The sequence below is a fragment of the Hippopotamus amphibius genome, chromosome 14, assembly GCF_030028045.1.
Source record: "Hippopotamus amphibius kiboko isolate mHipAmp2 chromosome 14, mHipAmp2.hap2, whole genome shotgun sequence".
Lineage (NCBI taxonomy): Eukaryota > Metazoa > Chordata > Mammalia > Artiodactyla > Hippopotamidae > Hippopotamus > Hippopotamus amphibius.
Window position 1 is genome coordinate 70,833,290 of NC_080199.1, and position 274,036 is coordinate 71,107,325.

At 41.0% G+C, this 274,036-nt stretch overlaps 1 protein-coding gene across 6 annotated transcripts; it reads left to right on the forward strand.

The window, feature by feature from the left end:
- Nucleotides 1-10,541: 10,541 nt before the first annotated feature.
- Nucleotides 10,542-235,868, forward strand: STARD13 (StAR related lipid transfer domain containing 13). 6 transcript variants are annotated; one of them, XM_057707140.1, is made up of 15 exons: nt 10,723-10,851; nt 11,935-12,030; nt 165,957-166,028; nt 169,123-169,204; nt 198,477-198,540; nt 209,356-210,755; nt 211,836-212,009; nt 213,147-213,306; nt 221,625-221,823; nt 226,404-226,614; nt 227,222-227,336; nt 228,210-228,431; nt 229,307-229,524; nt 232,455-232,631; nt 233,368-235,868. In XM_057707140.1, exons 5-15 carry the CDS (start codon nt 198,508-198,510, stop codon nt 233,483-233,485), a joined length of 3,027 nt encoding a protein of 1,008 aa, XP_057563123.1. In that variant the 5' UTR covers nt 10,723-10,851; nt 11,935-12,030; nt 165,957-166,028; nt 169,123-169,204; nt 198,477-198,507; the 3' UTR covers nt 233,486-235,868. The 6 variants fall into 6 exon arrangements, with proteins under 6 accessions (XP_057563122.1, XP_057563123.1, XP_057563121.1 ...); XM_057707139.1 differs by lacking the exon at nt 11,935-12,030 and having other exon boundaries at nt 10,542-10,851; XM_057707138.1 differs by lacking the exons at nt 10,723-10,851; nt 11,935-12,030 and adding an exon at nt 63,622-63,886.
- The last annotated feature ends 38,168 nt before the right edge of the window (nt 235,869-274,036 follow it).

The following is a 274,036-nucleotide window of genomic DNA, read 5'->3' on the forward strand; positions in this document are numbered from 1 at the left end:
TAGGTCTAACATTCATTTTTTAATAGAAAAAATGATAAAAATTTGTCATTTGGACTATGATATAGTGCATCTCTGACCTAATGAAAATTCTGCATTTCCCTTTTTCTTGATATATTTATCTGCACAGTGACAGAAGGGTGATGAGTGTTCATGCTATTAATGCTGTCATTAATCATTTAGCTATATATTTATTTTAATGTATTTTTAAAGCAAACTTGGACTACTAGATACCTCTACAGTATTCTTTTATGGGACATGGATAACTCCTGTCATAACTGCTGAAGATCCCTTATAACAAAAAAAGTTTAGCTTGTATCTAAAAGGTTTGCTTTCATAGTAGTTCATCTTTGAACCCCCAGCAATAAGCTCCTTTCACTAAATGTTGATACCGTATCTGGCCTATCAAATGAAATCAGTGCTTAATGCTTATGAAAGGCATAGAACAGTGCAAATGTGCTGTTTTATAAGGCATTAATCCAGAGAGCCAATAATATGTACAGTGAATTTTATCTTGACAGGTAAATCAACGCATTGCTGAGTGAAATAGCCAGACAATACTATCCTTGTTGTTGAACTGCAGGTGTTTAAAAAGCTAAGCGAACTAAGGAAACACCTAACAGCGTCATGTGGCAGGAATGAATGGTGGTGAAGAAAGGGAAGCTCGGTTAGCTGGTTAGGCAGGTGCTTAGGAAATTTAAAGGAGAAAATAGAAATCTAAAATCAAAAGCAGGTGCCTGGTTAGGTTTTTATGGCCTTACAGAAATAATAAGAGAACTAAGGTTAGAAATGCAAACATTAAAATAGTTATTTCCAAGAAATCTTGTTTTGGAAGAATGAAATATAAGTTTTGAAAATAACCCTGCTCTGAGATTTCATTGTGCCCAGATTAATTATAGGGAAATCCTGTAAATCTGAGAACAAACATATTTATCAGCCTCAGAAGTACTTATTAAATCTCTCCAGTATCTGTGGCAGGGTTCTATCCTTTATCCTGTTTTTCTTAAGATTACTATGGTATAATCTTGGGAAATACTATTTGCAAGCATTTTAAACAATCATAGCCAAGGAACGTATACATATAGAGTACATTTGCTTACTAAACAAGTTTACACTATTCTGGGTCTATGGTGCTGTGGGGGAAAATGTCATAGAACCCAATGATGGAAGCCTCCAACAAATAGTATTAAGAAAACACTTGCTTAAAATAAAAAAACCGATGGATGAATTTTATGGTATGTGATTACTATCTTAATGAAGATGTTATTTAAGAGCATGAAGGTGACTAAAAGAAAATAAAGCTACTAAAGAAAAATAACAGAAAGGATTTACGAGCAGGAATAATTAATGTCTCAAGTGAAAATTATTATGTTTAATAGTTATACCAAGAAAAGTATAATAAGTAGAGAGTAGATAGAGCAAAAGGTTTTCGTGGTCAGACACCTGACCTGCAGTGAATTATAGTTCATAAGTGAGGGTTCCAGAGAACATAATTTATTCTTAAGATATTGAAAGCTGAGGGATAGCATTTTGCACTGATACTTAGTTCTTCTGTGATTCATCTCTACAAAACCCCTTTGATGAAATACATGACATTTCATCTGCAAGAAAATCTTGCGGTTACTTTGGGTTGTCACCATGTAAGGGTCAGGTTGGGGGGAGTCCCCAGCCTTGCGACTCTGCCTTAACTTCCCTGGCAGGGCTTCTGTCTCCAGCCCCAGCTCCTGTCGTCCAGCATACAGAGCTGTTCTTTTTTATTATTATTATTTATTTATTTATTGGCTGCATTGGGTCTTTGTTGCTGTGCATGGGCTTTCTCTAGTTGCGGCGAACAGGGGCTACTCTTCATTGTGGCGTGTGGGCTTCTCATTGTGGTGGCTTCTCTTGTTGCAGAGCACAGCCTCCAGGCGCACGGGCTTCAGTAGTTGTGGCACACAGGCTCAATAGTTGTGACTCACAGGCTTTAGAGTGCAGCTTCAATAGTTATGGTGCAGGGGCTTAGTTGCTCCGTGGCATGTGGGATCTTCCTGGAGCAGGGATTGAACCCATGTCCCCTGCATGGGCAGGTGGATTCCTAACCACTGCACCACCTACGAAGTCCCCGGAGCCGTTCTAATGCACAGTTTCACCCAGTCACAGTGGAAGAAGTGCTGGACCCAGGGCACCAACCGTGTATGGTTGACATGGGTAATAAGCATAGTTTTATATTGCTGTGTCCCTTGCCCAGCTTGAAGGCTCTGAACGGTCCTTTCCAGCACCTCCGCTTCCTGATTCCTGTTACTCTCTAGATTTCTCTAATAGAATCTCTTAAGGATATGGACTTTCATTTGCTCCCACATCCCAGTTCCTCTTCTATTCCTTTCAGTCTCCCACTTCTCACTCTCCAAGGAATCGGGGCCCTTTCCTACTTGAGGCTCATTTGAGCCTAAATCAGTTTGTTTTGTGATCACCTCACTCTAACATGGAAGTTGACCCACTGGTTCTTACTCTAGAGTTTACCTCTTGCAGTTGCTTCTCTCCAGATGACATTCCAGCAGCTTCTCTTCCTGCCCCACCACTTTGGTATGTTGTTTTGGAGCCCCTTTTGTTTCTTCTGATTTCACTTAACTTCTGTCCTTCTGCTGTTATCCACACCCTATAGTTATTCTCCTTTCTTTTTCTTAAGCATTATCCTATTCTCCTTAAAAACCACACAAACTTTATCCACCAAAGTTATATTTTTCCCCAAGATGGGACATTATTTTTTGTTTTTTAATACTACATTCCTATCCGGAGAGTCACATGTTTATCTTGCATATTAAATTCACAGAACACTCCTATATGTTAAGGATAACCCAGTTCATTTCTATTTATGATACTAATGACTGCGTTTAAATTTTAGCACAGAAAACTTAGACTCCAACCCTAGTTTGGGTGGAGGAAGGGCATTAAATTATGACAAGATTAGTTTTCTCAAGTGTGAAATGCAGATTTGGGGGGGAAAAGCCCAAGTAATTAATCAGCTTGATTAAATGTTCTAAAAAAGCTGATAAAAACCACCCATAATGTACTACTATTATTAACTTTCCTGTCGTTCTTGGTTCTTTTAACAGTTGTGACTTGCTTGGCACCTATGTGTTTGTGTGCGTATTAATCAATTTCTGTCTTTTTAATGGATTGATGCTAAATATTTCAACATTTGGGTGGATAACACATGGGCACACCGAGCTTCCCTAGCACACTTTATAACCTCAATTTCCAATTTGTATTCATTCAAGAAATATATATTGAGCACTTACCATGATGGACACTACATTCCACTGGGGATACAGATATTAAAACTTACTTCCTACCCTCAAGGGGCTCACAATCCAATGAGGGCATGAAACTATTACTCCATGGAGTTTAGGTATGTCTATAAAGAGGAAGAGCCAGTGGGTCCAGGCAGGAGGAAGTAGTGCAAAGGCCCTGAGGCCAAAGAGTGTGTGCATTCAAGGAGCTGCCAGTTTCCCTATTTTCTCTGTGAAACACCAGGCAAGTGTTTATGTGAAGGTGAGAAGGAAGAAAGTGTGCATGGCTTATGAGGGGTACCTGGAAGAGGCAAATTCATAGATACAGAAAGTAGAATAGAGGTCACCAAGGGCTGGAGGCAGGAGGCAAAGAAAAGTTATTGTTTATGAGCACAGTGTTTTTATTGGGGATGAAGAAAAAGTATTATACAGATAGTCGTGATACTTTTACAACACTGTGAATGTATTTAATGTCACTGAATTGTAAACTTACAAAGAGTTAAATGATAAACATTATATTATGTATATTTTGCCACAGTAAAACAAAAAAAATTTGTTAAGTGTGCCTGGGCCTTGAGGAGAGTGGTGACATTCTGAGACAGCCACTGCAGAGAACAGGAACAAGACCCAGCTAGAGACACGGTGAAAATTTTGCTGATGACTCTCACACCATCAGCATCCTGTCACCTGTTGGGCAGTCCTGGGATTTCATTGACAGCCTGTGGTGGCCTGGATTTAAGAGTAGATATAGGGGTTTTGCTAGACAGGCGTGAAATAACTAGGAACTGAAATAGCTCTGTGTGTGTGTAATGAGAATGTGGTTGAAAGCTGGCTTATGGCGCTAAACCCAAGACTTGGAAGGGAGTGAAGCAAAGGAGAGGGGCTGATTAAGTAAAGGAAAAACAAAAGCAAAGATTATGAGACCAGATGAGGAATACTGGAAGGACACAAGAAGGTTCTAGAAGCTGCGATAAAGGTTCCAGAATTTGGAAGCACAGCAGTGTGGATGGTGTGACTCAGTCCAGGGTGTATCCATGGGGGTAGGTGGGTGAAGCTGGAGACAAAAGTCCCTGCAGTTGTGAGTTGAAGGAACTAAGCTCTCCAGAAGAGAGTGGATAGCATCAGGTACATTTAGAATTTTCAGTTGTGGCGTGAGCTTTCTTGCAAATGATGTATTATTTATTCACTCAGCACTTGCATTCATTGAGGGCCTACTTTGTACCAGATACTGTTCTAAGCGCTGGGAAAAAACAAAAACAAAAAGACAATTCTCTTCTCTCCTGGAATTTCCAATTACAGTGAAGAAGCAAGTTGGGCAATAAACAAAACCAAAATATCCCATGGGCATGTGCTATGACGGTCCTGAGAAGCGTACGTGAAAAATATAGAAAAGAATTACAGTATTTGTAAAGTCAGTGAGATATTATAATATTATGCCTGAAGATTCTAGGCATTTACTAGTCTACATCAGGAAAATACTAAACATAGCCAAAGATATTGATTGGCAACATAGAAATTACAGCTAACACTAAATTTTGCATCCACAAAAGCATGGAGACCAATGATATTTTAGTTAACAGAACAAAACCCCCAAAGTCATGAAAACTGTTAGCTTGGCAGGACTTCCCCTGGTGGCACAGTAGTTAAGAATCTGCCTGCCAATGCAGGGGACATGGGTTCAATCCCTGGTCCTGGGAGATCCCACATGCTGTGGAGCAACTAAGCCCATGTGCCACAACTACTGAGCCCGCATGCTACAATTACAGAAGCCTGCTAACCTAGAGCCCATGCTTCACAACAAGAGAAGCCACCACAAAGAGAAACCTGTGCACCACAACTAAGAGTAGCCCCCCACTTGCCTCAAGTAGAGAAAATAGCCCGTGTGCAGCAACGAAGATCCAAAGCAGCCAAAAATAAATTTTTTTTAAAAAAGTAAATACAAACAGATAAAATTAATTAAAAGAAAAAAAAAAGAAGTTTGGCATATTTAGAGCATGGCAATGGGGCACTAAGATACACGCAGTGGAACAAGCACAGATTGGTGACTGTGAGCTCAGGAGCCAGTGTGAAAAGCCAGCTTCTCCAGAACTTTCGGCAACATTTTTTATGAGGAGATAAATAATATGAGGTTTCATTTCAGAATCTCCAACAAGAAAACCCTGAAATGTAGCCTGAAGGGAGCATGGGAGGGAGGGTTGCTACATCACATCTCTCTTGGGGAGAGAACCTGCAGGAAAAGAGTCCCAGTGAGCTCTTCACCCTCCTGTCGTGCAGCGAAGGGCGGTGGGTCACAGCAAGGAAGGCAATTTCCTACAGTAAAGCCGAAAAACATGAAAGAATGGACAGTGACCATAGGCTCCTGGCAAAGGACGGCTGGCTTGGGACAGTTAGAAATTGGATTTTTTTCTAAAGCAAAGTCTTCTTACAGCAAAACACTCAACAGTGGACAGTAGAATGTGCTTCTCCATTCTTAGGCATAAGGGGTGATGGTATGGATGAGTGAACATGGGAAGAGGAGTAGAAGAGTTAAAGAACTGAAGAGAATTCAGAGGCACTGGCTTCATATGTATAGGTGGATGGGTGGTAGGGCCTGCTTATTACTTGTGGTTGGGGTGACAGCGGTGACAGGTCTTAATCATATAGTGTTGAGAGAAGGAGAAAGAAAAAAACATTTTTTTTTTCCATTTGCCAAAGTTGTTGACAGTATTTTTTGTAATTTCAGAAATCTGGAATGAAATGTCCAAAATTATGAAAGTTTGAAAATAAATTCTGGTATGTCTATCCAACAGAATTCTATATATTCATTAAAAATTATATTTCAAAAGACAACCATAAATTGGGAAAATGCTCACAATCTTACACTAAATGAGAAAAATTTCAAAATTTGGTATAAAAGTTATTCTAAGTTTGTTTTATTTTTAATATGTAAAGAAAACTGAAAAGGAAAATTTTCAACTGTTATCAGATCTTTCTTCCTGGTAATATTACAGGTGATTTTAATGTTTCTATTTATACTTTTCCATGTTTAAAAAGATATAACCATCAATATGTATTACTTAAAATTAATAAACTTTATGTAAATAGAGAGATAATGATGCCGCAAGCGTAATTAAGGTTTACATTTATACTAAGGAGCAGACTCGAGCAATAACCAGCCATCCAAAACTATAACGGAATATTCATTTAGTCAGTAAATGAGCCTTTATGTGCTGCTCACTGAAAAAGACACAAGGGATTCAGAAACAAAAGTACCAGTCCTGCTGGAGAAAGAGAAACTCAGGCCTAGCGAAGAGGATGAGAGGAAAGCAGACAGGTGCCCACAGTGCTCTGTGATAAGTTCTCCTCCAGAGATGGGCCCAAGGTGCTTGTAGGAACACAGGAGAGGAGGAACAGTCCAGCCACTGGGATTCGTGGAAGCCTGCCAGGAGGAGGTGATATCTGAGTTGCATCCTGAAGGATGAGTGAAGAAAAAAATCAGAAGAAAGCTGTTCAAGTAGAAGGAATGTATAAAGACAGAATTGAGTGAGAGCAGTAGCTTTCTAATGTGAAGCTCATTACGCTAAAATTCAGGGGAGGAAAGAAGAAAACCTGAACTAAACCAGTTGCTATGGGGATGGAGAGACAGAGAAAGGTTGAAGCAATATAAGAAATTTTGGAGTTCAGAATGTTTTCTAGATTCTCTCTTGGACACGAGATGGGTGGGTGGTAGCATCACTTGGCTAACATAGGTTTAGAGGGAAATATTTTAGAAATACCCATTAGCAAAGTAAATGATATGTAGCATCAGAGGAAAATCACTCATTTATTCTGCAAGTTTTTACTAAGCACGACTGTCAGGGGCTGATTTAGGTCCTGAGGACACGCTGGTGAATCAGACAGACGAGGCCTCGGTCTAACATTGCCCAAGTTTTGCCTTGGAGACAGACCACAAACAAACAAACAAGCAAATGTCCAGAAGTGATTAAGTGCTATAAAGAAAATTAAGCTGCATGCCATGAGAGGGAGTAAGGGGTTACTTGGATTAAGTGTCAGGGGCTCAGGACCGATTTGGGATAGGAGAGCAATGCCATAGTGATAATAATTGAACAGCCATATGGTGGCATTGACTGCATCTTTTCTTTGTGATTATTCCATTTAATCCACAATACAATCCCATAGGTAGGTGGTGCTGAGGGGCCAAAACTTGCCCAGAGTCCAACTCAATGCTGCCTGCAGCCATAATCTCAAAAAAATATGTACTTTCTGTCTGTATCAGGTTGGGCCTTGAGTGGTGAGGGCTGTACCCATGGGAAGGAATATAATCACCCAGGGACACTGAAGCATGAGGAAGAAGTGGGGGGTGGGGCCAAGAACTGAAACCCCAGGAATGGCGACATGGAGCCGGGGGAAGGGAAGCTCCAGCTTAGCCGCGCGGGGCACTGCACGAGATGGACGAGGCCGCAGGGGACATTGTAGCCTGGCAGCTACAAGGCAAGCAGTGTCTCATCATCCACACACCCTAGAAGGAACAAAAACTACTGGAAACATCCATTAGATGTAGCAACCAGTTGCTGGTGACCTTGCCAAGAGTGGTTTCAGTGAGCTGGTGAGGGAGCCTAGATTGCAGTGTTGACAAGAGAATACTTCTTTTCTAAGAGATACAGGGTAGAGGCAGTGTGCTTTGTTATGGTTGTTGTTGTTTTGGTTTGGGTTCCGTTTAAAGCGGTGTAAGACTAGAAGGTTGAGCCCATGGAAAGGGAGGGGTGGAGGGTGGAGGAGATAGAGGAAATAACTGACATAGCCAAGTCCTTGCAGGGACAAGAAAGGATGGTGAGCAGAGCATGCAGGTCAAGGGCCAGATCTTGGGTGGGAAGAGAGAGACCGCTTTCCTGTTTTGGGAGGGAAGGAAGCAAGAAGGTAATAGGGATAAGGAGCTGCCTGACTTCTTTTCCGTGAAGTAGGTGGTATTGTCATGTGCTCAAGGGGAAGACCCCAAGGGGGAGGGTCATCCTTAAGGTTCAGCTTTGAAATCGGGCTCCTAGAAAATGGGAGTGGGCGCTAAGGACCTGTATAAATGTCTCCAAGTAGCCCCGCTGAGTTGAGAGCCCTTGCATTTGTGGCCGTGGCATCTGCACAGCTGTAAGATTTCCTCCAGCAGGGCCAGCAGCTGGGCAGGCAGGGAGCTGGGCTGTGCTGTGTGACACCTGTTCTGGGGAGATCACTCCAGTCTTTCATCTGGCTTCTTTTGGACAGTCCTGAATTCATGGACCCTTCAACAGCCAGAGCTAAACAAATTTGCAAAGCTAGAATTTATCTTCAAATTAGTCATTTAAAGAAAACCCTTAATCCATGACATCTGAATATAAAATATGTATTAAAATAGAAAGTAGTAGGCATCCAGGATCTTTAGAGCTAAATGATCAGTGAAATAGCTGGAATGTTCCTTGTACTGTTCTATTCCCGTGCATATAGTGTTACAACTACTGCCTCCGTTTGATTCAATTAGAGATCCTTTTTTGAAAGTTAAATACACAGCTTCCCTGGGAATGTAATTGTAGAACGTTTTGTCATTATACTGTACAGCAGTCACTTTAAGATAACACAAATCTTGCTTCTTGCAGAGCATTTCCTTACCACTACATGCATACAAAACAGAGGATGTAATCAAAAGGGTATTTGACATGGGTCCAGAAAGCAATCTGGGTTAGTCTATGACTGGCTGCCATAGTTTCGAGTCCATTTCTGATCCATGACTTATTGCTTCATAACCGACAATTTCAAAGGTTTACCAGTATGGCTCCCAAAAGCTCAACCATTACTTTCTAGCTCCTTCTGAAGTGTTTCACTAGTGAACATTTTTGAATATTTAAAATAAGAGAATAAGATAATAAAGTTGGTTTTTCCATCATTTCTCCCCCCACTTTCCACCAACAATATGAACTAGTGGAGGGAATATTTACTAAAACTGTGGAATTCTAGAGGGAATATTTCCGGTAGCTGTTAATTTCCACTCCTTAAGTCAATAGCAATTTATATAATCGAGAAGATTGGATAATTTTCTTTAATTTTCAAACTTCACATGGAGTGCCCAAAATTGAAAAAAAAAAAAAAAAACTGGAAAAGAAAAACAGCTGACTAAACTCTAGTTCTTATTTAGCAGTCTGGTACAAAGGCAATTAAAAAGAAATGATATTCAAGCAATTTTACTGTTTAAATAATTCAGAAATTCTCTTTTGAAATAGTTCAGTTTCTTGAACCAAACTCAAGATGTATGACATTAATCACATCTCATATCGTTGAGGTACATCAAATGTTGTCGTCATCACTTTCTCTAAAGGTTCTCCAAGCTCCTTAGAAGCAAAACCTTGAGAATAGCAGGACACCCTGAGGCCTGAGCTAGTATTGTCCTCATCTTTTAAGTGAGGCTTTGGAGCCCAGGGAAATGACTTGTACACCACCTCCTCAGGTATTTCTTAAAGAACCAGTATATGCCACCCGCCCCCAGCCTTACCTGCAGGAACCAAATTTAATTTCTAATTATAAGCCTACTTCATGTCATTGGTTAAAATACCTTAAAATTCTTTTCACATTTCACTTCCTCATAATACCTACTTCTCTAACTGCATACAGATTTTAATGCTTTACCAGAATATGTAAATCTATTTTATGTAGGTTCCTCGCGGTATGGCCCTAACATTTGCAAGTTGTTTCCCTCATACTCAATGGCTATGCAATGAATAAATCATTTTTAATTTGATTGTAGATTGCAGCCAGATAACCATTTCATTGATAAAGCCATGGAAAGATTGATATAATACAAGTGCACCAGTATCTAACTCCAAAAGAAGGTCAGCCAAACTGAGGAGCCGATTTCAAGTGACTTGAATTCAGGAGGATGATGAGTTATTTCGGCCCTAGCTGTGGCATAGTTTAACATTTTTGTAATGGTTGTGATGGTGGCGCTTTCTAAGTGAAAAATGCAAAGTATCAAGAAATGGGAGGAATATGGTACAGCCCCCGGTCTCTGAGTGAAAATGAAAAGGGGGGTGGAAACTCCGTAGTCGTGATTGGGGGGCCCATCGGAACCAGGCTGTCAGAACCAGGCGCAGGAGGGAGGGAGGGAGGGAAAGCTCCCTGGGGGGAGGAGTGGGGCGCTAGGCAGTCCGGGAGGGACGGGGCAGGGAAGGACGGGCGGGGAGGGGAGCGGAGGAGCGCCGGGCTGCGGGGAGGGAGGGGAGGGAAAGTGGGAAAGGAGTGGAGGAGTTGACGGAGCGCAGAGGCTACCCGTGCGCGGCGCGCGCAGTGGCTGTGCATCCCGGCCCCCGCGCGGGACGGCGGAGGACCCATGTCGCGCCCCCGGCCGGCCCGGGCACCCCAGCGCGAGCCCCGCGCCTGGCGTCTCGAGGCGCCGGGAGTCTGAGCTGCGGGCCACGCGGGAGTGGCGGCGGCCAGCCCGCTGGTCGTTATGAGGACGGACCTAAAATGACCGGCAAGCGGAAACCTTTCCAGACGCAGCTCAGGCGGTCAATCAGCGAGCAGCTGCGGGACTCCACGGCCAGAGCCTGGGATCGGCTGTGGAAGAACGTCCGCGAGAGACGGCTGGCAGGTCGGTGCCCCCGAGACTCGGGACCGCGGGCGCCGTCGCCCGCCCCGGCCCACCGCCCCGCCACCGCTTCGGGCTCCCGGCACGGCTTTCCAGAGCCCGGGGCTGGGCGGAGGAGGCTGCTCGCACCACCCTTGCTGGGCCGGGCCGGGCCGGGCCTGAGCGCCCGCGCTCCCCGCTTTCGGCGCGAGGGGACCTGGTGGGTGTGGGCTCCGCCCCGCGCGCGCTGACAGCCGGCGGGGCGCTGCGCGCGGGGCGGGGAGCAGGCGCGGGGGCTACCTGGGGAGTCTTCCTCTGAGTGGCCGCTTTGCCCGGGCTGGCCCCGGTTCCTCCACCATCCACCCCACCCCAGCCCGGTGAATGAATGAGTGCCCAGCCCAGGTGGCCCACCAGGAGAGCGGTCCCTCTCCCAACTTCGCCTTTTCCACGAGGGACACATCCACTGCCTCTGTGGGAGGGGGAGTCAAGACAAGGCTAGGGAGCATACCCAAAGCTCTGGGAGACAGATGTTTATGGCGTAGAGGGGGAGGGTTTGGGGAACGACAGATGGACAGTGGTTGGTGCTGGTAGATAGCTGCCCTCAACCGCTGCCCAGCTGTGGAGCCGACGTCCTCACTTTGGGGCTGCAAAAGAGGGGCCTCCCTTTTGGAATCCATTGCTCATGAATCAGGGGAAGAGAAGAGGTGATTATTCTGAGCCAGGAGGTCTTTAAGAATCCTTGCTTAGGTTAGAAGGCCAATCCCCTCCTTAGCACCTCCCCCAGCCGCCTGGCTGTGGTCTTTCTTCTGTGCATGCTCCTTGGACCTACCTCCTAGTAGGGCCACGGATGCAGTAAGTGGTCTGAGCCTTCTCAGAGCCCATGCTGGCAGCATTAGATCTGGGTAGTCACCACATCATACCTACCGCAATAAGGGAAGGTGGCCCTGCCCCACAGCACAGTACCCAGGCAGTATAGAATTTAGGACTGCGCTCCCCAAGTGTCAGCTGCTGGAAGATGTTTCCAGAATTGGGGGACATGTGGATGGAAGGGCCCCTGAGCTGACCATGAGTCAAGTCTCTGGATCTTCTTGCCTCCTGTCTCTCCAGCCGTATCTCCTGAGTTGGCCAGTGACCACAGGGGTGAAAGAGAGGTCTAGAGAAGAAGAAGGTATGAAGCCTGGACAGAGGGCAGGGATGCCAAGGGTGAGATGGAAGATTTAACCTTCTCTGGGCTCCTCCCCCTTTTTCTTATTAAAGAACTGTAAAGGTCCTTTGCAAGAAGTTCTGTCCTCACATCCATGCAGCCACATCTCTTCATCAGTCTGACAACATTCTGGAGCAGATACCCCGAGGCTGTATCTCCTTGAGCTAGGTCTTTATCAACCTAACTGGTCAAAGTAGAAGTAGGGATTATAGATGATTCCAACACACAATATTGTCAGCGTAAAATGTTTATCCCATGTTTTCTCTCCATTACAGTGGCCCCATTTAGTAAGCATCCAAGAAATAAACAGACTTTGCAGTCTGGACCCAGAAATAAGTTGTGGTAACTCAGTAGTTTTGACTGTTGATTTTTAAAGACCTGTATGTGCATTGCAGACCTCAGTTAATAGCAATTAATAACTTTCCTTGTTATCATGCTAAATTGTATAATCTACATGATGGACTGTGTTAGAGAAATTTTTGTGGTCTAGTAAACTTTTGTTGCTTCATAACTTCAGAATGCTTACTGCAAATGCCTCTTTCATAGCTTCTGTTATTAAGTGTGTTAAGTTTGTTAAATCAATGGATCCTTAGGAAACAAGAAGTCTTTCCAGGAGGGCTGCCAAGGCTGTGCTGGGTTTTTATAGAAGCTGAGGCCAAAGATGACTGCAGCCCTGTCTTTTTCAAAAGGAGATCTGGGAAGGAAGAGAGTGTAACGTAAAGGCTTAAAACCGTTAAGATTTTCCAGGGAAGTCATTTATTCATACGAATTTTAGACTTTGCAGTTTATTTAGGGAGGTGGAGAGAAAAAGTTTCGATTCTGGGAAATAAGTGATAGGTGGAGATTTTTAAGATTATGAATATATAGAAATTAAGGCTAAAAGTGGCCTTCAGAATGGTTTGTATAAGAGTTCCCTCAGAGTAGTATAATTATTTTTTAAAATAGTGGTATGAGGTTTTAAAATGTTTAATCCGAATATTAATGTCTGCTTACCCGTAATCTGCTTACCACTCTGCTAACAGTGGATGCCAGCAGGTTATTCAACTGGGACCAAACAATCTTCTGTGAAGCAGACTTCAACCTCTGCTTCTCTAAGCAAGCTGGGATGCTTGCCACAAAACCAAGCCAACTCCATGAGGGAGCTTGTAGATGCAAATTGATTTTCTTGGGTTTTCTTGCGAAGGTAGCTAAAATATGGAACTCTGGCCATGAGACACTGAAATACTTAAGTTATTAATGTTGGCATCAGTTCTAGGTGAAAGCGTTCTTCATTTGTAAAAGTCTTATTTCTATGGTTTGGCTCACAATATTATAATAAGCAACTATGTGAATGTACCCCAGAGATAATCAACCCCCGCCCCCGCCAGAGATGATGTGTGACTATTGGCCTTTCTTTTTTCCTTCAGTTTTTTTTTTTTTTTCTATCAGATAAAAGTTTTGTGCTGGGACTTCTTTAATTTCCCTAAAATTTTCTTCTTATTACACTTAATCAATAGAATAATATTCAAAGTGCTTTATAACAAACTTGTGTTTGTTGTCTAGAGCATTCCGAAGGTATTTGATGTGTCCTTTTGCTTTTTAACCTTCTGAGGCAGGAAACCCTTATTCTAACTCACTCTTTTTTTTTTTTTTAAGATTTGTTTTATTATTTATTTACTATTATTTATTTTATTTTTGGCTCTGTTGGGTCTTTGTTGCTGCACACAGGCTTTCTCTAGTTGTGGCGAGTGGGGGCTACTCTTCATTGCAGTGCGCCAGCTTCTTACTGTGGTGGCTTCTCTTGTTGCAGAGCACGAGCTCTAGGCGCACGGGCTTTAGTAGTTGCAATTCATGGACTCAGTAGTTGTGACTCTCGGGCTCTAGGGCACAGGCTCATTAGTTGTGGCGCACAGGCTCAATTTCTCCGCGGCAGGTGAGATCTTTCCTGCCCAGGGATCGAACCCATGTCCCCTGCATTGGCAGGTGGCTTCTTAACCACTGTGCCACCAAAAAGCCCCTCTAACTCACTCTTAACTTCTCTTCATGAAAGCCCATCTTGTCAATGCGACAAAAAGACCAGAAGAAGTAGAACTGTTTAAACATAGTGAAGCCTGTGGATTTCTGTGCTGTGGGACCGTATTTAGGAAGGAGGGGATTATCCTAACTGGAAAAATGTTTCTTAATGCACATGAAAGCAACACAAATAATGAACCCAATAGAAGGATAAGATGTGAATGATGTTCAAATATGTCTATTTCATTACAAAATTATAAAAGGGAGTTATTGGTAAAGAAGAACTGATACTGGGAGCTCTTCTTGGGCTTTCCAATTCGGTAGTAGCTGCCAGATTTTCATTCAGATTGTGGTGTTTTTGCCAATGTGTACTTCTTAATTACTTAAGACTCTAATCCTCATAAGGGTCAACAAGAGTTTTTCTCACCTGTCATCTCAATATTGATTATTGTAATAATGGTGGTAATTGTTGTTTATTCCCAAGATGACAAAGTTAGTTAGTGTTCAAAGAAGTATTCTAATTCAGGTTGTCAGAAGTCGAAGGTCATCTGTGCGGATTTTGTGTTATACCACACTTCCTCCTCCATGGGTATTATGGAGACACATGGATCTCAAGTCCTTTCTCTAAGGCTCTCTGTCATTTGCAATTAGTTTTAAAAAGAATAACAAAATTAATTGGAAAAATTGCTCTTTCCTCCTGCAGTGACAAGGATAACCCTATGTACCAAGAACAGCTTGTCCCCTAGTCATGCTATTGGGTTGGGTAGTGTATGGGCTTACAGAGAGTTGAAACAAACAAACAGCCATAAGTCTGCCTTGTTGGGGCTCCTGTGTGGTGTGCCCTACCGATTACCATCGCTGCAAGAAGCCAAGGGCTGCAAGAAAGAGATGTGGTCATAAAGCCTAAATGCAGGTTCTTCAAGGTGGGTGAGGGACAGGTTCTTTTGGCCTCTTCAGTTCCCTAATCAGCCACCACTGGTGACAATTCTTAATTTTATAGCATCATTAATTCTCTAGGCAGAAGCATACCCTTTAGTTTTTGGTCTTTGTAAGCAGCTTGAACTGCTTCTCAAAAGTTAAGGTCTGAAAAAATCCAAATGAGTTTTCTAAAGCTTTCTGCTCCTTTATTTTAAAACCCTACTCTACTTTAATGGAAATGTAATCCATGTGTTTGATTCCTTTATACTCACATAACAATATTTAGGTAGCCCGTGAACGAATTGATGTCCAAGTCTTTTGATCTCTTTCATGGTCTTATTTTAAATCATTTCTCTTAGACACAGGAAGTTATATTGCTGCCAAAAATACACTAACCTAAAACACTCAAAAGTTTGAGTTTTGTTAGAAATGCTAATTCCACCAAATTTCAGTGAGTTCTTGTCATGTTAAAACAGGTTTATTTATCCTCAAAGTCAACAGTAGCATCCTGTGGTGTGATGTAAACATGAGACTGGGACTTTAATGCAGAGTGGGATCAAGAATAGAACATGGGCCATAAAAAATTTCCTTATTAAAATCTAAATGTGTTCCATGATAGCAAAAAGTACAGGATGATACTAGCTGATCCTTTTCATTTGTTTTATATCAGTGTCCTTCCTTTTTATTATCACTTTGCTGCAAAGAACAGGCCATCCTAGTGTCATCTTTTTAAACATCTCTTGAAAAGGGAATACATTTAGATGTGATTTATATTAACAATAACAAAAAAGAAAATCTGTCAGGTAAATATACAATGAAAATCAGAGAAAGAGAGCGCATTACCTATAGGGTTCCTCTCAGCTTTAGCTACCTCGGGGTCACCTGGAGCCTTTCAGAAATACAAATGCCCTTACTGCCTCCCAGACACTCAGATTCGGTTCACATGGGGCCTAGGGATCAATATTTTTTAAAGCTTCGCAGATGGTTCCAATGTACAGTCTGGGTTCAGAATCACTGACTTGTGTTAACTACCATATGATAACTTGCAGAAGTCTGTGTCTAGTACGAGATCATAGTCTAAGTCCCTAAGAAAAGTTTTGTTTAAGTAAGGTTAGAAGGAGCTTGTTATTTTACAGGGATAGAAACAAACAAACAAAATATGAGTGTGCCTGAAGCATAATGATGTAAGGTGGTACAAGTAGGGGGTAAGAGAGCATGTCAGAGGTGTGGGTAGAATCAGGTTATAAGATCAGATTGGGCCTAGTTGTCAGGGCAAGAAGTTTGAATTTTGTTCTGCATGTGATAAGAAGCAAAGGATTTTAAACAGAGGAGGGATAGGACCTGAATCAGTTACTACTGGAGTGGGCCAGGTAAGGGAGAAAGGGTGACACAGACTAGGGTGATAGTAACGAAAATGGAGAGAATGGAACAGATTTGGAATATGTCTTGGAAGTAAAGACAACAATGCTGACATTTTTTGTAGGAGGTGAGGAAGAGAGATCAAGGGCTCCTACATTTGTAGAGCCATGGGGTGAGATGGGGACAAGTGGCATATTTGCATCTTGCAGTTGCAAAAGGAACTTTTTTTGCATAAGCCAGATGAAGAGCGAGGTCTCCTTTGGCCAAATTAGGCCAAAGATGCCTATTAGACATCCAAAGTAAAAGTCAAAGAGTTGAATGTGCAAGTAAAGTTTTGGGAGAAACGTCAAAGCCAGAGATGGAAATCTGAGAGCTATTGATTGATGTATGACTACTATAGAGTAAAGCCTTAGGACTGGATGGGGTTACTTAGGAAGAGAATAAGAGGAGAGGCCAAGGACCAAGTCCTAGGGCATCCTTTATTAAGAGCACAATATTTGGACATGAACTGTATGTCCATATACATGTGCTAAATTTCTGGGGAATAAGAAAAATAGCAGCACCGTTCCTAAACTCAGAATTCTTGTAGCTGAATAATAATAGTGATATATCAAATAATCTCTTGTGGCAGATTTACTCAGTCCCAGAATTGTTGATGAATAAAAAACAATCATAAAAATATATTGCACTAATAAAATATACATTTTAAATTTATAAATGATATTGCAAAGTAAAAAATTTTAAATAGCATTTAAAGGAAAGACTTCTTACATTGCCCCATGAAAATTAAAATACAGTTAATTAGATAAAAATAGTCTCAGCAGGAATACTTCTATGGTTCCCATGACTTGTTGGCCCCACATCTAATGGGGTAAGAACTTTATTGGAAAGGTGACTTCTCCAGTGTCATGATATCTGGGAATAGGCTTAATCAAAGTCTAGCTTGTAAGGAAGTTTCTGTACTGTATTGAATTTTCCAATGTTACCCTTTACAGTTATAGTCTGTCCATAATTAAGTTGATTGAAGGGAAATTTCTCAGAGAAAAATAGGTAACAACATCTAAAGCTTTTGTATTTGTAAGGAGGATAACTTAAACATGGCCTAACCCATCTGCAATATGCTACCTAACCTTTAGAAGTAACACATTTTCTTCTAGAATTGGAGCAGAGAAAGGACCATGTTCATTATTTGTGTGTGGTTGCTCTGAATAGGAGACAGGAGCCCTGCGGGTTGGCTGAAATTCCTTAAGAAGACCATTTGATAGAATTTTTGATTAGTCACCAACCTGATCATTTAGATGTGGAGCACATCTAATGAAATTAATGTGGGTTTTTTGGGTTTTTTTTTTACTTTTTCAATCCTCTGTTGAATGAAACATGAAGAAAATTTTGCTTAAAGACCTTGTAGTTTTCTGGGGTTCATCCAAAAGTATATTTCTGTTCTACCCTTTTGCAAGCTTAGGGATATTGCAAAATGAAAACAAACGTGGTTTGAGAAGTGTTGCAATGTTCCTGGGCTTTTTTTCAGAATCCTTGAGTGTTTAGTCCTAAAGCAGTCAAGTTGAAGGACAAACATTTTTGTCATGTTTGTAGTTAGTCAATAAGTATTTATTGAGCCATGAAATAGCATCCTTGTCAAAGCATGTTGGGACTGTAGTGCAGGATATTCAGGACTGTGGTTTTATCCTGGCAAAGCACACAAATTTTATTATGCTGCTTGAATCACTTAACTCATCTATTTAACTAGAAATAGAACAGGCTTCCAGAAAGTGCTAAAGGATAGTATAGCATGCACCATGACTACACAATATTCTGTTTGCAAATCTGCTATGTCAAGCTCTCTTATGTCCTCAGGCAAAATATTTCCTTAGTAATATTTTTATCTAAAATAAAAATTTCAGAACCTTATGGTTCTGTTATTTTGTGTAGTAGGGTGTATTTTAATCTATAATTCATTGTGGCATACTGTGTTTGTTTGAATACTTCTTTCTCCTTCCTATATATGAAATTAAATGAACCCTAGAGATAATCATTGTTCAGTCTCATGAAAATTGATACAGTTTGCTAGCAATGACTTTCATTGGAAAGTCTTATAAGCATCTTATCCTCTCTCCATCTGGATAAAGTGGAAACGTGTCCAGGCTTCTTAAAGGATCTTTGAAAGTGTTTTCCATTGAAATTTAATATTTACCATTACAATAATGTCCTAAAAGTACAAATATCTGAATATCTGGAAGGTGTGACAGTATAAGTTAAACTAACCTCCTGCTGCATGAGAATGTATGGGATGTCACAGTATTTCAAAGATGGCTTCCTTTCTTTGCCTGACGCTGTTGCATTCATTGCAGAACTCTTGAAAAAAATGATGGATCACACCTTTCCCAGCCAAGAGGAGTTGTCCCCATGGCCTTGGAAATAAATCACATCTTTATTTTAGTCCCAAGAAAAGACTTCATAAGCAGTAGAGATAAAAGAGGAGCAATTGTTAGAATGAGAGTAAATGGAAAAAAAAAAAAAAAGCTTTTAGATATTTCAACCATTGTCTTATAGGCTGTTTTATTTTATTTTTGGAAAGAAAGAAGAGAGGCTTTATGGTATTTGCTTTCTAGTTCTCAAATCTAAATCAAAGCAACAATGACAAATGAAAATTTACCCTTAACCCTTTAGCACTCTGGTGGTGCTAAAGGGTTAAGGGTATCAGAGATATCATCACTTGTATAACATCACAGCTGTGGAATGGTAATTAACATCTGTGAAATTAGCATCAGTTCAGCCATAATGTGGATGGAAATATTTGGCACAGCTATGGCTACAGTGCTGGGAGCATAGATCTCCAAGTGTCTTAAATGTACGTTGTTTTACTTTTGTCCCATACAATGTAGTGGAGGGCGGGGTTAGTGGTGTTTGGGCATGGTGGAAGATTACTGGCATGCATTATGACCTAGTGGTTAAAAGCAGCTACTGGAGCAATACTACATGGGTTTGTATCCTACCTCCACCTCTTACACAGTGGGTCCTTGGGCAAGATAAATAATCTTGATGTTGCTAAATTTTCCTATCTTTAAAAAGGTGGAAAAGCATAGTACTTATCTCATAGGGTTGTCATGAGGGTTAAATGAGTTAATATTTTCAAAGCATTTAGCATAGTGTCTGACCCCTAATTAACAATGAATAAGTTTATTTTTTTAAAAATACATATATATAAATTTAGATATAGATATATATGTAGATATAGATATAGATATTTTCTGATAAAGGAGATGCTTTTTGCTCTAGCCTTAAACCACCCACTTGCTTCATGCCTGAATTCACCTGCCTTGGTCCCATGTCTTATGGACTCATTCTAGATCCCATGTTCAGGGATTTCCAAGAGCTAAGACATTAGCCTCACTCTCTTTGCTTTTAATCAAATTAGAAAAAAAAATCAAATAGTACATATGTTGCTAGCATGATTGCAGCATCTCATGCAAATTCATTAGTGTTACAGCATGAATCATTCATTATACTATTATACTAACATTTTTCTGAAAAATCATCAATTATGGTTTGTTTATCAAAATTACTATCAGCTTTAGAGCTATGCAACCAAGAATTCATTCCCTTATCCTTGGCCTAAATGGAATTTGATGGAGAACTAATTAAAATGAGAGAAGTTGGACTAGATAATCTCTAAGACCCTATTTAACTTTAAGATCAATGAGTCTATAAAACTAGACTGTGTGTCTAAAGGAAACTTAATGCCCTAAGACTTTTAGTTCCTTTTCTGTCTGGATTTCATCAGATATTTTGGCAGACAAAGAAGGGGCAGAAGCCCAGAAGTATACCCCAGGATGCCTGCCAGTGTCATTCCCCATGCTGCTTTGATTACCTAACCTCCATCAACAGCAGAAACTTAACTGGTACTTTCTGTTATTGGAACTACATCTGCCAGAATTAGAGAAGCAACAAGGAGGGGGGAAAGCGAGGAGTCTGCAGATACCAGTAGAATCTCAACAGTCCCTGCACCACATGCAGGCAAGGCCCCATGCTCAGAGGGGCCCCACACTTGGTTTAAAGCTCTACTGTTACAATCTTGAAATTGTTAATAATTGTTGGAGAGCCCACATTTTCATTTTATACTGGGCCTGGTGAATGATGTAGCTAATCCTGCATTATGGTGAGTTTACTCTCATTGGTGATTTGATGTTATTTAAGTAAGATAAAAGTGACTTGTAAAATCACAGGATATTAGATCTGGAAGGAACCTGCAAGCTTTCTCTTCAGCATCTACAATCTATAATCCATATGCCCTGTGCCCTTTGCTCTTGGGGAAGGTGATCCCCCAAGAAGGAAAGCGTGTTCATTTTCTTTTATTATTTTTTGATTCTGACAGCATCATTATGAAATAAGCAATAACATTACCCCTGGTGTTTACAGAGTTATCATGATTATATTTTAGTTATTACATATATTGAAGCAAGTATTTTAATTAGTTTTTTTTAAAGTATTGCATTGCTTAGGTATAATAGGAGATTGAGACAGATTATACACTCTTGGTATGCTAGATTTTCAGATCCAAGGCTTGTTTTTGAAAACTTCCTAATTTGTTTCTTAATTAAAAATTTATCTACAATATCCGTAATAGATTATTCATTAAACCACTGCTATTGAAACCATTAAGGCTATTTCCTGTGTAGATTTCACCTAGGACTACTTACTAAGAAAAGGAAATTAGAAGAGGTAGTTATAAAACCAGTGATTTATCACCAAGGATTTCCAGCACATATCTGCGAACATTTTATTTTGTCATGGTGTCCATCTGTCTCTGTGGAGAACACTAAAGCCGACCGAGTCTACTCTCATAAAGGTTAAATCCTCCTTTGCTATCAGAAGCTAGACATAGAACTCCCCATTTAATGCTGTGAAAAAAAGAAAACATTTTCCTTTGTTTGAAAGTTAAGTTCATTATTTAATGCAAAGTATTTGGGCAACTGAATAAAAAGAAGACTGTGTGCATTTTCATTTTCTCTTAAGCTACTTCAAACAACAATATGTTTGCATAGTTCTGAATGGTAGAGTAGGCAGATTCAGCTACCCTGAATCGGACCCTATTGTGTGCCAGGCATTGTGCCAAAGCTTCATGTGTTTTCTCATTTGATGCCCAGGCTTCTGGGAAAGCACTACCATGGTCCTTGTTAGCACACAGAGCAGCTTGCTGTGATTTAGAAAAAGGCTTCCATGGGGGGCCGTGAATTAGAAATCTATTAGAAAATGGTGCCTCCTCCGAGAAAATGCAGCCCCATGGGCATGTGGCTAGGTGAGTGTACCCCAGGCTGGATTTAAACCTCCATGGGCCCCCTCAGCTGCTTGCTCTGTGTAGGGCGCAGCCTACACAATGGTACAGCGTGGCCCTGGGTACTGGTCCTGTCCGCACTTTATGCATGAGGAAATCCAAGGCTTGGAGACATTAAGTAACTACTACTCATTGTTATGCAGATTTACGAGAGTGACACATTTCGAATGATCTACAGGTCGTTCCTGGATCTGTGAGATCCTGGTAACTCCAGGATCCACACCCTAATCACAGTCTAGCGTTCACGGAGGGGTAACCGTTCCTGGGTGCCATAGCGACAATATGGAACCATTTCCAAAGCCCTGCCCCAGTGTTGCCTCGAGGTTACCACAGGGTATAACAGGTGGGAGTTGCCTGTGGCATTCTGGCATCCCAGGGTGGCGATGGTGATTAACGATGATCCTGAATATTTGTGTAACACTTTACAGTGAAGCTTTTTTCCACTAAGGTTTGTAACAGCGGCTTAAAATCAATAGATCCTCACCAAAGTCCTTTAAGGTAGGTAGGTGCTATGACCTCTACTACACCATGAGACAAATGAGGATAAGAAAAATGGTGTGACTGTGCAAGGTCCCATGGCCAGAGAGGGCCAGGGGGATACTTGAATCCAGGCTCTTACCCCAGGGCTGCCCTTCTGCTCACTTCCCTGCTGCCCCGTGTGAGCTGTGCTCTGTAAGCTCTGTCAGTTGCTGTTAACTAAACCCAGTGGCTCCCAAACCTAACTGAGCATCAGAAACACCAGCGAAGGTTTTTAAAATAGCTTTTTAAAATACAAGGGTCAAAATCATCCCTAGCGGGCAGTGTATATGAGTGTGTTTGTGTGGGAGAGGGTGTAGGATGCACTTTTTTAACAAGGCTCTTAGGTGAGTTTTGTTGTTGTTGTGTGTTTACAGCCTGCTTGGCACTGTCTTTCCACCCGTGACTGGACATCGTTCTAAATGTTCATGGTTATTTCGGATTCCATGCCTTGAGCCATGCAAATGTCTTCCAGTCCTAATCCTCTTATCTCCCTTCTGCCTACCTAGATCCTACCCATTTTCAAAGACTGGCTCAAGGCCTTCCCACCTGGTCATGATAACTCCCTTCCATAGCTGAGTGCCCGTTGGAGGGTGGGAGGACGGAGAAGGTCTACTGTGTGTCAGGCCCCAGTTCATTGCTTCTCCCTGTCATCCTGTGAACCATCAGCAACACGCTGAGGTCTCGATTATCTGTCCCATTTTAAAGACGGGGTAAGTGAAGGAATTGGCGGAGTCCAGCATAGCTAGTAAAGTGTAGAATTTCATTCAGCTTTAAGTTCTTGCCTTTCCATTCATTCTGCTGATTATTTCAGTCTGGTTCTTGTCTCACCAACAAGAGTTCTTTTGTGCTATAATAAAGTTTTGTCTGACATTAGGGAAAATCTTTTACCTCTTACTATAAATCCATGTGGTAAAATAACCTAGTTGTTGAAGAAATAAAAGAATGAATGCCTTTTCTTACTTCTTTTGTGAATCAGTTCCTAACAAGCTTCAAAAAGGCGGACTGATTTTAATAGAGGTGATACTTATTTATTCAAACTCTTTAATATTGCAAGGAATTTCCAGTCAACATTCTTTTCTTTCTTTTAGCTCAGAAAAAACCATGAAATGTTAGAAAACATGGAAACCTTGTAGATTATCTTGTCCAAGCCATTCATTTCACAAGAGCTGATTGAACCTCAGAGAGATTCAATTAACCTGTCCCAGGTCACACATCTCAGTAGCCATAAACTTGAGATAAGACTCGAACTCCAAGTCACACCAAGTGACTTTGGGGGTTGCAGGTTAATTCATATGTGACCACACTTTCATAAGCAAAATGCCCATTTCTGAAGTTAGCCTAGAGTGCAGACATCCTGAGGGGAATAATGGTGCCTTACTTACCTTCAAGAGCAAAGTCTTTCCCATGAGATATGTTTTGTGTTTCTTGGCAGCATGACTCACTGCCTCAGTAACCGAAGGACATTAAAGGAATCTGATTGCTCCCTCCTAAGTGCTGAGTTCACCTCTGATGGCCTCAAACCCTGCCTGCCCTACTGTGATTCCACCCCTAGGTGTTTGCCATACCTGTCAGCTTTGTGGGTTTAAGCAATGTAACCATTCCCTGTCTTCCAGCCTCCTTCTAAGGTGCAATTGGGAATTTTAATTTTACAGCTAAAGGAAACTAACAGTGCTGTTATTATTACCTGTTAGGTTGGGGAAAATGAGGAAAGCATGGTTGAAATTTAAATATGAATTTTTCATTTATTTAAGATGGAAATGTTCCCTTTTGGCCATTAATAAAAATCATAGCGCTAGAGAAAATGGGTTTTGGGGGAAAATCCCCCCAAATCCTATGGCTTTTTCTTTTTTTCTACAGAGACTCCAAGTTTTCATTTACTCAACTTACTCAACACATATTTATTAAGTATCTGCTATGGCAAATACTGTCCCAGCTACTGGGGACTCAGTGGTGAACAAAACAGACAAAATCAGTACCCTCACTGGGCTTCCATTTAAGTGGGGGAGACAGATAACAATAAAGGCATAAGATATGTCATAAATAGCATATTAGGAAGAAAAAGAAACAGTGTGAAGGAGCTGGAGAATGAAAGGGAGTGCTGGTTTGGATCCAGCGGTCAGAGAAGGTCTCTCTGGGGAGGTGGCATTGGAGCAGAGACATGCAGAGATCTGTGGGGAAGAGTGTTTAGGCAGAAGGAATAGAATGTGGGTCAGTCGTGAAGCAGGAGCATGTGATGTGTTTGGGGAAAGGCCAGGAGGGTGTGAGGCTTGAAGTCCAGTGATTGAGTAGAAGAGTGGTAGCAAGGGGTTGACAGATAGTCAGGGCCTCCGTAGGCTCATGGCCTGAGAAGCAGTCCTGATATAATCTTGGGTACAATTTTCTGTGAACAGTTACCTGGATTATGATGTAAAAGTTGGAAAAAAAAAGACAGTGAAGGTCAACAGTGGAAACAGACTTCTTCTGGCTGCACCGCAAGGCTTGTGGGATCTTAGTTCCCCAGCCAGGGAGTGAACCCCAGCCCACAGCAGTGAAAGCACTGAGTCTTAACCACTGGAATGCCAGGGAATTCCCCAGGAAGACTTTTTAGAGGCCTCCCTGAAATATTAGATTTAGTTCACATCTCAGTTATACAACCAATACTTGGTTACTAGTCACATAAGGGCCCATTGCTTAATTAAGAGGAAGGAAAGAATAACCTCTGGCTCTCAGTTTTTTTATGCAAATGTGTAGGAATTAGCTAGATTCATTCATTTATTCATTCAAAACATTTATTTAATAAATGTCATATTCCAGATACTCTGCTATGCTAGGCACTGAGAATAAAATCATAAAAACAAACAAACAAAAAAAAACAAACACTAAGTCTTAGCCCCCAAGGACTTATGGACAAGTGCAGTGGTATTGATCAGGGAATGGAGTGATGAACTTGGTCTGGCTTCGCAGAGGAGATGACCCCTGAGTTGGGCCTTAAAGGAGGGAAATTATACTCTAAGGAGGGGGAGGAGCAAGCATGAGCAAAGAAACAGAGGCACGAAGTATCCTGAGTAATTATTCAATATTGCTGGAACCTTGTGTCAGGAAGGACAGCCAGCGAAGGAAAGACTGGAGAGATGGGCAGAGGCCAGATGACAAGCTTGTGCATCTCATGCATGACTTCCAGAGCTATATCAGATAGCCTGTAAATTATTTTCTTTCCTTTTTTTAAAAAATAAATTTGTTTATTTTTTATTGGCTGAGTTGGGTCTTTGTTGCTGCGCGCGGGCTTTCTCTAGTTGTGGCCAGCTGGGGCTACTCTTCATTATGGTGTGCAGGCTTCTTACTGCAGTGGCGTCTCTTGTTGCAGAGCATGGGCTCTAGGTGCTCGGGCTTCAGTAGTTGCAGCACACGGGCTCAGTAGTTGCAGCACACAGGCTCAGTAGTTGTGGCTCACGGGCTCTAGAGCACAGGCTCAGTAGTTGTGGCATATGAGCTTAGTTGCTCCACAGCATGTGGGATCTTCCTGGAACAGGGATTGAACCCATGTCCCCTGCAGTGGCAGGAGGATTCTTAACCACTGTACCACCAGGGAAGTCCCTGTAAATTATTTTCTAATTCTAGGACTTTATGATTACGCGAATCCATTTACCTTTCTCCATCAGCATTTGGTATAAGCACCATAAACCCTCATTTATTTTTATGTCCATCTTTTCCAAGTTACCTTGCTCTACAACTTTAAAGAGTTAGAGCCTCTTTTCTTACATGGGTGTTGCAAAGAACCTGAGGTCTTCCTTGGCTTTTAAAGATGACTTCTGTTAAATTAACAGAACCTACAGGAGCTCCTATGAATTCCCAATTGCCAGCCTCACATCTTGGGGCTTCTTCATTCCAAGTCTTGGTGCAGTTGCTTGGATTTGCAAGTTTAAAGTTAAAATGAGTGCCTGAAGTACACGTGGTATATTACAGAGACTTGAGAGTGTATAATTTCCACAATGAAACTAATGTGAGTTCTTGACCTATTTTTCACAGGGTTTGGGGGCAATAGTTACTTTAAAAAGACTCTCTTGAAAATAGATCTGAAATGGATCTTGAAGGCTGTGTTTACTCATTCATAATCATTTATTGATGACCTATGTTGTGCAAAATTGCAATACCAGGTACTGGGGACACAAAAATGAATAAGATAAAATCTTTTCTTTCAAGGAACTTCCAACTATTAGTGAGTCTTATAGGAAATCTTATAATTCTCCGACTTTGGTGTGCATATATCTATATAATGGTTAGTTCGATGGTGTAAAGGGTTTTATAAAATTTCATGAAAAATTGTTGAGTTCTTTGATTATACACAAACTCAGCCTCTCATGGAGAGCTGCATTTATTTATCTAACATACTGACTAGAGGCAAGGGGGTGGGGGGAAAGCCAGAAGAAAAGTACTAATTCATGGTACACAACTTGGGAATCTCCATTGAACAGCTGCATTGGAACACTCACTCTTTTTGTTCACATGGAGTTGTTCTCTGGGATCCTCAGATATCCGTGGTTACCCAGGGGCTCCTCAAATGTCACTAGGGCAATGACAAAGTAACACACATGAAGCAGCCCTTCTGTGCCATTCTTTATGAAAAGCATTGAATTAAATTATTGCATAACAAATTATCTGTATGAAAGACAGTGAACTGTTGGAGAACCCAACTGAAAACAATGGTGACTTTAATTCCTACCTCCACTGATAACTTACTGGCACCCTTAGAAATCTTATTGTGATCCGAGTTCCCTATTTGGAATGTGGGAAATATTAATAATATCCTCAGGACCTCAAGGCAATTGTGAGCTCAATTTAGGGAGATGGTTGAGACGGTTAGAGAAAACTCCCATCTATCTCTTAATCCCATTCATCTTATCCTTTCTTGGTCAACCTTTCAAAATGATTAAGAAATTCCCACTCTGGTTGAAACCGTTGCTCCCTGATAGGGAGTTCCTAGCAAAACAGGCAACAGCTACGTTGATTGAGTCCTTACCATGTGCCAGAGATTGTGCTAATAAGCATTTCACATGCATTTTTTATTTCATCCTAATGACCTACAGGGTCAGTGTTATTAACATCCTCATTTTATAATGAAGACACTTAAACTCTAAAATACATGTGATTCTTGGCCTGGGTTCACAAAGCTAAGGAGTATTCTAAAACAAAGTGGGGCTTCCTAGGTGGCGCAGTGGTTAAGAATCCACCTGCCAATGCAGGGGACATGGGTTCGATCCCTGCTCCAGGAAGATCCCACATGCCACGGAGCAACTAAGCCCATGCGCCACAACTATTGAGCCTGCGCTTTAGAGCCCGTGAGCCACAACTATTGAGCCCATGTGCTGCAACTACTGAAGCCCACGCGCCTAGAGCCCATGCTCCACAACAAGAGAAGCCACGGCAATGAGGAGCCCGTGCACCACAACGAAGAGTAGCCCCCACTCACCGCAACTAAAGAAAGCCTGAGCACAGCAACAAAAGACCCAACACAGCCAATTAAATAAATAAATAAATAAATAAATAAAACAAAGGTTAAAACTAGTGATCTATCTCAGGAGCCCTCAAACTTCTATACATATTGGCTTAAAGAGAACTGTATGTCACATCACATTGTCTCTCAGCGCTATACTTGGCTTTTGCTTAATCTTAAAGCCACAGGTAGAAATCTTTATAGTAGGAAAAACAACTTCTACAGACTAAGTATATTAATTCAAGAAAGCCTGTGGAGAGATAGTATGTGAAAAATAAACAACATGTGATGCTTTAGGCATGATTAAACTAAAATAAGATATTTTGAAAAATATACTGAAATAAATACATCCAAATGATGTTGTCATTAGCGGCCTACCCCTTTATCCTAACAATGCTGAAAGCTCTTCCTGGGAATTGCCACTTATGAACCACACAAAAATATAAGCCTCACTGTTTTTTTGGTCTGATTTTGATTTTGGATCCCCAAAGAAAATTAATCAACTTCTTTTCACTAGATTTGACCATGAAAGACTGTAACAATTTTTAGGGCTTCCCTGGTGGTACAGTGGTTAAGAACCCGCCTGCCAATGCAGGGGACACAGGTTCGATCACTATTCCGGGAAGATCCCACATGCCACAGAGCAACTAACCCCATACGCCACAACTACGAGCCTGTGCTATAGAGCCCGTGAGCCCCAACTACTGAGCCCACGTGCTGCAACTACTGAAGCCCACAGGCTACAGCCCGTGCTCTGCAACAAGAGAAGCCATTGCAATGAGAAGCCCGCGCATCACAACGAAGAATAGCCCCAGCTCTCCGCAACTAGAGAAAGCCCAAGTGCAGCAATGAAGGCCCAACACAGCCAATAAATAAATAAATAAATAAATAAATAAGCAAGTTCATTCTCAAAATGCCAAAAATTGGCACTAACAATATGCATTTGAAAGGACAGATTTCCCCCTCTTTTAAAATCTTATTTATTTATTTATAGTTATAAAACTAACACGTTGATTATAGAACTAACATGTTGATTATAAAGATTATAAAGATAACATGTCGATTATACAAAGCAAAAATAATCTCTACGTTCTTCTAAAGTATACTCAAAAGAGCACTTTTTGAGTATATTTTTGAGCACTTTTGAGTATAAAGTATATTTTCTAAGAGCACTTTGAAAATATTTTAAGCCAGCCACCCAGAATTTTTTAAAATAAATGTGAACTCCTAAGAGAATTCCTTTAATGGAGACAGCAGATACATGGCTATTATAGGTATTTTTAAATGATAACGTTGCTTTATAGTCACATATCTTATGTGGTATTCTAAGATGTAAACACTTGGTGGAAAAATATGCAATTATTTCTTAGTTGCATCATTTTGTTCAAGGAAATTATAATAGCTACAACTTTTTGAGTGCTAACAAAGTACCAGGCACACAAGTTATTGTATTTAATATTTAGCACAAGCCTAGCAATTTAGTATTATACTCATTTTTCATGTGATACAACTAAAGTGATAAAGGCTTAGGAATTAAGCAGAGTCTCATGGTTCAGGCTGTTTTCCTTAAGTCTCCTATGCTCAACCAGGAAGTATTCATGGTGAAAGAGAAGCACCATTATTTCTGCTTAGATGGAGAATAAACATACAAATTAAATTATAAACATCACCACTTGAATGTTAATGGGCTCCTAGAACTGAGGTAGGACACATTCCTTTTTTTTCCTTAATAAATTTATTTATTTATTTATTTATTTATTTATTTTTGGCTGCGTTGGATCTTCGTTGCTGCGTGCGGGCTTTCTCTAGTTGCAGCCAGCAGGGGCTACACTTCATTGTAGTGCACAGGCTTCTCATTGCAGTGGCTTCTTTTGTGGAGCATGGGCTCTAGGCACGCAGGCTTCAGGAGTTGTGGCACATGGGCTCAGTAGTTGTGGCTTGAGGGCTCTAGAGTGCAGGCTCAGTAGTTATGGCTCACTGGCTTAGTTGCTCTGCGCCATGTGGGATCTTCCTGGACTAGGGCTCAAACCCATGTCTCCTGCATTGGCAGGTGGATTCTTAACCACTGCACCACCAGGGAAGTCCTGACACATTCTTCTTTTTAAAATTTTTTTTTATTTTATTGAAGTATATTCAATTTACAAAGTTGTGTTAGTTTCAGGTGTATAATAAAGTAATTCAGTTATACATATGTGTGTGTGTGTGTCTATGTATGTGTGTGTGTGTATATATATATATATATTCTTTTTCGGATTCTTTTCCCATATAGGTTATTACAAAATACTGAGTATTGTTTCCTGTGCTGTACAGTAGGTCCTTGCTGGTCAGCTCTTTTATGTACAGTAGTGTGTGTACGTTAATCCCAAACTCCTAATTCATCCTTCCCTTCTGTTTGGTAACCATAAGTTTGTTTTCTATGTCTGTGGGTCTATTTCTGCTTTGTACATACTTTCTTAAATTACTAAATAATATAACCTATATGAAAGCATTTAGACAAAGTCATTTAATTAATTCACAAGTTTTAGTACAGAAGAATCACCTGACTTTTTCGATATACATAATCTGGGATCCAGTGGTGAGAAAGTCAGGTTGAGCAGATGAAGATCCAAGAACCTGCATTTTTAAGATGCTTTCCAGAGAATTGTGAAGCTGTAGGTCTGTGGGACACACTTTGAAAACACCATTTTATCACATAGCATATGTTCTAAATATGGTTTCCTCTCCTTTCCCTACATGCCTGAAGACAGGAAGAAAACCAAAGACAATACTTTAATAAAACAAGAGCTCAGTTCATAGGGTACTGTGTATGGTTTACATTACTTGATTGAAATACACCAAAATGAAATTTCATTTCAACTTTAACCTCTTACCTTGATGGCCTCTGTAAAACTTTAGTGTACAAAAGTGCTGCTCAAGTGAAGAAAGTTCCCACGGAAGCGCTGGTTTGATAAATCTCTTCAGGACTCCTCCAGTATAAGGAGCAGCTAGAGTAATGCCAGGTGGGGATGCAGGGGATTTCCTGTTTATTCTTTTTACCTACTAAAATGAGTTTATACATCCTGTGATTTTTACAGTTGTTCTGAAAGGAAGCTCTTATATTTAACTCCATTGAAATGTAGTGCTTATGTTTTTGGAGGAGGGGAAGACGGGGATAAATCTTTGCACTTCTCATGAGTTAATGAATTATGTATTCTTCCAGCTTTACTTTTCTGCTGTCAATAACAGAGATGATGTTAGACTTCATAGGACTGATGATGAATGTCTAAAGTTCGTGAGTTATGTGTCAGACAATTCAGGAGGCAGTGTATGCATTTTTTGGCTCTTTTCCCCCTTCTCTTCCTGTCCTTCTGGCCTGTAAAGTTTGGATAGCTTAATCCAGATCAAAACAGGATGAGCAAGAGAAGGGGATTAAAATTAATATTCTTTAAAGCATCTCACATAAAAAGGTTTTGTGAAGAAAGAGATTCAAGGTCATATCAAGATTTTATATTAATTTTGAATTTTCTTTATTCATTTTTCTTTCTTCTCTATGTATAGCATAATCAGACACCTCAAATATTCAATAGCATAGCATAATTTGAATAAAGAAAATTCAAAATTAACATAACATCTTAATATACTAATTATTAAGATCTGTTGCTTGATGTTAGAGTGTCTGGGAAAGGTCTTCATCTTATTCTCTTCGGGAGCTACTGAGGCCTGATATGTCAGCCTCTTTAGGGTTGGATGAAGGCTAGAGATAAGTTGAACCTTTACAATTCAGCATCATTAGCAAGTACTGCTGGTTGCCGTGAAGGCACAGCTGTGCCCATGATGTTTTCAGAGAGATTGACAAGTAGCCTGTGTTACTCAAGCAAACTAATGGCAGAGTTTTTGGATTATAGGTTCAGAATCCTTTCAGTTTACTTACTAAAAAGAGAAAGAAAATATATATGATATATACTTTTGATATATAAGGAAGAAAAAAATTAGTGGCAGTGAAACAGACCCAGCCAGGGTCAGTAGGAATGACATTTACTGCAGAACCTAGAAAAGTCGCTCCCCCTTTTCAGAAGAGAAGGTTTTAGGGATAAACTTGACATTGATATAGGAGATCAATGATATATGATCATCAATCTGCAAGTACTACCCTCAGTGTACTCAAAAGACACATAGAACCTTAATCTTTTTAAATGATGGAAATGGAGGTTTTTAGTGTATTGTTTTTTTTTTTAATTTAGATAATCCAAATATCTTAATCCCTTGAAAACATACACATTTGAAAAATCACATATAATATCTCTTCATTAACACCGACTGAAAAATAGAAGGCAGTCAGGTCAGTAGGGGATAGGAAAGTGATGAAACACCACATACCCCTCCCTAAAGAATTTACATGAGCATTTTCAAGATGTTTTTGTGAACAAATTGTGGAGGATTTTTTCTTTTTTTTTAAATAGGAAACACAGTCTTGATGAATACCTTGACTTTGAAGCTTGAACTTGAATTCTCTATTCAACGTCAACTTTTGGGTTTGTGTTTGATATAGCTGGGTCATAAAGACACACATTGACAAAATCTATTTAGAACTTTTAATTCTGGATAAAATAAATCCAGCGTCTAAGTTAGGTATCAGCCCTCACCCTTGCATAAGGAGCTTTTGTTATGCAGGAATGCCCCAGCTGGGGAAATGCCAGTTAATAGATTCAGACAGATGGATTTTGATGAGAGTCTGCACTGTTCACACCCCTTTAGCAAATGTTTTCGAATATTCTCAAGTAACACCCTTAACTAGAAAACAAATATAGATTTGCTTACTTTAGAGTCAATAGTAGTTATTATCATTAGTAGCATATAAAAATATCTGTTCTGTTTTTGCATATTAAAGTGCTAAATTCATATGTCACATTATATCTCTAGACCTTTGGCTGCCTTGTACATACAGAGAAAACACACGTTGAATTTAGAACAGGCTTTGGCAGAAAATTATTTCAGCTGTTGTGAAATATTGCACTTAAAAAAAAAATTTCCCTCCCCACCAAAGTCCAAATGACCGTCAGCTGTGGAAATAGCCTTATGCAATTCCCAAGAGGAGTGCGAGAAGATCCGTCCTAACTTTTTTCTCAGTGGAGACTGTGAAACCAGACCAAAAGGGAATAACATTAGAATAGAAATCAGACGGGTCCAAGGAGCAAGGGAAGGGGGTGTCTCTTACCAGAGCCATTTTGTGGGTCTTCGTGGTCTTTCTTGAGCACAAAGTACATCTCTGGCCACATTTTTTGCCAAAGCCCATTGTTCGCTTGCGCTAAGTTAATTTTGAAGGCCAGAGTATCAAGTTGAAAGTATAGGGAAATGGAAAAGCAGGAGATCTGAGATAGTGCTTTGAGGTGAAAGTATGAGTATTAATATACTGAGTGCTCTTTCGGCGGGGGGCGAGGCACTTTGCTGGGTGTTGTGGGTACAGCTGAAAAACAAGAATCTTCTAAAATGCCGTCTAGGAATAGATTGACTTTATGCAACAAATAGCCCATTTAATTATTTAATGACAATTGTGGAAATTGCTATGTAGAAGGAATGGCACTATAGGAGTGTAGCAAGGGGACTGATAGTATCTGGAGGGTTGGAGAATTCTTCCTTGAGGAATAGCATTTGAGCTAAGTTCTAGAGTGTAGTGTAAATTCCTTAGCAGAAAGGTTTTTTAAAAAGCATTTAAGGCAGTGGAAACAGCATATGCGAAGGTTTAGAATCAGGATAGCCCTTGGGTCAGAACAGGGACTGGGAGGCAACTGGTATGGATGGAGCAGAGAATCAGTAGGGGATAAAGCTGGTGGGCATTGTTAGCACAGCATTACAGGTTCCTGGGAAACCCACTTCACATTTTATTCTGTGTATGCACCATGGTGGCTTCGATTGATGCTACTCATTTTCTGGCTGAAAGAAAAAATATTGGGACTTCAGATTTATTCTCTTAACCTGTTACAGTTCTTACCTGTCTCTATCCCCATTTGTGTTTCTTAAAAAACGCAAAAAAAGTATTTGTTTTTTGTGTCTCATAAGAAAATCATACCACTGCTTGTTTGTAATGGCATGGCAAGCTTAATTTAATATCTACGGTGGCCTTGTATATCTCTCAAAAACTGGAATATCAGTTCACATTAGTAGAAATGTGAACTATCTTACATTTTCATGGCATGTATTGATTTAGCGTTTAAATATGGCAGTCTCTTCTTTCTAGCTTCTGGAAGGCCTTGGTTTAGGAAGAGCAGAATAAATCAACTCTTGTGTACCAAAATAGAAGGCTTTCCAGATCCTATTTCTGAATAGCTGAACAATGTTTCTGCTGCTTTTACATCACATCTGCATGTGCAACAGCTGTTAGGTCATTCCTAAAACTCTAGCATTTGTTCATATTTTAAAATGCTCTACATTTTTATGAGTAGATGTAAGTGTTCGAGTTTTATTTGAAGAACACACACCTTTCCAAGTTGGAAAATATAATTTCTGGTTAATTTGTTAGAAAATGAAAACATGAGATACATTTTCTAATGCACTTCCGGTGGTTTAACTTCTCAGCCAACTGTGCGGAGAACAGCATAAACGACAGACGCTGGGCTCCTTCCACCTGCCAGACAAGATTTTACTGATTACACTGTTTTGAAGACCCGTGTGACTAAGACTTGGGGCTGCTGATTTGCATATCGTGTACATTATAGAGAGACATGAGCCATTCTTGTTGGTGACATCAGATTTGAAAAGTTATATAAGTGAGGATATTAGATACACTGATGGGTAGTGATGTGCAACTAGTAAATGAAGTCAGTTTCGAAATAAGGTAGAATACTTGTGAGGCAGTTGCACACATGCTAACCGCAACACTGTGACTAATGAGTGGTGAACTGATGGGATCTGCTGAGCACCTACTTTATTGAGAACATTCTTTTGCTCACAGGTCATAGCAGAATAAAAAAGAGAGATAGAGAGAGAACAGACTCTCTTCTTTGTAAATAAATAAAAATTTAACCTGATGCACAAAACATCTTTGATGATACTTTAAAAAAATCACAAAAATTACCAAAGATTACAAATGAATGCTCTACCAACTGTTTATAAATATTGAAAGAATAAAGGAGAAAGCAAATTCCAATCAGCAAAGATCGTTTGTAGAAGGCCTCTGGAAAGAGATGAATTTGGCTTGGGTGCAGAGGGAGATAAGTGCTCGTGATGAGGTCCAGGGAGGAGAGGAGCCCTGGCTCTGTGTCTGCTGCTACCATCTCCCAGTTGTGTGGTTGGAGGCAAGACACTTCACCACTCAAACTCAGTTTTATTACCTATAAAATAGGGTTGATCATCATTTTGTTGTGTGATATTAAATAAGATGATATATGTAAGAGAATGGTGATGGCACAGGGTACGTGCTTAAAGTGTCGGCTTTCATTATTTATTATCATTATTCATGAATAGAAATCATAGAAATCAGGGTTGTTTGGTGCACAGAATGCTGTATACAAAAGCACAGAGGAAGGAACAAGCCAACCTAGAAATAATTCAATCAGTTTTAAACAATACAAATGTTATTGCCAGCAGATTAAATATATTTTTTAATTAATTTATATATTTATTAATTATTTTTTGAGGGGTACACCAAGTTCAATCATCTGTTTTTATACACATATCCCCGTATTCCCTCCCTCTCTCAACTCCCCCCCACCCTCCCCGTCCCAGTCCTCTAAGGCATGATCCATCCTCGAGTTGAACTCCTTTTGTTATACAGCAACTTCCCACTGGCTATCTATTTTACAGTTGGTAGTGTATATATATATATATATATATATATATATATGTCTATGCTACTCTCTCACTTTGTCTCAGCTTCCCCTTCACCCCCCGCCCCCCCAAACCTCGAGTTCTCCAGTCCAGTCTCTGCATCTGCGTCCTTGTTCTTGTCTTGTCACTGAGTTCATCAGTACCATTTTTAGATTCTTTATATATGAGTTAGCATACAATATTTGTCTTTCTTTTTCTGACTTACTTCACTCTGTGTGACAGACTCTAGGTCTATCCACCTCATGACATATAGCTCCATCTCATTCCTTTTTATAGCTGAGTAATATTCCATTGTATATATATGCTACATCTTCTTTATCCATTCATTTGTTGATGGGCATTTAGGTTGCTTCCATGTCCTGGCTATTGTAAATAGTGCTGCAATAAACATTATGGTACATGTTTCTTTTGGGATTATGGTTTTCTTTGGGTATATGCCCAGAAGTGGGATTACTGGATCATATGGTAGTTCTATTTGTAGTTTTTTAAGGAACCTCCAAACTGTTTTCCATAGTGGCTGTACCAACTTACATTCCCACCAACAGTGCAGGAGAGTTCCCTTTTCTCCACACCCTCTCCAACATTTGTTGTTTCCAGATTTTGTGATGATGGCCATTCTGACTGGTGTGAGGTGATACCTCATTGTGGCTTTGACTTGCATTTCTCTGATGATTAGTGATGTTGAGCATCTTTTAATGCATTTGTTGGCCATCGCCAGCAGATTAACTATTATTTTAAACACACAATATCTAATGATCCCCACAAAATTGATTGTGTAACTTGTAAATGTCCTGAAACATCTAGAGATTATTCCACACATCCAGAATTAGAAATATGACTAGTCCATGATGGACCTTTAACAATGTGTTTCTAACAGAAGAATGCGTGTGTGTTCACTCACCTAAACGATGGAGGGTGTGACAGCTTTGACTAAAAGTTTGCTAGTCCAGTTTTCCATTTAGAATAGTATACATAGAAAGTCAATCTTTTGATCATTTAAATAAAAAATCTGTGGTAGAAATACAATCTGGAGAAGCATACATAAAGTATGTAATATGAGTATATTTTGGGAATTTCCAGGTTCTGAAAAAGTCATGTGAGGAGAGCTGGGAGGAGGACCTGACACATTAGGGTCACATTCAGAGGAATGCCATTTTCTCACGCTAATTCGCTAATCCCTACACAGACTGCCCCGTCCCAACGCAGGTGGCACCCTGGAATCCTAGTGTGCAGCTTCTGTGAGGGAAAAGAAGAGAGCCCTAGAGTAGGAGATCCTGGCCCGAGTCACTCAACAGAGCCCACTCTATTTTCTTATTTAAAATAAGTACCTCTAGTCTTTGTGAAAAGACTAAATTTGGGGGGGAAAATCACTAACTGCATGGCTTGCTACAACCTACATATTCAACAATTGCTCTTAGAAAGTTAGCCAAGGGACTTCGCTGGTGACCCAGTGGTTAAGACTCTGCGTTCGATCCCTGGTTGGGAACTAAGATCCTGCATGCCCTGTGGTGCAGCCAGAAGTTAAAAAAAAAAAAAAAAGTAGCCAAAAGCTGTCATCACCTTGTTTTGTTTTAAACATATATTAGTCAGCTCCATGATTACTGCTTTCTAAAATATAGGCTCATTTAGTATATACAGTAGTAGGCACTACTGTTACCCAGTTTTGCAGAGGAGGAAACTGAGGTGGAGTGAGGTGAAATAACTTGTCGAAGGTCAGGCAGTTAGCAAGTCTCCGGGCAGGGCTTTCAGCTTGGACATCCGGTTCCTCCAAAGATGTGCTCTCACTGCCCAGGCCCTAGGGCCTCATCTATACTGGAAGTATAATATGGAGCAGGAAAGTATGCATCTTGTGGTTTTGTACAAATTCCAAGTTTTTGTATAGACTTATAAACAGTGAGCTGTGGAACCGAAGGGGACTTTAGAGATCGTCTGCACGTCCAACTCCTTATTTTACAAGTTCTCACTAAAGACCAGAGAAGTTAGGTGATTGACTCACCATCAGAGTGATCTTGGTGGCAGAAATGACCCGGGTCTCCTGATTCCACGCTCTTTCCGTTATTCTGCCTTTTTGTCTTCACAGGAGATAATTTGATTATTGCTAAAAATCACATTCTTTGAAGAAAATTTTAATTGAGATATAATTCACACAAAATTCACCCTTATAAAATATATATTTAAATGGTCTTTAGTGTATTCACAAAGTTGTACAACCACCACCACTAATTCTGGAACGTGTGCATCACCCCAAAGTGCCTTTTTGCAGTCACACCAATTTCTGCCTTCTCCCAGCCCTTTGGCAACAGTTAAGCTACCTTCTGTCTCTATGAGTTTGCTTATTCTGGATATTTCATATAAATAGAATCATACAATAGGTGCCTTTGTGTCTGGCTTCTTTTACTTAACATATTTTTAAAGTTCGTCCACGCTGTAGCAGGAATTAGTGTTTTATTCCTTTTTATGACTGAATAATATTGCACGGATATACCACCTTTTGTGTACCTGTTCATCAGTTGATGGACATTTGGGTTGTCTCCACTTTTCGGCTGCTATGAATAATGCTTCTGTGAGCATTCATGTACATATTTTTGTGTGAACATATGTTTTCAGTTTTCTTGGATATACATCTGTGAGCAGAAAAGAAGAGGGCAAGGAATGAGCCCTGAGGCACTGTAGCCTCAGAGGTCAGCAAGGGAAGAACTCTATGATGAACTGAGGTGACACTAACCAGGAGATATCTCATAAGCCAAGTGAGGAGAGAATTTCAGGAAGGAGGGTGTGACCAAAAGTGTCAAAAATTTCTGAGATGTCGGGAAAGATAAGGACTGAGAATTCACATTGAACTGGCAAGATGGAGGTCATTGGTGACCTCTAGAAATGAGATTGTGCTGGGGTGGTGAGAACCAAAACCTGAAGGAGTGGGTTGTTTGGGAGAGAGAGGAAGGGAAAAAGTGAAGGCAGCACATAAGTCCCAATAATGGTGCTGTAGTGTGTGCTCAATAACATTATTGACACATATAATTTGAGATCCAGTTCAGAGGCATCACAGTATGTTGGAAAAAGCACAAGCTTTGGAGTCAGACGCACTTGAGTTCAACTCCCAGCAATATCATCTGCTTGCTGGGTGACCTTATGCAAGTGACTGCCTCAGTCTCTGGACCTTATCTTCCCTCATCTATAAAATAGAGATTATAACACCAATCATACAACAGCACAGTGAAGACTAGAGATAATGAAAAACCCATCCTGGGAGAGCTTTTGGCACATGATAGTCACGCTATAAAGTGTCAATTTTATATTACTAATTTTATTATTTTTTAATTTACCAACCAAAACCAAGATTGCTGGTATTTTCTAAGGTTGGCCAATAGATCTTCCATAAGAGCTTACGGAAAAACTCGAACAAACTTTTTGGCCAATCCGATATGTTGCTTATTATAGAACAATCCAATGCTTTGTAACCAGATGACTGGGAAGACTACAAAAAAGGAGTCACTTGTGTGTTTTGTTGGATAACCGGACGCTTTCTTGGCAAGGAAAGACCAAAGGCATATTTCTGATGGAGGAACCACATATGAGAGATAGCATGTGTGTCAGGAGGATGCCTGAAGTAAGAGACAGGTTGGAGAGAAGGGCTAAAGGCAGAGTGTGAAGACCCTTATAAACCATGCTAAAATAAATGGAATCTTTATACAGTCTTTAAAAGATAAGCTATACATCATGATAATTATTTCCATTTTACTACCAAAGCTCAATGCCTCCATGAACCTGAGTTTTAAAGGGCTATACTTACTAACTTCAAGAACCACGTGGTAAATAGGATTCAAAACACCACAAAAGCCCATGGCATTCACTTTAAAGATAAATTTACAATCATCTGGGTGCATGAGCAGTGCCTCCCAAAACACTGATGCGTGAATGACAGACAGTCTGATGAAACTTTCATGACCTCATGGGGAAAATGTTATATGAGGTTTCTAACTATTTTTTCCTCTACTATGAGGCTGTGGCCTTCCTTCTTTTTGATGTTTAAAATGCCATTTTTGAATGTTGAATGCCTTGACCTAACAAAATTAAAAAGTAGATAACTTCAGTTTAACTCCCAAAGATTCTTTTGAAATTATTGCCAGTCTATTAAATCTCAAAGTCTGGGATTGTTTGTCTTAAAGTACACTATCCCTGAAATCTGTAAACATTGTTTCACTTAATTATGAAGGGATCACAGAGAGCCCCTAAATGCCATTGCTGTTGGTAGATAATCGCTGAGACACTTAGGAGCCTTTAAAGGTGTTCTCATGCCACAGGCAGCCATTCGAAAGTCCCTAAAGGACGTCTCTGTATACATACAAAATGTGAAGTCTGGTATATGCATATAAATACACAGTTGTGACTCCCAACCTCTATTGAATGCGGTTGATCAATGCTTAGATCATAGAGAATATTCTCACAAGATCTCAGTTCAATGGAAGGATTTGATGAATTGGATGAAGCGGAGAAGTGAAGTTTTACCAGGAGCTTTCGTGCGCTAAATCAAAGTTCTGTAGTTTTTGTTTCACATTTGCATTACTAAGACAGGCATCCAAGGGGAACTGTGTTCTAGCTTGATAAAATATTTTAGAAAGTGTTTTATGTTGTTTCTTCCCAAGGATGTTATAGGTTACACACATCATTCAGATTTTACATAAACCTTTGTAGTGTGAGTATAAGAGTGGGCTCTCCTAAACTTAAAAAAAAAAAAAAGTGTTTAGCTCTGTCTCATTCTATAAGCTAAATATTCTTGGTAATCACATACATTCTAAACACAGTATAATGCCAGTACTATGATTATAAAAAGACAACTTCTAGTCTTAACTTGATTACTAGGTATTAGATAGATAGCAATAAAGCACCAATGCAAGCTAGTATTAGAGGAGGACACCAGCTTTGGTCCTCTGACAGACCTGGGTTTGAATTCAGCTACCTGAACAGCTGAAAGTTCTGCTTGGTGTTCTGAGGAATGTCATGGAGAGCCAACAAATTAGATGAAGGTGCGAATTGGAACAAATAGGTTGTGAAGTGCTCTTTGAAATAAGTGACTCTTAAGATGAATTTTTAAGAATAAGTAGAAATTCACCAAAGGCTGGGGAGGAGGGAAGAATGCTCTTGCAAGGGGCAGAGACATTTAGGCACGAAGCCATAGCAAGGTGGGAGCAAAGGGTCTAGGGTTACTGACCCCAAATCAGGATGTCTGATATTCATTGGGGTTGGTGGCTTCTGCTTGTTGGATTTCTGTGAACTTTAATAAAGTAAGCATTTATTCATGTTACATAGTAATGAAATTTCCCACTTAGGCAGCAGATTCTTCATTCTAAATGCCTTGTTTATAAAAACAAACAAACAAAAAACAAAACCCCAAAATGGAAAACAAAAAGCCAAAAACCAACCCCCCTCCATAATCCCCCTCAAAACAGCTATCTAGGACAATAAACTTATGATAAATTAAAAAAAATTTCTAACAACATTTTAAATTACACTTATTTTTACTAGATGCATATACAATTCTTACTTATTCACGTTCCCAGATAATCTACAGTGTTTTGAAAATATTCAACAGCAAAGATAGCCATTTTACTAGGTGATTAAAAAGAAATTACAGGGGCTTCCTAGGTGGCGCAGTAGTTAAGAATCCTCCTGCCAATGCAGGGGACACGGGTTCGATCCCTGCTCCAGGAAGATCCCACATGCCACAGAGTAACTAAGCCCGTGAGCCACAACTATTGAGCCCACGTGTGCCGCAACTACTGAAGCCCATGTGCCTAGAGCCCATGCTCCGCAACAAGAGAAGCCACGGCAATGAGGAGCCTGTGCACCACAACGAAGAGTAGCCCCCACTCACCGCAACTAAAGAAAGCCTGTGCACAGCAAAAAAGACCCAACACAGCCAATATAATTAATTAATTAATTAAAAAAAGAAATTACAGGTTTGGGTTCAAAACTTCAATTCTACTAACAGGGATCTAAGTATTTTGGAACTCATTACAATTGGCTAAGGGAGAACTGAGAATGTCTTTACCTAAGAAAAGACTTCTAGTAGAATTTTAATAAATCTGGCTCAACAAATCACTCTTCACAGAATTTTTGTTGTTTATTGTTACAAGTTTTGTTGTCAATGATCTGAATGAGAAGTTCCAAAACAAAATCCAAAAAGCATAGTATAAACAGTATCTCTTACCTATTAAGTCTCTGAATCCAGTAACAGGTATTCACATACTTATCCAGCAGAGTTTTTGTTTGTTTTGATTTGTAGGGGAAAGCTATGTTACTACATGTCTACTCAAATAAATTAATGTTACCATCTAAACTGACTCATTTGGAAGGAACAAGTCTACATAGCAAAAAAGTATGACATATACGCATGCCAAAAACATGGACATGGACAGAGTTCTTGTTTTCTTCTTGTTTACTGACGCTATCTCTTGACCTTTACCTGCACGCAAAGTCAAGCACAGATGCCGAAGTGCAGAATCATAGAAAATAAGAGGATAGGGTGGGGTGAAAGGAAGGGGCCAAAAACAAGAGAAGGAGTAAGAAAGGCATGGTGCAGTTTCTCAAGATAGGAATTTAGGGAAAAAATGCCCCTGACAAGGGAATTCCAACTTGAAAGACTATCTTCCCCAGCTAGGTGGCATCTAGAACCTATGATTGCCATTCAGAGAAAAGGAAAAAGGAAAAAAGGAATAGAGCATTTTCTCCTTAAGGCAAAATGAGTTGTTTCTGTTTAATAAATGCATGGGCTTAAATTATGGAACCTCAGATTTTATAGTCAAAGCAAAGGAAACCATAAGATAAACAGTAAAAATGTTTTATTGATTAGATGTTATTGTAGCTTTTGTGCATATTTCATAAAGCAAAACATGGATATTTCATGCAATGCTTCAAGCACAAATTTCTGAAGAAAACCAATAATCATTTGTTCTGATAGGAACTGCATATTCAATAGCGGACAAATCCCATAGCATTATTCTTTTTTTCATAGTAATGGTAAAGTGTTTTTCAGTGATTGTAAAAATTCACACAATCTTCTTTCCTTTTACATAGACCTTCATAAGGTAATCCACATGCAAGGAAAGCATAGTATAAACAATATCGCTTACCTGTTAAGTTACTTTCCTCCTATGTTGAGACCATGACTTGGTGCCACCTTTGGCCTCATGTCCTATCATGGCTACCTGCTACCTCTGAGCCTACTGTGTTCTCCTGAACCTCTGACCCTTTATAATTTCATATTTGTATCCCCAGAGCTTAAAAGGAGTCCACTATTTTTTTTTTTTTACTAAATGAATAAATAAGTAAATAACTTTAGGCTAGAAGTGATGAAACGTAAAAAACATTGTAATTAATAATTATAGTTAACAAAGCACCTATTTAATACTCAAAATCATGCTATGTTGTAGTATTTCATATCTCTATTTTACAAATAAGGAAACAAAAGCTCGGAGCAGCTAAGTAGGCTTCCCAAGAGCCCAGCTAATTAAGTCACTTAGTTGGGATTTGAACCCTGATTTTGCTAAATTCCATGTGCTTTCTACTGCATCCTGCTTTCTCTAGAAGTATTATACACAATGAGGAGAAGCCGAAAGATTCTATCCAATATATTGAATTTTATTCAGGGTGAAATAGGAAAGCATTCTATTTTTGAAAAATTCAGAATATTAATAACATTTTATTCATGCTCACATTCGTTTGGTTTATTATTCTTTATAAACATGAAAGAAGAAGAACCAACAATGCAAGTTTAATATCACAAGAGAGTTGGCAGTATTTTATTAACCTGCCCTCCTAGGTTGCCTGCAATGATGTAATTACTGCTGTTTATCAGTCTGTGCAGATGTACTGAATTACAGCCTAGAGATGTATACCTTTCACTTACAGAGAAGGTTGGAGGGTGCAAAGCATTCTGTTGTAATCCTAGGAAGATATTTTTAAAAATTATATTTCCCTTTTGCAATCCCATAATGATTTTTCCTTTCGTGTAGTCTTCTCCTTAACTGATTGGTACCTGGAAGAACCACCAGAATCCAGCAACATTCTCCCCTAAGAGCTAAGTGAGGGACAGCTGCCTGCTGCCACCTGCACTTGGCAGTTGAAAGGAGCAGAGATGTCTCCACTCTGTGTGTTGCTGTATTTCTGACTGTCCAAAGACTGGGAAGTCAAAGGCCTTTACAAGTCTGTATTATTTCTCCACGTACATCCCCTTCCTTCCCTGCAGTACAGCATAATGTCAGTGAATCCTACTACTTGAAGGTTCTAAAAAATGAATCTGAGTAGATAACTTTTAATACTTGTCAATTACTAGAAATGTGATGCTGCATAGAAGAAAAATACAAAAATTAGGAATAAGTTAGTCAGGGCTTAAGAGCATGCGTTGTCCCCATCTTCAAACCCGCCTCTTGGAGGGAAGGCTTTTACTCAAAGAGATTCTTCCTGTCTCATCCATTCCCAGTTTAAAATATCAATACCTCCTTATGGCTGTCTTTTCTGCTATTATTGCACCCTTTGAAAAATTGCAAATTTAAAAGAAACTGACAAATGTTCTGAGTGGGAATAGGAAATAGTAAACCCAGGATGATTATTTCAGATGATTGCAGCCGCCTGCCAGTGCTTCTTTAGGATTATTGTTCAGTGTTTTTGAATGAAACAGCAGTTGAACGTGAGTATTCTCTCTGGATCTCTTCCCCTCTCTGCCCACTGTCTGCCTCACTGTGTCCGCCTATGCTTTGTAAATGTAGACATGCACCAGCTTCTCTCTTTGGCCTTCCTTTTGTTTGGCCAGGTGTCTCCTTGCAGGCAGCTGACCCACAGCTCCAGTTCTCACTATTGCCTCTATTGTGAAGACTCCAACTTCCCTTCCTGTAGCTCTGCAGCTTCCTCTAGCCCCTGATCCATCATCTGAACCCACATCTCCAATCTCACTTCAAACTCATGAAGAGTTCAGAGGAAGAAGAGTGAGGGTATCATTCCAAGCGTCATGGAGGAGGCCGGGCCTGAACTCACTGTCACGTAGGCTCGTCTACATCGAAACTGCCCAGATGGAACTTTTATATTAAGAAAATTTATTGAATTCTTGGAATTCAACACTATGTCTAATACACAATCAGTGGTTCCTATTAAACCTAAATTGCTGTCTGAGATCAGTATTGAGTCTGCAGAAAGCTGTGCTTGTTATAGAAGCACAGAATTACGCACTTGGTGAAAGAGCCTGGCAAGGTGACCAACATCAGATCCTTGGTGGTCTTGCTGACCTCAGAGTGCAGTGGAGGCTCACCACACACTGACTGTGGGCCACCATCAGGTACCATGTGGAGGAAGCTGGTAATCCTACAAGACAAATCATGTTTTGCCAAGACATTTGATTACAAATTTGGAAAGAAAAAAAAAAAGCAAAAAACTAAACAGATCATTGATCTAATCCAAGTTTAATTCCTTTAAGAAATGCAGATATGTGTATTGACTGATCCTTTTCCAACATTTTTTTTAAAATGTTCTTATAAGCTCTATTCTTGCGTCCATCCCAGGCACGTCCACTCCTGCTCTATTTTCTCCATGCACTGTGTGTCACTTATATATTCAGGGACATTTTAGTTAGAATAATCAAATGAAGAAATAAACCACAGTTAATTGGGAAATGGACGGGACTAATGCTGGAGCCACAGTGACGATCATCGTAGGAGGAGATGGCTATGATTGACTTGTTCTTCTACCAGCGACTATCAATAGAGTGGGTTTTGCCAGATCTCCTGAAGCAGTTGCTACTATAAAGCTCCATGTGGAGCAGGCCTACTGTCCCTCCAAATATAGACCCTTTGTGTTTGAGAGCCAAGAAATCCAGTGTTGGAATGAAACAATGGAAGTCTGCCCAGAAACTTCTGTAAAAAACGATCCCTTTGATAAAACTCACTAATAGACACCACAATTGCTCTTTTACCAGTAATTGTTTTAAACATGTGATTACAAATGAAGAATTTCTGGTAGCTTGTGACCAAGAATGTTCACATTTTTTAATGTGTGCTTCCCAAAGGAGGAGGTGATATGTTTAGTATAAGCACAGAAAGATTAACATAAAATGTGAAACCCTAATGCCTAGCTCAGGCTTTAGTAGATGCAGGGCCTACCGCTAAGATACAGATGGAGAAAATATATGCCAACCTTTAAACTGGATCCGAAGCTCTCCACAAATTGCTCATGGGTGACAAGGCCTGCCTGTGTATTTCTGTAGAATCCTGTGCTTTAATGTATTGTGACACTAGAGGGTACCTTATTGTTGTTATGTGTCATCTCCTCCATGTGGGGGAGGTCTACATCTTATTTCTTTATGATCAGTATTTAACATAGTGCATGGCACATAGTAGGTACCCGCTAAAAACTGAAAAAATAGTTGTTAAATTAATGAATATTCCCATTGGTAAAAAATTTATAATCAACATGGATATGTTTTAACTGTAAAGACATTCATTGTTGATTTGCTGTCTACTCAGCGAGGTGAATTTTATGTTCTTGATGAAGAAGTTGTATTTTTTTTTTAATTTTGTTTATTTATTTGGCTGTGTGGCACATGGGATCTTAGTTCCCTGACCAGGGATTAAACCCTTGCCCCCTGCATTGGAAGAGTGGAGTCTTAACCACTAGACCTCTAGGGAATTCCCAAGAAGTTGTATGTTTACTCTGTATAAGGTGTTCTGCTAATCAATGTGGAGGACAGAGAGAGTAAAAGATGTAAGACTCCACCTACTCCTAATTTTATCCCCAGGCTTGTGTGGAACACTCCTCTCTAACTCACCCTGAATCATCATTTGCCAATTCTTTAGAGGCTTAGTGACTGGGGTACAGTAATAGGTACTCATTAACTGTCTGGTGAAGGAATGGATACATGAACCTCCCCGGTGCTTGTGGGCAATTTGACATCAAAAGCACGGCGCTAACAGCTATCAGTGCATTGATGACATACTTGAAGCACTCATGGGCTTTTTCTGGCAGCTGACTGAGGTCAGCATTCTTAATATGCAACTGCAGCAGAAGCTCCTTGAAGGCAGGATATTAACTATTTCGATCTTGTTCCTCTTGCATTCTCAGTCTCAGACACATAGTAGATTATCAGTAAATATTTGCTGAATTAATGACGTTTTGAATGTTTCAAGTCTTTGTGGAGGAAATTTAAAAAGTTAAGAATAGCAATGATAGAAAACACAGAGTCAAAGAGAAATAAAGTGTTTTGGGGTGCTCACTTGTGGTCAAGATCATGTCTTGGGGGGGTGCAATATTTTTATAAATAAACTTTATAAATTTTAATACTATTTTGGGTAGATCTTGAAAAGACAGGTAGAATTTCAACAGGTATAGATGTCCAGGAGAGCACTGACTTCTTTTTTTTTTAACTCTTACTTCAAAGTTACAAAATTCCTTGATTCAGAGATATGGAGTTTAAAAATTATACAGAATTCTTATCTTTGTGTCTTCAGGGAAAATCAGTTGTTTCTAAGGTGATCTTTTTCTTTTTTAAGTCACATGGAATGTTGATAAATGTTTTTTTAAGATTTAAAAGAGGAGCTTCAGAATTTAATTGTGAAATTGATGTTAAGTACTAAAACATTCCTGTAAGGCTTTAAATTGTTTTAGTACCAATAAAACACTTTAACTCTTTTTTTAGAACTAAACGCCATTTAAATCAATAAGAACTTTAAGAAAAATAATTTTACTTTTAGTGATAAATCATATTAAACAATACGATACCTAAAATATTTACCTACCATGTAAGACATCTTTGTCTCCACAGCAAGATCAAAACCCTCAGAATTAAGGGTCCTTGGCACCTGCCTGTGTCTATAGTTTGCAGATTTCACAACCTGGGAAAGTCCACAAATTAATCTTCCTTGATGATGAAAAGAGGGGCTTATATGAAAACTGTGCCTCTCAAGCTTTAATGTGCCACTGACCACCTGCAAATCTTGTTAAAAATGCAGATTCTGATTTAGTATGTCTGGGGCAGGGCCTGAGATTCTGCATTTCCAGTGAGTTCCCAGGTGATGCCCACGCTGCTGGGTTTTGACCCCACTTTGAGTATCAAAGGATTAGAAATCTTTTGAGGCTTTCTGCTGCCCCAGGATCCGAGGTAAGTTTTCCCAGCATGAAAACTTTGTTATCAGACATTACCTGAAATGAAAAGGAACTCCGAAAGGTTTCTGCAGTTCCTTCTCACTGAATGTGCCCAGTGCTTTGCAGTACTTTACCACTTTGACTCGCAGGAATAATTTTTTCTGGATGTCTTTGGCATGTGGTAGACTGTTCTTCCTTCATTTCTCCCTGACAAAGTGCCAGATCACAGTGGTACTTAAATACCAATACTTAATATAATATATCTTGTGTGACTTTAGGCTTCTTTAGGAACCTGGCCAACAGTTATTATATCATCTGTCAATCATAAATTCTAATAATAATTTCTTGAGCCCTACTGCGTATAATGACATAGTATAGACTGTATAATGCAAGGTATTTATCATTAAGCTTTATTTGCAGATGAGGATACTGAAGGTAAGAGAGATGTAAGTGAAGTCCTAGGGCCATCTAGCCAGTAAGAGTAGCCAAGATTTGAACCTAAGTCTTGCTGGGTTCAAAGCAAGGTTTGCTCTTTCTGCTACACCACACTGGCTCTCTGAGGGAGGCACAAGACTGGCAAGAGGAAGGTTCAAAGATGTGCATGGCATGTTATGGGCTTCTAGAAGTTTTTACTATAAGAGCAATAAGAGATAATACAAAGTATCTGCAAATGAAGTACCCAAGTGATTATTTCAGAAACAAGTTTTGTGGTAATGCAGAGGTAAGAGGAAGCTGTGTATGCAAGAACAGCCTGGAAAGGCTTCCCCAAAAAGGGGGCCTTTGAGTCAGGTCTTGAAAAATGAGTAGGAATTTAAGGAGTAAAGAAGGGAGCATGACAGACAGTGGGGACAGAGGTGGAATCACTTTCCTTCCAAACATGAAAAACTTTAAGGCTTTTTCAGGCAATAAGAAGGGAGTCCACCATGACAAACGACTAATGCCAGACTGAAGAATTTGGATTTCATTCTTTTATCAGTGGGGGACCTCTTGATGTTTATAAATAATATGTCAGAACTATACTGTAGAAGGAAAAATATATCAGAACTATACTTTAGAAGATAACTCTGGCAACTAGGTATGTGAAAAACTAGAACTAGAAGAGTTGGGTGGCAGCAAGACAGATGGTTAATTTCTTCATCTGTAAAATTAGGAAGAATACTAACTACCTCATAGGGTTGTTTTGAGAATTAGATGAAACACGGTATGTAAAGCACTTAGAACGGTGCCTGGCACATAGTGTTAAAAAATGTGCGCTGTCATGTCAGCTAGGTGTGAAGGGGAGTGAGCCCAAATTCTGTGTTTATTTGCGCTGAACATGAGAGTAGGCTCTTCCCTTAGAGGGCCTCTTAGTACAGCGCCAGGCACATGGAACGTCATCACTGGTAGTGTAGCTGGTGTCATCATTATTTTCCACTTCCACTCTTCCTCCAGGGAGGTGTGCATTTGTGTCATCTTTTCTCTAACCTTACTATCATCAGGGCAGCACAATGACTTCCCTTTGGCTTAATGTTATGCTTTGTTTTGTTTTTATAAATTTATTTATTTATTTATTGGGTCTTCATTGCTTCGCGAGGGCTTTCTCTAGTTGAGGCAAGCCGGGGCAACTTTTCGTGGTGGTGCACGGGCTTCTCATTGCGGTGGCTTCTCTTGTTGCAGAGCATGAGCTCTAGGCACACGGGCTTCAGTAGTTGTGGCTCCTGGGCTTAGTTGCTCCTCGGCACATGGGATCTTCCTAGACCAGGGATAGAACCTGTGTCCCCTGCATTTGCAGCCGGATTCTTAACCACTGCACCACCAGGGAAGTCCCTGGCTTAATGTTGCTTTGCTGCTTGTATCAATCTTTCCTCCACTAATTCTACCCCAATTATGACATGAAAAGGCTTCCCAAGCAGGTGCTCTGCTCGGAGGCACAAGAATGAAAGAAGGGCTGCAATTCTGAGAACAATTTTAAAATAAATGGGTGAGTGCAGGTTTTCTAAGAAAAAGAAATCCAAGGTGGAAATTCCCTGCAGAAGAACTTGCCCGGGAGTGACATTTGACGGGCATCAGCAGCTCTGGGTTTTCATAGGTTGGTCCTGACTTTAAACTGAGACTCAACAAACTAAAATAAAAGGCATGTTAGACATCTTTAGTTAGAACAGAGTCCAATCTGGAAGAGGAGAGAGAAGAGAAGATACCATGTGGAGGTGGGGAGGGATAAAGTAACAGTTAAGTCACTAGGGCCCCGTGCTTCATCCTCACTGAGTAGTGAGATCCCCCTCTGAAAATCACTTCATTTTCTCACATGCAGAGTGAAAATACCATCTAAGTATGTGCCTTTCATCCAGCACTCCATTCTACCAAAATTTATTGTCTACTCCTGTGTGCCAGGCACTAGGCTAAGTGCTGTGATACAGCATTGAGCAGAAATGCACATAGTCCCTGCCTTCACAGAATGTACAGACTAGGGGCATAGACAGATATTAATCAAATAATCTTCCCCCCAAACATCACAACGCGGCTATGACAGAAGCTACAAGGGAGAAGTACAGGGTGCTACATAGGGAGACAGGAAAGGTATCCTTGAGGGAAGGAGTGTTGAGCGGTAGTTGCTTATGCCACTCTAGGGGTGGTTGGTGTTATAGCCCAAGAAGAGGGATCTGCATGTTCAGAGGCCTTGGAAAGAAGGCCATTGTCCCGGGAACACAGAGAAAGAAGGAGGATGTGACTGTTGAGGCTGCAAGAGCAATTGGGGGAAAAAACAAGCCGGGCCTGGCAAGTCTTTCCAAAGGATTGTCTTCAAGGGTTGTTGCCATCATCAAGGGAGACAAAGAGCCTAAATTTATAATTGACAATCTTTAAAAATTATAAAATTCTGAATAAATGGAAGACAATTTAATTATTATCATGAGTATTGTCTCTCTGAGTTATGCTAAGAGACTTGTACCAAATATCATTATATAGCTTACAAGAAGCATTTATTCCACTCATGGAATCAAAAAGCAACGTTTATATTGGGTCATAAAATCCTCTCCAAAGTCAAGTCTAGGCATCCACCTGCTTGGTACATATTGTGTTAGTGGATTCATAGAATCGTGAACTCTTATTTTGGACCTTCCTCGCTAGCCTATGGCATTTCCAGTATGGCTGATAACACTGAAACTGAGATCCTCTAAGGATTGAGGACCTCCTGGCTATCAAAGGCAAGCTAGTCTATCTTTGTGCTTTGAACTTGCTTCAAATTTCTCACTCATATTTTGGGTCAAAACCTGTAAAATAAGAGCAGGGGAGGGGGCATGCTAATCTCACAGCCTGCCAAGTGCTTCATATCCACCATCTAATTTAACCCTCACAAGAGCCTTATGAGGCCTCGCCTCAGTTTTAGAGATGAGAAAACTTAGATGCAGAAAATTGAGTTAATTTTTATTTGTCCAAACTCATGCAGTAAATAAGTAGCAGAGCCTGACTTTGAATACAAGCCAGCTTGACTCCAAAGCCACAATTCTGTGTTCTAGAATTATACTTTAGAGCCACTTAAAAAATATTTTGATAGTTACATCATCTTTTGAAAACCTAATAAAACCCAAAGATCTATACTCTTAAAAGGTGAAAATATGTACAAAATTTTGCAAACAGCTTCAGTTTTGGTGACTCACAGATCATAAGTAAATATACCCATGCTATCGTATTGGTTAGTTACCACATAAGCTTCATTCAGTCAGAGATTGTTGTCTGTCTTACTCATTGATGCATTCCCAGCTCTAAGAACGTTGCCTGGCACACAGTAGGAGTTCAAAAAGCAGTTCTTGAATAAAAGTGATTACAAATGCTTGGGCGCATTCACCTAATTACTTAAAGCAGGGTGATAAAAGTATGGTATGGAGAGGGTGGCTCAGTGCAAAATTCGAAAGAACCATAGAATGACTTCCAAACCCTGACTGTGGACCCCAAGGGACCTTCTGAGTCCACATTTGAGAAATTATAGGCCAAATTTGTTTTGTTTTGTTTTGCTTTTTAACTTTAAAATTACTTTCTCTTCCTGCACTCTCAGAAAAGAATAATGTCTTTAATAGTTTCTTTTTAAATTAGACTTTTAAGTACACTAGTAAAAATAGCACTTCTGAGTAAGTTTTCAGGAAGTATTTTTTGGATAAAAAGTGCATAGACCTCTTTATCCAAATGTTTCCTAGTGTCACCACTGTATTATTTAAATGGATTTTGCTTGTTGTTGGGGAGGTGAGAACTTTAATATGCTTATGTATACCTCTAAATCTGAAGTATATATCAGCTCTTGGAAAATAATTGTAAGGCTATGTTATGTTATTTCTCCCAGGTTTTAAAATAGCTGAAAAGATAGTTTCCTATACCTAGAGAATGGGTCTGTGCAGTTGGTAGTTCTTAGCACTCCTACTGAATCTTTTCCAAAAGGCAACATTCAAGAAGTATAATACAAAATCCTTTTTCAGCTAGTTTATTTTTTCTTGGTTCAAACAAACTGATAATCATATATACTTGTCCCCTTATGTTTTACAAGGTAAGTAATATGCACTGTATAAACCCATGTAGATGAGGAAAGGCAGACCGTAAGAGACTAGAACAGTCAGTAAGTGGTAAAGCTGGGATATTATTTGGTGCTTTGCAACAGGAAAGAAATATGACGAAGTGGTATCCTGAGAAGCTAAACGTTCAGGTGTTCAGGAGGCAGGGGCAGACAGGGACACCAGTTGGACTGTCGGAATCATCTAGGCAAGAGGGCTGGTCCCTACGTGGTAGAGGCAATAACACAAGAAGGAATGGACGTGAGGAAATCAATAGACTTTATTTTTTGTTTTCTCTAGTTTTCTATTTCTCTTATTTTGAACACTGAGGTTTTGCCTAATACTGTAAGAGGCATTAAGGAAGTTCAAGCCATGTTAGACAGTATCTTTTCTGGGCAGATTTTTTTTTTTTTGTCTTTGTCTGCCATCTGCGAAACACAGAGGCAGCTAGAAGTAAGATAAGTCTGAGGCTTCTCTGCATCTCCTGACCTGAATCGTTGGTTAGGCTTGATCCTCTTATTATAAAAGCAATATACAACAACTTCCCACTGACTATTTTACAGTTGGTAGTATATATATGTCTGTGCTACTCTCTCGCTTCGTCTCAGTTTCCCCTTCACCCCCACCCATAATTCCACCATCCTAAAAATGTTCATGATTCAGTTTTTGGTGCGTTTTCTTCTAATCTTTTTTCAGTATGCATTAAAAATTTTTTAATTGTAATCATAGTATGTACCACACCATTTTGTGCCCTACATTTTTTATTTGCAACACAACACTGATTGATTAACAGAATGTTGTGGCGCTAGATTTTCTAAGGTAATCCCTATTGAGAAACAAGCCAAGGACAGCCCTTGAGACCCCCAAAGTCAGGGGATGAAAGAGAGTATTTTAAATTCATCAAAGATTGAGAATACTTTTTAGTATGTTCTATCCTTCTGTGCAGCAAATACATTTTTGGTGCTTAGTAAGTATTTTTCTGTGATTGATTGGTGTTGAGTCATCTTGGTGGGGCGGCATAGGAAAAGGTAACCACGCCCGGCTATCTCTGTTGTACTCGGTCTGTTTAAACAGGTCTGTGTCATAAGACACAGTGTGATTGTGATGTGCTCTCGGAGGTTGGCCAGAGGCCACTGCGTGCTTTGATAAACACCAAGCTCTGGAGAAATAATAACACAAGAAATCTCAGGACAGCCTCTATATATTTGTACATGCACATATATTCTCTAACAGAAAAGAACTTCCCCAGAAAGGCTGTACAAAACAGGCATAAGAGCAAAGCGATGCCTTTTATTCCCTTAATTCAAAGGAGCACCAGCATAAGGAAACTTCAAGGGAAGCTACTATTGAAATAGACTTAGAAACTTGCTTTGCCTTTAAAAGCAGAATTGCACCACTGGTTTGCAAGGCAGAAATTGAGACACAGATGCAGTGAACAAACATGTGGACACCAAGTGGGGAAAGGGGGCGGGGGGGTTGTCAGGGTGGGATGAACTGGGAGATTGGGACCGCCATATATCATTACTAATAAGAAAAAAAATATCAAATTGTATACTTTAAATATATGCAGTTTATTGTATGTCAGTTGTATCTCAGTAAAGGTTCTTAAAAAAAAGAATGATATGGAAGCATGTAAGTATTCCTATTATATAATTTTGTTTCCTTTCAAAATATAATAAACATAGAATTTTATCAAAAGCATTGTCACTTATACTAACGATCTGTTTTTTTCTTCTTGGATATGTTGCATTATGAATTCTTAGATAGCAAACCATCTTTGCAGTCCCATAATTAACCTCATTTGTTTATGGTATATGGAATAGTCTGACTAATAATAATTTGTTAAGGATTTTGCATTGATATTTATAAGTAATTTTGATGTTAAGCTTTCTTTTGCATGTGTGCGTAGTCCTCTTGAGTGTAAGTATTAATATAATGCCCATTCTATAAAAAAAATAAAATAAAAGTAGAATTGTACCGATTCTGAAAGATGATTAGACAAATGATAGTTTGTTTCCCAAAGCCAGAGTACCATCTGATGGGTAGATTCAGGACTTCATACTGTCACTGTCTTCCCAGCAGAGCCCTCTTCCTTCTGCCCAAAACTATAACTGCTGAATTTAGTTTGCCCCTTAGTTCTTTAGCATTATCCATCATAGTCCTTCTTCTAAAAGGATCATTACCTCCAGGAAATAGCCACAGCGGAGAGATATCCCCCAACTTTATAGCTCTGGTGGAGACAAGGGGACATGAGTCAAGAGGAATATTGATGGAAAGGTGTGTCCTTCCAATCTGAGTCTTAGAATCTAAGAGGTCTCTATGATGCAGCAATTTGGAATACTAATCTCTCAATAATTGGAGAAGGGGGTCTAGCATAGGAAAATATTTATGCATTTTTTTCCTCTTCATGGGCATTTTCCCCCTAATATTGTCTTCCCCTCCTTCTCTCCCAGCTCTGCATTTTGCCAGCCTCAGCACTACTTTTCCTACTATGTGTGTAACTCTACTCTTGTTCTGATTTAGCTGACCCTGCTTTGCTCCCACAGCACCCTCTGCACACCTCTGTCATTGCACCTGTAATGCAGCCCTGTAATGGTAACTACACTCAACTTTTCCTGTTATAAGTCATACTATTGGGAAAAGGGGCAGTGTCTTATTCATCTTTGTACCTTTGGTACCTGGCATGGAATATACATTAGAGATATTTTACTAAGAAAGGGTGAAAGGAGCTGTAATGTGAGTTAATAGTAGCTTTGTCTCTATTTATGACGAGATACCAGCAAAAAATCTTATTTTAATTACACCAGGAGCACCTTTGGTTAAATCATTCTTCCCAGCCTAAAAGTGGACCCTCTTCTTGTCGCCCAGCCAGACGCTCTTAAATTTGTCTTCCCAGTCACCTCTGAGTTCCACTGATACCAATACCTAGGGCTCTAGGGAGCTATGTTGCTACCTTCTCAAATTCTTAGTGCTTCTCTATTTGGGATATGTTCTAATGTTGTTGCTCCTCCTGGCACTACTTTCTATTCTTTAAAGTATAGATTGATGATTTTATATTAGGAATAAAGAAGGAAAACAGTCTATCATATTCTTAGTGTACTGGGCTGAATTTATCTAAGAAGGCATATGTGGTTTATATAAATAAGCAGTGCAATTGCATTACTAATCCCACACTCATTCCTCCTCAGTCTGTGGGCTCTGGTTATTTCCAAACTTAACTTAGTGCCCAACTGTTGCATGACACCAGATGGGGAGCAATTGTATATAAAAATGGAAAATGCAGACTGATCCAGGGCAGCAGGGCAGCGTGCAGTTGTGTGTGTGTGTGTGTGTGTGTGGTGAAAGCACAGCATTTATTGCAGGTGCCAATCAAGGAAAATGGGTGACTCCTGCTCAAAAGACCTGAACTCTTTTGTGTTCAGGTTTCAGGGTAGGTTTTTTAAAGGCAACATTAGAGGTGAGGGTTGCAGGGTGCCTGATTAGCTCATGGACATTCTTCTTATTGATTGGTGGTGAGATAAGAGGGTGATATTTTAGGAATCTCAATCATCAACCTTCTGGTTCCAGCATACTATCTTTTTTTTTTTTTTCCCAGCATACTATCTTAATAGTGGTGTGCCTTTCAATGGGCAGTCTCAAACATTTACAAAACAGATACTTTGGAAAGTCAATAAAGAATTTCCCAAAGGATACATTACAGGATTTCTTTAATGAGCAAGCTTCCCTTTCATAGTCAAATTATGATTGGAGTCAACATAAAGAAAATATATTCACTGTTGTTCAAGACAGAGAAGGAGCTTATAGAATCAGATCTGATGCAGATGAAGATTGTCTCTAATAAGTATCTAAGATCAGGCAAATTCCACCTAAGGGACTGAAAAATTCCTTCTAATAATGTAAGCAATTCTTTAAAAAAGAAAGAAAAGGAACACCCTCAAATTAGCATTTATTTTCAACCAGGGCAAAAATATATAGGTTCTAGAAATACCAGACAATAATTTAACTAAAATCTCCAGGAAAATTTTTGAAAGAATTATTAAAAGATGTTTATGAGCATGAAGAAATAGAGGTGGTAGATAACCCAGAAGCAGAATGGGTCCATGAAGAGCACTTGGGCCAGTGGTGTTCAGCTTTTCAATTGAAGGCACAGCAGGCATGCTTGTAAAATTTGAGGCTGATTCAAAGCTAAGGAATACAGATAATTTTTTATGCCCTGCAGCCTCTCCCTATGGAGAAAGGTTACTCATTCCCTCCAGGCTCCCTAATTTTCATAAGGGACCTTAAACTGTCCTCTGTTTGTTGCTCAAAGCATGTACTTTTGCCTCTAACCAGCAAAGCAAAATATGTGCATTTCAGGCTCTTTTGGAGGAGAAAACATTGCATTATCTGCTGTCCAATCCTTATCCAATCCAAGTTGTTGTAGCAACAGCAGTACTTATAATGATTGACTAAAATATATGCATTCACTCCTCTAGACATTTTAAATTTTATCCTTGGAAAAATTCAGATCATCATTTATTCATATTTTGACTCAAACATTTATTCAACCAATCGCTATTGATTTCCTCCTATGTGCCAGGCCTTGTGGTGGGCACGTAGAATGTGCATGAAATAAACATGGTCCAGACACTACAGTCTAGCAGGAAGGAAAGGCAACGTGTAGGTTAACGAGCAAATAAATAGGTAATTACAAATTTAGAAAGTGCTATAGAGCCGACACATGGGGTGCTGCTTCCGCTTAAGTAAAGCGAACAGGATGGCCTGTCTGAGACCGCATCACTTAAGCTGATACTTGAAAGCTGAGGAGGAGCCAGCTATGGGACGGGCTCTATGAAGAGCATTCCAGGCTGAGAAGTAGCACATGCAGAAAGAATACTCTAAGGCAGCCAAGTCTAGAGAAACCTAGTGAGGAGACTGTGATGAGGTGGGAGTGGTGAGCTGGGAATAGATCACGCAGGACCTCATGGGCCAAGTAAGGGGTCTGGATTTTTTTCCAGATACAATAGAAAACTTGGAGTATTTTAAGCAAGGAAGTGATACGATTCAATACATAGTTTAAAAGATCACAGAAACTAGCCTCTTAAACCATATTTTCTGGGGGGCCCTCCTAGAATTAATTTTCTTAAATAGTGCTTTGTTATCATACTATTATTGACATTGAAGTGTCAATTAAGAAACCATGGACTAAGGTTTGTTACCATATCCAATGTCATTGAGGATGCTGATTCTTTGTGGGCACCCAGGAAAATTTTCCCTGGGGGTCTCAGTATCTGGTGATCTGTGTTTGTCTTGAATCACTGTTTTGTTTTTATCTTATGGATAAGTTAAATCTCCTAATTGATCTTGTTTCCTTTTTGCCTAGTCTGTTAGGAATCTTAAGCCACATTTTCAGCCACCTTCTGCAAATATACACGGTTGTGTGGCTTATATGTCTGTGAACTTGGTTTTCTTATGTTTCCACCTTTCCTTTACCTTTTCCCAAATACACTTAACTGTTTGTTTTATACTTTTATAATGTAGGTATTTTCCTTAGCTACCTTAAAGAACAAGGCAGAATTAAATAGTTGGAGGAGAAAATTAGGAATTGAAAATATCTCAATAATTCCAATAAGTTTAGAGACCTGTTCTTAAGTTTGAAAGGTCATTCAAGTACAGGATAGAGTACACTCATTTAACAACAGATTTTGTGAAGACATGGAAACGCCACTTAGACTGATTCTAACATAGTCTCAGGTGATAGAGATAACCTCCCACAGAGCACTTAACATTGGTGTAACGGTGAGTTCCTTTCTGTCTTCCCTGGCAGTCTGTCCCTTGAGGCAAGGACCACATCATTGTATTCACCCTGATATCTTTCATACTTACTGCAGTGCTGTGCAGGCATTCACATTAATTAATTAATTCAAATCTATACCATGCTAAATATAGATTAAAAAAACATAAAACCTCTCATTATCTCAGTCTGGACCAGCGAGTGCAGTCCCTTGAGTTTAGCAAGTATCCACACTTTACAGCATATAATACCATGCTTGGCCATGTCTAGAGCTCTAAGTTTAGGGCAGGAGCCATGTTTTTAAAGAGATACTGATAGACTGGAGCAGATCCAAAAGACAGCACTCGGCTTGCTGAATAGTCAGAAGTTGTGTGATTTGATGGAATGTTCAGCCTATGAAAGAAGATTCCTACAAGGGATAGGTTGGCTTTCTAAAAATATCTGAAGAGCAGGCATATGGAGGAAGGAATAGATTTGTCCTAATTCCAAATGGCAGAATTAGAGCCAGTGGATGGAAATTATAAGGAAAAACTTTCTTAAACACCTCGGAGTCCTCAGTGAGATAATATAATTTGCATATGTTGTTGGGTAGAGCATTCATTAATTGATCTGACCATGACTTGTATAGTAGCTGAGTGGCTGGATTAGAAGATGTTTAATATCCTTTCCAAATCCAAGATGTAAAAACTTTATGCCCATAATAGTTGCAATGAACAAACGGATTCCATATTAGCCTGTAACAAGCTAATCTAGAGTGCCGCCTAACCACTATTTACAGGTATTAACATGACTGTTAATACTAAAAGTTTTGCATTAGTCACGAAAATATTTCTGAAGGCAATAGGTTTTGACAGGGTGAAAGAGTAGGAAATAGCACAGTTGCAGATCTTTGAAACAACTTATAAAAGTGAAAGAATTTTGGTTTGGCTGGAATGAAAGGGTGTAGGCAGTGAGCCCAGGACAAGTCAGACCAGATCACGGCCATATGAACTGGAGCTGACGGTTGGGTCCCAGGGGATGGAATGAGGGCAGAGGTGAAGTTAACTAAAGAGAGTAGCGAGGGTTAAGAGACGAAGGAAATCTACTACCACTCACCAGTCTTTGCAGTAGGATCTGGACTCCAAGTGGGAGACACGGCCTAGAGGTGGAGAAACTGAGTCAGAAGAGAACCTACTCTGAAACCTTTCATGGAGGGTCCTGATCATGGCTGCGAATGTTAATATCCCTGGCTCGCCTGCTTTGGTCATTGGGCACGTGGTATATGATATTGGGGAGGTTTATTGACAAAGAATGGGGCACATACATCACAAATCAGCTGGTAGAAATTCTCAAAATGAGCTTCAGAGCTCACAGGAAAGCTTTGACATTAATCCACGACCTTTGGATTCAAGTAGTTTCAAAAGCAGCCCTCCAGATCAGTTCTGCTTTTTTTCCACTGACCACTTGTATCTCACACATTTTCCTGCTTGGCAGAACTACCTTGGCTCCCTCTGAACAGGCTGAAGAGGAGGCTGGAATGTGTGTGAAGGAGAAGAAGGAGCAGCAGACAGATGAAAGCACAGTGAGCCATTCCTGACTTCTGTAAAAGCGCTTCTCACTTTCTGCCATGGGTACACAAAATTCCATTGAGCACTAATCTGGGATCATCTATCAAAGGACTTAAAATTTTTAAATACCAAAAGTTCTGTTTAGAGGTCAAATTTCAGAGTTTTGACTGTGTTTGGTTTGCCTTGGGAAGAAATGCCATAGAAGAGGCCAGACAATATGCAGAGTTAGCCTTGTGGATGAGCAGAAAGCAGAGGACAGTCTACCCTCCAAAAGAGGAGTTGTTAAACAAAGAGGTGGTCAGGCTGCCTCTTCACTTTGGGATTGGGGAAGGGATGGGTGAGTCGCCAGTTCTCGGTCTTGGGTTACTCCAGAGAGGGCCCATGGTTCTCACTGGTTAATTAAAGGTTCTGGGCTGTGTATCTTACTCTAAAGACATCTTGATCTCAACCACCACAAGAATTTAGTCATCCTATACCTATATTTCCATCCCACTATCACATACGATTAAATAGGATTGAGATGATTTTCAGTAGATTCTTCCTAAAATTTTCTCCCTTATCCAATTTCCCCAGTACCCTTTTAATACCACAGTTTTTCCTTCCCTGTCCCTCATGTGTAATAGTGGAAAGAGTTAAAATATCAGCTTGGAGATACACAGAGGCTCTGCACTCAGTTGCTATATCACCTGGGACATTGCTTCACCTCTGGAGTCTTAATTTCCTTTTCCACAAAATAGGGTAGCACAAAGCGTTGCCGTGGAGATTGATTCAAGACATGAAATGTAAATAGCGTGAGGCTTAGCACCCAGTAGGAGCTCAGCACCCAGTAGGAGCTCAGCACTTTTAGCCACTCTCCCTTTTCCAGTCCCCTGTTCATTGTTCTTGTTGGTTCCCAATATTCATCTGTTCATCCCATCCCTGAAATAGTCTGAGTGAAGACTGTTCTTGATGGCCAAATTAGGAAAGAGGAAAAGTAGGTGAAAATTAAAAGCTAGTACCATCTATTTTCCTCATTTCTGAAGGAGTTGGAAAGGAGGAAGTCCAGCATCTTGGGTTTTCAGCACTCTCTCCCTCTTTGATTACTTCGGTTCTCACTCACTCACCAGTCAAGAGGAAGAGCTTTCTCCACGAGATGCAGGGAGGACGTTTCAGCCCAGGGAAGATTATCAGCAGTTTCTTGATTTTACATTTACAACAAGCAGAACAGAATTGCCCACCCAGTGGTGATTCTTCTAACACTGTGACCAAATGATGAAAAAAAGTCGTTGAAAGGGCTCAGGTTTCATAGCAATACATTAGCATAAAACAAGGCGGTAATGATGCTGATGAGAAAATGATGTCCCCCATCTGCTGTAAATATGGTATTTTGGACACACAAAATGGCAAAACCATGGTGAGTCGTTGCATGGATTTATAGATACTACTACCTTAACCATAAAAAATAAGTTGGACATGACACAGGGAAGACAAAGATGTTAATACATGATCCTTCATAGCCCTTTATTAAAACTCAGACTGATTTTTAGAAAAATTGGGCTTTATTCTAAGTTGTCTTTCTTTTAGTCAGGGAATTCAAATTCTTTTTTTCCCCTAATTTACATTCAATTCTTGTTCTTCCTTGCTATCTCCTATGAAATACTATGTTTCATATTTTTGTATCTGTTTACATATATCGAAGATACACATTTATGATCTTGATGTTTTACGAACAAAATACCTCGGGACTTTCAACATGTTCATGTGTTCATTATTATGCAAAAAAGGAGTCAGTGTGATTTTCTTTTTTTATAATAGTAACCTGGCCAGGATACATTGCAGTGCTTCTCAGGAAGAATCATTCCACTTATTTTTAAAATGCAGCCAAGTCAGTATTAAACTACAAGGTTGGTGCTGAGAATGGTCAGTCTTTCTTTAAGTGTTATCCACAGCTAAAATGCAACTACATATCATTTCCTACCTTTTCCTTCCCTTTGCTTGGTTTCTCAGAACATATCCAAAGTTCCCAAGTTCATTATCCGCTATTCTTTCCCTCTCTACTCTTCTTCTGCACTCTCCCATTGAAAACTGATAACTGGCAGGTGTTTACGGCGGGGACGTCCCCCACACTGGACTATCAAACTGAAAGCGTGTACACAAGGCAGCTGACATCAACATCTCCATCAGATGGCAGCCAGTGCTGGATCCAAGCTTGGGAATTGGGACTCACAAGCATCCAAAACTGCAGTGGAGCGCTAAGCCTGTCTGCCATTCAGACCCAGGCTTCTGGCATACCAGAGTCGCTAGACCTTAAATCCCTTTCACTATCCACAGAAGATCCCCTGGAATAGAAAAATTCTTATCAGTAGCATTGACATATGTACACTGTGAAGTGTAAAATAGATAGCTAATGGGAAGCTGCTGCATAACACAGAGAGATCAAGTTGATGATGGGTGATGCCTTACAGGGCTGGGATAGGGAAGGTGGGAAGGAGTTGTGGGGGCGGGGGGAACATGGAGATATATGTATAAATACAGCTGATTCACTTTGTTGTACAGCAAACACTGGCACAACAGTGTAAAGCAATTATATTCCTATAAAGAGCTTTAAAAAAAATTCAGATCACATCCTAAATAAAAATGGAAAAGGAACACCATGACCCAATGTGATCTTCCTTTCATATCCTGCATCAGTGCTGACTTGAAAACCTGACCCTTACCTACTCTTGTGTGATTATCAGAAGAGGCTCACAATTGCCATGAGAGAGAGTATATCCCAGTGTAGGCCCTAGGGATCCTTATTAATGTGCTTATTTACCTAGGAAGATATTTACACGAAATGAGCTGCTTCTCAGAATTGCAAAGTTCCCACAGGGAAAGATATTAGGGCTGACCACAGTTAGCCACAGCAACAAGAATCGGGGTCCTAATTTAAGTCCTGTTGAACTTTCAGTTGAGAGTTTTTCATTATTAGGATTCGAAATCCCAGGCCAGGCTATGTTTCAGTTTGAGTCAGCCAAATATAAGAACAACTTGGCCATATGCCTCTTTTTCAGGGAACTTTATTCCTTCAGCCCTAGGCTCAGAATTTGATAACATGATTTCTATGGACTTTTTTTTTTTCTCTTCACATCAAACAATATTAAAGAGAAAAAATAGAGGGAAAATGCTGATTACTCCCAGATGTATACTCAGATATAGCCAAGTGGAATTACTCGCAGTTTCCTTAAACACACACTCTGGTTCCCCATCTCCACACATGTAGGCACAGACCCTCCTGCAAAGCCCTCCTCAGCCTCTGCCTGTCAGAATCCCACCCTTTTTTTTTTTTTAAAGCCCACCCAAACATCTCTTTCTCTGTGTGGCCTGCTCTCATCACCCCGGTCAAAAATAATATTGCTTCCCCTAATATTGCTCTTGTGTCTTTCTTGGGCCCCTTTCGCATAAGGCCTCCGTTATGCGCTTTTGCATAACTTCTCTGTTGATCCCAAGCAGCTTGGCGACAGCAGCTTTGCATGAATCCGCATCTTTACAATGATTCCTGGAGGTGTCTTAAATGCAAGAGGTACTTCAAAAGTATTTTGCTTCTGGGTGATTAAAAACGGGGAAAGTAGAAACTTTAAAGGGGTAGCTACTTGACAAATTTCCTGTGCCCTTGCCTCTCCCAGTCTCACCTGTAAGAGCTCTCAGCTTCCCATGCAGAGGGTCAGGGGCCTGGAGTGTGTGTACTCAGGGTGTTAAAGCACTCGAAGTTTACTTTTCACTGGCAAAGCTTTTTTTATTTCTGTGTGATGAAGGGTAGTCATTTATACTCAGCTGTTTATGCTCATTTGAAGTACTTTTTCATTTAAGCTGTTTTATCACATCCATCTTTTACCTGGCTGCAGCTGCCTTGGAGAAGGCGAGTGTGCTTTCTCTAACACAACCAGAAAGATTTCCTATGCCCAGGGCTTCTTTTTCTTCTGCTGCCTTTCCTCTTCCTTCTCTCTCTTCCTTTGAACTCTTTCAGTGAGTGCTGCTTCTCTGGGCTTAGTCAGCTCCGAGGCAGGGCAGTACTCTCACTGGCTTCCCGCATTGTGCGGGGATCAGAGCTGCTGGACCTGCCTCTTTCCCGGGCTTGGGGCCGACTGCGTACCGTCCCATCTCCTGTCTTCCTCTGATTGGCTCCTCGAGGTCACATGAGGGCCGGGGGGTTGGAATTCTGAGTTGTGGCTTTTGGCACTCCTTTTTCTTTTTAAAAATCGCTGGGTCTGTTGAGCTCTGCCGGGCTGGGTGCCTCGCTCTGTGACTGAGACTGGAGGCAGACGGAAACAGCCACGGGGCAGACTGAGGTGGCAAAAGAAAATCTGCCGGGATGTTCAGTCAGGGACCCAGGACCCCAGCTTCAGGTTGCTACTATCTAAATGCCATGACACCTGAGGGCCAGGAGATGTATTTGCGATTTGATCAGACTACGAGACGCTCTCCTTACAGGATGAGCCGGATTCTAGCACGCCATCAGCTAGTGACTAAAATTCAACAAGGTGAGTCGCTGGTAGTGGAAGGCTGTTGCTAATTCTGATTTCTGTTGGCTCTCTTTCATGCTAACCCAGTTTTTAAAATTATTGTTTTCACTTTACAATATATGGATTTCTCTGCCAAGCTGCGCATACCTTTCAGAAATAACTTCAGGCTGCAGTTTTAAGCAAACAGTGACAGCACTTAGCTGCCACATAACTCAACATAAAGTCCACAAAAAACTTCACGGTAGGACAGTGAATCATAAATTTCCAAGACTTATGTGTGTCTACAGAATAAATGAGACAGGTTTTCTCAGTAGGTATTTTAGGAGCTTTTCATTTTTAAATGTGACAGGTTCCTCACACTCTGTCACATTTAAAACTTGGACGTTTGTTTATTTAATTAGGGGGGAGGGGGAAACTAACTCCCACCCTGCCTAGATTCTTTACAACACTCCTAGTGACAGGAGAAAGTTAAAATGCTATCCTTGAGGCCCTTGGGCTGACAACCAGAATCGCATTCTCTGCCTATTTGTACGTTTATGTCAGCCGTTGCCACTGATTTGTTGATATTGTTTTTCTGGTAAAGGATAAAAGTGTCTCCTAACCTCAAAGCAAATCTTGTGACAGAAGCAGCAGCTTCATATGGCAGAGAGGAGAGGATATTGATTACAAACTGCTGGGTGTTCCTTTTTATTCTCAGGGGGGAAAAATCACTAAAACTCATCACTCTCCAAAAATAGTTTAAAACATGCTCTTTATCTTAGGATAGGTTTGTAGAAAGTGGAAAGATGAACATTCCTAAGAAACTTCTGTTGCCCATTTAAAAGACATGCACACGTATCTACACATACACAATGCGTGTATGAAGTTTATAACCACCCTCCTCCTAGACTCCTAAACAACTAAATTATCACATTGGTGATACATAAGTTGACCAGGATTTTCTAGAGCCACTATAAAAATACAATTTCCACTTAAATAAATGAGTTTAAGATTATATTGAATTTTAGACGGGAAGTTGGGATTTGTAATCATGAAAATCTTATTGTAATGTTTCCAAAAGGAACAATATGTATTCTAGTGAGCAGCATTTGATGAGATTGTTTCCTTGGAAATTGGGATTTGTTTTTAAAGGTTCAGGAACTGGTTATGTGTGAAGGATACTGGTCTTACATACCGGTCTGATTTCAGGAAGGATATTAAGTCATTCCATAAACTCTGTGTGCAGGTCTTGACTGAATAGAAACAAAAGTAATTATTTCCCTGTGGCTTGATTTAAAAATACACTAGGCTTAGAATAAAAACCAGCTCCATTTTAGTTTTAGAGATTTCTGACAATGGTGCTTTACCAGACGTCATCGTTATTATGGACATACCAGCTCGATAAATGTTTGGTGATGGTTTGATGATTTGTAGTCTGCGCTCTGTAAATGTTCCTCAGCATGCTTATTAAGTGTATTCTGTTAGAAACAGTGCATACAAATAGTTTGAAATATCTTTGTAAATCTCCTTAAATGAATTTACAGTGATTGATTTTGTTAACAATTATTTACGTTCTTTCTGGAATGAAGATTATTTTTCCATCGAGGACCTGAAGTTGTGAACACGTGCATGCTCACTGAAAGTGTATTCTGTGTCTGTGTTTCATTTCGCCTTATTAGAAAATTTGAGCATTCTCACTTTTTTTACATTGGACAATGGAGTGTCTGAAGCTAATGAAAGCCTAAAAACTAGGTGGCAATGAGGATCATAGAGAAGCATGAAAGAATTCCAGCAGTCCAGTGATTAGGAGCTCATTATTGGTTAACAGTGAGTTAATAATGAGTTAATAGTACAATGTACAATTGTATCATAAGACGTTGAGAAAGCAGAAGCAAAATGATTTTCCTGGGTTTACGGTATGAGTAGATGGCTCTATTGTAAGAGTAGAGAATATTGATTGAGCATTTACATGTATCATGCACTGCTCTGAGAACTTCATATATATGTCAATTTATTTTATCCTCAAAAAATAAATTCTTGAAGGTAAGCACTGTTATTATACCCATTTTAAAGGTGAGAAAACAGAAGTATATAGAGTTCAAATAACTTCTCCGAAGTTACAGAGTAGCAGCTGGTATTTGAATCTATCTCTAGAGACCATGCTCAATAATACTCTAAACTGTTTTTTAGTTTTTATAATGAGTGTTAACCTCCTGAACCTATGATTGATTTATGGATTATATAATATTTCAATCTTTTCTACTCAGGATACAGCAATGAACCATATTACAGAATCACTGTGAGAGTCCCAGTCAGGTCTTATGTCTCTAGTGGAAGCAAAGTGCTATGTGTTTTACCTCCCTTGAGCAGTTAGTACCCAATAATACATGATGTCAGGTTATTATACAATTAAAGTTTATCAAGTGCATATTAAATTAATAACACCATTATTTTCTGTAGCTCACATATTGGTATCTTGAAATGACAGCCACATCGTTAAGATGGTTTGCTTTACTCTGCCATAGATCTTTCAAGGAAGATTTAGCATTATATTAGTATAATTTGGGGGCATCGATACTCACAGTCTTTCATGGCTATTGGGAACAGTGCAAACAAGAGTGAGTTGCTCCCCATTGACCTCATTACAGTGAGATAATCATTGAATGGCATAGACATGATTCAACAGCAGATCCACTCATGGGAGGGAAAAACAAGGAAAAGAAATAAAGGAATCTTTGATGATGCATAGGATCAGAATTAGTTGCTCAAACCCAGGATGAATCTAAACTTGCTTCTCTTAGGGTATACTCCAAAATATACACATCATTTCTCTGGCTGTCTTTTTGGTTCTGGAGTTTTAAGTCCAATGAAAAAGAGAAGCGATGTTTAAAATAGAGTGTTGTTTTGCAGAGTGAAAGCTTATCACACAAGTCACACTTCCCATAATCCTTACCCCCACAATCTTGCTGAATCAATGGGGAAATTGTTATAGGGAGAGAGAATGGAAATAATAATGGTCCTTATTTCCCTTATAGGCAGGCACTTGGAGTGGACAAGAGGGAGGATGCTGAGGAGGTGGAGGGAGAGTGTGTTAGGCCACGGAAGGGGTGAATTGGGATCTTATGTCATTAGATGGCTACGATTTATTGGCCACATGTGCACCATGCTTAAAGTCTATATACACACACGTATTACTAGGAAAATCCAAATTTAAGCAGATGTGTAAATGTGATTACTTGCTTTGTGAAAGAATTCATCATGCTATCAAACTTCAAAATAATATTTTAATGCTTTAAATAGCATGATATGGACCATATTTCAATAAAGTCCACTGAACTATAGAAAAGAAAGAGACAGGGAAGCAGGCTCTATTTAGACACTCTCTCATTCTTTCACTGCGCAGGTTTTAGAACTTCACTGGGCCTTCATTTCTTGATGAGAAAATGAGATGGTCAGACTATGATTCTGGTTCTCAAGGTCTTTCCGTGGCTAAGTCAATAACTCTGGAACAGGAATGTGTAAAGCAGGGAAATTTAAACCTAAAGTAACAGAAGCCAAAAAGGAAACAGAGAAGCTGTCTAATGTGGAATAAATCAATGACTTATAATTTTTCTATATCTTGTCAAGGAAATGGTAAAATGGAAATCAGATTTTAGTTCTACTTTTGATGCTAATTAATTGTGTGATCTGGGGCAAGTCACAGCTTCTCTGGGCATTATTTTCTTCTTCCATAAAATAAAGAGTTTGGATTAAATAAATGTGAAGTTCCCATCATCTCTGAAATTCTAGGATTCTGTGATCGCAGGTTATTACTTTAAGAGAAAGATGATTCTTATTTGCATTTTCCTTATTATGTCATTCAAAATCTACCCAGACATGCTTCTTTGATACCTGTTTAATACTCTCATTATCAATTTAATAGGAACGTTAGGATGTCCAGTCTTGTGGACTATTTAAATATCAGTGTAATCTATAATTATAAAGAAACTCATAAAAATCTTTCTTTCTCAGGAGTCCTGGACTGTAAAATGGAGTCATTGCAATGCATGGCCTATTGCGAGGACCGTGGGGATCAGGGAGTGTTCATGTAGGTGTACCCCCATGCTCACAAAAGACCTCTTTTCTCGACAGAAAATGCAGAATGTGGACATTTTACTACTAGGAGAATTAGTGAAAGTTGGTCTTGCAGGTTCATTGACTTTTTATCTGAGACTATTTTTAGAGATAGCACCTGAGTTGAATTCAACTAGAGTGGAATTAATTGCCTTTTTTATGTTCACAGGGAATGAAACTGGGCATTAGTGACGTATTCTCTCTCATTCCTCCATCAAGTCAAATGACATTTTGGGGATTTGCCCAGCCTAAGTGGTGGCATTGCTCATCCCTGGTATAAGAGACCTCCACCAACTGGGTAGCGTCAGCCACAATTAAACAGTCCTTTGTTCTTTTGCAATTGCCCTTTCTCTATACTTAGCATTCTCTTACTCAACCACTTTCAGAAATGGAGGATGAACGCACTGGCAGAAAGACAGATGGAACACAGAAAACAGAGTGCGAATGCATCAGTCACGTATTGCTCAAGTTCTTTAAAAAAAAAAAAAAAACTGTCACAAATTCACATTTCATGAATCAGAGCCTCTTTCTGTTCAGTGCTAGGGACTGAGGGGCCTATACACAAAGGATACTGTTTAACCAGAAGTTACAGGAAAATCTGTTAAGTGAATTAAGTCAACTAACTTTGAATAACATTTTAAAAATCATCACATAGTAAAAATATAAGCAGTCAAGAAACAAGTACTAGAAGGAAATTAGCAAAGAGCAGTATGCTTGTTCACATATAAAACTTGAGAGTTTAACTTTAACCAAATTGTGACTTTTATAGCTGCACTTCACTGCTTTTATTGGTTCTGAATTTATAAACACCCATTCCAGATGCAGGCAATTGCCAAATTTAGATTGTGTGACATTAGTTTAAGTGAATAGAGATTCATTTTTTTCTCATATCTTCCCCCACCCCCTTTAATCAGTGCTTTAATTCTTAGTAAATTCAGGACACTGGTCAACTCTTTTTTTTTTTTTTTTTTTTTTTTTTTTTTTTTTTTTAAAGTACTTTTATTGAGATACAGTTAACAGACAATGAAAAGCTGGTCAACTCTTATAAAACAAGATTCCCCATTTCTCTAGCGACCTAATCATGGCAGATTTAGAAGCTTAAGTTAGGGGGAAAAAAATCACCACTAGTGGCCTGAGCAATATCAGTTGATGGCCCAGACAAATTTAGAAAGAGAGAAAATGGCAAGTGGGTTTCAGTAAACTTCCTGCATAATGCAAAATGAACCATGAGTTTAGTGGAAACATATCATTAAAGGGGATGTGCTCTGTCTCTGTGTTTCATTAGCTGTGAGAACAAGGTGCTGAGACTAGGGATGAAGCCACAAGAAGACGACCGTGCATTTTGCACACCAGATATTTGGAATGAAAGGAGGATCACATAAAAATCATTCTCTACCTCCTCAGGAGCAATCTGAATATGATTTTGGTGTGGGTAAAGACATTCTATATTAATTTACATTCTACCTCATTATCTAAAGGATTTGAGGTAGCTTAGAGAAGATACAACTCAGTTAAAAAAAGATAAATCTGGTGAAAAGAAAAATTTAAGTCAATTAATAAGATAAAACTGGGAAGAGATATTATATAAAAATTTACAACATAAGGCCCTGAATAATTATTAAAAGTGGGTTGCAGATTTAGCTTGAGCCCTCCTAACCTAAGAAAAGAGGAAAATCTGATCAAGGAAGATTTGCCCTGTCCACAAGGTAAAAACATACCAGCACAGCTTTCCCTGGGACTTGGTATTTGGGAGAATCTTCTCCTGAGGACTTGACATACAAGGGCAGTTTCTCATAAAAAATCCCATAAAGAGACTACAGGCCACAGTAGATGGTGCTTTTAAACATTCCTACTGTGAATTCAATAGCAAATCTCTTATGGCATCCTGCGGTGGAAGTGGGGCATAACAACAAATTATAATTTAATGAAAATATTTGAGGATGGGATGGGCGGATCAAAACAAGGAGGTTCAGTATGTAATCCTCTGATTCTCTGGCTTAATCTAGAAATAGTATGGAAACTGTCTAAAGACAATTTCTCTGTCTGATTCTCAGAACTCAAGTTACGTGGATGGATGGATGGACAGATAGAGAGATAGATAGATGATAGATAGATAGATAGATAGATAGATAGATAGATAGATAGATAGATAGAGATAGATGATAGACAGACAGTCAGGAGGAAAATGTTTCTGTGGTAGTTACTTCTGGAAAATACTGCATCCTCCTTCCCTTCTTGGAAATTCACATTTATGAAAGGCTCAGAAAAATCCTGCAGAAAGTAACTTAACTTTGTTTAAACTGGCATATTTCCATATTTCATCATGAAACCATTTTTCACTGGATACCAGGAAGTGACATCTTGTAAAATCAATGTTCCATGGGGGACACATTTTGGAAAGTCTGGTTTAGGAAAGTGCAGGGCTGGTTGTTCATTCAGACAATTCTCTTTGAACATATTTCTTGCATGAATCAATAATTTGAGATTGTATCTTATAGAATAATATTGAAAGTATTCTGTTTTCAAATAAGGCCAGCTTAATATACTTTAAAAATCAACTGGGTAAAGGCAGGATAGATATCTTTTATGAAAATCAACAACCAAAGGAAGGTCCTAACCTGATTAGGTAGACTCTGCACATTTGCCCATCAGAAAACTGAAGGAGTACGTATATGGGTAGAGTTAATCATATAATAAGAAGCATACAAACAATCTTCAAGTAACCCTACAAGATAGGTACTGCTGGGCCAGGAGAAAGAAATGATTGCTTTTCAGCTCTGAATGTATGATAAAGCCGAAGTCCTAGTTGAGTTCCAAAAGGGTCTGACATTACAGCAGCTAATTCAGAATATTCCATTACTGCTGGGAAGTTGAGTCACCACCCCACAGGAAAGAAACAGGAAACTCTTTAGGAGTCTCAAATTCTCCCTGGCTATGGGTGACGGAGGAGGTGGACTCCTGGAAGTTCAAGCTTTGATGGGTAACTCAGAGTCAGGTTCTGACTTCAAGGTCCAAACGTATCCTTGGTTACATAAAGTCTCTCTTAGAACAACAGAATAAATTGAACTGAGAGATAATAGGTCATTTTTATTAGTAAAATCTGGTCAAGTTAAATAAGCAACTTACCAAGTTTCCCATGAAGACTACAAATATTCTTAAAGTGTTTTTCCTCCTGCTGGCAAAGAGATAACGAATTAGCATTTGCATTATAACTGATGCTTTTTGAGAGAAATCCACAGAATATCAAAAAGCTGCAACAGAATGCATGGAAAATTAGCCCTACCGTGTAGCCCAAATCCCCATGTTGTAAAGTCACACAGGGGCATAGCCATCACTGCAGAATGGTGCGGTCTAGGGCAGGACAGACACACAGATTACTACGAAAATTTATACACTCTTGTTTGAAAAGACATGAATTCTATTTTTCAGAGAAGCTTAGGATCAAAAGAAATTTAAATGAAATGGTTGGAAAATAACTTAAAATTACAGAACATGCTAATGCTGTTGGAAAAAGGAAATCAGTAGAAATAAATCCTAAACGTCTGGCTAGCCTCTCAAATGACTTCCCTCACAAGCCATAGGAATCCTGACAGTTTTAAAGTTCTGACAGAGGCAGAGCTGACGAAAACACCAATGACTTGCATTGCCTTGTCTCTCTAATACTCTGATAAAACACTATTAGGGTGAAATAGTGTAAAGGAGAGAGTGGAGAATGTAAAGGAACTCGGCAGTCACTAAACAACTAATTTACATGTCAGTATTTTGAGCTGAAGAAGGCATTCTCTTCCTGCATTCCTACTTTCTTCTTCCTGGTAATTCTGAAAATCATGCATATGGATAACAAGAACCTTGGATTAGTATTCAGTCTCTATAAGGGAACAGTAGCATTTCACATACATTTGTATACCAAATGACATACTGGAAAAAAATGTGGTAGTCATAAAACCATATTTTTCTCCAAAGGTTTTACTATCCCCAAATTATTTATAATATTTAAAATTACCATAAGAAATAAGAAAGGCACGTCCCTGGTGGCACAGTGGTTAAGAATCCGCCTGCCAATGCAGGGAACATGGGTTTGATCCCTGGTCTGGAAGATCCCACATGCCACGGAGCAATTAAGCCTGTGCGCTACAACTACTGAGCCTGCACTCTAGAGCCCGCGAGCCACTACTACTGAGCCTGCGTGCTGTAACTACTGAAGCCCACGTGCTTAGAGCCCGTGCTCTGCAGCAAGAGAAGCCACCACAATGAGAAGCCCAAGCACTGCAACGAAGAGTCCCCCCATTCTCTGCAACTAGAGAAAGCCCACAGGCAGCAGTGAAGACCTAATGCAGCCAACAAAATAATAAAGTTCTCTTTAAAAAATAAAATATATATATATATATATATATATAAAGAAATAAGAAAGATTCACAATTCCAATGACAGTGATATTCCAACCATTCTCACCTGAATAAGACTAGAGTTCTTAGTAGAGGAATTTAAATCTCTCCTAAATGCTTTGAGGGACACAATACATTTCCTGCTAAAAGCACTTCTCAAAATAGAGAATGAAATCCATTGCAAGATGTGTACGCAATACAATGAAATCCATTGTATTGTACATAATAATTTCTTATTAATCAAATCGCCTTCCCTACTGCATTGATCTCTTTGGGGAGGAGGGTCTGCTAACACCCTTTCCCTGCACCTTCCTATTTTCACTGTTAGTATTCCATTCTATCTGCTGTGCTTTTAGGAGGAAGGTCTAAGGCAGGTAAAGCTGCTTAGATGTTTTTATCCCTGACTTCCTAGAAAAAGGAGGGGGAAAAAACTTGGCCAGCAAGAAAGGAAATCAGTCTTGCAGGATATCTTGAAGAAAACTGCAAAAGAATTTCAGTGACTGAGTTTATCATCTGTTGGTCCCAAAACTGATGTGTGTAATTCCACACTTGAACTTTTACGTGTTACCACTGACCAGGGCAGCCAATCTGTTGGAATTGCTCGGAACTGCTCGTGAAATGGTAGCACAGGCGTTAGAGAGATGGCCATTTGTCTCTTGCGTTCGTCCGTGGCAATCTTCCAGGAGTTATTCTGTTGATGAGATGATGTAACCAGTGTTCTTAGGGGCAAATAATTGAAGCATGATGATTGAGTTTCAAGAAACACTTTCTTCTCTTGCTCATGGGATCAGGGATGTCCTAGGGACACTGCCCATTTCACCTAAACTTAAACTTTCTACACCTAAATCTGGAACAGTTGGAGGGCTTTGGAGTCGTGCAGCTTGAGTTTGAACTCCAAACTCAAGAGCGTTTCAAGAGCTAAAATTTGTGGTATAAAATTTATAAAAAGTCAAACCATCAATCCCCAGGCCCGAATATTTGATCTAAATGCACAGAAGTATTAATAAACTATGTTGCCTCTCCATGACAAACCCCAACTTTCACTCCCTAGAAGAGGTGACTTTGGCCAAGTCACTTAACATTTCTAAGTTTCAGTTCCTCTGTGGGCAAAAGGAGCTAATAATAGCTACTATCTCAGAATTATTGCAATAAATGAGAGAATACAATTAAACACAGAACACATTACCTGGCACATACTAAGTGTTCAATGTAAGAAAATATATCAATATGTATATTAAACAAACATCCATGTACCTATGGCCCTTCAAGGTGTTGTATCAGCAAGTGAAGAGTAAACGATGTACCATATGCCAAGTTTACTAAGGCAGGCATACCTATTGCCACATTTTTTGTATCCTCAAAAAGTATCCACCACAACACTTGAAACAAAAAGTGGGTTTTTGTTGTTGTTCTTTTGTTTTTTTATCTTAAGCTGTAATGAAAACCATTGTTGTTCCCAATTGTGGTTTCCTGGGTACAGCAGTTACTCTTAGTTGCCCTGAACTGACCTGAAGTGGTGGGTTTAGGCCACATTTCAACTCGTAAAGATAAACAGAAAAGTCTGTTGATCCCCACCTTCCGCCAATAAAAGAGGCAGGAAATGTTCCTGGCTCTGGGAATGACTTGGTGGTAAACTGTAAAGTTGAGAGAGGGCAGCAGTGCTGGAGGAAAGGGGGCTGTGCTCTCACTAGGCTAGAGTGAGAGGCCAGGGAGGTTATCAGTGTGTAGGGGGGTGGTAGGAGCAAGGCCCTAGACAAGCCTCATTAGCCAGTAATAGATGGTTATGTCTATATAGCTGATGGTTTTATCCATAATATCAGCGTTCCCCTCTCAACGTGTTGTGATTTTTTCTAAACTGATAAGTTAAGTTTGATATTTTTCATAATTTTGTAGAAACTTTCCAGTATTACAGTGGTCTTTGCACAGAGGCGTCCACAGAAAAGAAATGCTGTAAAATGTAGATAAACTTTCTAAGGACCAGTTGGCAATTTAAAAACTAAGCACTCTGTTTCTCAAACAAATTGTTTAAGAAGCCTTCATTGCCCATTTCCTCTAAGGATTTCATTCCTTTTCATTGAGGAATATTCTTCATAATTGTCGAATTCCTCTGCCATGAAAGATTGCATATGAATGACTATGATCATCAACATTTGTTGAAATTTGTCCTTAGAGTTGAATAGACTAAATCCATGTGGATTCTTTTGATTCACTTATTTATGGAATATATATAGTCTTCGGTCCTCCTCCATTTTGGTGACCCCCAACCAACAAAGAGTAGAAACATTTGTTAGTCCAGTCTTTTTATATCATGACTTAAATATTAATCTTGAACATTGTAAAAGCCTTGTTTTCTAAGATAAAATATGTGATGTCTCCATAAGGCATCCTGGAAACCCTGAAAAGCTATTGTACTAGTAATGCCTTCACTGGTAGAATGCACGACAGTTTGTGGAGCAACTCCATATCATTGTCTTTTTTGAATATGTGTGTAAGATAGTACTAATCATCTTGGATTAGGAAGCTGTCTTCCCGAGAGTCTTTCAGAAACCTGACAAATGCATATGCAAGCTTTCCTACTTTGAGACGTTTCTCGTCTGCTTTTCTTAAGTTATTCCTTTGGAAGTAGATTTTCACTTGGTTTTGCTGTATGGAAAAGTAAATTTCCCTGAGTGGACTCTATAGATAGGTATAGGCTCACTTGATCGAATAAGGAAACTTGGCAGTGAGCAATACGGTTGTAAAACATTAACTGGTAGAATAGAGATGGTTTCAGAGTCCAACTTTTTCCTTTCCCTCTTCCAAATAGAGTAAAATTACTTCCTCACCTCCAGCTTTATAATTCAGTTCTGATGGAGCCGTTCTTTTTGTGTTTCACATGAGGCTTCTCTTCTCACTTTTGTCTCCATCTCCCATCTTTGGTTACTTTAGCAGAACTGGCCCCGGACACTGCGGCTTCTATTCTTGAAGCCCGTTGCTTTGTTCCGTAAGGCAGGAATGACCTGGAATTGAGACAGGTTCTTTTCAGCTCATTAACTCTCAGTTGTGCTTCCTTCTGGCTGCTGGAGTCTGTGCAGCTGTGCCCAGAGGTGCAGGCAAGCCTTGTCTCCTGGGCTGGGGCAGAACTTTTCCACTGGCTCACCCAAGTGAAAAGAAAAGTGAAAGCCGGGGTTTGTCATGGAGAGGCAACATAGTGTATCAACATGTCTGCGCATTTAGATCAGATTTTGGGTCTGGGCATTGATGTTCTGACTTCTTATAAATTTTATGTCACAAATTTTAGCTCTTGAAGCATTTACAAAATACCTCCTCTTATTGAGGGCTTCCTTGTATGTACCAGGGGCTATTTTTAGCACTACATTTATTGCTATTTTATTTAATTTTCATGAAAACTCGAGTTGTTTACTCATCCAGAAAATAATCATAGTAAAGCCTTATGATGTGCATTTTTCAGATGTGTAAACAAGGACTCAGAATGTTAAATAACTTTCCCAAAGTCCCCCAGCAAGTAGGTGGCAGAGCTAGACTTTGAACTCAAGTCTGTGATCCAGAAGCGCACATCATTCACCACTGACAACCCCAGCACCCTCATAGTTATATAAGCATGTGTACCTGGAACCCAAGCAGGGTGTTTTGTTTTTTCATCACTTTGGACCTTCTCGGTCCTCCCCCTTCTCCCCCACCAGTCCCTCAAGTTGTTGGAGGACTTTATTCTACCTCCTAAACCAGCAGCAATTCCTCGTGATCATCCTATATACTAAACACCCTCCCACCATCCTCTTAAGGGCCAGCTGCTCTTCAAGGACGCTCTGTCCTAAGTAAACGTCAGGGCAGCAGCTTTGGACCTTTGGCAAGGAATCTAGCAAGGTTAGGTAGGAATAAGCATGACAGAGGGAAAGAACAAATTCCTCCACCCCCAACCTCCTTTCCCTGCTTGAGACCCTGCAAAATGCCGCCCTGCTTCCTAGAAAGTGCTGGGGGTGGATGTCCATACTCCCCCCAGGTTTCCCCAGGGCTCTTAGGGCCCCAGAGCTCAGCGGATCCTGTGATCTTCACCTTGGGCCTTTGCAGGTGAGAATTGAGGTGGGAATTAGGTCAGACCTGTGGTGTTCTCTGGGCTCTGGATCTTGAACTCATCAGTTCTGTAGGGGAAGGAAAGCATGTGTTAAACCAGGCTCTCCATTTCTGGAGAGAAGCCCTGGATGGAGTTTTTTTTTTTCCAGATTTTGCAGTTTTGACCTCAGTCACGGCTGAGGCCTGCAGACCAGAATATTCGCAGTTGTGCTCTGCACTTGTAGCTGGAGAACAGTAGCCAGTCAGAAGAAAATATCAATGTTCTGCCAACTTCTGCTGTTTGTGAAATTTTGCCAGAAGCAAAAACAGGATCAAAAATAATAAACAGACCTCCTCCCTTGTTGCATGACTGCTATTTACATAAAGAGATTGATGAACTGACTGCCAGTGTGAGTGCTCAGGGAACGGAGTTTTTAAGGAGGAAAGGTTAATTCTTTGGTAGTTGATTGTGTGTGATTTGAGCTTTTCTCGAATAATTGGGTTTTTAAAGAGACAACTCATAGTATAGATAGTGCTGCTTCTTCAGTGTGAGCATCCTAAATCATGGATGAAACAACTGGACCCATGAATTACATGCAGCTATAAAACTTTGCAGGGAAAATGAATCTTGAAAACAAAGGGTCAAGTGAGTCTTAAGTAGAAGAGTGGTGTTTCCAGTGGAAAGAGAAACCTGATCTGTAGGGCAAGCTTGGGGGACTGGAAGGCAGGAGGCCTGGTTCTAAGACACCTTTGTCCTAACCTGGTGACTCTGGATGCTTTTATTTAACCTCTTGGTGCCTCAGTTTCTTCATCTATCAAATGTGACTAATACCAGCTCCTGCTGTTCAGTGATATTATCAAGAGGAAAAAGAATCGATGTGAAGTCAATTCAGATAGAAGCTGTCATCCTCAGTTCTGTGGTGACTAGGTGATATCAGGGCACCTCTTAGGGACCTCTGGCCTGAACACAGGCACAAACACAAGAGCCATACAAAGCAACCCCCAGCTCTTTAGTCCTCAACTGGACACAAAACATCACCACACTTGCTTCTCTCCCTTGAATAATAATTTATATCACCCCTCAAGGATATGGGAGTAATGTGCCACTCTGTGGTCTTGTTTTGTTTTTAGTTGGTTCTCAAATGGACAAAGTATACTAATTCTTAACTTTATATTTTCTTTTTGTATATTTGATGTGCTATATGCAGGAATCTGTGTAATTAATGAGGGTCATTTTAAACTCCACTCTTCCCTCTTATTTTTTTGCCACTCTGAGGAGTCGAGAATTTTACTTTCTATTTTTTTTCACTCAGCTAATGAATTTTATTTCACCCTTAATGAATAATTTCCCATAATTATGAACAGAATAAAACCTTTTGAAGTGAAAGATATTGTGTCATAGACTTGGGGACTTTCATACATCAAAGTGTCTTCGAGCACATGCTCTCTGAGTTGAGAATCTCCAGTATAAATTGGACTTCTCCAGCATAAACCAAGGCCAATAGACAGTGTGGACTGTCCTCTTATGCAGGATAGCCTGGTGTGGCTGTCGAGCTAGAGGCCTGCAAGAGCTTACTGTGGTCACAGCGCACTGCCTGCGTCTGCAAGGCCTGAAGGAACCTGATGTCACCTGCCCAGGCTATCTGATGAAGGAAGCACGTGTGCAGTGCTTTCCTGGGGCTTTGCCCAGCACAGCCTGGCCTGCAAAGCCTCAGGAAAGAAAGGTGAAAGGTGAAAGAATGCACATTTTACAAACATATCCCTTTAAGATGTTGGGGTTTTGTTCCATAGTTTTGATATCAGGTTTTTGTTTGTTTTGTTCTCCGTGTTTGAGTGTGCTAATGATGTTAGCTTTCAGGAGGAAGGGCAATTACTAAGGCGAGACTGGTGTGAACATCTTTTTGTTGAGCAATCTGTGTGTGTGGTTATTACCTGGAAAGCCTGGGTATCTTGAATGCAGTGGCATTTGAGGGGGAGCTTTATAAATGAAGAGGAAGGAGCTTGTTTGATGGAGAATAATCAAAGCATGCGAAGGCTTCCTGAAACTTTTACTCCAGCAAAACTGACCCCTAAGACTTCGTTGACTTCTTTCTTGCATATGAGGGTGAGACTAGTGTCCCTCCAGCCCCATCCGGATTCGTGATGCTCTGAGTTTCTCTGCAGCCTTTGGCTTAGCAGGACACATTTGTTGTTTATAGCTGGCTCTGCTCAATGATTAGCAATTTAAATAAGTTACAATGTCTTGTGATTGATGTTAATAACTTGACATGGGACTTAGGAAGTCTTCAGAGCCTTGATTTATCAGAGAAAGATTCTCTCACACATCTTTCCTTTGGCTCTGGGAGGCTGTGCATTTTCTGAAACTTGTAGTTTGCAGATACAATGTGCGTTGAATGAAAGCACGGGCTTTGGTGTTCTCTGGACCTGGGTTCAAATCCTAGTTCCAGCAAGGGGTTGCCTGCGTGATCTTGAGCAAATTCTATGACCTTTGTAAGGCTGTTTCCTCATTTAAAGTGGGAACAAAAATGATAATGTCCATGGCCTGGAATGAGGTGTTGTCACATGTGCAAAGTACTTATTGCATAGCCAAGCACTTACTCAGGGCTCAACGTACATTCATCTAAAAAGGAAACAGAAAGGATACTAATAACCGGGAACGTGGTCCATTACCCTGTGGACCAATTCCTTGTGGAGAAGATAAAAAAATACCCAACTTTGGATAAATAGTAAAGTGGAAGCTAAGGAAGGGCCACGATTGTAGTGGATCTGAAATTAGATTCTGTCTCAAGTTTCCTCAGAGAAAAAAATATATGACTAGTGCAGTTTGGAAACTATGCAATTTTAGACAAGGATTTTCCTAGTCAAATGGAATTTACTCCTGAAAGCAAATAGCTGTCAAACTCTGAGTATGATAGAAAGTATATGTAGTCCTTAAAAATTACTCATCAGACTTAAAAGTTACTTGTAAGACTAACCCTCATAAATCCAGAGTATGAACCTCAACTCTAGCACAAAGTTGATGGAAACGTCTAACTCTTAATCTTTCAAGTCTAACTTCCCCAAATGAAGCACATCTGCCTTAGCAGTGCAGTCAGTTGGGACCTAATCACACATCTTCCGAACTACTCTCATGAGATGTGAGATAAGCCCAGAGGAAGCACATTATTCCGCCTTCACCCCACCCTCAAGTATGCAGCCTGCTCTGAAGCCTAGAAGAAAAGAGACAGCAACAAGTAGCAGGAAAAGATATCTCCAAAGCCTAGAATCCCCCTGGCTTCTTTTCAAAGACAGCCTTTAAATCTTGGGTTTTGCTAAGTTTTGCTAAACTCAAAACAGTGACTCTTAACTTTGTTGTAACCCCCTCAGCCAGCATACAGAAAATGAAGTACGTTCATTCATTGTCTTCCCATTTTTGCATGAAGAGACACAGCCATCCATTCACTCACTCACTCACTCACTCACTCACTCACTCACTCACTCACAGAGTCACTTCTTGAATGCCTACCCTGTGCCAAGTGTATGTGTTGGGATATAACAACACGTTGAGACAGTGTCCACACCACAGTTTAGTGGGGGCTGTAAACACGTGCCACAGAGTGTTAAAGGTGCGGGGATGGCATCCATGCAGCAGAAGTGGAGGCACGATGGCCAGAGTCTGGTTCTGGCTTTAGCTATTAGTTCATTGTCGTTCTGATGTTTTGGTGTTTCATTGCTTCAGCTTCCGTCCCTTCAGCAGAAAGCAACGATGCCTGGTATTGCTGGGGGTGATTCTTGCTAGCTGTCTGGGGAATCCTGGAGTTAAGACTTCATCCATTTTTGCCCCATCAATTCACCATGTGCCTTCCTTAGAATCTGAATAGCTCGTATCCCGTCATCCAAGAGCATGGGACGCTCTCCCTCTGGTGAAAAGTACATTGCTGCTCTCCTCTGTTCTCAAAAAGTCAGGGCACATCATTTATATAGAGCTTACCTCTGTGCTCATACTGCTACACTAGCCTCTGTGCTCCCCCTGGAAGGATTAGGGTGGTGATCCATTTCTCATGCAATCAACTTTAGTAACATAGCAATATCTAACACAAATATTTAAGAGAGGCTACAGAATATCACTTCTTCTGCATTAGTTACACTAGTGGGTAATCTAACCTAGTCACTATTTCAACAAATAATTGTTCAAAGTTGATTGCAAGATCTTTGCTGGTATTGAGTATGATGGAAAATTATATAAAACATGATCACTGCCCTCAGGGAGATTACAATTAAGTGAGATAAGACATATAAACTATCATTAATACCGACAGTTCAAGAGAGTGCATGGTTTGGTGACTAACAGATTATCCAAACGTAGGCATTCATATGAAGAGTGCATTGTCAGCATGGCAGTAGGTAGGAAAAAGGGTTTTTGGGCCTGAGCCATGGAAAGTGGCTGTTGTTTCCACTGGGCAAAAATCAGAGGAACTTATTCTAAGTAGGGCAACAGAATGAATTGAGAAGTGTGACTGAAGTAATTGATGTACTCCATCCTACTGTGTAGCACAGGGAACCATATTCAATACTTCATAATAAATCATGTTACGAAATCACTTTGCTGCATACCAGCAACTAACACATTGTAAATCAATTATATTTTAATTAAAATGTACTCCAAACCTGGTGAACTAAGGGGTTGTGGGAAGTGAGATAATAAGGTTGACAAAGAAGTCTGAGGCCAGGCTGCAGTGAATTTGAAATTCCTTTGGTAGGTAAGGGGGAGCCACTGATGGAATTTGAGTAGAGAAGTAGTTGGGTGAAAACAGTAGTTTAGAAAGATGGATAAGCGACCATGGGTTTGAAGTGGTCAGAATGAATGTAGAGGGAGAGTAATAACCACTGAGCATGTGTTTTGTCCAGGCCACGTCTAAACATGATAAATGATTGTCTTGTTTAATCCTCATGATAGTAGGTACCATTTTAAAGGCCAAAAAAAAAAAAAATGAGATCCAGAGAGGTTAAAGTTACCTGTTCAAGTTAAACCCAGATAACTAGCAGGACTTGAACCCGGGGCTATCTGATTCTGTGTCTATCCTCTTCCATGGCTCAAGGGTTCCCCTTACAGTTTAGTTTTTGTTGTTACAGTGACATCCCGCGGGATGAGGGTTTTTATCTGTGGTGATAAAGAAATGATAAACATAGGGTGTAGCTCCTTAACTTTTCAGAATGGCAAAACATTTACACACTTTTAAAACTTTAATGTTCCCAATTACTGATTTATCTTTTCATGCTTTTCCCTTACTCACTATGATAAGAATTCATTCATTTGAATTTATGACTGTACCTTCTACTAGAGATTTTCATTCTGCTTGGAGACACCTATCCGGTGATTTGTGTTATCAGTAATTCTTGCTCAGTAAATTCTGGGTCAACTTACAGTGCAAATTTCCATGGATATTAACTAAATTATCTGATGGAACTATAGATGTTTTCCTTCTGCTTTAGGCATGATCCCTTTAAAAAATTTATTGGTAAAGAATAAATAAAATCAAATACTAATATGAAATAAATTTAACATATGTGGTAAGGAAATTTAAATTTTAAACCCCTAGACATTACAAATTGGCTTAAATGATATCATTTTTCAAAGAAAGGCTTTTCTAAGAGTATTGTGTACCTAAATACAAATAAAATTTAGTGCCTGATTTTAGAAATGTGAGTAAACCAAAACACTAGTTATATTGGGCCAATTGGCTGAAATAGTTTGAAACCAGAAGATTAATTTGTAGAGAAACCCAGCAAACAAATGTCTCTATAGGACACGTGATCTTGTTGTTTACAACAAATTCTTAAGCAGCCCGTCATTATTTTATCAAAAGAGAGAATTTCAAATATGAACTGTTTCAGAAGTAATTTAAAGATGTTTAAATATTTTATGAAGTATGAAATCACACATATTTGCCTCAGGCAGGCGCCCCACTGGTATTGAATAAAAAATACTCATATGGTTTTTTTTATTAGAGCTATTAATATAAAGTTTTACTTCTCTGCCTGAATTGTAGTTCATATTCTAAATCTAGCCGCAGGTTAAATTCCAATTAAATGAGATGCCGAAAGAGCCCCCAGGGGACAGAGTTTGTGTGCTTACTCAGATAATGTGCAAATGATACTGAATTTTCTAGTGTGCTCTAAAGCACACATTCTATTTTCCCAACACACTCTAGTCTCTTGACTCCTTTTTAGAAAACAACTTTTCACCATTTCCCTCAAGTCCAGTGTACTTGTATCTTTCTTTATCAAGAGAGCTATCTCTACACATCAAGATGGGCAGAAGGTCATAGTGAGTCAGGCAAAGTCTCTCTTCTTGGAAGGTCATGGCCACACTTATTCCCATGACCTCTCCCATGGAGCAAAAGCTAGAGGTCACTGCCCACACTCTGGATCAGTGCCAGCTTATTCTCTAGGACAAGCTGTTGCTGACCCATCACCAGCTCCTGAAGGTTCATGGCTTCCCAAGGGAGTGTCCTTCTTTCAAGGTTCATACTTACATTTCTTGTCTGGTAGTTATATGTAAATCTTCTTCTCCCTTTTTTGCTGATCAAGCTGTTCTGTACATGAGTGGCATGAGAGACATCATAACCTCTGCAACTTCGACGTATCAAGGCAGAGATTATTTATTTATTTATTTATTTAAGAACTTTTATTGAGATACAATTGACATACAATACACTGCATATGTTTAAAGTGTACAATTTGATATTTTTTTCTTGTTAGTAATGTATATAAGGCAAGCACAATCTCCCAATTCATCCCCCCACAACCTCAAGGCAGACTTTTAGATAGCACTGGTGCAATGTGTGACCTCAAGCTCCTTACCATGCCCAATGGCAAACCGGTTCTCTGACTGTTTCCGATGCAACCCCCAGCTGAGCTAATCCTGGAAGACCCAAGTTCCCCAGTGGATACATTCATTGAGCAGCAGGGGTTGAACTCATAGAGGTATGTTCAGTTTGTGTAACAAACCACCCCAAACTTAGTGGCATCAAGTAACCATTATTATGCTCAGAGTTTCTGTGGATCAGGAATTTGGAAAAGATGCAATAGAAATGGCTTGTCTCTGCTCCATCATCATGGAGTGACTTCAGTTGGAAAAACGTGGACGGTGGGGATGCCCCAGCGACTGGGCCCTGGAATCACCCAAAGCCTCATTGACTCCCCGGACTGGCTGCCTAACATGTGGGGCCTCTGCAGACGCTGTCCACTGCATCCTCGCTTATGTGGCAGCTCAGGCTTCCTCGCAGCATGGAGACAGCCTTGCAAGCGTGAGGAAGGAAGAAGTACGTGCCTTTTCTTGACCACCCTAGGAGGATGTATAGGGTCTATTTTGCTCTATTCTGTTGGTCATCATGGTCATAAAGATCTGCCCAGGTTCAAGGGCAGGGGGACATTGACCCACTACTCGATGGGAGGAGGGCCAAAGAATTCATAGATATATTTTGTAACTCCAATAAGATATGTTTCACATTGGATAATTCTGGGTTTCTGCCATTCTTGCTGGCACGTGGCTGGTCTTTGATCGATTCATTGCACTGAACTGTACAACTGGAAGAAGCACTATAACTAGAATCATCATGCAGTGCGGCTTTGCCCCCAGGTGTGCGGAGAGTGCCTTGGTGACGCTCCTGCGTACTCTGCATTGCTCTGATTCTTTGCTTGTGATCATTTGAGTAGTTACAGGCATTGTTCTGTACATATTGGGTTGGCCAAAAAATTCATTTGGTTTCTGCTGTAAGATGGCTCTAGTAGTGCTCAGCTGTCTTTAACTTCATTCGAAACAGTTTTGTTACATTCTACTGTGACAGCCCTAATATCAGAGTGCACTAAAAAAAAAACAAAAATCACACTTAAAATTGGTGAATTTTTGTGTAGCCATTTTAATATTGAAGGTGGAAGAAAAGAAGCAACATTTTTGGCATATTATGCTTTATTATTTCAAGAAAAGTAAAAACACAAAAAGATTTGTGCAGTGCATGGAGAAGGTGCTGTGACTGATCGAACATGTCAAAAGTTGTTTGCGAGGTTTCAGGCTGGAGATTTTTCGCTGGATGACGCTCCACGGTCGGTTAGACCAGTTAAAGTTGATAGTGATCAAATTGAGACATTAATTGAGAACAATCCATGTTATACCATGTGGGAGGGAGCCGACATACTCAGAATATCCAAATCACTCATTGAAAATAATTTGCATGAGCTTGGTTATGTGAATCACTTTGATGTTTGGGTTCCACGTAAGTTAAAAAACCTCCTCAACCATATTTCCGCCTGCAATTCTCTACTTAAATGTAACCAAAATGTTCCATTTTTAAAACAAATTGTGACTGACGATGAAAAGCAGACACTGTACAATAATGTGGAACAGAAGAGATTGTGGGGCAAGCAAAATGAACCACCACCAACCACACCAAAGGCCAATCTTCATCCAAAGAAGGTGATATTGTGTATATGGTGGGATGGGAAGGGAGTCTTCTATTACGAGCTCCTTCTAGAAATACAAACGATTAATTCCAACAAGTATTGCTCCCAATTAGACCAACTAAAAGCAGCAGTTGACGAAAACCATCCGGAATTAGTCAACAGAAAACGCATAATCTTCCATCAGGATAATGCAAGACACCATGTTTCTTTGATGACCAGGCAAAAACTGTTACAGCCTGGCTGGGAAGTTCTGATTCAACCACCATATTCACCAGACATTGCTCCTTCGGATTTCCAATTATTTTGGTCTTTACAAAATTCTCTTAATTGAAAAAAAATTTCAATTGCAATGAAAGACTGTAAAAGGCACCTGGAACAGTTCTTTGCTCAAAAAGATAAAAAGTTTTGGGAAGATGGAATTATGAAGTTCCCTGAAAAATGGCAGAAGATAGTGGAACAAAAGAGTGAATATGTTGTTCAGTAAAGTTCTTGGTGAAAATGAAAAATCTGTCTTTTATTTTTACTTAACAACCGAAGGAACTTTTTTGGCCAACCCAATATATTAACTTGTTTAAGCCCTATAACTCTGTGCAAAGGAGACTATGCTTCCGTGCCTACGCCTTCCCTCGAATTAGAACAAAATCCAGAATCTTCAAGGTTTAGGGCTGGAGAAGAGTCTCCAAGTGAAGTCAAACGGTTCTCCACGTTCTCCCAAACCCTGTTTTCCACCAACAAGAACTTGGAGCTCTCTCATTTTACTCACAACACCATCCCCCACCCCCACCCCTGCCAACTTTTTTCTTTTTACTGCTACCCTGAATCCTTAAGGATAGAACTGACGTTTCTGGGTGCTGTTTTATTAAGAAATGAAAGAAGATGAGCTTTGCTTTGTTACAGCAGTGGTCCTCAGGCAGGGGCAGGTTTACCCTCCAGGGACAACAGGCAGTATCTGGAGACATTTTTGATTATCACGACTTTGGCGGGGGGGGGAGTGTTAGTAGCTCCCAGTAGATAGAGGCCAGGGCTGCTGCTAAACATTCTACAGTGCACAGGATAGCCTCCCACAGCAAAGAATTACCTGGCCCAGAATGTCGGTACTGCCACTGCTGGGAACCCTGCTTTACAGGGAATTCTTATAAGCCCCCTTGTAAAAGTGAGGAAACTGGGCCTCAGAGGAGCTAACGGCTTGCTCAAGATTCCACAACCAGTCAGTGATGGAGCCAGAACTCGGACACCTGTCTTGAGATCCTTAGTCTCGTGTTCTTTTCTTCTGTGGGTACTTCAGCCAGCCTGGCACCTGCCTAGTGACCTTGGAGGGGGACGTGGTTGTTCTCACTTTTCTCATTTCACGGGCAGCATGAGGTGCACCACACCTGTTGTAATGAGCTTAAATCCCCGTGAAGGGCATGGTGTGTCCTCTTTACCCTTCAGGAGGTGGCTGCAGTGCTCACATGGGCTTAGTTAAGACTATAGGTTAAGACGTGGGTGGCAGTTGTGCTCTAACCTCCCAGAAAGAGACTTATAAATAACAACTGAAAAACTGGAGCACAGGGTGCCCCTGTGTGTGTGCGTGCGTGTGTGTGTGTGTGTGTGTGTGTGTGGTCTGGGTGTGTTGTGGAAGGGCAGTAAGATCTTATCTTACAATGACAAGCAAACAGCTAATTACTTGTAATTTCGGAGATAATTGTTTTCTCATCCTGCAAACATGCCAAAGAGGAAATTAATCAAAATCCCAGAAAGTTTGGATCATCTGCAGATTGTCAGAAAAGAAACACTCATTATCCCCCCAGAACCCCCAACACATCCAAGAGACAAGCTGAAAATGGCAGCTGCGGCCCAGCGCCGCCTGCATCGTGTTAGGGCCCCATGCTCACTGGTAACTGGAGAGAAAACAGCACAGGGCATCTGGCAAAGGCAGGCCCCAGGCAGACGGGACACCTGATTAATGCCACCCGATGCAGAGTGTCTGGCTGTGAGTCATCCTCTCTGATGGACCCATTCATCACTTTGGATTCCATGTCGGTATAAGAGCAGGCTTCACTCTCCTTGGACAAATGAGTCTTCAGGTAATAGATGATGGTTAAAATGCCAGGCAAATGTGATCTGCGGTGAGAGACTCGGCCCTCTCAGCTCAGTCTCTGGATTCCCAGCTTGAGGCAGTCTCTTCATTTCCAGAGGGGAGGGTAAACTCAACCCGGATTATTCCTTTAGATGAAGCCTCCTCTGCTCCTGTCTTCTCACTGCTCATGGGCCCAAGTTCACCGGGGAAAGCCTTCTAGGGGCAAGCAACAGAACAAAGGACAAGCGGCCTGCCTTCCGAGCTCAGGCAGCCCAGCCCGCACATACAGTGTTTTAACTGTTCTTGGAAGAATAAAGCATTCATAAGCCATTCCATTTTCAAGAAAAAAATTTCCTGTGACATTTTAATCCACTTTTGTGCCGGAGCATTTTTAGAGTTTTCTCCTGCCAGTCATCTCGAATGTTTCGTATCTCTCCCTTTTAGCTGAATTGCGTATTATGAGCCAGGACCCATAATAAAAAATAATGCCACTGTTATTGAATGAAAGTCTCGTTCTTTGGGTTATTCTGGGCTATGGGTCAGCATACAAACGCCCACTTCTGAAAGTCCAAAGACATGATCTGGCTGAGGCTTATGTGGGGGGAACAGAAACGAGCTATAAGTTGAAAATGACCACCTGCGAGCTCCAGTTTGGTTTATGTTTCTGTGGAATAGTTTCCTGTAAGTGATATGACGGCCTGCCATAGCATGTTTCCTAGTAGGAGACCTGGCCTATTCCTGCAGTCCCTTGTCTGCTCATGGGATTTTTGTAGATATTCTGTATCTAATTTAGGGTTTCCTTAACCTCAGCACTATTGACATTTGGGGGCCAGGCGAGTCATTTTTGTGGGGGCTCTCCTGTGCATTGTAGGATGTTAAGAGGCGTCTGTGGTTTCTACCCTCTAGATAGCAAAAGAGCCCTCCCCGCAAGTTGAAAAACAAAACTTGAAATGTCTGAAGTATCTTCAGACATTGCCATGTATTCTTTTTTTTTTTATAATTGCAAGAAAGTTTTAGTTTTGTTTTTTTTTTTTTTCTTTTTTAGCTCTTTATTGGAGCCATGTATTCTTAAGGGAGCAAAATCACCATTGGATGAGAACCACAGATCTAAATTTAAAAAATACCTAGATACAAGTGAATCCATCCCTTTGTTCATTCCTTTTACAAGGATCTCTTGAGTGCCTACCGTGTGCCAGAATCTTCTTTGAAGACTTTAAATTGAAAGATGAAGAGGTCATAGTTATTGCCCTACAGGCACTTGCAAGGCAGACAAATTTTAATTTAAATAATCACCTCAAGAACGTACTCTAATAAAAATATACAGGATTCCACTTGGGAGTTCAGAGGAGGAAGTCTTAGCTTTGATTCGAGTTACCAGACTTCCTGGAAATTCTTGATTCCACATTTATTCAGGAAATACCTTTAGTTTTGGCAGGGGGGGTGGATCCTGTTTACCAAGACATTATGCCAAAACCAAACCTGTGAGTTCTTCTATAAATGTATTGATGGAGTAAATTTAGATTATCAAATGTAGGTAGAAAAATGCCCTAGTATCTAGACATGAACCAGTGTACAAAATGTATACAAGAGAGCATCTGAATGATTCCATTGGCCACCTGTGGGTCCAGGGCCTCAGACAGTGTCCAGGCTTGGTCTCAGGAAGGTGTTTGCCATGCTTTGAAGTCAGTTTTCAATCTTTGTTCAGTAGTGATAGACTAAAGTGGATGTTTACACTGCTCTAGGCCTCAGACATCCCCATAAAACATGGAGGACAATAAAATGAAACCAAAGTAAACCATTCCCAACAGCTGGAGCCACATTGGCAAAGGTTGGCCACTGGAGCTGCAGCACAGACGGCAGTTCCTGTGGCACTCCAGCTGGAAATTTGCCCTTTCACTTTCCTTAAACAAGTGTGAAAGATGCTATTAGAAGTGATGGTTTCGAGTGTAGGCAAATTTGTATCTAAAATCAGATGTATGTTTTAACTATGTGGAAGACAGTATGATTTAGTCCTTAAGAACACTGGCTGGGGAGTTAGAAAGACCTAGGGTAAAATTGGGGCTCCACCAGCTGTTCGACCTTGGACAATTATCTGATTCCACTGTGCCTCAGGTTCTTTGTAGAAATTGGAGTAATAGCACCCACCTCAGAGGATTGCTATAAGAACTATAGATGTTCAAAAAATACCTGAGTTAAGTGCTTGGCAAATAGGATGGTGGCAGTCTTGTAAGTAACCCATCACTTGTCATATACCTCACATTGGAGTGCCTGTGACCCTATGGTTGAAAACTGTTGTTTTAAAGATGGAAAAGAACAAAACCAGGAAGCTATTATAGGTCTGCAGAGCAGCTGTGTTACTTAAAACCAAAAAGCAGAAAGTGTTGAGGCTAAGATGCCATTGGAGGTTCTTTGGCAGAGTAAAGACAGTATTGATGAGGTTGGGTGGTATCTATTGTGGATTAAAATGCTGATGAGAGAAGGGAGATCAGGAAGGCCATCATAGCTTAGGAAGGGCCTACATAGGTAGAGATAAACCAGCTCTTTGTTTGCTTTCTGTTAGAATATCAGTAATAATTTTTAAACTCAAACAAAAGTGGTATCACTTTTTGGTGATTTCTTGGGCTGGACTTAACCATAAATGGAGAGGTCTTTGCCCTTGACCCCAGAGACTTAATAAAAATGTGCCCAGGCCACTTTCCATGTTCTCTTTGGCTGACAACTATGTAGATGTGACATAAGCACAAAGGAAATATCCTCCAAGGTTGAGATTATATCAGAGCATGGGGACTGACACCAAAGAAAATGTGAAATTTAATAGTGGAGACATTGTTGAGAGGCCTATTTTGAAGAGGCTCTTTCCTTTTCTGTGAATGTTCTTACCTAGATATCCTCCTTATCAATATGTTTCTCTATTAATTTTTAATTTCTCCCAAAATCTCAGAAAGAGGATATTGTCAGTCCCTATGAAAATGAGGACAATGTAAATTTTACCAGTTTCTTCCTGAAAATATCATTTCTCTTATCCATTCCCCCATGGATATTCAGTGTTTATTTAGTACTTGTTATAAGCTGGGCAAGACAAGACAAGGGCACTGCCCTTCAGGAGCTTCCACTGTAGTTAGGGTAGGGAGAAAGGCCGTACACAGGGTAATTACAGAACAGGGCAAAAGTACAACATAGGTGTAACTGCCAGATGCCATGGAAGCCACAGAATCTACAGAGCTCTTACGGAAGGCTTCCAGGACAAGGGGATGCTCCAGCTGACTTCTGAAGGAGATACACAGGCAAAGATGGAAAAGAAAGAAGTTTGTAGAAGAAAAATCTCATGTGCCTTGAGGTATGTGAAAGCCTAATCTATTCTTGGAACATCAAATTAAGGAAAAACCTTGTTTTCTTTGTGGAGGCAGAGGCCTAGATCTATTGTTGTGGCTCTATAATGACCATGCACAGATAACTTCCCGGTCACTGGAGCCCTTCCCTAATTTAGTCTGGCTGTAAAAGTGTACATGCCTCTATTTGGTCCTTGTCTACAAAAAAGCACATAAAATTAAGTTGCAAATCTTTAATTGAAGACTCCAAGAATTGTTCTCAGAATATTCTGCTGTCTGAAAAGCTTTCTATATCCTATACAAAAAAAGCACATAAAATTAAGCTGAAAATGTTTAATTGAAAACTCCAAGAAAGGTTCTCAGAATATTCTGCTGTCTGAAAAGCTTTCTAATCCATCCCTGCTCCTTTTAGCTGGAGAGTCTAAACAACGCATACTGAAAAGGCTGTCCTTCACTGCCCTCCTCCGTGCTCCTCTTGTTTAATTCCTAATCTCTAGGATGTAAGGTTGCATGGTCCCTTGCAATGATGTGTTTCTGTACTATTGGTCTTCACAGTCATTAAAGTATTTCCGAGTTTAATTGAAATCCAGTTAAAACTTGCTCTCTTCATTTTTTCCTCAGTTGAAAACACAGAACAACTGTTTTCTGGTGCATCTACTTTTTAGGAAGACGGTTATGAAAGCATTTACTCCAGTGACATAGTATGGGTGGGCTATGGCTTGCTTTAACTATGCCAGATAAAGGATGAACCCAATTCTCCCTGGTAGCTAGAACCATTGATGCCAGAGCCAGAGGATGATGCTTGGAATAAATGTTATAGCTGGAAGGAGATTTGTAGATGAGGGACTATCCCTCACCAGCTTAACCCAAGAAGCTGATAAAGGGGAACTGTCCGTTTCAAATGAATCAGCATCTTATCACATGCATATAAAACAAAATGACTAAATGAAGCAGCTGGAAGATTATAGTGAGTTTTAATTATCTTTTAACAGCCAAAGGGCTCTTGCCAACACATGCTGATAATCTGTCAGCTGTTATATGCCATACCATCTCCATTTATGAGTCTCAGCTGTTACAAATTGCAAAATATATTTACAGTGATGATCTTTTCTTGTTAAATGCAAATTCCCAGAGATGTTCAAGCTGAAATTTGGCCTCACTGCTTTGTTTCTGTTGCCCTCTTATGTGGGACTAAAAAAACTGGCAGAATATGTTGATAATAACCAACCTCCTTCTTATTAATAATTTATGATTCTCATGATGACATAATCTCAATCCATAAAAAGTAAGAGTAAAATCATTTGGTGGGGGTGGGGAGGCACTCATAGATTATATTCCTATAAATGGCCTACAAATTATTTTTTAATGATAATCTACATTTTTTCAAATCAACCTGTCCCTTCCCCTCCTTGGGTTTATCCATCTCCAGTGATAGTTGAGCTCCGAGGCGGCTGCCTTGGTGTTAGTCACATTCACTCTCCAGCCTCAGTGCTTAGCATTCAGTCAATGGCAGAGTGAATGACAGAAAGCTTTTAAGTTTACTGGCCTCTGCTTACTTATTAAAGTTCTTCTTGCATTGACTTCATTGGCACTTTATTTCCTTGCTTCTGTTGGCCGTTTTTACTGCTGTCTCTGCTAGCAAATTTATGCCTCACCAAGCTCTTAGTTCCCCTAGATTTTGTTCCCATTCATGGCTTTTATTAACAATTTAAGGGATGATTCCCAAAACTACATCTGTAGGTCAGACCTTACACCTCTCTTCCAGCTCCAGATTTTAAATTGTTTTCATGAACACTCTCTAATTGTATTATAATCATTGTCTAATCAACCAGTTTAATAACTGACTATATAAATTTTCTGTCTGGAACCTTTTCCTAATTTGGTTAGAGCTTCATCTGTTCTTCTCATCTTCTTGATAAGAAACTTAGAGTCATTTTTTAAAATTGTCTAACTTTCAGCTCTGTAGTGAGTCTCTAAGCACCACCATTTTTTCTTCAAAATATCTTTGGGATCAGCATAAGGACTGAGTTCTTTATTTTCACTACAAACATTTTGGCTCAAATAAAGAAACGTCTTTATTCACTTTCAACTTAAAATTTTTAATATATAAACAGATGATACTTTCTTGAAATCTCTATCAGTCCTGCTCACCCTGGATAGGTGGGGTTGCCAGCACCATTTCTGCCATCATGTTTATTGATGTGATTGCCACATTTAAGCTTGATTAGGAAGAATTTTTGCAGTCATTTGAACTAATTCTGGTCTGATAAATGCAAAAGCAGTAAGAGTTGAAAGTTCAAAAGCAGTTCAAAGTTCCAGTAAGAAACTACAATTAACATGGAAACAAAGGTAGAAGTTTTTAAAAAATTGAAAGAAGAGAAAATGCTACCTGCATTTTTTTAAAGCGGTTTCAATATTAATGGGTTCGCAAGGAATGTAAGTATACCGTGTTAATAGATGAAGAGTGTGGAGCCCAGGTGACTGGCTATACAGTAAGTCCCTACATACGAATGAGTCCCGTTCCCATAGCACGTTGGTAAGTCCAGCAAAGTTAGCCTAGGTACCCAACTACAATCAGCTATATACTACTGTACTGGAATAGGCATATAATACTTTTCACACAAATACATAAAAAAACAAACACAACAAATAAAACATTTTTCATCTTACAGTACAGGGCCTTGAAACGTACAGTCGTACAGGACAACAGCTGGCAGACAGGGGCCGGCATGGAGTGAACAGGCAAGAAGAGGTACTGACTGGAAGAGGGAGAGGAGGCGGGAGACGGTCGAGCTGAAGGATCAGCAGCAGCAGGAGACGGAGGGCGAGCTGCATTTTCACTCGCGCCTCACGTCGAAGGCACCGGTTCTGGTTCCTTGCCAGACTCAATTTTTATCCACCCTCTTGAAAAAACGATCTGGTGATATCTGGGTAGTAGCTCTTTTTGTCTCATCACAGATGACACAGTAGCACTGTATTGCATTCTGAACGGCTGCTGCAACCTTCGTGTACCGTTCTACGTTCGGATTCTGTGCCTCAAAAACTAACAGTGCCTCCTCAAATACAGAAAACCCCCTTGCCATTTCCTGCGTCGTGAATCTCTTTGGTTCTCCAGTTAATTCTGCCTCTTGTCTCTCTTGCTCCTTTCTCTGGGCCTCCAATTCCATCAGGTCTTCATTTGGAAACTCCTCGTGTTGCACAGCCACAGTACTGGTACAGGAAAGTACACAAAAGCACGACCGCTTGTAGAGGATGCACGCACATGACAATGTATGCCAGACACGTGAACTAACTTATGTGATTGGACATGAGAACGCACGTTCGCATCTTTGAAAGTTCGCAACTTAAAGGTTCATGCGTAGGGGACTTACTGTAATTTGCATCAAGGCTACTGACAAATGGAAGCACTATTGAATGTAGCCTCTGCGCACCCCTACCCCCCAGGCCAGCAGTAGCCTTCCCAGCGAGGCTGGCCAAGTAGAGGCGCCATCGATGAAATGCACAATCATCCACCCTGGAGAATTTCTTAGGTCCCTCACCTGTTCAGATCCACACATCAGAGTGGTTACAGCTCAGGGCTGGCAACAGGCCCAAGGTGCATTCAGACCTTGGCAGTCCATGAAACCAAGTTTGAAAATTAATTGTGAAAATTAATCCTTTTGCTCTTGTTGAGTGTACACTCAGCTCCTTAAGTGTTTCCATAGGCTTAGTTAACTAACACAGTTGGAAAGTGATCAGATAAAGTTAATCAAACTTCTATGTCCATGTTTATGTATTTATTTATATTTACTATAAAAAGCGACCTGAATACATGTACTCTTTCTTTGGTGATTATGAAGGGCCTTATATTACCTATAGACCATCATTATTAATGTCATTTTGGGCGAACATAAGCAAAAGGGTCACTAATTCGTGCTTTCTCTGCAACTCAGGATGTGTAGAACCGAGAACCTGGTGTCTTCCCTCCATAGCTGAAAGTAAGCACTTACTTATGCACCATGAACCAGCCCCTCCCTCCCCGGAGGAAGTGTGACAGAGAGGAAGGATATGCACGGAGATCATCTTATTTAGAACTCCTGCTTTTTGGTGATGAAGAGGCATCCTCGGCTCTCTCTGGCTCGATCTGATTTTCTCTCTCTAGCAACCTTAAAAGACATGGCCTATTTATGATAAGAAGAGAGGATTTGTGAAACAAATTGTCAGCAAGGCTGGCTACACCATGAACACCTTGCCTCCCAATCACTCCTTATATAGACCTGGGGAAGGAATTTGGCTCCAGTTGTAAGTGGATCTCTTTAGAGGTTGAGGCATTTGGTACATCTTCATCCTGAGCTTGGATAATAATAGGGAAAGTCCTGCTCACCATCCTAACTGCGAGGACTTATCTATCCCTTATTGTACAAGTTGTAACACTTGGGTCTTTCTAGATATGAATCATACACGTTGGTTTATATATCTAAATGATGTTTTCAACTTTGTTGTATTTACAGCACACTTTCAAACACTCGAATATGCTTTCAAACACCAGAGAAGGGATTGAGAGACCCAAGATGAAGATAAATCAGCCATAATGACAGAGCAGTGTAGTGATCTTACAGTACCATAAAGACACCCACAACGCTGCTTTTCTCTTTAGCACTGTCAGAACTTATTGTCCTGACGTCACTGTCTTCTATCCACTTCACTTGAGTGTCTAGCATGTCGGAGCTATAAATTATCCTCTTTGCAGCTGGCTTGATCTTGTGCTGTGCCTCTGACCTCAGTCTACTTTGTGGCCCACTACCTTCTCAGCCCAGTGTTCCACCTGTTGGGACGAACCAACCCACTTTGCCTGGGGTTTCCTGGAATATTGGACTTTGAATGCTAAAACTGGGATAGTCCCAGGCAAACCGGGCCGGCTGGTCACCCTACATGCGACATTCATCATCTCACTAGTACCTAAGTTCATTTGTAGCAATAATACATGTTACAAATTGGTCACCAGTTGACAGCCCACCTGAAGAGGGTGTGAAGTTCCCTTGGGGACTATGGCAGACCTGTTGACAAGTGACCCTTTATGCTTTGTTTGTTGCTCAGCAAACTTGTTTCCATTGGAAGGAGGACTTTGTATTTCTTTCAGTCTAATTGAAATCCAAACACCATCTTTAGATTGTTATTGTTTTGAAAGTTTCATTCCAGATTTTGATGATATGCTTACAAATCAGAGACACACTTGACATAAATCAGTAGAATTTTCCTGCCCTGTTGGTGGGATCATAGCTGGAGCCCCAGGAAGCACACGAGGCGGAGTGTCAGCAGAGCTGGCCGAGAAAGCCACCCGGACCTCATTGCTGGACAGGCAGCCTCACCCTGCAGGAAAGCATCTCCCTTGCCCTCCAGCACTGCAGTTACATCCAAACATCATGCTCAAGATCACAAATAAGTTCCGTGGCCCATGTTGTGGTCGTAGTACTCATTCAGGGCTCAAGCTGAGTTCTGTATATTCATTGGGATAATTCTGTTTTTTCAGGATGGAACATCCTAACACTGTTGGAAAGCGATCAACCATACTTACGCTGCCCATTAGCTTAAGTATTCTAAAAATTGATTTTTGTGTTAAGATCTATCCTTAATTGCGGGAAGTTGAAAAGTGGGGTAAGAATAGTGAGAATAAAAGAGGAATATGGCATTTATATTTCCACTAGATGTCTATTAGGAGGTACAGGCTGTCCACAGTTATCTTCTTAAGTCCCCAAAAGCCATGCTTTCTGCAGGACTGTGGCGATGTGGCGGGCAGAGCACAAACTCAGTGCTCTGGAGATATAAAAGTAGGATTCTTTTTTGGTTCTTGGAGATACTATGTGACACTGTGATCTAGGTGTCATGGAAAAATTGTTTGGTGGTGACCTTCTTATGTGTTTCTGCAGTTATCTGAAGTGTGAAAGGGATGGGCCAGATCATCTGTTTAGCAAATAGAGTGGGCACAGGTGGGTGGGCACTGACTTTTCCTCGAAGCTGACAATCTCTCTGGTGCTCTCCTGCAAAGGAAACACATTTCTGCCCTTTACAATCCCAATCATACTGCTTACTGGCAGGACTATAAACTTCTGTGATATGTGCGGAATCCAATTTAATTGGGAAAGTACTTTCAGATGAAAGTATTGCTAAGTCATTTGATGTGGGAAAAGTTATAAAAATGTCTAAATGAATGTTCTTCTGGACGAGATCTTTCATTGTTTGATTTTGAACAGTTCACCTGTGATTCAAGTGAGACACATACGTACCTGCTGGGTCAATACTGTTTATAGTGACAAAATTGGTTTTCTTCTGGCAGTTTCAACATTGTGTTAGAAACCTCACGTATATAGACCTTGAACGCTGGGATTTGTAAAGTGGGAACTATTCAAAGCTGAAACTGGCTGTTTAGTGCATGTAAAAATATGCGGAAGGGGGAGAACTAAATTCAGCCCTTCGAGTGAAAACCTTCTTAGTCACTCAGTGTGGTGAAAACAAATGACAGGGGACTGCTGTGCAGCTATTTCAGTGTTCCAAATGGAATGTCTCCTTTATCACTGCTGCAAGGCAGCGCCTCGAGGCCCTCAGGCCATCCCAGCCAGCCACACCCATGTTCTCATCGCCCCCTTGTCAAAAATAGGCAGTACGCAGGGGGTGTGGCAACCAATAAGGGATTAAAGGCAGGGAATTCCAAATAAAGGGCAGCTTCTGAGACCTAAAAGCCACTCAAGGTCTTGGATAAGTCATATATTGCGCCAGAATAAATTGAATTAGGGGATGACGGTGTTTTCCTTTTTAGGTACGGGAGGGCCACGTGTCATATGGGAAATATTAAATATAGCAATGATCTGAATACCTTATTTAATATGTGATTATTTGTATGTCTGTAGCCTTTCAGGATGAATAAAACTTCTTTGTTCTGATTTTTAGGCTTTATCAGAAATCTGCAGAGGTAGGGTTTTGCCAGTTGGTCCATTTTGAAAAAGAAGGGAATTAACTTTTGAAGTTGTGTCCAAGATTAGATGCTACTTATTTATTTTAAGTAGAAGCCTTACTTGACAAGCTAAATGGGATGCCAAATCTGAGGTTTGCAGAAATAGGCTTTCAAAATTCCCATCTACATTAAAAATGTAGTTCATTATAGCTTACCATCAAGGGAAAAAATAACCCAACATAATGATACTGACAGCCAGTTTGACCTTTTGACAAAAAGAGAAACTTTGGGAGGTGCAAACATGTGTGTCCATTTACTAAGCGTCTGCCAGCCTTTTTACACATTGCTGACATATGATGTCTTGTGCACTTCCTCTTTGAAAATACAAAAATAAATGACACCGAAACCAAAAGCTCTACAAATAGTGGCTATTCAGTCTTTGTGACTGTAGTGAAGGCACCGGGTTTTCTTACGATGACCACAGCTGAGTCGGATGAATCATCCTAACCTGGCATACTGTGTTCGTAGGTCTTTCATTTTGATGAAGTGATTCATTTGGAAAGAGAGGCAGTGCAAAGAGGACGAGGCCCAGAGACTCCAGTGGCCTGAGAGGGCTCAAAGTCACATAATCTTATTGTTTGATCACACTGGAAGTCCTGAGGGTGGAGCCAAGGAAACCTGCTCAGCCTGTCAGTGGGTCCCACATCCTGGACCCTAGATATTTGCGCATATATCAGCTCCTTTAATTCTCAGGTCAGTCTCATGAGGTCAATATTAAGATATTTTACAATTAAAAATATGAGGCTCAGAGACATTACATAACTTGTAACTAAAGCATCTTAGATTCCAAACTCCGTATCTTGCTGTTCCCTGAGCCCGTCCTATTCTCTCTTCTTCCTCTATGATGTCTTCCTTCCCTTTCTTTCCCAGTCCTGTCCCTATTTTCCCCATTCTTTTACTCATTCATATATTCAAAACATATTGAGCCTTTACATCAAGCCAGGCCCTGTGCTAGATGCCAGGATTTACCAGTGAACAAGGCTGACAAGAGCCTTGTCCTCATGTAGCTGACTATTGAACAAGAACAGAAGTGTGCCCAAGTAGAGACTAAGGGGCCCTGTGGGGGTGGGGACCAAGGAGGTGGCACGTATAAAAGAGGTTACTGGCTTCCTGGGGAGGATAGCTAGTGTATTCATTGGCTAACTAAGAATTTTTAAAAGATTTCAGCAGGATGGAACAGTGGACCAAAACCACTGGTTAAAATTAAATAGGAATAAGACAGCTAGTGGGAGGCTGCTGTATAACACAGGGAGATCAACTAGATGATTGGTAATGACTTGGGAGGGTTGGAGGGAGGCTGGGAAGGGAGGGGACAAGGGGATATATGTATAAACACGGCTGATTCACTTTGTTGTACAGCAGAAACTGGCACAAGAATGTAAAGCAATTGTACTCCAATAAAGAGCTAAAAAAAAATTAAATGGGAATAAGTGTAAAGCCTTTACTTTGGTGTGTTGTAAAATGAATAGAGAATTGGGAAGATACAACTTCATAGGGTTTCAAGTGAGGTTTGAAGCCCCAGAAATATGAAGCAATGGTTTTAAAATGATGCAGTCTTAGGCTGTATTTGTACCAGCTTTATTTCTAAAACAAAGGTGTCGTTAATTCCATGTCACATCCTTAACTCTCTACTGAGCTTTTCTGTTTTAAGGGCAACCCTGATTACTAGACAGTGCATAGTGAACTTTCAGCTTGGTATATATGAACTAGTGGGAGGTAATTGGTATCCCAAAGTAGCTGACTTTCCTTAACAATGCCTAGTAATGTCTACTGCTTACAGTGTTTAAGATACAATTGTCCAGAAAATTTTTGGTTTTTTTACTAGTTTAGTCCGAGGAGAAAAAAATTGGCTTATGTAAAGTTATTATAAGATAACAATAAAATGACAGATAATTAGTTTATGATGGCATTGGGAAGAAATAGAGATGGGAGACAGTACAAGGAAGTAGAAAGAACCCTGGCATCAGAATTAAACATATGAGTTTGAATACCAGCTCGGCTTGTGTTCATTGTGATATAGACAGTGTGCTTCACGTCTCTGAGCCTTAATTTGTAAATTCCTCATTTGTAAATTGGTGCTACAAATATCTGTATCACAAGGTTGCTGCAGCGATTAGAAGTAAAGTTGGGAAACTGCCTGGAAAAGTGCCCAGCACATGGTAACCAGCTAAGGAAACCCCGAGAAAAGAAATCATTGAAAGAAAATAAGGGGGATGTCAAAGAAGGATTCTTGGAAGAAATGCTTTTTGAGATGCATCTTTAAGAAACCATGGGCGTGGGTTGACTTTGTTTTAAGAAACCCATTACAGGCAAGAAAAAAAAATGACTAAATGAATATATAAGGTCAAGAATGTCTGTGGAATGGTGTTGCGTTTTCTCTTTGGTCAACCAGGCTGTCATTTGATAATGTGTTCTGTTCAGACTGAAATTCATTGACAACTGCCTGTGGCTGGTGATAATCTCTGGGTGTGTGTTGATTTCCCTGCTCCTAAATCCTCCCCAATATTTGGGGAATGGTGTTACATTGTTATCAACTTTATTCTTCCCATTTTAATTTATAAAACAGGCAGTGATGTTAATGCCAAGTAGAATGTCAAACCTTTCTCGTGAGAATTCGCATGGGACATATCTCCTTGTGATCACTTCCTCTGAAATGTAGCGTTCATTTCTCCTCCTTTATCGGCATTATCTTGCAAGGGAACAAGTTTTGTTTTGTGTTTTTTTCTCTCTCAGAAACTACTGCCCCATATATTAGTGAAGAGAAGCTTACTTAAAATTTATTTTAAAGAGAACTAGATAATATGTTCAACTTGCCACCCTAAAATCTGAGACTAAGAAATGTCAAGCTTGTTCAATAAATACAACTAATAATTTAAAACATTGTGTAATTCAGGTGTTTTGGGCTAATAGGGGAGTAGGTATTGGTGACAAAGAAATGAAGTGATTGGAGACATGGAGGAAGAAGGGAAGGAAGAAGAGAGAACAAAACATGGGGCACAGAAGAGGCAGCAACAGAGAGGAAGGCAAAGAATAAGGAGGAAAAGGAGAAGAAGAAACAGGAGACAGAAAAAATAAGGAAGAGGAACAGAGAAATGGGTGGGATTAGAGCGGAATAGAGATCACTCTACTTCCTGGCAGAGGCCCTGCTTCCCCACCCGCCATTTAAGTCTTGACCCCAAAAGGAGGTTACTGTATATCTAAAGACCGAAGTCAGGGGTTTTTGTGTGTGTGAAGATAAGTACACAAATCTCTAACACATTCTCCCATGCCCAGGGTTGTCACAGACGTCCAGTTTTAGTATCATCTAAAAAATTCCTTTGTAATTAAAAACCTCGTTGCTTTCTCTTCTTCCTTTCTTATCTTCCTCTTCTTCCTGGCGGTAGCCCTGACTCATTCAAAACTCAAGACCACAGCAGAAATCTGTTTAAAATGTTATGTATCCATGTATTCAAAATTAAATTTTCTAGCCTAGTTGGGTCTTGAAGCACTGTGATGTAAGGACCCCTCAGAAGATGGTGAAAATTGCCTGAATGAGAAGTCCTTCACATCAATCAGTGTTTCCCAACCCTGTCAGCACGTTAGAATCACCTGGAGGGCTATTAATGTCTAGGATGTCTGGGCCCACTGATGGGGGTGATCAGAGGTGGGGTTGCCTGTCATTATTTTTTAAGCACCTCAGGTTGTGTGATAATGCAGCCAGTGTTGAGAAACATGCCTTTGGGGAGATGGCAACAAAGTGTGTAGATCATGGCTCTAGTGCTTACTAGTAAGGGATTATGTAGCTTATGTGGTTTTGCAACTTGCTTATATGTATATGGTAGAATGTTTAGATCCCTTGGGAAAATGTTCTTAAAAGACTAGCTCTGAAAAATGAGAGAGATGCTAGTCATGTGAAGTAATTGTCTTGGAAACAATGTTGGAGAAGCTTCAGGTTGGATTTGTACCTGTTTATCTGCTCTCTGAGCACAGAGCTTTTCATGTTGCCCCATTGCATACTCACTTGAGCACTGACTCTGCACTTGGAGCTTCCTTCTGTTCTAACTCGCTGCCTTCCTGGCATCTCGGCTCCAGCCAAGCTCAGCCGCAGTGCATTTTCTCTTCTGGGCCTTTTTCCAACCGTTCCCTTTCTTTTTAAATTAATTAATTAATTAATTAATTAATTAATTTTATTGGCTGTGTTTATGGGTCTTTGTTGCTGTGTGCAGGCTTTCTTTAATTGCCGTGTGTGGGGGCTACTCTTCATTGTGGTGCGTGGGCTCCTCATTGCCATGGCTTCTCTTGTTGCGGAGCATGGGCTCTAGGCACGTGGGCTTCAGTAGTTGCAGCACATGGGCTCAATAGTTGTGGCTCACGGGCTCTAAAGTGCAGGCTCAGTAGTTGTGGCACATGGGCTTAGTTGCTCTGTGGCATGTGGGATCTTCCTGGAGCAGGGATCGAACCTGGGTCCCCCTGCACTGACAGGAGGATTCTTAACCCCTGCGCCACCTAGGAAGGCCCCAGCCATTCCTTTAAATTGGACCAATCTATAACTCTCCCTAATCACACCCCCATCATTCCATCGTTGTCTATTGAAATTTTATCTATCCTTCGAGGCCCTTCTCTATAAAGCAATCTTAATTCTCTTGCCAACAGATACAATCTTTCTTGTCTTTGAAATCCCACTGCATGTTCTGTTCTCTCTCTCTCTTTCTCTCTTTCCTTGTCTGTATTTGTTTTATGGTCATGAATATTTTTATCTTATTTGTCTAATAAGCTGAGTGAAGGTTGAGACTGTATATCTTTAGATCCTCCATTGCACCCACCTAGCCCAGAATTCTGCAAAGAAGGTGCTCAACAAATATGTATTCAATAGAATTTAATAAAATCAAAAAAGGTGTTGATTGAGGTATAAAACTGACTGAGATATGAAAGTCAAACTTAAGTGTGTTTGTTAAAATAAATCGGCAGTTTATGGAGATGCTTTTCTGCTCCTAGACATACAGACTTAGACAAAGCCACAGACGTGAGAAGCTCATGATCTCTAATACATTCCAGCCACTGTTGAACAGAGATCTGTGTGCATGTTTCTGGGTGCATTAGGTGCATACAAAGTGAATGAGTAAGTCATGTTTTATCCAACCCTAGCTTAATGACTGCCGCGTGTCTCTCATCTGTGAAATAAGACAATCACTTATTCATCTTAAATCACTTCCCCTTGATTCATTTTGATGCTCTGTCTAAAATTGTAACCCTGGGATTTAATCTCTTTTGTTTCAGAAGAAAGACAAAGCATTTATGTCTACGAATATAGTACAATCGCCTTTCTACCAACACACACAAAAGGAATCATAATTTTTAAGAACTTGCCAAGCTTGAATTTATTCTTTGTGTTGTTCCTCTGGGTAACAGGCCTCCCCCCCACCACCCCTTCCTGCATCTTCCAAGTATCCCCACTTGTACAGTGAATAAAATGTAATTGTTGTCCTTAGGCCACATCACTCTTCTGCTGCATACAGTAACCCCAAGGGTGCATTTAAAAGTAGAATCTGGCCTCTTGAGTTTACCAGTTAATTTAATCTATTCTTTAAATAACTTTAAAGAAAAAGAATGAATGAAAGAAAAAAAAGAAATCTATTTTAGAAACAGAAATGTATCTGTGCCATTTTCTTTTCCTGTGGGAGACAAAGAACCTTTGCAATAGGAGGACAGAATGACAGTTCCACTTATCTTGGCTGCTCGGAAATTAGATCACTGACATATTTTCTGTTGAAGAAGAAACCTTATCTTAGTGGCTAAATTTCAGAATCAATCATCTGAATTTCAGTCCTGCCCCCTCTCACAAGCAGGGAGCATTATGTAATTTGTACGTTTCAATTAGGTTGTAATAAAAAATGAGTAGCTCAAGGGCGTTCGTTTATTACTGGTATCCAGCCATGTTTTCCTTTGCTAAATGACATTCTGAAAGCCTCCATTTGGAGCATAATCACCTTAGGGTGCCCACAGAGTGTGGCCCCGAATGATTCAATTATGGCTGAAAGTCATTCTCTTCCCAGAACACAAGACTCTAGAAGCACATCTGCAGTCTTTTGCATTCGAGAGAGTTCTTTTTTTTCTTTCAGAAACATTCCTGCAAGGATGTAAATGCAGATGAGGATTATATTCTGTCTGACTTCTCACTGTTCTCTCTTTTCTGTCTGATCTGCCTTTATGAAGTGAAGTGTTGTGTCTTAGGATAAATCATCATCAGTTTACCAAGTGAGTTTATAAATGAGTTGATTCAAATGAGGAACATTTCCCCATAGAACCAACAGTAAAGTGTTCTGAGTTTCCCAGTAACCCACAATAACCTATTTAACTCACAGTGAAACCCAGCTCTACAGTATTAATAGTTCCCTATCATTTTGGGAAAAGGAGCTGATGTTGCAAGTAACTTGAAATGTCTGGAACTGCCTCTAACATGCAGCAGTTCCCTCCTTCCTGCTAGTGATGAGGAGATTCTTTCTCCCTCTCATCACAGACAACCTGACGTGGTGTATTTGAGTGTAGGGATGTATCAGTTACCTACTGCTGTGTAACAAAGCACTCCAAACGTAATAACTGAAAACAATAATAATTTATTGGTTCATGATTCTGTATGTTGGCAATTTGGGCTTGGCTGGTAGATTCTGGGTTCAGCCATGTGTCAGAAGTCAGCTTGGTGGAGTCTGGTGGCCAGTATCACTTCCCTCACATGCCTGGTTATTGGCTTTGGTTGTCAGCTAGGCTTGTTTCTCCATGTGGCCTCTCATACTCAAGGAGGCTGTGCTTCTTGTCTCAGAGTTCCAAGAGGGTGAACATGGAAGCTGAAAGACCTCTTCAACTCCAGGCTCACAAGTTGCAGAGCTTGGTTTGTTGATCAAAGCAATTCTTGAGGCCAAGCCCAGATTCAAGGTCTCTTCTTGATAGGAGGAGCAACAAGTTCAAATTGCAAAGGGACACACTGGGATGGGAGGAATTACTGCAGCCATTTTTGTAAAGAGTCTAAGAGTGTTGGTGTGGAGAAGTGACAAGGTGAGGAGTGGTGAAGACAGTAAGACTCCCACTTTACTATTTCCTACTAATGTGATCTTGGAGAAATGATTTACCTATTCAAGCTTAAGTTTCGTCATCTCTTGAGAGTAATGCCTCCTTATCATAATTGTTCTGAGAATTAAAGCTAATGCTTATAAACCCACCTAGCAAAGTGCTAGTTACATAAGAATTGTTAGTAAGTAATTACGTTAATATTTCCTGTCTTCCCCTCTCACCTCTCAAAAGCAAGCACAGAGGCAGACCTCAGGCACCTCTACCTGAATGCTCCTGAGGCATCTCAAACTCAGCTCATCCACAGAGAGCTCACTAACCCTCCTCCCTCACCTCCCCCTTCCTATTTGCATCTCTCAGTGTATCCCTTTTCCCAGATAAAGGTTTCCGTCCAAATAACTGCCCCAGTTAGGGGCCTGGGGGCCATGCACTCCATTTCTCTGACCCTACATCTGCCTGTTGGTTCCTGACTTCCTCCCTTAAACAGATGTCTATTAGACACCTGAGATGCACCAGGCGTCACACCAGGTGTAGGTTTGACAGGTAAATGAGGCCAAAGTGGTTCCTGCTCCCAAGGAACTTGTAATCCAGCAATAATGTGAACATGTCCACATTCTGTGAAAGAAATAAGATACTGTGAGGAAAAGGAAGGGCACTGGGGAACCTGATTTTGCCCAGTCTTCCCCTCCACTGCACCCCACCTGAGTCTGAGCTGTCATTATTACTAGTGGCGCGGCAACAAGGGGTCTTCCCCCTTTATGGTTCATCCTCCACACTGTTGCTAGAGATCTCTTTTTGGAAAAAATAGATGCATCTTTAATTCCCTGCTTGAACATCCCTATGGCCCATGGGGTTAAAATTCAAATTCCTCAAGGTGGCATAAAAGGCCCTTCACTCTAGGCCTCCGTCCAGCCATCTCGCCATCCAGGGACCCCTCACCCTCACAAGCTACGTCGTTCCTCGCAACTCCTTGAATTGCACATACTCTTGCATGAGTCTGTGGCTTCACTGCAGAGAAAGTCTTTACTCTGGACTGCATCTCTTTGATGCTTACCTCTTCCCCTACCACACACAAAGTTTCTATTTAATTTTGTACTTCAGAGCTTTGGAACGTGATAGGTGCTCAATAAATGTTTGTTGAGTGAACATTTGTGAGGATGGTCAGAAGTGGGGGTAGAGTGATTCAAGTGAGGGATAGCTGCCTATGGTTAGTGTCCGCTGAAGAGTACCGTGAGGAAGAAGAGGAATTGTGTGGCACTGTAGGGTTGGGGTCTAGGGGTGGAATGAGGGACATCATCCTATCTCATCTGTGTTGGCAAACCAGCAGTAGAGAGGAAACAGGAATTCCTGTACCAGTCAGTCAGAAAGGAGTGTTGCAATGGAGAGGTGTCCTCTGAGGCTGGATCCACACTTCCAGAAACCAGCAGTTTGCAGGAGAGTGGTGTTATTTTAGCTTTAACCGTAAAACCATTATTAACTTCATAATATTTAATTTTTTCCCATGTTTATATATGTTCAGACTGAAATCATGTAGAAAATATTTGAGGCAGAACCCAAATAGTTTTATCACAAGCCAAAGCTTTTGTTTTCATTTAACATTAGTACACAGTTTAGTTTGCAGTTTTATTCTATTGCTCTACAATAATTCTGAAGGTCCAAGTTATTTCTCAGCTAAATTTTAAACACTCAATAGGTTCTTTTTACTCATTCTGTTGATTTTGTCTTAGCCTCTGTTAGTGCTAAGAAATAACTTAGAGTCTACTTACCATTAATGGAGTTTTGTTTTGACATTTAATTGATTATAGAAATCAATGGTGCTAAAATAGATTATAAAACAGTTTCACACCCATAAGCTCATAGAATCATCACAACTTCATAAATGTGACAGAACACAGTTTCATCATTTGTAATATGATGTTAATAATAGCAGCCTGCCAAGGTATCCTAATTGGAAAGGAAGAAGTAAAAGTATCTCTGTTCACAGATGACGTGCTATTATATGTATAAAACCCTAAAGACTCCACAAAAAACTGTTAGAACTCTAATAAATGAATTCAGCAAAGTAGCAAGATACACGGCAACACACAGAAATCACTTGCATTTTTATACACTAATAATGAACTGTCCAAACAGGAAATTAAGAAAATAATTCCACTTATAATAGCATCCAAGGGAATAAAATACTTACAAATAAACTTAACCAAAGAATCAAAAGACTTTATACACTAAAAACTACAAAACATTGCTGGAAAAAATTAAGGAAGTTACAAACAAATGGAAAGACATCCCAAGTTCATGGATTGCAAGACTTAATATTGTTAAATGTCCATACTACTCAAAGCCATCTACAGACTCAGTACAATACCATCAAAATCCCAATGGCATTTTCTTCAGAAATAGAAAAACCAACCTAAAATTTATGTGGAATGTCGAAGCACTCAGAATAGCCAAAACAATCTTGAGAAAGAAGAACAAAGCTGGAGACCTCACATTCTCTGATTTCAAAACATACAAATCTACAGTAATCAAAAAAGTATGGTATTGGCATAAAGACAGACATATGGACCAATGGAACAGAATAGAGAACCCAGAAATAAACTTTCACATACATGGTCATGAACAATCTGCAATGAGGGTGCCAAGACTACACAAAGGGGAAAGGGTAGTCTCTTCAACAGATGGTCCTGGGAAAACTTTATGTCTACATGCAAAAGAATGACATTGAACCCTTACCTTACAACATATACAAAAATTAATTCAAAATGAATTAAAGACCTAAAAATAACACCTGAAACTATAAAACTCCCAGAAGAAATCATAGGGGTAAAGCGTCTTGGCATTGGCAATGATTTCTTGGATATGCATCAAAAGTGCAGGCAGCAAAAGCAAAAATAGACAAATGGGATTACAACAAACTTTAAGACTTCTGCACATTGAAGGAAAGAGGCAAGAGAATGAAAAGGCAACCTATGGAATGGGAGAAAATATTTGCAAACCATATATCTGATAAGGAGTTAATATCCGAAATATATAAAGAACTCCTACTACTCAACAACAAAAACATAACCCACTCAATTAAAAAATGGCAAAGGACTTGAATAGACATTTCTCCAAAGAAGACAGACAAATGGCCAGTCAGGATATGGAAAAATGCTCAATATCACTACTTAGGGAAATTCATGTTAAAACCAAAATGAGATATTATCATCTTGAACCTATTAGGATAACCTTATAAAAAAATAAATAAAATAAAAAATAAGTGTTGGTGAGGATGTAGAGAAATTGGAACCCATGTGCATGGTTGGTGGGAGTGTAAAAATGGTGCAGCTGCTATGGAAAATAATATGGAGCTTCCTCAAAAAAGTTAAAATATAATTAGTATATGATCCAGCAATCCCACTTGTTCATATATAGCCAAAAAAACTGAAAAGTCATCTCCAGGAGATATTTGCACACCTGTGTTCATTGCAGCATTATTTATAATAGCCAAGAGGTGGAAGCAACAATCTAAATGTCCATCAACTGATGAAAAGAAAATGGGATATATATATACATTGGAATGTTATTTGGCCTTGAAAAAGGAAATCTTGACAGATGGTACAACATAGATGAACCCTGAGGACATTATGCCAAGTGAAATAAGCCAATCATAAAAAGACAAATCCTGCATGATTCCACTTATGTGAGGTACCTAGAGTCAAACTCATAGAAACAGAAACTAGAATGGAGATTCAGGGCCTGGAGGGGAAGGAGATGGGGAGTTGTTTAATAGGTAAAGAGTTTCACTTCTGCAAGATGAAGAAATTCTAAAGATCTATTGCACAGCAATGTTCATATAGGTAACACTAAAAATATTGTACACTTAAAAACGGTGAAGATGGTAAATTTTATGTTATGTGCTTTTTTTTACCACATTGAAAAAAATCATCCTACCTCACTGGACTTTTGCAGAATTAAAGAGATAATGTAAGTGAAGAGCTTAGAATAGCACTTGACTCGTAATAGGTACTTATGTGTTAGTTATTATTATTGCTACAGATTAATCAACTCAAGCCTAAGGGTGATAGGTGACTTTCTCAGTGTCCCACAACTACTGAGTGACAAAACTAGATCTTCAACTCAGGTTTTCTCACCCCAGAGCTCATGGATTTTCCACTATTTTTTGCTTCCCAAAACTGAAGCTTTCCCCCTTCATGGCAAAAAATTAGGCCCTGGGTCCTCAACAAACGAACCAAAAAAAGATGAATTTTAAAAGTCATGGTGTTCTTCCCATGGGAAAAAAAAAATTATCACTCACTCTATCTTTGGGGGGCAGTGTATTCATTTTCCCAAAATCTTTCAGCTCATTTGACCCCATCTTCATTTTAATCACTTAAGGAGCCAATCCTAGGCCATTAGAGAGCCTCAGGACAAATGAATCTTTAGTCTTAAGCTAAATCTTTAGTTTTACCATCTGGCTTTGCCTTTGCCTAGCCAGGAGTTGGACCAACAAAGAAAAATTCCAAGGAAGCTTGAATTGTGTCTGTTGAGTTCACTGTTGAATTCCTAAGGCTTTATGTGCTGCTGTATTTGTATACAAGCACATAAAAGAAAAGTGAATGCTATTCTAAACAGGGTCTTAGAATATCCAAGCTGGAAGTAATCCAGGATCATCCACATCCAGTCAGGGGAAGAGCTAGTCTCAAAACGTACTTCTACTTTCTACTGCTATATTTGTAAATAATAGTGATCAATTACTCTGTATGGTTTACATGACATATGTTCTTAAAAGACATAATTTTATCTATCTCTTTTTTGTGAAAATGCTATCAATGGCACTGAAGCAGTTCTCTCAGTCTGGCATACTCTGATTTTTTTTTTTTTTTTTTTTTTTTTTTTGCCAGACGGTAAGTTTCATTTTATCTTGAGCCACAAAAGACTCTTTTTCAACCCAATTACTTTTAAAGGCAAAAAACTTTTCAGAGGAGATGCAGTGTCTCCCGGAGGATCAAGAGAGAAGGTAGCAGGTTTTTCCCTAGAAAATCTTGACAAGGGTGATCAAGTGGGCCTTGCAGGGGTGGAAAAGGTAAAGGGAGATTGGAAGTTTTTGATGAGGGGACCACACTGATATGAGTGCTGTGACCCAGGAATGTTTATCTAGCACCAAGGTATAGGGTTACCTGGAGAAGACACTGGAAACAGGAAAATCAGAAAAAAGAGTCAGTTGCAGTAATTCCAGTGGGAAGTGAGACTGCTCCAAGACATGTCAATGGTGAAAACAGAAAAGAGAAATGATATCATGAAACAAGACATGTTTACCTTCTAGAAGGGAAGAACCAAGTCTTCAATGTCCAGCATTGACACAGTGCCTTCACCTGGCAGGTACTCAGTATATAGATGTTTTGTGAATTAATGGATTCATTGAAAGTGAGGGCCAAGGAAAAACAAGGATTACAGGATACCTTCATGTATATTTCTTTTCTTACCTCGTTAGCTAAGAAGGCCAGTTCCATTAAGAATCTTGAGTATGTCGAGAGGACAAATCTAGTTCCTGGGAGAGATAATGAGTTCGTTTTGGGTGTGGGTGAACTTGATAGTCAGGTGGTAGTTGGAAATCTGGGGCTTGGAAAGAGGACAAAGGTGGATTTTCAAGAGAGGTCCGGAGTGTAGAGACGGATCAGGACGTCATCAGCAAGTGGTGAAAGCTGAATTCCTCAGTATGGATGAGATTGCAAGGGCTGGTGTAGGAAGAAAAGAGAAGAGGTTATACATACATGAGAAGCATATCATGAGAAGAGGGAGAAGAAAGAAAACCAAGCAGAGAAAACGAAAGATAATTTAATAAGAGCATATCCAAGGGAGGAAAGAATTTCAATTATGAAACAGTAGTCAAAAAGTATTAAACTTTGAAGAGGAAACGAAAATATTCGGGAGAAGCAAATGAATTTGTGCTGACCTCAGAAAATGACCGTAAATTAACTTCTAAAAATTAACAGATTGAGTAACAACACTGAAAAAAATCTGTTTGGGCTGCTATGGTGAGCCAGAGGCACTGGCCTTGAGGAATGGAGGCCCAGTAGACCCTTGATGTGGCTTGCTTTCTGTCCCCTCAAGGTCAAACACAAAAATCCTTCCAACACAAGAGGATTCAAGTCAATAAAGATTCTCTTCGGTATTCTCCTGACTAGATTCCATTACTATGCTTAGCATTCAGCTTAGCGTCTTGCTAAGGAAATAGGGGGGCTCCCAAGGAAGACTGTTGCGGAAAGCTTCTGCTTTAGTACTCAAAAGTTGGAAAATCTCTGCATATGTACAAAGGCTTAATGGGATTAACTGAGATGAAATACTGAGATGTTCTCCTCAGCAAAGGAGATTTTACTCAAAACCTCTAACACTCAAACAGCCATGCGTTTTTACCACACCCAGTGGTCTCCTTGCCTCTTGTTTTTCCTTACTTTTCTCCACAGAAATACCAACAACTTGTGTGAGGGGTGCCCTGCTGGGTATTAAGGCAGAGGAGAATGAAAATCAAATTCCTTATCAAGAGCTTTGAATCATGGCCTTAAGGCCAGCCTTAAATTTTGGCTTCTGAAGGGAGTGAGTGATGTGATTTTTTCTCAACAATCTGAAATACTCAGTGATAAAATGATTCAGTTTTCAGAAATCAAAAGGCATTGTGTGCTCTCCAGAATGCCACAGGTAAAAGATAAAGCACAGGTTATTCACAACTCAGTAAGTTTTCATTATTTTAAATTATGGAAAAACTGGAAGATACGTGTATGTGGTGTATACATATATATATATATACACCCCACGTCTGTGTGTTTATGCAAACAAATTGGTTTGCGTTGGTTTTTTGCTTTGTTTTATTGTTTGTTTTGTTTTGTTTGCCCCAGTTGAGCCATTTCTGTACTTTTTCATTCAAACTGAAATTGGCCTGTTGTCACTTTGCAAACTGAACATGCACACGACCTAGCACATAGCCTTGCTTTCAGGGTATGCACTTCTGCAGTGGTTTGCACACTTGAGTGGGCATCAGAGTCACCTGGAGGCCTGGTTAAACCACAGATGGTTCCCCCCACCCCCACAGTTTCTGAGTCAGTGAGTCGGGGGCAGGGCCTAAGAATTTGCATTTATAGGAAGCTCTCAAATCTTGGTTCATGGTTCTCTGAAAGTCTCAGTCATGCTCTCACTGTGCCTGTAAGTTGGGCTGCCAGACTTATCAGCAACCCTATTCCTAGGAGGAAAGAAATACCTCACAGTCCCCTTTAGTAAATAGTTAGAGTCCAACAACTTAAAAAGTATTTATGTCTTAACAACTTATTAGGTATTAAAAACAATACCCTTAAATTGAAAGAAAATAATTTTTAAATTTCATTATTAATAGCCACAACTGCTTAATGATAGGATGTGTGTACTGATGGGCACTGCACAGCTTCTAACACCTTGGAATCAGATTGGCTATCACCACCATATTTTCGATTCCACATTGATTTTCAACAAGGAGCTTGCTTTTTATCACAGCAGCTGTCGAAAACCCAGCTTGGAAAACTATGGCCTCATGGAAAGGAATGTTGAAAAGAGCTCATGTTGCAGTTGTCAGCTACCTTGAACTAGTAGTTTTTTTGCTCAGTGTCTGACCGATACCTGGTGTTGCTGCGAGTCCCTTGAAATTTTAAAATATTTCGAGGTGCCCCCCCCCCCCGTGAGTTTATTGCAGTGCCCCAGGGCACCGCCGGGCACATTATGGGAACTGGGACTTTAGTGTTGCTGATGCTGTTGGTTTGAAGACTGTGCTTCGAGAACCATTGTACTGCTGACACAGAGGGATCACAAGGCAGGTGTTTTCTGAGCTTTTTCTCATTTTCTTTGACAATCCTTAATATTCTTAAAATGTTGAAAAGCAAGAAATGCAGAAAAATATATAAAGATTTACCATTAATGATTTTTTAGCAGAAGAATTGGAAAGGGAAGGGATTCGAGAATGAATAAAGATACCACAAAGAGAGTTGTAAGTTTTGAAGTTAGAAGCACTTAAAATTGTGTACAGTTTTTGTTATGGAGCATTTACTCCATAACAAAACTCCATTTATTATTTTTTTCAAGCCATTTTTCAATCATAATTAATTTAACGTGGCAATCCCAGTGAGCTAGGTAACAATTATAGTCTTCACTTCACACACAGGAACTGATAGATTAGGTGACCTGCCTTAGGCCACAGAGAGCTTAATTTGGTGGAGAAAGAATGCCAAAATCACAGTATTTTAGCTTTCCTTAACAAACAAGTTATAAGAAACTGGCCTGTTATTTCACTTCAGATTCTCTCAAGCTTCATAATTAATTTTCTCAAAAATCCTATAAGGTGGGTGCATAGCAAGCAGTCCTGTTTGACTAACAAGAAACCTGTGACCAGTTGTGTAAATGTGCAAGGGTGTGAGTTCCTGGAGCATTTGAGGGAACCCAGTAAACGGAAGGGAAGACAATGTGATGAGTTCAAAGCCATGAAGCTTATAGAGAGAGGAAGACTGGTGAGTACCTTTGAAAATAACTGGGGCTGGTTCCTGTGTCCCCAGGAGCATCTTCTCAGAAGAACAAAACTTAAAGCCACTTGAGGACAAAGGGACAGAAAAATCATTTTAAAACATCTTGTGGGTAGATGTTCAGCTTCTACTTCATCGTATCACAACTTCAGTAGGGGCCCAAGCCAGGAGGTTAGAAAATCTGTTCAGATACAACCAGCCGGGCAAATCTTTCTATGTAGACATATAATTTTAAGAAACATGTGCATATAAATGTAGTCCTACATGTCTTTGGCTCACCTACAATGCCTCAAACAGTGCCTTCTAGGTTAAGCAGTGCTTGGTATACATTATTGGGATTTCCCAAGATTCTGGAGGAAAAGAGAGGAGACAGGTGGTTATAAATTGAGTGATTGCTTTTTTAATCTGTCCTGGAGTCTATGAGATTTGATATACTAGCCAGCCATCTATATGACTGAGCAGAGTATACTCACTCAGATGACACTGAATCATTAGGTTGTTAAACTCCTTAAAGTTTCAGATAAAACTCAGTCACCTTAAAAAACTATAGAGAAATGCCACTGGTCCTGGAGTCAGAAAGAGCCATCTGCAGTTTGAATCCCAGCTTTGTTACTTATGGCCATGTGACCAAGGCCATTCTTGAAATTTTCAGTTTCCTACCTCGTGGGTCTGTGTCGAGTTTAAAAGTGAGATAATTAACATAAGAGCATGCTGTAATTTTTTTTATTAGATACCATCAACTCCAGGAATCTGCTCCTCCTCCAGTTCCTTACTCATAATGCAGGGTTCTCAAAAGGCATATGCCTACAGGGCAGTGACGCCGGCCTGGGGAAGTCAGCCTGTGTGCATTGTGGGGGAGTGCTTGGACTGTAAAGCTGTAGGGCACATGTCCTGTCTAGAGAGAGCCACTCAGCCACCACTGTGTACCAGGCCCTGAGCCGATGCGCAGTGAGAGGTGGGGGCCTTCTGTCCTGCCTGACAGGACATCACCCCCTTCCCCGGGGCCTTATGGCCAGATGGCCACTGAGTTAGCAACTCCAGGGCCTGGGCAGCCACTCACGACGGCTCCCCGCCCGCTGCTGTTGGGACTGTTCCTCACCGGGTCTCACTCTTGAGATAAACTCTAAGCTCTAATTGTTCTTTATAGTTCAGGTGTTCAGCTGAAGGATTTTAGTTTTAAAACCAGAATGACAGACCACCCTATACATGGCCATCTTAAATCTTATCCCCTGTAAAACTAATGTCCCAATCTCTATAGGAGGAGTTAAAGATTATTTTCTTTCTTCCCTATATGCCCAGAGCATTCTGATTACACCTCAATCGTAGCCCTTCTCAGAGATTAGAATTCTCTCCCAGGTGTTTCTGTTTCCTTCACCAGATTTTTAGCGTCTCACAGTTGTGGTCCTTGTGTCCTCCACGGTATCTAGCTGCTGCTTTGCCTGTCAGGGGTGTACTTAAGAGTCCTTTGCTTGAACTGAAGAAATAAATCATTCGGGTACAAAATGAGTAAAGACTGACCCTGGGCATCATAATGACCAAATAAACAGTGTTTTAGAAGAGATGATGTGATTCTCAGTTGAATCAACATGAGGATAACAGGAAATAGGCTGAGATTTCAGCAAAAGAGAATTCCATGTATCAAAAAACAACTTTTGACCGGAAGGATGATGGGCAAAAAAAGTAGGTATAACTTGCAAAAGATTATGAAATCACCACTCTCAAAATCATTCAGCGTTGTCCCACCATCCATGTATCTTAGTTTAAGATGACGATTTTCTAAAATAAGGGCTGGTAATGTGGGAGGCAAGGTTCAAGCAGGCATCTCCTGAAATCCAGTGGACCAGGATGAACAGCTGCCATATTTCCAACAGTGCCATGCCCATTTTTCTTTTTTTAAAAATTAATTAATTAATTAATTTTATTTATTTATTGGCTACATTGGGTCTTCATTGCTGCACATGGGCCTTCTCTAGTTGCGGTAAGTGGGGGCTGCTCTTTGTTGCAGTACATGGGCTTCTCATTGTGGTGGCTTCTCTTGTTGTGGAGCACGGGCTCTAGGTATGCAGGCTTCAGTAGTTGTGGCACTTGGGCTTCAGTAGTTGTGGCACTGCACGGGCTCTAGAACGCAGGCTCAGCAGTTGTGGTGTACAGGCTTAGTTGTTCCACGGCATGTGGGATCCTCCTGGACCAGGGATGTAACCCACGCCCCCTGAATTGGCAGGCGGATTCTTAACCACTTTGCCACCAGGAAAGTCCCCCCATTTTTCTTTTTTAACCAGGGTAAGATGTACTGGCTTATTCCTGTCCAAACTGTGCTTGTTGAGGTTTAGAAGTCAGGACTGTGACAGTATAAAGCTAACCAGCAGCAGATGATGATATTATAATATAGTTGAATACTTTCCCCACAAAGGATTTATCTGGGGACATGAAGACTCGGTGAATTACCACTTGCCATGGTCTTCCCTGAAGAACCACAGCTCCGAAATCCTTCCTCCACCATGTGGACTGACCATCTGCTCACAGTAATTGCAGATTCACTTCCAGGGTTCATAAAGTCTCCCGATGTTCTTGCACGGCTTTGAAAAGCCCCCAGGCAACTGCTCTTCCCTCCAACGGAGCAGCCACAACAGCTGTGGGATTCACCAGGCCTTGTCTCTGCTCCATTTCTGGCAGCAGGCAACAACCGCCAAGCCACTCTCCGAAAAGGCCTGCGAATTGTAAACCCATTAAGGCTTAACTCCTAGGGGACAACAAAGAGAGCTGCCTTTGAATGCGAGCTCTGTGTGGGATCACAGAGGCCTCTGGCACCTGGGCTTGTCCTCAGGGCCAGGGTGATCTGTAGGGAAAGTTACAAGCTGCTGAGGGAATATTTTCACAGGTTTTTCCGAACAAAGGGTTCTTTCTTCAAACCCTGTGCAACTCTTTCCTGATTGCTAATTAACCAAACCTATTGAAAAACAGGCCATTTCTGTAAATAGAATAGAAGTAGTGTGTGTGTGTGTGTGTGTGTGTGTGTGTGTGTGTGTACACGTATGTGTGGTGTGGTTGATGTGCACTCTGATGTGTTTCTGTTTGTGTTTTCTGACACATGACATGAAGCCTTAAACAGTTGTGCTGCCGTCTTCACGTATTGAATATGCTTTGTGTTTTGCTTGAAGTCACCCTCACTCCCCTGAAGCCGAGGGTCTGTTTCACTCTCTCAAGTATTCTCTCCATGGCTCATCTGTCTTCCCCTGTTTGCTTCCTTGGAGTCACTGTTTAGGAAGTCCCTGCTTGGTCCATCTGTCCTAAATTACTCCTTTGTTTACTTTCCCAGACGCTTTCCCAGGAATCTTCCCTCTGTTTGTCGCATGCCTTTGTATGTGGTGTGCACTTGAAGATCTAAAAGTCCCCTTTCCTCAGAAGCCCCTACAGGGCACTGGCAATTATTGTAACAGCTGATTCACCACTTGGTGCATGTTGCCACCTAGTCAAAGCCCTCCAGAGCCTAGTGGCCTTCTGGAACTGTTGGAGAAGGCTTCCAAACCCTACCTCTGTTAACTCAATGTTTCCAGGTACATATTAGGAGTTTTGTAAGTTTCACAATTCAGTATCCTGGAGTTTTGAAAGAGGGTTGCATTTTGTTTATTTTATCCACAATTAAGGTGCTTATTGTGAGGTTGTCTATCAATTCAATCTTTGCCTTACTGATATTCAATCAATGTTTCTTGTGTTGCTTCTAGCCTTTCGGTTATGGTTGTGATGGGGGAGAAAAGCTCTTCACAGGCCTCTAGTGGACGTGAAGTGGTACTGCAGAAATCTTGTATTCAAATATATAAAGCTGGTGTGACCTAAAGGCATGAGGCAATCCCAAAACATGCTCTTCATCAGATTTTTAATTTAATAGTAAAATAGTGTGTTTGAAGGGATGAAAAATGGGAAAAATGGCGAAATCAAACTCTTGGGTGACTTTAACCATAGGGTATTATCAAGTTGTCAGTTGCTGCCTGCTCGCAGCTGGAATGAGTTTCTTTGTCCATTTAGTCTCTACTTTATAACAGCAGCTGAATTTTAACTTCAAATAATAATTTAAAATCAACTATACTCAATTCATCTTTCATCAATAATTTTTATCAAGGTTTGAAATCTCTATTTTTAAACTTTCATAATTTAAATGTTTCATCTCAAAAGAGTTGGAAATAATATGCCTCTATAAAGACGTGAGTGGGAAGTAATGTTGTCCAGAGGCAACCTCCACCTTCTCCAAAGACCAAAACCCACTGGGTTCTCTCCCAGCCTTCAGTGATTCTCCATGAGCACTCCACGTGCTCTTGAAATGACTCCTCCCCACCTGCTGAAATTCTTCACATCCTTACAAACCCAAGTCAAATTCTATCTTTTATATATAACTCCCCTCCCTACCCCCACCTAACAGAGTTAAAAACTCCTCTACACTGTTGCGTTTTCCTATCTATGGCCCAGTTCAACCGCACATTCAATTTGTTATTTTAAGTTAACTTGCGAAGTATCTGTTTCTGCTGCTGAGCCTTGAGCTCCTCATCAGTTAGTACAGTGCTGTGTTTTGCAGTTTTCCCACCATCACTCTATCTGCAGTCCCGAGCACAGCTCCTGCACTTAGGAAAGATTGTCGGATTGCTAGCTGTTCCTTGTGGTGCTTGTCCTGGTTCAAGCTGGGAGCTGGGGAAGTACGCCACATTTCTTCCTTGCTATCTCTGTCTGCATCCAGCATGCTACCTCCCTTCTCACTCTCCCCCTCCACTTTAAGTCATTTCCAACTTAAAGTGATTTTAAGGCCCTGAGTGATCTTGTTCAGGGTATTTGAAATGTAAACCTTATCTTGAATTTTAAATGAAACGCTTTGCCCTAAGTCAAGCAACTATGCTGGTGAGAGAGTTGTTTTGGGGGATGGAATTCTTGGCTCCAAATATAATGTAATGACTGTCTCTTCTCCCTAAAAATTATACTAGCTTCATTTGTTTGGAAGGGGGCTTCCATACTGCCTTTTGGGTTGAACTTGCAAAGTATTTTCAAGGTTTTGATGTGGAATGTAGTTCTGAAACAAATTAGCCCTATGTTTAAATCTATATAGAGTTAAACCACCTGGGATCATATTTTGAGTTGTGTGTGAGGACACTGAGATTATTATGAGTCCATCACTGCAAGACAGACCTTGAACTAGGATAGATAGGTGATGACTTTGAAGAAGATGACTCTGTGGGTAGCTATCTGCTGAGGGACAACTTGAGACTTCACGTCAGAGGCTTGAGCAAAGCTCACAGGTAGTAGATGAGACTGACTAAAAGCAACCGGCCACTGAGGTATCACCAAGGCATTGTGTAGGGCCCTTTAAGGGCCCTATTAAAAGTGGGATGGAGTTTTTGTTGAAAGAGCCAACTTAGTTTGTTTTTGTTTAATATTCTTTGGAGCTGGGGTTCTTAATCTGGTGACCTCTTATCTCTAAAACTTTAGAAATTATAAGAAAAAATGTATATACATATGTCATGCATTTAATGGGGAGCGTTTTGGAAAGATTCTTGAAAACCTAAAAAAGGTTAAGAATTTCTATTCTAAGACACGGTTGAAAGGTAGTATGTTTTATAGTGTGGGTCAGATTAATGGACTTCTTATCTAGATATTGCCTGAACTAGGCTGAATATTACATTTACACATACTGTCCAATTGTTTGTTTACTAAATTCTTTTAATTGGATAATAGAATTAAATTTGGAAACCACTGTCTGGATAACCTAACAATTTTGGCAATAGCCAGGTGGTAGTCTTTTACTAAAGACGTTCTGTACTTTCATGAGGCAAAAGTGAAGGAATTGGAGTGATTAGTCAGGTTAAAAGAATAATTTATTTTTAAAAGAATGAAAGAGCACAAATGAAATTAATCTCTAAGAATAAGTTAGACTTGAGCAAGCCATGGGGAGCAAGTGTTACTCCAGTTATATGGTTTTCTAAATTTGTAATCAAACATTACCATTAGTCACAGAAAGATAAAAGGAAGGAATAAGATTAAACTATAGATCTAAATATTTCCAAATATAAATTATCTTGGCAAAATGAGTCTAGAAGAAAGACACACTGATATAAAGGGATTTTATTTTAATTAAGGAAAAGATTTAAGAGAAGAACACAGGCAGTATCTCATAAAACAAAAATATATTAAAGGTACTTATGCTTGAGGAAATGAAAATGCTAAGTGTTTAATAATCTCTAAGCTCAAGATACAGTGATACTTCACTTATCCAAAATTCAGTAAGTGGCAGCATCGGTTATATGGAAAAGACGTATAAGCAAAGCAATGAAAAAACACTGCCCCTGCAGAACCAAGATTAAAACTATTGAGTAACCCCGCAGTACATTGTTGTCCTCAGATAACTCTTTTAACATCTTTCTCCAGACTCTCAGAACTGCCAATAAATGCTGGGTAATCTAGGACAAGTTGGATGACTTCCACCAAAGTTTTTTTAGTTGACTATCAGATCTTAAGTAATCTCTGGTCTGTTTTCAGAAATGAAATTCTGTAATAATCCCAAAGTGGAAACTGGATGCCTAACCCTTCTCTCTCTTTGAAAGTCATTGTATTTACCTATCATTTAATTTATCAGTGCTTTACAGACCAGTGATCAACACGAAATTGATTCAGTCTTAATGATAGTCAACCTGGGAACAAATAAGAATTATAGCAGTTAGACTCAGGGCCATGTTTCTTCAGGTCACCAATACCTTCCATCTGCGACATTATTCATTACCAAAGAGGAATCTTGGAACATCTTGCTAGTTGCTAAAAATTTCAAAGGGCTGAGAATTTTCAGGGCTTTACCACATGTATGTTATATGACTAGCACGTATAGTGTATTCCTTCTTCATCCTTAACATAGAGAACTATGAAGAAAAGGAACCATAGAAACCCAATGGCAATGGACATTAAATATACTGCAGGGAAAGGCAGCAGAAAGTACCTCTGGAAATGTTCTATATCTGCTAGTTATATATTAGCCTCATTTATAAATGCTTGTAAGTTTTTCTTAATCAAACATGATTTGTCTAATGTAATTTATAACAGGAATTAATTCAGAAGAACATAGTGAATACCTTCTAGCATCAAACACATGTGAGATGATGCAAGAAAGTAAAAAATAAATAGAACTGTTCTCCAGGAGTTCACAGTTTTGTGGGAGGACATCCCACATGCAGATAGACCGTGGTGAATACTCTGGAAGCGTGAGGAGGACAGGGAGGCAGGGCTGGCTTCTTGGGCACGCAGCCCTGCAGTTTGTGACAGGGCCCCATGCTTAGAAGGGCCCAGCCAGTTGGTTTAATGTTATGCAGTTGCCATTTTTAATATGGTAAAATACACAACATAACACTTGCCATCATAACCACTTTTAATTACATTAGGTGAACATTAAGTTTTGCAGATATACACAAATTCAGAAATTTTTGATTGTTTATTCAATAAAATAAGGAAATATTGGTTACATAAAAAATGTTTTAGATGAACAGTAAGTTCAGGAATGTTTAAGTATATTCACATTGTTATACAACCATCACCATCATCCATCTCCAGCATCCTTTTCATCTTGCAAAACTGAAACTTTGTACACATTAAATAACAACTCCCCATCTTTCCCTCCCCCCCAGCACCTGGCAACCACCATTCTACTTTCTGTCTCTATGAGTCTGACTATTCTAGGTACCTCATATGAGTGGAATCGTACAGTATTTGTCCTTTTGTGACTGGCTTATTTCACTTAGCATAATGTCTACAAGCACGTATTGCCTTCCTAGTCTGAGAGTTTCCTGATGGGAAGAAAAGTGCCTTATCTATCTTTGTCCCCAGCATAATTTCTGGGCTGGTAATTTTAAAGTCAACCTGCGTTTAAAAGAAATTAATGTTAAGCTTAATTTTGAAAATTTTTACTGAAGTGTAGTTGATTTACAATATTGTGTTAGTTTCAGGTGTATAGCAAAGTGTTTCAGTTGTGCATATATACATATATACATTCTTTCAGATTCTTTTCCATTATAGATTATTACAAGACATTGAATATAGTTCCTTGTGCTCTACAGTAAATCCTTGTTATTTGCCTGTTTTGTATATAGTGATGTGTATCTGTTAATCCCAGACTCCTAATTTATCCCTCTCCCTCCCCTTCCCCTTTGGTAACCATAAGATTGTTTTCTATGCTTGTAAGTCTGTTTCTGTTTTGTAAATGAGTTCATTTGTATTATTTTTTAGATTCCACATATAAGTGATATCATGTAATATTTGTCTTTCTCTGTCTGACTTACTTCACTTTGTATGGTAATTTCTAGGTCCATCCATGTTGCTGCAAATGGCAATATTTCGTTCTTTTTAACGGCTAATATTCTATCATAATATATATACCACATCTTCTTTATCCATTCATCTGTTGATGGACACTTAGGTTGCTTCCGTGTCTTGGCTATTGTAAATAGTGCTGCTGTGAACATTGGGGTGTATGTATCTTTTTGAATTAGAGCTTTCTCCAGGTATATGCCCAGGGGTGGGATTGCTAGATCATATGCTAGCTCTATTTTTAGTTTTTTAAGGAACCTCCATACTGTTTTCCATAGTGACTGCACTAATTTACATTAGTAAACAGTATAGGACGGTTCCCTTTTCTCCACATCCTCTCCAGCATTTATTATTTGTAGACTTTTTGATGATGGTCATTCTGACTGGTGTGTGGTGATACCTAATTATAGTCTGGATTTGCATTTCTCTGATAATTAGCAATGTTGAGCATCTTTTGATGTACCTGTTGGCCACCTGTATGTCTTCTTTGAACAAATGTCTATTTAAGTCTTCTGCCCATTTTTTGATTGGGTTGTTTGTTTTTTTGACATTGAGTTATGTGAACTGTTTGTATATTTTGGACATTAAGCCCTTGTCAGTTATATCCTTTGCAAATATTTTCTCCCAGTCTGTTAGTTGTCTTTTCATTTTGTTTACGGCTTCCCTTGCTGTACAAAAGCTTATAAGTTTGTGAAAATATTTTTAACAAGATTATTTCTTATTTGGGGCTCAGTGGCATTCTTCCCAGCTGGGGCTGCACTGCCCTCTCTTGTTTGCATTCTCTCTCTGAGATTTCCCCATGAATCTTCCTCTTTTGGAAGAGCTGTCTGATGACGGCACAGTCACTGGCACAGCAGCAAATGGAGAGGCCCTTAGAGACAGGTTTCACCATGACTTGGATGGCTCTGTGGCCTACACAGATGTCACTGTACCCTCTCAGCAGCCACTCTGGCTTCTCATGCAGAAAATAAGTGGTTCTTTCTCTACCCATTGCCCAGCCTGACAAGTGGCACATTTGGCAGGAGCAGGCTGGATGAAGAAGGTTTCTGAAGGTGCCATAGAGATAGGAGGCAGGCGGCTCTGAAATCCTGAGGGTGGGAAGGTCTCCAGTTAGCCCTCCTCTCCCCAAATGCTTAGTCAGTACTCAGTTTGCACGTGTCACCAAAAACAACAAGCTGGGGAGATGGGAGGTGTTTCAAATCCCGTGTCCCGTGGGCTGTGATGGATGCGTATAGTCAAATATTACCAACCACGCTCTTCATCCCGGGAAGCTATCTGGTCCGTCTCTGGTTTGAGCACGGCCTGCATTCAGATGCTTTAGGGAGATGATACTCTGCATTCCTTTGAAGACACCTGGAAAGTGAGATTTCTCTATTTCCTGAAGTCTTCCATTCCCACAGTTTTTCAGTCATATCTAACCCATGAAGTAGCCACATCTCCAAGTGATGAAACTGACCTCAAATATGAGGACTATTATCATGTCCAATCATCATGGCTCCAAACTCTGACTTTTCCATGGTCAACAGAACAGAGTGTCACTAGGTTTGGTATATATTAAAAACAAACAAACAAACATAATATATTAAAAAGTGAATAGTCAGAGGTTACCTAGAGGTCGCTGTGTAGAGGGTTTGCTGAGGATTGAAAAAGACGATGAACCTTTACTGCTTTTGTTTTGTAGAAGTTATGCTAATATTAGCCTTGTGGGGTAGAGATGGGCTAGGAAAAATAAAGGCCCTGTCTCAAGCTCCGGCACTTTAGCGCAAATATATCTGCTGATGAAGCATGTGATCTTTTATGGACGAGTCCTTAAGTGAAAGCAAGATTTCATCAAGCGGAGACTAGCAGCCTCGGCTCTACGTGCCCATTCCCCTCCGCCCCCAATACTAATTCTATTCCTGAATTCTCTGATGTACTCACTTCTGAGTTGGGTGAACATTTTCTTGTTCTCTAAATAGAGCACTGTTTTGTGTGCCTTAGGAGAAAAACTACAGTTAGAACCTAATGCTTCCAAAGGATTTAAACAAGGTTTAGTTTCCCTGGAAACCAGCCTCTTTCCTGATTATGGTCCACATTTTTCATATGAGATCAGTAGCACCTGAATCTCTTAACAGTAAAGGCCACCTTCAAACTCAAAATATGTGTGGTATTTTAAAGCGCATCCTAGTTGTTTTAAAAACACAAACAATGTACAGTACTGCATGTATTTGATCTTAGCTACCATTATAAGAGAAGGGAGGGTGTGTGTGTGTGTGTGCGCGCGCAAGGTGTTAGAAAAGAAAATTTGGGATTTATTAAAAGCTAAGGATTTTAATAAGTTCTGAAGTCATTGAAGGTTGTAGCTGCCTGAGGTAGTTATCACTCAGTGCTGATGTTCCTGGGTGGGGATTATTGGGAGAATTATAGTAGAGTAGCTAATCTTTTGTGGCCAGTCCTGCTTGCCTGTGTTGATAAGTATGATTAACAACTTTAAAAGCCAAATACATTAGCAAATGCCTTATAGCTGCCAGGAATGCTCATGGCCACCCACGCATCACAGCAAAATGAGAAACCAGTTCAGGATCCTCGTACGCCTGAGCCTTTCAGATAAGTATGCCTCCAAGTTTGGTTTTGAAGTTGGTTTCAATCAAATCATATAGAGCTCTTGTTAGAAAGCAGTCAGATATGAGCAAAAAAGTGAGGAATGTGCTTTTGGTTTGCAAGGTTGTGAAAAAGATGCTGCTCATGATAGTTTCAGCACAGACTTCAGGTCTGCTTTTGTTCTGAAATTTCAAAGTGAACTTTAAAAGAGATCTGAGACGTTTATTAGCATTATTATGTTTAGAAATTTCATTGCATTAAAATGCACAGGCACCAAAAATTGCATAATCCAATTTTTGATGGTAACCCTGAATAAAAGTCAAAACTCCAGGCTACATACCAATTGAGCGAGGTGACATAATCTTCAAAACAGTGGAAGAAATCCAGTTTAGAAAGTGATCAGCCTGACCTGTCATGTGACCCGGGGCTTTGTCCCTCCAGACTGCAGCTTCTTTGTTGCTTCCATTAGCATCATAATTAAAGCAGGCCTCTGTGTTACACCCAGGAATTCTGGATTTCTCCGCCCAGAATTAAAGATAACACCATTGAAAATGCAAATCAGTATAATAAGGTTAAGCGTTCCTAAATAGCAGGCGTGAAAGGAAAAGACAAGCATAGAATTAGGGTAGACAATCCTAAAGCACAGTAGTGCCAATTTCCAAGAGGCAAATCCATTCTTGCAGAATTGTCATGTACACCATGTGTGAAAGTTGGCATCACCCCAGCAGGTAGTTTATACCTTCTGCCCTCCTGTCGACTTTCTCTGGTCTCAGCTACTGAATGCCAGGACCTCACATACTTTTCCTACCACAAGAGTGCCAAAGCAGGTTCCATTTCTTGGCAACAGAAACCACAAGCCAGTTCTCCAGAGCCTCAGCTTTGTAGGAAAGATGTTGCTGTAATGAAGATTCCTTTTTTTTTTTTTTCATTGCTTATATCCTTCTGAGCTCACAGTTGTGAACACAGTTATTCTTGCACCACGTGGTTTTGTTTTCTCCATTTTCAATACAACTTTTCAATGCACGGTCGACTTTTTGCTGACAAGACATTTTCCCCCTATTACTCTCTTTTTTTCTAGGTAATATAAGCCAGAAGCTTATAACTTTTGGAATTTTACGAATATTGAAGTAGAAATCCTACATGTGCAGTGGAACATTGCATAGATAAGGCAGTGCTGACATTTTTAAACTGTACCTGATGTGGAATTAAGCTCTTATCGTTTGAATTCCACGTGTAGCTATCATTGCTCCTCTGGTTCATTCAGAGCCCTCCTGCTGCAGATGTGCAGTCAGACTTTTCTTATGTAATCTTTTCAGATAAAGAAAGTTAAAAAAAAACAAATCAGAGTCAGTAATCCAAGTAGCCAAGCCAATTACCTTGATTTGCTTCAAAATGAGAGTATATCAGAGACGGGGGTAGGCTGCCTCTAGCTGAAAACCACGGCTTCACAAAACTTTCCATGTTATACAATACTTACAACAAAGAAAAAAATTGTGATTTTATAATGAAAAGTAACTTTCCCCCAGAAAAAGAAAAGGGATTAACTGTAGTAGAAATTATATGATAGATTTTTTTAAAAAATCTGTTTAGAAATGTTAAATGCTAGAAAAGGGATTTGGGGAGAGTTTGTTTTTAGAGCACAATATAAACTTGGATTTGTTTGGTTTTCAACACTACCTGGAATGCTTGCTACTGAAATTGTGTTGGAGACACACACGGTATCCTGAGAACCTGAAAACCGCAGGTTGCAGCTTGAAAATGGGTTCCGTGACCCCAAGAGACTGTGTGAAGTGACAGAGCCCTCACTGTGCACTGCTCCTGCCTGTGCCTGTCTGCAGGACCCCTGCAAACCAGCATACATTGCTGCTTGACTGTGCTCCGAGGGCACGTGCACCCAAGCAGCTCAATATCCAGATCTGAAAATCTGACATTTCCATTGCCATAAGTAAGAGAAACTCAACAGTAGAAGGTGGTGTTTATTTTCTGCTTAAAATGAGGTAGAAAAAAGGCAGGCATACTCCAGATACCTGTGTGCATGCTAGAGGGACAGTCTGTCACTTGCAGCAAGTAAAGGGATTGAATTCCTCTCAATTAATTTTTTTTATTTATGAGTTCGTGCTGTCACTCCTTCACCCATCTATTCTCCCATACTACCTGTGATGTAAAACTATTGGAGAGGAACACAGGGACAGACCTGGCAAGTGACCAGCCCAGGAAAGCACAGGCATGTTTCTGACTCCATTCTGGAGCAGTGCTACTTCTTTGGTCTGGCCTCCATGGTACCAGACTTTTGACTAAATAGTCACTGGGGTTCCATTGGGTTAAGCTAGTAGCTTTCTTATTTGTTCGTTTGAAGATCTCCAAGACTGTTACATGAACAAAATAAATCTTTGAGTAATACATATAATAGAATTCTTTTTATGAAAAATAATTATCTAATGGGTGTGCAACATGGGTATATGTACTTATATGCAGAAGCGTGTATATTTTACACATACAAAATATGTGTATGTATACGTTATATATATACATAAAAAGTCATGTATCTATAAAGTTTGGAAAATAGACACTAAACTGTTAATAGTGATTCCCTCTAGGAAGGGAAGTAGAATTAGGAGGTGGGAATAAAAAAGGGACATTTGTTTGAATTTTTACAATGAGCGTTATTTGATGTAATTAAAATATTTTAAAGAAAAATATTTAAAGATTATTTTTATGCTATTAAAACGTCATTAGTCTTTGATTTTACTTTGTGAAGATAACAAAATTTATTACAAGTGAATGAACCTATACTACAGGATGAGAACTATATTTTCATACTTATAATGATAGACACAGCATAAAGCAAATAACATGCAGTACACTTCTGATGTGTTTTTTTCTAGTTTCTTTTTGCCACGAACTTGGTGAACTACTTAGAATTCAAGATCTAAACCAGATATGACCAAAAGAAACATCTTTGTCCTGGGCCTTTTGGTCAAGCAAACTTTGAACTTTTGCTGATCTTCTTACGTGCCCTGTGGGTTCCATGCCCCATGCCGTCTTTATTAGTGAACGAAAATGCTAAGACTGGTCCTGCAAAACTCTTAGGTTCTTTTTGCCACATAATGGTAGCCAAAGAAGAACTTTTGAGGCAAAAGAGGGTCAACTACTCTCCCCCAAACCTCACAACCAAGTCATAGTGATAACCCAACGCAGGACCAAATTCTGTCAGATATATAGACATTTATAAACAAGCAAAATCAATTCAGGTAAGCTGTGTGTAAGCGTGAAGAAGTCCCAGCTCTTTGCTTTCCTTTTAGATGCTTCAACCATAGCTTTCCATAAGAGACTCAAAAGAGTCTTGAGGCAAACACCCAGATTCCAAAAAATTAGATTCTCTCACCCTCGCAGCCTACATCAGGCAAGCAGAATCTTCTAGAAGTCATGGCTGTCGAAGTGAACTAAAATTATCAAATTGTTCGTGCACAACTCTTAGGTTCTTTTTGGTAAATAAAGGTGGCCAAAGAAGCAAGTTTTGAGTTAAAAGAGGATCAACTACTACTCTCTCCAAAACCTTATAACCAAATCACACTGTTACGTGTCTAAGACCACTTAGGGATTTAGACTAGGGCATTATCACCAGAGGTACAGGTAAAGGTCTTACTGGATTTTTACATTGAAATACTTTGAGCCAATCTATATTTTTGAACAACTTAATTCCACCAAGCATGCTAGGCAACATAACAGTTTTCACCAATTGAAACCCATTTTTGACTCTCAGAACGCTACCCGGAGATTGTTGATGGAGAGGTCATACCAGCAGGGTTTGTAACAGCAGATTCTGAAGTTCACGCTCCCTCTTTAGAAAGCCAGCTAGATTGTCTCAGCCTTTGAATGCTTCATCAGATGCTAGCAGTACCTGGGTTATAGGTTAACCTCAGTAACACACAGGTAACACCAACCATATATGCTCAAGTGTTTTAAAGTAAATTATAGACGAATACTGCAATCAGCTATTTTTGCAGAGGATTCTGTTCCTTGAATTGTGATTAATCACATTCAACCCGTACTCACCTATATTTTTACACTCTCACTATGGAACGATAGATAACACCTATTGAATGGTTACGTCATGCTCTGTAGGCAGCATTTTACATATATTAACCTTAATCTTCACAACACCCCTAAGGGTTGTACTACTGTTAACCATTTAACAAGGAGGAATCTCAAGTAACTTGTCCATGCTCACGCAGCTTGTCCCTGGCAGAGTCAAGATTAGAACCCAGGCATTTGGGACAGTTTTTCCACTGCATGAAAGAGAGAACATACTCTAACCCATGAAGCCATGCAGCCCTCACCAGCTGCGACACCCTACTCTTAATTTGCTTTGCACAAATTCTGCACACGAGGCAAATTGTCTGTGTGTTAAGTTGGAAAGGCTCTTCCCTTGATGTGCAGCGTTCCTCTTTAGAGTCCCCATTTCCTCAGTGTGTTTTCCTTTCTACAGAGCTGATGAGAAATGTTTAATCATCCGTCCTGGCTCTGTGCAAAAAAGAAAACAAAATCCCCAAGGAGCACGTCCATTGCCTTTTGGATCAATGCAGTGCCCTTCCAAACAACACACAGCTGCCATAGACCCCCAGGGTCTGCTGTTGAAGTTTCACACCCCTTCTGTGAGGCTGGACTTTACTTCTTGCATATGATCATTAAAGATGTCTATAGTTGAAAAAAAGGGAACTGATGATTGAAATATCAGTCCCTAGCTTAAGGATTACAAGACTGAGGACCAGAAGTTCAGTCCTAATTATTATTGCTGTGCTTCGTGTATGAACTTGCACTGTACTTACACCTGGGGGTGAATCACTGCTTGTGATGCTTAGCTGACTTCTTATGCCCAGAGTGTGATCAAAATGGGAAGCTTCAGATGTCATGCCATTTGCTGTGCCATCTGGTATCATCCTTGAAAACATTTTTGTCCCAAACATGGATGGTGTTCCTTTCCAAGTACTGATGTGCCCAGACACATGGGTACTGGGCTTTTGACCGAGAACGTGGGCAGGGATGGATTAAGCAGGTTTCTGGCACCTTCAAGTTGATGGTTGTGGGCAAAGCTGACACATACATTTGGGTAGGTTGCACACTGCACAACCCTAGATTGACCTGGTTCTGGGGAAGACAGGTACCAATCTGAAAGTAAAATCCAAATCCTGAGTCCCCACCCAGTACTCATTCCACTCCCCAGTATTTTCCTTTCTTTGCTGTAAATTCACTCCCTGCCTACAACTTCTCTTTTACACATACTCCTTAACCACTGGCAATCTGGTGCCCATCACCAGTATGCTACATCAGCTTTCCAGTAGCTGTATATATATTTTAAATGTCTTCATATAGTATTTCATTATGTGAATGTACCTTAATTGATTTGTAAGTTCCCTATTGGTGGGCACTTAGGTAGTTTGCAGTCTTTGGTGATTACAAATAATGCTGAAATTAAAACTTGTATTTGTTTGTACATCCGTCTGCAAATATCTCCAGGAAAAATTTCTCCAGGCTGGATTTTCTTTGACTCAGCTCCTTTGACTCTCTTAGCGATGCAGCAGCCTCTAGCAACCTTCCTATTTTTACCCTCAACCTCCAAGTTCTAGTCTTTATGACCTCTTGCTTAAATTATTACAGTAGCCTCCTAAGTGGGTCTGTCTGCTTACTCTCTCCTTTAAAATCCGTCCTAAATACGGTTTCTAGATCTCACTGCTCAGATCAGGTTACACTCATGCTCAGAAACCTCCCACTGCTCATGATTACTGGTTGAACTTAGTATTAACTCTCCACACCCCCTCCCAGCATTCAAGACCATGGCACAGTATGGCTCCTCCTTGTTGTTGGAGTCTCATACCCTGGGACTCTCCCACATGCTCCCTGTGCTTCAGCAGAACCAGGCGGTTCACTGCTTCCGGAGCTTGCCTTGCTTCTCTCTTTCTGTGCCTTCGAACTCATTCTTTACTGTAGGAGGGTCCTTCTCTTTCAAGTGTCCCCCCTCATCTCTGCCCATGCAAATCCTTCCCAGCCTTTAATGCTACCACCCTAGTCCTGAGTCCTGTTTTCTGGATTCTCCCACCCCCATTCCCCAAACTAGATGTGCTCTTTCCCCCTTGAGCCCCAGCTGCACTCTTCCTCTTCCCCGCTGTTCTCATATCCTGTTTTGGATTGTAATTCTTCCTGCCATGGTAAACCAGCTGCTGGAAGCATGGATCTGAGGTGCCCAGTAGAATGCCTTGCACACTGTAGGAGCAAAAAAGTATTCGTTAGATTAGAGCTTGGCAGTTGGTAAATTCTTTTACCCCAAATTGGTATAATCCTTCACCTTGTGGGAAAGAGATCATATATCTGAAGCTACTATGAAAGTAGCTTAACTTTCCAGTGTATTCAGTCAAGAACTCAGAAATGCACTGGAGGCAGTGAGGAGGCAGGCAGGGTGGGAGCAGGAGTGCATCTCATCCACCTTTCCTTACCCTTGGTGGGGTCCACAGCTGCCCCTGACACAGCCCGCACGGAGCAGGGTTCCTCTGGATTTGGAAAACTTATTTTTTGCCAGCCACAGCAAACAAGGACTTGCATCCCCGGTTAGGAAGAATTTACCCTAACAAGTACTTTCATTGAAGGGATGTTTACAAACATCCTGGTTCTTGACTCACTCATCAGCAGCAGATGACAGTCTCATGGGAGGAAGTGAGGAAGGGGAGAGCGTTAAGGGTGAGTGCAGAAAGCTGGAACAGATCAGGGGTCCACAAACAAAGCTCCTCTCTTTTCAGTGACCCAGAAAGCCTCTTTCATCACAAATCCCAGCTTCACGTTTGACAGGACACACAGGTAGTCTCAGCCTTGAAGAATCTGAATTTCCAGCTTCAAGCGTGGGCTTCTCATTCCTCCTTTACAGTGAGTGGGTCCTGTCTAGTACAGTTGCTCACTCATTCAACAGACACCAGTTGTGTCTGTTCCAGCTCTTAAGGGACTCACAGACAAATGACAGATGACGGTTCCAGAATTCTTTTGTGAAAATGCGGAAGGGGAATTAAGATTTCAGACTTACTACTCAACCCCACTCTGACCTGTGCTTCCCGTGTTTGCTCTCATTCCAGAATTCAAATATTCAAAATCTGAGTTACTGCTATCCTCAGCATACACTTTATACCCTGCACCCTATTCCTAGAAGCTTTTCATCTTTGGCTTTCCTTATCACAGGCGGTGGTATTTTGCTTGGTACCATCCTTTGCCAGATTAAATATTTATGCTTATTTAATAGTCTCTCTGTTGTTGAAAAGAACAATACAAAAGTTGAATAATAACAACCAAGTGCTTTATCATCTAAATTTTATTTTGAAATCACCTGTCAGGTCTCCAAAGCTTTACTTTATGCCTTTCATGTTCAAGGACACTGTTCAGGAAACAAAACTGAAACTTGAATCCAGGTCTTCTGACTCTGGATCCTAGTGCAGTCTTCAAATCCTTAGCCTTATTTTAGTAACACTCACGTAGCTATTCGCAATAAATGTGCAGCCTTTCTACCTAATAAGGTTTGATTACTGTTGACTGTGCAGAATATGTAAACCTAAAAATGCACCCTGTGTCCTAGTGATTTACAGAGCAGACTGGAGTTACGCGGTCAGGTCTACTTGGTAAAGCGGTCTTCTCTCATCCAGAACCTCAAATGCATCCCATGCCGTCTCTTGATTCACCAAGTTCATTGATAGTATAAGTACCAGCAAATCTTGTCACTTAGGGGGTGTAATGTCACCTGAATGTGAATGATGACCTCTGTTTCAAGATAGGAAGGTACTAGTACACCAACTTTATAATGTCCTATTTTGGCGGTTTTTCTTTTTCCATTTTCTCCCTGGAATCAGTTTTCATAATTTTAACATGTTAAAAATTATTCCATCATGAGTGCATGCTTGTGTGCGTGTGTGTGTGTCGGTCATGGGCATCTTCTTTTGAGTATCGTTACATGGAAGAACCTAAGCCTGGTTAAAATACTTCCTGCTGTCCTGTGAAGTTTCAGGCCAGCTTACCATGGGATTTGTTATATAACCTACACACTTGGCACAGGCACAGGGGGACCTTAGGCAAGGATCGCCCCTCGTGGCTTGTGACAGACTGGCAGCTTTTTCCTCTAGTATTTGCCACAGCTACAGAGCCAGACTTAAAGGAGAGGATTTATAGGAAATCCAGCTGTGAGTTTTCATTTTTTTCCACTTAGAGCTGGAGGCGGGGCCAAAACCAACCTCAAACCAGGCACACCATAGATCAGGCTAGAATGATGTGGAACAGTCTCACAGACAACAGCTAAGCACAGGGGAAACATTAGCTGGCAGAGAGAACGAAGAGGAAACAGTCAATGACAGATGCACCATCTGTCAGTTTCAGAGAAGCGATTTTCAAGAAAGCAGAAAATGAAGAAGAGAGTGGTTTTGTTTCAAAGGTACAGCACAGCCTAAGGACGTTTTAAACAAAGTGAGTTTGTATTCCATAGAAGAGGTCCTGGCAGTGGGTAAGACAACAGTTACTTCCTATTTGTGCCGGGAGTTTTCTAATTGATACATAAAGTTTTCTTTGTGGTGTACTTGATATTCAGAAGGACAATCTTTTAACAAGAACTTGATTTAAAATTTAAAGCAGTGCCTCATATTTAAGTATTCACTTTAAAAACATTTGAATGTTATAGTAAGATACTTATTTACTCTTAACCTCAGAGAATTGCTTTTATCTTAGACTAGATATTGTTATCAGACTTTTTTTCTTATCTTTTTTTGAACTGTGGGCAAAATTACCTGTATCTTTCCTCAGAGGCAGTTTAATGAGAAAGTACTCATCTCTCAGATTTAAGTGCTGTCTATTGGATATTTAATTCCCTGAGATGGGTTGCATAAATAGCCATGAATATGACCTAAACCTCTGTGTGCCTTTCCTAGTAATGTTATTGTGTTGACATAGTTTTTAAAGGAGGCTGCTTCTGGATCTTCTTTACAAGCTGCTGTAGAAAACAATCCTGCTGTGTTTGTTTCATACATTTTCAAATGTATTAGTTTTAAAACAAAGTCGGACTTGTGCTGTTTGTTGTTTTATGTTACATCTGAGGTCTGCATTTGATGTCATGTCATATGTTTTATTAAGCTGGGATTTGTCTAATTCTGAAGAGATCTAAAGCAGTGATTTGGAATGATAAGCTTATATGAGCAATAGCAAAAAGTTTTGAGGCAGCTCACAGGAGCCCCTGTATTAGAAAAAGGCAATTCCCTTACAATTTGCACAGGCAAAAAGGGACTTACCTTGCATCGGCATTAGCAAGCTGTCTAGTCCAAACCAGAAGTGGAAGCACTGGCTGTAAACTCACAAAACCACTCAGTGTTATGGCCCAATATGGATGTCAGAACTCTGTAGCATGTGTGGGAAAATGGCTGCGGTCCAACGTCTGGAATCATTTATCTTCTGGGAGAGTCTAGAAGACAACTGTTTTATGCATTTTGCAGAAATCCTTGCTGATTGATTTCATTGACATAGAGCAAGCACAGTGACCGATGGTGGGGCGACTACAAGTGGGGAGAAGTATTGATCTGTTTCTGCTTTTCCCGACATCCTGGTCTCATTCGTGTTCCTGGCACCTTTGAATGAGATTGTGCCATCACGAGCAACCATATGGTCTCTGCAGGGCCCTTTCCACACGTTTCACAACACACGCCACACGGATGTCTTTTCCTGTTGGGGGAGTCAGAAACTGAAAGTTGAACATTTTGCCTTGCTGTCTTTTCAGAAGTTTAACCCGTTTGCTACAGTCTAGATTTGAAGAGTGAGAGGAAGAAAATATCAGCAGACAGAGTCCTCCGTAGGCTCCCTGCAACTCATGCAGTCATTTAGAAATGTGTGCAAGTGAGGGGGTCTTCCTGAAATTCTGGACCACGCTCTTCCTGATGTACAGGCTCGTATCTGTGTATGAAGGTATCAGATACGCCAGCCAGTATATTCTGGGAGGGAATATAAAACTCACATGTGCTGGCACATGCTGACGTGTGACAGGGTAGCAGCCAGACCTGTTCTTCTAATGTGGGAAGGCGTATTTGCCAATTTCTGACAATACCCGCGTCAGGCCTGATGAAGACGCTTTGAATTTATTGCAAGGACCAAGGTAACAGTCAGCAGCCTTGGGTTTCAGCCATTGCCCTCATGCTGCCTACCTTGGCAACCTTGAAGAAGACAGCTCACCTTTTAATTAATCAGTTTCACTGCTTAAAAATACAGTGAATAATTCTAGACATTATTATGGCTAGAGACATTTGACTCCCAGAGACATTTCAAATGTCAGCAAGATATTTATAATGTGTCTTGCACTGTTAGTTTTTAGTATATATGTCATTTATGAAGTTGCCTCCGTTTCCATAGACTGAAAAAGCTGAAAAATTCTGGGTCACTGAAAACAAGATTCTATAAACTTACACGGTAGTACTTTCGTTTGCAGCAGTCTACTCTTGAAGGGGTACTTGTGCTAATCTCTTTTCTCTATGTGGAATTATCCTTTGATTTTCTCATCACAATTCCTGGCATTCTGAAATACTGGGCATTCCCTCAAAGAGGCTGAAGTTGTAGAAGTTGGGTTAAAATTGGTGCAATACTGCTTTAATCTAGTATGTTTAAATACATCTAATTTTTAAAATTTCTAATATAAGGAAATGGATGATAGTGCAAATTAAGTTACCTAATATTTTCTAACATTTTATGTGTACATATATACCATATTTAAATAAATACATGCTTATCTTCATACAAGGTATAGAGATATGTATATATAGAGAGAAAGAGAGAGGAGAGAATCTTTCCAAAATATTCTAATAAAAGCAACAGTATATAAAATATTAAAAGTAAAAGACAGGAGCCATTAGTGTGTTTTCATTTTAAACTATCTTCATTTGAAGTGGTAAACGTGATAGCAGGTTAATATAGTTCAAACAGCATCAGAGGTCCGAAGTCAGACCAGTCAATCTCAGCCACCAATAATACCACCACGCTCCAAACAAAACCATCCCCCTGGGCACCATTCACTGAGCTGTTGAAGCCCAGCTGCCCTGTGAGCCACTCAACTGTCTGATCTTGGGCAAGTCACTTAATCCCACTAACTCGTAGTTCTTCTGCTGCAATATGATAATAAGAATGTATAAGAATGTTTACTGTATCCCATAAGGTCATTGTGGGGGTTAAATGGCATAATATATATGCAAACTCTTTGAAAATTTTAAAGTCACTTGTTCACTTCCTGGAATATTCCTTTCTTCCCTGCCTTAACAAATCCTGCTCATCATTCAGAGGCTTCTCTTGACCCTCTTCTGATCTCCTCCCTCTTTCGAACCCCTGGAGCCCTTCATGGAGAGAACTAGCCGGTGTACCATCATGTGCCTCCTCCCGTGCCCACTGATTCGACCCCGATGCTTGCACACCTCCATGCTCTGCTCATTCCAGCTGTGGGCTCCACTAAATGCCTTCTCTACTACCTTTCATCCTTCTCTCCATCCTCCAAGGCTGCTTTAAACATGACCAGCCTTCAAAGCCTTCCCTAATGCTCTTCCTCCTTAGAGTCAGGAGCTTCTTCAGGCATGGTTCCCATAGTATAAACTTCTAATAAAGTTCTTATCTTCTTCTACTTCATTCTTTATTTACATATCTCCCTCCCTTTGTAAGCTCCTCAAAGACAGGGAAAACTCCATGTTTCTTTGAGTCCCTGGTGGTTACCATAGTTTCTCACAAGTGGCTAGTATTCAAGTAATGTCTGTTGAATGAATGAACAAGTCACCCTTTCTGTATCTTTCTGGAAATATTATCTAGTTCATGGTTTACTATAATCACGCACCTTTTGGGACAGAGTCTGGGTACCCGTTTGTATGTCTGGAATAATCTGACCATTATAGTGTCGTGGCATATAGACTGTTTTAGGCTGGAAAATCTATGTATGTCATCACCAGTAGACAAACCATTAATGTACTAGTCCTATCTGAGTCCTACTAATTACACTTAGCTAGCTAAAATTTAAAACTGCCAATCAACTGTCTCTGTTTGGAGAGAGCCTTGATTTATCTGTGGCTGGATATATTTTATAAAGAAAATATAGCCATCTTTTTGAAAAGCAGTTTGGGCTGCGTTTATCAAGACCCTCTCATCCAGTAAATCCACTTCTAGGAAATTATCCTAAGGAAGTGGTTTAAAAAAAAAAAAAAAAAGATAAAGCTTTCTGAACAGGACAGTTAACATGATATTATTCATAAGTAATATGAAAAAATGGCAAATAAATTAAGACACTAGCATTGTTTTAATAATCATAAAGTTTTTAATAATCCAAAGGTTGCCTGATCAATTATATATAATAGTATTGACCTCAATGCTGCCTTTTTTAGATTCTTTGCAAAGAACCAGCATATACTTGAAGCAATCAAGTTTGCAGCTTCTTACTAGGCTTCTAATTTTACTATTCTTCCTTTTTTTTTAATTTAGAAAATGTTGAAAATAAGGTAACCTTTGAGGCCAAAGTTTTAAAACTCTCTGAGGAAACAATAATCTTAGCATCAGGAGAGGCCTAAAAAGCCTGTCTTAACTATTTTTATTAAAAAAATAGACTGTCACTGAGAGAGATGGAAATTCTAATGGTTTAACTTTTTTTCTTCAACTGAGGTTAAAAAGTTAACAAGGGAAAACTTGAGTCTACGTGTTAAATGATTATGAGGAAAACTATGTAAATTGTGGAAGCTCTTTATAATCCCTCATTTAATCTCTTTTTACATGGCATAACTGGCAGAAGTAAAGCCATTTATCATAATAGTTTCTGCAAGTTATATCAAGATAAACCACAGAAATACTGGAAATAGTCTTCTATCAAATCAGGGTCGTGTAATCAGTTGAGCACTGAGCTGCGTTAGAAGCACCACTCTCTGTTTTACAGCCTCACCAGTAGGGCCTCACCACTGAGATCTACTGTCCGTAGCTAACCTCTTTGTTCCAGTGGGAGGGTGTTCTCTTTTGATTCCTTGGGATCACCTTCAAAATGCATCCCCATTAATAATGCCCCTCCCTGGTAAAGAATCCAGAGCAAAGGACTGCTGGGGGGCAGAACATTTCCCCAGTGGGCCTGGCCATCTTCTTGAAAGGGCAGAGAAGCGCATGCCTTCTTTAAAGACGTTTCTTAATGGTCCTGTTGGGCATACTGCCCAATAAGTAACGCAAGTCACTGCTTCAGAGAGCTCACTACGTAAGTGGTGAAGGAATGCCACCTTCAGAAATGAACACAAACACACTAATAAATAGGCAAATAAAACCCCACACGGGCTGCAACCAAGCCCAGGAGTCATATCAGAGCGTTAGGCTGGGGGTGGAGGGAGTTGGGGAAAGTGGAGTCCTGGGGGGTTTACCCTTCAGAAAATCTAAGTCTTCATAATCAAGAAAGCTCCTTGAAGCGGGCGTCTTCGTAGGCAAGTTATGAAAGAATGAGGAGAAACCTTCCCTGGGGCTGGTGTGGTGGTCTGCACCTTGGCAGTGGCTTCCACACACAGGGGTGAAGGTGATGGTGTTGCAGCCTGAGCTGAGCCAAGCTGGTTATCTGAGCCAGAGGCGAATGAGAGAACCAGCTGCCGGAATCCCCAGCGCAGGGAGCTCTGACAGAATACCAAGGAAGGGTGTGAATGCAGCCAGCAAGCCAGAGGGGAGGGAGTTCAGGGCGGGCGTGCCCTTCCTTCCCCTTCAGCCTCTGCAAGGGAGCTCAGGGAGACCTGCCACTCTGCAGTCTGCAAAGGGCAGCCGGACCCTGTCTGAAGTTGTTGCTTGTGGGTTGAGAATTTAAACTCACTCCACTGCCTCAGAGGAGACTGTACTCTCAAAGCTTCTTGGAATTATTGGTTCTCTACTCCCCACAAGAGAACAGTGATTTAGAGCAATCTCCTGAGAGCTACTGTTCTTTCCACATGTGCTTATTATCCTGCGTGCTGGGCAGTTTGTACCGGGCCTGGCCAGGGAGTGGTTATATACGTTACAGACAGGTCTGGCGAGGAGAACCCCAGCAAGCAGGTGAGATACCCTGGAATTAACCATAAATTACTCCATGGAAAGAACTTTTATGTAGCATGGAGGCATTCTGACTGGTGTTCTTCGGGCCTTGCAAATACTTGAATAAAACCACAAAATGGCTACACAACAGTAGTGGGGGCTCAGTTGAAATAAAGGCAGTTTATTTTTAGCTGAGGATCAAATTCCAAATTAAGTGACCTCTCTGTGCCAGGCTTTACAGCAGCGGGAAATAAGATATCCATAGCTTTAGATTTTACTGTTAAAGTCTCCTACTTCACTCTGGTTTAAGCTATAATTTTTTTTTTTCTTTTCAGTCTTCCTGACATCCACTGATTTGGTGTTGGTGTAATATTTCTATAAAAGATCTGAATGCCTATCTTACTACAATTCTCTTGTCTCAAAATCCACAGCTAGTGACTTGGCTATTTCATTTCAACAAACATTTATTGATCATCTACCACATGTGAGAAACTATGAAAAGAAGATGGGTCTATAATGCCTGTTTGAGGATGTTACAGTCCCATCTTGCGGGCAGATGTAAACACCATTCGAGGGAGAATGACTTTTATAGTAATTAGAGGCATAAGGCCATGCACTGTGGAGCACACATGTAAATCTAATTGGAAGAGTGGGGAAGCTTCGTGGGCAATATGACATTTGAGCATGGCCTGGAAACACCAACAGATGTTCGTTGAGGGCAAAGTAGGAAATAGGCATTCAGAGACAAACGGATATATGTCAAAAAACATGAAGACTGTAAAGTGTTGTATGTGTTCAGGAATAAATACACGGTCCCACCGGGGTGGCCAGCATGACTAGCCCTCAGGGTGTATGTGGAGACAGCTGCATCGGGAAATGGGGCTGGAAAGGCAGATTGGGGCTAGATCTTTGAAGCCTTTTAGATGTTATTTCATAAATCATGCATGGCTATTAACAATTTATGAGGAGACTGGTGATTTTTAACTCGTAACTTAGGAGGAATGTTCTGGTAAAAGGGTAGATTGGAGAGGAAGCAGTGATAGCATGATAGCATGTATGGGTCCATTCACAACGCCATCCCTCCTTTCAGTCAACAAATTTTTTTGTTTGTTTGTTTGTTTTTATTTAATTGCTGTGTTGGGTCTTTTTTTTTTTTGCTGTGCGCAGGCCTTCTTTGGTTGCACTGAGTGGGGGCTAGTCTTCATTGTGGTGCGCGGGATCCTCATTGCCGTGGCTTCTCTTGTTGCAGAACATGGACTCTAGGTGCGTGGGCTTCAGTAGTTGCAGCACATGGGCTCAACAGTTGTGGCTCATGGGCTCTAAAGCTCAGGCTCAATAGTTGTGGCGCACGGGCTTAGTTGCTCCGTGGCATGTGGGATCTTCCTGGAGCAGGGATCGAACCCGTGTCCCCTGCATTGGCAGGTGGACTCTTAACCACTGCACCACCTAGGAAGCCCCTCAGTCAACAAATATTAACTGGCTACCTATTGTGGGTCAGGCCCAATTCAGGCTATGGAGATACATGAATAACCAAAACAGGAAAACAAAGTTTCTTGCCCTCATGGAGTTTGTTGTCTAGTGGGCAAGACATACAAGGAACAACATAAATAAACAATGTTTATTTTAGTGACAAATGACAAGGAGAATGAATACAACAGGGCGAGGTGATGTGAACGTCAGCAAAAGGGGTAACATTTTGTGAAAAGGTGGCTGGGGAAGGCCTCTTGAAGAAGTGTCTTCAATGAAGACACGAAGGAAGGAGAGTGAAAGAGGGTATCTGTGGATTCCGGGGCAAGAGCATGTCAAACGGAGGAAACAGACAAAGGCAGAGGCTCTGGTGCAGGTGAGCCTGGGGTGCTTAAGAGTTGACAGTCTAGTTGAGCCAGTGTTGGGCAGAAGAAGGAGGAGAGTAAAGGGGAGATAGTTCAATAAAAGCATCCTTCTGTGACTGGTGGATTTGATTAATAAGGAAGAGGTCAAAGATGACTTGGGGGAGCGGTAGTGTGGGTTTACACCAAATGACTCAGGTCCAAATATTTGGTGTTAAGACAGCTTTGTAGGATGGTCTTGATGACCTCACCAAAGGAAGAGGTGAAATCAGCCAGGAGTGAGTAAATAGCATGGGATGAGGGCTGGGAATTGGTAATCCGGGGCAAAGTCGTGGACTAGCTGCTGAGAGGGGTAGGAAAAGAACCTTACTAGGTGTGAGTATGAGGATCGGTGAACAGGGTTTTTAGCTTAACTGTGGCTTGTTTATCTGTTTGGCAAACATATATTAGCATTTACTGTGTGAGCAGCGCTGTATTGAATGCTGAACATACGACGTGTGCTCACTGACAGAGAGGAAAGAGAATATTTCTAAGTATATAAAATTTGTTCCTTTAGCAGATTGGAGAGAATGAGATAGCATTAATATTTAACTTCTCACAACAAGCCCACTCACGATACAAACAAATTTTGTTGGGCTGATTCTTAAGAGGTCCATATTAAAGAAACAAAACACTTTCTCTCCCCCTCTTCTATAGAGTTGATTCAATTAGAACCACAGAGCTGTATTTTTCAATATCAGCACCTCCTAAGTCTGTTTGTAAAACTGAGTTTCCAACCAGGGTGCTCTGAGGTGCATCTCATGGGATGTGCTCTGAATGGGTTTAGGTCTGCTAAAGTTCCTAATCCCCCCAGTCCTTGGGCTGTCTGAGCAGGGCCTGGGGTAGCCAAAGGTCCCAACTGATAACCTTGGGCCCCCAGCAGCCTGGTCATTTGTCCCACTTGCAGCACAAATGCAGCATGGGCCATGTTGTGAAAAAAATGTTGGGAAGCGTGCAGTCGGAGACGGCCCTACAACATGCCTGCTCTATACTCACGTTCCCTAGCACAGTGGCCGCACATTCTTTTGAATGTACATGCTTATCAATAACAAGATTTTGAGCAGTATTTCCAATATAGCTATCTGTATTTTCTGCATTTTGGGTGTTTTTTGTATGTTTGGTTTAGGTTTGGGTTTTTTTGGCCTTGCCTCTCAGCCTGCGGGATCTTAGTTCCCAGACCAGGCACTGAACTTGGGGCACGGCAGTGTAAGCACAGAGTCCAAACCACTGGACCACCAGGGAGCTCCCTGTATTTTGTAAGTTATATACATGTTCCACTACCACTAACTGTCTTAAGTCATAAAGACCAAAGTTCATCAACATTTACATACATCTTCATTTCAAACAATCTGCCAGACAATTTTAATGATTCCAGCTGACTTCTTGTCTGATCTGAACATATTTTCGTTGTGCTTACCTTGTAGATGTGGTTGCTATAGTCCCAGTACTGGAGGTAGGGAAATTTCAGCTTTGTCACCTTCTTGTTGACTACTTGTGCTGGTAATTAATGTCATCTTCTCTTCATGGTTCCTCTGCAAGAATCTTTTTAAGTCACGTCTCCGTTTTGTGAGGGTTAGTTTGGTTAAAAGTAAGCAATGTATGCCACATGTTTTCTCAATCAGGTACGTATGTGCTGCGGTACATCATTACATATGGCAGGACTGAAAATGTGCATGTACATATGATGACCAGTGGGCCCCCCCCATACTCTTTGACCCCCACCCTCCCTCAGAAACCACTAGCAGGCTTGCAGCATAAGTGAGTATCAAATCCTGCTGTTGAATCCTGGCATAACAATTTATTTCTTAAAATATCTAAAAATACTTAAATAAAACATTTAAAATAAACGCAAATAGGAATTCCTGATATATTCATCTGTGTCCTATTTTGGAGACCATTTCCCTTGTGCCCTATAAATATTCTTGCCTCTCTCCTTAACCTAATGACACAAGCTATTAGTTATTATTATGTGCTGCTCATCTGACAGCCACAGTATAGATATCATCTCAGTTCATCCTCACAGCCATCCTTTGAGGCAGGACTATTATCTCCATTTTACAGATGAAAACACGGAGGTTCAGGTCCATTAATTTGTCCAAGATGCATTGCTTGTTGTAAGAAATGGACAGATTTGAAACATTAGATCTTTCCAGTCTTAATTACTGCCTTCCTTCTCTTAGGGTTGGGGTAATTTGCAGTCTTGTGTCTAGAGTACTTAGTCCTAAAACAATAATGAATTTGGAGTTCTCAAGACACTCTTTGGGATAATACTGGTGTGGGTGCTATATGTCTGTTTCTCACCTTAAATTCTAACACCATTATTCCTGGTTTGTATCCATGCCACGAATCTAGTTGCTATAGCATCCTTCATGTTAGGAAAATATTTGTCAGCTCCAGGTGGCTGGAACACCAGGAAGGCTTGCTGATAGTTCAGTGAATAGGGATAATGATTCGGCAAGTTATGGGGTAGTAAGCTGAGAGAAAAACAAAGTCTCCAGGGACTCTGATGAAGTAAGCCAAGGATTTTCACACTGTATTTCCACTGCTAAACAACTTCAACTTTAGTTAGCCGGGTTAGAGAGAGAGGCTAAGTCTGCAAAGACGAAGTTGGAGGCTACTGAAATAGCATTCCTTCCCGTGGGTTCATATATTGCCTTCAAATAAAATGTGTTGTCCCAGTAAAATTAAGTTACCCTACCCAAAGTGGTGGCAGGATTAGGCATTTTCATGGTTGGTCATTGATTTAAATCATCTCCTTACTAGCAATTTATTCTCCTTGAACATGATTATATCCAGAGAATGTTCTCTTCCAGTAAGAAGGGAAGAACAAAGGAAAATAAATAAAACACAGTTTACTCGAATCTCATAAAAGTTCTTGCACAAGAAGTGAAGAAGCATGGGAAAATGTGAGTTCTTTTATAAAAACAAGTTTTTCCTTGAAGTCACTACAAAATTGCAGTTCACATAACATATTGGTATGTGTATATGTTTTTACAAGAGGGGGCTGTGTCACCAGAAAAATGTGACTCAAAGTCTCTATGGTAGCTATGGTCATTTTTTTAAATGACTAACAGCATATATAATCTTCTTTTTAAAAAGCAGTTTATCATTCATTTCTCATTTTTTAAAAAAATCCATTTTCACTTTCTCCAAAGAAGCCCATATCTGAGAGTTGAGAACCATTTTTCTTTCCATCTTAATTCTTATCTATTTTGAATTTGTCCTATATTCTGCCCCAAACTAACAAAACATTATAGGTTTGAAAAGTTTTCTACTAACAAACATACAAACTGTAATTTATAGTAAAACAGTTTCATTCTGTGTTAAATCTTTAACGTGATGTTTAAGCACTTCTGAACCTAAAACAAATGCTGTTTCACCTATGTTATGCATTCTTAACATAAAAGAATCTACATTTACAAGATACATAAATCAGGGGGTTTTTGCATGTTAAGATTCAGTTAAAACACTTTTTTTTTTTACAGTGAAAAAGTTAGTCTCCTTAGTAAACTGGACTTCATAACAGAGTATTTCCAAAATGAAATATTAACTAGCCCGCCATATTTAAATTAAGATTTATTTACAAAAACTCATTCAACACACAGTTTTAAGGTAATACTTAACATTGTTTTTTAACAGTCTTAACTGTTTTTAAAAGTGAAATATATTTGTGGCTCAAAAGTCATCAAATTTTAATTTATTTATCAGATTATTAGGCAGGGGCAGTGTTCATTTACCTCATTTTTTTGGCTTTTCTGCTGAGTTGAGTCTATTGAATACTGTATAAATCCAGATTGAGTCAAGAAGGGCCAGGAAGAACTTCTTTCTGGGCCCTTGCTTCTACCTAGGAAGAATTCTTCCTTTCTTTTTCCCCATATAAGCGAAAATAAACTCTAACAATCCTTGAGGTCTCTGGGATAATTCTGGAGTAGTTACTAATTGAAAAAAAACAATATGAAAGCCTCAGCTTTAAAGAAACTTTTTTTGCTTCAACTCTGAGAGGGAAAAATGCATAATCCTATCACACCTAGTTATCAGTGCTATTAGAGATTCTGACTGGCTTGATAATCACCATGGAGCTGCAGAGTACTTAGCTGGTAGATAACTAAATTTAATTAACAGTCCAGATTGTCAGATAAACCTCCTCATTTATTTTACAGCTCTGTGTACTTTCTCTGTCCTGCCTCCCAAGTTAGGGTCTTCTTTTTGGTTTTCTTGTTTGCCCACTGCAAGTTCCTGCCTGGCAAGAACACTGCAGCAGGACCACTTAGAGCAGCCTGGCACCCTGAAAAGGTGGAAGGCTTCAGGCTCAGAGGGTTCTGGGTTTGAATCCCGACAACTGTCATTGGCTACATGCAAGCTTTCCTATGGCTCATCCCCAAAATGGTGATGGTAATCTCTGTCTCTGAAAGTCAGGATGGTGTGAGATCACACCCCAAAAAAAACCTGCTTCTGTGCTTTCTCTGGGTGTGTGCGCTGTAAAAATGCTGCCATTATGATGCCCTCGTTGTTTCTGCTTCTCACCTTTTCCTAAGCTCCTAGAGACTGCACTCTGCCGGGAACCCTAGTGTTGCCACCAAGAACCTTCCACAGGGAGTCAAGACCTTTAGGAAAATAGTGCATGGTGCATCAACTTTTCTCCTCCTTCTTATCACTGACAACCCTCACATTCATCAGTTTAAGTGCTGCCACCTCTTCTTCCTCTCCTCAGTTTCTCTGTTGCAGGAGTAACATACGTATTTCATGGCTGATTAAGGTATAATAAACACATGGGGAAATTATGGAGGAAATTCTTTTCTTTCCTTTGGTTGCTTTTTTTATTTATAATTTAAACCCTACCTTTTTTCAAAAGGATTTGGAAGAGCTTTGCTGTTTGTATCACGTATTCCCATTTAGTTATGAGTGAGGACTAGAACTGGAGCAGAACCTGTGATTTGCCTTATAGCATCCCCACTGAGTGGCCTTGACACCTTATTTAACCTCTCTGAGCATTAGTTTCTTCCAGCGTAAGATACAGATGATCGTAGCACTTTAGAGCTTGTTGTGAGGATTAAATGAGCCGTTGTATGTGAGACATAATGCATTGAGCATCAATGCCTGGTACACAATATCAACAATAATAATGCAGACACCTTCCAGCAGAATATTGGAGTGGCACAAGGGAGAATTAAAACAAGAATCGAATGGATGTTGTGGGCCTTCTAAACCTTCCTCATGCAATTTATAGCAGGGAGAACAGTCGTGAATACGCGTTTTAAAACCGTAATATGCTAGTGACAATATTTATTTCACAGAAGACAAATTCCAGCAACAAGCGTGCATGATTCTGATGGGCAAGTTAAGGAACAACGGAAGCAGAGTTACCAGCATACTGTGTTAGCCTCCGAGAAGCTGATTCCCTGTTTAGTAAATACTCCAATTATGGCAAATGTTCACCTCCAAACTACAAAATGCCTAAACCCTTCACAGCCTCTGAAATTTTTTTTTCCTTTTTTGGCATTTCCAACAATAACTAATTGGTAACTTGCCAAAACAATGTTTACCACAGCACTATGTGTCAGGTGTGGTGGGAACTGCTGAAGAGTAGAGAGACTCCAGTTCACAGATTCCTGGGACTGCACTTCACAGAAAGCAGTTCAGGGTCCTGTGCACCAAGGGCCAGACTGGCTGGCTGATTTGCAGGCTGAGTGCAGTCAAAGATCATTTCCCCAGACATTTTAATAACTGTCTTATAATAACTGACAGCCTTTAAAAATGCACTTTTATTCATCTCCCTACAGTTAGAATCCTGTCTGTCTTCTTGTCTTTTTTAGAACTGGGTTAAGAAACAGAGAGAGATCAGAAGTGGTACATTTAAGAATAAAATTGAAAAAAAGGAACCCGTTGGAGTTAATGTCTGGGACAAAGATGCAGCAGCTGAGGCTGTGGTTTCTCAGGATGCTTGTCTTGCTGTGTCAGAGACCACAGTATGAAATCATACAGACCATTTGGAGTACAGCTCATCAACAATGCTTTCCTAGCAACAGAGTGTTAGACCAGCCTTAACTTTCCTACAAGGTTTATATGGGTTTTCTTGGATTCGGTTACCGTGGGTGTGGCTATGGTCTACAATCATGTGGCCAGAACATAGGTACTGTTTATCCTCTCTGGAGTCCTGTGCGATTGTTCCGAAGAGGCATTGATTTCAGACATTATCAGCATAACATTTCTCGTGACAAATCATAGCATTTTACAGCACTGAAAGAGACCTCATTTTATTGGTGAGAAGATTGGATCAGAGAGGTTAAAGGGTTGTGCCCAAGGTCACACAGCTAGCTGGTCACTTTGATCATTTTATTTGGCATCTCTTGACTCCTTTGGAGCAAAAAATTGTTCCATAAAAGTCTTTGATTTCTATAGGCGCTCTCTCTCTTTCTCCCCCTAATTTTCTGAATATAAACGTTTAAAAAAATTTTAAGGAAACTTTCATAAACCCGCTGGAAACAACAATAGATGGACTATGACTAAGCAAACAGCTTTTTAAAATTAAATTCAAGGGCTTCAGAGTTACTTGGCTTACCATCTAGTACCATCTAACAATCAGCTGTGGGCCAATCCTCAAAGCTTTCCAAAGAAAAATACGTATATGGTTGAAAATCATGTACACAGTTGTTTTGTTTTTTTAAACATGGCTTCATTTTAGTAACTATTTATGTTGTAAGTTATTAAAATAAATATACCTTGTAAATTGCAAAATTCCAAAGTCTTTTTGAGTATAATAATGCTTGGAGTAACACTGTTTGTTTGTTTGTTTGTTTTGAATGCTTGAATTTTTTTAAAAGAGTATGTCATTTATATTGAGCACACTGAGAAACTAGTGCAATATTCCAACTGCGTCCTCTATTTTTGGTCTATCACGGTGGTGGTGCTAAGAGCCACAGGCTTAAAAACATTTAGGGTTTTGCTTTCATGTCTATCTCTTTAAAATATTCGTTAAATAAAATAAGTTCAGGTCAAAATGAAGCCCAAGCAGGCATTCCTTAGCCACAATGAACTTTAGCCAAATATTTACTCATAGGTTAATGTGAACTTACTGGGTGATCACAGGGTACCTAGTACAGGGAAAAGATTGTTTTATCCCGGAGGGGATTGGGAAGCTAAATTTTAAAATAATGTACATCTAGAGTTGGATTTGGCATCATCATTTTGCAGTAGTATTTAAAGTGATTTCGAGTGGGTTGAAGTGAGCCTTAAGGTGGTCATTTTAGTCGATGATGGTCATTGAACACCTGCTCGAAATCCAGAATGCCTAGGACAGAGCAAAGACAGGGAACAAAGGGTACAGGGAACAAAGGGTACAGAGAACCCTGCTGTAGATGGGAGGGGAACTGAGCCAAGCAAAAACAAAGATAGAAAGATAAAATTGAGAACGGTGTCAACATTCCTGACTTGAGTAATAGCTATGAACTGGGCACTCTCCATAATAAGAGCGCCAATATGTAGCAGGGAAGACGGACAGCAGATTCTCTTGTCAGAAGGAGGCTTGTATCCACAGCCAGGTAATGAAATACCAGTGTCCTGGAGCCCTAGCGCTAGACTGGCCGTCCAGGTACCAGCCAGATGACTGTGTCTATTTGCGTGATTTGAAAGGATGGCTTATAGCTGGAGTTCCTTCCTTTCTTCCTTCCACCCTTCCTTCTTTCCTCCCTCCTTCCCTTGCTTCTTTTTTACAACTATAAATCGGTTATATCTACCCAGTAAATACTAGTGTCAAAAGTTAAAGCCAGGGCTTCCTAGGTGGCGCAGTGGTTAAAAATCTGCCTACCAATGCAGAGGACATGGGTTCGATCCCTGCTCCAGGAAGATCCCACATGCCACGGAGCAACTAAGCCCGTGTGCCAAAAAAAAAAAAAGTTAAAGCCACTTTGGAGATTCCAACCACATTATAAATGTACCTGCTATCACCTCTTGTGAATATGCTAGAGGTGTATATTTGGCATCTCCCGGACAGGCCCTCAGCATCTGTCCTAGTATCTAGTCACAGTTAGTCTAAAAAGGAAACACCAAATGTCGCTTCATAGTCTTAAACCTAGAAATCCAGTTAGCCTGAAAATAAATACAGATATGTAAGGGACTTGTGGGTTTTGTTATTAAGGCAAAGTATCTTACAATGTGTCACTTTCACGGACTCATGGACTAGTCTGATGAGGGCAAGAAGCTTCTTTATGGAGATAACATGGAGCCAGGAAACTTCTCACAGTCAGCATCCCCTCATTAAAGTCTGGATAACTCAAAACTGCTCTTTAAATGCATTTGATTCTCCAAAGCTGATGAGCAGTGAAATAAATCTGTTCAGTCAACTGACATTGGGTTTATTTTCAGAGGTGGGGGGTAGGTCAAGGAGAAGGGACCGAATTGAATCCTTTTCAAAAGAAACTATTTCACAATCTATCTTAGCGTGTGGTGTGTATTGAAAGTTGGATGCTTTCCATGAAAACAAAAATAGACATAAAAGACAAAAGAGTTTTTGAGTAATATTTAGAGTGACTTTGATTACGTGCATGTAGGAGCAAAGCATCCCCAGAAATTTTTCTCAGAATTAACTTTTTGTGTGCATTTTGATTTCTCATGTGTATACCCTATGACTCATTCAACATTCATTATTCCATAAACACTGGCCAGATACCTGGTCTTTTCCAGTCGTAAGGGGATACTCTTTTCCAGTCATGGGGGATTCGATGTCAAATAAGGCAGAGGTTCCTGTCCTCAAAGCGTTACAAAATCACCCAACTAAAAGTATGTTTCCCGTTCACATTGAGGACATGACACTCTGCTCCAGACATAGGCCAACCGAAGCTCTCCTAACTCAACATGAAGCTTCCGAGGTCTCCTGGGCACTGACACATCCCCTGGTGGATGGAGAAGGACAGGCTGGTAGATCTCATGGCAGGTCCACCCATGTGCCTTTGCCCAGACCTCCTTCACATGGCCTACCTCCAAGCGAAGCTGGGAATCAGAGTCCACCCATGTGTTTGTTAAACATTTAGCTTATCTCCACCATAATATTATTTTTTAATTCTTAACTTAAAAAAATTTATCATAGTAAAAATATCGTTTTAATAAAAAACTGACCTAGAAAGCCAAGATGCATGTACTACATCCAATTTATGAATATTAGTGACAAATAAGAAGGCTAGTCTCAATACAATAGATGCCCACCCAACCACTTATTTTTAAGTAGGTCTCAGATTTGCCCCATCAGACTTTTCATAAAAGTGAGATTGATGAATTTGCTTTTTATTTCTTTTACCCTCCATCCTTCTGAAGCTGCTAATAAGTAGTGGAAAGGTGAAGAGTGGAATCAGGATCCAGGAGATAAATCACGCAGTAAAAAATGTACAGCTCAGGAAATTATTGTGATGATAACCTTTATCTCCTTAAAAAACAAGAGTCCGCAGCGCTCCGCAGCTCAAACGCAGACAGGGTGGAGAGAGACTCCCCTGCCTTCTTCCTGCCTTCCAGGCAGCCCTCTCCCTCCCAGGCCTTCTCACTGCATCCCCCTTCACCCCTGTTCTCCACACCCCCCCATCCCCACCGCCACCCCCAGTTTGAGGCAGTCACAGAAGGGGAAGTTCAGCCACAAGTGTAAAGGACAGGAAGTGACTCATGGTTCCCCCAGGGGTCAGGTGAGTGGGTAGTGAGGGAAGACTGGGAGAGAGAATTCCAGACTAGAAAAGTAGTCCAGATGGGAGAGTGACCAGGACTGGAATTTCAGGAATGACAATGACATCAGCATTAGGGATACTCCTCCAGTTTCCCAGACGAGCATCTCAGAGCACTGCTGTGAATTGTTTCCCATCTATTTTCACAACATGATTGGAAACAAGGAGGTATCAGTATGAAGCCTAAAAAGAATGATTGTAAATCCTTGGAGCAGAGTTCCATAGGATGTTTCTGGCAGAATTTATTGGTAATTCAGTGCTGTCTGGGTTTTGCTAATAGAAACCATTATGCCAAAGAGAATTTTAAAACCTAGAATTCAGTAAACCTAAACAGTGGGATTTGGTTTTGTTTTCGTTTTCGTTTTGTTGTTGTTTGGGGACTATTGGCTTCAAATTTGCTAATACCATTATAGTGTTATAAAATAAGTGACATTATGAAATATGTAATAAACAATATAATATTTAGACTCTAAATAGAAACCACACTTGACAGAGAGAAGAAGCATAGAATTTAAAGCAGTTATGAACATGAGTCCGTTAGTACCTACAGGATACATAAGGGTACTTTTTGTACCAAGAAGGAGAAAGTCTTTTAGAAGCATCATCTTTGCTACTTGTAGTCGACTGTGGAATGTTTTTAAACTGTATTTATATTCTTTAAGGGCATGTAAAAAAAAATTTGGAGGTTTCAAACAAAAGATTAACCATTGGAATTGTAATTCTTGAGCTCTTCCTTGATGAGTAGAGAGTTCTGTTTGCAACTAAAAGATTCTGTTGATAATGTGAGTAAGTGGAACACACTCCACCTTCAATTTTAGTTCTGCTTAGGGGTTTGATTCATGAGAAAGTGTGTGGTTCTTCCTGTTCCAAACGCAATCCTGTCTCCCTGTGACTTTACTTTGAGGCTGTGATGCAAATCCATGGTGTTCCTTTTTTAATGTGAATGAAAACAGTGGGGAAAGGAAGGGTGGAGGTTTGGAATCTTTGCTGATGCTTCACAGGTCACCGAGGAGCAGTGAGGTTCTTCCTCACTGTCAGTGGCTGGAAACATGAGGGAGAACCATCATTTACTCCTCGCTCCAAATTTCTTTGAGCCTCTGTGCTGGAAGCTTCCTCAGTTTGTAACGCCAGGGTTAATCAAGCCCCTTTGGGGTGCCGGGCACTGTGCTGGCACAGGATATGCAAAGACTGTGCCTGTGGAGAGAAACAGAAAAGCAGAATAAACCAAAAATCGCAGTGCTGGGGCAAGGGCTGGGCCAGGGGTACACAGAGGGTGCCAGGGAGAGACCTGTGTGGCAGGAAGCGGGTGGTCAGGAAGGTCTTGGCAGAGAAGGTAAAACTGGAGCTGAGAATTAAAGAAATAGAGGGGGGAGGAAAGATAAGGATTAGCTAGTTAGATTAAGTGGGAGAGAGTCATTCTCGACTTAGGAAAAGTACCTACAGGGAGCAGAGGACGAGAGTGGCGCGAGGTGGCAGCTTTAAGGAGCTGGGAGTTAGTACTGCTGGCATCCAGGGCACATGCCCCGTTGAGATGCAGAAGGACACGCCAGGGACCCACGCTGAGCTCAAGAATCCTATACTGTCCTTGAAAGTTTGCATTTTACTTTGGAAGAATTTCAGAGTCCTGAAGGATTTTAAGCAGCAGAGTAAGTGGTCAAATTTGGGTTCTATCTCTGAAGTTATCTTTGAAGGATGTTGGTTGGTTTCCTGAATAAAATGCACAAATTGCCTTCAGAACATGAGCCCTTCTGCTATTTTATAGAAATATATGTAAGAAGGTCTTTGTTTTCAAGCCAGCATCTTACGTTGCTGAGCAGAGATTCTACCTCCATCCTGTGATTTACACTCAACCAGCCGTCAGCTGTCCACTGCCTGTGTGTCTCTCAGTTTGTTCTCTCAGACCTCTGGGTCCAGCACTGTCATCCTTTCTCTAATGGAGTTGGAATTTGCCCAAACCCCACATTTTCTAGTGTTCAGGGAAGCTGTTATTAAAAAAAATAATGATAAATCTAATGATAACTCATCTCTCTAAAAGTGAAATTTCTTTTAAATTTACATCTAAGTCCCTTCATCCGACCAGAATGTCCACGATGGTACACCTTGGAGCATCAGTTTTCTTAAAATTTGAGGGAAAGCTTTTTGTAGTAAAACTAGGGTGGGCATGTTTTATTTGTCCTCAATTTGGGTGGAAATGTGAAATAAATTCATGGAGGACATCTGTTTATTTTCTTCTACCATTTGAGTACAACAGTGGGGAAATGTGAAAAGTACTCATTTCAGTGGATAATAATAGCTCCAACTTTTAAGTGCCTGCTCTTTGTCAATTTACGTAATTCATTTTGTCCAACAAACGTAAACACAAAGTGAAGTCCAAAGCCTTGTGCCAGGCACCAGAATTGCAGCGGTACACAAAATACCCTTCCTTGTTCTGGAGTTTCTCTCACGTCCTTCCATCTGCTCTGAAGTGTAGGCATAACATTAGGCACATTTTCCGGATGAGGAAACTGAGACTTTGAGACATAATGAGGTTTGTTCAGGGACCTCTGCAGTAAGCCCATACTCTATGCTGCTCTCCACGGCTGCACTCTGGGGGGATGGAGGGGGGGAGGGTTGATCTCAACTTGCTGTCTTCTTTCCCATATCTGTTCCTTCCTTTACTTTATTAAAGAGTTTCATTTATTTCCCCCAGGTTGCTCTCCTGTCTCTAGAAATGAACAAGGGCCAGCAATCATCAGCATCAGCATCAATCATCAAACGTGCCCGTGGTTGAGCTTGTGTTCTTGTTAGTTAGTAACAGTAGCCACGACAGCCACAACCACCACAAACCTGTGTTGAGTCCCTATGTTAGCAAATTCACTGTGCTCAGACTGTAAGTCTACTAAGAGATGGAAGTCATGGTTCCATGTAATAGGTCAAATAACAGTTCAAGATGGCCAGGGATCATGGAAGGGTATAGACTGTAAGTGTTAGAAGGGCTTAGGGAAGGCTTCCTGGAGGAGGTGTCCAACAAGCTACATTTTCAAGGAAGGAGAACTTTAACTAAGAATAAAGGGGAGGGTCTTCTAGGCAGACCCCACTAAATCTAGTGCCCAGAAGAAGGCCACCCCAGTATGTCACACATTTTCCCTCTGCTCCTAAGAACCAAAATAGTCATGGCTGGATGGAGTTACGTTTCAAGAGAGGGGATTACTCTACTCCATTTCTCTACGCTAGTGTGGTTACGTTTCGAGAGAGGCGTTATTCTGCTCTGATTGAAGGACGCCCACGTCCCCAGGGGTGCCATCGTGGGCTGACTAGGTGATTCCCTTGGAGGAATGAATGGGGCAGCCTCAGGGGGTTGGGTGTCCTCCAAAGCACATCCAGGAGGTCTTCGGTGGTCCAGACTGAACTACGCTCAGATCTGCTCCTGAGGGGACCCAACCCTTTGTGCTCATCACCAGAACGACCCTGCTCCTCCCAGAGTCATCTAGATTAGAAGTGACTCTAGACCAAATCTGACTCGCCAATACTATTCCAGATCCACATCTGGAAGACCTCTAAGCTGCATGAGATTTCGTGTCATTGACTTGTTATTGATTAAGACTGGGGCTGGCACTCAGCCCATCCTCAGCTCCAGCAACAGTAGCCGCAGACTTCTCAAATGGAATAGAACAGGAAGGTATGAAAACCCAGCATGTGCCCCTCAGCCTCCTTCAGTCAAACCAGCAAAGGAGAAAGGAAGCAGGAGAGCTTTTTCAGGGTACCTTAGCCAAAGACCTTTGAGCAGCAGTATGTGGAGGTCCTTTGATGGGAATAAATAAAAGGAGCAGCAGTCCATTCTGGTTTGGGATGAATGCAGAGCAATGTTGGTGAAAGTTGGGTACCCAAGGGACACCTGGAACAGAAGCAGAGGTTCTCAGTTCCTCCACATTCAGCATATTTATTTAAGAATAAGCACACACTGGGTTCAAGCGCAAAAGTGAATCAGGCAGCCTCTGCCCTTGAGAAGCTTGTAGTCTAATGGGAAGACAGATATGTAACAAGAACATTTCAGTCTAGCCTCATAAGGACTATGATGTACAAAAGTCCAGAGAAGGACAAGCTAACCTGGGATCCAGGAAGTGATGTCTTAGCTGAATCTCGATAGAAGACAAATGAGAGTAAGTCCGGAGGAAAAGAAGTAGGAGGAATGGGACAGACAAAGGAGAAGAAACAGCCCAAGGGCAAGTGTGGGAAGTGAAACAGCGCCACGAGGCTGACAGATTCCCTGCCGTCCCAGCAACTGGGCCCAAAGTGGTCCATGAGCCCCTGGAAGTGGGCAGAGGCCAGGTGAAGGAGGGCGCTGTGGGCCAGGGTTATGGGCTGGTACTTTGTTCTTCAGGTAACAAGGCGGCATGAAGGAGTCCTAAGGAGAAATGGGGAAGGCAAGAACTGAAGCAGGGGCACCAGTTAGGAGTCTGTTGCGATAGTCTCGGGACACGGTGAGGCTCTAAACGAAGACAGAGAGAATGGAGGTGGGCAGATAGGAGTTGAAGAAATACACTTAAGAGGGAGACTAAGCAGGTCTTGGCGTTGAGTTTGTGAGAATGTGAGGAATTCAGGAGAGGGGAGGAGTCTAGGAAGACGGAGTCTAGGAAGACCGCCAGCTGTCAGACTCTGAGAACTAGACTCAGTTTACTCACTGGTTTAACCAGCTGCTTCTCATCTAACTGTGTGTCATCTGAGGCAGTGTTCTCTACACTGCGGCTCGTGAAGGCAGCTAATGGGTATACCCAGCAATTTTTAGTAGAAGAGAACAGAACAGGACAGAAAATGTCACGTGGTATTGCAGACGTATAAAGTGTAATTATTGATTTGTGAAACTGATCCCCGAGAAATGCACCTGGGATGTTTCTAATAGCGGGAATGACCTTGACAGGAAGCCTAGCTGGGAGACTCATGACCTCTTGAGGCCAGTGACCTTGGGCTCCACATTAACCCTCAACTTCTCCCAGTTATTAATCCACAGGAAGCTCATATCCCTTGCTCAAGATTTACTTATTTGTTCTTTTTTTTTTTTTAACATGGAAAAATAATCTTGTGACAGCATTTCCCTTAATGAAGGCTACGTGTCTGATACAGATTTCTTTCCCAGGGCTCTGGTGTGTTTGGTATGTTTACATATATCTTTGCCCTTGAGATCCTCGCATGATTGCTAATATTTTACTTATTAACTGGTAAGCACCTCATAAACTATATAATCACAAGACTGTCTTCCCCAATCTGGTGTTCATATCCTGAATGTAGCAGCTGGTGGAGGCTCCTACTACCATTTTCAAAGTGTCACATTTCATTTATGATTCTCATTACATCTTGTTGAACAGCATTCTATTGTGCAAAGCATGGCTTCCTGCAATACAACATTATTTAACAGAAAGAGTCTAACGAAATCTTCTGTAGAATGAAAAAATGAATTGCCTGTTGGATTCTTGTCCGAAGAAGAATCTGTGTGAGGGGGATGGGTGGTATTTGGCCCCAAGGTCCTCCTGTAGGCATGCTGAAATTAAAATACCCAAGGTCATGAAGGTAATGAGGGGTGGAGTCAGTGCTCCTTGCCACTGTAAGCCACGTACCTCTTACATCCAATTAGTCTGCATATGCCCTCAAATAAAGGAACATTTTCTAAACAAATTGGCAGCCTCTTTTAAAAAAGTTAATTCATAAAGCTGAGTATGCATATTCAACAAGAAAAGAAACTTGTTTTATTTAAGTAACAGGTATGCCATTAGTTAAAAGCAAAAGGAAATCAGAACATATCTTCGTTTTGAACTCCTGTTTAAAGCAATAACATTAACCCTGCACAAAAACAAAACTGTTTTCTTCTAAAGAGATGCATTCTTGGTGAATTTGCTGGGTTTAGAATGTGGGTCACATTTTGCTCTTGATTAGTTAAAAGATTTTAGGTGTCACATAGATTCCAAATATTCGTCTAATTGTTAAAACAGGATGGGGAGTTTTTCTTTATTTTGTCTAGTTTGTTTTGTTTTGTTTTTTAAGTGTAACCTTGAAACTGCAGCAACACCCTTTAGAAAATGCTAATTACATAAAGTTTTGAAATTCATCTTGGAAATTATGTAAATACATATGCAGGAGGTCAAAGACAAGCAGAACAGCTGTTACATAAAATCTCCACTTTCCAAATACCAAAGAGGAAGAGGTGGGAACATGGTCCAGGATCTAACCTCAACTTTGAACTTCCTGACTAGTGTTAGTTTAAGACATCCCTGTAGCATCATTTAAACATAGTTCTGGTGTATGAATAAACTTCCACTTGGAATTTCCTTTCTGAAGTCTGCTGAGAATATATATCAAAACCATATGAGATGTGTTTTAATCCAGAATGTAAAATAATATGAGACATATCAACCCAGAAGTGCTCCCTGAAACACATTTACCATGATGCACATTCTGGCAAAATTCTTTATGTAGAATGAAAACCTCCAGAGAACTGGATTTATTATTTTTAACCTGTGATTATGGAAGCCTAAACTGATAAAAGAAGATGCTTTTTTAAGTAATAGCAGTAGGAATGTTATTCAGCCAAGTAGAATGTTTGAGAGGGATATCTGTTAGAATGGAAAGAGGTTCAGAATGCACTGTCAACCTGCTTAGGTTGAAGTTTTATTTAAAGATTATATAAAACAGGTAGTGTACTTGGCTCAGATACTGTACACATACACATCTTCATAATAAAAGAATGAGAGATTACATACATGCCAACAAAACGTTACTCCATCTCTAGATGACAAAATTAAAGTGATTTTTCTTTCTTTTTTCCTTCTTTCTTTCAGGTGTTTCAAATCTTAGGTTTAGATTTTGATACTCTTCTGTTTGATTTCATTTAAGAGGAAATTTTAATTCACTTTTATCTCTTATTCAGCTCTGTTCTTAGGGGAAATAATCCTTTTATACCTGAATTCAGTGAGTATTTGGGCAAGCATATTAGTCAAGACCATCATTAATAAAAATTGTTATACACTCAAAGCTAGTCAGGTAATTAAATTTCATTTATATTGTACAAGAGTTTGAGTTGCCTGGACCCCCACTTAGAAGTAGTTATGTGTTTACATGATACATGTTTCTGCTGTTTCCTACTATGTTCTTAAAATCTGGAGAGGTCCAATTAAGATTTTGTAACAATAATTACATAAGGCCCAAAGAATTCTTTAAAATTAGAAGTTATCTACTACACAAATTGAACTATTAGAAGATTTTAAAACTTTTGTCATGTTTTAAACTTTTAAAACTTTTTTATAGTTTATATATAACTTTTTAAAACCTGTTTGATTGCATTAATGGTGTATTTATGGGATGCTTCACTTGACTTTAGTATCGATAGGCAATGTGGTAGATCATAGTGTGACACAAATCAATCATGTATCACTCTGTTTGATGAAAAAGGGGTGTCCCCAAGTACAAGTTGTTTTCCGTCTCTTCAGTTGGGAGCTTAATCTCCTCCTGCCTTAAATCAGGTAAAGCTACTTCAACTACCCGTATTTGTTTTAAATTGCTTTCTGTAAGGGATATATAATGTCAGTGTCTATTAATGATTTGCAAAATAGAAATCCCAATATTTAGAGAGCGAACCTCTAAGCTCAGTGGTTTCTTTGGCCTTGAAGAACATGGAGAAAAATGAATCTGCAGCTGAAGACCTAATAAAAATTTAATTTCTTGGATCTAGCTCTGATTTTCTGGGATAAGTGATATATCTTTAGAAAATCATTCACAGAACCAGTGCCACTGCATAAAAGTAGAAAGCACTCCAGAAAACTGGCAAAGACACATTGAAAAATTCTCAGTAAATATTTTATCCCGGTAAATATTTCCCAGTAAATATTTTAACATAAAACACACACACATACACCATCAAGTTTTTATATATAGTCAGGTAGTAAAATTACACTGGAGTTGTGCACATCTTATCTTGGGATTAAATTAAGCAAACACTAGTTTTGATTGATCCAGGTATTAGAGTTGCTAAGAAGTTAAATGCACAAAGCCTTAAGTTGGGAGTCAGAAGTTTTGGTGACGTTGTATCTTGCCGTGTCAGCCCCACAAGGAGTGAAAGATTTGAAAAGGGTCTGTAGGATTCTTGCAGTTATTTTTTCCAGACAGATCTGGGCTCCTTCTGATGCCTGCATGGTACAGTGTTCCCTGATATTGTGCAAGCTTCTGGTGTAATTGCAGTACCACAGTTATAAGAGTTGGGCTAAGCAGCTAGAATAGCAGATAAGCCTTTATAAGTATAGACATCCAGATATGTCTGAAAATAGATATAGTATGGGTTACATTCCCTAAAAACGTGAATTTTTTTTTTTTTTTTTTAACATTTAAAGAATGTCTTAAAGCAATATAGGATAGAAGAATACCTGTCCAACGCCAAGATGCCTGAGTTCCTAATGCTGGTGGGACTTGTCCAAAGCAGTTGCTCTTCCCTGGACGAAAACCCATGGGCATGACACAGTGAATACACAGGGACCCTTCTGATACTGGCAGTTTCACTGACCTTGTGGAAGTTAGAGCTTCTGCTCCTGAAAGCCAGTATCAAGTCAGCTGCCATGGACTATTTGGTATTCTCCACCTTTCCAAAAGAAACCTAAGAAGCCAAGTGAGAGAGAGAGGCCATCTCCAGAATCTTCGTAGCCTTTTCCCAAGAAAGGTTCCTCAAGATTCTATTATCTTGGTGGGTCAATATGGGGGTACTTTGGCCAAGGCCGGCAAATTACAACCCTCTTCCTCATTGTCTGAATCAGCTCTCTGTTCCCATACCTTGCATTTCAGTTGCATAACTGACTCCATCCCCCAGAATCTCTCGGGATTTAGTGGTAGGCAGTGGCTCCACAACCTCGCAAAGCTGTGGATGTTCATATGCTCTCAGCCTCCCTGAGAGATACCACAAGCGCCTGATGGGAACAAGCTGTACCAAATGAAAGGAGAGAATAAAGAGCTACCCTGCCTCATGGAAAACTGGAGTCAAAACAATCTGGTCAGAAACTATTTGGCTAGTAGAACATATATTTTCTGCTTTCTTTTTCTTTGCGATTGATTGCGGGGGGTTGGGGAGAGGATTATAATCTTTTTTTTTCTGTTTTTCATGCTATTAGAAATATGGGCATGGAAAATAGTATTTCTATTCATTGTTCTGTTGCAGCTGAACTTTTGATTTTCTGTGGTGTAAGTGTGTATGTGTAGGTGAGAGAAAAAGTGTGTGTTTGTAATGTGTGTAAACACACACTCGTGTGTGGATCCATGTGACAGATGAGCGTGAAAGAATTGTTTACATTTTAACACTTCATACAGGCCAGGCACTGTAGGCAAGGAAGCAGAATTCCAGGCAGAAATTATTGTGGACATTGATTGTGTTCATTTCTGATATACTAACGGATATCCAGGAACAGCATCAAGTTGAAATAAAAGTTGGTAGCGCATTTCTATGCTTCACCTATAAAAGGCACAGCTAGCAGCTGTGCTAAATTAGCTTAAGCTGGACTATACCACTGTAACAAGTTGTCCCCCAAGTTGCAGTGGCATAAAGCAGCAGAAGTTTATTTCTTGCTCACATTACACGTCAGCAGCTACTCTGCTGTGGCTTTGTTCCCTGTGTCATCATTCCAGGACCCAGGCTGAAGAAAAACCTCTGAGCCATACCAGCCTCATGGTCCAGGGAAAGGTAGGAGAGCTGGCAGAACGAGGCGACAGGTCTTGAAGAGTTTTGCTTGAAACTCACATTCATGACTTCTGCCCATGTTTCGTTGGCCAGAGTGGGTCATGGCCAAGCCAGACAGCAGTGGGATGGGAAGTGCATGCTTCCCAGCTGGACGAGAACTGCAAATTCCCCAACAGCTGGAGAGAGCAGGGACTTATTAGGAACGTGTTAGAGTGTGTATGTGTGTGTGTGTTTTCATTATAAATGTATAGTTAGATAAAATATGTAATCTTGGGCTTCCTAGGTGGCGCAGTGGTTAAGAATCCGCCTGCCAATGCAGAGGACACGGGTTCGATCCCTGCTCCAGGAAGATCCCACATGCCATGGAGCAACTAACCCCCCAAAAAAAAAAAAAAAAAAAAAAAAAAATACTGTAAAAAAAAAAAATGTAATCTTATTTAGAATTTTTAATTTATGATTGCATAAAATGTATGTATAATTTATGTTACATACATTAAAATATATAATTTAATGTATAATCATATTAAAAAGTTAATAGTAAACAAATAATAAATTTTATATATCTATATCTATAAAAAATATGATTTCCCAAAAAAGGCTGAAAAAGAGAAATTAAAAACAACCCTCAAGTGACTAAGAATAGACCTTCTATTTAGGTACAGAATTTGCTTGATTCCTTTTCATTCTAATAGAAATTACTTTTAAGTGACTATTTTTGCTATGAATCCAGCTTGCAGAAGATCCTTCACGACCTGAGAAATAAGGCTAGTGCTAAGAATTGATGATGGAATAGTATGTCTCAGCATGTCTATAACTCTTGCTTTCAGGAAAAAAGTTCACATAAACACAGCCATGAAACTCCGTCTTAACTGAGTACAATTAGATGTCCTGAGAATATATACATCTTCCTATTTCTTTCTTCTATAGTTATGTATTAGCTGAGTACAAGGTATTTTTCTACACATCAGAAAAAAGGTTGCCTTAAGTTATGAGGAGATAAAATGGGTATTTGTCACTTGGTTTACTGATTTGAATATTCAGAGATTAATAGTCTTAAACTTATTCTAAATAACCTATATTTTAACTCTATTAGTAACTTAGAATATCATGGAAACAAAATGTTATGCACATTAGAAAACAGTTATACTTGGTATACATTTAAGACTTATTCAGGCCTTTTACACATTGCAGGAGACATATAATTCAAAGAATGCAAAAAGGGCCAAATTAATAGTTATTATCATCAGAAACTTAGCTGGCTAGAAGGAACTGGGATGCCATGACATGGGATCAAAATTAAAGCCTATTGTTACTACAAAACTTGATGTTCCCTCCTGAACCTGTGATTAGGGTTCTAAAGCCCTCCTGGGAGAAGGATGTTGGTGGTAGTGTATGGTCCTACCTGATATTAATGCTTGCATCGTTCACATCTATATACATGGGATGGATACTCTGGCATTGATTTTAACAAATCTGGCCTAGCCTATGGCCAAATAAATATAGCTTTGATGAACAGGGACTTCACTTGAGAAATTCCATCTGAAGACAAAGGAGTCGTTTGTCTGAAGAAGTTCGTTAATCATGAAGCTATCTCAGCCATGTAAACCACCCTAAGCCAGCAACCACGAGCCTGTTGAAATGTTAATACCTTGAATATGCTTTAATAGTGATAATTTCATCGACTGCAGACATCTTGTGGTGGTTGAGTCACCCACAATCTTTCAGAAGCAGAGTGCCCACCATGTCAGCCGGTTTAAATGAAAAAAACAAAACACTGTTCTCAAGCCCACTTTTCTAAACCACATAGAGATCCATGATGTCTTTTCTCCCCCCACTGGTCTTGAGTACTTTTAATGAACATTTAAGAAGAATGTTAAGAACGTTTAAGACCTACTTAAATTGGAGCCAGTTTATCCATCAAAATTCCAGGAGATTTGTAGGAACAACAGAAATACATATACCTTCAACTTTCCACAGTAAGCCCAGTTCCTTCTAGCCAGCTAAGTTTCTGATGATAATAACATTTAATTTGGCCCTAATTTGAATTTTGGTCACTTAGGAAAAATAGTATCCCTTTGGGCTAGCTATGGAAAAAGCATTTGCTATGCCGAGAATAACATAAACCAAAAAAATGTATTTAAATGCTTCTCTAGGAGAACACACTGTTCTGAGCACTCTAGAAAAACCAGTTTAAAAACCCAATGAGATTGTAACGTGAAAGGAGGCCTGCAAACCTGGGCGGTAAATTTCCTGAGCTCAGTATGACTCTTTTTTTTTTTTTTTTTTTAATTTATTTATTGGCTGCATTGGGTCTTCGTTGCTGCACACAGGCTTTCTCTAGTTGCAGCGAGCAGGGAGTCTACTCTTCATTGTGGTGCACAGGCTTCTCATTTCAGTAGCTTCTCTTGCTGCAGAGCATGGGCTCTAGGCACCCGGGCTTCAGTAGTTGCAGCACATGGCCTCAATAGTTGTGGCTCATGGGCTTAGTTGCTCTGCGGCATGTGGGATCTTCCTGGAGCAGGGAACGAACCCATGTCCCCTGCACTGGCAGACGGATTCTTAACCTGTAGGTCACCTAGGAAGTCCCTCGGTATGACTCTTTACTTGACAGAGGCTCTCTGAAGTCTTGTCCACCAGACTATACAAACACCACGTGGTATTTCCTTAAAGAAACAGCTTGTAAATCTCCTTTAACTCACATAAACTTCCAGCCTTCTCCACAATCAGACTGTTGACAAAGCCCTACTGAACTGTTTCCTCTTGGCTGCCTTGATGTTGTCAGCTCAATTGGCAGTATTCAAAAGTCAGGTTTTTAAAAAATCAGCACCACTCTCCAAAAAAAGTGAATTTCCCATTTTTACCAACAATACCATGATATGGGAAAATACTCACAATGTATTTTATTATATGCAAAAGTAGTCAACCAAAGATATTATCAGTACCACTTTGACAAATAACATATATTGAATTATATGTTATTAATGGGGTAAGAGTTGGCTCTTTTCTTTCATTGTGCCTTTCTGTATTTCTTTTAAGTTTTTAACATTGAGCACATGTAATTAGGAAATGTGATAATACTTTCTGAAACTAGTGTCACAGACCATGGTAGTTTCCACAATGACTTGTTCTCATACCTGTTGATGTGCAGCAACTCAGGAATCCAGTGAGACAGCCTCCCTCTGCTGTGTCTGTCTCTGGACCGAGGTCCTATCATGTTCTAAGCAGTAGGAAAGGCAACTGAGGCAAAGTGAGTGGCTTTCCCCTGAGTAGCATCACAGATGTGTAATGAAAGAGCATGCCGAGTGCCAAACCACCTTCTGGATTTATCGATTGAAAAGGTTTTTGTGCAGGTCAAGCTACCAATCGAAAAACTGAATATCTCCTTTTTCAACCAATTGATTTCGGCCCCAAACAACTGTTGACTTAAGATCCCAAAGCTCCTTGGTCTCCTTGGGCTTAAGGGAATGGGGTTCTTTTAAGGAGCTGGTCATTCCATGTGGGTGGTGGTAATAGGGCCAAGGAATGTGGTTGGAGGGGACCAAGAGTGTTGGCCCCACCTAAACCATATAGAAGAGGCTCTGTTATCTAAGAAAGGGGGGAAGGATGTTGCGCAGACAAAAACAGATTCTCACTCTAGAGTAAAACAGAAATAATTTTTACATATCATAATTACAAAAATTCTATTGAAATCCTATCATGGTCCCAAGCCAAACAGATTGAATTTTCTCCAGTAACAATGTGGTAACCATGATGAGATCCACAGGCCAGTCTGTCAAGGGCGTTCTCTGATTCCTCCCTACACTTAGGTTTGCGGCAAGAGACTTGCAGAAGGTTGATGCTTTGCCTTGCAGCCCTAGAGCTGCCACAGGGCCAGGTGGGTGTTGCAAATGGAGAATAAATAGAACTGTCAGAATGTGAGGTGAATGGCCCTCAAAGCTTTTACATAATTTTGTTTTGGCTCACAAAAGCTCAGTAAAAAAGAGATGTTCACACTCTCCTCAAATGTCATTTAAATCTCCTTAGGTAGATCTTGTGAAATGATGACACTGGCAATAATGATTCCTTGCTAACTGTCCAGTCAGTTTGGCCATTGCCTGGGTAATATGCCCTGGGGAAAACATTAGCAATTGGCTGACAGGTGTTCGTAGGGGCTGTGGGGAAACAAGTAGAAATTGTAAGTCTCTTTTTTTCTCCAGCTCAACTTGAGGGGCAAAGTCACATTTGATAGTGGTTAATTATGTTCCATTATTTTGTTTGCTTTGTCACTAGGTGGTAAACAAGAGTTTGTTTTGTCCTTAAACTGAATTATCAGGAGTAAGGGTGATGTGTTTGGGAGACATTTCAGAAATAGAGCAGCAAGTTGGATGTGGGGAATGACGGGGAGGAGCCATCCACCATGACTGGGATGTGGCTTCTTCTCACTTATTATTTACTAATTGCAGTTTTTGTTGTCTTTTGCCTGGGAGACTTAAAAGCAAAGTGCCTACCCATTTAAAAAATCAGCTTATTTGAGAGTTTGATTTAGTTGGGTTCTGGTTAAGATTTGATTCTTTATGTTTAAGTATGGATAGAGTTCATGATCCATGTTGCTCTTATGAAAAAACAAAACTGTTATCTAGAGAGCCTTTTAAATAAAATCTCCCAGGCTAAAAATTAATTAATTAATTAATTAATTAATAATAAATAAAATCTCCCAGGCTAGCCTGATCCCTGTTCCACTGCCCAAACAGAGTCTTAGTTCCAAAGAAAGTGTTTCTGTGAGGACCCCTGCCGCCCACCTCTCCCCCAGCTCCCCATCCTTCTTACTCCAGTGTCTGGTAGAGGGTACGCTCTTTTACAAGCTCCCTTCCTGCTCCTCTCTGAGCTTCCTGTGTGGCAGACAGAGCTCCTGCCTTCCAAGGCTCCCCGATTTGTTCTTCGTGGTCTGTCTCTCTGGGGCTCTCCTGCTTCCCACTACATTTCAATAACAGTAAAAGCAATAATAAAATAGAAAAAGGCGTACTGTTCATGTAGTTCACATAACAGAATGCTGTGCTCCTCTCTAAGACTTGTGGACTCATAACTGTTTAGAGCATATCTAGAAATTAGCCACTTTCTCATCACTAGCCACTGTAGTCTACTGAAGAAGAAAGCAAATCTGAAGCTTGAACATTTAGAAGGCAACAGTCTATCTCTGACTCAAGAGTAACTCACATTTTCTCCGTGTTACAGTCAGAACTTCCTACTTTCCCTGAAATACTTGTGCAGTTATCAACGTGGAAGCCTTCACATAAGGACTCTCAAATGAGCCCTAAATAAAACTTCAGAGACTTACAATAATTGCCCTTTGTAACCTTCCAAAGGGAAAACCCAAATTAGCCAATACAGTAAAATCCAGCCAATTCATTTTGAACTGCACTTGTGGCCTCACCCCTACTCATAGAAACGCTTTCCAAAGCTTTTGTTTCCAACTTGGTGCCCCAGATATTTCTGAGTGATGTGTACAAGGCAGAAATGAGACCTATTAGGTCTGTGCTGGTACTAAGTATGTGAGAAAACCCTCATGTCAGAGAAAAAACTCAAGATTTAGAAGCCATCAGTCTCTGGAATGACAGTGGATTAGGGGATGCCAAAAGAAGCAGGGACTCTAGGACAGGGGCCACCACAGCTCTGTTTCCCTGAATTTACTGACATATCTCAACCCGTATCCAACCAGATCAGCGGGACGGGGCTGTAGGCTTTTGCTTTTCCCTCTGGGGCCTGTGGATGACCTGGTCTTCAGTCTGTTTTCCTAACATAGACCAGATCGCTCTGTCACATTGAACATTATGCTGCAAAGGCATAGAGCTTTTGACGTAGATTGCAGCCTCTGGCCCACTGCTGATGCTAGCGTGAAACGTTTTTGTGCAGTGATCCCAAGGACACCCTGTACTCCCCAGCTTTGGCTACAGGGGAAAAACGAACGTCAGAGTAGATGGAAATGCAATGACCTGACCGGGCTCCCTCCCAACAACAGAGGAAGGGGCCTGGGTAGAGACCCGTCATAATCGACTGTTTAATTTTGTTTGAAGAAACTGGACTTTTGACAGATGAACTTCTTTCGCCTTGCCTTCATATTTGTCTAACAGAGTTGTGGTTGGGAAATGATCCAGTATTCACGAGGTCAAAAAGTAACCTTGTTCACATTCTGTAGACTCTCCCCATCTTCCTCCAAAATTCTCCAGGCAGGTGGTCCCGTGCATTCTTGGTGTGTCCACACCAAGACTGGTCACCCAAAGGACATATCAACCTCTTGGTGTTGGCCCTCAGAGATTCCAGCAGCCCCATCAAACCCATGTCCCAATTCCAGATAATCAGCTTTACTCTTCTGTGCTGCACTCCGCAGCTTGAAATCATTCGAATGTGCTTGAAGAATGAACATCTTATTACAAGGCATTTGGAATTAAAGCCATTAGCAAAATTAAAGCAATAATAAAACACCGGGTTTTTGTAATACCCTTTCTTCATGAGAAAATACATTTTCACAAGCTGCCCAGTTGTATTCGTTCTTTCATTATCCCCAGAGCAAAAGAATAAAGGAATGTAGAATAAATAGTCTTAGCTTTATCACTGAAAGTTTTTTAAAAAACTCATTAAAAAAAAATCATAAGGAAGTATTTCCTCCTTCTCCCTAGTTCCCTAGTGTATAAATAAGACATTCTTCCCTGCCTGAAACTCAGCCTTTGTGTTCTGCAAGTCTGTGGTTTTGCTATTATCCAAGTACTTATGGACCGACATTGAAGATGATCTTAGCAGACACGTAACAAGTATCTTTGTGATACCTGCTCATTTTACACCCATTTCTGGGTAGCCTACTTATGTGGACTTACCTGAGAACAATCTTGCTTTGTAATAAAATGCACAGCGCTCACCAGTTCCTCATTGATTGAGGAGGTAGAGGCCAGTGGGTGGCCGTCGGACTCACGCATTTCCCTTTCTTGTATTTTTCAGAAATCGAGGCGAAGGAAGCATGTGAGTGGCTCCGCGCTGCCGGGTTCCCGCAGTATGCTCAGTTGTATGAGGGTAGGTTGGGCTTTTCTTCTCTCTCTATAAAGGGAATAAATTTAAAATATGTCCTGTGGTGTGTTTTGACTTCCAAGTCTTTTCTCAACCTTTTTTTCCCCTTGCTTTTTCCTTCCCTCCACCGTTGCAATGCCCAGGGCTTATAGTGATGCCAATTTAGGAATGAGGCTTGCTTCCTGAGCCTGCTTTACCTCCTCTCCTCCCTGCCTCTCCCATCTTTACATTTTTTTTTCTTTTTCTTTTTTTTCCCTCTTTACTTTTTGCTTAGCTCTTTCTGCTTCTCATCTCTTTACCACAGATCCCAACTCTGCATTTTCCTTCCAGTGTTCTGCCATCAGCAGCTTTTCTGCACTTCCTTCCTTATCCTTTTCCTTGTTTTTTCATCACTGCTCTTAGTTTTCTTGAAAGTAAAGTAAATGAATTGTTGATAAAATTCCTAGAAATCACAAAGCTAATTTATCTTGAGACTTCTTGAGTTCTGTTTACATGAAAATGTTTAAGATGTAACATGGATCAGATGTTATTTCTTAGAGTTTTAATAAGGTGCTTTTTTATTGCCAGCATGATACTTCCTTCCATTGATGTTTTAACCGACAGTAAATAAACTTACTCACCTGGATCTTACTGATACCTAAAATTATAACCAAAGCATTTGCTTCCTGGGTAGTCATAAAGTATAGTGAGTTACTCAGGATCCCAGCACTAAGCAGAGGGCACACCCAGGACAATCTGAGGAGGATTTATTTCTAAAAGTGTTCATTACAAAGATGTGGGCAGGGCATAGGGAACCATGAGGACCAGTCCAGGAGGCCAGAGCTTGTAGCAGCAGAGCTGTCACTACCCTAGGCCCCAAGCCAAAAACGGAGGGAGAGGATGCCAGAACCCCGAAGGAGAGAGGATCTCAGCACAAGCCCTGGGACTGGAGAACACAGCTGGTGGTGGCAGCCTCCCCTGGAGAGAACCAGGAGAGTAAATGCCTTGAGCTCACACTCTTTCCCTCCGTCTCCAGCCAGGGCTTCCCACTGGCCAAACACAGAGGGAAGCAGAAGACGTAGATCCCCTCGAATGCCATCCACACAGCTGATCTGGGGCACAAAGCAGGTTACAGAAAAGTGGAGAGTGAATCCTTAGGGCTAAACAGAGCATATCTAGTGCACTAAACAGTATAAACTCCTGTTCTTGATGACCTAACTTTCACATAGGATGGAAAGAATCAACAAAATTAAAATTAACTTTTATTCACTGGTGAATCACATCTACTCACCTAGAAGCTCGGTTTTATATTTAAAAACAAAAAACAAAAAAAAACCCTACTTCTCTCACTTGAATTCTCTGAGGATAAAGGAGAGAGTATCTCTGAATGTGCTTTGAAGTCTAGAATCTCTGACAAAAACTTTCATAGAATCCATAGCCTTTTAGACAAGGAGGAGGGTCTTACAGTTTTGGTCTAAGCAACCCTTCTTCCCATCCCCACCACCAATTCACTGATTATGAGAGAGAGGCCAAAAAGGTTGAGCGATTTTTATAAGATTTTAAAATGGAAGAGTCAGAATTAAAATCCCAGTCTTGGGACGTCCCTGGTGGTCCAGGGAATTAAGAATTAAGAATTCACCTTCCAATACAGGCGACTTGGGTTCAATCCCTGGTAGGGGAACTAAGATCCCACACGCTGCAGGGCAACTAAGTTCGCTCGCTGCAACTACTGAGCCCACACGCTCCGGAGCCCGCACACCACAACTAGAGAGAATCCCACATGCGGCAACTAGGACCCAACGCAGCCATAGATAAATAAATAAATAAATAATCCCAGTCTCTTGCGCCTTCATGGAATAAATTTTCAACTATAATGTGCACTCAAAAATACTACGCAGTTCAAATGTGAAGAGTCTATAAATGACTAAGAAATAAAGATAGCTCATAAGTAAAATGGGCCTGTCAGATTGCGTTTATGCTGTATGCATTTAGTAGATGTAATAAGAATTAGAACAAATACTTCTATAGAGCTCCCTACATGCCAGGTACTGTTCAAAGCACTGTACATATATACCATTCATTTGGTATTCACAGCACCACAGGGGAGATATCATTAAGCATCATCATCCCCATTTCACAGATGAGGAAACAGAGGCCCAGAGGAGGTTAAATGACTTGCCCGCAGTCTACAGCTAGCGAGTAGCAGAGCCAGGACTTAAAGCCAGAGCAGCTGGGCTCCGGTGTCTTGTTCTTCATGACTACACGTAACTCCCTCTCTAGCAGAACGGGACAGCCAACATTCTAGCACCACCTGGTATCCACTCATGCCACTATTTTCACCAGAAGAGGAACTGTTTCTCTTTACAACTTACAATAAAAAATTTGGTATCCTTAGATTTATTATGATTGGCAAATGCCAAATACAAGATGAGAAAGAGGAAGAATGGCAGGATGGGACCGACATTGTCTGTTAGATGTGACCATGGCCCCTCCAGATTTTTACCTCCACAGATGAGGTACCTAAAATTAACACTGTGACCTGAGCATTGCCCATGACCTCCAAATCTGGCATGAATAGTCTGTCGGAAAAAAGTCACGATTGTGGAATTTCTCCCTTTTTTTTTGTTTGGATAGAATCAGTTGTTTGAATATTCTGCTGATACTCCAGAGTGGCTCAAGATTTTGCTACAAAATAAAATACTTGAGACCATTGAGCTTCATGTTTTTGGAAATTTCCTTTCTGAAGGGGAAAAAACAAATCTGCCAAACTAAGTATTTCATGAGCTGATCAGGATAGAAGTCAGCAACCTCCACCTCAGGTGGACGATGAGAGTGTAAAAGTTCTCCATACAGGCAAATGCAGGCACTTAGCATGGAATCCTATCCAAGGTCAAACACTTGTTTATTTTCGTATTTCACACTTTTTTGTATCCTTAAAAGCATTTGTTGGGATAAAAGTAAAACTCTCTGCTCTTTCAACATTACCAACACACATGTCAGTGGGGAGTAACTGCTGTTAAGATCAGCCATGAGTACAGAAACGTGGTGGCCTGCAGATATCAGTGCCCATTCAGCTAAAGCAAGGCACATAAACTCCTTTGTCTCTCTTTTTCTCTTTCAGACTCACAATTTCCCATCAACATTGTGGCTGTCAAGAACGATCATGATTTTCTTGAAAAAGAACTTGTAGAACCTCTTTACAGGTAAGTCATGTGAAGTATTTTTGCTTCTTTTGATTGCTCAGTGTCTAATAGTCATCACTGTATTGAGGGGCAAGTTCAACAACAATTCAGTAATTGAGCGCCTGCTATATGCCAGGCATGGGTCCGGGCTCTAAGTATACTGCAGTGAGCAAGATCAGTCCGTGATCTCATGGAGCTTAAATCCTAGTAGGAGGCTTCAGGCAATAGATTGGGGAAAAGAAAGAGAGAGTGAGTGAGAGAAAAAGACAGAGAGAAGGAGAGATTATCTCAGAGAGTGTTAAATGCTATTTTAAAAAAGTAAAACAAGCTAAGGCTATAGAGAGGGATGGGGTGTGGGTGGATTAGGGGGAGGAGGCCGCCTGGGGACCAGAGCATGAGTGGTCAGGGAAGGCCCTGTAGAACTCCATGAGTGCATCCAACTCAGCTGTATGTTTTGCAAAGAGAAATGATTAGATCAGCAAACTGGAATATGCAAGCTCAAGTAATTATATCTGCAACCTGAAATATTTAAACCTTCACTACGTGACAGATGCTATAAGGAGACAAAGATGTATATGTGAATAATTCCCTCCCCTCAAAGAATATAGAATCTGGTTGGAGAAATCTGTTGAAGAAACGAAGCATACATGAACAAATAAAACAATTATAATTTGTGTAATAAAAGATGCCAATGTAATCAGTATCTCTGGACAATTAAATGTACATAGGTCGTATGTGTCTGTAGGAATTTGAAGTTTCCTAACTAAAGCCCTGGAGTGAGGTCAGAGCTGGAGATAAATATTAGTTACAGGAGGCTACAGAGCTAGTTATGGGCTGAACTGACCTTAAGACGCAGTCCTCATAACTTGCAGTCCAACATTTTTTCTTGTACATTCTGCATTTGACATAGAAAAGATGGTGGTTTAAGAGGAAAGTAATGATGGGGAAGACTTTTGTCACGATAGAAGAGACCAATATATATTAGAATAGTGTGTAAATAATCTTAGGCTTGCTGATTCTTTAGACATATATATTTCTGTGTCCATAAGCTGGTCAATCTATGGTTCCTGTATGAAGAGAACATAGATTTGTGTTAAAAAATGATCCCTGAATGTTCAAGGAAAACAGTACTGTGGGTTTGCTTAAGTGGGTAGAAGAGAAAAGAACTCTTCAAATCACATATTGCAGGAATGGGCTGTTTGGACTCGAAAACATGCAGAAAATGCCATTTGTGAGTGTTTACAAGAGGAATGGATAGTTTCATGGTAATTCTTTAAAGGCAATGAGTTGGAAAAGCAGTGTTTTCTCTTGAGCATGTCTAACGCACGCACCAAGGCTTCATCCAACTCAGAACTATTCCACCAGCACCTCATCCTGAGTTCCCCCTCTTAATTTTAACCAAGGTCATTTTTCTACTAAGTTGGCATTTTAAGAAATAATTTTTATTGTTAATCATATTATAATACATTATCTTTTTCACGATTGAATTTTCTTGCATACTCATAAATCATTTGATTGTCTAATTATGTCTTTTATTGTTTTTTCCCCCAGTTTTCTTGCGATATAATTAACATACAGCACTATATACGTTTAGGGTGTACAGTATAATGATTAGGCTTACATAATCATGAAATGTTTACCACAGCTGGTTTAGGGAATAGTCATCATCTCTTATAGATACAACGTTAAAGAAATAGAAAAAAAATTTTTTTCCCTGTGTTGGGAAATCTTGGGATTTACTCTCTTAACAACTTTTAGGAATATGACATTCAGCAGTGTTAATTACCTTTATCATTTTGTACATTACATCTCTACTACTTATCTATCTTATACCTGGAATTTTGTACCTTTTGACCGCCTTCATCTAGTTCCCCCTCCCCTCACCTCAGGTAGCCACAAATCTGATCTTTTTTCTGTAGTTTGTTTGTTGGTTGGTTTTTGAAGTATAATTAACCTACAACTGTATGTTAGTTCCTGGTACACAACATAGTGATTCTATGTTTGTATACATTTCAAAATGATCACCATACTAAGTTTTTGTTGTCATCTATCACCGTACAAAGATATTGCATAATTATTGACTGTATTCCCCATACTGTACATTTTATACCTGTGACATTTATTTTGTTAATGAAGATTTGTACTCCTTAATCTCCCTCATCTATTTCTCTCCTCCCCCCCCCCCCACTCCTATCCCCTCCCATCTGGCAGCCACCTGTTTGTTTTCTGTATCAATGACTCTGTTTCTATTTAGATATATTTATTTATTTTCTCTTTTAGATTCTGAATATACTTGAAATTATCACAATTGAATTTTTAAATCTATATTTTCCTTAAGTCCTGTATATATAAAGTAAAATTCACTGTTTTCAATGTACAGTTCTTTGAGTTTTGACAAGTGCCTACAATCATGTAACCACCACCTCAACCGAGATATAGAACAGCTCCATCACCTAAAAAACTCCCTGGTTCATCTTTCTCATCAACCTCTACCCCTACTCCCAAGCCCTGGCAACCACTGATCGGCCTTTTCCAGAATGCTATTTAAGTGAAATTGAACAGTAGGTAGCCTTTTGAGTCTGCCTTCGTTTCACTAATGTACCTAAGATTCATCTGTGTTGTGTGTATCAATCAATATAATTGCTGAATAGTATTCCATTGTGTGGATATACTACAGTTTGTCTATCCATTCACCAGTTGAAGAACATTTGAGCTGTTGGCACTTTGGGTGGCAGCAGATTATATTCAAGTTTTTGTGAGAATATAAGTTTTTATTTCTTTTGAGTAAGTTCCTAGGAATGGGATGTGGGGTGCATATGATAAGTATATTTTAACTTTATAAGAAGCCACCTAATAAGGACTCAAAAGAACTAAAGAGCAAACAAACAGTAATGGACAACAAAATATCTGAAATTAAAAATACTCTAGAAGGTAGAAACAGCAGAATAACTGAGGCAGAAGAACAAATAAGTGAGTTGGAAGATAGAATGGGAGAAATAACTGCCACAGAGCAGGAAAGAGAAAAAAGAATAAAAAGAATGGAAGACAGTATTAGAGACTTTGGTGAAAACATTAAGTACACCAACATTCGAATCACAGGCATCCCAGAAGAAGAAGAAAAAAAGAAAGGGTCTGAGAAAATATTTCAAGAGGTTATGGTGGAAAACTACCCAACAAGGGAAAGGAAATAATCAAGTCCAAGAAGTGCAGAGAGTCCCATACAGAATAAACGCAAGGAGAAATACACCGAGGCACATATTAATCAAACTAAACACAAAGAAAAAATATTAAAAGCAGCAATAGAAAAGCAACAAATAACATATAAGGGAAAACCCATAAGGATAACAGCTGATCTTTCTGCAGAAACTCTGCAGGTCAGAAGGGGATGGCAGGATATATTGAAAGTCCTGAAAGAGAAAAACCTACAGCCAAGAATACTCTATCCAGCAAGAATCTCATTCAAATTTGACAAAGAAATCAACAGCTTTACAGACAAGCAAAAGTTAAGAGAATTCAGCACCACCAAACCAGCCTTACAACAATTGCTACTTTTCTAAGTAGGAAACACAAGAGAAGGAAAAGACCTACAAAAACAAACCCAAAACAATTAAGAAAATGGTAATAGGAACACACATGTCAATAATCACCTTAAATGTAAGTGGATTAAATGCTCCAACCAAAAGACACAGACTGGCTGAATGGATACCAAAACAAGACCCTTCTATATGCTACCTACAAGAAACCCACTTCAGACCAAGGGATACATATAGACTGAAAGCAAAGGGATGGAAAAAGATATTCCATGCAAATGGAAATCAAAAGAAAGCTGGAGTAGCAATACTCATATCAGACACATTAGACTTTAAAGTAAAGACTATTACAAGAGACAAGGAAGGACACTACATAATGATCAAGGGATCCATCCAAGAAGAAGATACAACAATTGTAAATATCTATGCACCCAACATAGGAGCACCTCAATACATAAGGCAAATGCTAACAGCCATAAAAGGGGAAATTGTCAGGAACACAATAATAGTAGGAAACTCTAACACCCCACTTACATCAATGGACAGATCATCCAAACAGAAATAAATAAGGACACACAAGCTTTAAATGACACATTAGACCATCTTGACTTAATTGATATTTATAGGACATTCCATCCAAAAACTACAGAATACACTTTCTTCCCAAGTGCACATGGAAAAGTTTCCAGGATAGATCACATCTTGGGTCACAAATCAAGCCTTGGTAAATTCAAGAAAATTGAAATCATATCAAGCATCTTCTCTGACCACAACGCCATGAGACTAGATACAATTACAGGAAAAAAACTGTAAAAAATACAAACACATGGAGACTAAACAATACGCTATTAAACAACCAAGAAATCACTAAAGAAATCAAAGAGGAAATCAAAAACTACCTAGAAACAAATGACAATGAAAACACAACAACCCAAAACCTATGGGACGCAGCAAAAGCAGTTCTAAGAGGGAAGTTTATAGCAATACAATCCTACCTTAAGAAACAAGAAAAATATCAAACAAACAACCTAACCTTACACCTAAAACAATTAGAGAAAGAAGAACAAAGAAACCCCAAAGTGAGCACAAGGAAAGAAATCATAAAGATCAAATCAGAAATAAATGAAAAAGAAATGAAGGAAACAATAGCAAAGATCAATGAAACTAAAAGCTGGTTCTTTGAGAAGATAAACAAAATTGATAAACCATTAGCCAGACTCAACAGGAAAAAAAGAGAGAAGATGCAAATTAACAGAATTAGAAATGAAAAAGGAGAAGTAACAATGGATATCACAGAAATACAAAAGATCGTGAGAGACTACTACTAGCAAGTATATGCCAATAAATTGCATAACCTGGAAGAAATGGATAAATTCTTAGAAAAATACAATCTTCCAAGACTGAACCAGGAAGAAATAGGAACTGTGAACAGACCAATCACAAGCACTGAAATTGAGACTGTGATTAAAAATCTCCCAGCAAACAAAAGCACAGGGCCAGATGGATTCACAGGCTAATTCTATCAAACATTTAGAGAACAGCTAACACCTATCCTTCCCAAACTCTTCCAAATTATGCCAGAAGGAGGAACACTCCCAAACTCATTCTATGAGGCCACCATCACCCTGATACCAAAATCAGGCAAAGATGTTACAAAAAAAGAAAATTACAGGCCAATATCACTGATGAATATAGATGCAAAAATCCTCAACAAAATACTAGCTAACAGACTCCAACAGCACATTAAAAAACTCATACACCATGATCAAGTGGGGTTTATCCCTGGGATGCAAGGATTTTTCAATATACGCAAATCAATCAATGTGATACATCATATCAACAAATTGAAGGATAAAAACCATATGATCATCTCAATAGATGTGGAAAAAACTTTTGACAAAATTCAATATCCATTTATGATAAAAACTCTCCAAAAAATGGGCATAGGAGGAAATTACCTCAACATAATAAAAGCCATATATGACAAACCAACAGCCAACATTGTTCTAAATGGTGAAAAACCAAATGCATTCCCTCTAAGGACAGGAACAACACAAGGGTGTCCACTCTCACCATTATTATTCAACATAGTTTTGGAAGTTTTAGCCACAGCAATCAGAGAAGAAGATGAAATAAAAGGAATCCAAATTGGAAAAGAAGTAAAATTGTCACTCTTTGCAGATGACATGATATTATACATAGAAAACCCGAAAGACTCTACCAGAAAACAGCTAGCACTAATCGATGAATTAAGTAAAGTAGCAGGATACAAAATTAATGCACAGAAAACTCTTGCATTCCGATACACTAAGACAGAAAAGCAAAAGGAGAAATTAAGGAAACTCTCCCATTTACCATTGCAACAAAAAGAATAAAATACCTAGGAATAAACCTGCCTAAGGAGGCAAAAGACATGTATGCAGAAAACTATAAGACACTGATGAAAGAAATCAAAGATGATACAAACAGATGGAGGGACATACCATGTTCTTGGATTGGAAGAATCAACATTGTGAAAATGACTGTACTACCCAAAACAATTTACAGATTCAATGCAACCCCTATCAAATTACCAATGGCATTTTTCACAGAACTAGAACAAGAAATCTTATGATTTGTATGGAAACGCAAAAGACCCTGAATAGCCAAAGCAATCTTGAGAAGGAGCGATGGAGTTGGTGGAATTAGGCTTCCTGACTTCAAACTATACTACAAGGTCGCAGGGATCAAGACAGTATGGTACTGGCACAAAAATAGAAAGGAAGATCAATGGAACAGAATAGAGAACCCAGAGGTAAACCAGTGCACACAGGGGCACCTTATCTTTGACAAAGGAGGCAAGAATATACAGTGGAAAAAAGACAACCTCTTCAATAAGTGGTGCTGGGAAAATTGGACAGCAACATCTCAAAGAATGAAATTAGAACACTTCCTAACACCATACACAAAAATAAACTCAAAATGAATTAAAGACCTAAATGTAAGGCCAGACACTATAAAACTCCTAGAGGAAAACATAGGCAGAACACTCTATGACATACATCAAAGCAGGATCCTTTTTGACCCACCTCCTAGAATCATGGAAATCAAATCAAGAATAAACAAATGGGACCTCATGAAACTTAAAAGCTTTGCACAGCAAAAGAAACCATAAACAAGATAAGAAGGCATCCCTCAGAATGGGAGAAAATACTTGCCAATGAAGCAATGGACAAAGGATTAATCTCCAAAATATACAAGCAGCTCATGCAGGTTAATACTAGAAAAGCAAATAACCCAATCCACAAATGGGCAGAAGACCTAAATAGACATTTCTCCAAAGAAGACATACAGATGGCCAACAAACACATGAAAAGATGGTCAACATCACTAATCATTAGAGAAATTCAAGTCAAAGCCACAATGAGGTATCACCTCACACTGGTCAGAATGGCCATCATCAAAAAATCTAGAAACAATAAATGTTGGAGAGGGTGTGGAGAAAAGGGAACCCTCCTGCACTGTTGGTGGGAATGTAAGTTGATACAGCCACTATGGAAGAGAGTTTGGAGGTTCCTTAAAAAACTACAAATAGAACTACCATATGATCCAGTAATCCCACTACTGGATAGATACCCAGAGAACACCATAATCCAAAAAGAAATATGTACCGTAGTGTTTATTGCAGCACTATTTACAATAGCCAAGACGTGGAAGCAACCTAAATGCCCATCAATAAATGTATGGATAAAGAAGATGTGGCATATATATACAATGGAATATTCCTCAGCTATAAAAAGGAATGAAATGGAGCTATATGTCATGAGGTGGATAGACCTAGAGTCTGTCACACAGAGTGAAGTAAGCCAGAAAGAGAAAAACAAATTGTGTATGCTAACTCATATATATGGAATCTAAAAAAAAAAAAAAAAAAAATGGTATTGGTAAACCCAGTGACAGAACAAGAATAAGGATGTAGATGCAGAAAATGGCCTGGAGGACACGGGGTTGGGGGATGGGGGGTGAAGGGGAAGCTAGGCCGAAGTGAGAGAGTAGCATAGACATATATATACTACCAACTGTAAAATAGATAGCTAGTGGGAAGTTGCTGTATAACAAAGGGAAATCAACTCCATGATGGGTGATGCCTTTGAGGGCTGGGATGGGAAGGGTGGGGGGGAGTCGCGGGAGGGAGGGGATTTGGGAATATATGTATAAATACAGCTGATTCACTTTGGTGTACCTCATAAGCTGGTACAAGTGTGTAAAGCAATTATATTCCAATAAAGAGCTTAAAAAAAAAAAACAAACCACCAAACATTTCCAAAGTGACCATACTATTGTGCATCACTGCCAATGATGTATGAGTTCCACATCTTTGTTGGTACTTGGTATTGTCAGTTTCTGTTTTGTTTTTAATCATTCTAATAGACGTTCAGTGTTTCCTCGTGATTTAAATTTGCATGTCCTTAATGAGTAATGATGTTGAATGCCTTTTCATGTGCTTATTTGTCATTTGTGTATCTTTTTTTTCAATAAATTTATTTATGTATTTACTGACTGTGATCAGTCTTCATTGCTGCCCACAGGCGTTCTGTAGTTGCAGTGAGCAGGGGCCACTCTTCGTTGTCGTGCGCTGGCTTCTCATTGTGGTGGCTTCTCTTGTTGTAGAGCATGGGCTCTAGGTACACGGGCTCCAGTAGTTTCAGCACATGGGCTCAGTAGTTGTGGCTCTTGGGCTCTAGAGCGCACGATCAGTAGTTGTGGTGCACGGGCTTAGTGGCTCCTCGGCATGTGGGATCTTCCTGGCCCAGGGCTCAGACTCATGTCCCCTGCATTGGCAGGCAGATTCTTAACCACTGTGCCACTGGCAGCCCTTTGTATCTTCTTTAGTAAAGTGTCTGTTGTAGTCTTTTGCCCATTTTTATAATTTAGTTGTTTGTTTTCTTCTTGAGTTTTGATATTTTCAGCCAGTCCGTGTCTTGTGTTTTCAATCTCTTACCAATGTATTTCACAGAAGTTTTTAATTCTATTGGAGTCCAATTTATCAATTATTTTCATGTTTTTAATGTCACATCTAAGAAATTTTGCCTAACATATGGTCACAACCATTTTCTCCTTTGTTTTTCTTCTAGAAATTTCAGTTTTATGTTTTATGTGTAAGATGATGATCCATTTCAAGTTAATTTTTTTTAAGGTAGGAAATATGGACCAGGGTTTATTTTTTTTCTTATCAGTATCCTATTGGGTGACCACCATGTTGAAAAGATTATATTTGCTTCATAACTGAATCCTCCAACTTTGTTCTCCTTTGCCAAGATTGCTGTGACTATTCTAGTTCCTCTGCCTTTCCATACAAATTTAGAAACAGCTTATTGATATCTATTTTTAAAATCCTACTGGAGTATCGATTTGGATTGTGTTGACTCTATAGATGACTTTAGGAAGAATTGATATCTTAACAGTAACAAGTCTTCTGATTCATAAACACAGCACATGTCTCTATTTATTTAGGTTTCTTTTGATTTTTTTTTCCAGCCCTGACTTGTAGTTCTCAGCATACTTGAAAGTATTTAAGAATTTCATGTTTTGAGGCGCTGTGCTAAATAGTACTATTTTTTATTGTTTCAATCTCCAGATGTTCATTGCTAGTATTTTTTTTATATTGTTCATTTGCATCCTGCAATTGTTCTAAACTTACTCATTAGTTCTAATAGCTTACATATAGAGTCTTAAAATTTTATTTTAAAATATAAATCAAGGATTACATTGTAAACAAAGAATAAAAATTTCATTAATTTTTTTAAAATTGTTTTATTATTGCTATCTTTTTATTTATTTATTTATTTATTTATTGACTGCCTTGGGTCTTTGTTGCTGCACGCAGGCTTTCTCTATTTGCGGAGAGTGGGGGCTACTCTTTGTTGCAGTGCACAGGCTTCTCAGTGCAGTGGCTTCTCTTGTTGCAGAGCACGGACACTAGGCACGCAGGCTTCAGAAGTTGTGGCATGTGAGCTCAATAGTTGTGGCTTGTGGGCTCCAGAGCGCAGGCTCAGTAGTTGCAGCACTTAGGCTTAGTAGCTCTGCGGCATGTGGGATCTTCCTGGACCAGGGCTCGAACCTGTATCCACTGCATTGGCAGGTGCATTCTTAACCACTGCACCACCAGGGAAGCCCTCATCACATATTTTTAAATCAGGATTATAGGAGCAAACACTGCTTCTGATTGTACAGTTCTATTCATTGGATGACATATGTGGCTGAGTGGGCCAAGATTTGAGTCTCAAACATGTGGGTGGTAAATGCTTATCGACTCACTGCTGAATGTGATCTAAGGTACCTTAACTAAGTCCTGGACTTTTCCATCAAAGTCTACTTTAAAAAAAAAAGAAAGAAAAAGAAGCTTTCAGACATGTTATAGATTAGCCAGTACAGCAGTACAGAAATCATTTTGAGATACAAAGTTCTGAATAATGATAGTCGTGTCAGCCAGAAAAATCAGGAAGTCTTCTCTTGTAGAGCCCATGACCCATCTCTGATTCAGCCTATAGCAGGATCCATACAGATGTACCCTAAAGGTACTACTGCATAAACACTTGGGAATGCAGCAATGCCAGGCACCACAGTGCTCTTGATGTGGGCCCAGCTTGTATAAAATTGGTTACAGTGGCAGGAGCTTGTTATAATTGGAATAATTCTTAGGACAGCTATGTCTCCAAAAATATTATGAAATAAGAAAAGCATTTGGCTGGAGGTGTATGAGCTGAGATTCTCAGGGCGTAGGAGTGGTGGGTAGGACAGAGGCGAGAGGAGTAGTCACAGCGGGGCAGACCAAAGGGAACGGGCAGAGCAGGTCAGCAGAGATGGAGGTAGCTGGGCTAGAGGGAACACACACGGAATTTCTTTGCCTTCCTTATGAGTTCCTTCAAGACACAGATTTCCCGAAAGCAGGCAGAAGGAAGACTTGCCAGCCTGAGGGGAGTGACAGCACTTTTAAAACTTTGAGATTGATGAGCGGTTAATTAGACACTCACCAACTCATAGGCTATGTTATGATTGATGTCTGGAGAGCAGTAAGGGGTTGTGATCGTATTCCTTTTCTTCCTCGTGCACTGCAGACAGTGATAGAGCTGGTCTCATGTTTTATTTTTAAAGCTTTGTGGGCTCTACACTTCTCATGCATATTTGAAATGCTGAGCTAATGCAGAATCCTAATGGGAACCATAGCCAGAGGGCAGGTAGCTTCTGCCAGGTAGACAAATGAAGACAAGAGAGCTGAAGGTCTCCTGTAAATGTTACCCACAAGAATTTTACTCACCTTTGGTTTTCTGAAAGTTTCCCTCCTGTGTGGACAGACAATTAATGTCTTGGGTCCCAATTTACACTTGAAGAGTCGTTGAGCAGTGTTAATTGGCTTGAAAAAATAGATTGTACTAAGGATGTCTCTGTTCAGGTCTTGGAAACCAGACAGGTTTGCTGTCTTTAGTGAAGGTGTGAACCTCCAGGATGGTGACCACGCCTCATCATTGCTTCTGCAGCTCTGCCAGCACCAGTGCACAGTAGGCATCTGTAAATATTTGTTACTGCAAGTCAGGATACCGCAGTCTCTGTTATTTTAGCAACCACAATTATAATTTTGTTTTGATATTTTTTTATTGACTTTGTAATTGAAAAATCATTTCCCCTGTGAGTAATGAAAAGCTAATTGCAAATCTAAGTACCCGGATGAGCTCATTGAAACTGTAACTATATCAAAGTGTAGGCATAGCCAAGGTATCACCATACCTTGCAAGGTTTGTCACCTTTAAGGCAAACTGCAGCACATCAAAGCTCCTGAATGAGATTTTTCAGAAGTAGCACGTTCCCTTAGCATTTTGTTTTGGGATATTTGTCCAGACTGCTAATATAAGGACCTTGATGCCCAGGATGGTCTCTGAATTTCTAATTTAATGTTAGATCTGCCTAACTTATGTTATTAACAAATACTAATTACAACATGTATAAAACAAGGGCATCTGCCTTGTTCGGTACTGTTTCGTGGAGGTACGGAATTGATTAGAGTATAGTGCATCTGTTATTGCCCTTTGTATTTAAAAGGATAACCAATAAGAATGATTATAATGTGGGATGAGGGAGAGGGTGAGAGAGAGTGCTGACGAAAATGGTTTTTACAGTTTACCTCTTCACACGAAGACGCTGTCTGATCTGAGTATGTTAAATAACATTAATAATTTTAAATAATGGTAGTCATGAAAATGGATAATATACTTTTAAATTTTCCCTTTAAAAATATTACAGAAACTGTACAATATTATTTATTGTGTTATGTCATGTAATAATTTGTGACAGTTACCTAGACCAACACAGTAGACAAATCCTTAGGAGAAGGATATAGGTGGTTACACTGATCATCATGGTTATTTTGAAATTCTGAACCTATACGTTAAATACAAACCCCAATAAGCCATGATTTCATTTCTTTAAAGCGCAGAGTGCTCACCAAGCACACCTCTAAGCATTTTACAAATATCTACTCAATTCTCAGAACAACCCTGTAAGACAGGCTCTAACATCACTCCCATTTTATAGATGAAGAAGCAGAGGCACAGAGGTGTGAAATAACTTGCCCACTTACAGCTAGTAAATGGCAGCTGCTAGGATTCAAAGCCACACAGTCGCTTCTGGAGTTTCCAAAGAAAGCTCAGGTCTTTTTGTGACACACAATTTGGAGTGTTTTTTATGTCTTCCTCTAAAGGTAATTCTTCCAAAGATGTCTGTGTTGCCTTGTGATTTTCAGAATTTAACTTGTTAACTCCCAAGGTTAGAAATTCTGATTGCATTTGTGCCTTCATGGACCTCAACCTTAAAAAAATGGTAACATTAAAGTAAGAGTTTAAAGCACACTTCGTTCTTTTGTGAAGCGTTTAGATCTGATTTACCGTTGGAGAGTAGCAGTGCTTTTTTATCTGTTCCTTCAATTCACTTCATCAAGGCTGTCTCTTGAGGGCCTTACTTTACTATGGAGACAAATAAGACAGAATCCTCGCCCTGAGATCTCAGGCTCATGCTGTGGTTCTCAACCCGAGGTGGGGCAGCATTTTGCCCTGTCCTGAGGTCTGGGAACGTTTTTGCTTGTTACAACTGCAGTGATGCTACTGGCATCTAATGGGTGGAGGCCAGAGATGCTGCTGACCTCCCACAATGCACAAGGTAGTCCTGCCCCTGCAAGGAGTTATCTGACCCCAAATGCCCATAGTGCCTAGGTTGAGAAATGAGTAAATTATGATTTGCTTGGACAAATGGTGTGATTGCTATGAGTACAGATGCAGGATAGCTAAAGGGGAAAGGGTTTCAGGGACAGCTTCCTGGAAAAATGACCCTAAAAGGCCAGTAGGAATTACCCAGACAAGAACACATGAAATTTTCATATGGTTATTTTGAACTTTCACTTTTGTTTTTTTAACTAATATAACGTGCAGGAAAGGCATCTTCATCCCCACCCCCACCTTCTACCATGAACCTCACCCCAAAATAGCCTGAATAGAATGCAGGCGGCCAAGGGGTACAGACAAGCACAGATGTGGTAGGGTCAAAGATAGGGGATTTCTCATATGTATATATACACATTTATGTGTATATATATATGTAGATTTGTATGAAACACATTGATCTTTTTTTAATTTTATTTATTTTTTATTGGTTGCGTTGGGTCTTCGTTGCTGCGCATGGGCTTTCTCTAGTTGCAGAGAGAGGGGGCTACTCTTTGTTGCTGTGCGCGGACTTCACAGTGCGGTGGCTTCTCTTGTTGTGGAGCGCGGGCTCTAGGCACACGGGCTTCAGTAGTTGTGGCACATGGGCTCAGTAGTTGTGGCTCACGGGGCCCTAGAGCGCATGCTTAGTAGTTGCAGCACTTGGGCTTAGTAGCTCTGCAGCATATGAGATCTTCCCGGACCAGGGCTCAAACCCGTGTCCCCTGCATTGACAGGTGGATTCTTAACCACTGTGCCCCCAAAATGTTGATCATTATATATATTTTTAAATTTATGTATGTATTTATTTATTTATTTATTTATTTTATTGGCTGTGTTGGGTCTTTTTTTGCTGTGCGTGGGCTTTCTTTAGTTGCGGTGAGTGGGGGCTACTCTTCGTTGTGGTGCGCGGGCTCCTCGTTGCCATGGCTTCTCTTGTTGTGGAACACGGGCTCTAGGCGTGTGGGCTTCAGTAGTTGCAGTGCATGGACTCAATAGTTGTGGCTCATGGGCTCTAAAGCGCAGGCTCAATATTTGTGGCGCACGGGCTTAGTTGCTCCGCGGCATGTGGAATCTTCCTGGAGCACGGATCGAACCCGTGTCCCCTGCATTGGCAGGCGGATTCTTAACCACTGAGGCACCTAGGAAGCCTGATCTTTATATTTTTTAATGGCCTCATATGTAACCTTTTCCAACCAGCTACTCAAAATGACTTCGGGAAGAATACACAAGAAACTACAAAATAGGACAGCAGGGCAAAAGGAGTTTTTATTATTAATGTTATTCATTTCTCTCTATATGTATTTTTAGGTATTTGTATTGCATTATTAAAAACATTAGCAATGTTTTTTAAAAATGCCTTGCCTTGCCACATAAATAATAGATGACCATGGCTACCATTTTGTGAGTGTTTACTGTGTGCTGACTAGTATGCTAGGCACTTGGCATTGATCTCATTTAATTCCCACAAGAACCTATGAATAACAGGTGCTATTATTATTGCTGTTGTTGTTCAGAGTTCAGGGGGACCAGACTCCTCCTGGTTTGAGCAGCTGGGTGGTAGTGATGCCCTTCCTTGAGTCAGGAAACAGCTGAGGAGTGAGGAGAGGGCATTACGGCCAGAGTCGGAGCAGGGAAGAGGTGATTAGCTGAGACACCTGGGGGGCCGGTGCCAGTGGAGGTATCCAGTGTGCAGTCGTGTGCGAGGAGCTGGACAGGAGCCTCAGCTGGAGACAGAGACGTGAAGTCACCCGCATTCGAAGGTATGAGGTCCCGAGAGTGAGACAGTAAAGAGAAGACCAAGGCTGACTGAGGGGACCCTACGTCTATGGAACAGGCTGGGGGAGGAGCCAAGAGAAGCTCCTTAGCGCCAGAAAGTGAGTGCTTTGTACCATCCAATTCCCCCCACCCTCCCACCCCCACCCCACCCCCTGCCCTCCCTGGGCTGTTTTGCTTTCTTTCAGTTTTCTCAGAAATCTCTGGTATGACCCTTGCTTCAACGTGGACCAGTTCTCACTAGAGAAATTTTATCTGGATTAGATGCAATTGTTGTGAACCGTTAAAAAGCTAAGGACACCCCATCTGACTCCTCTGACACAGGAACACATGAATTTAAACTTTGTCTGAAATCCACACGCTAAAGAAGCCCAAGAAAACCTGAACTTTTGTTTTCAGCTCTTTACTTTTGGGCCACCGTGGCCAGTGTCCTTTATTGGTTTGCTGAGGGAGCTTACACTCGTCCCCAAAACCCTCATCATCAGAGTCTATTGCTGATTTAAAATTATTTTCTGGGCATATAATGTACAGCATAGCGACTACCGTTAACAATACTGTGTTGCATATTTGAAAGTTGATAAGAGTCGATCTTAAAAGTTCTCATCACAAGAAAGAAAATTAATTTGTGTGACGATGGATTTACCTAAACTAATTATAGTGATCATTTTGCAATACATACAAATATCAAATCGTTATGTTGTACACCTTAAACTTATATGACGTTCTACGTCAATTATATCTCAATTAAAAATATATACTGTACAAGTCACACAGGGCCACACGGACGTCCTCTCCCTCTCCAACAACATCAGGTACTGCGTCATTTTCTTTGCATCGCAAGGTCAGTCCGTGCTTAACCTTTGCTCTCCCATGCCTCTGCCGATATCCAGGGGCAGTCTGTGGGGTTATGGGCTGGAAGAGGGGCCAGCATTGCTGCTGCCACAGGACCCCTCGGTAGAAGAACAGCCAACGTGCAAAGCTCAGCAAGGGGGAGGCATGGCCTTCACCGGCTCGGCTGTGGCATGGTGACAGCCACTCGTGGACGTCTCCTTACACTCCTCCGCCACCCCTTCCAGACACCATAGGGCAACCCTGCCGGATGGCCTGTGACATTTGAAAGGCCCCACCCTGGCTGAGTACACAGCAGACGAGTCCGTGTGACAGAGCTCTCCACCCTGCTCTGCAGAATGTTCCGTCCGCTCCCGGACAGACGGAGCACCTCGCCCAGGCCCCACAGAGGAGGCGCCGCAGCTCCCGCAGGCGCTTGCCTGTCTCAGATCCCTGGAACAGGTGACCGGTGTCTGACCGTCTTGGAGGGCCGCACCCAGAACACTCCTAAGCAGACAAGGCTGGAGCCTTTTAGCCCCGGACCCTGCGTGGAGGGTGAGACGTTCAGGCTGCAGCTTTCATCGGAATCAGAGGAAGCCGTGTGGTTCTTGTTATTCCTCTCGAACTTTTGGCAGGAGTATTACAAACATATCACCGGAAACTGACCCTTACGTCAGACTCGTGACCAGTCTAAAGTCTGGCGGTTTACCTGTGACGTATAAATCTCAGATATGAAGAAGGAAAGGGCTCTGTTGCCTTCGTACGTCAAGGGCAGAGGGCCGCCCTGTGTCTCCCCAGGCTCCGTCACAGCGGCAGAGGGGGATGCCGCTCAGACGGGGCCCAGGCCACCCTCCCCGTCTCCCTCTGGTGCTCGCGAGTCCCCAGCCCTCCCAGCAAGCACTTTCCCTCATTGTCCTGCCGGCCCCTGGGCTCTGCCGTCCTCGGCTTCCCCTCCACCCTCGGGCCACCGCTCACTTCACGCCGGCCCCCGCCTCATTCAGTCGAGGAGAGGCACTCCCTCACAGTTCCAGGGTGCTCACGGGTCGGGGCTGTATCTTGTTCGGGGGTACCTGATGGGTGCCTGGTGCTCTGTAGCCCTGTGCCGGGCAGGAATTCAAAAACTGTTTGTTAAGTGGAACTGGAACCTGGAAGAAAATAACCCGTCAGTTCACGAATTATTTTACTGCTTCTATATATGGGAGAATATTGTGTGGCGATAAATTATTCATTTTCTCCTCAAAATACCCTACATCTCCCTCTTCCTGAGCTCCACGTTTTCGCGGGGATCACTCAAGCCTCAGCCCTCTACTCAGGTTTTTCCGAAACTCCCCTCAATCACTGCTAAACCCAAAAGGCATATTTTAGGTTTTGTATCACTTACTCTTTCTTTCATATTTGATACAGCTAACCAGCTGCTCCCTCCCCTCTGTAATACTGCTCATTCTGTGGCTTCCATCTCTGACTACGACACTTCCTCCAGTCCAGCTCCTCCTCCTCCACCCAGGCCTTTCCAGGGTTCTGAATTCTCCCTGAATGATTGGTTTAATTACTACGTATCCTCTGTGTATATCATCTACATGCTGATCATTCCAAGTGGGTCTGGACATCACAAGGTGCCCCCAAATTTAACCCATCCCGACATGAGCTCGTCATCTTCTCCATAACCCAGCTCCCGGTACATTCCTATTTCACTGTTTTCTATGTTTAATGGCACATTGACAGAGCCTGAAATCCAAGGTCATCCTCTGTTTTTCCTCGGCCCCCAAGCTTCTACAACAATGGCCCAGCCTTCGTCTACGGTCGCTTCCGTCTACTCCTCTTTGCCATCTCTCACCTCAACTATTATAAGCATCTTCTACCCATTCTTCTTCAGTTCATTCTCCATTCTGCCCTCAGTTATGTTTCCAACATGCCGTGGAATTACATTACTCTCCTAATATCCTTCAATAACCGCCCCCTCCCCGCCACCCATTGCCGCAGATTGTTCCTAACATCTTTGTTTTGGTCCTTCATCATCTGGCCCCTGCCCATCTCACCAGTGATTCCCACTCACATCCTTGCAGTTTCCAGACTAAAGCATGCCATTTAACGACTGTTGGCTTTGCCTGTAGTTCTTTTAATCTAGACAGCACATTTCTCTTAGTCCTTCACAGCCTTGCTGAAATATCACCTCCTCTGGGAGGTTTTGTCCTTATGCGTTCACAGAGTGAATTGCTTCTTCTCTCATTCATCACAGTCACATCTGCCCACGAGGTCCCCAAGGGCAGGGACCACATCTTGTTCATGTATTATACATTCCCAGCCCCTCAACTTGTTCCTGTACGTGGCGCCCACTGTCTGATGAACGTATCTCGGCTTCTTCTCTTCTTTCTGACTTTCCCACCAGAACCTCAACTCTCACTTTTAAAATGAGACTTCTGTTTCTCCTTTACTCATGTATTAACCTTCTACAGCCTCCTGAAGACAACAGTAGAAATTAACATGTGCTAGTAGCAGTGGACATTGTGGACATTCCTTCTGAAAGGGTCAAACTGCTTGGCTTACCTTAACATGTAAATCCAGTTTGCCCAAAGCACAAACTGGACAGCTTCATCACGTGTCATGGGTTTGCTCTTTCCATGAAAAAGATGGACAGGGGAAGGAAACTACCATTTATCAAGTAGCCTGTGCTAGGTCCCTGACATAGGCTGTCATTTCCCAGGCCCTCCCAGATTCTCTTTGAGTAGGCAGGAGCAGAGAAATCTCTGGACAGGGAGAAGTCCAGCTCTCTAGCTGGATGCATGGTTCGCTTGGACAAGTGTTTCTCTCAGAGGCTTAGTATCCTCATTTGAAAATAAAAGGGTCAGGCCAAATGGTCCCCAGAGCCTGCCAAGTTCTAATGTTTCCTTAGCAAACATTTACTGAGTGGATTCTCTCTGAGCCAGAGCCTGTGCTGGGCTTTAGAGATGCAAATAAGGTGAGCTCTCAGCCTGCCATCTTCAGTGGGGGAGAATAATTCTGTTATTCTGACTATACAGGGTCTATTTAAAGGTGACTGTTTAAAGTCAATCACTGGACCTATGTAGACAAAGTAAGTTCAGTTAAAAAAGAAAAACCTACAGAGACTATTGTGTATAAAATTACCTGCTAGGCCTGATGCGGATTAGAAGAATAAATTATGGTTTCTCCTCAAAAGAGGCTCTAATCCAGTGGAAAGACACACCGTTCCTGCAGCAAAGAAAATACATTTTATAATCAAAATTGTTTTTCATGCAGGAATAGCTTTCCAGGACACCAGTGTAAGACCAACTCAGATTATCTGAAGGGTTTTGTATTACTTTGTATGAAATGTCATTAAGTTAGAGGGAAACAAATACCAATGCTAAATATTTGTCCTAAATGCACACTGGCTGCAATCACAGCAGAACTTCACAGTGGCTTTGATAAAGTGCTATGCATCCTTCTGTTAGATGACATGTTCTTCTACCTGACGCAGCCAGTCCTTAAAGAGGTATTGCCATCTCTCCTTGGTGTGTGTTTTACCCATTTTGTATTCTTAGAGAGTCTAGCCACTGTTGACTTTACCTTATGCAAGGTAAATACAGACTGATGCTAAACCATGCTGGGAATGTCTATCTAGTTTCAGACCACCATAGAGAGTGTTTTCTCTCTTCGTCTTTTTTTCCCATCTTAAAAAAATCAGCTGTTTCTTTTTTTTTTCCAGCTTTATTGAGGTATAATTTGACAAATAAAATTATAAGCTATTTAAAGTATACAACATGGGCTTCCTAGGTGGCGCAGTGGTTAAGAATCCGCCTGACAATGCAGAGGTCACGGGTTTGATCCCAGCTCCAGGAAGATCCCACATGCCACGGAGCAACTAAGCCCGTGTGCCAAAAAAATAAAAAATAAAAATAATAAAAATAAAGTATACAACATGACGATTTGAAAAATGCACACATTGTGAAAGGAAGAGTTGAATGGTTATGTGTATGAGACTTGAGATTGTATCCAGAATTTCTAAGATGTCTTTAATGATGATAATTTTGTAGATTGGATTGAACTAATAAGCAAGCAGATTCAGAACACACGAAAGGTAGATCACTTTGTATCAGTAATTTCAAAGTCCAAGAAATAAAATGATTTTTAAATGAATAAGACAAAGACTCCAGTTTTAAATAATAGACTTTATTTTTAGAGCAGTTTTAGGTTCACAGCAAAATTAAGCACAAAGTATGGAGAGTTCTCGTACACCACCCGTACACACACGTGCACAGGTGTTAACATCTCCACCAGAGTAGCACATCACAGCAGGTGAACCTACATGGACACATCTTCGTCACCCAAAGTCTGTAGTTTGTATTAGGCTTCTCTCTTGGTCTGTACATTCTATGGGTTTTCACAAATGTATAATGTCATGTATCCACCATTATATTATCATATGAATATTTTACTGCCCTAAAGATCCTCTATGCTTTGTCTATTCATCCCTCCCTCTCTCCCTCCTAATACATAGCAACCACTCCTCTTTTTACTGTCCATATGGTTTTGTGTCTTCCAGAAGGTCGTATAGTTGGGATTATATAGTACGTAGCCTTTCAGATTGGCTTCTTCCATTTAGTAATACACATTTAAGTTTCCTCCATGTCTTTTCATGGCTTGATGGCTCATTTCTTTATCACTGAATAATATTCCATTGTCTGGATGGACCACAGTTTATTTATCCATTCGCCGACTGAAGAACAGCTTAGTCACTTCCAAGTTTTGGCAATTATGAAGAAAGCTGCTATAAACATTCCTGTGCAATATCACCTCACACCCACTGACATTGTGGACATGTTGGCTGCAAAAGTTTTGTCACATTGTTTTGTATTTTGAGTACATATGTCTTTTTGAAATATAATATTTGTCTTTATAGCTTTAAAAAATTCCTGTGCAAGTTTTTGTGTGCAGTAAGTTTTCAACTCTTTGAGTAAATACCTAGGAGTGCAACTACTGGGATGCATACTAAGAGTATGTTTAGTTTTATAAGAAACTGCCAAACTGTCTTCCCAAGGGGAAGACATTTTGCATTCCTACCAGCAATGAATGAGAGTTTCTGTTGTTCCTCATCCTAGCCAGAATTTGGTGATGCCAGTGTTTTAGAATTTTGTTGTTCTAATAGGCATGTATTGGTATCTCACGGTTGTTTTAATTTGCACTTTTCTAATGATATATATTATGGAGCATCTTTTCATATGCTTATTTGCCATCAGTGTATCTCCTTTTGGTGAGGTACCTGTTCAGATTTTTTGTCTCTTTTTTAATTGGATTGTTTGCCATATTATTTTGAGTTTTAAGTGTTCTTTGTACGTTTTAGATAACAGTTCTTTATCAGATATGATTTGTACAAATATTTCCTCTAAGCCTATGGCATATCTTTTCATACATTTGACAGTGTCTTTCACAGAGCAGAGGTTTTAATTTTAATGAAGTCCAGTTTATCAAGTATTTATTTCATAGATCGTGCCTTTGATGTTGTAGCTAGAAAGTCATCACTAAACCTAAGGTCATATAGATATTCTCCTAAGTTATCTTCTAGGAGGGTTATAGTGTTGTGCTTACATTTAGATATATGATCCATTTTGAGTTAACTTTTGTGGAGGGTATAAGATCTGTGTCTAGACTGACTTTTTTTTGCATGTGGATATACAGTTCTTTCAGCATTGTTTGTTGAAAACCTGTCTCCGCTGTATTGCCTTCACTCCTTTGTCAAAGATCATTGGCTATATCTATTTTATTTATTTATTTATTTATTAATTGGCTGTGTTGGGTCTTCATGGCTGCACATGGGCTTTCTCTAGTTGCAGCAAACAGGGGCTACTCTTCATTGTGGTGCGTGGGCTCCTCATTGCAGTGGCTTCCATGGTTGTGGAGCACAGGCTCTAGGTGCATGGGCTTCAGTAGTTGTGGCACATGGGCTCAACAGTTGTGGCTCACTGGCTCTAGAGCGCAGGCTCAATAGTTGTGGTGCACAGGCTTAGTTGCTCCGCGGCATGTGGAATCTTCCTGGACCAGGGATCGAACCCGTGTCCCCTGCATTGGCAGGCGGATTCTTAACTGCTGCGCCACCTAGGAAGTCCCGTTGGCTATATTTCTGCAGGTCTATTTCTGGGCTCCCTCTTCTGTTCCATTATTCTGTTCATGTCTTCTTTCCTCAGTATCATACTGTCTTGATTACTATAGATTTATGGTAAGTCCGAAAGTTGACTAGTGTCAATTCTCCAACTTTGTTCTTCTGCTTCAATATTGTGTTGGCTATTCTGGGTCTTTTGCCTCTCCATATAAAGTTTAGAATCAGTTTGTGGTCTTATAATTTTCTATTTAAAACTGGGCACTGTAAACATTATAATGAGGCAACTCTCAAAATCAGACCCCCTCCTCCCCAAAGTTTGTTATGATTGTTACTGTTTGTTTAGTGACTTTCTTCAACTAATTATGTAAAGTCCGAATCCTTTGTATGACCACTGAAGTCTGTACTCAGTTAGTTTAGTGGTCTGCAAATGACTGGACAGAGATTTCCTTAAATGTCTTGAACCAATATGTCTCCTGGCCTTTGCCAAGGGGCGGCTTGTGCATACCGGGCTATGGTTTCCGTGCTCCAGCAGGAAGTTGGTAACTCTGTCTCAGGCTTTATTTCCTACTTGTGCAGATCATCAAGATCAGACAGAGGAGAGAAATGAGACCTTCTCAGGTCTTTCCTAGGTGTGCACACAGTTCTGCACATGTGCTTGGCCTTCTAGATTCCTAAGAATATGTCAGAACTTTTCTTAGTCCCTACGGGCATCTCATTTCCCCAGCTATTCCTTTTATTCCTTTTGGTCTAATCTTGTTTTTCTCAACTGTTATCACCACTTCAGGCAGCTGTGATGTTAAATAATTGCCACTGATTGCTTTTGACAAGCACCCTGGGAAAAAACTGTTCTCAGTGATGATCTCAGAGTCAGGTTAAATAAAGATAAGCCCTGTGAAGGGGGGCATTCGGTGAATTGTCAGACAGCTCAAATAAGGATAATTCTTTAAAAATGGACCTTTGGGGAAGGTCAAACCCATTCTTCCTTCTCCAGTGGCTGCTAGGCTGCCGGTTTTCACAACTGCTCTGATTGTGATGCCTGTTGGCTTTCAAAGCTCCCGCAGAGCTGAGGAAAAGGGCAAGTTCAGGTTCCACAGAGCTCACTGTTCTTACATAGATTCAGTCACTTTTCTGACATAGACACTACGTGGATTGTTGCAAGCCTTTATTAATTTTCAGATTTTCCTAAAAAGTTGACTTTGACAATTTTTGCCAGTATTTTTGTTGCTATTATGGAAGAGTAGAATATTGGAGATCTTTACTCCACCATTCCCACTGGTGTTACCCACTCGCATTATTTTTATCCAGCTTTATCAAAGTATAATTTATATTCCAGAAAATTCACCAACTTAAAGTGTACAGTTGGACGAGTTTTGTCAACAATATGTGGTTATGTTATGTAACCATCACCACAGCCATGGAATGGAGCATATCCAAGACCACACTGGCAACCACTGAGCTGTTTTCTATCACTACAGTTTTACCTTTTGTAAAATTTCGTTTAGATGCAATTAAATAGCATGCCCACGTGGTGTTTGTCTTCTTCCAATCTGCATAGTGCTTCTGAGATTCATCCATGTTCATCCACGTATTAGGAGTTAGTGCCTTTGTGTTGTTGAGGGCTTCGTTGTATGGATATATAACAATTTTTTATCCATTTGCCTGTTGATGGACATTTAGGTTATTTGCACTTTTTGCCTATTTTGTGAATAAAGCTGCTACAAACATTCAAGTACATGTCTTTATATGGATGTATGATTTATTTTATCTTGGATAAATAACTGAGTGCAGTTGTTGAGTCAGATGCTAAGAATATGTTTCATTTTATAAGAAGTTGCCAAGCTGTTTTCCAAAGAGGCCATACCCCTTTGGAAGTTTCAGTGGTTCTGCATTCTTGTAAAACTTAGTATTGTCAGTGTTTTCAATTTAGACATTCTAGTGTGTGTGTAGTGGTATCTCACTATGATTTTAATTTGTATTTCTCCAATGATGAACGATATTGAGCATCTTTGCAATTACTTATTTGCCATTTGTGGATTTTCTTTTAGAAGTGTCTGTTCAAATATATTGCCTATTTTTAAAATAAGGTTTTGTGACTTACAGAATTTAAGAGTTCTCTATGTATTCTGCATACAAGTCTTTGATGAGATATATGTTTTGCAAACCAGGTAGAGGAGCAAGACTTAAGACACAAGCAAATATCTGAGTTTAGAGGAGATAAAAGCATCTGAATCTAGAGAGTTAAATGTAGAGTCTCTAGCTTTAAAAAATAATAAACTTCCTGCGCATGTCAGAAAGTGTAAAGCATATTCAAGTATGTGATATATAAAGCATGAACCACTTGATGACTTTCATATATGTAGTAGATAAAAAACTTTTGTGTAGAATAAAATAGTTTGTGTTTCCAAAGCATAATGGAAGAACAAGTTTGTTAGATAAATAAATTTTGTAAATAACAGACAGTCCTTCCTAAGCAAACCTATTACAGAGCTGCCAAATGAGAAACATCAGCTTATTTGGGTATAGATCAGAGCTTCCCAGTGAGAATATATATATATGTGTGTGTGTATATGTATATGTGTATATATATGTATATGTGTGTGTGTATATATACATATGCCTTGAACAATATATAGTTAGCTCTTGGACAATGCAAGGGCTAGGGTTGCTGACCACCCCCACAAAGTCAAAATTCACATTTAACTTTTGGCTCCCTAAAATTGTAACTAATAGCCTACTATTGATCAGAAGGCTTATCAATGACATAAACAGTCAATTAACACGTATTTTGTATATGTGTTATATACTGTATTCTTACCATAGAATAAGCTATAGAAAAGAAAATGTTATTAAGAAAATCATAAGAAAGAGAAAATGAATTTACAGTGCTGTACTGTATTTTTCAATACTATAAGTTCATGTCGTCTGCTTACATCTGCCAGTACCGACATGAATATTATATGATACAAAAAATTGCAGATGTTATACGTATTACTAATGCATGAAAAATGAAAAGATAATGTGAAAAAGAAATTCATATTTATTTACAGGTATAGCAATTCACATATTGGTAACAAAGAAGCAGGATTATGATTGCCTTATGGTAGCCTAGTTTAATTGACAGGATTGTTTCATGGTAGCTTAGCCTATACACTAATGAATGAATCATTATAAACTTTTTATGGCATACAGCAGTGCATCTATATTCATGGTCCAGTATTGGGAACATTGTTACTTTTTTTTTAGAGCCACTTCTCTGTGATGATAGACTGATACTCAATTTCTCTAATTGTGAGAAAGAGAGGCATTATTGTATGATAATGTGATTTTTTGAAAGCAAAGTCATAAAACAGCAAAAAAACTAATACATTGCTGATTTTATATTAAATATCCCCTTATGCCTATGTAAGGATAGACTAGTATCTGCATTATTTTATGCATTTATGACACACCTTTTTCTCAGTCTTTTTTAATATTTCTAGGCCAAGCATTTCATCTGCAAGTTTTTTCAAAACGTTGCACATCTCAAAAAATGTTTCCAATGTGTTTATTGAAAAAAAAATGTGTGTGTAAATGGACCAATGCAGTTCAAACCTGTGTTGTTCAAAGGTCAACTATATATAATATACTTCACATACCACTCTTAGCAGGTAGGTAGAGACATTAACACGTGTGGAACTGGCCAACAAAACAGGCTGTCAGTTATAGGAGCAAAGGACCTGCAGAAGACAATTTCAGACTAGATGATCAGTTTCTAATCCCTAACTGCCTATCATGTTTGACACTAATGAATGTCAAATTCATTCATTCAAAATGAGTGGGTAAACTGGACATGGCTGAAAATGATGACAGTCATCAAGTACGTTTAAGTAAATAAGTGACACAATAAAAAGTTGAGACATAGAACTGGTTTCAGTGTGAAGCATTAGGAAAACCAATTTAAGAGGCTGTTGTCTGACTCTAAGTGAAAGATAAGAAGGGACTGAGTAGGACCAAGGAGAGGCAAGATTTCATGGCGGTCTAATTGACAGGACTTGGTAGTCAAATGTACAATAGATCTTGAAGAAGAAGAATCTCAAGGTGACTCCATTTTCTTGTTTGGGTGGCTTAGTGGTGATGCTCTTAAGACAAGACTTTAAGTAGGAAAAACAGGTTTTGAAGAGAATGCAGTGAGTTCAGTTTTGATAGGTGAGTTTGAGGGGCCAGAAGGACCCCACAGATGGGTGTGTAGCTCTGGAGCTCAATTGAGGTGTCTGGGCTAGAAAAAGAAGATGGGCGTCATCAGAATCTAGTTTATTTTTAAGATGAGATATCTCATTATGCCTGTGCAGAGTAAAAGAACGAGGACCGCAGTCTGAATTCTAAAAAGTTAATAGTTAAGGTGCAAATATTGCTTGGTGACAGGAAGGAGATAGTGTTTAGACAGATAAGAGAACTCATCATCTTAAATGCCAAAGACCAGAAGAGTTTCGAGGAAGGTGAGTGCTAATAATGTCCATTGCTACAAATAGGTCTTTACTAGAAAGAAACTATGGAATTTGGTGATTAAAAAGTCATTGGTCAAAACTGAAAAAAGCCCAGTGTGCATCTGGTAAACCCATTGTGTATCTTTATACCATGGAATACTCCTCGGCAATTAAAAGGAATGATTACAGCTATACTCAGCAACACAAATTAATATCAAAAACGTTGTGGTGAGTGAAAAAAGCCAGACATACAAAAATACATACTGTGTGATCCCATTTATATGATGACCAAGAATTGGCAAAACCAAGCTATAAATAATACAAATCAGAAAGAAGATGTCCTTGGGAGTGGTGGTAGGGAGAATTGAGAGTAAAGGAGCACAGAGAACTTTCTGATGTCAAGAATTGTTCTTTACCTTGTTCGAGGGTAGTTAACAATTGCCAAAACTCACTGAACTGAAAACTTAAGATCTATGCATAACCAGAATACCAAAAAAAAAAAAAAAGTCCTGGGTCAAAGATAGGAGGTTTTACATCTGAATTTGCTGCTTCTAAATTCCCACTATTTTACAGAGAGATTTTCCTTTATAAAAGCAAATGTCCATAGAGAGAGACAAATCACAATTATAAAATTTTCAAAGCAGAAAAACAAAAGTATGTGGTAGAGGACTTGACAAGCCCAAGAAACAAAATCTAGGTGGTCAGTGGAGGAAGTCATAAAATAACTCAATTTTCACTATAGAAATCCTAAAAATCAAAAATGTGAAGTGAGATTGAAGGTGAGTTAAAAAGAAGAGGGTTGTTTTAAATTCTCTTTTAAAGTAGGTAGAGGCTCCACTCCCCAAACTAAATCTTGCTGACTTCTCTCCCTAACCATCAGCACAAGGCTGGAGGTTTATGCCCTGGAGAGGTTGGACGGAGGGACATCAGACACAGTTGAAAATGAAACACTCTATTGAAAACAAGGGCTCCAGTGATGGTCTACCTATATTCCAAATATTGAGAATCCCAGGCCTCTTTTGTAACTCAGCTCCAGAACATTGGAAAATGCACTCAAGAAGAATCTGTGTTCTGAGAAATCTAATCAGTCCATGATTTAAAAAGAAAAAAAAAAAAAAAAAAGAGCAGCAAACCCCAACTAGAACAGGTCAGAAGGCTCTGAGAAAGATGTCTCCAAGGAAATTAAATTAATAGACTGATATTTTTTTAACATATTTAGATAATTAGGGAAGTGTTGGAGTTTGAATGTAAGGATAAGTACACAGAAAACTGAGGAAACAAGATGTGTATTAACTCCTGGGATAATGAAAAGTTTAGAATGAAAGGAAAGGTAATCAGAGCATGATATACATGTGAATAGCATGTATGTGGTCATAAGAAAGTAAAAACTAAATATTGATTTATAAAAAAATTACAAAATTATGACAGCTATATTTATAAGAGGCAAAAGGTGTAAATGCGCGTGTAGGAGGGGGAGGGGGAGATGAGCAGTTAAAAAAAAACTTCATCTTTCATCGAACAAGTCAATAGATAATGACTTAAACTGAAAAATCAAGAAGTAACATCATATGTCTGTTGCTGGAAGTAAACACCAAAAGAAACACATTAAAAAGTTGCCTCCAAAGACTGGTAAATGGAAAAGGACATGAGGGGTAATGTTTGGCTCTTTAAACCACATGCTATGATTTAAAAATAAAAACAAACAAACAAAATCCAGGGACTTTTCCCTGGTGGTGCAGTGGTTAAGAATCCACCTGCCAATCAGGGGACACAGGTTCAATCCCTGGTCCAGGAAAATCCCACATGCCGCAGAGCAACTAACCCCGTGAGCCACAATTACTGAAACCCACACACCTAGAGCCCGTGCTCCACAAGAGAAGCCATGGCAGTGAGAAGCCCACATACCACAGCAAAGAGTAGCCCCTGCTCTTCACAACTAGAAGAAGCCTGCACACAGCAACGAAGACCCAATGCAGCCAAAAAATAATAAAGCTCTAAAAAATTTTTTAAATAATCAAATCAAATAATAAAGGCATTTGCAAAGAGAATTTCATGAAATTAGATTGCAGTGGGTTGAAGAGTGAATGAAAATTGAGGCTGTTCTCAGCAAAGTGAGAAATATAAGGAAGAGGTTGTCAGGATGGTGAGTAGAGTCACTTGATGGAAAGATAAGATTGAAGGAAAAGCAGTAGTTTGCTTGATTATGGTTATTTAGGTTGCTGACTAATTGGTTAGTCAATTCGTACATGGCAGGGATGAGTTGAGAGAAAAAAAACAGTTGAGAGTTTTCTGAAGTGAGAGGGAATAAATGAGGTGTCAAAGTCTCAGATGAAGTGGTGGATGTTGGAATCAAACAGATGATAAAGGGTTAGCTTTGAAAAAGAATAGGAACATCTCTTTTATATGATGAAGGAAAGAATTGTTAAAAGAATTAGCGACTTAAGCTGTATTTTCTCACAGGCAACGGTGGCTAAGTCGTCTGCTGAGGGTCTGGGATATTTTTCATGATCTGAATGGAAGCTGACCAGAGGGAAAATGCGAAATAAATGCTGGGTAGCAATTTGAGGAACCCAGCTGAGGGAGAATTTCAAAATGTATGTATTAGTCAGCACAGGCTGCCATAACAAAATACCACAGACTGGGTGTCTTAACAGAGGTTTATTTTCTCACATTCTGGAGGTTGGAAAGTCAAAGATCAAGGCACCAACAGGGTTTAGTTCTTGGTAAGGATTCTCTTCCTGGCTTGCAGACAGCCACCTTCTTGCCTTGCCCTCCCATGGCGGATTGAAAGAGAGGGAGGGAGAACTCTGGTGTCTCTTCCTTTACAGACATTAATCCTGTTGGATCAGAGCTCCCTTACTCCAAATATAATCGCATTGGGGTTTAGGGCTTCAATGTATGAGTTTGGGGAGGACACAATTCAGTCCATGGCATGTGTAATTAAGCACTATAATGTGAGTTATTTTCCCATTTATGCACAAGAGCAGGAGAGAAGACAGATGGTTGATTTGATCCAAATTTGGGTATTAGTAGGGTAGGCTGCCTAGACGGCCAAGGTGGCAGGTGAACTGGGGGGCTGTTGAAAGTATGGCTAAAATTATTGCCCATGGGTTCCAAGAATGATGGAAAGAGAAGCCAGGAGAGAGAAGGGACAGGGATTGGTAGGCTTCATGGAAGGTCTTCTCAGGTCTGGAGGCTGGAGAACAAATGGGAGCCTTTTTACCATGTACTTTCTCTGGGTGTAGTCCTTTCTTGGGACGTGATCCATTGTTTCTACACTTGCAACTTCACTGGCAATCAATGAGAATTACCAAACTGGAAAGAAGATATAGATTCATTTGTGGCAGTAATCATCGCATTTTTCTTTCTTTTTAGACGATTAAATACATTGAACAAGTGTGCCTCAATGAAACTTGATGTGAACTTCCAAAGGAAAAAGGTAGGTAACCTTACTGCACCTTACTGAGACCATGGCTATATCAACATGAGAAGCTTTACATTCACAGATGAAAAACAACACGAACCAAAGCAAAATTCTGAAATGCCCAACCATCTATGTTTGTTCTCCAAATATCCCATCTTATCATAAACATCATAAATACGTCTGTTATATACCTAGGCTGACGTCTGTTTGTTTCACTGTTTCATTTTGCTTTAGGTTTTATCAGAGAGTTTGCATGAAAATGTAAAATGCCTTAATTGTTTATGATAATCTTTCAGAAGTTTGTTTAGTGGTAAATATCCACTCCATATGAGACCCAAATTCTCCACAGTGATTTGTAGAGTAAGAGAATGCAGCAAAGAATCTATGGGACCATGCCAAGTGTCTTCTGCTTCATTCTTTCCTATGGCATTTTATTTTCAAGTGCAGTTCAAGATGCAGTCATTGTCAGGCAGGTTTGTTTCATCATGGTTGAGGGGGTGGGCGGTGGTGTAACAACAAGATTCAGAACCTGCCCCATCTCTGCATTCTTGCCCCTTGTACTTTTCTTTGGTCCCAGGGAATGTCCTTCAGTTTTACAAGTGTCTATGCTCCCTCCCTCTTCTAGGACTTTGTATGAGCTCTTCCCTCTGTAGGAATAAAACTGGAGATTTCAATCCTGAAACAAAGCTGTACTTTGTCAAGCACTTACTGTTTTCCACTAGCTACGTTATGGCGTTTAATCCATTGAGGTAGAGATTCTCTGTTTTCTAGAGAAGGAAAATAAAACCTGAACAGGTTAAGTCCCTTGCCCGTGATCTTTTAGCCAATGGAGGAGCAGAGTTTTAACCTCAGGCGTGTCTACCTCCAAAACCGGGGCCCCCTAACCACCGCACTGAAAGACCTCTCCTTCTCACTGAATTGATCCTTTTAGGAAACTCAGAATTAAAATCGTTAACTACTTTTTTCATTTCACATCTTCAGTATGTAACAAGTCAAGCCTCAGTATATTTTGAAGAAGCAGAGAAAACATCTTTGAGTCAAAAGAAAGTGCTCTTTATTCTGGTCTACACAGAGACGTCGTTACAGCCCGTGGATTTTAAGTCACTCCTCAGTAACCTAATCTTTAAAAATAACTTTAGCCTGAATTTCTGCTCTAAAACAGCACCCAAAAAAAGCGCAAATGAATTTTGGTTGACTTCACCTTCAAAACAATTTGGAGTTTGAGCTAGGAACCAAAGATTTAAGCTAAGGAGGTAAAATGGTGAAAAACAATATCCAGAGAATATATTAAAACATGAGCAATTTGTCCAGGTCAAAGAAAAATTTTAAATGTGGGAATAAACGTCCCAACAGCTGTCTGGCTGAATAGACCCCTTGAGAAGCATACACACTATTTGAAGCAGGAGGGTCAGATGCTGTTTTGGTTGTAACACATGGTTCTTATTAAACTGAGCACAGCCACGCCCGTGTGGCTGGTCTATATGGCTGCCTGTGCAGATCCTTAGCTGCTGTGTATCACAAAAGCAAATGTCAAAAACTAACAACACAATTGGTTTTCAACCAAGTGGTGTGCTTGGATTCTTCCCTTATCGCCAGCATTTCAAAATCCACATGTGAGATAGGCTTGAAGAACATTTGTTAGGCCATGTTACCTTCACAAAATCTCCTCTCTAAATTGGTCATGTCAGTATTCTGACATTCTTAATTTATTCCTTATGTTGGATATAGTGGCGCACACCCTAACAGCCCCTACTTGGATGAAGGCCACCACAGATGCATGCACTGGAGTAAAGTATTGCTTTCCACATTGTAAATTGGGGACTCGTGGCCTGAATTTTGAAGTAAATAAATCCAGTGGGTGGTCTCCACTCACTTGTGAATGTCAATCGTGACCAGGATCTGGGGCTGTGGTTTATGCAACTGTGCAGGAGACCCTGGTGGTGGCATGTGTTCTTGTGATCTGTCCCTTACACAAGTCATAGGCTAGTCCTTTATTTTAACTGCAAAAAAATACCAAAAATAAATACAGGCTAGGACTACACCAAATGATCAAAAATAGAAAGTGAAATTTGAGAACCAAAGACCACAGGGAGCTTAAACCAACTTTGGAATTAGTTTGTTTGGAAGAGGGAAAAAAAAAAAAAAAGACAGTAGCATTTCCTCTGGGTATGCCCCCATTTTAACCAATCCAAGAAACAGAAATATAATGCTCATCTCTAATCTGCAGAGGCCCAGACATGTTTAATTCTGCAGAACGTCATCCCCAAATGGCTTACCCATCAGGGCCACACTCATTCTTCTCCCTTTAGGGTCGTTGGGCCTCAGAAGGGCTGTGTGTGCTTGCTTAGTGTCCTGTGGTGTGGTTAACAAGCTCCCCAGTGCCCGCTCTGCGCCAAGCACTCTTCCTCATCACTAACCCATGTCACAGATGCAGAGAGGGAGGGGCAGGGAAGCTGAGTAACTTGCTCAGAGCCACACAGAAACGACAGAGGTAGGATCTGAACCCAGCTATTCTGGCCACAAACTGCCCCTCCTGGCCTCTCAGAGATGTTCAGAAATGTATTATCATGAGCTTCTGGCCCTTAGCCTGAGACCTGGAAGGGTTTCCTCAGCAATACATACAATTAGGTATTTTTATTGTTGTTTTAGAAGAGGGATATTTCTTGCTATCTTGTACTCAAGCCCACGATGTATTTAATGTCTTTGTGGAAATTTATCTCTGGATCTCTCATAGTGAATGAGTCATGAATCTCATTGCTCTGCTTTGAATTTGGTTCTCATCTGATTTTGTCTAATTCTGAAGAGTTTGGTGCATTGAGCCAAGACAGAAAAGAAAAATCCACAAATAGATGAGGATGGTGATCCTCATTCATACTTCCCTGGGCAGGCACTGCTCCCGGACATCAAATGCCAGCCACTTGTAAAGCACCAGGAGACATGAAATTGCACCTGCTCTCCCACAAGATAGTGCCTTACAACTTCGTAGAAGAGAAAAGCGGTCCTCTAAAGACTGGAGATTACCTTCCCTGTGAGAGTCAGGTAGAGAAGAGTGTCCTCAATCTTGGCCGGGCACCTCACTGGAAGACATACTAAAACCCGGCATTCCCGAGAGCCTGAGGACCCAGCAGCTGCCCGCCTCTGGCCTCCGGCTCCTCCCCCTGCAGTGCTGCAAGCAAGCAGCACATCCCTGCTTCTGAACAGGAGGACGCAGCCGCTCAGCTCCAGTCAACTGTAACACAAGATACACGTATAAATTTCTGTATTAACGGTGGATTAGCCGCCTCTTACAGCTATGGACTTGTATGGGCTCCTGTTTCCAGTGTAAAGAGATGGTCAAATTTTGTTTAAAAAATACAAAATCCTTTCTTTTGCAGTGTCTGAAATTCCCTAATTACAGTTAGTGTTTATGTCACATGGGTTCTATTCAAAGCTAAAGTCAGAGACTGGACACTCCCATAAGGATCTCTGTTAAATGAGGAAAGAGGGACGCATACACACACAGGACTCTTACCTAAGATTTCCCAGGGGAAAAAGAGCAGCTTCAAAAGAAGATTCTGGTTAAAGTTATAGTTGTAATAAAGCTCTCTGAAATCATGACCAAAGGTGGAACACAGCACAGAAACCATGAATAATTGCCACGTTGCAGCCAGCACCTCCTGGCCTGGATGCCGTGGGCATTGCAAAGGAGCTGCAGCTGTTGTCAGGGGGCCTGATCTCTGCCTCCCCCTTCACCCTCTACTGCCTTTCACAACCTCAAATCTCCCACCAAATAAGACAGATCTCCTGGCAGCACCAAACAGCAAATCAAAGGAAAGAAGTTACATTTCATTCCATCATTCACTTGGCCAGAGAGTATTATGGTCTTGAATTGAAGACTATTCCATGTGAATGTCCTAGAACCATAGGGCCTTTGAGTTAGAAGAGATCTTCGCTCATCTTTTACAACCTCCCATCCAGTACAGGATTTACTTTTAGAGCATCTATCACAATTCACTTAGCCTCTGTTTGTAAGCATCTAGATGTGAAGAGTTCATTATATTGCAAGGCAATTTACTTTGTCCTAATTACTAGAAGTCTTCCATGTAATAAGCTAAAAGCTGATTCTGTATAAACTTGCCCATCTGATTCCAGCTCTTTTCTCTGGAGAAGCACAGAATACGGATTTCCCTTTCTCTAGATCGGGGGTCGGCAAACTACTGCTCCTACTTTTGTAAAGAAAGTTGTATTGGACAAAGCCACACCCATTCTTTTGTCTGCAAAGGCAGAGTTGAGTAGTTGTAACAGCCTGGATGACCTGTAAGTCTAAAATATTGATTCTCTGACCCTTTACAGAAAATTTTCTGACCTCTTCTCAATCTAGAACAAAGTTCCTTAAACTGTCTATGGTGACTGATTGTTTTTTTTTTAATTTCCAGTCTGCCACTGACCAAGATAGGTTTATAAAATTTGGTGCAAAGGAATTATTAGAAATATGAAGTGATAAAAGGTTATAGCAAATACAAGCCTAAATGTTTTGTTAGACTTTACAGATACAAAATTTCATTCTAATAAATATAATTGGAACAAATATAACAGGAAATAGAAAAGAATTATAAAAATTGTTCATATTTTTATTAAAAGTGTACACTTAGGCAATTAATATGAAGAATCACGATTGTACTTATAACTTTTTTGTTGTTCAGCTGTCAGAATTAAACAAAAACTTTACTTTGAAATTCCCTGTATTCAATGTCTATACACGGGACTTCCCTGGTGGTCCAGTGGTAAAGAATCCATTCTGCAATGCAGGGGACATGAGTTCAGTCCCTGGTGGGGGAACTAAGATCCCATGTGCTGAGGGCCACTAAGCCCTCGCACCACAACTAGAGAGAAGCCCATGAGCCACAGCATAGAGCCCCCACACCACGACGAAGATCCTGCGTGCCGCAACTAAGACCTGGAGCAGCCAAAAGTAAAAAGTAATTAATTTTTTTAAAAAAGTCTGTACGCACATTTTAATCAAACACTATGACTATGAGTATTCCTGAAAGTGAGTTTTTTGCTTGTTATCTAATTTAGGTTGGATTGCTAGCAACACTGCTCACAGGGAAAAATGCATATATAAAACGCTTCTTTGTTTTAATACTAGTCATCATAAAGAAACCAGTCTCACAGAATATGTTGAGTGGAATCAAAAAAGAGTTTTCAAAGTAATTTTTTTTAAAGCTTTGTCTATTCTTTTTTACTTTTCATTCAAAATGAAGTAAGTGATGCTATATTTTCAAAATTCATCTTCAATTTTTAATGACTAGCCAACTTCTACAATTATCTTTCTGTAAAACAATGGCTCCTATAACTATACACTTTGGGTTATAGTAAACTAATCTTGAAATGTCACCTGTTGTAACCTACGGCGCCCAACACCAAGCTGATCTCAACCCTGTTCGGTACACAAGTCCACTAATCACGAACAGCCTTGCCAAATGGTGACAAATGGTTTTAATTCTTACTCTCAATGTCTGAACTCATCTCACTGAAGACTGGTAAGTTTGGGGACTGTCAGCCCCTTTACCACATTTCGAGTAACACTGCTCTTGAGTTCCTTCTTTCTAAACCAAACCATTAGTTCTTTCAATCATCCTTCACAGAAGGTTGCGGTGTCTAGATCACTGGCCATCCTAATTACTCTTCTCTAGAAATAAATCCCTTTCCGTGTGCCCCTTAAAATGCAGCCAGTTGTTCCTGATGTATGTGACCAGTGCAGAATATAGTGCGGCTGCAACCTTCCAAGTATAGCGATCCATGCTTCCGGTTAGGTATCCTAAGGTGGGTGGTCATAATTTGGCAGCCACGTTACATGGTTAACTCAAGCTTAAATCTGCTACAACTCTCAAGGCTATTAACAGGAATGAAGTCTGTCTGTTCCATCCAGCACATCCTATAATAGATTTGTGAAGTTACTCTTTGTATTTCACTTCATGAAATTTCCTCTTATTAACAGGCCATCCTTCAATTCTGTTAAGATCTTTATGCATCTCAATATCACTATTTTCTAACAACAATAATTAGTTTTATCTTGCACTTTAAGATTTATCTGGCATTTTCACATATAATCTCATTTGGTCCTATTGGCAAACCATGCTAGATGTATATTGTTATTTCCATTTTACAGCTGAGAAAATTGGATCTCAAAATGGGGTGCCGTAGGACTTCCCTGGTGATCCAGTGGTTAAGAATCTGCCTTCCGATGCAGGGGTTGCAGGTTTGATCTCTGGTCAGGGAACCAAGATCCCACATGCCCCAGGGCAACTAAGCCTTCGTGCCACACCTAAGACCTGATGCAGCTAAATAAATAAATAAATAATTTTTTTTAAAAAGTGGGTGGCTTGCTCAATATCACTTAGTGAATAATCTGTGCCATCTTCACATTTAAAAAACAGGAATTCTTCTGACAAGTTATTCTTAAAATGGACATAACCGGAAGGCATCCCCCAGAGATCTCTCCCTCAGTTGCTTTCAGTCTTTTGATCACACTCTTTGATGGAGTTACTCAACCTGCTACGAACGAAATCCTCTGTAGCCTCCAGCAGTTTGCCATCTTGGCCACAACGATATCATGAGAGTCTTTTGTCAGTTCCTGGCTGAAATCCAGACACTCCAGGTTGATAGTATTTTCATGGTTTACTGAATCATTAAGATAGGAGAATAAAGTTAGTTTGGTGTGTTTTTCTCATGAACACATCTGAGTCCTAGAGGTTTCCATTTTGCATTTCTAAATAATGACAAACTATCTGTTTTTAGCCTCAAAAAAAACCCAAAAAACCAAACAGATGAAATCTGATCATCTCTTAAATAATCAGTACACTTTCACAGTTATTACTGGGGAGTCTGCTACGTGCCTGATTGTCTGTTGGGTCCTGAGTGTATAAAAAAACTAAAACTCTAGTGTTTTTCATACTGTGAATAATGGCCTGTTGGTTAGTTATCAAATGAACTTGGTGGGTTGCAAAACAGTATTTTTTTTAAAAAGATGAAATAGACTAAACTAGAATATAGAATATCAGAGGACAAAGATAATTATTATAGTATGAATTTATTTATTTATTTATTTAGCTTTAGTGTAATTTTTATGTGGGCCTTGAGTTGTGATGGAAAATGTACTTTTTTTATTAGCAGGTAACATTTACTGAGCACTTAGTATGTTCCATATACTGTTCTAGGTGCTGTACATGGATTACTTCCTTTTTTCCTTCTTCCAGTTTTATTGAGATTGACATATAGCACCGTACACATTTAAAGTGTGCGGCATGATCTGACTTACAGACATCATGCTTCCTGCAATAAGTTTAGTAAATATCCATCATTCCATATAGATACAATGTTAAAGAAATAGGAAAAAAAAAACAAAAACCTTTTTCCTTGTGATGAGAATTTTTTTTTAAATAAATATATTTATTTTTGTTTATTTTTGGCTGCTTTGGGTTTTCATTGCTGCATGTGGGCTTTTCTCTAGTTGTGGCGAGCAGGGGCTACTCTTCATTGCAGTGCACGGGCTTCTCACTGCGGTGGCTTTTCTTGTTTTGGAGCACAGGCTCTAGGCGTGCAGGGCTCAATAGTTGTGGCGCACGGGCTTAGTTGCTCCGCGGCATGTGGGATCTTCCCAGACCAGGGATCGAACCCTGGCAGGCACTGGCAGGCAGATTCTTAACCACCAGGGAAGTCCTGAGAACTCTTAAGATTTACTCTCTTAACAACTTTCACATATAACATACAGCAGTGTTAATTATATTTATCATGTTGTACATTGCATCTCTAGTACCTATTTATCTTATAATTGAAAAATATATTCCTTATTGTATGTCACTATCAGTAGTTTCAAAAATCCTGTGCTGGTGGGAAAAAGAGACACAGAATCACGTCAGCACCCTTTGGACATACTATGATAATTGCATGCACAGGGTACTATAGGAGATGGGTGTTTTTTCTATTTCCTCTGTTTTATTTTTATTTTTTATTTCTTTGGTTTTTGTTTGTTTGTTTTGGTTCAAACCATATAAATACTGCAAAATTTCCCTGAACTGTTTGCCTTTTTCCCCAGGAGTTTACCACTTTTTCACATGCCTTGGTTGGGTTGTAAATATCCCTTTTTGCCCGGAGCTAGTATAATAAGCTCTTAGAGCCTAGCAGACAGGGGCGGGCTTTCCATCCCCAGCCCACAGTGCCCAGCTTGGCATCTTTTCTCAACCAACAAAAAGAAGTCCTTATCCAACTAGTATGTGGTTTGCTAGCATCAGTAACCAAGTTTGGGCTCGCTTTAGAGAGCTCATTGGAGCCAATACTAAATATTGTAGTTTCTATTTTAAAATATCTGTATTTCCTTTAAAAGCATATCCTTCTTTTGCCTTCTCAGAAACTATTTGCTAAAAGGCTTTTTCAGAATGCTTACTTAATATCAACTTCTCCTCACTAGCTTCCTGCAATGAGACATGAAAATTCAATAAACGCAACCTTCACCCTATCACAGTACCTGATATTTAAATGACCCTCAGATGTCAGGGCGTATTGTATCCATCACAGGGAAAGAGGAAGTAGAAAATGCTACAACGAAAGTATATTTTTGAGTCTCCATCCTAGACTCTTGCCTTTTTTCCATTTGTACAACTTTTTAAACTCTTTCGCCAAAGTTTTATACAACTTATTTAAAACTCAAAGCTAATTTCCCACTGTGTTCCCACAGCTATGGAATTCTCTGTGAGTGCCATGGTTTTCTACTTTCTTTCACCTTATACTTGAAAGTTCAAATTTGTCATTTAGTCCAACCCATGTGAACCTAGATTTTTCAGGAAATAAATAAGGGAAGATACCACATTTATTGACTGAGCATCTGTTTATTTTTCCTTAAAAACAATATATTTCATAGTCCAGAGGAGTTAAAGTGGATGCAAGATACGTAGAAAGATAGGTAAGCCGTCTGTCTTACACAGACAGGTAGCACAGAAGCAACCGACCAAACGCCGGAAGATACCAAATGAACAAATACCCCTCAGCGAGGGACTACTAAATGCAGTATTTCATTTAATCCCCGCAGTGAACCTATGAGGCAGGGGCTATTTTTAGTCCCATTTTATAAATGATAAAAACTCACTTTGGAGACCGTAAGTCTTGCGTACGGTCACCTAAGTCTAACTGGTACTAACCACTAGCACTGGGAACCAGGTCATAGAACCGGATTCCAAAGTAAAGAAAAATAAATGTGATCCAATTAACCATATATATATAGAGAAGGAGGGAGAGAGTGCAGTTCCTATATGCTTGGCATGGGGAGGATGTACATATGAATACAACACAGAAACAGGCCCTGCTCTGATGAGCGTACCTGTAACAGTTGAGAGGGATGCTTGTGGCATGAGTTTAAGTTAATATTATAATAAATGCTACGATAAAGATCTAAACCGAATGCTGCAGGAGCACAGGGGGAATATAGTCACTGCCTTGAGGCTTCAGGAAAGGCTTCAAAGGGACACATGAGCTGAGTACCCAAGAACCGTCAGGGGTCAGGGAAGGACGGGGGCGACCAATATACCCTTTAGGCTCTTAATCCTGTAACAGAGCTGGGTGTTGGGGCATAGCTGTGGGTCAGGGAGCAGAATGCAGGAAGATTGGGAGGAACAGCTGAAATAAGAAAAGTACCTTGCAGTCAGGTTGAAAGAGCTGCAAATGCCTACTAAGACTTAGGGAGGCTAAGAGAAACTGAAGGCTTCTAAACTGGGAAATCCTGCGCTTATACTTGGGTTACTGTTTACATGTGGAAAGCTGTTTACATGGAGAAGATGCTGGCCTGGTTTTTACTGTAATAACCTAGCCAGAGGTGCAAAGGGCCTGTGCTGGGGAATGAAAGTGAAGACAGGAATGAGGGAGCAGATTTGAGAATCATTTCAGAGTGGGGTCTTGGTGATTATGCGTGGTGAGGAGGAGGAAGGAGCAGATGGTTCAATTCATCTGGCAGGAAATTACTTCTAAATCAGGGTCTGTGCTGGGCGGGGCTGGAGGGATTTGCAAAGATAAACAAAGCCACCTCTGGCCTCAGGGAATCCTGGACTCCCCTCTCTCAGGGTCTTCAAACTCAGGCAGCATCCAGACAAGTAAGAGAAATGTGTGAGGTGCAGCAGGTACGACAGGGCAGAGCGGTGGGACCTCGGCACCCAGACACGCACGTCCTACGAAGGCACTCCAGTTCAGGGCTGACTGAAACCAAGAAGGCTGGATTGGACTCTCCTCCACACGGAGTCCCTAGTATGGCTCCCAAGTTTCTACTTCCAGGAATTTGGAGATATTTTGCCGTTAACTTTCACAGGGAATATATGCTAAGAATCAATTCTGGGAGACTAAGGAGTGTTGGCGTTGAGAGGTAGTGACTCTGACGTTCAGAAGAGGGAAGCTAGAAATACGGTCAGTATGGTCCCAGGGCTCCATGAAGAGGTTTCAGGAAAGAGGTAAGTGCCTTTTATGGCAGGAGATTCCGTTTCTTTGCGAAAAGGGGAGCTGCAGGTGTTTTATATTTAGGCTGTCTAGTCAGATGGTAATTACATCCTCTTTGTAATCAGTCAAGGAAGCTTCTTAGAGAGGAAGGAAGGAAAACCAAAAGGAAGAGAGCTTTATGGCAGGTTGGGAAGGGCTCTTCCAGCCGCTGGGAAGGAAGAGGGTGTAGGTGGAGGGACCCAGGAAACGCGGAGGGCACCCGTGAAAGGGAGGGAAGCAGGAAAAGGAGGTGGGGGTACCTGCGTGTGCTCACCTAGATTCCCCTCTCCATCCCAGCCACCTGTACCTGAGCCTCATCCTGATGTTTTCCAGGGTGACGACTCCGATGAGGAAGACCTCTGCATCAGCAACAAATGGACTTTCCAAAGAACCAGCCGCCGGTGGTCTCGCGTGGGCGACTTCCACGCACTGTTTCCTGGAGGAGACAGAAACGGGTCCTCGGGAGACATTAGGATGAGAAACACGACCAGCAGTGAAAGCGTCCTCACCGATCTGAGCGAGCCCGAGGTCTGCTCCATTCACAGCGAAAGCAGCGGCGGGAGCGACGGCCGCAGCCAGCCGGGCAGCCACGGCGCCGGCCGGGAGGCCTCGGACGGCCCCGGGCAGCCCTGCGCCGACGGCCCGGTCATGCTGGACGCCGCGCTGGGCGGCAGCAGCCTCCCGCCGTCCCCCAGAGACGGTCTCCAGCACCCTTTGCACCCAAAGAATGAGAAGCCCACCCGGGCCAGAGCCAAATCATTTCTGAAACGCATGGAAACGCTGCGAGGGAAAGGAGCGCAGGGAAGGCAGAAGGGGTCGGGGCGGACCGGGGGCTTGGTGATCAGCGGACCGGTGCTGCAGCAGGAGCCCGAGTCCTTCAAGGCCATGCAGTGCATCCAGATTCCAAACGGAGACCTCCAGAGCTCACCCCCCGCCGCCTGCAAAACAGGGCTTCCAGGCTCCAGCAAATGGAGCGGTGAGAGCAGCCCCTCGGAAAACAGCAGCAGCGGGGTGAGCACGCCTGGCCTGAAGGAGCGAAGGTGCCAGGAGGCCCACAAGCGCGGGGGCATGTACTTAGAAGACCTGGACGTGCTGGCGGGGACAGCACTGCGGGACGCAGGGGACCAAAACCATGCACACGCGTTTCATTCCCAAGAGAACCTGGTGGTGCACATTCCCAAGGACCACAAACCAGGAACGTTTCCCAAGGCGCTCTCTATCGAAAGCCTCTCGCCAGCAGACAATAGCAACGGGGTTAACTGGAGGACTGGGAGCATCTCCCTGGGCCGGCAGCCGGGCCCTGGGGCCAGGGAGCCCAGGCTCGTGGGGTCCTGCCAGAGAGCAAGTCGAGTCAGCATCTACGACAACGTCCCTGGCTCCCACCTGTACGCCAGCACCGGGGATCTTTTGGACTTGGAGAAGGACGATCTCTTCCCTCACTTAGATGACATTCTGCATCATGTCAACGGTCTCCAAGAGGTAGTGGATGATTGGTCCAAAAACATGCTACCCGAACTTCAGACACATAATGCACTGGCCGGAGAAGCTGGCTTCTGTCCCTTCCCCTCTCCTAACCAGATCACCTTAGATTTTGAAGGCAATTCTGTCTCCGAAGGTCGGACAACACCCAGTGATATGGAAAGAGATGGAGCGTCTCTTAATGAATCAGAGGCCGCTGGCGTCAGAGAAAGGAGGGACTCTGGGGTAGGGGCCTCTCTGACCAGGCCAAACAGGTTGGTGGCATGACTTTGTGAAATGATGTTTAATCCATTTCATAATAATTATGGTCTGTTTATTTAACAAACATTTATAGAGTACCTTCTAAATATTTAACACTGTTGTTCTAAGTGATGTATGTGGTTGGGAATTATTTGAACAGTAGTACATCTTTTGTGCAGATATTGTGGTGATTGAATCCATGTTAACTCACATTCCTCAGAGTGTTTACCCTTTCATTCAATCTTGGTTTTATGTAAAAAAAATGTTTGAGCTTCTTATGTGCGAAGCAGTGATGATGAGGCCCGGTGTCTGTGCACGGGCCCTTCCCATGACCTTGTAGGGCGTCTCTACCCCAAATTTTAAACTTCTTAAAAATTCTACGAGAAGTTTCTGAGATCTAAGGTGTATACGTCATAAGTTTATTTTGGCTTTAAAATGCCAATTACAAAGTACATAAAAGCTGTTTTACAAAGACCATTTTAGAAGTACTTTAGACAGGTGGCTCTCAAAGGGCCTTACCAGTAGGAACAGTCCTACTGTATGTGCTGCTAGGTTTCTTGTTGAGGCAGTGCTGGCTCCTGGGGCTCACTGACGTGTCATCACTTCAGGAGTGCTTCATCCGTGCCTGTCACGGATCAGAGCATGGAGACAGGACAACAGTGTGGCAGTACTCTAGAGCTCCCAAACCTTTGAGGTCTCTAGCTCTCTCTCTGTCTCTTCCTGTCTGTCTATCTGTCTGTCTGTCTGTCTCTCTCTCTCGCACATACACACACATGCACATGCACACGCACACAGTCTCAGCTGCTTTCAACACTTTGGGAATGAATTTAGGAAAAAACAAACACATAAAATATATCACTTATTTAAGCCTCCTAATGAAACAGATAATGACTTTTTCCAGATTTCTCAGACTTGGGAAAAAAATAGTTTCTTCTGTTTATTCTGTACATTTTGTGTCTTCTGTTCCATTTGCTTTGTGATTTGCTTGGCTCAGAAACGATTTTGATGAGCTACTTAAAAATTAGTAACGTCCTGTGTTTTCCGATAACTCGTCCCCTTTGTGACTGGCTTCTCTGATGGTCTTTCTGGTAAAGGCGACTCCGGTGGAATAGCTTCCAGCTCTCGCACCAGCCGCAGCCGTCCACGGCATCGCCCCACATCAGCGGTCAGACGGCCGGCCAGCTGAACCTGCTCCAGCGCTTCTCACTGCTTCGCCTCACGGCCATCATGGAGAAGCACTCCATGTCCAACAAACATGGCTGGACGTGGTGAGTAGCCCATTCGCCTAGGAGGGGACCATTTCTTCCAGGCTCAGTATGCCGTCACAAATGCTTCAGTGTTTACTTTCTGATTTCTGAAGAATCTGTTCCTTGCCTTCACTGCCAGTCTGAAAATAACGCCCAGAGTTCTGCCCTACTGTCTGCCTCTGGGCTGCCAACCCTTGGATGTGATGTAGCCTGCGGGAAGCATGGCTTTATTTGTAGCTCTCTGTCAGTTTCCAGGGAAGGCAGTCAGGCTCCAAGAAGGAAAAAGGACAAGTAAAGAGTGATTAGTTGTGAACAGAGACATTAAAAATAAACTTGCCAGAAAGTAATGCTGGCAGTTTGCAAAGAAACATCTGTTTCTTGTACCTTCTGGCCCAATGCAGAGCTCACCACTTAGAGCACTGCTTCATTCAAAGAGCACTGAACTCTTCAAATACAGTTCTGCTTTTATTTAATTGGCAAATAAAAATAAGAATATGCAGTAAACCTTTGGAATAAGGAACTGACAAAAGCATACTTTGGAATTTGAATGTGGACCTATTTTAGATGATTTGATGGATTTGGAAAAATATAAAATGTGTTGCTAATTGTCATATAGAAGAATCAGCAGTGCTTTTATAAAAATATTTTAGATAGTTATAAATTGCATGGTCAAATCAATATATGATTGTGTATTAAAATTTCCTTTAAAAAGTACAACTAATTCTAGAAAAGTAAGGATATAGTCAAGGAATGTGATTTATCTTCTCTCCCCTTCTTTCTCCCCCAACCCCAACCAGATTTCTTCATCTTGATGTAGTTTTTAAATTTGTTTTGTTCTGTCTTGTTGGGGACTTCTAAGTGTTTATCACTTGAGAAGTGTCCATCACAATTAAACTGGAAAGTCAAGCACTTGATTTGAAAGCAGGGCGGTAAATCCATCCTGCTAACGTGAATCATGCTGTTTAATAGTTAGAAGTCTAACAGAGGCATGGGGCACACACAGTCCTACCTGTGGTGTGAATAATTAAGAGAGAACTGTTGAACTCCCCCGTGCCTCTCTAATAGTCCAACAAAAGCTGGGCTTCCCTCTTGCTTTCACAGCCTCTCCCCACAGTATGCTCCACGAGGCGTGCCTGACCTGGTTTCTGTGAATTCTAGGGCAGTTCCAAAGTTCATGAAGAGGATGAAAGTTCCTGATTACAGAGACAAGACAGTCTTTGGCGTCCCTCTCATCGTCCATGTCCAGAGAACGGGGCAGCCCCTGCCACAGAGTATCCAGCAAGCTCTGAGGTATCTACGCAGCAACTGCCTCGATCAGGTAGGGTCGTAAATCCCAAGCAGAGGCTGGGGTGTATGGAATGCCAGTCAGAGCCAGATCCGTCCAGGACCAGACAAGACATGCTTCTCTGAAATAAAAGGCATTGTGATCTTTATAGGTCAGTATTTAATTTGACCAGGGGACATCCTTGCCAAGCTGTGAGAGGATGTTTCCTCACTGGCGCCCTGAAGGGCACCCTGGAGTGACTGCAGGAAGTTAATGTCAATCATTTGTACCTGTGATAGCTAATTTGTGTTCTCCCAAAACTAGGAGCAAAGCTACCGACTGCATTTCCTTTTAATTATCGTCCCAATGCCACCGTTGATTTCACAGCATTCTTTTATCCCTGGTTTTTTTTTGTTTTTTTTTTTTTAAAACAGATCTAGGTCTTTATATCTCCCTTTATTAATTTTTTTTGAAGCAGCACCATGAAAGGTGTATTTATATCTTTTAAAATTTTATATCTTTTTTAACTGTGCAAGTAAAATATGAAGATAATTTCAGCTAAATTAAATATTCTCTCATCATGTGAAGTTGATTAAAAAGTTCAAGCTAAAACAAAATTTTTGGAGATCATTTTCTGTCTCTAAGACTGTGGGGGCCACCACAGTGGTGGCCTATGATTGGCCCAGAGTGCAACCCATCCTATAACTCACCAGGCCAGGCCTTTGCTTCTCTGAATTAATACTCACTAGTTTCTCTATGAGACATTCTATCCAAAATAAAAGCCATGTTGCCACTTGATCAGTTGCAACCTTGAGTAGTGGGGTATTTTCAGGCAACTATTCTCTAATGACTTTTGTCCATCATACTCTTTAATACCATGTGAAGAATCTGCCAGCCTAAGGTTATTTGCACTTTTCATTGATTTTCCCTTGGCCTTGGGCTCCGTGGACAGGAATGAGCTAAGCTACACAAACTCATGAGCTGATGCTCATCTCTACCCCAATGCCAAGGTCACACTAAGAATCAGGATGGTCTCTTGATGAATCAGGTGCCGGTTTTCAGTGGAGAAGAATAAGAGTAACTTCTTCATTCGATGCCATTGATGATTGAACTAAATGCATTATTTCCTTTTCCATTCCCACTCCCAATTTAGATAATACACATATCTACATTTTTTCATATTTAGATGTTATAGTGAGAGTAAGAGTAGTTGCTGTTACTGTTGTGGTGGTGATGGCTGCTTTGTTTGAGAAATGGCCTGGATGGCTTGCCTGTTATTTCTCAGAAAGAAGGGCAACAGACCACTTGTCTAAAACTAGCGATGCTCATCTTTAGCAGATGCCCTGACATGAATTGACTTGTGAATAACATCCCAATAGAGCAATCCAATGAATCTGGTTGGTTAAGCATTACTTTTTTTTTTTTAATTTTAGAATTTTTGCCAAAAGTACACATTAATCAAAGGTAGGGGGTCTATGGGTATTTTACTGAGAAAGCTTTTTGGAGAGGTGAGCTTGAGTTAATATTTGGAAATACCCACTCTAATTAATCTCTTTTGCAGCCCTGAAAGTACTGCAACCATGCCCTTTGACATAGGCTTCAATTGTACTTTTATTGATTTATTAGTACAGACCTAAGATTGTATTTTGTGGAGAGTAGCTTGTTATTCGGACACATATTTTTCCAAGCTTCTCAATTTTCATAAGGATATATGAGACTCAACTCCCCTCTTGGCTGGTTCTCTTAGTGTTTGGTTCTGCCTCTTTGGTTCCAAACATTCTAATGGATGGCCAGCTACTACTTATCAGTGAAAGCTCTGTTAAGAGAAAATGGTGTTTGTTCAGGAATGCTTAACGTAAATGCCATCCACCTATGCCATTCGTTCAATAATAGTAACCTTTCTTGAGTGCCCAGGGGTCATATCAAGTATTCTGTGAGCATTGCCTCATCTAATCCTATATCCACCCTGGGCAGGGTTAGCCCCCAGGTGGAGCCAGCTTGCTTGAAAATCTATCTCCAGGGTCCAAGTTTTTAACAAGCGCACTTCACTACCACCCATTAGAATTGCTTTGGGTGACTTTGGGTGATGCCGTCTCTAGCACTGAGGGACACTTTGCTACGTGGCCCTAAACAACTCGCTGATGACTTCACTGTCAGGATCTTGTTGATGGTGCAGATCATCATATCACGGGGTGTCTTCTCTGTAAGAATGAAAGAATTTTTTCTCTGGGCCCAGCACCTCAAAGCACTGTTATTTTTGGATAACTGGTCTGTATTTGTATTAGATACACCAGACTCATTCAACTGGATATGTTTTCTTCCTCTCTGCGTTGGCTACTAGAATTACTGAAGCCAAATGTATGTTCTGCCTGTAGTTAATGTATATAATTTGGGGGCATGAATTTTTTATGTGAACCTCATTCGTACTTCCTGCTATCCTTTTTTATCTTTATTTTCCTTTTGCTCTAATTGTCGCATCTATTTAATTTAATTGCATCATATTGTATTTTATAGATCATTGTAAGTCACCTGGAATTCTTTCTTAAACAAGATTGAGTATAAATGTATTGTAATACCAGCACTCTACTCACCGCATAGTCTTTACGTAGAATGGAAACCAATCCTGCCCCCTGTAGATTCTGAATAATGGGTATCACCAGCTTCACTACTGTTATTGGGGCCAGTCTCCTGTTTGAAGCAAAAGTCATATGAACAGAGAGAAGGATAGTGACACCAAAAGCTCCTTCATCTCTACTCACTGGTTTATTCCCAGTCTCCATTTCAGGCTTATATGCATTTTTTTAAATTTTAATCTGGAAGAGGGCCACACTGAAAAGCAGTACACTGGCAAAGCTTTATAAGAAAAAGACTCGTTTTTATGGACATGAGTACTGATTCTACAAAGGTGAGTCAGAAATTACCCGCACTGCGGTTATAGTAAAACTTCTATAAATTCTACAGCCAGAGCGTGCATAAGTTTTGACTCACCCTCGTACATGTAACCACAATGAACAAGGCAACCCTTCTCCTGTATCCGTCAAAAGAAAAAAATCTGTAAGATGTCAAAGGGATTTTCGCCGTAGCCGGTTCTTCTCTTATGAGGCACCAGCAGGACCCCCAGCTTGTACGTCCCTCCCCTTCATCAGCACAGAGTGTAGGGAGCACACAGAGGGCCCCGCCTCCCGGTCCCTGCCAAGAAGGAAGGTGGTAAGAGGAAGACACAAGGGGAAACTAGAGAAACATACTACGAAGCAAAGCAAACCAGGCTCAGGAGGCAGACTGTCCTAGAGATTTAAGAGTGAACTCGAGCCAATAAAAGCCAATGAATCAGAAAAGAAAGAGGGAGAAGAGTAACAAGGAAAGAGTAGACACACACCAGACGAGTGTTCTTCCTGCCCCACCTCTGAATCGAAGACTCAGGTCTACACAGGATCTTGAGATCTCAGCCCCCGGTTCGTGCAAGACCAGAGGGCCTCAGAACACCCTTCTGTAAACCACCCTTGACTGGCTTCTCTGCTGCCTCCCTTTACATGGGCCCCTGGAACCACCTTCTAAGACTGCCCCAAGGTTCCGCCCTTCCTCCCAGGGAGGGAGGCTTCCTGCAATGAGCCCAGCTCCTTTCCCTCATGCTAAGCATTCTTCTCCAACATTCACCACAAACAGCTGAAGACAGCCCAACAGAGCCCTGCAACAGGGCCACAGTTTCACCTCCTACACCCCCAAGTACAGAACAGCTTCTTTCTGATGAAACACGGTGTATCCATTTTTGCCCTGGCAGCTGGCCAGAGATGAAATAAGAGGGTTTAGCCTTCAATTACGAACCGTTTGTATTCAGACACAGCAGTGTGTGAGAGGAGCTGGGCTTTGTTGGCTGAGCTTTTATTTCTGCCCTAAATCAGCTGCACAGAAGGATAGGTTATACCCAGCTCCTGATGAATATGCAGTCACAGCGGTGAGCTGCTAAACCTGCAATGCTCCAAATAAGAACCCGCCACATACTGTTCTCAGGAACCTTTCTCCTTCTGCATAAAACCAACCTTTCTTCATTAGCGGAGCACATCCCCAAAGAAGCGGAAACAAGTCCTGATAAACATCATTAAGTGCTGAAAGGATTAGCATAAACAGGATGCCAAGTAGGAGATTTAATATGATTTAGATGAAATTTGAATTCTAATGCAACACTCAGGCCCAAGCTCTCCTTCTAATGGAGCAGCAAGTTTAAAAGCCCAATTATGCTGGGAAGACACTTCATTCTCAGTACCAGTGTCCTCGACCCGCTGCCTGTTCATCACTCTCCCTGCTGCCTACCTCGGATAAGATGAGTGATGTTCCTGGGCCTCTCTTTTTAAATTATACCTTAAGTCTTTGCTTTTTCATAGCTGGGTTTTTGGGTGGAAGACTGAAGCGAGAGGAAAGTAAAACTAGGCCAGAGGAACAATCATTGTTCGTCCTCTTACCTTTAAAATGAGAGATTACATGCAGGAGAGATGCTTATAAGATGGATTTCGCATTGCTGACCCACTGTTCTTCCCTTCTTCAGGGAGGGTGTTGGAGCCGTGCTCTCATGGTACATGAGAGCCGGCCCTGCTGTGTAATTTGTGGAGCCTTGTGCAAAATGCAAGTGTGTCTAAATCATGAAGAATTTCAAAACGGTGACTGCAGAGCGTTAAACCAAGTGTGGGTCCCCGTGTGACGACCCAGGTCACCCGCCCACCAGTGACAGACACGGAAGCAAATGAAAGACATTTCACACGTCTTGAGTCTTCTTCGTAATGAAGCTGAAGCTCCCATCAACTATGATGACAGGGCTGCCCTTAGAAGAAATCCATTTTTAAGTGGTTTCTTCCATCTTTCACTTTTTACTTAGAAAAAAAAAAATTTGGCCAAAAATGCAAATTTTATCACTGCTCTGAAAAGCTTTTTGAAGAAGAAATGAAGGTTGCCAATCCCGTGGGCCACCACCCCTGGTTGCTGTATGACGATGGGTAGAAGCAGCTCTTCTCTCTGGTCCCAGGACTTCTACATCACTAGAAGAAGCTTCTATTTACCACATCGAGGGAATTTTTCACTCCAAGGACCAGAAGCCCTGCCCTCAAATGGCTTAAACTATAGAAAATTCCCACCATCACATAACAAGAGGGCAGGAAGTAGGATGGTTCCAGGGTTAGTTCTTACATTAGCTCAGTGGCATCTTTGTTTTTTTTCTGTTGGGGGTTTTTGGGGAGGGGGGGTGTTGTTTAATATTTATTTATTTATTTATTTATTTTTGGCTTGCGTCCAGCCTTAGTTGCAGCACACGGGCTCTTCATTGCAGGTGCTCGGGCTTCTCTCTTGTTGTGGCGCGCCGACTCCAGGGTGCATGGGCTCTGCGGTTGTGACACATGGACTCTCTAGTTGTGGCACATGGGTTCAGTTGCCCCGTGGCATGTGGTATTTTAGTTCCCTGACCAGGAATCGGCCCACATCCCCTGCATTGGAAGATGGATTCTTAACCACTGGACCAGCAGGGAAGTCCTGCTCAGTGACATCTTTGAAGACAGGAACATTTACCATTTTTCCCTTCTACCTTCATCAGCTACTACATCTGGAATCTGATTTCAGACCATCTTTACTTTCTTAGGCTTAGGGAAAAATCTTTCTTTTGGCACTTCCAACAAAAATCCCCAGAACCCATAGGTATTTCCCATGTCCTTTGGAAGATAAGGGTGGGAAGGGCAGGTTATTGTCAGAATTTGAGGCAAAACAAATAAACACCTGACAGCCCTCTGGACATCCTGTGAGATCTAAGTCAGAACAGGCAGCTTGGGGCCAGCAGCTGGAGAGCTCCAGACATCTCCAAAATAATTAAAATAATAATATTTGCTGAAACTGGAAAGAAACTTGGAAACAGAGCAATACAAAGAAAATATCACTGGGATGTGTGTGTCCCTGCACATCGCTGTGCACCCAGAATCAAAGCCAGCAAGACACAGAGGACAAAAGAGAATCTCGTTCTGCGGTGTCCACACAAATACTTGTCTGCTTTATTCTTATAATAGAACCCAATCGTCAAGGAAGGGAGGGAAGATGGGGATATGTGTATAAAAACGGATGATTGAACCTGGTGTACCCCCCAAAAAAATAAATAAATAAATTAAAAAAAAAAATAGAACCCAATCAATATTTATCTACCGTTAAAAAATAATAACAGGAATTCTCAAATGGAATAATGACGACTCACAGGAGGATAAGTGTTTGTGAGTCACACTGAGGAATTCACCTCCCGGGCGCTTGGCTTCTGAGAAGTCCCGTGCAGCACACAGCCCTGAAGCACGGTCCTGGGCCTCCTTCCAGAATGAGAAGAGTTGAGACGCAAACACATCGAGGCTGGACCTCACTCAGATAATCACTCATTTGACACCTTGAACTTTTCTTTTGACAGGACATGCTTTCTTCCCATGCCCTTTGATGCAATCTGGAGTGGTTGCCAGAAGAAGAGAAATGTTCTTTAGATTCTTCTTGGCAACATTTTGCATCTTCTAGACATTCCGAACTTTAAGAATAAAAAAGAAAGCAATTAATGTTTTAAGTGACACTATGCCTGAAATTAGGGTGATAAGCCTTGGAATGCAAAGAAGTATTACTACGAATTCTGTCTTTATTGCCACAAAAATAATGGTATGTAATTTCCCCCACGATCCAGTCAGCTGACGTTTACAAAAACCAAAGTATTCTCTAATTGCTTGGAACTCTTCCCTTGCTGTTAACTGCAATTTAAAAGAATTGGGGCTGTTGTCCATTTATAGCAGCAACCAAGAGAGCTCTCCTCAGACACCTGAGCTTGGGTCGAGGCCAGCCTGGCACACAGAGCAGCCAGCCAGACGACCTGGCGTGTCTCTCCAGGTATAAGGAGGAAGAGCAGCACTGAGGCCTCTGTCCACCTCTCTGACCACTGGGAATGTGGAAGTGGGCCAACCAGTGAGCCCTTGAGGAGTGAGCAGAGTGGAGATTGAGGGTTGAAGAACTGTTTTTGAGAAACTCAGTGCCCTATAGGCATATAAAAATAGCAGACATAGCGGGACCTCCCTGGTGGTGCAGTGGTTGAGAATCCGCCTGCCAGTGAAGAGGGCATGGGTTCAAGTCCTGGTCTGGGAAGATCCCACATGCCGCAGAGCAACTAACCCCGCGAGCCACAACTACTGAGCCCAGGCACCACAACTACTGAAGCCCGTCCACCTAGAGCCTATGCGCTGCAACAGGGGAAGCCACCTCAATGAGAAACCTGCGCACCACAACAAAGAGTAGCCCCTGCTCACCACAACTAGAGAAAGCCCACACACAGCAACAAAGACCCAACACAGCCAAAAATAAATAAAGAAATAAAATAATAAATAAATCTTAAAAAAAAGAAAATAACAGACATACTAATTCACTGTAAGCCTGGGCTCCCAGAGAAGCTCAGTTCTTTTGGGGTGGCAGCAGGTCCACCTGGGGAGAGCCCACAGCGTAACCTGGAAACCCCTGCAGGAACCCCCCTCCTCGCAGGGCTCTGCCCCCCTGCTCTTTGCTGTTAGGGGCATTATTCCCAGGGTGCCTTTTTGCTCCATTTATTTGTCAAGCAGAGGAGGAATCTAAGACCTGAGGGTGAAAAGGGCATAAGACAATATCTTGAAGTCTGAATAAAAGCCATTCCAGAATCATTCTCACCAGAGCTGTAGCTTATACACATAGTAACTAACCAGATAGAGTAGTATGTGCATCATATGAGAAGCATACCAGGCAAGCGTTACAGGGGTTCTGAAGAAGGAAAGCATATAAGTAAGACCTTTCAATCAAAATACATACTTATGATATTGTTTTGTTTCATGAGTATATTCCCTCTAAACCTCTCCCTCAAAGGGGCGTTGGATGTAGTTACTTATCCGGGATCCACCAAACCTTCCTTTGACAGAACTTTTTCAAAACCCCCACTAAAGTGTACACACAAGAGGGCAGGGAATTTTGTCTGGTCTGCTCACTAAAATGACTCCTAGAAGGTATAAGTATGCCTGATATATAGGGGGTAATCACTACTTGTTAAATAAATGAATAAAAGCGTAACATCTGCTGTGCTGTCAGACTTGACAGTTCTATAGCACAATCAGGTATATTTTCTCAATAGCCCTGTAAGGGGGATATTATTCTTATTTTCATTTTATGGGAGAGGAAGTCAGTGTTCCACTACCGCCCAAAGGAGCTAAATTAGTCATTTATGATTTACTCGTTTGGCTACAATTCCAATTCATCGAGTCCTGGTCCCATTGTCTTCTCATCGTCCACAAGGTGCCTGCCGTAGGAAGAAAAGCTCTGGGGCAAAGGCAACCTCACTAACACGTCCCTTTGGCTTGTTTCAGGTGGGTCTTTTTCGAAAATCGGGCGTGAAATCTCGAATCCATGCCTTACGTCAAATGAACGAGAACTTCCCTGAGAACGTCAGCTACGAGGACCAATCTGCTTACGACGTGGCGGATATGGTGAAGCAGTTCTTCCGGGACCTTCCTGAGCCTCTTTTCACCAACAAGCTCAGCGAGACCTTCCTCCACATCTATCAGTGTAAGTGGGAGCAGTGCAGATCAGTGTTCTCAAGCGCATGCATCCATCAAAAAAAAAAAATTTCTATAGATTGAATTTTAATTGTACAAGTAATGCAGGAAGAAGTGTATAAAAGTTACAGTTCTACCCTTCTCTCCAGAAGTAAACTTTGTTCACACTCTGATTTGGAAATCTCCAGGCTATATTTTATGCATTTGAAGATAGCTTTTGACACCAAAATCTTCCTCCTCAATAAGGTTTTGTGTAAGATATAAAAAAAACTAACTTTCAATGTACTTTTAATAAATTTAAAATGAAAAGGGATTCTCCTAGAATTTATTTTATATACCGTGTTTTTGTTTTCTTTCTTTATTTTTTTAATATATAGGTGTTTTTAAAAAGAAAGCATTTCTTTGGGATATATGAAAGCCAAATGTGTTAAAATGACTAGAAGTGAAAGGCAAATGTATCACAATGTATTTTAATCGATGAAAAGTAAGCAAACCAAATCAAGGCTTAAGCTTAATTCAACTAATTTATATTTTCACTTAGAACTTTTTAAGTGATGCGAAGTTGATAATTCTCAGCAAAGCCCCTGTAATTAATCACTGAAAATAGGAACTATTGATTTAAAAGCATATCCCGCTAAGGATAGTTACAAAGGGTGGGGAGGGCATTAGATATGAACCCGTGGCTCTTTTCTAGCTACACTGTTTTGGTTATACAGTATCCGCATGGGATTCCTTCCGGGACCTGCCAAGGATGCTCAAGTCCCATAGTCATATTTCTGTATCCTCAATTGGGCATCTGGGAATTGAGACAACCTCAAATCATAAACATAGTACAGGATTCACGGTTCATTGAATCCGCAGATTCAGGATCCATGTATTGGGAGAGCTGACTGTGTATTTATCAAAAAAAAAAAAAGATTTTTGCCTGTTGAGTGAACCCGCACAGGTCAAACCATGTTGTTCAAGGGTCAACTATAAGTATCTAATGGTCCAAGTCTCCGTTCTTTAGAAAAAAAAACACTTGGCCTGTGGACTTTTGAGTTTTTAGCAACATATGCATGAAATGGACCTTGACATGGAATTGATCCAACTCAGTCAAAAGAAGGTTCCTGCTATTGAGAATTCTGTACTAAATGTGTTTCAGGAGTCCACAATATTGCAGATTCAAAAAGGATTATAATGACTACCACTTGTAAAAACAGGATAAAGTGGTGACCCACTAAATACATATTATTTTGTCAAAGTGAATAGGTTAAGTTAAATTAGTGATACATGTTGCTGGAGCCTAAATACAGGGAATTCACAGTGTTTCTGCTGTAAGAGGTCGAGCTGCATTTTTTCAATTAAACCTCCCTTACAGTTTGGAAGTAGCATATATAAGTCTTTACGTTTAATCAGTTCTCAGGTTATAGTTGACACTAGTCTAAGGTTAAAGCCAGATTATTTCCAAGAGGTAAATGCTTTTAGCCTTTTGTGAGACTCACAAGCAAGAAAAAAAAAATCAAAGCAGGGTTTATCTTAGCTGAGCAAAAACATTTACTGAGTTCCGCTTGTGTTCAGGGCACCGTGCTGAGCACTGCAGAGCATATGGCCGGGTAAGACTTAACTCTCTGCTCTTAAGCATCTTACAGTGGAGGGAGACAAGACATGTACATAAATAACTGCAGTACAGCGAGATGGGAGAAATCCCGTGATAAGGTTACAAAGAGCACCCAAGGGGGTTGAGATGAATAAGGACTTGGTAGAGAAGCGACAACTGAAGGTTGAGATAGGTGAGGAACACACGTTGAGTGCAGCAGATAGCACATGTGTCAGGAGATTACAGGATTTCCGTCTGGCTTGCAGGAAGGGTGACTGTCCAGTGCAGCATCAGATGACTCCAAAAATTAGACTGGGGCCATACCCAGGAAGGGCACTGAATAGTAGAGCAGAGAGTTTATATTTGACTCATTAAACACTGGGGAACACTTGGGTGTTGTTGAGGAGGTTACCAGTTACGATGCTCTCGGCTGTAAACACAGAACCAAAAACTCCAACAAACAGTTGTTTAAAGAGTATAGACATTATATAATCGCACTAGACAAGAAATCTAGAGTTAATAATTCCAGAGTCGATTAATTCAGTGACACCATGGCTGAAGTCAGCCTGGCTTGGTTATCCCCTTAAGGTCATGTATGGTTGCCACAACTTAGCTTTATCACGTCCTCCCAAAATCACACCCAAAGGCAAGAGGTGGGCCAAAGGGTTCTCTTTGGGCATATGTCTCTTTTTATCAGGGAGATAAAATTACAGAAATGCCTACCTAGCATTTATCTTGGTCCCATAGACCATAAATTTTACACTTTCTCCCCTAAATCAGTCACCGGGAAGAGGAATGGGATTACCATTTTTGGTTTAGGCCAACATGGTTATCCCTTGGTTTGAGGGAAGGGCCCAACTTCCCTGAGCACATCACAGCCCAAACCTGAACAGAACGTGGGTGTTCTTACAGAGGAAGAAGGAAAGAGCAGGTATTTCAAAGGCCCCCAAGCTGGTACCACAGGGTGAATGAGCGTCAGAACTGTTTATTTGACCCATGAATCTGGAAGTGGTGAATGAGAGGTACTGGACAGGACGAGAATGGAGGGTTAGGGAGCCGCACATTAATTGAAGATAGGACGTTCCAGGGGTAGACTCTGGAGTCTAAAGTTTCCAAAGGACTGTGAGGGAGAAAGGGACAGTTCCTCCTCCCCTTCTCCAGAGCAGGTCCAATTGTAGCTCTGTTACTTCTTGGACTTCCGTCAAATGATTAATTAGAGTGCTGGATGGATAATGAACATATGTGAAGCCCACGGGTCTACAGGAGAGAAGGATGGAGGGATCAAAGACGAGCCTATAGTTTTAAGGAGAATTCAGAAAGGAAGACAGGGAGGGGAGCTGATCCTGGGGGCAGGGAGGAGACCAGACGTGGCGTCTGAAGTGCTGCCAGCCATCCGCACCATCGCATTATCAGCACTTAGAAATGAGGATCTAGAACAGTCTCCCGAGAGCCAAGAAAGAGGCAGGAAACACAGGAGTGCCTGTGTCACAGAAAGGTCAAAGAGGGTAGGATCCAATACGAATGCTGAATTTAGGGATCAATCGTTGACCTTCACAAGCATTTTTAGGAGGAAAGCATGGACGGAAGGTATTTTCTGAGGGATAAAGAAACGAGTGAGTAGAAGGAAGCTGAGACAACACGTAGCCATGACTCTTCAAAACTTGCGGCACAGAAGAGAAGGTTGGCGATCTAAAGCTAAGCAGTGTGTACACTGGGTGCCTTACCTAAAGCAGCTTATTTAAAGGCAGCTCAAGGGCTCCAGCTGAATTTCTAACACTGCAGTGACAAGCGTGAGGTCATCAGTAGTATCTGCTTCTGCTTCAACACAAACAAGAAAAAGGAAAAAGGTTTCTGTATAATGGGAACAAAATGGCTCTCCTTTACCAAACCCAGGTCTGTCCTGCGCCAGTTCACAGTGGGCGTGGTGGGGGTGGGGATGGGCTTCAGAGCGTGCAACCCACCCTCAGGCTTTTCCAGAAAACTTGCATTTGCTGCTGACTGGGGCCAGGAGCCTGCCCGCCCTGGGATGGTGGAGGAGAGAGGGGCAGGACCCGGGCAGAAGCCACACCCCAGCCCCTGCTAGAGCAGCAGGCTCCAAACTTTTTTATCAGGCACCGCTAACAGTAGGAAATACCTGAGCATGTATACTCACTTATTTTTAAGAATATAAATATATTGTAATATAATATATTGTGCACATCATGACACATCCGATCAGTATTTTTAAAGCATGAGAGAAAACAAAAACACCACTGGAAAGTCTAACAGTTTCTTCGCACACCTCTTTGGAGCATAGCCACCTGGTGCAGAGACCTGCTCTAGGACCTGGTAGTTTACGAAACACAACAGTGTTAACCCAAGTGAGCTCCTGATGGTGTCTTTCAGAACGAGAGGAATACGGGCAGTGAGTCAGGCCTGAAAGACCGCTAACGAACACAGCCAGGGGGCAGCAAAATGCAGCACAGAGCACCCATTTTTCTATGGTTTTTTCCTTTTAGTTTCCTCATACAGTTGGGGCCAATTCCCTCGCAAGCCTGCGTGACCGGGGCCCACCACCACCCTCACCACCACAGCGACCACCCAGAAGGGGAACAGGCCTGAGAGGGGGGACCCTGGTTCCTCTTCGCCAAGCCCTGGGCATCCTGAGAGATGCTTCACAAGCCAGGAGTGGGGTGGGGGTGGGGATGGGCGAGAGGTTTGAAACAGGTGAGGAGGCGGATTGCTCCGAGGGTATGAAGAGCCAGCACCGGGCGTCCCTTGCCAAGTCCAGCTCGTCATTAAGACTGTGGGTTCTGGAGGGAGACCATGGGGTTCCTACCCCAGCTCTGCCTCTCACCCCCCGCGGGGCCGAAGCAAGGACTTCTCTGCGCCCTTAGCTGTTGTCATTGTCACTGTTGCCGACGACGATGTGACCCTGCCTGTGTTCACGGCAAGGGAGCACTCGCTCACCCTCTCCCTTTGGCTCCTGCTCCGGCTGTTCCTCTAATGGCCCGGCACCCGCTTTTCCCCAGGTGTCCCCAAGGAGCAGCGTCTGCAGGCGGCGCAGGCGGCAGTGCTGCTGCTGGCGGACGAGAGCAGGGAGGTGCTGCAGACGCTGCTGTGCTTCCTCAACGACGTGGTCCACGCGGTGGAAGAGAATCAGATGACGCCCATGAACCTGGCTGTGTGTCTGGCCCCTTCCCTCTTCCATCTGAATTTATTGAAGAAAGAAAGCTCCCCCAGGTGCGTTTTCCTCAGCGAGGATGCTAATCCTACACCAGGTATTCCCGTTGGCCACTTAAAAAAAAAAACAAAAAAAAAACTCCTCTCGTATTTCAACTTGGGGATTTATCAGCACGTCATTTATAATCAGAAAATGTTTGGAGGAACCTCATTCGTGCAGCTCAGGGTTAGAGAATTATCAAAGTAGCACTGAGGAGTGTCCTTTGTGATCCACAGAGCCTGGAGTTTTGTTCTGTTTTGTGTGTACTAGCAGGAAGGAGGGGAAAAGTACACAAAGCAGTATTTTACAATCTTCCATTTTAAAAGGCGAAATTTAAGGCTCAAGCTCAGCAGCTTGCAGTGGTTTCAAACCTGGAAAAAATAAATTAATTTCTCCTCCAAGGGTTATTCCTGCCCATGTATTTTTCCAGGGCTTTTCATTATGAACCGTCAGACTCTTAGCCTGACTCAGGATATCTAAGATGTGTGGTCACTGTTTTTGTTCGGAAATGAGAAAGTCTGGGATCTGGGTGGCATCTGGGCATGAGGAGATAACAAAGGGATGAGCTCTGTACTGTGAAAAAGTTTGGGCTTGGAATCCACTGAGGGGTCTTCCGTTCAATTACAGAGTCATCCAGAAGAAATATGCTACCGGGAAGCCGGATCAAAAGGACCTCAGTGAGAATCTGGCCGCAGCTCAAGGGCTGGCCCACATGATCATGGAATGTGACAGACTTTTTGAGGTGAGTGAAAGGCTCAAACCGCCTTCCTTATAGTTCTTGGAACTCAGTAAGACGCTTGAAACGGTTGCTATGCATATGACTGATTTCTGTTTATTCCTGATTTTATAATGGCAATGGTACACACTCAATAGGTCTGGTCTTTGCCTCCTAGACAGTTGAGGAACAAGCTATGTAGTTGACGCTTTGTCAGTTCAAGACATTTGGGCTTACCATGGTGATGGTTTTTATGGAAACCGTTGTGTCTACTTCAGGTGCCAAGTCCCAGGCCAACCAGCCCATTACGGTATAGTTGATGTGACCTCAGGACTTGATCAGGTTCAGCGTGTGTGTGTGTGTGTGTGTGTGTGTGTGTGAGAGAGAGAGATACTGAACAATCGCTGTGAACTCAGAATCAGTAACAGCTTATGAATACAGCCACAGGTATGCTAAAGGAATAGTGAACTAGACTTCTGGCATCCTTTTTGTGGCAAAATTGGCATTTGCAAAAGGGAAAAGTGTGCTAAAAAGGTAAAGCTCTTTCTGAGTCAGGTTTGATGTTCTCCTTAAGTCTGTGCGCTTTAAGTTTCCTGGGCCCAGGTTTTGCCAAACTGAATAAAAATATATAAGTAAAATCAAAGGAAAATGGAAAGAATGAATGGGAAGTCATGGTGATGTTTTGAATAATAAATCTAGCCTCAAACAGATTTGGGTTTCCTGATTTTAGGAAGCCCTCCCCCACCCCGTTGCTGATCTTAAACAAACATCTCTTGTGGCACGGCACTCGGCCTGCTGCCCGTGCTGTGGTTTTGGCGACGCTACTTTGCTTTCTCTAACTATTAGGCTAAGCACTTCTGTAGCTCAGTGTGTTGCTCTTCTGTGCATCCGTCGGTTCAGGTCCCGCTCGAGATGGTGACCCAGTCTCATGACGCGTATGTGGAGGCTGAAATCCATCCCCCAACCCTGGAAGAGCTGGGGGCCCAGCTGGAGGAGGGGGGGGGCCCTTTCCACACGTACCTGGAGCAGCTCATCCAGGGCCTCCAGAAGGAAGCCAAGGAGAAGTTCAAAGGATGGGTCACATGTTCCAGCCCAGACAACACAGATCTTGCTTTCAAAAAGGTAATTGCAGAAAGGTGGGAAACAATTACCCCCAAAGAGCCAAGTCTTACCACCAGGGATTTGTTTTGCTTTTAAAATAGCTACTCTGTTCCCAGGGCGTCACCATACACGAATCAGTCAACCACCCACTCTAGAGTCTGTTTGCATGTGATCAGACTGCAGACTGTGGAGCCAGACTGTGGGACCCCAGGCCTGGCTCTGTCCCTTAGCTGTGTGACATTGGGGCGAGTCACTTGCCTCTCTGTGCCTTCATTTTCTTATTTGCATAATGGACATTATAGTAGGACCACAGTCAGAGGAGGGCTATTTCAAAATCAGAACAATGCCTGGCACACAGGGAGCAGTGTGTGTTGGTAGTTATTTTTATTATCATTCTTTTTTTTTTATTAAATTTATTTATTTATTTATTTATTTATTTATTTATTTATTTATTTATTGGTGGTGTTGGGTCTTCATTGCTGCTATGCAGGCTTTCTGTAGTTGCGGAGAGCGGGGGCTACACTTCATTGCAGTGCGAGGGCTTCTCATTGCAGTGGCTTCTCTTGTTGCAGAGCACGGGCTCTAGGCACTCGGGCTTCAGTAGCTGTGATGCATGGGCTTCGTTGCTCTGCAGCATATGGGATCTTCCCAGCCCAGGGCTCAAACCCGTGTCCCCTGCATTGGCAGGCGGATTCTTAACCACTGCGCCACCAGGGAAGCCCTCATTATTCTTCTTTCAAGCTTAAGGATGAACATTTAAAAATTTTAAACCTGAGGTATGCAGAATCCCTCTTTCAAGTTATGTAATGAGTGATGTTTCCTGAACACCCAGGGAAGGATGGTAGGTTTTGTTGGAACCAGCAAGCTCTTCAGCCTTTGCTGCTATCTTTCCCAAGGTGGGGGACGGGCATCCGCTGAGGCTGTGGAAGGCGTCCGTGGAGGTGGAGGCGCCCCCTTCGGTGGTCTTGAACCGCGTGCTGAGGGAGCGCCACCTGTGGGATGAGGATTTTGTGCAGTGGAAGGTGGTGGAAACTCTGGACAAGCAGACAGAAATCTACCAGTACGTGCTGAACAGTATGGCGCCCCACCCTTCCAGAGACTTCGTGGTTCTCAGGTAAGCCTGACTCTGGGGTGTAAGATGCTCTGTTCCAAAAGTAGGATAAGAGCGGCAGATTTAAGCATTTCAGAGTTCTCCCACCCAACTTCAGCCTCCACTGGGAGCACTCCGCCGGCCCTCGCTTCTCTCAGTGAAAACTGACTTTGCTGTATTTATGCCTGACTCCCTGTTTCTTTCACCCAGTTTACAGCTCTGCCCGGCTCTCTCGTGGCCCCTCTCATTCTGCAGCATACGGTTTATTAGGCCATAAATATGGTTCATTTCCTCAGAACAGAGTCCCAAGAATAGCTGCTGTTTGTCCAGTTGTACTTTCTGCCAAATTATGCACATCGAATCTGACTGGCTTTTCTCCTGGTTTTACCTTTCTGCCGCTGGGAAAGCAAGTCTTCAGTGGTGTGACTCTCAACCTGGAGTGTGTGTAACTTCAAAATTCATCTGCGTAACTTCAAGTGCTCATAACTCATGACCATGCATGGAAACCTTGGCACAGCCCTGAAGGTCCAGCTATGCTGAGGCACTCCAGTGTCCAGAAAGATCTCAGGGCATGACAAGGCTTGCAAGCCTGGTGTCTACTATTGAAATATTGCCTCTAATAGATTTATGGGTTGAGTTCCGGACCCCTGCTCTCTGGGTTTGAAGTGGGAAGCTCAACCAACAACAGGAAGTTTGCACGGTAGAGCTGTGTACACAGGTTGATAAGTCAGAACTGAATCAGAAAGAACAGGGATTGAAGATACTCACAAACCCAAATGAAATGTAATTAAATCAATACGTCCTTCTCTATTGATAACTGATGGTGAATACTGCCTCTTCTCGTATGTTAGCAGTATGCAAAGAATCACTAGTGAAATTCCCAAATGTGTATTTTAAATAGTTTCTTTATTAAACTAGTCTTGATGGCAAACTAAAGGTTACTTTTCACATGGGCTATTTATGCCTTTGGAACTGGTCCTTAGGACCTTGAATTTTAAGGGTCATTTTTTTCCTTAAATATACGTATTTATCTTAGCAGCCTTGGGATCCTGGTGGAGAATGTGGGCGGCTGTCAGGGTGGCTTATTACCACAGTTACTGGGACACTAGTCATCTCGTGGAAGTTAAACTTTACACCTTCACTCTTGCAAGCAGAAAATCAAATCGTTCTAGGAGGGCAGCCACGGGGATGGAGCCAGACCATAGCCTGACTCTTTGCTCCCTTTAGAGGAAGCCGAGGGCCGGAGTCCATGCATGGACCCGCCTGCCTTCCACTCATCCCGCAGTGCCACCTGCCTGCTACTGCTGGTGGTCATTCCATCACTGCCTCGTGCCAGGCACTGTTGGAGGCTCCAGGGAGGCTGCAGGGAACACAACAGACCACAACCCTGCTCTCTCTCTCGGGATTTATCTTTCATTAGGGAGACAGAGTCAAGAAATAACAAGCAAGTGGGATGGGATTACTTATCTTAGGAGGGGTAAGTAAGAAAGGGGGATAGGAAGGGGTAGAATTTCAGCCATAGCGCTCAGAGAGTCTTGTGGAGTTGATATTTGATCCAAGACTTGAAGGAGAAGGTGGGTGGACCATGAGGCTGAGGGAGAAGAACTCAGCACCCCAGAGGATGCATAATGAACCAGACATGTTTCCTGCAACAGGAATTCCTTGGGATGATGATACCAGAAGTAGAAAGTAACAGGTGTGGAGAGGAGCCCACGTGCTGAGGCACTTCCTGTCTTCAAAGCGCCTTCCTGTCTAGGCTGGCACGCACGTCGCTGGTCTCCTTTTGGGATTACCATATTTGCTTCTCACTTCATCCCTTTCTCTAGCTCCTCAGGGGCTTCCAGTGATAGCCACTGAAGCTTTTTCCATTTTATCCCCACAAATCTGTACAACTTTCAGTCTTTATTATTAAACACAGCATCATACGTGAGAAGAGAATGGGCACACCCATGGAGAAGTTGCTAAGCATTTGTGCAGGGCTTGCTCATTCCCAAGTTCTAAGTAACGGGCCCTCTTTCTGGTCTGGTAGGACAGGACAAAGTTATAGATGAGGTAACTAAGCAAGGGGATAGGATGTAGGACAAATAACTGAGATTATAATAATAAAACCTATATCCTATGGTAGAAATGGTTGTTACAGAGATGCTCTCATGATTCCTGACTTCCATCCACAACCTTTGCCCACGTGGTACCACCCCCCAAGCTTGAATAGCTCCAGTAACAGTGAACTCATGACCCCTTGTATAGCCCGTTCCATTTTTGAAGAGTGCACCGTGTGAGCCAGCTCTTCTCTGAACTAAATTAAAACATGCCTTCAGATCTCTGCTTTCCAGCGTCGAATCAACTGTATTTATTTCTTCTCCCACTCAAGAGCCACTCAGGGATCAGCAGTCCACATGTGTCTAGTTTTCTTCAAGCTTAGCATTGTCGGTTCATGTATCCTTTCAGGCTTGAGTTGAGGGTCACCTCCTGCGGGAAGCCTTCCCCAGAGCGCTCCGTGCACAGCCACATCACTGCACTTGCCGTGGGGTTTTAGGATTCTCTTTGCCGGTCTGTTTCTCTTCCTGGGCTGTAGATTTTTGTGTCCTCAGTGGCTTCTCAGATCCCATCCAATAGATGTTTGGTGAAAGAATTGAATGAGCGAGTCCTAATTCCCAAACAGTGACGCCAGCCCTTCAGTCATGTGTAAGAGCCTCTGCAGCCTCAGTTTGGGATTCCAGAAGCAGCTCTGAAAGCTGCAAGACCGTTTCTGACCTCTGGGTCAGAGGGCTGAGACCCTTGCTTTGAACTGCACTGTATAAATGTTACATACACTTATGGAAACCATTAGCTTAATCCAAGTAACTGGGCTTGGAATTTGAGCAAGAAAAGATAAGTGTAAACCTCAGCGCTGTGCTCCGGGTTTTCTCTCCGTCTCGGCGGTAATTCCAATGTGCGGGTTTGTTTTGCTGCAGGACCTGGAAGACTGATTTGCCCAAAGGAATGTGTACCCTGGTGTCCCTCTCCGTGGAGCACGAGGAAGCCCAGCTCATGGGCGGCGTGCGGGCCGTGGTGATGGACTCTCAGTACCTAATAGAGCCGTGTGGTTCGGGCAAGTCGAGGCTGACCCACATCTGCAGGGTGGACCTGAGGTGAGTGTGGGCTCCTGGGGGTGGCAGGCGCGGGCTTGCCGCACAAGTGTCAGGGCCCTGCTTCTCATCTGATCCCTTCTTTCACTGTCTTTTTTTTTCCTGTTGCCATTAACATGCTTTCACAGATGATTCTGTGGGCCACCCCCTGGTTTTCCCCTTTCCGCCCTTGCTAAAATTCCGACTTTCGGGAGGAAGTCCTTTCTTGGTCTCAATTTTCCGTTTTGTCCCACTTATACTCCTGTGCTTCTGGCACGGGGCACACACCAGCACTAGGTCCCAGCACGTAGCAGGTGCTCAGTAAATACGAGTCCTCTTGTGTTTCTTTTCGGCCTGTCCCTTCTGCTGCTCCCTCCAGCTGCCCTCCTTTGAGAAGGAGCTAACTTAAATCCAACCCCTTCAAGACATTCAGGCTGCCAGACCAAGATCTTAGCCTGGATGGATAGAAACTGAGTTTTCTCAGTAAATTCTAGAATTAAGTCTGAATCACCCCTGAAGAGACGCTATCATTTTAAAGTACCTGGTGAATACTGGAAAGACAGACTGAATACTTGGCCCAAAAGGCATTTTCAAGGCCCCTGTTGGCAGAATGAGGTTCTCAGATCCTCAGAACAGCAGCCCCGAAGAGAACGCAGGCCGACCGACAGTCAGGGCACAAGCACAGCCCTGTCGGCCGTGGCAGGTGGTTGTGATTTGGTAAAAGACTTGCCCACTTCCTTTCTGATTTTTGTCCCCACAGAGGTCACTCCCCAGAATGGTACAATAAAGGCTTTGGACATCTGTGTGCGGCGGAAGTTGCCAGGATTAGAAACTCTTTTCAGCCCCTCATTGCCGAGGGTCCAGAAACTAAAATCTGAGTTTTCCCCAGTGAGACATCGAACTCAGGGAAGTGGAAGCGAAAGCAAACACGTGTGGGAGAGAGTGTGCTCTTGAGAAAGCAAGGGAGAGAGAGAGAGACGAATGGACAAGGTTAATGCTTAAAAACGGAAGCACTGAGAGGTCAGAATGTTGAAGATGCAAGAATTTCTGAGAACTTTACTAGCCTTCCTGGAGATGGCTACATCCCTACTAATATAATATTTTTAAAAATCAGAACATTTATCTATGTTACTTAAAATTAAATGGATTTCCCTTGTGCATTGCCTAATTTGCTATTTAAAGGCTTCTAAGAAGCGTATTCTTAACTGTAAATAAATGTATGTATAGCGTATGTACAGATGTGTGTATATCTCTATCTTTACTGTATATATGTAAAATACAATTTTATATATACTTGCGTATTTTGAAAAGGAACACGTCTGAGCCAGTGAGTCCCTTCCTCACATGGTTCTTTCCAGGTGGCTCTGGGCACTGTGCCCCCTGCCCCCGCCCCCCGCCCCCGCGCTGTCCTGTAAGCTGAGCAGAAGCTGCTGCTAACACCAAAGTGTGAAAATACGTAGTCTGCCCTGATGCTTTACCAAAGATTAGCCAGCCAAAGGAAAACACATTAAATGGTTGTTACATGTGGTCAGTTTGTTTGTGTTATTCAAAAACTGAGACTGGGGTGTTGGACAAAGAGAGGAAAATAGTATTTAGTCCTCTTTAAAGCAAAGAAGTGAGGGAGCAGCTGTTACCAAATTTAAGGCTAGATTGCCAGTTGCCAAGGGGCCAGCAGATACAGTTTCGGTGAAATGTCAGACGCCCATGGACCACTGGAGTCAGCGCCCGCGACTGAAACAGAACCTGTAGTTCCCTGCTGATTAGAGCAGAATATAATAGCCTTTGCATATTCACAGCCAACGGGAGCCTCTGCGTTTTGTGGAATTTTCATAGATACATTTCATAATGTTCTTAAAAGTCATTCTATTTGACCAGTGGCCTATTTGGTCACAGCTAATTGGCATTTTCTTACCAATGTGTTGCACTGAATTCAACTCTGGACACCAGATAAAGGGAGATGAGGGTCATTCAAGAGTCCTGGACCATTTCAGCTTCAGGGAATTCTAATATCGTTCCATATGATGTTCTTGAGATATAATTCATTAAAGGTTTGCAATCTGAAAGACAGGGTTTTAAACTAACGTTAAGACCAAAACTGTGTTCTTCAATTAGTTTTAGAAACTATAGACAGGTTTGTTAATTCCATGTTTCTTCATTAGTCCGTCAGGCTACCTATGCATTTGACCCAACCTTATTTATTATTGTATAGGCTAAGCAAATTGACTATCCTTAACCAATTGCTAATGGATTTAAGTTGGTTTTTTATTGTAATTCAACAACTGTAGAGAGGAAGATAATTTATTGTGTTTGGTTTCAGGGAGAGATTGGTATCATAATTTAGCAATTGGTGTTGGAGAAAAAAAAACTTAGTTTTCCTTTCTTTTCTTTTTATATTGTATGCGTTTATGTAATGTTTTCTCTTATCAGCAATGTGCAATTCTTTTATTGAGAGGAATAAAAATGGTATATATGCATTCTGTATGGTACCAGTAAAATCATACCGTTTGAATCGTGATCTAGGAATTTTTTGTTTCCTTGCCTACGGAAGAAGGGGGCGGCAAGTCCATAATCTTCCATTTGGGCAATGCTCTGTGAGCACACCAAATTCACTTCTTCCACACATCTGAAATTTAACCACATGTGCCAGGTCCCTTTAATATGCATAGACAAGATCATTAGGGAATCTTAATGCTGGTCCTACTCCAGAGATGGGATCATATGTTTTCAGGAAACATGACAGGCACACAAGGATGGATGGTGTCCTGTCACCTAGAGCAGGGCTTTTCCAGCCTGAGCAGCACACGGATCACCTGGAGGTCTTGTCACAGTGAGCCTCTGATTCAGGCAGTCTGAGATGGGCCTGAGATTCTGCATTTTGAACCAGCCTCAGGGATGCCCAGGCTGCTGGCCCAAAGACCACACCCTGAGAAGCCGGGACCTAGAGGATACTTAGAATAAGAGCAAACGTGATGTGATGTCTGACACCCCTTCTCTTCAAATTACCTTTCTAATTTTTATGCACATGCTAATCACATCACTGCTGCCTAACAACACAGTGCATCTTAAAAACAAAAGAAAGAAAGACAAAAGGGGAGCAAAATGCAGCCAGCTTGTTTGTCAAATACCACAGTATTGTACTTATTGTTATCTTGCCAGTGGAGATAAAATGATGTTGCCTTTAAATATTATATTTATACCTCATGTATATCTTTACCTCAATTGTTGTTATCAGTCATCAGTTGTAAATAAATAATTGCCAAGGCAAATAAATTTATATACATTAAATATACCCTTTTTTTTTTCTATAAAATTCATGCCGCTTTTCATGCTTCATCTTGTAAATGGAAAACCTGCTTCCTGAGGAAGAGTTCTCTCTAAAATAGCTTGCCGTGAGCTTGATGCCTCAGTACTGTAGTCAAATCTCTCCCAAATATAAAGATTCATATAAAAGTGTAGATCGTCATCTACAAGAACTTCACTAACAGTCTGGGTGCCTTAACCTGTGTCTAAGGCATTATGGTGATGGGTAGGGGTTTCTTTTACATTTCATCGTTCTTAAATCTACAGGTCATACGAACATGTTTATATTATTTTTATGAAGCATTCAGTGAACTCCAGCCACATTCCATTTTCCCTGAGTGCACAAGAAATTGAGACTTGACGACACGACTTAAGACTGCACCGCTGGACCATGAAGAGTAGCCACATCTGACTCTGAGCCTCTTGCTCTCCATCCTCGTACGGCCAGCCCTTCATATCTGCAGGTTCAGCATCCAAGGATTCAACCGACCACAGATCAAAAATACTCCAAAAAAAAAATTCCAGAAAGTTCCAAAAAGCAAAACTTGAATTTGCTGTGCACTGGCAACTATTTACATGGTATTTACAACTATTTACATATCATTTGCATTGTATTAGGTATTATAAGTAATGTAGAGATGATTTAAAGTATAAGAGAGGGCGTTTAGAAGTTATATGCAAATGCAAATATTATACCTCTTTATATGAGGGACTTGAGCAATCCCTGAATTTTAGTATCTGAAGGGGGTTCTTGAAGCCAATCCCCTGCAGATACTGAGGGACCACTGTACTTGTTCTATCCTTTACGTCTTTTTTTTTTTTTTCTTTTTTGGTGTGGACCATTTTTAAAGTCTTTATCGAATTTGTTACAATATTGCTTCTGTTTTATGTTTCGGTTTTTTGGCTGCAAGGCATGTGGGATCTTAGGTCCCCGACCAGGTATTGAACCTGCACCCCCTGCACTGGAAGGCAAAGTCTTAATGACTAGATTGCCAAAGAAGTCCCTATGCTTTACTTCTAAAAGATGACCAAGGTAGCCCCTAATTAAGCAAGCAGGAGCTCTCAAACATTCTCAGCTACAGGCTACAAAAGCTACAGCAGCCCAAATGACCACATGCCCCTATAAAAATGATCCAAACTCTTCTCTCTGCTCCTCTCCCTCCTTCCTTCTTCCCTTGCTTGCAAGTTTTGCTTCCACAGGCAAAGGAGGAATTTCAGCTGTCCCTTTTCCTCTTCTGTGTGAAAGAAGAGAGCATGGGAGTCATTCTAGCAGCCCCAGGAAACTGGTGTCACTCTGTCACCCGGGTCCTATGAATTCAAACTTGATTCTGAGTCTACTTCATGAAATTCTTAAGCGTGAAACTGTTCTACTTCTGTCTTTTGATATTTGGCCACACACACAAAAAAGTCACATGACTTCTTCTCAGGACGTTAATGTAAAGGAATTGAACAGACCATAGCCAAGTGGAGTGGCACTGGTCACGTAGCGCTTGAAATACTCTGAACCATCCAGGTGGAGATGCCCAGCCACCAGTGGGACATCAGGTCTGAAACATTAAGAGAGTGACCAGGGCCCAAAGCTAGAGGTACATCCCATGTTCACTTCAGTTGTGTTGTCCCTGCCTCTCCTGACCATACAATGGTCCGGTGATACCAAGCCACTTTCACATCTCTGTGACTTAGCATTGACCTTCTCCCCATCTTGTTGGTCATATGATCGCCTGTTTACTCCTCCAAACCCTATCTGGGCATCATTTGCCCCGTGGACTTTGCCGACCACCCATCTGAAATCTACCTGCTTCCTTACATAGTACTTTTATTGCATGAATCACATCTCATTTAGTTATTTGGCAATAAATCTACCTCTTCCACTAGACTATGAGCTCTTAGGGACATGGACCATGTCTCGCTCAGCTTTGAAACTCCACCTCCTAGGACATTTTCTGCTACACCATTCTATAAGTATTTAAAATGAACTGGGCATCTGAAAACTGGGCATAAAGATGATAGAAGCCACAGAAATGGAAGTCATAACCTAGTGTGGAGTATTCCAAAGCAAGTGAAATAACTCACATTTTGTGTTTGCTACTTCAACTCTCCAATCGCACAAAGAATGGAGAATTGGCCTGTCTTCCAAGAACTTAAATGCGACTGTTTCTGAAATTAGCAAATGCTGAACATCTGCTTACAGAAAATAGGACACTTTGATTAGTTCATTCATTCAACAAATATGTGTGGCGCACTCATGATGTGCCAGACCCTGTTCTAGGCATTCAGTAAATAAAACAACGAATAAAATCAGTGGATAAAACAGACAGAAAATCCCTGTCCTCACGGAACTTATGATCTGGAGGAGAAAACAGCTGAGAAACAAGATAATTGACCAGGGAAGCTCTACAGAGAAAAATAAAATCAGAAGAAGGAGACAGATTAGTCAGGGAAAAGCTCACCAAGGACCTGCGGTAAAGAACTATTCAAAATGACACGCTGTTTGATTATGTTTCCTCCAGCTCCACTGGAGCTGCTAAGATTACAGAGGTGGGAATGACCAGTTCATCAGTTTGCTGAGACCTACCCCCCGTGAAGGAAAAGAAGTACAGCAACGGGAGGAAATGACGCCTCTGAGAACTACACTTGCTCATGACGCATCATGGCTGTGTCTTCCAAGCCCGTCAGAAAGCAGGGCTCCAGTGATGCACACGTGTTAGAAGCCTGCGTGTCCCAGACAGAAACATCCAGTTCTTAGGCCCAGATGATCAAGTCCCCTGTCGTTCTGATTTCCAGATACCAGAACGTGTCCAAGGCTCCCAGGTACTCGGGGGAGTTCTCGAGACAGGCGTCTCCGTGTGCGTGAAGGCAGGCTTCCTGGTCCCCTTGGACATCTTCACACCCACACCCACCCCCGCTGACCATGACCACAGCCTGTCAGCTCTCTGCCGGGCCCCACACCGGCACCAGAGTCCTGGGAGGGGAGGAAGACCCCATTCTCCCCTCGATACCTCCTTATGGAGCTGGTCCAAATGCTTCCCTAAACCCCCACTGTACACCTGAAAGCAAGTGTCACGTGTGATAAGACTCTACCAACACACCCGAGAGAGAAGTACAAAGCGGGATGTAACTTAAAGCTGCAGCCACGAGGAGCTTCTGTTCTAACGCCTTGACCCAAACCTCACCCCAGAGGCTCTCCCCTCTCGGCCTGGCCCATCCGCTCAGCCTCCCCTCTGGGAACAGTGAACGCCCCCCACAGGGAAAGGGCTGACGGGCCTCAGCCCCCCTCACACCCACACCTGGGTCCCCAGCGTCAGAATGTGACGAACAACCGGCGCTGACAGCAAGAGGAATCCACTCCAGCGGAAGATCCATCTTCAGGCACCGGCGGCACGGCTTCACCCTGAGACCCAGAAGATCATCCCACCAGGCTCGAGCATGGATTCTTGCCCTGAGTCTGAGTCACCGCGGGAAACGTCACCATGCTGTTCCTGCGGGCACAGCGGGCGCCAGACCTGTGTCCTTGTCCTCACAGTCAAGGGCGGCAGACGCCTCTGCCATCGTCCCATCTGCTGAAAAGCTGACTGATGACATTTTCATATGAATGAGTTTCAGCCGGAGCGGCTCCACTGTAGATTTGCATAATGAAGGCTTTTCTCTCCTTATCGGGCATCAGAGGCTTTCTCTCCTGTTAGAGGATCTCAGGCATCAGCAGGTACATGGGAACTATTTTTGGAATAAGGAAGAGACTGAAATGATACTGCCACAAAATTTCCCCACGTGGTCCCTGCTTCCCTGGGGAGGCTTGGGTGCGGTGCTCGTGGGACCATCGGGGATGGGAGCTCTGCCTGAATTCAGAAGGCCTCTTCTAGGGAGCCTCCTCTCACCTGACCCTTCCTTTCCCCTGTCTCTCTCCCCTTTCACCACTTCAAAGCTGTCTAAATCTCTTTTCTTCTCTGAAAATCCCCACCCCCCATTCCTTGGTTTCCAAGCCCATCAGGCATTTTCTGAAGAAAATCCCAAGATGCTGTGTGGTACACACTTTGTCTCAATCCCATCATGCACAGCTTTGCCAGGAACTTTGTGTCTAAGGAAGACCCAAGGGAGTGCCCATATGCAGAGGTGCCAGCCATGGGGAAGGGACCCTGCCTTTCTGGGGGCTGGATTCCCCTATATATGGACAAGAGTCGAAGACATGGAGTAAGGAAGTGCTGCACTGGGCGAAAAAATAAGACCATTCATGTAGGGGTATTCAACAGTTTCTCTGTTGCTTCTTCATCCACAGGGGAAAATTCAAAGGAAACAGTCATAACTATCAATTCTATTTGCACCACAGAGTGTGCTGACGTCCAACAGAGACGGGCAGCTCAAATTATTTTGGAGAAATAAAGCTATCCAATCATCTGAAATTGAATATGCTCTGGAAAGAGCAACTGTGGGGGCTCCGGGGGTGGGGGCATCCATCACTGGGATCTACTGCAGCCGCCCTCTGAGGCCCCCCACACAAGGAACATACACGCCCACACAGGGCTTCTCTTCTAGAACGGCGTGGAACCGCACGTTCAACTCAAGAGACTTAGAAGTGGTAAAGGAGAGCAAATGTCTTCCTAGTTTTCTATCAGTTGGCAGTCGTTCCAGTATAAACCCAGCAGCATATGTATGAAGCATAAAAAACATCAAAGCAGGGAGGCAGCATTTCAAAAAGAAAACCACAAAATTGCAACAGCAGTTTGGCTGCCTTTTTCACTTTTCAGACAGCTGTGCGGCTGTCCTAATCTTCCCCATAAATCTCAAAATTCACGTTTAACAGAGCCCGGCTCCCCTGTAGTCCTGATGACTTGATCACTGTTCAGGGCTCAGATCGTCTCAAAGCAGGCATCAAGCAAGGTCTTTGACATGACATGAAGGAACTGTAACCAATCATACACACAGGAACAGCTGTCGCTTCTTGAAACTGAGTAAGAACGAGAAGGGAACAGTTTTTCTCTGAGAAGGCAGGAGAACACTTTACAGTTTTTGTTCAAGGATTAGAGAGTATAAAACGAACAGCTCCTCGTGTTCCCATATTCCAGCGTCAAGATGTTATGCAGAGTTCGGAAATAGACCCCAGGTGACATCCATCGTGTGAGCCACGCAAATGGCAAAGAGACTCTCCAGCGGCGGTAATTCCCAGGACATGGGTAAAGCCACTGAAATGGGACAAAGGAATTAGGGCCAGAAGAGGCAGCAGGCAGGATGACAGTTCTCCGCAGCATTATCCAAGTGGAATTTCAAAGCCTGATGAGGGACTGGGCATATACCCGGAGAAAACTGTAATTCAAAAAGATACCTGTACCACAAGTGTTCACTGCAGCACTATTTATAATAGCCAGGACATGGAAGCAACCTAAATGCCCATCAACAGAGGAAAGGATAAAGAAGATGTGGCACATATATACAATGGAATATTACTCAGCCATAGAAAGGAACGAAGTTATTTGTAGTGAGGTGGATGGATCTAGAGTCTGTCATACAGAGTGACGTAAGTCAGAAAGAGAAAAACAAATACCATATGCTAACGCATATATGTGGAATCTAGAAAAATGGTACTGATGAACCCAGTGACAGGGCAGGAATAAAGACGCAGATGTAGAGAACGGATTTGAGGACATAGGGGTGGGAAGGGGAAGCTGGGATGAAGTGAGAGAGTAGCACTGACATATATACACTACCACATGTAAAATGGGTGGCTAGTGGGAAGCTGCTGCATAGCACAGGGAGGTCAGCTCAGAGCTATGTGATGACCTAGAGGTGTGAGATAGGGAGGGTGGGAGGGAGGCCCAAGAGGGAGGGGATATGGGGATACATGTATACATATAGCTAACTCACTTTGTTGTACAGCAGAAACTAACACAACATTGTAAAGCAATTATACTCCAATAAAGATGTCTATAAAAGGAAAAAAAAAAAGCCTAATGAAGGGAGACACAGTGAACCAGAACTGCAAACCTAGATGTGTAAACATCTAGGGAACATTCTGATACCCTATGTGCTATGGGCTCTCTATCTTCCTGCTTCAGGTCAACACCAACCACACGTAGAATAAACTTCCCATTAAGTAAAAAGTGACAAGACAACAGTGACAGCTGTGTGCATTGGGGTCTTGCTGTTTACCAAGGATTTTTCTTATCCACTCACATACCTGTATATATCAATATGTATATACAATGTAGGCATCCATCCTCCCAGCAACCCAATGACATAAATACTATTATCTCTATTTTTTAGAAGAGTAAGTTGAGGCTCAGAAAAGACAACGGACTTTCCTGATATCACCCAACCAGGACTGACACCCAGGCAATCTGAGCTGTGTTCTGCTGCTTCCCTTAATGAGCAGCGTTCCTCTATGACAGGATGATGAAATCGGGAAGCTCTGCTGGCTGTGAGAACAGCCAGGGCAGGCTTGGCTGCGTGGATCTTCTAAAGAGTGACGTTTGAGTATAATTGCAAATTGCCTCTATCATGAAGAGGCCACTAAGACAGAGGGGTGCACAGCGAGCCCGCTGGTGAGGCCAGGCTTGGAAACGGCAAAGGGCACATGAGGGAAGGACGTACACTCCCTCTCCACCCAGGCTACTCCGTCCAGCCCTTCGCAGCACCTGCTATGAGAAGGGAGATGCTCATGTGATGTACCAAGCTCCGTGACATTGTTTGGACAAGGTCACAGCATCGCCAGGTGGTACCCATCGTGTGTGCTCCTTCCTCTGTGCACACAGCTAGGCTGGTAAGTACAGCCAGATACACGGGTGGATCCCTGTCCCGCTTAGTCCTAAGATTTAGGTTCAGAGGCAAGTGGGAGCCCTTGCCTTTTACTATAATTCTCAGACATTTGCACAGCTATTAATAAAGACGTCTTTTGATATCCTTCTGCTATTGTTCCTGTGCACAGAGAGCCTTTTGTGCCTGGCAGGAAGGAACGTCGATAAGAGATGGTGAAGATCCCAGCATTCTTCGGCAATAATTATGTCTAATGGCATTAAAATTATGTCCTGTTTCCTAAAAACAGGGCAAAATACCAAGAGCAGATTCAAAAGATGGGCATAACACCTAAGAGCAGTGTCAGGAAGTCTGAAACCCAGCAGGTATTGAAATTTTCAGAATGTATTGAGGACAGCAAAAAATAAACAGTAATAATAAAATAAAGACGTGTAAAAAGGCATATTTAGTGCAAGAATAAAGAGAAGGAAAGGATAGACCTCTGCCTGACATGGATGATGTTATATCAGTAGAAGACAAAAGGAAAGCAAAAAGATTTCTTCCTTATAGCATCCTCAACTTTCCAATCATAAACGTCTCCCTCCTGAAAAATATAGAACAATACCTGCTTCAGAGGGTTGTTTAAAAACATGTCCACAAATTATTCGGCTCCAGCCTTCAAGAGGAGGAGCTTAATTCTCCTCTCCTTGAGTGTGAGCTCTATTTAGTGACTTGCTTCTAAGGAGTAGAATGTGGTAAAAAGAACAGAGAGTGATTCATTTCTCATGAGTAGAAACCTAGGAGCAGAATTGCTGGACCATATAGTATATTTTCATTTAACATTTTAAGAAACTACCAAACTGTTTTCCAAACTGGCTGCACCATTTTACCCTCCCACCAACAAAGCATAAGGATTCCAGTTTCTCCACATTCTTGTCAACTCGTGACTGTCCATCTTTGGGGTTATAGACATCTTAGTGGGTGTGAAGTCTTTCAGTTTTAAATGTTGGTCACTGTTTTAAACTTTAAGCAAAAATAGAAGTTCTAATTGATCACAGGAAATGACAGAATTCAATTAACTCAAGTTCTGGTTCTTTTTTTTTTTTTTTTACAATCACTCGATATTTATTTCAAATCTACAGTCCAAACAATCACAGGGTTGGAAACAGGAACTGAATTTTGCCCAAAGCAAGGTAGAACAATTCCAAACTCTCACTTACCCTTGCTCTAATTCTCTTACTATTGAAACAAACCCACTTAGCCAAGTCTGCCTGTGTCAGGCGCTGACTATAGCTAAGAGTTCTCCGACTTAATTTCCTTGTAGATTAAAAAGCTTCTTAAAGGATATATAATCAAATATGCTAATTGGAACCTTACATATATTTTACTAAAACTCAGCAGTTACTGCAGTGATTGATTAGGACATAGAACAATAAAATATCTCACTAAAAGTATTTGGAACTGCCAGCTCATGGTGATAATAAAAAGCAGATCAAATTTTGGTCGGTTTTCTCAGTTTTTAAATTCCCACGGGTGATGCAATAACGAACCCCCTCTTGCTTGTGCTCCAGGCAGGCGCTCCCACCTTCCACTCTTGGTAACCCCACTGCCGGGGACCACGCCCCATCGCTCCTGGAGGAAGCTGGGAGGATGTGGGAACATTGACTTCTGACGGGTACATTTTTAAAGCCAAGGGTGAATTATAACTGTTTAAGGTATCGCCTTTATAAATTGCCCAAGCACACCGCCGTGGACAGCCTGTATAAGAAGCAGTGAAGAGGGTGAGACGCAGGCATATTTTTGCACTTGCTCCCTACACCCTTGTCTGAAATTCCCTTGGGCTGTGTCTTATGCTCTGCCTTTTTCAGATGCCACCCTATGAGTCAGGGAAATGCTCTAAATGAACACGTCTTCACTGGGACCTCACAGACAACAGATTTAATTAAGAACAGGAGAAAGAACAGGGAATTAAGAAAGTCAAATGCATTCCTTCCCAGCTGGAGACACTGGCCAGTACTCGGAGAGAGAGGGGTCTAGGCTGGGGAATCGCCCCAAACTTAGGCACACATGGGCGAAAACCCTTGAGAAGCACACTCGGGGGCCAGGCAGAAAAGTACAGACACCTTAAAACAACAACAAGGCTCCCAGTTCAAAGTGACTTGACGCTGGTTCTATAAAACCAGGAAGAATGTTCTGCCCAGAGGGGCAGTTGGTCAGTCTTGGAAACACAAGCAAGGAAATCTCAGAGGGGAACACTGGCAAGGCCCATCGGATAGGCCTGCCTGGGAAAGAGAGCACCTGGGCAGCGGGCTTCCAGAGCCTCACTCCCCTGTCAGTGGCCTCCCCCCAGGGACACACAGGCCACCAGCATCCCGTCCCCCTATCTCGCTGAATTCTGTTCTGTGCTCACCAAGCAATCTTCTGAGTGTGATTTCCCGCCCACAAATGGAGCCTCGCAGGGAGATAATGCACACAGTGTGGGAGGCTGTTTTTGGTCCTCAGAGCAGAGATGCAGATCTAAATGGGAACAGAAGGATTGGGGAGAAGAAGGATGAATGGAAAAAAGCCTCAGAAAGGGCTTCCAGGTCACAGAAAGCAGCATCTTTCCACCTCCTCTCCACCTGGGTGTCTCTCTGAGCCTCTGAGCGTTGAGACATCAGGCAGTGCCCTAGCAGGGCATGGGGAGTTTTAAAGAATCACCATGTCCAACCCTAGTGGACATGTGCATGATTGTACATTCTCAAAAATAATAGCCCATAGATTAGGGTAGAGTCCTCAAGGGTGGACCTCTGGGGACTACGAAGGGCTCACAAACACGGACGCCCCTCCAATAACCACAGCCTCAAAATCCAGCTGTTTCCAAAGAACTGATGCTGAAAGCGTCATGATGCACATTTAAATTGTGGCCGCCATTCTTCTCAGCGGTATTTTAACATCTCTGAAATTCAATTAAGGAGGAGGTCATGCAACCTGGCAAAATTCACCAGGGAGTCTTTTGTTGTCATTGTTTGATATGGCCATGCTCCCAGAAATACTTGCCCATCATCGCCCGTCTCTACAGGAACAAAGCAGCTCTTAGCAACATGTCAAGTGCAGTTTCTAAGAAACCTGAAACTTCCCGAAGCCTAGTTTTTTTTTGTTATTGTATGTTTGTTTGTTTGTTGAGGGCAAGCTATGAAAGGTTTATTCTCAAATATTCAGACTTGACCCTCCATCCTTCCGCATTAGTACAAGCACCAAAGTAACTGCATGCATTGTTTTCTGTTTCTAACACACACAAAAATGTTCATCTCAGGATAGTCAGGCTAAAGACAGGCAAGGAGGGAGTCTGAGACCTGAGTCTGAAACAAGAGCATTTGTAGAGGAAAACGACTTGGCACTTCCCCTGAGGAGAAAGGAGTGACCCGCTTCCCCACCTCCAGCCAGTGTGGGCTGGGTCCGTCCCATCCATTTAGCTTTGAGAGCCTGAGTTTCCCTTCCAAGATCTGTATCAAGTGTCATGAAAAAGTCCTTTTGCCTTAAAGGTTAGTTAATGTAAGGATGGGTTTTAACTCACCCTGTGATCTATCAATAAGGAGAGATGGTGGGTCTTCAAAGAGATCACAAGACAAAAGTCTAGGAAACCAGGGAGATAGATAATGGCCCTGGAGAAGAAGTAATCACCCAGCAGGAAGGAGAAAATCAGGGGACAGGGGAGCTGTATGGCAAGACCACCCTGGAGAAGTCAGTAAACACCCCCCTGCAGACGCTCTTTACTTCCCAAGTGAGTAGCTGGCCTTGAAGATCTGGTCTCATGGTTTAATTGGCATTCCCAGTGTCAGGAGTTATCATGCAAAGTCTTTTTCAGGCATGATCCCTGCTTCTCTTCCTAATGTGCTAAAACTCCAGGAATTAAGAGAAATGCAGCTCTTCAGATGTTCTCTTGTATAGATTTCTAGTTTCTCTTTAAGTAAAATATTTAATAATATGAAGCTGATGCAACAACTGGCAGGTCCATTAAACTGTCAAGCATGGCAAAATTATTGTGCAATGTGCTCTCTCTTCCTGTGGCTCGAACACAACCTGACAAATAGAACGAAAAAGAAACATGGAGCTCTGTGTTTATGTACGTGGGCTGCAGAGATGAAAAAGAACTCTCCCCAGTGTGCCAACTGGAACATAATCGCTGACAGAATAGCAGCTATAGGAACAATAAGGTAGAAAAGTCAGGTCTTATGAAAAGTGACTGAAAGCTTGCTTATCGGTAGCCTGGCATTCTTTTATTTTTTATTATTCCCTGAAGAGAACATAAAGGGGGATCATGCTGACTTTTTAAATGGTTCAATTCCTTCCCCCTCTTATTTATTCCTTCCTTCTTTCCTACCTGCTTCCTTTCTTTCTTCCTAAACCACACTAAGTATCCTGTGTTAACAACCTGGTGTTGTAAACACATACACATATACCCAGGTGCACTTACACACATGGCAGACTTTCTTCCTTGTATATTAGTATTATTTACAGAAATACAGTACACACATCTTTGCAGCTAGAGTTTTGTCACTCAATAATACTGCATAGAAATCCTAACCCAGTGTACAGACTTTGCTATCCTTTTTAATGGCTGCATAATATTTTATGAAATTTTTTTCAATTTTCTTTTGAGGATTGATTCATCCATTTTTCTGTGGGGATTCACTTTGTTCCAGATTTAAAAAAAAAAAAAAAAAAAAAAACTTTGTTTTATTCACCATGGTATTCTGAATACACTTTTTTTTAAATTAATTTTTATTAATTGCATTGGGTCTTCATTGCTGCATGTGGGCTTGGGGGCTACTCTTTGTTGTGGTGCACAGGCTTCTCATTGCAGTGGCTTCTCTTGTTGCAGAGCATGGGCTCTGGGTGTGGCAGCTTCAGTAGTTGTAGCACATGAGCTCAGTAGTTGTGGCTCAAGGACTTAATTGCTCCGAGGCATGTGGGCTTTTCCCAGACCAGGGATCAAACTTGTGTCCCCTGCATTGGCAGGCGGATTCTTAACCACTGTGCCACTAGGGAAGTGCCTGTTCCAGAATTTTAACTGTATAAATAATGCTGTAATAAACATCATGGTACATATATTTTTATGAAATTATATTATTATGTATTTCTTTGGAATAGCTTCTTAGGAATGAGACTTGTGGATCAAAGTATATGTGAGTTTTTATTGTCAGAAGATATTGCCATACTGCAATTAACATTTAATTTCCAAAGTATGACAGTACCTTTTCCTCTGCATCCTTACCTCTAAAGAGAGTGGTGGTGTTATTGTTCTATTATATTTTTATTAAATACATGGTTATAAAGGGATAATTCAGTTACTTTAATTTGCATTTCTTTGATTACTGATAATTTTGAGTATCCATATGTTTATGGCCATTATGTCCATTTTTGGATAACTTATCCATTCATATCTATTTTCTATTATTTGTTGCCCATTAGTAAGAACTCTTAGTATTTTAAAGATATTAACTTTGTTTTAATCATCTGCGATGGAAACATATTTTTTCTCTGTAATTTGTCATTGCCCTTGTTTGAATCTTCTATAGCTTTTGGTTTCTTGTCTTGGTTAAGAATAGTCTCCACAAACCCTAAATTGTAGGTACAGGCTCCCAGATTTTCTTCTGTAATTTAAGTCATTCATTCATCTGTCGATTCACTGACTTATTTTTACATTTAATTTTTTGCTTTGAAGTCTTCAGTTATCTGGAATTTACTTCTATAAATGCTGAGAGACATGTACATTTCCATTTTCTTCCAGCTGGATGGTCAATTGAGGCAGCACCTTCCTGCTCACACTGAATTAAAACATCAACTTCATAACAGATTTAAAGAGTGTATATTTTGGAATCTATACCGAGACTTTTCATTCACTTCCTCTATCATGTTTATTTATTTTAAAAACCAGTGCCTTATTTATTTGATTAAAGTGGCTTTATAGTATCCTTTAATATCTGCACTCACTAGTTTTTCTTTTTGTATACATTTTATTCTTGGGCTTTTTATTTTTCCAAATAAGCTTTAAGATTTTTTAATATTGTTTTTCAATGTTATGATTCTAGTTGGAATTGCAGTATATATATCTTAATGTTATATATAAATATTACATATACATGTATATAGTGAATTTGAGACGCTCTAACATTTTAATTATTTTCAGTCTATACATCTAAGAACTTAGTGTGATTTTCCATTTGTTTGAGTCTTGTTTTCAGGACGTAGTAGTTGTCTTCCCACAGTATTTCTTTGCATTTTATTGCAACCATAGATTAATTTTTCCCATTTTCATGGCTAGGTCCTTTCTGCTATTGGTTTTTATATGTGTTTTTATATCTATCCATCTTACCAATTTGAGAATTTTTTTCCTTATGTCTCTTGGGTTTTCCAGGAATATAATATTATCAAGAAAAAGAACTTTATCTTTTCTTTTCCAGTGTTTATACAAATTATTTTACTGTCTTTTCTCACTGCATTTGCTAGAACTTTTTTTTCAATAAATTTATTTATTTATTTTTATTGTCTATGTTGGGTCTTTGTTGCTGCATGCGGGCTTTCTCTAGTTGCAGCCAGCAGGGGCTACTCTTCATTGTGGTGCACAGGCTCCTCATTGTGGTGGCTTCTCTTGTTGCAGAGCACGGGCTCTAGGCACGTGGGCTTCAGTAGTTGCAGCACATGGGCTCAATAGTTGTGGCATACAGGTTTTGTTGCTCCGTGGCATGTGGGATCTTCCCAGACCAGGGTTTGAACCTGTGTCCCCTGCATTGGCAGGCGGATTCTTAACCACTGCACCACCTAGAAGTCCCATAGAACTTTTAAAACAATGTTGAATAATAATGGCAAGAACAAGCATTCTTATCTAGTTCCTGATCGTAATTAAAGTAATTTTAGTGGTCTGCTATTTAGAATAATGTCTGCCAGTGTTTTGTAGTCCTATCATACTTACAAAGGTTCCTCCTGTACATATTTTCCTAAAGTTGTTATTAAGGAAAGCTGCTGAATGTTTATCAAGATGGCTTTTCAACGTCTATTGACATGTTCATTTATTTTTCTGCTTTAATATGTTGATGTAATGAGTCATATTGCTTGATTTCCTGATACCAATGCAAACTTGCATTCTTGCAATAAACTCTACTTGGCCATAGTTTATTAGTCTGTTAGTATTCAATACATTGCTGGATTATTGTAGCTAATATCACACTTAGAATTTTCTGCATCTAGTGTACTATTAGTTTTTTTGCAGTACTATTTTTATCAGGTTATAGTAATAAGATTGGCCTCATAAATACAATGAGAACCTGTCCGTCTTCTTCTATAGTCTTAAATAATTTAAATTATAATGGAATTGCTTGCCCTTTAAGGCTAAAAAGTATTCAGCTATGCAATTATCAAATCCTGTTAACTTTTTCAATAATACATTTTTAATCTCTTTTCTAATCTCTCCTGTGGTGTTCAAACTATTTACAATTTCTACTTCTTCATTGAATTTTGAACATTTATAGTTTCCTAGGAAATCAACAATGTTTTCTAGATTTCCAAATTCCTTTATTGAGATTAAGATTTTCTGTGTGGTCAAGAACATGATCAACTATTTTTGTAAATGTTACATGGACACTAAAAAACTACATGCTCTTTAGGAGTCAATAAATAAATTTGTGTCTAGTAAATAGACATTTATTGAATCCATCTTGTTGTAGACACTAGCTATAGGCTTGGGAGAAATAGGCTAACTTTCCACCTCTCTCCCTGGGTAGCTTGTGTTTATGCTTGGGTCTCAGTTTTATGTCCCTTCCCCCCAGGAAGTCCTCCTTCATACCCCAGAGTCAGTTGGGGAACAGATTCACAATACAAAGAATGTTTTCTTCTTGGCACTTATCTTACTTGTCATTATATGGTTATTTGTATAAATAGTAAAGTAATATCTTTCCTACCATCTAGTAACTTCCATAAGGTTGGAATAATGTTTGCTTTCTGTGCTACTGTGTGCCAGGCAGTCTATCGTGTGCAAACATAGCTGAACACGGTGGAGTGCCCAGCACATGGTAGCTGTGCAATATGTATTTCTTACATGAATGAGTGGCTGAAAGAATGAATGGTCTGTTCATCAGAGGAGACATAAATTCAGGAACCATCACTGGCAGTTTTCCACCATGTGGTTGGAAACGCAGGCTGCCACATCAAGGAACCTGGAAGCAGCCATGCAAGAAAGAAGCAGGGTTGAGAGATGGAGGAAAAGAAAGTTTCCCAGCTCACAAGAGCACCTCAGTCCCTGTTTAAAGTCTGAATCAGAGCCCCAGTTGCATCCCAGTCCTTGGGTTCGAGAGACTTGCCATAGCCTTGTAGTTCCACTTTTTGCTGAAGCTGAAAACAAAAGCAGATTTCCTTAGTTTTTCCCTAATGTCCATTTTCTGTCCCAGGGTCCCATCCAGGACACCGCATTATATTTAGTTCTCATGTCCCTCAGGCTTCTGTCGGCTGTGAGCCTTTCTCAGACTTTCCTTGTCTTTAATGACCTCATTGTATGGTTGGTTTGTTTTTTTTGGTGTAGTTTATTTTTCTACTTCAAATTTTACGTTCACTTTGTGTTCACTTTGGTTTACTTTGTTGTCTCCTCTTTTTCCTTTTGCTATTTGTTGCTGGTTTTCAGCAGTTTCTTTCCACTATCTTTTTTCCTTTTGTTAGTGCTGTTGTTTTGTAAGGTTCTATCCCATAAATGTTTGCCTTCCCTCTCTAGGACCTCATAACAAAACACATATTTCTGTAATATTTTTTAAAAAACAAGATATAATTTGTTTCCTTCACCAAGCTAGTCTACACTAATAAGGTCAGTCTTTTAGAATATTTTCACTCCCGTCCTCAATTCTGCCCTTATCCAGACCAAGATAAAATCTTCAAAATGCTTTGCTTCATCACTTTTCTCCCCCTTCACCCCTAACTTCTAGATTTCTCTGACATAGTTTAGTACTTTTCTCATTCTAGATGATTATTACAATTACCCTTACATAGTTTCTTTCTATTTTAAGAATTCTTCTTTGGGGTGGCTAGCATACATTCCTGGTCTATTACTGTTTATTTAAATTTAATTGCATATGCATTGCCAAGCACTACCTCTTTTCCTCTTCGTGTTCTCCTGTCTTTGGTGGTGCTGCTGGTAGAGGACAGCGGTGTGCTGCTTATGGTACAGTTGTTTGCATATATAGTCCTCCCTCTAGTAGTTTCCTCTGGTACCAATATGCACAAGTGATGTACTCTCTGGATCATAGCACATCACGCTCTCCTCTATTCTGCAAGGGGAATGATGTCTTGAGTGGATACAGGACCACAGGTTGCAGTCCTCTTTTCTCAGATGCCATTCCACCATCTTCTGTCTAAGGTGTTGCATATACAACGTTCCATGAATCTGATTCTTTAAGTAGCTGGTTATTTCCATTTAGAAGTTAGTAACAATTTCTCTTCATTCTTGGAGGTGAAGAATTTTCTAGGCACTTTGGTGACTTTTTTTCTCATCCCTTCTGCTTGGAACCTGGTGAATAGTTTCAATTTGCACATTCAGGTCTTTCTTAATTTCAAGGACATTTTCTTCTTTTATTAGTTTAATTATTGCTTTTCCTTCATCTGTCCCTTTTCTCCTCTCTGGATCTTCTCTCATTCACATGTTAGTTCTTCCAAATATATCCTCCAAAAGTCTTTTTTTTCCCTTCATGATTATTTTCTCCTTAAATTTTTCCTTATATTTTTAAAAGTATTACTTCCATTTGAGTTTCTAGGCCACTAATGCAAGTCCCAGCATTGACCTCTGCTCTCCTTCAATGCATTCATTAGCATTTTTAGTTCAAAAATCATGCAGAGAGCCTTTTAAAAATGTGACTGACTACGTGTATATGTTTCTGGTATTTTGGTTTGAGTTTTAATTCTTTGATTTTAGGGCTTGTCCTGTGTGTCCTTATTTTCCTCTTGCAGACTTCTGGCCTCTCTCTGAACACTGGAACTTAGGATCAGCTGTTGGAGTTCTTCAAATGATACCAGGGAACAGCGGTTCTCAAAGTGTGGTCTACAGAGCTCTGGAGTCCCCAGGACTCTTTCAGGGGATCTACAAGATCAAAACACTTTCATAATAATACTAACATGGTGTGTGTCTTTTTCCCTGTGTTGACATTTGCTCTGACAACACAAAAGCAGTGGTAGGTAAAACTGTGACTTCCTTAGCTTGAATCAAAGCAGCGTCACCAAAATGTATCAGCTGTCATCGTTCCCTTCACCACCACGCATGAGAAAATGAAGAATGGAAGGCTTGGGTAGTTTGTAAAGGTCTCACTGCAGTAAAAGGCAAAGCTGGGCTCACATCCAGATCTCCAGGCCAGGCTAGCAGACACCCTGCTCTTCTGTGACTGCCCCCCCCACCCCCACCCCTACTGCCCTGCCCCGGTCTCCTGAGTAAACCAGCTCTAATTCCAGAGAGAAGGAAAAGAGGATGAAAATAAAAATAAACATAAAATATGCCAGTAATTTTTACAAGAGTAGTGACTAAGGAAAAAAACCAGTCCATTCTCCTCAGGTTTTCCTCTTCTTTAACGTCATTCAACACCTAATGTGCTGCTTTGGCAACCAGATGAAAAAGCACAGACTGCTTCTACACCCAGCCGTGCCCTCCAGACAGCGGAAGGCTCACTTGATCCCTCTGACTCACTCTCACCCAACCCTGAGCTGACCGTTCCCTCTGCTTTGGGCTGTAGTTTTCACCAAGATAAAAAAGGAAGCTTGGACTCCTGGTAGAAAACCTTATCCTCCTTGTTCTTCTGTAATTCACTTCTTTCTTCTGGGAACAGGGCTGCATACTTGAAGGACTCAGTGCAAAATGATAATGAAAGCCCATTGTTTAAAAAGCAGGGAAAAGTGCTATTAAAGGTACTAAAACAGGGACCTCCCTGGTGGCGCAGCAGTTAACACTCCACACTCAACACAGGGGGGCCCAGGTCTGATCCCTGGCCAGGAAACTAGATACCACATGCAGGCCGCAACTAAGAGTTCATATGCCACAACTAAGGAGCCAGCAAGCTGCAACTAAGACCTGGTGCAACGAAATAAATAAATTTTTTTTTAAAAAGTACTAAAGCATAAAGATTTTTCCTTTAGAAGTATTTCATTACTTTCAAAAGAGTAATAGGGGTCATAGTGATACATGAGAAACAACATAAACTTGGAAATTTGCAAAATAATATTTTGGTGTCATAACCTTATATAATGTAATAAATGATAATTCTTTATTAATGTGACATTTTGATTGATCACAAGATTTTTTTTTCTGGCTCACTTTTCCGAAAAATTTTTTTATTAGATCATCAAAATCTATACTTTCAGCAATTTAATTTTTAGTAAATATAATTGAAAGCAATATTGGTTCCTCTTGCAAGTACAAGATTACAAACACTTTTTGATACTTTTCAATTTTGAAAAGGCTCTTTCTGCAAGTGCAACTGTTATCGAAGCTATTAAGAGTAATTTATAGGCTGTGACAACATTGTTGGGATTATTTTGGGATATTATACTGAGATAAATTTCTGATAAATTATATCAAAATATAAATGTTATTACATCTAGAACTGATGATTGTCGAGGAATAATTTTTCTAAAACATTTCACTCTCTGTACAAGTGCGTTTCATATAAGTCTGAAGTTCACTTTGAATGTGGATTTATACAGTGTTATTTTAATGTTTCCTCTGACATTTCCTCCAACTTGTAGAGTTGCCTGTGGGCACTTCTGCTGCTGTTGCCACTAAGTGGTCCCAGGTCCTGTCCTGGCCACCTGCTCAGGAACCCTGAACTGCTGGGGTCATGCACGGGAGTCCTGGGCCCAATGCGAGGGGCCTGTGCTGCCTGCTGGACCCCAACTGCCCACGTCTGTGTGCTGCTGCCCCGGAGCATCTCCACAGTAGGTATCACACTCGCCCATCAGCCTCCTCACAAAACACAAGTTCAAAGGAAAAATTACATTAAGAATGTCAAGGCAGGGACTTCCCTGGTGGTGCAATGGTTAAGAATCCGCCTGCCAATGCAGGGGACACAGTTTCGATCCCTTGTCCCGGAAGATCCCACGTACCGAGGAGCAACTAAGCCTGTGCGCCACAACTACTGAGCCTGTGCTCTAGAGCCCATGAGCCACAACTTCTGAAGCCTGTGTGCCTAAAGCCTGTGCTCTGCAACAAGATAGGCCACCGCAATGAGAAGCGTGTACATCCCAACGAAGAGTAACCCCTGCTTGTCGCAACTAGAGAAAGCTCTCACGCAGCAACGAAGACCCAATGCAGCCAATAAATAAATAAGTAAATACATTTTTTTAAAAAAAGAATGTCAAGACAGTCATAGAAGAACATTAAACCAAACATGGGGCCCTTCTCAGCACAGACCCGGCCTGGGAATCTAGACACATAGTGATGGTGATTTCTGGTTTTCCACCCACTAGTGGTTTGGATTGGCATGTTTAATGCACTTTTTATTGCCAATCTAGTAAGTGATTTGTCTTATAAATCTGCCTCTTACAGTCATCTCTCCTTCTAGAGGCTTTCTCAGCTCTTTAAGCCGGCAATTGTCTCTCTTCTTGTAAATCAGTTGGCATCTTTTCTAGGAAACCAACGTGAACCTAACTAGTCACTAATGACTTAAATTAGTTGCTGGCTCTTTCTGAGCCCCTCATTTTCCCAAGACTAATTATCTCAGGCATAGGGAAGTTCTGGATTCATCCAGCCACTTAAAACATGACGGACATAAAATCAGTCCGTACCGTAATTCAGAGTGCAGGTTCTGGAACAGTCCTGCCTGTTCAAATCCTCCCCTCTCCTGCCGTGAGCCTTTGCCATGTCATTAACCTCTGTAAGCCTCAGTCTTCTCACTTATAAAACAGGGATAAGGGCATACCTTTAAAGATAGGGTTTGACACATGTTTATTATTCCGATTCAATTCTAGAGAAGCGGGGCTCCATCTCTTAGCTGATAGCCGTGATCTTCCTAAGAGGACAAGAGTGCTAGCTTTGACTAGCAAATTTTTTGGTAAAATGTAGAGGATGTTCACTGCCATTCTCTGAAGGAGTCCACAGGGGGCAGAAACAGAATCCGGTTCAGTAAGGCCTTTCAGAAAGCACGGGTGGGTGAAGCTGCTGCGGGATCCTCTGAGGGTGTGGAGGGGGTGTGTGTGAGTGTGAGTCTGCGTGTGACCCGCCCTGCGCTTACTTGAAAGAAGCTTTGAGCGTCCGTGTCTACAACCAGCCAGCACACGTGGCTTTCGTGTGATGTCTGGGATCGCTCCTCTGGGTAACGTGGCAGCTGTCAGCAGAGCTCCAGGGGAACAACCCTCTTAAGTAACACAGAACAGAGCATCTCCCCTCACCCACACAAGACAAAGAACAGGCAGTTTCTGAAGTTGGCGCTTTTTTTAAGGGGGATGAGGCTTTTCAAACACCTGGTGTTTGGTCATGACGTTGAAGCATAAGCCAACAGCAGGGTTTGGTAAAAAGGAATTCTGAATTTAAAAGGAAATTCACCATTAGGGTAATCGGGGTAATCGGGGTTGACTCATCAACTCTACACACCAATAGATAGGCATCAGGTAAAAAATGAATTTCTTCCCTGATGGACTTTTTATAAACGTGCGACCTGGGGCGGAGTCAAGATGGCGGCGTGGGAAGATGCAGAGATCGCGTCTCCCCACAAATCGATCAGTTACCAGAGGCCGGCGGGGGACCTGAGGCCCAAGGAGGCTGGAGGAACCCCGGAGCAACCGGGTAGGACCTGGGGGTGGTCAGGGGGGTGGGGAAGGGGAAGCCGGAGGGGACCGGTGCCCCTGGGGGGTGGCTGGGGGAGGGGGGAGGTTCCCGCCTGGAGGGACCCTTGGGGGCTACAGAGACCACGAAACCACAACTGGGTTTCTCCCGCCCCGGGGGGCCAGGAGAACTGCTGAGCTCCCGGGCCTGGGAGCCTGCTGGGCTCCCCAGTGGGGTCCTCCACCCTCCAAGGCTCCCTCTGGGCTGTCTGGGTCCTGGGGGTGTGGGAAGGAGGGAGGAGGGGCAAGGAGGTGGAGAGGCGGACTGGTGGGGGTGGGGCTTTGAGATCGGGGGATGGGGAGGTGAGAGGGCATTTTCGCCTGCCTTCTTGGCCAAGGAGGCCAACTGGGCTCCCGGGCCTGGTCCTTCACTCTCTGGGCCCCCCTCCAGCATGTGGGTCCTGGGGTCGTGGGGGGGGGGGGGAGGGAGAGAGGCAGACAGTGGGGGTGGGAAGGGATCTCTCCAGGTCAGAAGAATAGGGGAGGCACCGCCAAGTATTTCTTCTGGGTGGGTCCTCCACCTTCCAAGGCCCCTTCCGGGCCTTTGGTCCTAGAAGTACAGGAGGGAAGCAGCGGGGGGAGAAGAAGAGAGGCAGAAGGGGGGAGGGACCCTCTGGGACGAGAGGATCGGGGGAGGAGCGGAAGGCATTTCCACTGCCCACTGGCCTGGGAAGCCTGCTGGGTTCCCGGGCCTGGTCTCCAACTCTCCAGGGTCCCCTCCCAGACGCGTTGGTCCTGGGGGCATAGGAGTGTGGCAGGGGAAGAGGAAGAGAGGCAGACTGGTGGTGGGGTGTCCCAGGATCAGAGGACCAGGGGAGGTGCAGAGGACCTTTCCCCTGCCCACTTGGGCCCGGAGGGCCTGCTGGGCTCCCAAGTCTGGTCCCACAGTCGCTGGGGTGCTCTCCGGCTGAGTGGGTTGTACAGGCATGGGAGGAAGGGAGGAGAAAGGGAAGAGGAAGAGAGGCAGACACTGGTGGGGGGGGACCTTGCAGGACTGGAGGATCAGGGGAGACACTGTGGAAATCTCCCTACCCACTTGGTACTGGGAGGCCTGTTGCACCCCCAGGTCTGGTCTTCCGTCCTCCAGGGGCCCCTCCAGGTCTCACTGGTCCTAGGGGTGTAGAAGGAAAGCAAGGGAGAAGAGGAGAGGCAGGCAGGGGAGGGGGCCTTCTGGGATTGGAGGATCAAGGGAGGCAGGGAAGGTATTTTCCCTGCCCACTAGCCCTGGGAAGCCTGCTAGGCTCACGGACCTGGTCTTTCACACTCCAGGGCCCCCTCCAGCTGCTTGGGACCTAGGAGAGTGGGGGGCAGGGGAGAGGAAGAGAGGTGGACAGGGACCCTACGAGACTGGGAGATCTGGGGAAGTGTCGCAGACATTACCCTAGCCCAATTGGCCCTAGGAAGCCTGTTGGGTGTCAGAGTCTGGTCTCCTGTCTTCCAGTGCCCCCTCCAGCTGTGAGGGTCCTAGAGGAATAAGAGGGAGGGGGTGAGGAAGAAGAGAACCCAAGGGGGAAAGACCCTATGAGACTGGGGGACTGGGGGAGGTGCCTAGCATTTCTCCCACCAACTCGGACCCAGGGAGCCTACTGGGTACCTGGACCTGGTCCTTTGCCCCAAGGACCAAGAGGCATTCCTGGGTCCCTCAGCCTCATTGGGCCTAAGCCCCATTCCCCACCATCCCCAGGGCCTTTTCTAAGCACAGGCCCTGCCCATTGCCTAACATCCCCCCTCCCTGCCCTTGTCTAAGATGCACCCACACAGCCAAGACCTTTTCTGGCTTTTCTCTTTTCTTTTTTTTCCTTCCCACCTCCACACTTTGGCTATTGCAGTTGTTTTACCTTCCAGTTGTTGCTCCATCTATTTTTTTAAAAAAATTTTTTTCTAACACATCTGTTAGTTTCCTATTCTTACTGTATTTTTTATCTTGCTATTGTTCTCCTACTTTTTTTTTTTTTAATTTTTTTCATTTTCCTGCTCCACATGGCTTGTGGGATCTTGATTCGCAAGTTCGGGGTGAGGCCTGAGCTCCTGAGGTGGGAGATCCGAGTCCAAAACATTGGGCTAACAGGGAAACCCAGTTCCCAGGGAATATTCATAAGAGTGAGGTCTCCCAGAGGTTCTCACCTCAACACCAAGACCCAGCTATACTCAACAGCCTACAAACTCCAGTAGTTGAAACCTCAGGCCAAACACCCAGTGGGACAGGAACACAATCCTGCCCATCCAAAGTGGGGGGGAAAATGAGATGACAAAAAAATATGTCACAGAGGAAGGAACAAGGTAAAAATACACAAGACCAAATAAATGAAGAGGAAATAGGAAAACTGCCTGGAAAAGAATTCAGAGTAATGATGGTAAAGATGATCCAAAATCTTGATAACAAAATAGAGAAAGTACAAGGAACAGTTAATAAGGACTCAGAAGAACTAAAGAGCAAACAAACAGTAATGGACAACAAAATAGCAAAATTAAAAATACTCTAGATGGTATAAACAGCAGAATAACTGAGGCAGAAGAATGAATAAGTGAGTTTAAAGATAGAATGGGGGAAATAACTGCCACAGAGCAGGAAAAAGAAAAAACAATGTAAAGACTGGAAGAGCGTCTCAGAGACCTTGGTGACAACATTAAACGCACCAACATTAGAATCATAGGCATCCCAGAAGAAGAAGAAAAAAGAAAGGGTCTGAGAAAATATTTCAAGAGGTTATAGTGGAAAACTTCCTCAACATGGGAAAGGAAATAATTAATCAAGTGCAAGAAGTGCAGAGAGTCCCATACAGAACAAATGCAAGGAGAAATACACCAAGACACATATTAATCAAACTAATGAAAATTAAACACAAAGAAAAAATATTAAAAGCAGCAAAAGAAAAGCAACAAATAACATATAAGGGAAAACCCATCAGGATAACAGCTGATCTTTCTGCAGAAACTCTGCAGGCCAGAAGGGAATGGCAGGATATACTGAAAGTCCTGAAAGAGAAAAATCCTGCAGCCAAGAATACTCTACCCAGCAAGAATCTCATTCAGATTTGAGGGAGAAATCAAAAGCTTTCCAGACAAGCAAAAGTGAAGAGAATTCAGCACCACCAAACCAGCCTTACAACAATTGCTAAAGGAAATTTTTTAAGCAGGAAACACAAGAGAAGGAAAAGATCTACAAAAACAAACCCAAAACAATTTAAAAAATGGTAATAGGAACATACATGTCAATAATCACCTTAAATGTAAATGGATTAAATGCTCCAACCAAAAGACACAGACTGGCTGAATGGATACAAAAACAAGACCCTTACATATGCTGTCTATAAGAAACCCACTTCAGACCAGGAGACACATATAGACTGAAAGTAAAGGGATGGAAAAAGATATTCCATGCAAATGGAAGTCAAAAGAAAGCTGGAGTAGCAATACTCATATCAGACACATTAGACTTTAAAGTAAAGACTATTACAAGAGGCAAGGAAGGACACTACATAATGATCAAGGGATCCATCCAAGAAGAAGATATAACAATTGTAAATATCTATGCACCCAACATAGGAGCACCTCAATACATAAGGTAAATGCTAACAGCCATCAAAGGGGAAATCGACAGGAACACAGTAATAGTAGGAGACTCAAACACCCCACTTACATCAATGGACAGATCATCCAAACAGAAGATAAATAAGGACACACAAGTTTTATGACACATTAGGCCTCTGCAACTTAATTGATATTTATAGGACATCCCATCCAAAAACTACAGAATACACTTCTTAAGTGCACATGGAAAATTTTCCAGGATAGATCACATCTTGGGTCACAAATCAAGCCTTGGTAAATTCAAGATGATTGAAATCATATCAAGCATCTTCTCTGACCACAATGCCATGAGACTAGATATCAAATACCTGAAAAAAAACTGTAAAAAATACAAACACATGGAGGCTAAACAATTCACTATTAAACAATCAAGAAATCACTGAAGAAATCAAAGAGGAAGTCAAAAAATATCTAGAAACAAATGACAATGAAAACACAACAACCCAAAACCTATGGGACACAGCAGAAGCAGTTCTAACAGGGAAGTTTATAGCAATACAGTCCTACCTCAAGAAATAAGAAAAATCTCGAATAAACAACCAAACCTTACACCTAAAACAATTAGAGAAAGAAGAACAAAGAAACCCCAAAGTGAGCACAAGGAAAGAAATCATAAAGATCAAATCAGAAATAAATGAAAAAGAAATGAAGGAAACAATAGCAAAGATCAATGAAACTAAAAGCTGGTTCTTTGAGAAGATAAACAAAATTGATAAACCATTAGCCAGACTCAGCAGGAAAAAAAGGGAGAAGATGCAAATCAACAGGATTAGAAATGAAAAAGGAGAAGTAACAACGGACAACACAGAAATACAAAAGATCGTGAGAGACTACTACAAGCAACTGTATGCCAATACATTGGATAACCTGGAAGAAATGGATAAATTCTTAGAAAAATACAATCCTCCAAGACTGAACCAGGAAGAAATAGAAATTATGAACACATCAATCACAAGCACTGAAATTGAGACTGTGATTAAAAATCTCCCAACAAACAAAAGCACAGGGCCAGATGGCTTCACAGGCGAATTCTATCAAACATTTAGAGAACAGCTAACACCTATCCTTCTCAAACTCTTCCAAAATATAGCAGAAGGAGGAACACTCTCAAACTCATTCTATGAGGCCACCATCACCCTGATACCAAAACCAGGCAAAGATGTCCCCAAAAAAGAATATCATAGGCCAATATCACTGATGAATATAGATGGAAAAATCCTCAACAAAATACTAGCTAACAGAATCCAACAGCACATTAAAAAGATCATACACCATGATCAAGTGGGGTTTATCCCTGGGATGCAAGGATTCTTCAATATATGCAAATCAATCAACGTGATACATCATATTAATAAATTGAAGGATAAAAATTACATGATCATCTCAATAAATGCAGAAAAAACTTTTGACAAAATTCAACACCCATTTATGATAAAAGCTTTCCAAAAAATGGTCATAGAAGGAAATTGCCTCAACATAATAAAAGCCATATATGACAAACCAACAGTCAACATCATTCTAAATGGTGAAAAATGGAAAACATTCCCTCTAAGAACAGGAACAAGACAAGGGTGCTCACTCTCACCATTATTATTCAACATAGTTTTGGAAGTTTTAGCCACAGCAATCAGAGAAGAAAAAGAAATAAAAGGAATCCAGATTGGAAAAGAAGTAAAATTGTCGTTCTTTGCAGATGACATGATATTATACATGGAAAACCCTAAAGATTCTACCAGAAAACTACTAGCACTAATTGATGAATTTAGTAAAGTAGCAGGATACAAAATTAATGCACAGAAATCTCTTGCATTCCGATACACTAAGATGGAAAAGCAAAAGGAGAAATTAAGGAAACTCTCCCATTTACCATTGCAACAAAAAGAATAAAATACCTAGGAATAAACCTGCCTAAGGAGGCAAAAGACATGTATGCAGAAAACTATAAGACACTGATGAAAGAAATCAAAGATGATACAAACAGATGGAGGGACATACCATGTTCTTGGATTGGAAGAATCAACATTGTGAAAATGACTGTACTACCCAAAACAATTTACAGATTCAATGCAATCCTGATCAAATTACCAACAGCATTTTTCACAGAACTAGAACAAGAAATCTTATGATTTGTATGGAAACGCAAAAGACTCCGAATAGCTAAAGCAATCTTGAGAAGGAACGATGGAGTTGGTGGAATTAGGCTTCCTGACTTCAAACTATACTACAAGGCTACAGTGATCAAGACAGTATGGTACTGGCACAAAAATAGAAAGGAAGATCAATGGAACAGAATAGAGAACCCAGAGGTAAACCAAAACACATATGGGCACCTTATCTTTGACAAAGGAGGCAAGAATATACAATGGGAAAAAGACAGCCTCTTCAATAAGTGGTGCTGGGAAAATTGGACAGCAACATGTAAAAGAATGAAATTAGAACACTTCCTAACACCATACACAAAAATAAACTCAAAATGAATTAAAGACCTAAATGTAAGGCCAGACACTATAAAACTCCTAGAGGAAAATGTAGGCAGAACATTCTTTGACATACATCAAAGCAGGATCCTTTTTGACCCACCTCCTAGAATCATGGAAATCAAATCAAGAATAAACAAATGGGACCTCATGAAACTTAAAAGCTTTTGCACAGCAAAAGAAACCATAAACAAGACAAGAAGGCAACCCTCAGAATGGGAGAAAATACTTGCCAACGAAGCAACAGACAAAGGATTAATCTCCAAAATATACAAGCAGCTCCTGCAGCTTAATACTAAAAAAGCAAATAACCCAATCCACAAATGGGCAGAAGATCTAAATAGATATTTCTCCAAAGAAGATATACAGATGACCAACAGGCACATGAAAAGATGCTCAACATCGCTAATTATTAGAGAAATGCAAATCAAAACTACAATGAGGTATCCCCTCATACCAGTCAGAATAGCCATCATTAAAAAGTCTAGAAATAACAAATGCTGGAGAGGGTGTAGAGAAAAGGGAACCCTCTTACACTGTCAATGGGAACATAAATTGGTGCCGTCACTATGGAGAACAGTATGGAGGTTCCTCAAAAAACTAAAAACAGTGTTGCCATATGACCCAGCAATCCCACTACTGGGCATGTATCCAGACAAAACTATAATTCAAAAAGACACATGCACTCCAATGTTCATTGTAGCACTATTTACAATAGCCAGGACATGGAAGCAACCTAAATGCCCATCAACAGTTGAGTGGATAAAGAGGATGTGGTACATATATACAATGGAATATTACTCAGCCATAAAAAGGAATGAGATGGAGCTATATGTAATGAGGTGGATAGACCTAGAGACTGTCACACAGAGCAAAGTAAGCCAGAAAGAGAAAAACAAATACCGTGTGCTAACTCATATATATGGAATCTAAAAAAATGATACTGATGAACCCAGTAATAGGGCAAGAATAAAGATGCAGGGGTAGAGAATGGACTTGAGGACACTGGGCTGGGGGTTTGTAGGCGAAGGGGAAGCTGGGATGAAGTGAGAGAGTAGCATAGACATAGATACACTACCAACTGTAAAATAGCTAGTGGGAAGTTGTTGTATAACAAAGGGAGATCAACTCAATGATGGGTAATGCTTTAGAGGGCCAGGACAGGGAGGGTGGGAGGGAGTCACGGGAGGGAGGGGATATGGGGATATATGTATAAATACAGCTGATTCACTTTGGTGTACCTCAAAAACTGGTGTAAAACAAAAGTGTAAAGCAATTATATTCCAATAAAGAGCTTAAGAAAAAAAAGAAAGTGTGACCTATTACGAGGAAATTAAATCATCAAAATGATGAAGTTAAAACATTTAATTAAATTTTCCCATGAGATTTGTGTTATAGACTACCTGCAGGTGTCTCTACTGCTGAATGAGTGGCCTCTGGAAACGGCCACCATGCCTGCATCCTCCCCCTCAACCCACTTGCTGAGCCTCTTCTGCCTTCCCAGCTGGGTCTAGGGCTGGCTGTCCAAGGTTGCCTCATACTGTGTGTAATTCACCTTTCCTGTCTTCACTGCCAGCTGTCTTAGTCAAGGTCCCATGAGAACCTACACAACAAAAAAGGCACCACTTTGAGATTTTACAGCAGAGGGAATATCATGCAAAGTGTTGGTTCGAGGGGCCTTGGAAGAGCTGAGAAGCCAATATGGGGATGGAGAGGAAAGTTGGCAAGTAGCAACAGCAGGAAGCTACTGCCTCCTCTGAGCTACAGGATAAAGGAGAGGGTGTTCCTGGACCCAAAGGGCCAGGGTCACCTGGGAGAGGCTGGCAGGCCCACCCAGTAGGCACCAGGGCAATGAAAGAGACTCAGGGCAACCTTCCAGACCAATTAAGCCGGGAACCCTGCAATGGGGCCAGGCATCAGTGGTTTTTAAGACTCCCCAGGTAATTCCAGTGCACAACCAGGCATGAGAAACCCAGCTTAAAGCATCTAGTAGAATCTGCATTCTTACACTCGCATCTGCCCCAGACTGAGGAGACGTGGGGAGAAGTGCTGCTCACACACCATTGCTCAAGATCTAGAAGCAGAGAACAAAGACACTGCCAAATCAGGACGCCAAGCTGCTCTACAGTACCTTAAAAGGAATATCCAAGGACTGGATTTGATGTATAAAATTTTGCTTCATAGATAAATTTTAGTAATTGCTGTCTAAAATATACCATTTTAAAGAGCCACATTTTGCTTAATATCTACTGAAAAAATTGATTAGATATCACACTGTGTGCCAATTATGGTAAACCATTATCCAGCACAGTTGATGCACAAGGCATTTTCAGTACACATAAACTGACTAAAATAGAACACCCTGCTTAATAACTCTATTAACGTGCACATATGAAGTGTGTGCTAATTATTTGTTGAATGCACTAATCATCAAAGGAAGATTCATGTTCAGTGTGATATTATTGTGATTTTTAATTGTATTTTAATTCTTTTCAAATGGATAATCCATGATGCTGCATATAATGAACCTGTTACTAGAAACAAACATCTTAATATGATCTTCTTTTAAATACCTGAGAAAATATTTCAAGATTTCGTACAGCCCTCAGGTAACCGCTATGAACACCAATTATCATCATAAACATTGCTAAAGAGAAGTCTGATTGGCAAAACTCCAGGTAGTAGAGATCAACTGAGCCTCAGTAACTGGAAAAAAAGAGTGAACCCTTTTTAAAGGACCATCTATAATGCATTTCTACCCCTTTTCATTAAGCATTTCTTCACACAAGAAATGTTTTTTGAGCAATTCATATACATTCTGGAGAATAACAAGACAACTAAGATGAGGTCCCTTCCTCAGAGCACTTTATAATCAATGGAAGCCATTAATCACCCAAGTCCCTATAAGAGGTGGTAGGTGCTGATTCTAATGTTCAGCAAGGCTGAAGGTGAACAGGTGAGAAGACATGAGAAGGGGGACCTGAAAACAAATGTCAGCTGATTCTGGGGCGTAGGGACACACATTAAAGTATTTGAGGAGAGAACTGACCAAATCAAAATGGCACTTGATGTGCAGAATGGACACACGCCAGGAAACCATTTAGGGATTACTGGAAAAATCAAAGTGAAAGGTTCATAGAGGACAATGGCAGCAAGTATCCACATGAAGGGTGGATGCTAGAAATATTAGAACGAATAAAACCCCATAGAATTCCATGCCTGAATGTCTCCAAGGGCCGACTGGAGAAAACTAAGGAAACAGAAGGCAGAGCTCATTTGAAGGAAAAGAAAATGAATATTCCTCCTCAGATATATCTTACTGAAGGCCAGAGAGACATCCAACAAGAGACATCCACCATGAAGGCACTGAGAACACTCACTGTTTGCAGTCATTTTATGATGATGCCGTCATCATGTAACTGTATCCAGAAATAAAACACTCACTTGTCATTCGCATTCCAAAATGTTGTGAACAAAATTACAAATTCCTGTGTTAACACAGTATTCTTAATGACGTTCAAAAACAGCAGTGCAAGCCATCTTTACATGCATCAAATACATACTGTTTCCAAGTCACTTTAACAAAATCACGATGGTGATTCATGATGATGCTGTCCAGCCTTTTAGGTTGATGTTGAAGAGTACCAGATCCAACTGTTGAAAAGTCCATCATATAAACAGTTATGATCCATGGTGGACTTTGTAGATTTGTGCTTTACTGCCAGGCGGGAGAGATTGCTGAGCTGCTGTTGGAGATTACATTTTGCAATTGTGTTGCAGTTGGGTTGACAATAGCCCCACAGTTTGCTTTATAGGCACTACAACACTTCATTCACTCTTCCCTCTCTTTTCTTTCTATTTAGTGGTGATGGGCAGGAAGTCATCACTCCATCCTAACAGTGAGTAAAAAGCTGAACAGATTGAAAAATCAACAGTTCTGCTTGGATCCATAGGAGAGGGTAGGAAGCAGGACAAACTGCTGCCCCCAACTGGAGAGGCAGACAGACAAATGCAGGGAGTCAGGGTCACCCAAGCAGAGACTCATGAATGGAAGCCACCTTAGGAATCAGTGCCAGGGTAGGAAAACCTGAACTGTAATTCACGAATTGGACAGAGGCTCAGTGTGGACAACTCTGAGAGGTAAAAGCTTCAGGGGAACCCAGTCATCAGAAAAAAGAAACTATTTTGAAATATGCCAGAGCACTCTGTTCTTAACAAAACCTGCCCTCAGGAGAAACTAGTTGAACAGAGCCTAACGTACTCAGATATTATCAGACCCTATCTGACCTGGGGGAAGGAAAATCTCCAACTCCAGTCAGCTGTAGCCTTCCACATGGGAGAAGAGAAATACCCAGCTCCATCTCATGCTATCCATCCTGTCCCACCTAAGACCGGAGAAAATACTGAGGAGCACTATGAAGTTCACAGCCCAGAGGCACAGACTCACTGGAAGACTGAGACCTAATCATAGGCTAAAGAATGCTTCCTGTTCCCCCACACTTCACCCCCACATTACTAAGGACGTACTTACAACAGTTCCTTATACCCAGTACATCATGTCCAGTTATCAAGAAAAAATTACAAGATCTACCAAAAGGCAAAAAATGTAATTTGAAAAGCTAAAGCAAGCACCAGAACCAGACCTGGCAGGAATTGTGGAATCTTGGAATTATCAGTAACCTGCCTAAGGAGGCAAAAGACCTGTACTCTGAAAACTATAAGATGCTAATGAAAGAAATCGGAGATGACACAAACACATGGAAAGATATACATGTTCTTGGATTGGAAGAATCAATATTGTCAAAATGACTATACTGCCCAAGGCAATCTACAGATTCAATGCAACCCCTATCAAATTACCAATGGCATTTTTCACAGAACTAGAACCTTTTTTTTTTTTAATTTGTGTAGAAACCACAAAAGACCTGAATATCCAAAGCAGCCTGAGAAAGAAAAATGGAGCTGGAGGAATCAGGCTCCTTGACTTCAAACTATGCTAAAAATCTACAGTAATCAAAACAGTATGTTACTGCACAAAAACAGAAATATAGGTCAATGGAACAAGATAGAAAGATAGAAAAAAAACCCACACACCTACGGTCAATTACTCTATGACAAAGGAGGCAAGAATATATAATGGAGAAAAGACAGTCTCTTCAATAAGCAGTGCTGGGAAAACTGGACAGCAACATGTAAAAGAATGAAATTAGAACATCCTCTAACACCATACACAAAAATAAACTCAAAATAGATTAAAGACCTAAAGGTAAGACCAGATACCATAAAACTCTTAGAGGAAAACATAGCCAGAAGACTCTTTGACATAAATTACAGCAATATCTTTTTAGATCCACCTCCTAGAGTAATGAAAATAAAAACAAAAATAAACACATGGGACCTAATTAAAATAATCTGAAAAGATACATGCACCCCGATGTTCACTGCAGCACTATTTACAATAGCCAAGACATGGAAGTAACCTAAATGTCCATTGACAGAGGAGTGGATAAAGAAGATATGGTACTTATATACAATGGAATATTACTCAGCCATAAAATGAATGTAATAATGTCATTTGCAGCAACGTGGATGGACCAAAAGATTATCATACTAAGTGAAGTCAGTCAGACAAAGATAAATATCATATGATATCACTTATACATGGAATCTAAAAAGATGATACAAATGAACTTATTTACAAAACAGACTCGTGGAGTTCAAAAACATGTTCACCAAAGGGGAAAGGTGCAAGAGGGGGTGGATAAATTAGGAATTTAGGATTCTTACTAACTGGCTTAACAGGTGTTGGAGAGGAGGTTTCTCTCTGGTTGTTTGAGGGATGGATATAGTTTGGGATTAACATATACATGCTACTATATATAAAATAGATAATCAACAAGGACCTAATGCATAGCACAAGGGACTCTACTCACTATTCTGTAATAACCTCTATGGGAAAAGAATCTGAAGAAGAATGGATATATGGGTGTGTATAACTGAACCACTTTGCTATATACCTGAAACTAACACAACATTGTAAATCAACTACACCCCAGTATAAAATTAAATTAAATTTAGAAACACATAATTTGAAAAGACAGAACAAGCGTCATTTGCATCATCTTTTTAGATTCTTTCCTTAGCCATGTCCAGTTTACTTTAAAGTAGACTTATAGATGGACTTACAGCCCATCAAAAGCATTCTTCATCTCTGTTATAGCACTTTTGATCTCTAGCATTTCTTTTTGGTTCCTTCTTAGGAGTTCCACCTCTCTGTTTACATTGCCCATCTGTCTTCTTTATCCACTGGAGTCCTTAGCATATTAATCATAGCGGTTTTAAGTTCCTGGTCTGATAATTCCAAAATTCCTGACCCCCTTCATTCTGCTTGATGGCTGTGACACCCTGACTTCCTTGTGTATTTGGAGTTGAGCCCAATCTCAATCCCCTATTGCAGCAGTCATGACCCCTAGTCATTTGTCTTTAATAAAGTCTTCCTTACTATTAAAAAATGTATAAAAATAAAAATAAAGTTGGAGAGGTGCCCTTGTTTTGTTCTGTTGTTTTTTTTTTTTTTTTTTTTTGAGGTTTCTATTGAGATATCCTCAAGCTAGGAGATTTCTGGTTCACGGTTTTCACTTCCCATTGTAATCACCTGGGAGCTTTAAAAAAATACCACTGTCTGGATCCCCCCCCCCCCCCCAAAGAGAACCTGATTTAATCAGTCTGGGGATTTTTAAAAGCTCCCACATGATTCTAATGTGTAACCAAGTTTGAAACCTACTGGTCTTGATTAACTCCCTCTCTGTACAGACAAGGTTAAGACTCCCTGGGCTTTGTGACTTACTTCAGGTTATAAATCAAATTCTAGGGCAGACCTAGAAACTGGAAAATCCCAGTCTGGTCTGGGGCTGCCACCACTAGAGTAGAGCCCTTTCCTTCTACAACTGAGGCCTCTTTTCCCACGCTGAGAAGCTGGCGTTACCCTTGCTCCCCAGAGCCATTTCCATTCACCTGTTCCTGTTCCTCATCGCAGGCATGCTCTGGCTTTCTGGACACACCTTAATGCCTCTCTCACAATTTTCATTTATGTTTTGCATCCTTGCCCTCCTCCACTGGGCCCACCCTCATAAGCCCTGAAATCATTCTCAGACTGTCCAGCCTCCTTGTGGATGCCCTTCCTGGTACCCTGGGCTACCACTCTCTCAGCATCTTCACCTCCAGTGGCATTGCTTCTCCACGCAGCCCTCCTGATGATACAAACCGAAAATGCTTCATCTTGAATTCTGACATTCCAGGTTCTGGTTCAGCCCCTTGTCCTTCGATCTCCCTCACCTTCCTGCACCCGCTGAATCTGGCCTGGACCACACTCCTCCATGTGACCCCATGGTGGCCAATGAACACCTGTCAGAATCTCTCAGGGGAGCCCCTTTGCCAAAGCTCGGGTGCTGCAGCCCTTTCTCCAGGGGCACTTCAGAGAGTGGGGACTGTAGGAAAAGGCCCGATCATCTGCATTTTGAAATCACACCCCTCGATCTTGAGGCCCTGCCCCACCCACAGGCTCTCCCCAGTCCTGCAAGGCCTTCACGTGCTGCCTGGCTTCCCTCATCTCAGCCCTTCCTGTCCATGAACCACTGCCGCCGAGTGCCCAGCACCGCGGGAAGCTTGCAGCTCTGATCTTGTCAGTCTGATGGACCAGCGACCCCCCACTGTGTTTGTTTTGCTGGCTCCTTAGATCCATGACAGGCACAAATAAAATAAGGACATTTTAGAATGGTACCAATTTGGAAGAAAATCTGGTTCATTTTTCATCTTGTTGTCTTTTACTAATGGAATATTTTCCCCTGACCTGTCAATCTTTAGCTCTAATTATATCTCCATTTCACTGCTTCGTGGCTTACCACCACTGTCCCTGTCGATTGAAATGTTTTATTTTGAAGCCTTTGGGCTACTTCCCAGAGACTCATAATACCCATAATTTAAAGAGAAAAAAAAAGTTATAAAGCCTTCATGTCGTAAATGCAACAGCATGGCCTCGAAACACTATAGAACTTGCAGTCTAATAACCTGGAACTAAATTAGCTAAAGCTTTGATTCACATGCAGTTGGAGATCAAAACAGGCTAAAATGCCTTAGGCAACATTTATGTTTACGGCCATAATTAGACAACTGCTACAATATTGAAAGAAAAATGAATTTTACAAACTAATCAATTGAGACTTTTTAAAAAGAAAAAGACATCAGCTTATTCCAGCAATTTATTAAGGGGCAATGTTTCAGTTGCAAGTAATTTATATCAAATAAATAAGCTCATTTAAAATTAATTAGCGTTACCATAAATAAGCATACTGAAGATTCTACCAAAATCAGAAACTCTACCAAAGATTTTTGGATCACATAAAAATTTAGTTAATGGGCCTTCAATTGTTTACCAACTAAATAACAAATACACAAATTTCAGTGTTTTGCCTGTGTCATTAGATTATTTCAAAAGAGCAGATGGTGCGACATACTGATATAGAAACATCTCCTGCCAAATGATCTTCAGGATTCTATCAATCCAACATTTGTAAAATTCGAATCCAAGAAAATAATCTAGTATTATTAAGTAAATGTGGAGGTTGATTTCATTTTGTTTGTTTGTTTGTTTTACCAAGATGCATATTCAAAGCCACAAATAAAATAACTAAAGGGCTTCTAGGTGAATCATTTGACTGTAATAGGTCCTGGTTTTATGTTACTGAGCTCTAAAAAATCTGATTAACAAGAAATCACATGCACACTAAGAATAAGTGGAATCTGTCTAGAAGAAAATACCTCCAGGGTAGGTGCTTTATTTACTGAATACTTACTATGTTCGGCACTGTGTTACGATAGATGTTACTCCCATTTCACAGATGAGGAAACTGAGGCTCAGTGAATTTTGAACATGGGTCTTGCTGACTGTTTTCCCTATGCCTTTCTGACTCTGTTAACATGTAGGTTGAAGTGTTTTTCTTCTCTAACCTATTGGATGAAAAAAGGGGCTGAATATCAGTCACCAAGTCTTCGCTGGCATGTAGCGGTCATGTCGTGAAATGGGATTTCACCATGTTTTAGGCGTCCTGTCACAGTTACTATTGGCATTTCCATTCTTTACTCAAGGTTCCTTAAGGTTTTTCTTGACCTCTTTCTCCTTGATATCAAACAATAGGTATTTACCACAAATGTATGAAACTAAAGTGGTCCGGGAAATGCACTATAACAAACAAAACTCCAACAGTATTTAATGGTTATACAGATTGGAAAAGGAAATGGGTCTGAGCAAAAAGCTACATGTTCTAGGAAATGATAAGTATTTGGAGATGACATAAGGGGATTCCTTCTGAGTTCCCTGTTTTTATTTGTAGATAAGGAACTTAACCTGGTAACAAGTCTTGCAAACAAAAAGATGACTGACTAGTTGAGGGACAGTGTGAATAATGAAGAAAAGGGTTGTAATACTCTCACCTCATGATTCGTCTAGAGGTGATGATAGGGCAGCGGTTTACTGCCTTGCCACCTAGAAAGACAAGTAATCACAGGTTATTACGTGTAAGTCATCATTCCCTCCTCTGAATACAAAGAATTGAGCTGTGTGGCATCTAATACATGGCAGTTTCTGATTCTTGACAGATAGTCCCTATTAAATCAGTCTCTGGACAAAGGTGGTGTCAGTGAGGTAATTCTGTTCATTCATTAATTCCATCATTCCTTCCCACATTTATTGAACTAATCAACTTTTATTGAACAATATTTTGTATGAGACACTGAGCTAAATACTCTGAACAAAACAGCCATGGCCTTCCCCACCCCCCCACCCCCCTTAGAACTAAGGTCCACCTGTCAAAGATTGGTTCTTGAGGATCTAAATTAACACTTTCCTTCCCAGGCTGAAATTTGTTTTTAAGCTCTTTATTGGAATATAATTGCTTTACACTGTTGTGCCAGTGTTTGCTATATAACAAAGTGAATCGGCTGTATTTATACGTATAGCTCCATATCCCCTCCCTCCCGCGACTCCCTCCCACCCTCCCTGTCCCAGCCCTCTAAGTCATCACCCATCATCGAGTTGATCTCCTTGTGTTATGCGGCACATTTCCACTAGCTATCTATTTTACATTTGGTAGTGTCTATATGTCAATGCTACTCTTTCACTTCGTCCCAGCTTCCCCTTCGCCCACCACCCCCAAGTCCTCGAGTCCATTCTCTATATCTGCATCTTTATTCTTGCCCTGTCACTGGGTTCATCAGTACCATTTTTTTAGTTTCCATGTATATGCATTAGCGTACAGTATTTGTTTTTCTCCTTCTGGCTTACTTCGCTCTGTATGAGACTCTAGGTCCATCCACCTCACTACAAATAACTCAGTTTCATTCTTTTCATGGCTGAGTAATATTCCATTGTATATATGTGCCACATCTTCTTTATCCATTCATCTGTTGATGGACATTTAGGTTGCTTCCATGTCCTGGCTATTGTAAATAGTGCTACAATGAACATTGTGGTACATGTTTCTTTTTGGATTATGGTTTTCTCAAGGTATATGCCCAGGCTGAAATTTTCAATGAACATTTCATTGAAATGTTCAGTATTGAATATTAAATGGAGATGCTATAGAACAATATGATAATTGCTCTATTAATTCAGAAAGGGGAAAGCTGAATTAGAGACAAGACTGAATTATAGAGACTGTGCAAAAAGAAATGCAGTTTAATTCCAGCACCTAAATGACAATGTTCAGAATTGCAGAACTGGGACTTCCCTGGTGTCACAGTGGATGGGACTCCATGCTCCCAATGCAGGGGGCCTGGATTCGATCTCTAGTCAGGGAACTGGATCCCACATGCATGCTGCAACTGAGAGTTCTCATGACACAACTGGGAAGCCCATGAGCTGCAGCAACTAAGACCCAGTGCAACTGAATTAATTAATTAATTTAAAAAAGAGAAGAAAAGAAAAAATTGCAGAATTCTTCCATCTACATAAGAATCTTTAAAATATTTATTTTAATCACTAGTTTTCATTTAATGGTAAATTTACAGGCCAATAATTTCTATGGATTATAGAGCTTAGAAGATTCTTGAAAAAAAGCTTATCCTTCTAATTCATTAAACATTTTGGAAGTTTAATAATGCTGCTAATTTACTTAGCAGAGCAAGCCTTTTTTTCTTTTTTTAAGGACTTTTATTGAGATATAATTAACATACAATAAACTGCATATATTTAAAGTGTACAACTTGTTATTTTTTTCTTATTAGTAATGTATATATGGCAACCCCAATCTCCCAAGCCTTCCTTTATAGACCTGCACTGTCCAATACAGTAGCCATTGCGCACATGTGGCTACTTACAGTGTAGCTAGTCCAAATTGAGCATAAGATGTCCTTTACGTGTGAACACACACCCCAGATTTCTAAGACTTAGTACCCCCAAAAAAGTAGGTAAAAATCTTGATCATTTTTATATTGATTTCATATTGAAATTATAATATT

Bases quoted from the DNA above. Each gene is read 5' to 3' on its own strand.
- STARD13 (XM_057707138.1), top strand. From the start codon at position 63,718: ATGTTCAGTCAGGGACCCAGGACCCCAGCTTCAGGTTGCTACTATCTA. The intron at 63,887-165,956 runs GTGAGTCGCTGG...TGTATTTTTCAG, and splicing joins AGTGACTAAAATTCAACAAG to AAATCGAGGCGAAGGAAGCA. The intron at 213,307-221,624 runs GTAGGGTCGTAA...GGCTTGTTTCAG, and splicing joins GCAGCAACTGCCTCGATCAG to GTGGGTCTTTTTCGAAAATC.